The following is a 244,061-nucleotide window of genomic DNA, read 5'->3' as shown; positions in this document are numbered from 1 at the left end:
TGAAATGTTTCTCGTGTTCTTAAAAATCTTTTGATCTGAATGTGTATGTTTAAAGTTTTGAAATTAGTTTTGTAGACCAAAATATAATTATGCCAACATATTCATTTATTTAATTATACAACTAAACTTTTATAAAAAAAAAAGTTTTTGAAATTGATGACTTGGACCAAATTATAATGAAAAGCAGCCAATAAGTGCCCAACATAGATGGGAACTCCTTCAATACTGTTTAAAAAGCATCCCTGGGTGATACCTCAAGAAGTTGGTGGAAAAAATTTCAAGAGTACATGTCTACAAATTCTAGGCAAAGGATGACTACTTTGTAGACGCTAAAATATAACACAGTTTTGATTTATTTTGGATTTTGTTTAGTCACAACATAATTCCCATAGTTCCATTTATGTTATTCCAAAGTTTTGATGACTTTACTATTATTCTAAAATGTGAATAAAAAAAAAATACAATTATAATAAACAATGAATAAGTGTTTCAAAACTTTTGACCGGTAGTGTACATTCCAGTGGCAGCAGTACAACAGGAAGATTATCAGTCATTCATGTATTAGCTGCAGAATGGACAATATTCTTGGTCTTCACATTGAGAAACCCATAGGTATGCATGCTAAGCAACAGGGTAAGATTTACTTACAATTTGGGAGAGAGCTGATCCCCTGTGTCTATATGCATGATTTCATCAGAGGTCTGAAACTGCTTATAGATGCCTGACTCCTCAGACTGGCTTTATGCTGAGGGTGGAATTCCATCTTTACCATCCTCCACAACCTTCTCACTTTGTACACCTCTCTCCCTCCACCACTTCATCACCCTTTACACACACAGATTTGACAGATATACTAAGAGGAGACAGGTGGCTGGGGAAGTGTTCATTTTAACTGAAGGATAAAGAAAATAATGGAATGTAAAAGCAGTCATAACTTAATCATTATCTGTAAAAGATAAATTTATTTACTGTTGTGTCAATTCGTGGTTACAAGTGTACTGAGCACTCTAAGCCTATATTCAGGTCACTCCCAGAACACTCCCAAACTGCAGGGGGCAACCATGCAACAAAAGTTGGTGGAACCAACTTTTGGGAAGTGCTCTTGGGACCATATTTGCCTGCCCACAGGAAGTGCATGTTTCAAATGCACTTTGTGCAAGTGCAAGACTTTCAAAAAGTCAAAAAAGCCTTCACCAATATGGCTGCAAAATCACACGGCACTAGAAGAAGCCTTCCTGGAGTGATGGACTCAAGTACACGTGAGTTACCAGTTATTCTTATGCTTCTCGAAGTAACCACCAACGCAGGACAGAAAATTGGAACTCTCATTGACTTAGCATCAGATACCAACTACATCACTCATACAGCTGCCAGGAGATTGAAGCTTCAGAGTGAAAAGATCACGCTTGTCGTCCATGGAGTTGGAGGCATGGCCATGAAGGTAAAGACCAAAAGATACTTACTCAAGGTAAGAGTCAAGACACCTAGAGGCACGGAGAGAGCTCATGAGCTGATCTGTTATGGGTTGGATGAAATTGCAAAAGTTCACAGAGTAATCAAAGCACAGCAACTTGAGAAGTTCTTTCCCGAGACCAACCTGGAAGATCTGCACAGACCAGAACATGTTGAGCTTCTCATAAGCCACCGTGAAGGAAGACTTGCTCCACAGAGAGTAAAGGTAGTAGGAGATCTTGTCCTGTGGGAAGGCCCTTTAGGAAAGACCGTTGGCGGAGCACATCCGGACCTCTGTGAAGTAATGGGTATGGCCCTGCACAATTCTGAGACCCACTTTGCACGATCAATGAGAATGACAGCAGTGAAGTATCAAGAAATTGCTGAGATGCAAGAATCTAGAGCTGAGACCAGAACCACTGTTATTGGCAGGGAGTTCTTGGACTGGTGGAAGTGGGACAGCATTGGTGCGGCCTCGCGAACCCATGTGTGGAGGATGCCGGTGTGGTAACTGTCAGCCAGGAGGCAAAGACATGACTCTGAGTGAAGAAAGAGAGCTTGAGATGATCAGGCAAGGCCTCAGCTATGTGAAATCAGATGCACATAGTCAGGAGCCTCACTGGGACACAAAATACCCCTGGATTGAAGATCCAAGTTCCCTGCCCAACAACAGAAGCGCAGTGGAAGCCACATTTCTGAGGACGGAGAAACAACTCAAGAAGGAACCAGAGTGGCGTACAGCATACACAACTCAAGTCCATGAGATGGTGGAAAGGAGGGCAGCAAAGAAACTGACTAGAGAGACCATTGCTGCCTGGAAAGGACCAGTATGGTACGTCAGTCACTTGGTGGCGTCGAACCCACACTCTGTAACAACACCTGTCCGACTGGTATGGGACAGCAGCCAGAAGTATAGAGGAATCAGCATGAATGACCTTCTCCTGAAAGGGCCTGATGTACTTAATCCCATCCGGGCAGTGCTACTAAGGTTCAGGAGAGGAGTCCATGCTGCCCTCGGCGACATTAAGAAGATGTACAATTCTGTGTGGCTTGAAGACCTGGAGATGCACCTCCATAGATTTCTCTGGAGAAATGGGGAAGATGAAGAAATTGAGGAATATGCTATCACCAGGGTCAACATTGGTGATCGACCAGCAGGGTGCATCGCACAACTGGCCATGAGAGAGACAGCAAGGCTGCCCATTTTCAATCATCTGGAGGGGAACGGAGGATTCTTGAGGAGGATTCTTATGTAGATGACATTCTGACATCCCATAATGACCTGGAAGAGCTCAACTGAAACCACCAAAAAGTCGAAGAAATTCTGAAGGCAGGTGGATTCTTCCTTAAGCCGTGGGTCCGATCAGGCCAAAGTGGGAGGCAGACGTCTACATCAGAACATCCAGCATCATCAAATGAAGTCTTCATTCTCCCCAACCAAATGAGAGAAGGAGACAACAAAGCCCTTGGAGTTGGTTACCTGGTCGAACCAGACAAACTGTACCTTAAGACCTCGATAAACTTCTCAAAGAGGAAAAAGAAGATGAGAATTAGCAAAAATCTTGTCGAAGAAGAGGTGAGACAAAAACTCCAAACCCATTGACTAGAAGACAACTGCTTAGCCAAGTAGCTAGTTTATATGACCCAATAGGCCTTGCAACACCTGCCAAACAGAAAGGAGCCATTCTAGTCAGGAAGGCATTTCAAGAAGCTGGAGGCAAAACTCTAACACGAGACACATGGGACACACCTCTGTCTGAGAGACTTAGAGAAGAAGCCATCCATCTGTTTGAGGAATACACACGCCTCAACCAAATTACCTTCCATAGAAGCCTCACACCAGTCAGAAGTATTGGGGAACCCTTGGGAATAACATTCTCAGATGGTAGCGACCAGAGCTATGGAGCTGTTGCATACTTCAGGTGGGAGACTGAGCAAGGCATTCTGGTCCGGCTTGTTGAGTCCAAAGCCAAGCTCACACCACTTGACCAAAAGGGAGAAGCAGTGAAGGCTGAGGTCTGTGGGGCTGTGTTTGCTGCGAGACTCAGAAAATATATTGAAAAGCACAGTCGGATGCAAGTGGAACGTTGGCTCCATCTGCTGGACAGTCAAACTGTGCTGGGTGCAATCCAAAGGGACAGTTATGGGTACCAGACCTTTTTGCAAACAGAGTGGGAGAAATCCAGAAGTCCACATCAGTTGAAGACTGGAGATGGATTCCAGGGGAGCAAAACATTGCTGACCTCACAACAAGAGGAGCAACCCCAGAAGACCTCAAAGAAAACTCTGTGTGGCAAAATGGCCCAGAGTTTCTGAAACGACCTGTGGAGGAGTGGCCGACAAAGTCAGCCAAAGATGTCGCTGCAGATGCTAAAGAAGGTATAAACAAGCTCCAAAGGAAATGTTTTACAGCAGCACTGACCCGAGCACAGGTCCAATATGCTCGACCTGCCACTGCAATGCCAAGGTCCCCGACCTCTAACCAAGACAAGGACCTGCAAAGCAACCTTAGTGGAAGAGGGCACCAAATCCAAGTCCGGAGGCCACCTTCTGGTTCTTCAATAAGGAAAATCCTTAACATCAGTAAGTTCAGCAGTTTAACCAGGTTGATAAGAGTCGTTGCCTGGGTGTGGAGAGCTTCCACAAAGTGGAAAGAAATGCTGGCCAAGACCTCAACCAGAAGCAAGCCAAAGAGGAGGGAGGTTCCTTCAGCTCTTGAGATCAAGTCCAGAGTCAAGGGAACTACACTTACCATCATGGAGTGTGAGGATGCTCTCAGGGATCTCTTCCTTTCGGCTCAAATGGAGGTAACCTTGCCAGACACCACACTCAGCAGGCTTGCTGTGGTCAGAGAGGAAAGCACTGGACTTTTACTCTGTGGAGGAAGATTCCAAATCTTTAATAAAGAGAAAACTGCAGTACCAGTCTTGCCCTGCACATCATGGGTATCCACTCTTCTAGCTCAAGAAGCCCACAGGGCAAATCATGAAGAAATTGCAGGCACACTTCTCCGGATGAGAAGGAAAGCATGGGTGGTAAGAGGCCGGAAACTAGCTCAAAAGATCGTTGATAGCTGTGTGACATGCAGGAGACTTAAGGCCCGAAGATGCCAACAGATCATGAGTGACCTTCCATCGGAGAGAATAACACCAGCCAATCCATTTGAGTACACAACAGTGGACTTATTTGGACCGTATGAAGTGAAGGATGAGGTGAGAAAGAAAGTGAAACTCAAAGTGTGGGGAATCGTCTTTTGTTGCATGGCGTCTAGAGCTATGCACACAGACCTTGTCAGTGATCAGTCAGCTGAAGGCTTCCTGTTAGCCTACCAAAGATTTACAGCACTGAGAGGACATCCAAGGAAATTGTGGTCGGATCCTGGGAAGAACTTTGTCGGAGCAAGACCGGCCCTCAAAGAGCTCTACCTGTTTCTGGACCGACTGGAAAAATCAAAGCTTGAAGATGAAGGCTCCAAGCATGGCACAGAATGGAGCTGGAAGATCCATCCAGCGGACTCACCTCACAGAAATGGAGCTGCTGAGGCTGCTGTCCGGACTGTGAAGCGGGCTTTGCACAATCTGGGGGTGATGGAGTCTTCACATGGGGTGAGTTTCAAACTTTCCTTTATATGGCTTCCAACCTCGCCAATGAACGACCTATTGATGCCAGGACTCAGAGCCGGGAAGACTGTGTAGAATACATTAGCCCAAATTCACTTCTGCTCGGAAGAACTGGTCCCAGAGGCGATCCAGGGACCTTTGACTTTGAAGGCTACCCTTACAAGAGATTAAGAACCATCCAAACAGAAGTTGACCGGTTCTGGAGGAAATGGAGCCAGTTAGCCGGACCAAACCTGTTTGTCCGGACCAAGTGGCACACAGCTCATAGAAATGTGGCAATTGGAGATGTCATCTGGCTGGCTGACCAGAACGCTTTGAGAGGTCAGTTCAGGCTTGCCAGGGTCATTGACGTGAACACTGACAGGAAGGGAATTGTGAGGGATGTATATCTCCGATCCTTCCCCAGCTACCCAGTCGCAACTGTGAAGCCCACTAAAAAGATGGAAACACACTCAACCAAGATACCTGCAACGGTTCTTCACAGAGATGTCAGACGGATAGTTGTCCTGCTTCCAGTTGAAGAGCAGCAGTAGCAACAGGATCAAAAATGGAGTGACTACATCCAACACATTACAGTACTGGTGTGACCTCCTTGGGTTGAAGAACCAGGAGGTCAAGTGGGAGGTGTTGTGTCAATTCGTGGTTACAAGTGTACTGAGCACTCTAAGCCTATATTCAGGTCACTCCCAGAACACTCCCAAACTGCAGGGGGCAACCATGCAACAAAAGTTGGTGGAACCAACTTTTGGGAAGTGCTCTTGGGACCATATTTGCCTGCCCACAGGAAGTGCATGGCATTGAAATGTTTGTGAAGAGCTCAGTTGGCTCACTCTCTCTCACTTGTTCCTGGGAAAAGCTACTATGACCACAGCTCCTGATCATCTCAAAGACGCTAACTGGTAGGACAGTATAAGGTTAAAATGTGTTTGAATGTGTTGAGTTCAGGCTTCTCTATGTTCATATGTTTGCTTTTGCTTGGTTGTAACATACAATTTAAATTAAATAAGGAAGACTTTATTATTGTAACGCTACTCTAAGCATTTGTATAAGTTTAATTACGGGATTGGTATTGTTATTATTAGACATCCCAGGTTGATCTGAATGACTTTGTTTGGTTTGAGGATTCAGTAGCATTTATTTATTACTTTGAGAAAGTTGTATTGAGATTTGTTTGTAACTAATTCATGCTTTTGGTTTGTGTATTTTAAAGGTTATCAACCTATTCTGTCTCATCCCTAATCTATCAAACCATCTTGAAGAAATAAAAAATCATAAAGTGAGCAGATTTGAGTTGTCCTTTGCGTTCATCAGAGATAAAGCAGTTTTCAAGTTTGGGCAGAGCTGTGGTCAGTTAAAAAACACACACAACTTGACATTTACCTTTAAAAAACATTTTTTTTTTTTTGGTTTTATGTACAGTATATTTAGACCAATATGCTATCTAAGATGGCTTTATGATATATGTATTGTTTTATTATGGGACCCACTGTACTGTTCATTGTACAGTCTGAACAATCTAATGATTAATTCAAACTGATAGGCTAAATCTGTGTCAGAGAGCTTTAATGAATGAATGTTACATTAATATAGTCCTTTTCTGACACCACACTAAAAGTGCATTACACAGTGAACAGGGGAGTCATCTCAACCACCACCAGTGTGCAGCATCCACCTTTATGATGCGACAGCAGCTATAGTGCGCCAGTACAGTCACCACACACCAGCTATTGGTGGAGAGGATAGAGTATAGTTATTGAGCCAATTAATGGATGTGGATTATTAGGAGGCCATGATTGATAAGGGCCGTTCCCTTTCCTCAAGCATTCTCCACTAGGCATTACACTCTAAATGGACCCGGCTCAAATGGCATCATATGTCAGAAATAGATTCCATATTGTCATCCTGACAAATGCCAATCTGATCTCACTGTTTGGCCGTAACACAAATATTCACCAATTATCTGGAGGAGAAAGCAGCTTAGTCAGCTTAACATCATAAATGAATGAGGAGTTTATTAGCAATGGAAAGGATTTAGTTGGACTTGAGAAACTTTGCGGTCATGCCTAAATGTGTATGATGTAGAGATGTTGAACAGCTGTTGATGGTTTGCTATTACTTTCCAGACTGACTGTTTTTATGTTAAGGCACTTTTTATGTATATTTATGAATTTCAAGTTACTTCGTAGCATCTTTTATTTATAAAAATGGATAGTGCGGACTAAGCTGTTGTACAATAACTGTCAGCACATGTGGCCGCACTGAAGTTTCAATTCTGCTGTGTTGATCGCAACTGTATTATATTTGTTGGAGGAAGAATTGTTTATTCCGATTAATATTTTTATTACTAAATCAATTTATTTATTGGGCATTGATGTCTTTTATCATACATCAATTGTGGCTGTTTATTACAATAATTTCACCATGGTTAAGGGGACCTTATATTATCCTTGTAACACATTGCTTCCAGCAGCTACTACCTTATTTTTCATGTTTACAATGAAATCAGTTTGCACCTTTGAGGTCTGTTTATGCATTGATTGGAAATGGGATATGCCGAGAGGATTTTCTTATCTCCCAAATGATCTGATCATTACTTTTGGAAGGTTACCAAACAAACAGATGACAGAGCTTATGGTGGTCAGTAACAGTGAGTGACACACATGCATACTTCTCTGATTGCTATCATTTAATGTTAGAGATTCTTAATCTGACCTCATTTGGAATGTCACGAGTAACACTTTTATAGACTTATTTACAATGTTAAGATACCAACATTCCTAAACCACATTTCAGCACAATTAAATCAATTTGTTATTATATATCATCCCTAGTTGGAATTGTGACCACTGATCATTTTGTAGAAATCAGACTGACATAACAGAAATTAAGTTTATTCCACTTAGACAGTCTTGAGGTATTTTTCTCTCTCAAAAGACTGAAGATATGAGGATATATATATATATATATATATATATATATATATATATATATATATATATATATATATATATATATATATATCCCGTGCTATCCAACAGATTTTGATTTTAGAGCTGGCAGATGATCAGATCCTGCCTGGTGTAAATCCTGAGTGATTGTAAAAAGAAAAAAAAAATGTCCTTATAAGGTAAATTGTATTATGTGAGGAGTTGTTCATTTATATAGAGGTTCAAAAGTGGTTCAAGAGTATGTCAAAATGCTTTCATTTTGAATTGTTCTTATTTATTATAGGTTTGCATTACAAATGATATTATCAGCAAAACAATTAGACTGAAATGAACATGAATTTGTATTCATGTCTTACAGTCTTAGTATTTGACATGCTCCCCTTTTGCAACTCCACAAGTTATGCAAAACCTGATGATTCATGTAATCCAGCATGATTTGAGGATGTTTCAAAGAGCATCTTGTGTGCTTAAATAGAAGCAAGAAAATCTGACTTTTGAGTCAATGTCATACATGTATTAACATATTTGATTAGTGACCTAGAAATAGTGCAGAATCTTATATATTTATTTTGTATTTAACATCATAATCAGTGTTTTTCATTTTTCTAAATCTTCTGGTTTAAATTAGAATTTGAATCCCAGATTTTCAACACCTCCTCTGTATTTGTTCAGAATAAACCATGTAACAGATTACATGGATTTACATGAATCACTACTGTTGAATACCATTCATGAATCTCTTTAAATAATGATTTAGATCCCGCAAGCATGCAACCTTTCGTCTTAAATCGGTCATAACTTTCTTAACACATTATTACAGCTGATTTCTATAATGAAACACATCATTAATGATAGCAACATTTTATTTACAATAGAAATGGACAAGTAAAAATAATTATAATAATTATTTTACAAAGTAATCTGTTGTGTATTACAGCCACACATACATCCAAAACTGCTGAACAACAGTGAACTACAGCACAAACTAATTTGATACATCTGCATGAATATTTAAAGAGATCTAACCATTTACGGTTATACCAATTACTGCTGTCGGTTCCCCGTATATTAAAAGATGAAAAAAAAATAATAATTTTGTTTGGGGGTGGGTCTTTATTACAAAAAAATTTGGTCTGTACATCATCAGCTCGCCACCGGCAGCCAATCAAGCACAAAAATAAATAAATAAATACATTAAAATCAATAAGAACACAAAAAATGTCAGCAATGCGAAGTAAAACAGATATCACAGCAGCTGCAGTAGTTCACGTTAACGTGCATTCAGTGTTTAGGAAACAAAAGATAAAACAAAACTTGAATAACTGAAAGACCATTTAAAAAAGATCAGCACGTGACTGCAATGGTGTGTGTAATTCTTTGTGCTCATGGGAAAGACACTGTGAGGATGTATTAGGATGTAGCAGCTGTACAGATGGTCCACATTATCTCATATTGTATCATTTCCAAACATTTGGTAATTTCTGTAAAGTTTGACCATGTATAAATCAAATCATCTTAGGTAGTTTTACTTTTTATTATTAGGTATCTGAACTAATTCTTAACCTTTTGCTTTTATGCTATTAGGGATAGTTCACCCCAAAATGAAAATCCTGACCTCATTTACACAACAACATGCTTTTCTAAACCCATATGACAGAAGTTTCATTTTTGGGTGAACTATTCCTTTATGAATGTGTAAGTGTATATAAAAAGTATATAAAAAAAGATGATTGTGACCGCACAGATTAGAAGGATTAGCATAAATTAACTGCTTCATTTGTAACTTTTCATTTCAACCAAGTGTGCAGGGATGTATGAACTGTACACTTTTTGGCAGCCAAGGTAAACAACTTTTTTTTTTTTACTGATCTAAGCCAACAAAAACAGCAAAACATCAATTAGCACACATTAACACTGAAGAAACAAACTCATAATGACTATGAACAAATTTACAACCGAGCATTGTGAACCTATTTACCTAAATCAATGGTCAAGTGTGTTAATCTGGTTAACTTCCATTTACATAATCATAATTAACCAAAAGTGCCAACCATATATCTCTGAATTCACAGTGAGTATCCATGCATGTTAATGTACGGTATATTGTACTGTATTCTATGCCATATGAAAATAATCACATATGGCCCTTTTAAAGACAGGTCCCTTAAACCAGTATTGTTTTTGTTTTAAAAGTTCAGAATAAAAACAAGGTATCCCAAAAAATCTCGCTCGCACAATTTTTCTAACATATACAGTTCAGGTAGGTTTTCAATAGATCGCATAACGTGGTAAAAATGTCTATGGGTGTGTGGAGCAAGAAAATTCATTTAAATTTTTCTATAAAAAATTCTTAGAAAGCTCTTAGTATTAAGATGCTGAACATAGCGGCAACATAAATCACAACCCACCAAATACATAAAAGCTAGCAGTTTCTTAAAAACCTGCCAAACAGGTGGTCTGTGTATGCTGACAACATTCTGAGTTGAATATATTAGATGAGGAACATCTATAGACATCAGAAATGCCCCAGACACCCAACAAACAAACAGCAGAAGTTCAGGAAGCACTTTTGGATCTTTCAGAGGCACCGTTGTGTGTTGGCGAGGGCGGTGTGAATGAAATCTTTCATGAAAACACTGACCCTTAGTGATAGCAGAGAGAGCAATTCAGCAGAGCATCTTCTTTAAAATCTGCTAATGCTGCATATTTAATTGTAACAATGTCTAAGATCTCAGTCTCAAATATCTTTTTTTTTTCTTCTCTGAATGCTTTAGTGCTCTTCAGGAAGTGAGAGTTCATGCCTCTGTTCGAGGTCTTGGCTCTCTCTATTTCTAATCTCTTCAAGTGTCTATCCAAGGTTACAGGTCAAAGGTCAGTGACTTTATTCTCCACAGCTGCAGCGATCTGTTGTAGTCTGTATCCCAGCTGCATCTTCTGAGCTGTGGAGTCCTCCTCTAAAGCTGTGATAATCTGAAAAGACACACAAAATAGTTATAGACATGGACAGGATGGGGGACTTTATATTGTGTGATGTCTGAATCATCACACTAGCTCCAAGTTGGCAAGTAGTTTCAGACAAAGCCGGGTCTGTGAGTAAACAGTCTGTTTAGATTTTGCTATTTTAAGTTGCATAGGTGAAATAAAAAAAAAATAAAAAAATTCTTAGATTCGTCGGTCCTTAAAATGCAAGTGAATGGAGATTTCTCTTTTGAATCTCCAAAAAGGACAGACAGTCAGCATAAACATCATCCATACGACTCCAGCGGTTAAATGTATGTCCTCTAAATTGATGCATTCACTTTTGGTGCGAAAAAGATACATATTTAAGTACTTTTTAACTATAATCCATTGCTTCGTGAGAGCGCTGATTTCACGTGGTCTCTCGTGTCATGTGACGAATTCATGTTGGCATGTTACGGACATAATCTAACATTCTTCTCCTCAGTAGAGACATACAGGATAAGTACACAAATGTACTATTGTGAGTTAAGAAACAGATATTAGAATAGATCTAAACCAAAACCAAACAAGCTACTGTACAGCATTGCTCCTCCTCACATGTAAACAGCACTGGTCTTCCGGCTGTGACTTATGTGCTTCAGTGTTTCAGTGTTTCAAATGCCAATGCGATTATGTCACACGTGCATACCGCTCCTGGAAGTGATGATTTAGAGTTAAAAAGTACTTAAATATTTATATTTTCACACCATATGCAGTTATATCGCTTTAAAAGACATTACTTTATCAGTGTCATATGAATGATGTTTATGCTGACTGTCTGTAATTTATTTGAGCTTCAAAAGTCTGATCACCATCCACTTATATTTTAAGGACCTACTGAGCCAAGATATTTTTCTGTTTTTCTTCAAATGTGTTCTGGTGAAGAAAGAAAGTCATACACACCTGGCATATCATGAAGGTGAGTAAATACTGATAGAATTTTCAATTTTGGGTGAACTATCCCTTTAAGAACACATCAGGGTCATATTTCATGCCAAAATCAAAAGAAATAAAAACTAGATATCGCAGTAGATACAAATCTGCATTGTCATGAGTGCTCTGAGCACACGCGCATGTAAAGTGCACACACACAGGCTGCCTGTCAGTCAAACAGCGTGTGGCTGCAGATGTGAGGAAATAAAAAGTAAATCTTTAATATTTTTTATTTGTGACTTTTCTCTCTCTATTTTCTATCTCTTTTGGCCTGTTATCGAGATAGATCAGGGGTTCTCTTGGGATTGTCTTTTCGATCACAATCAACATAATGGGCACCCCTGGGTTAAGGTTAGGTTTAGTTTTAGGTTTAAAGGTGCATGGTTCCGGCAGGACTCCAAACAAAACAGTGCATGAATATGACATCCGACTGTTGGGGGGTAACTTGTAGTAGCCTTGTAGGACACATAAAGAACCTTCTCAATTATCAAAAGTGCTACCACAAGAATAAGTAGACATCCAAACCTGTGTGAACCTTGAATCTGGTGAAACAGACAAGAAAGTCTCACCTGATCATAGTATTTGTTGATATACTTGTACAACTCATGTAATGCCACTAGATGATTGACCTCATTACAGTAGTTCTGCAAGAGAAGCACAGCAATGGTTAAATATTTTCAAGACCTAACAACAGATAAAATGGACACATAAACTTAATTTGATTTTTAAAACATTTCAATACTTTACAGAGGCTTTTATTTTTTAAAAGACCACACTCATAAAATGTCCAAACATGCAACTCACTCTGGAGAGTTCAGTTAGAGTGGAGTTCATCTCTTGGTCACTGACAGAGATGGTCTGTCTTATATCTGAATAATATCTGATAAAATGCAATCATAAAAGTAGTATGATTATTGTATGTTAATTAAACATTAAATGACACATTAATAAAAACATTATCCATTCTCCAGTCTCCATACATTTATAGAATAGGAACTCACCTCTCCACCATTTGTTTGTACCGTGGGATGTCTCGAGCATACAGGAGCTTATTGATTGGGGAATCCTGTATGAATGGTATAGGAAACATGAACCAGAGATGTTAAATAATGGTCTTTTCATCTCACCTTTTTACCAGTGCAAGCTGCATTGCATTGACTACTCATTCTGATTGGCTTACCCTGCCCAGTTTATGGTCAGCGATTGTGCAGGAGTCCATGAAGGTCTGAGCAATGACTGACAGCACTGCATCTACATTGTCAGAGGCCTGAACATCAAAGATGAATTGCGGGTTCTTCAGAATATTGATCCAGAATCTCAGCGGTAAGCTTCAAAACAGAACCAAAATGTAGGTTGTGACCAAATTATGTTTGTTTCTGCAGCAAACGGTGTAGGAAAACTTGGAGGTGAACTGCAAATGTATAAATAATTGTATTCTTTTAAAATGGTCTGCTTGACTGACCTGTTTGTTTTCCATATGTGGATTGTCTCTGGGTCTGTAATGTTGTGCTGTGCTGCCAGATCATCCAACAAATCAAAGAAATATTTCACAGCCAAAGGAACTGGTTGACTTGTACTCAGAATTACAGTGAACATATCGTCAACTAATTTCTGCAGCGTACCCTAAAACACAGTAAAAATAGTGAAAAACTTCAACAGAAATAGTGACCAGTCATAGCACCTAAAATATACACTTTCCCTTATGTAGTAATTTTAACGCTCAGCGTTGATTGGAAAAAAGTTAATAGGCATGTTGAGAGGGCACTCCTTTAAGTGGTACCTTCACAGACAGCAGGCGAGTTAGGTAGATCTCTGGTATTGCCTTGGCTCTCTCTCGTTCTTTGTCTCTTAGACTGCCTCGTCTGTGTTTGGGAAGCTCCGATTCCTCGCTGGCCTTCACCAGGTGCCATTGTTTCACTCCTCCCTCTTCTCCATCTTCCAACATTGGGGTCTCTGAAAGAGAAGAAGAGAGAATTTAAGACAATCTGTATGTTAAAAAGAAACATTCACATAGGCTGAATAACAATTCATTTTAGGACACTCACTCTCTCCTGGTATGTAGTCATGGCTGTCATGGTGGATTTGCTTGGATTGTCGTGGCACCAGTGTTACGGTGGCACCATCAGGGACCTAAAGAGAAACAACAGGAAATACTTACAAATCAACAATGACTTGTTGTGAAGTATCAGCATGTCAAACTCATTATATGGAGTTCTTATATTAAAAAAGCCCTGAAGAATATTTTGAACCTTGTAATGTTGTAAGGTGTTGAGACGTTTCAAGGACCCCTGAACCACTGATGTCAAGTCCTGATCTGACAAGATCAGATGACCAGCCATTCCTGCCCTCCACTCTATAAAACATATGTAAAACATTTTTGTGAATACTGAACACTGAAAATAAAGAAAGCAACCTAAATAGTAACAGTAGTTATCTTCTGGTGAATAGCTCAAAGTCTTCAGTTACTATACCGGCTCCCTGTCGCTCTTACCGAGATGAACGGAATCTGCGGAGGGTCTTTGGGAAAGCGACGTGCCCTTGCATGTGTGCTCCAGTACCTTCTCTTTCACCTGAGTGATGGTGTCACAATCCAGCACTTTGGTGGGGACCGTCTGAGACTCACCAGCACCTCCACTGCTCACCAGAACATTCAGAGTCTATTGAAAAATATGGGAGAGCTCAAAATATACAGTTGTTTGATTCACATTTGAGTGAAGTGCTCATGAATAAATCCTTTTTAAGATTCAGTCATTATATACCATGTTATTTTATGTGTAATTGAATTATCAAGATAAAAGGCTAGATAACGAATGAGACGTTAAAATGAACTAAAATAATATGTAACGTGGCCCCAAAAAATAAACATTTAAGCCATATTTCAAAGTGTATGAATGTCATTGCATTACACAACAAAATATCAAACCAAGTGGCATTTGTTTCAAAGAAAGATAGCACAAACAAACCTTTTCATTTAGCGTAGGTATTAAATTAAATTAATTGAAAACAATATGTTGACCCTTTGTGGTTGTCAAACTTAGTAGAACTTGTCCACAGTTAATGTACTAGAATACCTGTGTAAACTTGAGGAACTGACTTTTTAATATGACAAAAGCTGGCTAAAATTCATTTCAAATGTGGCCTCACCTAGCATTTGTTTGGAGATACCACTTGGCTTTATGTTTTTATAAAAACTAAATTACATTTGTATTTTATTTTTATGAAGCCACGGTGTATTTCTGTATCAAAGTCTTTGTACAGAGTTTGTGTCTCTCACCAGTGTGCGGTACTCCACATCTTCTCGCAGTAGTCGGTTGTCATTGAGTGTGTATTTGGCTTTGCCCGTTACTGCATCCACTGGACCCTTATCTACCTGATGCTTTATGGCTCTGAATAGCACGTAGAAAGACTCCCCCGCTGTGTCCTGAAAAAAAACCCCATATAAACACTCACTAGCAAAGAGTTGATACAGCTGTTCCGACAAAACTACCTGAAATCCACCATCCATCTTTCATCAATTTCACTTCATACCATTCGTTTCTACTCCACATAATGTGAAAAAATTGGCATGACAGCAAACCAAAATAAACGTGTCACTAACCCTGAGGAAGGAGTAAAGGCAAATGGACATCCAGTTTGTCAACAGCTTTTCCACCACGGATTCAGTCCTGTAACAGATGAGGGTTACATTGAAAATTATTTCAATCATACATCATGTACATGTGATGTAACAAGTCTAATAGGGATTTAGTGATTACAATGTAAAACAAGGGGAATTCAGTGATTGCAATGTAGAATATAATGTTGATTCCATATTTAGAATGTAGAATGTTATTCAGTAATTACAATGTAAAATGATGGGGAATCTGTGTTTACAATGTAGAATGGTAAAATGTAAAATAAAGGGTATTCAGTGACTCCATATAGAGTAATGGGGAATGACAAATAGGAATAAGAAACAGACTCATCACCATTGTATGATTTGAGGTATACTGACCTGCGTAGCATAAGTTTGGGGTTTTTAGTGGTGTACTGCTCCACCAGGTGACTAAGCAGAGTTTTTAAGATGTCTGTGAAATACTCTAGCTTGCCGTGCAGTGCCACTGTAAGGAGAGAGGCAACATACGCCCTGTCCCTTGGAGAGAAGGTCCGTTGGGCTTCCAGAGTGTGAATAAACTGTATAGAAATGATGATAAACTGAATAGATGAGTCTCCTCATATCTGACATAAAAACACATATTTGTGGCCCATAAATCTGTGTGGTTGAAGAATAATTTTTTAACAAGCTCATATTCTGGTGAGATTGATTTTACTGGTTACAAATCTCAGTAGGCAGACATATTTTTCAGAAATGTTAATGGTACCTAGTAACATTGTTTCTGTGTCAGAGAATGTTTGCATGTAAAAATGTAATAGCATTTATTCATGCTTTATACTATATCTAGGGTCTCTGAGGCCCCAAAACAGAAGAAACATAACATTTTTAATGGTGGACAGTAGAAGTTTTTCAAGAATGTTTTTATGATGAGTTCTTATAAGATAAGAAAAGTCATGATCCAACCTGATACTTCAATGCTCATTAAGGATTTTGGTCAAAATGGTCATGGTGTCTCTTAAAAACCAAACAGAACATAACGGTTAGGGAAAAGACAACCTTTGTGAGGAACAGTTTGCTGTTGAGGAGGTTAGACAGCTGAACCAGGCCTTGCTCTACAGTGGCCCGTCGACAAGCAGGAACATCCAGGTCCCGTCTCAGCGGAGACTCCCGGTGACCAGGGAAGAAGATCCTCTCAGAATACCTGTGATAGTCCAGGAATGGAATTCCAGATCCCATCAGATCACTGGACACATCCATCATCTCAGTCATCAGATCTACACAAAATACAGAAGCACTTTTTTACAAGATACTTAAGGTATTTTGTAATGCAGCAAAAACAGTGTTAGTGTGTTGGTCGCTGACCTGTGAATTCCTTTTTACACCGATCTCTGACACTGGTCTCCAAATTATCCATTTGGATCTGGACCTTCTTATAGTCTCTTAGTGCTTGCTTACTTTTCCTCCTGTTAATTACACACACAAAAAACAAACACATGCAAATTTAAAAGGATATTATGCACTGCTGAGTCACTGAGACAGGTACATTTCTGTGTATTCTGAGCTCCATGTCCTGATGTTTGCCAGTAATGTGATTTGTTTTTTGTAGAGTTCGAGATGTAAGAAACATAAATGTAATTTCAATATATGGCCAAATATATGTGGAAACTTAGACACCCCACACATAAGTGCTTGTTGAGCATTTAATTACAAAACTATTGGCTTTCCAATAGATGTTGGAACAGGCATGTGGGGATTTGCTCACATTCAGAAAAACAGAGCGTGAGTGAGGTAAGGCATTGAAGCTGGGCGCTGGGGCCTTGGAGCAGTCTGCACCAGAGCATGTGAACAAAGCGGAGCGGTATGACACTCCCCTAAATATCCCGCTCCATGCACGTGTGCTCTGCTCAGCCATTCACAGCCCAAGCTGACGCTCCGCTCAAGTACCGCTCATGCTCACTGGTAAAAACATGATCGCTCAAATCCCACTCCGACATGAAATTTCTCTGTAGTATACTTGGTTCCATACACACACACACACAGGGGGTAGCTACAGTGGCCCAAGCAAATGCCCCTTTGCCCGCATGGGCTGAGGTGCCCCTCTGGGTGAATTATAGATTATAGGGCGACATTTATTAAATTATCAAATGATTAGTAACATACACATCTGAAATTATGTGATTGTATTGTTGTGTTTTTGTATATAAAATCTCGCTGTTTGTTTTGGACTGGTTAACAACTGCTGTAAGATAATCGGGTCTACCAGACCTTCGTTATCATTTGTAATCACTCAAATATTTCTCTGTTAGCACCAAAAAAAGTTCAAATAATGTCTTAAAAATTCCAGTTCTAAATTACCTTTGTCAAACATGCCTCTACAAGTGATAAAACATATGTGTGTTGGCACGGAAACTCGCATACGTGCAAATTTGTGCTTTTCAGTTTAAACTGGACCCGAGTGATACAACCGACCCAGAAAACTACAATCTTTTCAACTTTAAAGTTTGTTCCGAGTCGTTTATGGCAATAATGAAAACATGGACTGATACGAGGAAAAATATTGCAGGTTAAAGTGAAATACACAATTATTTTTCAGTTGTCTCCACAGAATGATTATACTGTGGATTTGATACATTAATAGGTTTCTGATTTAATGCTATCAGACTTTGGGTCTGTAAATTAAAATGAGCAATTTTTCATCCTAATTTTGTGTTCCATTTTAAATGGTGTATTAAGTTATGCAGAAAACAGCAGTGAATGTTTTTGTCTGGTTCAGTGTTGTTGCTTTATTATTATTTCCTACAATATTACATGTACAAATATTATACAATCAAAAGGACTGGGGTTATTTATATAATAATTATTATATTAGTGGATACCATGTGTCCCCTTTGATTTTCCTTGGTATTTTTTTTACATTATAAGCATTATAAAGTGAATCTGGACTTTATATTTGAAAAACGATCTTTATATGTACAGCAGGGTTTAACCGTGGATTTAACAAATAAGAAATATTTGTCCTGAATAAAGTGAGATTTTGTCAAATATATATATTATGTGATGAAATCATGTTTAATGATCCTAAACAAATAAAAATTATTTAATTCACAAATTACCTGCCTTTAAGAATTTTTTTTTAATGTACAATCATTTATAGCTTTTTTCTCTGTGCATGAATGCAGCAAGCGATGTCGAAGATGTTATCTGCAACCACTAATGAAGAGTCATTTTTTTACATTTCGCTAAGGTGTGGATTTGGCTTTGGGAAACTGACCGGCAGTTATGAGCCACTTCATCCCGAAGCAGAAATTTGAAAGCTGGTCAATTAAGTGAGATAATTCCGCTATGAAATTCTGCTTTGCGAGAGCGGAAATCTTTACTAATCACATGATCAATTGTAACAGAGTTATGAAAGCAGAATGCTCCGCCAGCGAATTAGGACACACTTATCTACAAGATCATACATGTTTATTGGCTTTGTGTGCATGTAAGCTGGGATTCAAGATAAAATGCTTTGCCAATATACAGTATTATTAAGCTTACATATTCAATTGAGGGTGCTCTAATGTTCACAACCCTGCAGGACCGGGCTTGCATCTAGCTGACAGCTGCACTGACATGATGGCAAAACAACAAGATACATTACTTATCTATTAATTTATTATTGAATAGTAGTGTAGCCTACTAGCTTAAGTTTTGCTGCACTACATCATATAACACATCCTTGTGCTCTCTGGCATGACGCGTACTATTCCAAAAGGAATATTTGCTAATTCTCACGGCCTCTCCACACTCCCTTTCAATTTCTTAATTCTTAGCTTTGATTAATACTTTGCATTTACTGAGGTTATAAGTTTTGCATCTTCACTAAAACAATTATAGAGCTCCATAACCTCAGACCTATTGCTTATTTAGTAGATTCCCAAACCAGCATATCACGAATCACATTCTGGGTTGAGCGAGTGGCACAGAGTGGCCTGAGAGAGCGGAGCGGAATCTTCAAAAAGTCGCTCGCTGCTCAGGTGGAATTATCACCGCTCCATTCAACGTTCTGCGCTCTCTCCGCTCACATGCTCTGGTCTGCACTACAATTCATCCTAATGATGTTTTTGGCTCTTATCTAGCCCAAGTCTGGGTTTTGTGCAGGCCAGAAAAGTTCTTCCATGTCAGAAAAGTTCTTCCACACCAGACTAAGTAAACCATTTCTATATGGATCACACTGACAACACAGGGTTCATTGTCTTTCTCGAAACGGCACACTATTCTCTCGAAAGTAAATGTATGTTCTAGCTTTAAGATTTGTCCACACTGAAATTGAAAGGCCTAGCCAAACACATTCATTAGAATGGGGTGTCCATATACTTTTTCCATATAGTGTATGTCTAACATAAAAAGGTAATAATCTGTGTGGAAATATACCTGTATATCAGCACGATAACCATCACAATAAGAGCCACAATGGAGGCTCCCACACCGACCCCAACCTGGGCTTCCAGAGGAAAGGAGGCCTGGCCTTGAGAATCATATTGCACCCGCCCCAAAGAAAAGTTCAGATTTCCCATCCTCACCTATAAATACACAAACACATATACAGTTCTTTATATTGAATCATTGAGACACACCACAAACCAAAAAGCCTTTAAATGTAAGCTGGCGTACGGTGAACTCTGGGAGAGCATCAGTGGACTCTCGTTTCTTGGTCACAGACACGGGTGGCTGTTGTGTTGGCGGCTCACAGTACAGGTGGTTCCTGGTTAGAGTCTTCACAGCACACTCTCCATCTCCTATTAGAGCAGCCACCTCCTCCTTAGACATGGCCAGGTCCAAGTTCTCACCCTAGATTCATATCATAAGTGAAAGATTATAACTTTGAATATCAAGTGTGTGATTGTTTTTTTTTTGTTTTTTTGGATGCAGAGACAACTATAAGAAAAAAATTCATAGATTGATTTAAAAATTATTTCAAAGCCTTTAAAAACCCTTCCCAAAACATTGATGTGTTTGTTTGAACAATGGCAAACAGGGGTATTGTTTGGGAAACTGTATGGAAAAAGTGTTTTGCAATTCTGTTTGTTAATGCAGCCTCTTTTCTCATATATTGAGATCAAGAAAACTTTGTTTACTTGCAACTAGGCATCCCAAACAAAACTTTTGAATTGCTCAAAGATTTGATTTGACTAGATCTTCTTTTGAAGTGCTTATTGTAGCAGTCTGAGAACTTGTAAACACAGCTTTATTTCCAGCTGGACCAATAAAGCCCAGTGCACTTTGAATCTCAGAAATTATGCAAAGCTAGCCAATCAGATTGGAGCTTGCCATTTTGAGAAAGCTCTTGCCATGTTTGTGCGCAATATGCATCAGATGTGAGTGGTCTACGGGCAGAGAACAGTGTGTAAATAATGACCAAACTGCTGTACATTAAGTGACCTCTGACCTCCACAGAGATGATACTGCCGGGTTTGTGGCGGAAGGGCTTGCTGGAGTCATGTTGATTGAGGTTATGAAGAACAGGGTTCAGCTCATAACTGAAGGGGCTTCCATTGACCGCCTCAAATTCAAAGTGGAGGTTATCCAGGAGGAAATGCACTCTGACGGCCGCACGTAGGGCCTCTGGTCCCACCTCCGGAGTGGGACATAAGATTAGGGTTGAGCTATTCACTGTGCACCGTTCCTCAACCTGACCAAGAACAAGACATGAAGAAACAGGGTGGAATGCCATATTACAGTACTTGACATTTTGATTTAAAGGCTGAAAATTAGGCTATTAATAAAATGATTAGTTTTGATCTATTTTATTTAGGGCTGTCAAAGTTAAAGTTTCAAAAATAGAAACACCATTGTTTGTTTGAAAACATGCATTTTGATGCTTTTTAAGTTTTTGGAGTGAGTGAGACAAAAGCAGAAATCTACATCTATCCAATGACTTTAGTTTATACATATACAATAAACCTAAAAGAAAATTTCAACAATCGTCACTACTGAAGCCAATATTTGTGCATGTTATTTTGTTTTCTTTGCTTAAAAGTGATCTCAATGGATTATCGCAAAAAAATTGATAGCCAAGATTTTATTATGAGGGCACAAGCACAGACTCACTTGTGTGAACTCTACCTGTTTGATGACACACAGACTATCTTCAGGACAGTTTGGTTCTGGGACTATCCTTCGCTCTCTTCTGAGAGGGCTGTAACGTCTGATCTTCTCATCAGCCCCCACACTCATCCTCCTTCTCCTCTTTCTCCTCTGAGAGTGTGGCTCCAGTGGGGTCAGGGTCACACGAATACGTGGCTCCTGTACCACATCCAGATTTTGGCCTGACACTCGAATGATACGGCCCCCGCTAAGAAAAAAACAGGTGATGAATTAAATGGTAATTAAGCAATCTTAGACTATTTATAATACATTTATTATTTCCAAGTGACAAAAAAACAACATTCATGTGCCATTTTCTACAACAACACTGGTACATGGGTGTTGTATAATTAATGTACTGTTAAATACCTACCTACAAACTTCTCTTCAATTACATTAAAGAGGACATACCATGAGAAATACTTATTTCCTTGATCTTTTACATAAAGGATTTCCATATACTAAGGAAATTGGCATTAACTACTTTACTACTATACCCTCCCTTCCCAGAATACCTGTGAGGTTACTGGGTTGACTGCTTTAAATTATAATATTAAATGTGTTATTTTACACATTTAAATGTGTATATATTTTATATAATTTATATATAAAATATATGACTTCTTAAAAAAATTATATTCCTTAGTGCTGTAAAAATATCATCATGTTCTTTACCAAAGGAAGCTTTTGGAAGGAACAGCATTGGTCACATTGGGGTCTGGGGTGTAATGATAGAGGACTTCCTGTAGATGGCGCTCTGCTCTGCCAAACCGGACTGTAACACTGCTCTCTCCAGTTCTGTTGCTCACTCCAGTAACACATTCATCACGCTCATTGTGCTGCTCCGAAGAACTGCCCAGATACAAATTGTATTACAATTCAGATCAATCTAGCGTAAAAGAGTTACCAAACATGAACAAGCTCAAATAGAACAAAAAGACATCATACACCTGATGTAATCAAGAGCAGATTGAATTTCTGAATTGGTATATTTAGGGTATAGCTCATTGGTCATATATAATTAATAGTAGAATGACTGATTAATTATGACTGATTCAGCTGTACATAACAGGTGCTGTGTACGGTCGAGATGATATCATAATGAGATTAAGTGGTGACTCTTGGCTGGAATGCAGTAGAGGACATATCTCAGTGTAGTCACTCACATGTGACATGGGACTCCACCAATCAGAATGCTGATCTCACTGGAATGGCCCGTCAGAAGGTTCTGTCCCGTGATGGTGAGTGATGTGCCGCCCGACATTGGGCCTTTCAGAGGAGACACACCCAATAACACTGGGTCCTTGAGTTTTGAAATACAGAACACGTACAGACAAACACACAATAGAAATCAGCTGGTTATACACATGTGGTGTTATGCCAAGCAGTGAAATTATTGGGATCTCATCCAGTTCAAACCTTTGAATAAAAGTTGTTTAAAGGGATGGTTCACTGAAAAAAAGGAACCCTCATCACCCTCATGTGGTCCCAAACCAGTATTATTTTCATACTTTCCTGGAACGCAGAAGTAGATGTTTGGCTGGATGACGTTCATAATCCCAAAATATAAAGTGAATGGTTACCAGGGCCTGTCAAGCTCCAAAATAAAAAACAAAACAAAACAAAAAACCAAACAAAAACAAAAAAACACTATTCGGAGTCCCCTATCCAAAATATTCCTTCTTCTGAAGCCATCGAATAGCTTCGTGCGAGGAAAAGATGCCGTTATTCCCCGATAATCTACCCCTTCTCAGTATCTCTCAAATCTCATTCAGATTATTATATATACAAATATGGCACATCAGGATTGACACCAATAAATATTGAAAATATGCATATTAAAATTGTAAGAATGAGATTTGTGTGCTAGAGTGGAAAGATTTTCAGTGGATAGAAACAAAAATTTCAGCCAGTTCCTCACAAAGATTTTGTATGACTTTTAAAAGACTTGGAATATAGCGCAAGGCTTAACAGGTCCTGTTCACCATTCACTGTCATTTTAGGTAAAAGAGCGTCATGAATTCTCAGCCAAACATCTGCTCATGTGGTCTACAGAAAAAAGAAAACCATACCGGTTTGGAACTGGTTAGTAAATGCTAAGAGAATTTTCATTTTTGGTAGAGCTACCCCTTTAAATGTGTAAGTAAAATAGCTCTGCCACTTTTGAAAATATTTGAATTCCACACATTATATTCATACTTACTAAAACAATTCTATCTCCTTAGAAGCATGTTGGATTAATGGTTACCTGGTAATGGAAGCGGTGGGCAGACTGTCCGATTCCTCCCCCTTTAACCTCCACAGAGATGTGCCCGCTCCGTTCCCCCCCACTCGCTGTGGTCTCACAAACAATACTGACAGGCACACAAAGGGACCTCCCATTAATCAGTGCAGTGGGTCAATACTCTTCATCAAACAGTGCAACTCAATTGCCTGAAGCCATTAATACAATGTAATTAGTGAATGCCAGTATTATACAGCATGCCCTCACTCAAAATTGGGGTACGAGCCATGTTCACACCAATACTCCTTGGATATAGTGTAATATGCTGAAATGAGGTATGTTTTTACCTGGATGAAACCTCGTATCTTTCAGGTATGACAGTGCAAGGGATTCCTGCTATTGTGACAGACTGCTGGATGTCTTCTGCTCTTTGACCCAGATTAGAGCCAGAGATCGTGACCACTGTACCACCCTCCACTGGACCAGAATGAGGCTCAATCTACAATACAACATAATAGGAGTTCAATAAACAAAATAACAGTTAAACAGTTACAGTTGTTGGTTCATTTTACACCCTCTGACTAGAAATAGTATGTGCGGAGAGCCATTGAAAACTGCATTAACCCTAAAGCTTTTAATGATTTAGGAAGAAGTGAACAATGCTTGATTAAATCATCTTTCAAAGAGACATAATTGAAAGCTTAGGTCACTGCGAGAAAAGGGTAAAATGTCTGTGAGGGTTTAGATAACTCTAGGTCATCGCGGAATGCCAGGTAAAATTGTGTGTTCAGCCTGATCTCATGAAAATGACGTTAACGTGGGAACATTTTTGCAAAACAAAATGACTTTCATTACATGTTTTACAGCAGTTTCCCAGGGAATTTCCACCAGGGGGAGCCAAAAGCAAGTTAAAAGGTGTTGTAACCAGATAAGGTTTTACAGGTGAATGTTTGATTTTAAACGAAACCTAAGCAATAGTGTCTTAAAAGAATTTGAGAGATAAACAAAACAGACATATTTACTCTAAACCAGGGACTTAACAATTCAAGGAATGAAAACGAACACATTTTGCAGAACATAACCAAAAATGGGAGCAAAGGCCATTCAATTGTTCCAGAGTGAAAAAGTTATTTTTAAATGCAGGTAATGGGTTAATAACCAGTTCATTTTGTTCCAATAATTTTTACCTGAAAACAAAGACTAACTGGTTTATCACATTCAATTTCGGAAACTACACCACTTTCTGTAGCCCAAAAAATGGTACTTCACCCTCTTTAGTAGAACATGATAAGCATGTGATTTGATCCTGAAGGAAACCACTGCGTCTCACATTTATTTTTCCGATTAAAAGTTGTGGATGCAGCCTTCCTTGACATCCTGAAGACTTTTTTAACAACTACATAAAATTAATTCTTATACATGCATGATTAATCCAGATACAAGGAAAAACATTAAAAAATATTTCTCAATTATTTCCGAATCTTCACTGAATTACTGTTAGATATGATGCTTTTATCCTAATTTGATGATGCCGGGTGTGCCGGGTTTTGACTTAGAAGCAGATCTGTGAATTAAAACTTAAAATTAAAATAACATATATATATATATATATTTTCAGAATGAAATGAAATGAAAAATATTTCGTTTTTAGTCCCTGCTCTAAACCAACACCTAAACCTAACCAAAAGTGATGCAACATGAAAAGCCCATTTTCTGAAGCAATCACATCATTTCATGTCCCTTCCGTGGCACTTTTGTCTATCGTGTCAGCTTGTATGCTTGGGTGGGCTCGAACAGCAGTCTTCCATGTTCATATTCCAACACTCTATCGTGAGCTGCTGTGCAAGCTATGGAATAAGTGTGTAAATGAAGGTGGGTTAGTAATACAAGCTTTAAAATGTGTTTTGATATCATAACACAGCAATGTGTGAGTAGAGTGAAAAATACAAGTTTTTAAAGTCATGATCAGTCGCTGTAGTCGTGGTTTGTGTGAAAATGAATAAAACGCACAGTTGTTGTAGTGTCTCAAGTGTTATTTTCACCAGGAAATGGAAAGAAGTAACGTTCATTCTATGAGACTAGGTTGGGTGTGTTATGCCTTCATTTATTCATCCAAACTATTGTACAAGCATACATTATGGCCCTCAGGGCACAGAACAAGGGCCACTTCTTCAAGGACTGAAATGTAGATTTTGGATTGAGAAGAAAGGTGAACTGAACAGGGAGTTAAAAAGGTCAAAAATATAAAGCAGGAACAGGCATCCATGAAATGAGTTGGTGCTTATGTAGCAGCACATTGTCCACTTACAGAGCTTTTTAACATTTACTCTGGCAGTTTTATCCCATTTAAACATCTCGAAGGGGAAGTTCACCCAAAATATAAAAGACAAGATTTTCAGTGACTTCAGTAAGGGATAATGTACAGTCATCTGAACATAATAACAAATTAAACCCTGTTGGGTTGATTAGTGCCCTGAAGGGATTTATTTTGAGATACTGGTCATCTGACTGTACATTATCCTGCTTATTACATGGCTATATTTAAATTAATAAATAAATGGACATGAAATATTGATTTTTATTGACCTGATCACCCACTCTGGTTTATTGCAGTAATGACTTGCTGACTGTCCATTATCTTTTACATATTTTAGTCTATTCGACATACAAAGCTATTGTATGGCACACAAGCCATATCAGGTTTGGAATTAAATGTGGGTGAGCAAATGATGACGGATGTTCATTATTTCTTTTTCGGGGGTGAACTACTCCTTTAAAAGGATATTTCACCCAAAAATATATATTCTTGAGTGGACTTGCAGAGCTGAGATATTCTAAAAATCTTTGTTTGTGTTCTGCAGAAAAAAGCAAGTCATGACGAGAGAATTTTCATTTTTTGTGTGTGAACTATCACTTTTAAGCAAGCCAACTCCCATAGCACAAAGTATAGATGTTATTTGAACAGATCAGAAAAAACCTTATGAACGCATCTCAGAGTACATCAAAACACATATGTCTGACTCACACTTAAATACACCCACCTTGTATATGTGAGGAGCAGGGCAGGTACGCTGGATGTGGTCAGTACAAGAGCTCTGGTACACGCAACTGGAACGAGACCCCTTACACCACACACACCCGTACTGCTGATCAGCCGTGTGACATCGACTGCAGTCTGAGCGGCCCACCGAGCAGTTATAAAGTTGTACTGCCAAAGACACATATGAAACACTGTAAACAAACAGAATACAAAACATACAAATCGGGGTAAGGCCCATTTTAAGCAGCTCACGTAAGTGCCGCTGCAGTGCAACTACAAAAGTGCTTTAACACTGACAGCATTCCTGCAGCTGTCTATGTAACAGTGAGGCACTTACAGTGAACATGAATGGGACCAATCCATAAACGTGGAAATACTATCTGTATCTAAAAGTATATCCACAATACTTTTCCAAAATGCATGTTAACATTATTTTAGTGTGATCAAATCCCTTACTAACCTTTTCTGTGCAAAGTTAAAACCAATTTGTTGACATGACAACATAACACTGTAAACCCTAAAACCATAAATTGAACATAAAAACGATTAAACAATTTAACAGCTCAAATAATACATGACTGTTAACAGAATAAATGCAAGTGCTTTACAAAATTAGAAGCTTCACATTTCTGCATTTAAACCCTCCAAATATTGGCCACATTCACTTCCACTGTAAGTGCCTCACTGTAACCTGCTTTTTTTCTTTAAAGAAAAAAACATTATGCCAAAAAATGCTGTTGAATGATCTTAAGCTGTGTTGAACTTGGAATATTCCTTTAAGCTGGGAGAGCTTAATCAACTGCAACTTGCACAGATGCCTTTTTCAAAGCAATGGGTGAGTAATTCACTCTATTTTTATGTTGCTTCCTAAAAGCCTATATTGCAAAATATTGTGTTGATAAATAGGTTTACAGCTTTTTCACCATATTTTCTGCCGTTCAGCATACTAACAGTAAAAATAGCCTCAGTGCCAAATCACTGCTTGCAGCTATGCAGCACTGTTCTGCTTATGCTCGTTGTGTGAATGCTGTAATTTGTTAAAAAAAAAAAAAAAATTATTAAATGTGGTAATGTGGTAAGCTTGAGTCATCACAAATGAAAAAGGTACCATGCAGGTCTTTTGGATAGTCCATCTGAAACGAGTCTCTCCTTCTGACTGAGATGAAGCTCTTGTATTCTTCAACAGCAGTAGAGTAGGAGTACTATGAAATCAAAACACATATATTTCACATACTTCATAGCAGCGTAAGATAATAGTGTGATCTTTACTAAGTACCATTTATCCTTGGTTTAAAATTCAATAGAAATGCATCAAGCTGTACTGTCACATTCACTGTATATCACTTTAGCAGTCATGCTATCAGACCTTGTGAAGTTGGCAGGTAATGAAGAAGAGAGAAGGCTGAGTGTCGTCCACCTCTACGAAAGCATCCACCACCACTGATCGGCCCTCAATCACCAACACACACTGATAATCATACTCCTTGTCCTTATGAAACATATACACAACTTATAAACAATCATTTAGATTGCATTTTCTTTCTTTATGCCATAAATGTTAAACATTCTTTCAAATATGAAACTTGAAATCAAAATAGAACCTATATATTTGTTTAAAATGTTGCTGATCTTATTGTGCTCAATTCAAAAAGTGCATATTATTGTAAAGAGAAATATTAAAAAATTTCACCAAAATAACATTATCTGCCTCTGAGGTAGCTTCTATTTTCTGCTATACCATGTCTACATAATTGTGGTAAAATAACAGTCACCAATAAAATGTTTCACCTCATTAGAATACAATCAAATCCTGATGGATAACAAAGTCCCTCGTGATATTCTCCATGACTTTGAATGATCTAAATAACATACACCTGACTATAAAGCTCCAGGTATTGCATTACCTGGTAGAGGTGTAAGTTGTGTCCCACTAGAGTGATCTTCCTCTCAACATTGACCGGTAGGAGGAAGCTGCCCTGGACTCTCTCCACACATGGACAGGCGTGAGAACCTATCATTGGTAAACTCTCTTCTCCCTTATCACAGACAGATTGACAACACACTTCATTCATTATGCGGTTTTCTTATTCTCCACCACAGCTTTAGGTACAGTACATACGGAGTGTTGTATGTACAGTGGCCCCAACAAGCATTGAGACTTACGTCACACTTAAAAATGAATGAATGTCATTGTTTAGACAACAAGAAGCAAGTGTACCAACAAATGTTACTTAAGCTTCTCTCAGAATTAACTTCACCTTCCAGAGACATTTTTGTAATTACCTTTAATGGAGTTAAGGTGATTTTTAGTGGATGTATGTCAGTTACCCTCAAGTTCACACAGGTGTACTAGCAGAGTAACTTCAGGTATAGTTCGTCATATTAACTATGAACATGCTTCACTAACGTCTGACAACCCAAAAGACCTTTTTCCTTTCATTTTCAACAGTATATCTATTGTTTTCATTTTATTATTAAACCAATATTTTTTAAAGTTTTGCTGGAAAAGCATGCTTGTGGTATAATATATTTTTTTTAAAATAGATGCCACTTTGTACAATGTTTTATCTAATGCAATGACATTTTAAATGTGTCCGAACTGTCCAAATACTTTTTGGGGCCAATGCAGTTTACATATGCATTAGCGGTTTATAAGTGTCTGTTAAACTGAAATTTTATGTAAAGAAGACAAAAAGTGTACAAAAGACAGACAGGGGAAAAGACAAATGAGCAATGTTGAGACAGTAAGCTTTAATATTTAAGGTCAAACTAAAATTAGTAACAGAAGACAAACTCCTCATCTAATTAATTATATAACCCATCATTCTTGATATTAATTCACGCTTTGGGTACATCAATCTTCAGGTCTCTGCAGCACAACATGCGGGCAGAGAATGCCCGAGGATGCACACTCACCGGGATGAAAAGGTCAGCTGAGTCGGACTGGTAGTCTGTGTCTGGAGCGAGGAGGAAATCCGATGAATCAGGCCCTGCCTCGCCATCGCCAGAGGGGGCGTTAGCAGATGACACAGAGACACCAGTGTCTATAAGACCATCTACATCCAGCTCTGCCTGTGAGAGAGTCACCACTTCAGAGGATGATGAGGGCAGAACACCACCCAATTGCCCAATTGTTACCACTTCTCCAGCTCTCAATGTGGGCAGCGTCACTTCAGCGGCCTCTTCACGGATCGAATCTCCCACGAGTTCTTTGTATGATTGAGAGGTCGGTGTTGATAGCAAACCTACCTGGACTTCCTCCTCAATCCAAGAGCTGTTTTGTGAGATGGTTGAGGCCTTTGTGAATATATCAGATGACTCTGTAGTGGCCGTGGATTGGTGCATAAAGGAAGCTGTCACGTGGTTGTAGGTTGTGGATGGATTGTTAAGTGGGGTTGTGGTTTCCAGAGGTGGTGTGGTGGGGGCAGCAGTGGGCTCTAGAGTAGTGGGAAGAGTCATTGAAGGTGTAGTCGTGACAACAGCTTCAGTTGTTATGGTAACCTTGGGGGTTGAGAGTTTGATCGTAGAGGGTGGCGAGGTGGTAAACGTGTACGTAACAAAGTCTTTTGTGGGCAATGTAAACTTGTATTGGGATGATCAGAGAGGACAACAAAAGAACATGAGGGAAAAAATTTTAATAAATGAACGCAAACTCAAATTAATAAACAATGAAGCTGACTCAAACATATGATAAATTATAAAACACATAAGCACGCATTATGTATATGAATAAAAAAATGCTGATTAAAGCAAAGTTAAGAAACCGCAAAAACACATAATTGGGTGTTTCTTCAATTATGGGCACTTTATTAAATCTCACTAGTTTAATTAATTTGTTCACAAATAATTTGCCATTTATCTGAAACATCATGAACATCTCCAACACAATAAAACTGAAAATATTTTAAAATATTCAAAGCTATAATTACATAGATTTTTTTTATTTTCTTCGCTAACCACATTACATATTTCATATCACGCAGGCTCTTCACTGACCAATTACACCATTTTTTTTGGGGTGATTTTTCTCCCCTTTTCTCCCCAATTTGGAATGCCCAATTCCCAATGCACTCTAAGTCCTCGTGGTGGCATAGTGACTCAATCCGGGTGGCAGATGACAAATCTCAGTTGCCTCCACGTCTGATCCAATCCATGCATCTTATCACATGGCTTGTTGAGCATGTTACCGTGGAGACGTAACGCGTGAGAGGCTTCACGGCATTCTCCGCGGCATACACGCACAACTCACCACGTGCCCCACCAAGAGTGAAAACCACATTATAGCGACCATGAGGAGGCTACCCCATGTGACTCTACCCTCTCTACAAACCAGGCCAATTTGGTTGCTTAGGAGACCTGGCTGGAGTCACTCATCACACCCTGGAATCAAACTCACAACTCCAGGGGTGGTAGTCAGCATCAATACTCAATGAGCTACCCAGGCTCCCCCAAGTACACCAACTTTTGATAAAACTTAATTAATGGCAAAATTGTTGGTCGTGATAGAAATTATGCAATTTTTAGCACTTTGGTTACATAATGTGATCTGTGATCAATAAAATGTGCATTTAAAAAGCTACGAGAATAAATGTCGAAAGCATGTTAAAATGTTTTGATGTGACCTTCATATTACAACAATAAAAACAATACAGTAATTTAAATAAAAATCAACTCCTGGGGCAAAACTGTGCCCGTAGTTGAAGGAACACCCAAGCACATCAAACTGACAGATATGGCTACTTAATATATTAAAAAGACTTTATCTTACAACGTGGTTGTAAACGATCACACCACGGTCACATGTGGACCGGTGAGTGCAAACATTCTGGTGGATGCACCAATTGCATTTCCAACGGCTGCTTACACAACCGCTACACCTAAAGAGAGAAAGAGATATGTGGACCAATAGCTTAGATCTCTGTTACTCAAGAGCAACAATCACATAAATTATATCTACACCTGTTTAACCTTGGAGTACTGTGTGAAGATGGAGAAGCTTCCATGCATCCAAAATAGCTGAGCTCTAGAATTACTCATGACTCCTTCAAACTCATCAAAGTCCAAAGAGCTGACTTCACAGCTTTCCCACATCACAAATCAAAACAGCATGAGGGAGAGCTGCCCCATCAGCGCCTGCCTGCTGGGCAGTGTATGGGTAAGGGAGGATGGACAAAGCAGAGGATTTAGCAGGATCGTGCAATGATGGAATGTGGGAAGCAGCTGTTAAATCATCAGAGATGTGGTAGTGAGGTCTGGAGAGAGAGACAGCTGCCCAGCCCCACTCACGCCAGTGGGACATTCTTAAAGTTTTGAGAGCCTCTTACCAATGGATTTTTTAATGTACAATAGGTGCTGGATGACTACCGCATGACACTCTATTTGATTTTCTCAAAAGGGACCAGAATGTAAGGAGGGATGTCTAACTTCGGTCCTCTATATTTTAGCCTACATTGAGCCTGGGGGAGAAGGGGATTCTGATATTTATTGCTGACCCTTCGTGATATACTCTAGTGTGGTACAGTTTCAAATAATTTATAACATTACAAAATAGTATGGTATAATAGTGTAGCATAAATAGCAAAGCACACCACAGCATTGTAGAGTATATTATAGCATGGTACAGAATGGCCTAGTACTGTATAATGTAGTACAGTCCAGTAGAAATCTATATAAAATAGTATCATACAGCATGGTATACCTAGTCCCCCGAAGACAAATTGGAAGGATTTTGGGCATTTCACACTCTATAGTGCACAACTCTAACTGCTGTAACTCTAACATTTGTGAGGGCACCATTAATGCAGACAGATTTGTAAAAATTTTGAGCAGCATATACTGCCATCCAGCACTGTCTTTTCCAGGGATGTCCCGGAATTTTCAGCAGGACAACTTCAAACCACATACTGGCTGAATAAGCAGAAAGCGTGGGTGCTAGATTGGCCTGCCTGCAGTCCTGACCATCTCCAATTGAAAATGTGTGGTATATAATGAAGCGTACAATATGGCAAAAAAGACCCGGTACAATTGTGCAGCTGAAGACCTGCATTATGGATGAATGGGGGAAAATCAACTTTTTAAACTTAATGTCTTCAGTGCCTAAATGCTTAACAAGTGTTATTAGAAGAAATGGTGATGTATCACAGTGGTAAACACTCGACTGTCTCAACTTTTTTGGAGCGTATTACAATCATATATACAAGGTATATAATGTTTAATTTCAATATAGTGCTTTCAATATAGCAAAGGGTGAATATAATTTACAAATCACTCCTTTTTGTTTTTATTAGCATTTTTCATACTGTCCCAACTTGGAATTGGGGTTGTAGATGACACGGCTGCTTTTGACTCACAAGCATTTGGGTAGAAATCATCATAGTTTGGCAAATATTAAATATATATTGTGATCAATCTAAATTTTACCATAAAGAATATAAAAAACACACAATCTGCTATCATTTTGTATATGCTTGATACATGTTATATTAAAACACAGAAGAGTCAAAGAGACTTACGGCATGCTGGCAGAGAGCTGCTGCACCACAGAGCAGTCATAGAAGGTGAAGTCTGATGTGGCTACAGTGACAGTCCTGAAGCGCAGGGACAGGGTGACAGCCACCGAATCTGTGAGAGAGGACACGCTTATGAGGAGAGTCTGGGGCAGCTAGCTACATTGGATATCATCACACTGATAATTTTTATGATTAAATGTTTCAGACAGACAACACAAATAGTTTTTTTCCATTAACTATTCACGCAATATCATTAACCTTTCAGTGGAATGCATCCACAGAAGAGTATTGATGTAGAAAGCTGACAGAGGAAGTCAACAAAACGAGATGTTGATCGTTACAGAATTCCAGAGTGATCTTAGTGATATAAGTTAGTCACTCTTAAGTGTGAGACAATGTTGAACTGACACTATGATTAAAATTTAAAAGCAACAATTGAATTGGTGATGCTAAGCCAAATATGGAAAATTACCAAATAAGTAATTTCCACATAACAGTCACAATAATATTGTCACTCATAAATCTCCACACACATCCAACACATGCTTTTAAACATGCTTATAAGGAAACCCTTCCAACAAGCTAACATCATTTGCAGACAGGGCAACTTACCCTCTCCCTGTGGTACAGGTGGATGTCTGTGGGCCTCTGGAGTGGCACAGAAGACTGTGGTGCCCTGGACAGAGGCAGCAGTTTCCGTTTCTTCAAAGAAACAGGAGTACATCTCACCCTCTGAGACACTGGGCAAACCAGGGACATCCACAGCAATCTGAACAGACACAGCAAAGAAACATATTAGTCATGACTGCAAACTCAAAATCCCTAACCAGTATTAATAATATTAGCTTTTCAAACTTTACTAATTTTGGCTTATCCTTATAAATTGCCTTGTATAATAATGTATCATGATTACAGGAATGTCGTGGGTTTAATAGAAGTCCAATACAATTTTATATGCTTTTGAGAAAAAATTAACCAAGTCACATTACTTAAGAATGTATTTAAAAGCTTTAACAAAAATATGAACAGCACACATCTGATTTTGAACCCTTCTGAATGCCTTGCCCCATAGACTCCCATTGTATGTGGATTACTGTAAACATTTTTTGTTTGTATTAAACTGGGGGATGAGATTAAATTATTTTCTGTGGTAATCAACATCATACCACAGATGCTGTTCATTGAGCTTAATTTTTATTAATCCTGGAATTAGCACTTTAATGGTTTTTAAATGAGAAAACTGCATCCCTTATTTAAAGGTGTACAGTGTCATTGCAGCATGTCTGACTGATTTCACACCTGTTTCTGCTCTCCAAGGCTGGCGTTATATTGGCTCAGTGACTCCACTCTCAAACACTGCTGTTGCTTGTCAAAACTCCACAGCCAATGACCTTCCACTGAACCCAACCTACAGTTTGAACGCATCCCACACCTGAGGGAGGATAGCGGAGAAACAAAAAGTCAGATGATGAGTAAGGTAATTGCAGAAAATACAAGAAGACCAAAGTGCAGAGACAAGCTGAGTGATTCAACTCACCAGCCATCAAGGACACACCAGCCACAGTATGGGTCCTTCACTGCCAGACAGGAGGTGCAATCAGTGTGCTTCTCACACTCTGCCACAGGCCTCTTTTCCACCTGAACACAGGACACAACTCGAGATAACACATATTCACATGGTGAATCACATAGTGACAGCCGGGCATATGGCTGTCTGGGTGAATGCACTAATGACTATGCACAAACAGAATCTATGCACTTTTTTTTTGTTTTCTGTGCAAATATGAAATAATTTAAAAGTACCACAATGTTTCACTCTTTGGTTAAAAATCACTTACACATCACCTATAACGAACCAAAAAAAATAAAAAATAAAAATTGTAAACAAAAAAAAAACCTATCAAACAAGCAAGCACACAAAGGGTGGCATGAAGTACATGGAATTTTGAAAATGCACTATTTTGCAATTCCATGGAAATCTTCAGAGCTTTCTATGGGTGCTGATTGACATTGTGAATGCACTTACAGAATTGCTGGTCATGATATAGAGATGTCTGTGGTTGGAATCCAGCAGTAGATCACTGTTAATGGCTAAACCTGGCTGGATGAGAAGGGTGGAGTATCTCCTCACCTCTCCTGATTTGCCCAGGAAGACCTATCATACAAGACAAAAAAGAAAAAGGAGTTGTCAATATGTAACCTGACAATGGCTTCTAAAAGCTTCCTCAAGATTTAATTGTCTATTTAAGCTTATGAAACTACATCAATTGCAACAAGACACCTTAGAGACACAGAGAGGGCACGTCTAACTAAAAGATCTAAAAGTGTCTGCAGAAAAGGTTTAGCACTAGAGCACTTCTAAGTCTGGTTGAAGAAAAGCGAAGTACAAGACAACTGCAATAGATCTGAAAGAGGTGCCTAATGCCTCTTGAATCCTATCATGAGTGGTTTTGATTTCAGCAAACAAGATTAGAATCGTGAGAATACCATCAGAAGAGCAGGTATGCTGCTTAAGAGTGTGAGACAGCTTACACCGGGAACTGTTCACACACTCCGCCCATTCAGGTTTCAGTTTTAATTGGATTACCATTGACAAACTGTCGGCTACTGTCAATTGCAGTAGGAATCATAAATTGGTACATTATTGTATTATGCAACACCTAATAGGTGTGTGTTTGTGTAAGTAGGATAAGAGGAAGTACACCTGCATAAGGGTGATGTGTGCTTGCCAAAATCTGAGACCACCAGTTAAAATACTTCACATTTTCTAATGTAATAACATATATAATAATAAAATATATAATATAATAAAAAATAAATAAAACAATTTGAATAAAAAGTTCAACTGAAAAAGTGGCATGAATTTTGATAACATGCCCTCAAGTAGACATGGACTCCACACGTTTGTACAAAACCTGATGATGCATGTTATCCAGTGTGATTTCAGAATAAAACAGGAAATGCAAGGAAGTCTGACCTATTGTACAAAGAAATTAACATGTTAAATGTTTAAATTGTTTAAAAATCCTGAAATTTATTTTCAGGTTTAAATATAATGTGTGTGTTTATGTATATATACATATTAACAGTATATACACCGATCAGCCACAACATTAAAACCACCTGCCTAATATCGTGTAGGTCCCCCTCATGCCACCCAAACAGCTCGGACTAATCATGGCTTGGATTTCACAAGACCTTTGAAGGTGTCCAGTGGTGTCTGGCACCAAGACGTTAGCAGCAGATCCTTTAAGTCCTGTAAGTTGCAAGGTGGGCCCTCAATGGATCAGATTGATTGGTCTATCACATCCCATAGATGATCAATCGGATTGAGATCTGGAGAATTTGGAGGCCAAGCCAACACCTTGAACTTTTTGTCATGTTCCTCAAACCATTCCTGAACAATTTTTGCAGTGTGGCAGGGCGCATTATCCTGCTAAACGAGGCCACTGCCATCGGGAAATACCGTTGCCAAGAAGGGGTGAACGTGGTCTGCAACAATCTTTAGATAGGTGGTATGTGTCAAAGTAACATCCACATGAATGCCAGGACCCAAGGTTTCCCAGCAGAAAATTGCCCAGAACATCAAACTGCCTTGGCCGGCCTGCCTTCTTCCCATGGTGCATCCTGCTGCCATCTCTTCTTACCCAGGTAAAGGACACACACACGCACCCGGACGTCCACATGATCTAAAAGAAACCGTGATTCATCAGACCAGGGCACCTAATTCCATTGTTCCATGGTCCAGTTCTCACTCTCACGTGCCCACTGTAGGCGCTTTCGGTGGTGGATAGGGGTCAGCATGGACACTCTGACTGGTCTGTGGCTACGCAGACCAATACGCAGCAAGCTGCGATGCACTGTGTGTTCTGACACCTTTCTATCATAACCAGCATGAAGTTTTTCAGCAGTTTGGGCTACAGTAGCTCTTCTGTGGGATCGGACCAGACGGGCTAGCCTTCACTCCCCATGTGCATCAGTGAGCCTTGAGCTCATGTCTCTGACTCATGTCAATGACTCTGTCACTGGTTCACCGGTTGTCCTTCCTTGGACCACTTTTGGTAGATACTAACTAGTGCATACCGGGAACACCCCACAAGACCTGCCGTTTTAGGGATGCTCTGACCCAGTCGTCTAGCTATCACAATTTGGCCCTTGTCAAAGTCGTCAGATCTTTACGCTTGCCCATTTTTTCTGCTTCCAACACATGAAATTCAAGAACTGACTGTTCACTTGCTGCCTAATATATCACACCCCTTGACAGGTGTCATTGTAATGAGATAATTGATGTTATTCACTTCACCTCTCAGCGGTTTTAATGTTGTGGCTGATTGGTGAATATACATATATATATATATATATATATATATATATATATATATATATATATATATATATATATATATATTAGGGCTGTCAATAGATTAAAAATTGTAATCAAATTAATTACATGGTGTCCCGATTAATTAATCGTGATTAATCGCATATACAAATATTTGCTGAGAAAGCCCCTCATATAACAATAATTCAATAAATAAAGATTATACATATTTATATCAATATATAATTATACATAGTTATCTATAAACATTTAAAAATGATATTATATATATATATATATATATATATATATATATATATATATATATATATTAAAATAAAAAAATATTTAAATAATTAAAATGCATTACATTCTTGTGGCAGAAGAGTTAATCATTGATAAGACCATTCAAAAAGCGGCTTTAGAACACAATGTATTGTTTACTACCATATTATTGATCATAAGTCAATCATTGGCATACAGTTCACAGAAATCCATTTCACAAGTTATATTGTCAGTTGGAGATTTATTATGAGGGCTTGTTTAAGAGCCTGTCAATTTACACCTGCGTCAGACATGCTTGTGTAGTGTCTCAGGTGCGTTGCATCATAAACATAAAATGTTTAGTTCACTGTTTCAAGTTAAATATAGTTTAATACTCAATCTTTAACCACATCTTGAGATCTCTTAGTTCACATTTGCGCTCCTTCAAGTGTTTTGAATGCAAGAATGTAACGCATGTTTGTGTTGTTCTGCCTACTGAAGTGTTTTCTTCACTGTATAAACTGCGAGTTGCATTTACATGCACCTTTGCCAAATACATTTGAACTCAGTTCCTAACATTTAATCGTAAAAACATTCGATGTCAGTTAGGATCACTACTTGTGTAATGTGAAATGTCAGAATAATAGTAGAGAGAATTATTTATTTCAGCTTTTATTTCTTTCATCACATTCCCAGTGGGTCAGAAGTTTAAATACACTTTGTTAGTATTTGGTGGCATTGTCTTTAAATTGTTTAACTTGGGTCAAAATATTGGATAGTCTTCCACAAGCTTCTCACAATAAGTTGCTGGAATTTTGGACCATTCCTCCAGACAGAACTGGTGCAACGGAGTCAGGTTGTAGACTTCCTTGCTCGCACACGCTTTTTCAGTTCTGCCCACAGAAAATCAGATTGTGGTCAGGGCTCTGTGATGGCCACTCCAATACCTTGACTTTGTTGTCCTTAAGCTATTTTGCCACAACTTTGGAGGTATGCTTTGAGTCATTGTCCATTTGCTTTAACATTATGGCGGATGTCTTGAGATTTTGCTTCAATATATCCACATAATTTTCCTTCCTCATGATGCCATCTATTTTGTGAAGTGCACCAGTCCCTCCTGCACCAAAGCACCCCCACAACATGATGCTGCCACGACCCCCATTCTTCACGTTTGGGATGGTGTTCTTCGGCTTGCAAGTCTCATCCTTTTTCCTCTAAACATAACGGTGGTCATTATGGCCAAACAGTTCAGTTTTTGTTTCATCAAATCAGAGGAAATTCTTCAAAAAAGTGATATCTTTGTCCCCATGTGCACTTGCAAACTGCAGTCTGGCTTATTTATGGCAGTTTTGGAGCAGTGGCTTCTTCCTTGCCGAGCAGCCTTTCAGGTTATGTCGATATAGGACTTGTTTACTGAGGATGGTATGATGGCTGCATGGCCCCATGGTGTTTATACTTGTGTACAAGTATATGTTCTTTTCATTTATCCATGATGTCAAGCAAAGAGGCACTGAGTTTGAAGGTAGGCCTTAAAATACATCCACAGGTACACATCCAATTCAGTACACCTCTTATCAGAAGCTAACTGGCTAATTGTCTAAAGGCTTGACATAATTTTCTGGAATTTTCAAAGCTGCTTAAAGGCACAGTTAACTTGGTGTATGTAAACTTCTGACCCACTGGAATTGTGATATAGTCCATTAAAAGTTAAACAATCTGTCTGTAAACAATTTTTGGAAAAATTACTTGTGTCATGAACAAAGTAGATGTCCTAAATGACTTGCCAAAACTATAGTTTGCTAATATAAAATCTGTGGAGTGGTTAAAAAAATTGTATGCGCAACAGTCTCGAGTGTATAGAGAATGGTAAGAAAACAACAAACAACCAGTGAGAGACAGTTCTGTGGATGAAAATGCCTTGTTTATGAGAGAGATCAACAGAGAATGGCCAGACTGGTTCGAGCTGACAGAAAGGCTATGGTAACTTAGATAATCCCTCTGTACAATTGTAATGAGCAGAATAGCATCTCAGAATGCACAACATGTCAAACCTCGAGGTGAATGGGCTACAGCAGCAGAAGACCACATTGGGTTCCACTTCTGTCAGCCAAGAACAGAAAGCTGAGGCTGCAGTGGGAATACCATGTGTGTACCTCAGCAGAAATCCAGATTTGTCAGACCAGGTGATGTTTTTACAATAGTCTACTGTCCAGTATTGATGAGCCTGAGCTTACTAGAGCCTCAGTTTCCTGTTCTTAGCTGACAGTAGTGGTACCCAGAGGAGTCTTCTGCTGCTGTAGCCCATCTGCCTTAATGTTCAATGTGTTGTACGTTCAAAAATAATTTTCTGCATAGAACTGTTGTAACACATGTTTTTTTTGATACTGTCACTTGCCAGCCAGTTTGGACCAGTCTGGCCATTCTCCTCTGACCTCTGTCATTAACAAGCCATAAAAAGCCCACAAAACTGCAACTCGCTGGATGTTTTTTGTTTTTCGCACCATTCTCTGTACACTCTAGAGATTGTTGCTCATCAAAATCCCAGGAGATCAGCAGTTACAGAAATACTCAAACCAGCCCGTCTGGCACCAACAAACATCCATGCGATTATCAGCCAATTGTGTGGCATCAGAGCTGTGCATATACGGGTCAGGAGCTTCAGTTAATAATCACATCAACCATCAGAATGGGGAAAAATATGTGATCTCCGTGATTTGGAACGTGACATGATTGTTGATGCCAGATGGGCTGGTTTGAGTATTTCTGTAATATACATGCACACTGCCATTCAAAAGTTTGAGGTCACTTTACTGAAATGTTTATCTGTAATATTGATCTTAAAAACCTTTTGATCTGAATGCGTATGCTTAAATGTTTGAAATTAGTTTTGTAGACAAAAATATAATTGTGCCAACATATACATTTATTTAATTACAAAACTACAATTTAATAAAAAATTAAAAAACTTTTTGAAATTGATGACTTGGACCAAATAATAAAGAAAAGCAGCCAATAAGTGCCCAACATAGATGGGAACTCCTTCAATACTGTTTAAAAAGCATCCCAGGGTGATACCTCAAGAAGATGTTTAAGAAAATGTCAAGAGTATGTTTCTGCAAAATTCTATGTAAGGGTGGCTGCTTTGAAGATGCTAAAATATAACACCGTTTTGATTTATTTATAATTTTTTAGTCAACACAATTCCTATAGTTCCATTTCTGTTCTTCCATAGTTTTGATGACTTTACTATTATCCTTAAATGTGAAAAATAATAATAACAAAGATTGAGTAAGTGACCCTAAACTTTTGAGCGGTAGTGTATATAATACAGTACAGCCATGGCCAAAAGTATTGGCAGTGACATAGATTTTGTGTTTTGCAAAGTTTGCTGCTTCAGTATTTGAAGATTATTTTTTCACATGTTTCTATGGTATACTGGAAAATAATGATAAGCATTTCATGAGTATTAAAGGCTTTTATTGGCAAAAACATTCAATATATGCAAAGAGTCAATATTTACGGTGTTGGCCCTTGTTCTTCATAACCTCTGAAATTCCCTCTGGCATGCTGGATGTCAGCTTCTGGGCCAAATCCTGACTGATGGCAATCCATTCTTGCATTATTAGTGCTCGGAGTAGATCACAATTTGTGGGCTTCTGCTTGGCCACACGCCTTTTGAGGATTGACCAAAGGTTCTCTATGGGATTAAGATCTGGGTAGTTGCCTGGCCACGGAACCAAAATTTCAATGTAATAATTTCCGAGCCACTTCATTACCACACTTGCCTTGTGACATGGTGCTCCATCATCACCATCACCAAATTGCTCCTGGATCGTTGGGAGAAGTTGCTCTTACTGGACATTTTGATGGCATTCTTTATTCATGGCAGTGTTTTTGGGCAGAATTGTGCGAGGGCCCACTCCCTTAGATGAAAAGCAACCCCACACATGGATGGCCTCAGGATGCTTCACTGTTGGCACGACACAGGACTCATGGTAGCGTTCACCTTTTCTTCTCCGGACTATCGATTTTCCAGATGTCCCAAACAGTCAGAAGGGGGCTTCATCAGAGAAAATATCTTTGCACCAGTCTTCTGCTGTCCAATACTTGTACTTCCTGCTGAATTTCAGTCTGTTCTTGAAGTTTTTCTTGGAGAGAAGTGGCTTCTTTGCTGACTTCTTGACACCAGGCCATTGTCCAAAAGTCTTCACCTCACTGTGCGTGCAGATGCACTCACACCAACCTGCTGCCAATATTGAGCAAGCTCTGGACTGGTGGTGACATGATACCGTAGCTGACTCCTCAGGAGGAGACGGTCCTGGCACTTGCTGGACACTCTGGGACATCCTGAAGCCTTCTTCACTGCAGTTAAACCTCTCTCCTTGAAGTTCTCGATGATCTGGTAAATGGTTCTATCAGGTGCAATATTCTTTGCAGCGATTTCCTTGCATGTGAGGCCATTTTGATGCAAAGCGATGATGGCTGCATGTCTTTATTTAGAGGCAAACATTGTAAACAAGAACACAAATGATTGGAAGCACTTCTTCCCTCCTTTTATAGCAATCAGTTTGCTCTTATTATCCAATCAGAATGATCGAGTGATTTCACCTGACTAGTACTCATTCACACTTTCCCAGGTTGGCTAATGAAGCTGTTTGTAATTATTTAAAATGCATCTGATCACTCTACACAATAATCTAGAAACAATGTGAATCAACACCACAACAACTGAAGCAGAACATTTTGCGAAACACAAAATTGATGTCACTGCCAATACTTTTGGCCACGGCTGTATATATGCTGTATAATTATCCCAGCTTGTCAATGTGGTTTCACACAGTTGACGCACACTGAATATTGATTTGCATGTTTTCAAGCGAGAGTGAGCAGTATGTGTGTGTGTGTGTGTGTGTGTGTGTGTGTGTGTGTGTGTGTGTGTGTGTGTGTGTGTGTGTGTGTGTGTGTGTGTGTGTGTGTGTGCGTGAAAGAATAATCCTAGTAACATAGGTTGTTTCTGATGTGACATAAACCCAAGGTTTAGGGATGACCTCATTCAGTTCTAAAACAGGTTCTCCTCAAATCTGCATTACATTTATATTGTTATCAGGGAACCTCACCATTCCCAGGATCAATTTGAATAGACACATGAGTCTATCTTCATGGTTAATCTTTTGGATGTTTCCAGTATAGGATTACATAACACTGAGAGCACAATACTGTTAATAATTTTATTGATATGGAACATATTGCCAAAATAAGACAATTTACCAATATCAAACTTGCAAATTGCGCTGCCATTTTGAATATCATTAAATAATTGCAAGTGTGATATTGTTTTTTTTTAAAACCATTCATTAAACAATACATTTTAGATACAATAAGGCTAGCTATTTTTTTTAGATTTGTTCTCAAATATTTAAAACTATAGAACTGAAATTCTACGTAGCAAATACATACTAGCAGAGTGATACAAACAGGGAAACATTTAAGTGTCGCTACACTAAATATAATGTTGCCTCTCCAATCAAATTAGAGGACTCTAATCAAAGACACTTAAGGCAAGTCAGCCCACTTGGTGGCATCTTTGAAAGCTTCTACACAGTTACACTATATGGACAAAAGTATTGGGCCACACCACTTAATCACTGAATTCCGGTATTTCTTCAGTCCCATTGCCAAAGGTGTATAAAATCAAGCACATTTGGATCTCAACCTTCATGTCTCGGAGCAGTTCGTAACACCTGCTTTGTTTATTTAATATATTTATTATACATTATTTATATAATATGTTTTTACATTATACATTTTTAATTTAAGTGTCAAGTGTTCAATAAATGTATTTGTTGAGACATTTTGTCTATCTTAAGTAATTATTTGTGTTACATTTTATCTTACAAATAAAAGGTTCAAATAAGAGGTTAAAAACAAGCACATATCGGCCAAATATCGGCCAAAATAAATTGGCTGCATTAATCGGCCATCGGCCGACCCGGATTTCAAAAGATCGGCATCGGCATCGGCCTGAAAAAAAACAATATCGGTCGACCTCTACCTTACATCACCAAGTACAATGCCAAGTGTTGAATGGAGTGGTGTAAAGCACACCGCCACTGGACTATGGAGCAGTGGAAACGCATTTTGTGGAGTGATGAATCACTCTTCTCTATCTGGAAGTATGATGGACGAGTCTGGGTTTGGCGAATGCCAGGATAACGTTTCTTGCCTTACTGCATTGTGCCAACTGTAAAGTTTGGTGGAGGAGGGATAATGCTTTGGGGTTGTTTAGGCCCTAGGACTAGGCCCCTAATTTCCACTGAAGGGAAATGTTAATGCCTCAGTTTACCAAGACATTTTGGAAGATTCTATGATTCCAACTTTGAGGAAACAGTTTGGGGAAGGCCCTTTTCTGTTCCAGCATGACCGTGCCCCATTGCACAAATTAAGGTCCATAAAGGCATGGTTGGATGAGTTTGGTGTGGAAGAACTTGTTTGGCCTGCACTGAGTGCTGACCTCAACCCTATCGAACACCTTTGGGATGAACTAGAACGGAGATTGTGAGCCAGGCCCTCTCGTCCAACATCAGTGTCTAACCTCACAAATGCTCTTCTGGAAGAATGGGCAAAAAGTCCAACAGACACACTCCAAAATCTTGTAGAAAGCCTTCGCAGAAGAGTGGAAGCGGTTATAGCTGCAAAGGGGGAACCAACTCAATATTAATGCCAATGGATTTAGAATGGGATGTCATAAAAGCTCCTGTAGGTGTAATGTGTAAGTGTCCCAATACTTTTGTCCATATAGTGTATTTTCTATAGATACAAGAGGCATAAATGTGCAGCTCCTATCTACTTAAATGGGAAAATGCCTAAATCTCCAAAACAGTAGGTCAAGATTATGACTAAAGAACATATTTTAAATTTAGCAGTCAAATAAACAACATTATCATAAATTGTGCTTCTTAAACTCAGATTCTGCAAAAAAAAGAGCTATTTTTCAGGCTGGTCCAGCTAATGCTCAGACATATTTCTGGTTGACAGACAGCTGATTTCTGTATCTAAAAGGTGATTGGCTCTTTTACCTTTAAGGCAGGACTTCATTTTCTACATCCACAACTGAAGTATACTCTGGCCTTTAATCCTGAGCTCCATTTAAAGAGGTATAGTCCCATAGCCAAATTAAAACAGATATATGTAGCCTAAAGTGATTTCCAACGCCAATGTTTTGCGGCCATTTTTATCATCTTAATATTGTATGTCACTCGCTCTCCACTGCAAAAATGTCACACAGTTTTGTGGACAATGACACTGACTTGCAAAAAATATGTAAAAATAGCAAAGAACAGTGGATTGCTGTCATGGGGAGGCCTGGGTCATGAAGTGTTGTCTAGAACTAACCAAAAACTATGATTTAACGTTTGACCATCCAGGTATGCAAATACTTCAACAACCACAGCAGAGCTTTAGATATAACTTTGTACAGTGAGGGAAAAAAGTATTTGATCCCCTGCTGATATTGTACGTTTGCCCACTGACAAACAAATGATCAGTCTATAATTTTAATGGTAGGTTAATAACAGTGAGAGACAGAATAAGAACAAAAAAATCCAAAAAAACGCATGTCAAAAATGTTATAAATTGAATTGCATTTTAATGAGGGATATAAGTATTCGACCCCTCTGCAAAACATGCAATCACAGAGGTCAGACGTTTCTTGTCATTGGCCACCAGGTTTACACATATCTCAGGAGGGATTTTGTCCCAGTCCTCTTTGCAGATTTTCTCCAAGTCATTAAGGTTTCGAGGCTGAAGTTTGGCAACTCGAGCCTTCAGCTCCCTCCACAGATTTTCTATGGATTAATGTCTGGAGACTGGCTAGGCCACTCCAGGACCTTAATGTGCTTCTTCTTGAGCCACTCCTTTGTTGCCTTGGCCGTGTGTTTTGGGTCATTGTCAAGCTGGAATACCCATCCACGACCCATTTTCAATGCCCTGGCAGAGGGAAGGAGTGTCTCATCCAAGATTTGATGCTACATGGCCCCGTCCATCGTCCCTTTGATGCGCTGAAGTTGTCCTGTCCCCTTAGCAGAAAAACAACCCCAAAGCATAATGTTTCCACCTCCATGTTTGACAGTGGGGATGGTGTTCTTGGGGTCACAGGCAGCACTCCTCCTCCCCCAAACACGGTGAGTTGAGTTGATGCCAAAGAGCTCGATTTTGGTCTCATCTGACCACAACACTTTCACCCAGTTCTCCTCTGAATCATTCATATGTTCTTTGGCAAACTTCAGATGGGCCTGTACATGTGCTTTTTTGAGCAGGGGGACCTTGCGGGCACTGCAGGATTTCAGTCCTTCACGGCGCAAAGTGTTACCAATTGTTTTCTTGGTGACTATGGTCCCAGCTGCCTTAAGATCATTGACAAGATCCTTCCGTGTAGTTCTGGGCTGACTCCTCATCGTTCTAATGATCATTGCAACTCCACGTGGTGAGAACTTGCATGGAGCCCCAGACCGACCGTTCTTTTGCGTTTCTTCCATTTGCGAATAATCGCACCAACTGTTGTCACCTTCTCACCAAGCTGCTTGGCGATGGTCTTGTAGCCCATTCCAGCCTTGTGTAGATCTACAATCTTGGCCCTGATATCCTTGGACAGCTCTTTGGTCTTGGCCATGGTGGAGAGTTTGGAATCTGATTGATTTATTGCTTCTGTGAACAGGTGTCTTTTATAAAGGTAACAAGCTGAGATTAGGGGCACTCCTTTTAAGAGTGCGCTCCTAATCTCAGCTCATTACCTGTATAAAAGACACCTGGGAGCCAGAAATCTCTGATTGAGAGGGGGTTGAATACTTATTTCCCTCATTAAAATGCAATTAAATTTATAAAATTTTTGACATGCGTTTTTCTGGATTTTTTGGTTGTTTGTCTCTCATTGTTAAAATTAACCTACCATTAAAATTATAGACTGATCATTTCTTTGTCAGTGGGCAAACGTACAAAATCAGCAGGGGATCAAATACTTTTTTCCCTCCCTGTATATGCTAAAATATCAGCTCACGAGCCCCACTGTTCTTATGATATTTGTCAGAATGAGACTACTGGGGTCTCTGGCAATCAGTACTGTGTTTTATATAGCGTGGTTTGTGGTGAAAGGCTGTTCTGTGGTCCAACAGAGGAAACACAAAAAAGCTTCAGGTATGCTGTTTCAGCACAATCTTGCCTGAAATACATTCAGTTTAACTGCTTAAGCAGACAGATAATATTACCATATAAAGAGGACTGGTATTTCCATGGTGGTTTTAAAAAGCGCAATATAAATCATAAATAAATCTGTTTTTGACAAGTCATTCAGCTCATTTTTATGTCACATACCTTATGCACATTGCCTTTGGAGTCACCCAGGAAAACAATGGTATGGCCTTCCTTTACGCTAACTGCCACAGCAGTCAGACGGGTAGCTGGACTTTCCCATACGGCTTCAGCTTCAACTGGTTCCCGGCTTGCCATTGGACTTGGGGTGTGGTCTGAACCACAGGGATAAGCATTTAGGGTGTTCTGTTTGACAAAAAAATTTTATTACATAACCCAGTTTCATTTTGTGCAATGCTTGATTCTGCCAATCTCAGATTTGTGCGGTCTTTCAGTCTTTTTATATAGGGGATTAGTGCTAGTTTCCTGAAGGTTGTCAAATCCTCTTAGTTCAGAAAATCAGATTACCAAAAATGAAGATTATCTTGGTCTCATACTAGGTCTGCAAGTTTGCTTCATTAATTGTCCATGTTCATGAAATCTGCTCCAGTCATTTTAGATAAAATCTAGCCTGACTCTCTCATAATGAAATGTGATCTGTATTTCTGTTTGTGTTCGAGTCTAAGCTTTAGGGAAAACAAATGAAGATCAGGAAAAATATGTTTGAAAGTTTGAGGATTTGTAAGAAAAAAAAGGATGTGTTTGTTTTGGGATCAGCATCAACTTGCTTAAAGATATAGTTAATCAAAAATCTAAAATTATTTCACCAATTACTCCCCCACAGGTTGTTCCAAACCATTTGACTTTCTTCTGTGAAACAAGAAAGGAGATGTTTAAAAATGTTCATGCTGATCACTTCTACATAATGGGTCTATTCCAAAACTTTATTTGCGGTCTCTTGCCTACATAGACAGCTGTCTACTATGGCAGCATCCTTGCTGAAACTATGATTTATAAGAGAGCGATTTGTAATGCTCTACATGGGTCTTTCTAATAGCTCTCTTCACGCGCACCGCTTGACTCGCAATTGATTTTAATACAGGTGACATGAGGGAAATGATGCGATTCTCTAATGAGCCTAAATAGGCATGACACACATATTTTGGGTAAAATAGCAGTTTTAAAAAAAATCATATTTAACTCTTTATTTGTTGCAACTTTTCAGTATAGAATGGATTATAAGTATATTTATAATCTAATTTCTCTCACTTCGTCTGCCATCTCGTCTTTATTTTTCCACTATGCTCATCATGGTGCATTCTGGGATCACCTACCCGGGGAAGGATACATATGATGCTACCTTAAAATTTAGCCGAACGAGATATCTTAAGAGACAGCAGAATTAAGATACCTAACTTTTGGAACGCGTCGGAAGCATGCCTATGATAGAATGTTGTTAAATGCTGGCTCCGGAGGATGCTCATTCATTTTTGGAACAGACCCAATGAATCAGCATGGATGTGGTTGATCTCCGAATTTGACCAAAAAGCATCAAAGTCTATATTACTTGTGTGCTATATTTCAAGGCATCTGAATTTATATGAAAGCTTGGTTTTTCACTGAAAATCTTGCATTACATTGCAGCTCTCAAATGTTTTTCACACTATAGCATTTTCAACATGCAAAATTCAATACAGTTCATTGGCATCAGATCTGTTGTGATGCGTCTCGACACGTAATATCTTGCTATACATGAAACCAAATGAGATTTGAGAGCTATCACTGGGAAAAGATTTTTGGCATATAATGACTTAGTAACAAAACACAGAGTAACAAAAAGGCCATCTTATGAATTCATAAGAATATGGAATACAGTGCACAATTCGGATACTACTTTTATGGTGAAGTTTTATTCTTTTTGGAGCTTGACAGCATCATTCACCATTCACTTTCTTTGGCCTTATTTAAGAATCTTAAAAAACTAATTTACACAAGAATGTTTTAACAAACAATTTACAATCTTCGATTGTTTCACAAAGGTGGCATTTTGAATGGAAAAAAGCCTAACATCTCCTTTTGCGTTCCAAGAAAGTAAGTACGGGTTTTACATGCATATGAGTAAATGATGACAACATTTTCATATTTGGGTGAACTATAATCCTCTTCTTTCTAGAAGTCTTCTGGAAATCTAACTCTCCCCAGACCAGTATTTCCTCCATAGCATCATTAGTGTAGTGTAGTTTAGGCTTGACGGTTTTATTGATCCTGATGAATGCTGTTTAGGAGCGAGCAGGCCAGGGCTCTGCAGATACATGGAGGTCATGAAGAGGTTGTATGTCAGTGAGCCAACATTCTTAAAGCCTGTGATTTGTCTAGAGGCCTTGTTAGGACTAATGCAAGGTAGACTTGCCTTATGCTCATCAAAGAATAAAAATATAATTCACTCGAATTATGGCAGGCAGAGTCATATGGGCAAAAGCAATTTCCTTGTCAATTAATGAGAAGCAGTGAATCTAAATGAGGGTAAATGTTGGTTTGAGTACAGCGTTAGAGGGATATGATGTGGTCCAGTTCTCAAGAGTTACATTGCGTGCATCCTTTTCCAATTTTATCAAAGCTGTACTACTGTGATGATTATGTGGGAACACTTGACCTAAAAACCTGTTTAAATACACTGGCAGCCAAAAGTTTGGAATAATGTACAGATTTTTCTCTAATGGAAAGAAATTGGTGCTTTTATTCACCAAAGTGGCATTCAACTGATCACAATGTATAGTCAGAAAATGTATAACATAAAAAATAACTATTACAACTTGACAATTCTATTACAAGTTTGTAAAACTACCTCCACGTGCAACAATGACAGTTTGCAGATCCTTGGCATTCTAGCTGTCAGTTTGTCCAGATACCCAATCGACATTTCACCCCACACTTTCTGTAGCACTTGCCATAGATGTGGCTGTCTTGTCGGGCACTTTTCATGCACCTTACAGTCTAGCTGATCCTAAAAATGGGGTTAAGATCCATAATACTGATTTTCAATTATCTGTTGTCCAATGACAGTTTTTTGCCCACTCTGACCTTTTCTTTTTGTTTCTCCTTTGTTTCAAAAGTGGCTTTTTCTATGCAATTCTTCCCATAAGGCCTGCACCCCTGAGTCTTCTCTTTACTGTTGTACATGAAACTGGTGCTGAGTGGGTAGAATTCAATGAAGCTGTTAGCTGAGGATCTGTGAGGCATCTATTTCTCAAACTAGAGACTCTGATGTACTTATCCTCTTGTTTAGTTGTATATCTGGCCTTCCACATCTCTTCCTGTCTTTGTTAGAGCCAGTTGTCCTTTGTCTTTGAATATTGTAGTGTACACCTTTGTATGAAATCTTCAGATTTTTGCCCATTTCAAGCATTTATTCCTTGAAACAATGATTGACTGAGGAGTTTCTAGAGAAAGCTGTTTCTTTTTTGACCTAATATTGACCTTAAGACATGCCAGTCTATTGCATACTGTGGCAACTAGAAAACAAACACAAAGACAATGTTAAGCTTCATTTAACAAACCAAATAGCTATCAACTGTGTTTGATATAATGGCAAGTCATTTTCTAGTGCCAAATTTAGCACGATTACTCAAGGATAAAGGAGCAATCTGCTAGGAGTGATGGCTGCTGGAAATGGAGCCTGTATAAATTTGATCAAAAATAACATTTTCAAATATTGATGTTGCTGTTTTTTTTTACATCAGTAATGTCCTGACTATATTTTGTGATCAGTTGAATGCCACTTTGGTGAAATAAAGTAACAATTTCGCTCTGGCATGCTGGATATTATCTTCTGGGCCAAATCCATTCTTGCCTTATTAGTGCTTGGAGTTGATCACAATTTGTGGGCTTCTGCTTGTCCACTCGCCTTTTGAGGATTGACCACAGGTTCTCTCTATGGGATTAAGATCCGGGGTGTTGTCTGGCCACAGATCCAAAATTTCAATGTAATGATCTCCGAGCCACTTCGTTATTACTCTTGCCATGTGACATGGTGCTTCATCATGCTGTAAAATGCACGGATCATCACCAAATTGCTCCTGGGTCGTTGCGAGAAGTTGCTTGCAGGACGTTTGGTTAATATTCTTTATTCGTGGGAGCGTTTTTTGGCAGTATTGTGAGAGGGCCCACTCCCTTTGATGAAAAGCAACCCCATACATGGATGGCCTCAGGATGCTTCACTGTTGGTATGACACAGGACTCATGGTAGCGTCATTGACCAAAAGTCTTCACCTCACTGTGCATCCAGGTGCACTCACACCAACCTGCTGCCAATATTGAGCAAGCTCTGCACTAGTAGTGACAAGATATCATTGCTGACTTTTCATGAGGAGATGGTCCTGGCACTTGCTGGACACTCTAGGACGTCCGGAAGCCTTCTTCACTGCAGTTGAACCTCTCTCCTTGAAGTTCTTGATGATCCGGTAAATGGCTCTTTCAGGTGCAATATTCTTTGCAGCAATTTCCTTGCATGCGAGACAATTTTGATGCAAAGCAATGATGGCTGAACGTCTTTCTTTAGAGGTAACCATTGCTAACAAGAACACAATGATTGGAAGCACTTCTTCCCTCCTTTTATAGCAATCATTCTGCTCTTATAATCCAATCAGAATGATCAAGTGATTTCACGTGACTAGTACTCATTCACACTTTCCTAGGTGCTGCTGATATGATTAATGAAATGATGTTAGCTGGTCATTTTGTGCCAGGGCCAAAGAAGCTTTTTGCAATTATTTAAAATGTGTCTGATCACTCTGCACAAAAATCTAGAAACAATGTGAATCAACACCACAACAACTGAAGCAGAAAACTTTGCGAAACACAAAATATGTCACTGCCAATACTTTTGGCCACGGCTGTAATGTTACAATGTGAATCCAGTGTGCAAGTGAACTTTATTAGGCAAATATTCCTATAAAAGAAAAAAAACACTAACCCTATGTCGTAACCAGACGTTACTCATTAAGTTTCAAGTGTCATTTTTCTTTCCTCACTTGGGTTTTCCACACTACTGTTACCCAATCTTTTTTTAAACCTCAAGTTAACCCTGTGCTGAGGTCAGCACCACTTTTAACCCTGGGTTAAGAAGAATTTTAAGTGCTAATCCCAAATTACAAAGGTATAAATTGTGGGAAAAAATGCAGTGCTAGAATATTTAAGTGAGTAGTTTAGCAACAGACAAACAATCATCCACTAAACAATACTTGCATTGTTAAATACAACATGCATTATCTGGAGTGATGAAGAGACATTTCCACAGATACAAAAGCAGTAATTAAAACAGGTTGTGTGCAGTACTTGTCCAGTCAATGTCATTAGCATAAATAGGCAAATAATAAAACAATCCCCAGTTTAACCCATGAACAAAAGAACAATATAACCCAGGATTACTTCAACCCAGAGTTAAAATGGTGGTAGACCGAAATATCAATTTTACCGATAATCTGTGCTTTTTGGAAATATCTTTATTGGTCAAAACCTATGTAGGTATTTCATAGCCCGTCATAGTAAAGAAAGAATAAATAAATTTGCCATTCTATAAATCGATTTGTAAAAACTATTGGCCAATTAATAGGTTTTCGGCCTTTCCCATCACCTTAGTTATTGGTATCTGCAAAATCCACTATCGGTCGATTTCTAGTTAAATATGACAATTTGAAAAGCAACTTGCTTAGTGACAAAATCACATTTAAGTCAAACATATTTGAAGTGTAATACACATCTATGTGTAGCAGGATTTTTAACCAATGAGATTTCACTGTGGCTGATTACCAACAACTTTGTCACAGTCACAACTGGTCAGGACACTTCAGAACAATATAAAAAAAGACAATTGTTGATTATCAAATACATAGCTTGCCTCATTTGGACATGGTATTAGAATTATATTAGCTAATTATAACTTTATATTGTGTGCATTTACTCACCGTGGGCAGGTTGGCACAGCTGGATTTAACTTCATACTCAATGTAGGCCACCTTGTTGCTCCCTTTCTCCCCATCTTGTGTGTAGCATAGGTCTCGTGTAGCATCAATACTTCTGTCCACTTCATCCAGAGCATACACACACAATGCTGATTCCTCACTGGGTCCACTAGCAGCACTAACCGCTGTTGAAAACACTCCCATCAAAACTTGCGAGTCTCCAGATTCCACACCTCCCACCTGCGCCCCCTGGAGGAGATTGTAGTTCCTGCCTGTCGAGTTTGAGTGACACATTAACGGTACTTCAACATAAGAGTAATACGCCTGATCGTCAAGACACACCCGAGCCACGTACGTTCGATACTCCCTAGAGGCAGCTTTCAGGTCACGCCTATAGAATAAAAAGTAGACGTGGTTGTGTCGGGCTAAAGTAGCCACAAAATTGTGATCGTATTCAGAGAGGCGTCCAGCAACTGCGAGTTTGGCGGTATCCTCATAGGAGAACACAGGCTCTGTCAAAAGTTGTCGCGTAGACACTGGTGGGTGACTACTGGTGTAGCCTCGCCCAACATAGAGGACGGGATCTTTGTCTTGCGGTCGCACCACAAGTCCCACTGTTGAAGTGGTAGGGTCATTAGCCGCTACGTACTGCGTATCAACTGGTCTCTCGGCAGAAAAGAGAACTTCATTCACATTAGCTAGGCTGCGTTTCTGACATGTTCCCTGGTGTACACTGCCACAGGCAATAAGCTGAAGGGAATAGGGATCTACTAACAGTAGCTTGTTGTGATTGCTAACTAGTCCAGCCTGAGGACAGTTCTCTAGTGTTACTGGAGGCAGACAGTCTTTGCTATCTCTCACAGGGCCAGTTCTCTCATCCACTTCAAGCCGGAGGCCATCAAGACCAGCAAGCTGGAACAGATGGTCTCGTGCCCCCACATAGACCAATCCAATGCTGGGGTCAGGGTGCAATGCCAGGTGCTGGAAGACTGTGTCATTGGAGGAGAAGCGTGGATAACTGCTATAGGCCGTTAGGGCTCCCAGGACACCCAGGAGGAGGGAATGAAGCAGGGTGAAGATGAGGGCCATCCCACAATGGACTGCAAAAACACTGAGCAAACAGGAAATGATGAAAATCAGTGATACAAAGTTACAATGTCAGCTCAGAGAACAACTTTGCTAACATAGTGCAGTTAGTCAAGTACACTTTATACAAAACTTTCATAACAAAGGGGGAACTGCCCTGTTGAACAGAATATTCAGGGTTCCCACTCCTATAAACCAAATAATTTCAATGACTTTTCCAATTGCTTTACATTACTGGATAAGGATTTTTCAGTCCCATTTTTTATAGATGGCACTCATAGCAATTTTTTGCTAATTATATATTTTAAAGCTGAGCATAACTAGAAAAAAAAAAATACAGCATTTTTATGTTTACTACAGAACTTTTCTGATTTGATCAATTTTCTTGACCTTTCCAGGCTTGAAATCCCAGTTTCCAAAATGTAACTGATATTCCTACAGCAGTGGTAACCCTGAGTATTAATTAATAAATTAGGGATGCATCAATATGGAATTTTTAGGCCAATACCAATAATTCACAGCTCATTATAGCCAATGCAAATAACTGGCAATTTAATTTTTTTTCCATTTTAAAGGTGCACTCAGCATTTTGTTTAAATGCATTTTTTTTTTTTTTTTTAAATATAATCATGATGACTCAAATGATATAAAGACTCACAGTCATATCATTAACATATAAAAGCTGTTTAACTCTACATGGAGAGGGTCCCCTCATGTGGGCTGCCATGTTAGGGCCACATGACCAGTTGAATGCTACTTGATTAATCTCAGTAACTCAGTAATTTGCACTCTGTCCCCATGTCTGTTTATGTCCACTGTGGTTCTGCTAACCTATGTGATACTGCCTCTTTCCAAATAAGGATTCAAACACTCTCTAGACATCCAAAGACGATGACCTAACACATATATGACACAAATGATTGTGTTTCAGTGAATCGATCCCAAAGAAACCCTCGCTATAGAGATAGCATTAGCGATGAGCCATTAGCTTGTCATAACACTCTGAGGAATATCAGGATCTACACATCATATTACAATGAGTGAGGGCTTGTTTGATTCAGAAGCATCTGCTGTAATTGTGATATGCCATTTTCTATTTCTAATAATTAGGGGTGTAATAATCCATCAATCTTGATCGATGCATCGATCAAATCACCAAGGACACAATGTCACCGATTCAACGTGTAAACATCAATGTCTATTTTTTTTCTTAAATGCACCTTTATTTTGACCATCTCATGCCAGCCATATCTGTACACATTTCCGTCAGAGAATGCAGCAACCTTGTGATATTCATCTTGTTTTAAAAGCGCCAAATATGCTTCTCATGTGGGAAACAGATGTGCGCGGGTGACTGAAGCCTGAAGTTGCGCTATGTTCTACCCTTGTGCGCGTGCGTCAACAGGGCTGCAAACTCCGGTGACAGGTTAGCGCAGAGCAGCTCACATGCGCGATTAAATCGGCTTCCCTCAAAATCGTAGCGCATTTGAATTCCACATGAGATTTTTCTATTTTAAAGCACTATGGAGCAATTCAACCGTGTCAAACGGACAGCGCTGACAAGGGAAAGAGAAAACACCTGCCCTGCACCTACACCAATTACACGAATTTTCACATCTTTACATCAACACCCTTACTAACATTTATCAAAGTAAACTGTAACAGACTTTTTCAATACAACTGTGAAAGTTGTAGCAAAGAAAAAAAACGGATAGCACATACTCTCCTGTCATGGGTAGCCTATGTACAGTATCGGCAAACATCGTATTGGTGGCTAAGAGAAGTTCTAATTTGTAATCAAATTTAAAAGCAGTTTTTTTTTTAGAATAGGTCAGATCAGCTATATTCATTGTAAAGATAAGAGTATAAGCTATAAAGGAGAGCTATTATGCCCCTTTTTACAAGTGTTCAGGAGTCTATAGGATGTGTCTGAAGTTTCAGCTAAAAATACCCCACGGATAATATATTATACAATGTTGTAAATGCCTCTTTTTGGGTGGAATCAAAAACACGCTGATTTTGTGGGTCTAACTCACACGTAAGTTAGACCTACACTGAAAGACTGGTTAAAAAAAAATATTTAAAATAGACAAAATGGTTGTTTTTTATGGTTTTTAACCGTAGCTTCCAAATTCGTACAGTTTAATAACGGTGACCATTTCAATTGCGGTTAAATGTGAAATCGTGTAATCACGACATCCCTATTGTGTACACACACTGGTGACTCACATTTATGTACAAACACCATGTAAAAGGGAATTTTACATAATAGGTTCCCTTTAAAACAACACCTAATTTGTTCAGATCAAGCAAGTGTTTGTTGAATAAAACAATAATATATATTTTTTTATGATCAGTGCTCCTCCCTGCAGCCTGGAACCGGCGCTTTGGGTTTAAAAGGTTTTTAACTTAAAAAAATCATTAAATTCAACATACAGATAACAACGAACTTCAAGCTAGCAAACTGATTAAAGACTACTCTAAATTGATGTTGTTTAAAAGCTTGAAATCGGGACTTCACAATCTGACCAACTCTTAACTGCTGCTATTTAAGGATTGGCAGATGTAATGTAAACCAGAAGTTTGACTGTATTACAGATGTATGCTGATTTGATATGATAATGCTTGTCTCCTGTCCATTTATATGAGTACTTATGGTAATCCTGATGAAACACTAACTTAAACCAAAAGAAAATAACAAATATCAAACATGGTAATGAATTTAACTAAAATGAGATAATACATTAAAGCATTTAATGAACATATAATAACAAAAAAACAGCAGTATAACGGTACAGTGATTATATCAGACGGTAACACCAAAGTAACATTAGACAGTAATTTGATATATACCATGGCACTGGTCTGTTGCTAAAATGTAATAAAATAATACCAAGCTTTTACTATGGTAAATGCTCAGGAGAAAAAATATGATAATTCCACAGTCCTTTTTGCAAGTGTATACTTATAGAGGATGAAGGGGTCTACTCAGCCTAAATAAATGAAGACTCTGACAAAAGACGAAAGTCTTTTAACAGGGTCCATACAAAATAACCATGCTTATAAAATATGGCAGTTATGTTTGAAAAATAGCACACATACCATTAGTCAGACACACAAGGTTAGGGAGGCTGCTGTCCTCTGCGTTATCCAGTGGCATAGCACATGCCTGTGGAGATGGCCTGTGAGGGTAAAAAAACATGCCAATGAGCTCTTACACAGAGCAGCATTGAGCAATCTAAAGAGAGGAGCTGTAATGCCACTGGGGCTCATGGGAGGCACAGCTGTTGAGCTGAGCAATCCTGCCCAGACAGGAAATTGGATGATATAGGCCCTAAGTCACCATCAAGGTCCTAATGCATTGCTCTGCAGTAGTAGATTGGAAGTGATCCTGTCGTGTGAGAAGGCAAACTGTCCATGATGATTTAAATGAATTAGATGTGATTAATATGAGGCCATTACAGGACATGAGTCTCTGCTTGAGACAATCCAAGCTGAACTAAACAAGTAATAAGATAAAAGGGAAATTAGGCCTGTAAATAATTGTTTGATCGTGGTTATTTGATCTATTATTTGAGATAACCGTGATTATTGTGCATCTAAATTTCCAATCACATTTTAATGCCCAAATACAGGAACTTTAACGGAATAAGATGATTTAAGGTCAATTTCATAACATGCAGTGCCAGCCATGTTAATTTTCTTTGGCACGTCTTATTATGCATGTAGTGATTCACTCAAAAATGTTTTAATTTGGTCATAATTTACTCACTTCATGTCGTTCCACACCAGTATGGCTTACTATCTAATGGGGAATACAAAAACATAACTAGTTTCTTTATCTAATACAATCACCAAAGGCTATATCTGTATTTTGATGATGAATTTGTGATGTAGGAATTTGTGATGACCTACAGATTTCCTCTTTGCAGTCAGGTATGTTTATGGTTTTTATAGGGATATTGTTTGGTTCGATGGTCTGTTGGGTCAGATTGCATTCTCACTACAAGCAAACTGCTCCAGAGTTCATTTGCTAACAGATCGAGACCACTTTGGCTTAGATCAGAGTACAATTGCCATGTTCATATATGCCTAAACAAACCAAACCAATGGTTTGCACTAGGGATGTGCATGAGAAGTCGAATATTTGAATATTTGTTCTGCAATAATTATTTGAATAGTAAAAATACTATTTGAATTTTGCAAATGTTTCTTTGCTGGCCATATATACAGTGAGATGTATGTTAGATGGGCGGCTGTGGCTCAGGTGGCTCAGTTGGTAGAGCAGGTTGGCCACTAATCGCAGGGTTGGTGGTTCGAATCTTGGCCCACACGACTCCACATGCCGAAGTGTCCTTGGGCCCGTAGCAATGTAATCCCCACAACGCTTCTGTAAACAACAAACATGGTATCCGAGAAAGACTACGCTGGCTGAGGTATGGGACATTCCATCATTTAAACTGGTGTGTATAAATGAGTATAGTTTACGGAGCATGAGGATAAGCTTGTTTTTCTCAACAAAAACATGACATACAATATAAACATGATAACTATTATATGGCGAGTGTTTCTAGTCAAGTCAATTTTATTTGTATAGTGCCTTTCACAACACACATCGTTTCAAAGCAGCTTTACAGAAGATCAGGCATTAACAGACGAAAAAACTGTAATGTCTATAATGTCGATGAATCATCATTGTGTAATTAGATAAAATATGATTGTTAATCATGTTGAAATATAAGTAATTAAATAATAATTGTATTAATAACCCCAGTGAGCAAGCTGAAGGCGACTGTGGCAAGGAACACAAAACTCCATAAGATGTTGATTAATGGAAAAAAATATCCTTGGGAGAAACCAGACTCACTGTGGGAGCCAGTTCTCCTCTGGCTAACATCATGAATATAATGTAAATATTACTTATGTATAGTTAAAGTCATGGTTTAAAATTATGAAACTAAGTAAGTGTTAAGGGTCAGTGATTAAACATCGATTGTGTTTGAACCTTAAGATTAATGACCAAAGTCTTTGAAGTCCATCTTGATTAATTGCAGAAGTTCACATAGATGCAATTGTCCTTGTTAGTTGGCTGATGAAGGCTTTTGTTGGCAATTGTTAGTCTATGCATTCCATTTCAAGATCGTAGTCCATCAATATACCGAGGTGATGCAGGCAGAGATCAGGGATGTGAAACGCAGTTCACCTGGCAGGTTATTTCGGTGAGGTTCGGTGTGGTCCATCCTAAATCCAAGGTTCAGACAATGGCATATGAAGTATCCCATGTCTTATGGTTGGAGTTGGCAACAGTTCATCCTCTGAAGTCTATCATAATAGACTGAAGTGATGTTTGGCTGGCACCGGCTGCATTTAGTCATCATCACACAGCGACACGTAGCAGTGGAGTCCAACACGAAGCAGGAATGGTGCTGGATCCAGCCGGTTCTGGTCACCTCTGGATAGGAGTCCCGAGTTTGAGACAGGGAAACAAATAAAATAATATAAGCATAGATGCCATTCAATTTATTGCAGAGTTATAAATCATGATCAATGTTTCTGGTTCCGGCAGACCCAACTAAAGAAGCCTAATTGTGGGTTGGAGGATAAATTAGGTGTATGCCTGGCTAAATAGATGAGTCTTTAGTCTAGAATTAAACCAAGGGAGCGTGTCTGCATCTCGAACAGTGTTAGGGAGACTATTCCATAGTTTAGGAGCCAAATATGAATAGAATCTACCTCCTTTTGTGGATTTTGATATTCTAGGAACTATTAACAGGCCAGAATTTTGCGATCGTAATGAACGTGATGGAATATAGTGTGGTAGAAGTTCACTTAAGTACTGTGGAGCTAGACCATTCAAAGCTTTGTACATAGTTAACAGAATTTTAATATTAATACAGAATTTAACAGGTAGCCAATGTAACGATGATAAAATGGGGCTAATATGATCATATTTCTTGGTTCTCGTTAGCACTCTGGCTGCTGCATTTTGAACCAATTGAAGCTTGCTGGACATCCTCCCAGTAATGCATTACAATAATATAATTTTGAGGTCATGAACGCATTAATTCGTTTTTCAGCATCAGCAACAGAGAGCATGTGCCTTAATTTAGCAATATTTCTTAGGTGGAAGAATGCTGTTCTACAAACATTGGTAATTTGATTTTCAAAGGACAGATTGGTATTAAATATAACACCTAAGTTCTTCGCTGTTGAAGATGATGTAACGGTACATCCATCGAGAGACAAATTATATTGTAGTGGCTTATTTTTAGTGTTTTTTGGTCCAATAATTATTACCTCTGTTTTGTCAGAATTGAGTAGAAGGAAATTTCTGGCCATCCAATCTTTTATTTCATTGATACACTCTGCTAATTTCGAGAATTGTGAAATCTCTTCAGGTTTTCAAGAAATATAAAGTTGTGTATCGTCGGCATAGAAGTGGAAACTTATTCCACGATTCCTGATAATATCTCCCAGGGGAAGCATATACATAGAGAAGAGCAGAGGCCCTAAAACTGATCCCTGTGGCACTCCATATTTTACTTTTGTTCGGTTTGACAATTCCTCATTTACATAGACAAAGTGGTAGCGGTCTGCTAAATATGACCTAAACCATGCTAATACAACTCCACAAATGCCAACATAATTATCTAGCCTATTCAAGAGAATGTCGTGATCTATCGTGTCGAATGCAGCACTAAGATCTAAAAGCACTAGAAGAGAAATGCAGCCGCGATCAGTTGATAAGAGCAAGTCATTTGTATCTCTGATAAGTGCAATCTCTGTACTGTGATGAGGCCTAAATCCTGACTAAAATTCTTCATATATACTATTTCTCTGTAGAAATGATCATATTTGGGAGGATACTACCTTTTCTGGTATTTTTGACATAAATGGGAGATTTGGAAATCGGTCTATAATTAGCCAGTTCTCCAGGATCAAGTTGTGGCTTCTTAGTATGCGGTTTGATAACTGCCATTTTAAAGTTTCTTGGGACATGTCCTAAGCATAGCGAGGAGTTAATAATATTAAGAAGAGGTTCTGAGATTACAGGGGATACCTCTTTTAAGAGCTTAGTTGGTATAGGATCTAACAAACATGTTGTGGCTTTTGATGTTTCGATAAGTTTTGTTAGCTCTTCATGACCTATGACAGAGAAGGATTGAAGTTGCACGTGAGGAAAATTAGACACTGTTTTCTGAGGTGCTATGACAGATGATTACATAATTCCAATTTTATTTCTGATTATTTCAAATTTATCTGTAAAGAAATTCATGAAGTCATTACTCTTGTGCTGTGATGTAATATCTGGTTCTGTTGAGGCTTTATTCCTAACCAATTTATCCACAGTACTGAATAAACATCTAGGATTATTGTGGTTATTTTCTATGAGTTTACTAAAATATGCTGACCTGGCAGCTTTTAGTGCCTGTCTGTAGCTACAGACACTATCCTTCCATGCACCACGAAATACTTCTAATTTTGTATTTTTCCACATGCGCTCCATTTTCCAAGCTGCTCTCTTGAGAGCATGAGTGTGATCATTGTACCATGGTGCAGGGCTTATTTCTTTAATTATCTTTAATCGAAGTGGGGCGACAATATCAAGAGTGCTAGAGAAGACTGCATTTATATTTTTGGTTATTTCATCAAGTTCTTCTGGGCTTTGGGGTTTATTGAGTGTATGAGATCGCTCTGGAAGATTATTAGTGAAGCTATCTTTAGTGGTCGAAAGAATAGTTCTACCTGAACAATAGTGTAGATTGAGTAACATTAGCTGATTGCAGCATACAAGAGACAAGGTAATGATCAGGTATGTCATCGCTCTGCTACAGAATTTCTATATTATCAACATCAACTCCATATGACAGAATTAAATCTAGTGTATGATTAAGGCGATGAGTTGGTCCTGTTACATTTTGACTCCAAGAGAGTTGATAATATGGATAAATGCTAATCCCAATGTATCATTTTCATTATCTATGTGAATGTTGAAGTCACCAACAATTAAAGCTCTATCTACAGTAACCACAAGATCTGATAAAAAATGAGCAAATTCACCAAGGAAATCAGAATAAGGCCTGGGTGATCTACATTGTAGCAAGGACAAAAGACGAGAGATATTTTATTTATATCTGATGGTGTCACATTAAGCATTATTAGTTGAAAAGACTTACATTTATATCCTGTCCTCTGAGTAACACCAAAAACTTCATTGTAAATTGTAGTGTAACACTCTCCAATATTAAAGTTGAAGATCGACCGTACTGTTTCTAATGATAGGTTGAGTGGAGAAAATAAATGGCAACACTGATGAAAAATCAATAAACCCAAGTGTATTAACAAAACCAATAATATTTACAATAATAACAAACAAGGTGTATATACAAGTAAAAGTGAAGTCCGGAGTGCACAGAGTTATATACAGTGTTCAGATCAGCCTCACCGGGTGTTTGTATAGTCCGTGAGCACGATCAAGTGATGAAGTGGTGAAGTGATGAATGATGAATGACCAAATGTCCTCTGATAAAAAGTAATCCTGACAGTGAGCCAAACGAAAATACTTTCAAAGAAGAACGGCGTCTCAGCGCTCCCAGGTCAGTCACCAGCGTAATCCAATGTATGTATGAACGGGTTTGTAAATGGGCGTACTCGCAAATGAGCGCTGGAAACCGGCATAGCGGTTCTTTAAATAGAAACTGAAAGGACTTCCTGAATACGTGGCAGGAAAACACGTAAGATGAATCCATGCGAAGATCTCGCGTGAACAGAGATGGAGAACAACACACAACAGCTGAGGGATAAACAGGAGTACAGGGGAAGCAATATAACAAATAGGCATTAATGACAAACATAATTATTTTAAAGTCATGAACCTTATATAAATAACATTCCCTTATGTGGCCACGCTACATATATCCCCCCCCCCAGCCTTCGGCATAGGAGGAGAACGTCCGTACCAGCGTTTCAGGTTAACCACATTTAAAATATCTGTTTTACATGGGTCTCCCCAGCGAACGGTGTAATTTATTGGCCCCATTTTTTTTATTACTTCAGCTGGACCCTCCCACTTGGGCGCTAGCTTAGCAGAGTATTTATTTGAGGAAGACGAGAGAGGGTGAGTTTTAATCCAGACTAGATCACCAGGCTGAAACTGCGCATCTTTCCGTCGGGCATTATAATATCTAGCTTGTCTGGCTTGTTGCACCCCTACTCGGAGCTTTACCTCCTCTGCCATGATGTTCTGTCTTTCCATTACATTATATGAGGTTTGGTCAGGAGTGGGGTTTTTGAGGATTAACCTCTCCAGTGGACCGTGTAGCTGTCTGCCCATCATTAATTCAGCAGGTGCTCTACCTGTAGTTTCTTGATGTGCTGTGTTGATGGCGAACCTTAGTTCAGGCAACCACTGGTCCCATCTCTCATGATGTTGTCCCACATATGACGCAATCATTGTTTTTAACGTCCTGTTAACTCTTTCTGTCAGGTTTGTCTGAGGATGATAGCTGGTAGTAAGTTTTTGGATGCTTCCCCAGGACCTGCATAGCTCTGCGAGCACATTGGAGGTGAATTGGGCTCCCCGGTCAGAAATGAGGTACTTTGGCACCCCCCATCGGGTAAAGATCTCTTCCCTGAGAATTTTGACAATCCTAGGGGTCTTACTATCTCGAAGGGGAAACAACTCTACCCACTTGGTGTAATAATCGACTAACACCAGTAAGCGTTTTGTTTCTTACTGGTCGGGAAAGGTCCCATGAAATCCATCCCCCAAGTGTGACCTGGTTCTGTCACTTGTGTATGCTGTAGGAAACCACTTGGTTTGGTATTTTCGTGTTTATATTTTTGACAGGTATCGCATCCTTTGACATACTGCCAGACATCCTTATGGACAGTAGGCCACCACGCCACCTCCAAGAGCTTCAGCAGTGTTTTTAGTCGTCCCAGATGTCCTCCCAGTGGGTTATCATGAAAGTAATGTAAGAAACCAGGAATTAATGCCTGAGGAACAACCAGTTGGAATTTATTTCCATTGTTCTTGACAGGAACCTGGCGATATAGCACCCCCTGGTGGACCTCAAAGGTTATTTGGTTTTCTTGAACCTTTCTGGTTTTTTGGGCCAGTTGGAGGAGAGACACCGTATTGTCATGACTTTGTGCTTGTGAGATTTCCTGTAACGTGTGGGGTATGTCAGAGGCACATTTTGATTTGATTATGGCTAGACAGGGCACACCTTCACTTTCAGGAGCTTCACAGACTCGTGACAAGGCATCTGGTCCTAGGTTCAGACATCCTCTTCTGTGATGTACTTGGAAGATGAATTGCTGTAACCTAAGAGTCCACCGGGTCAGCCGAGAGGAGGTTTTAGGGCTGTTGAAGGCCCAAGTTAAGGCAGCATGGTCGCTGTAAACGTCGAACTGTCTTCCAGGTAATGTTTCTACTTTTCCACCGCCCAGACTACAGCTAGACACTCTTTTTCAGCCGTTGAATAATTCAGTTCAGGTCCACGCAATGTTCGTGATGCATATGCTATTACCCGTTCCCCCTCAGAAGTTTGCTGGGTAATAATGGCTCCTAAGCCCACATCACTGGCATCTGTATGAACCTGGAAAGGTTGGTTGAGGTCAGGTTGCATCAATACTGGGGGGTTCTGTAATATTTGTTTTATATTCTCCAGGCTGGTTTGGCACTCAGGCGTCCAATCCCATTTAACTCCTTTCTTTTTAGATTGTTTAAGGGAGCTGTGATGTCGGCAAAATGGGGAATGAACTTGTGGTACCACCCGCTAATCCCAAGAAGCGTTGGAGGGCTTTAATGTCTTTGGGAGGAGGATAGTCAGCAACCGCTCTGGTCTTTTCAGGGTCAACCTCCACTCCTTTCTCTGAGACTATATGTCCAAGAAACTTCAGCTGCTTCTTAAAGAAGTGACACTTCTTCATGTTCAGAGTAAGTGATGCTTGGTTTAGTCGTTGCAGGATGGTGTTCAGATGTTGTACATGTTCTGATAAAGACCTTGAGTAGATTATGATGTCATCAATGTACACGAAACAAAACTTCCCTCTCAACTCTGCTAGGACCTTCTCCATCAGCCTCTGGAAGGTGGCAGCTGCATTCCGTAATCCATAAGGCATGGAGCGGAACTGGAATAGACCTTGGGAGGTGATGAAGGCTGTTTTGGCTTTACTGCCTTCCTCCATTTCAACCTGCCAGTACCCTGACTGCAAATCCAATGTGCTGAACCAGGAGGCGCCTTCCATGGATTCTAAGATGTCGTGGATTATAGGCATTGGATAAGCATCAGGTATGGTCTTGCTATTCAGCCTCCTATAGTCCACACAGAACCTGTAGGAACCATCGGGTTTGGGGACCAGGACTACAGGTGATGACCAAGGAGAGAAAGAAGGCTCGATGATATGGTCTCGTAGCATTTGTTCTACCTGCTCATCGATAATCTTCTTCTTGAAGGGTGAGACCCTATAAGCTCTGGATCTCAAGGGCATTTCGTCAGAAAGTATAATTTTGTGTTGTTCCACAGATGTTTTTCCCAGGACTTGAGAGGTGGTATGAGGCCAATTTTCCATCAGCTTTTTTAATTCATCCTGATTGTCGGAGTCCCAGCTGGGAACAACTTGTGTGGGTAAGTCAAATGTGGCTGAATTCCAGGTTGGTGGTAAGGCATAATAGAGACTCACAGCAGCAGCAGTCGTGCCTATGCTTTCACCCATCAGACGTGAAGACAGTACAGGATTTATAAGTGCAGTTAGGAATGGATGATAAACATATCCTTTACCCATTTTCAGTCCATATCTCCATTGTCCGACGTCCACTATGGCTTCAGCGGTTCTCAGGAAGTCCAGACCAGTTATAAGGGGAAAGGCCAGGTGAGCATCCTTCATAATATAGGTGTCCAACCTGCATATCCTGTCATGCCACTCATAACAGACTGTTTTCCTGTTGATCGCCTGGTGCATTTTTCCATCAGCCATAATGAACCGTTGAAGAAGGCCTGGAGTGTCAGGTTTTGTTTCCCCTCCTAATTGTCTCCACAGGCTTTCCTGAATAAGGGTGTATGTGCTCCCTGTATCCAGTACCGCCTTCACTTCTCGTCCTTTTATAGTTATAGGCACTACTAGAAGGGATGTCATTAGGTGGGGTTGAGCAATGGATACTCCTGCTAGATTTTTTGAGGTATGGCGTTCAGGTGGTCTTTTATTTGTTGTTTCTTTGCTGTTCAATTTACCCACTTTCTGCCAGTAATCTTTTGCTCCCATCCAGTCCTTCTCCACCACAGATCCCACCTTCACCAGCTGTTCCACTGTTTTCACCGTCCCTCTCAGACAGCCCGCAACCCTTGGGTTGATGTTATTGAGAATACGGCTCACCATCTCCTCTTCGGTGATAGCTGGCTTCCATTTGAGGCAGAGGGCTCGGTAATCATAGGCGAAATCTCTCAAACGCTGATTGGGTTGCTGCACCAGTGATCTTAACTTGTCCTCCACTTCAGTGAGGTAATCCTCTGGAAGAAATGCAGACCTAAAAGCATTTTTGAAAGACTGCCAATCTGTTACTTTGTTCTTTTCTGCCTTCCACCAGCTTAAAGCGGGTCCTTTGAGCACTGTACTCAGGGTGCCAACGAGCTCCACACTAGGCAGGGGTCTAATGGCCAGATAATTTTCGACCTGTTCGACGAAATGGAGTACGTCGGATGTCTCGCTAGACTCACCGAAGGAAGGAAATTCCAAACGGATAGGGGTTTCCCACAGAAAGATGACATACTGGGCATACATGAAGGGTGAGCCAGGTTAGATACTTGTGCTCCAGCAGTGACGTCATAGGTAGCGTTACCTCTGTTAACAGGGGGGACTTTATGTCTTGTAGCTGGTACGGGAGTTTTCAAAGCATTGGCTGTAGATGGGGAAGGAGCAGGGTAAAAAGACTGTATTTGAGATCGAGATGGGGTACTGGTGAATCTTATTTTTTTCATTTGATTTTCCCATCCTGCATCTCTCCGCAGGAAACAATCAACCACCGCTCTCTCCAACTTCTCTATAGACCTCTGGAAATGATCTTCTAAGTCTGCTAAGCTAGCGTCCACTGACTCCCGGAAACTAGTTTCCCTATTAAGGGAACTATCTACAGACTGTTGTAATTCCTGTTCATTATGTTGTATTTTTGCATTAAGAGCCAATAAATCCACCTTGAGTTTATCGATCTCCATTTGCATTGTCTGTACAACATTTATATTCACCATTTCTTTTTCAACATCATCATCGTCATCATCATCAGAATTATATAATGAACTCAAAACAGATGCTATTTCATCTGTCGGGTTACGTCTGGTAACAAACGGGCCCGCAGTGAATTCAGCATCCTCAGTTTCATCAGAGCAACACCTTAACTCATTCACTTCATTCTCAATTTCATCAGTATTTACATTCAGATTAATTCCTCCATTAGCTTGTGTCATGTTTTCCATATTTATGAACACAAGACAAACACTATCAACCAATAGAAACAGCACGTAGTTCCCCGTACGGGCCACCACTATGTAACACTCTCCAATATTAAAGTTGAGTTTACACAATTAGGGATCGAACCGTACTGTTTCTAATGATAGGTTGAGTGGAGAAAATAAATAGCAACACTGATGAAAAATCAATAAACCCAAGTGTATTAACAAAACCAATAATATTTACAATAATAACAAACAAGGTGTATATACAAGTAAAAGTGAAGTCCGGAGTGCACAGAGTTATATACAGTGTTCAGATCAGCCTCACCGGGTGTTTGTATAGTCCGTGAGCACGATCAAGTGATGAAGTGGTGAAGTGATGAATGATGAATGACCAAATGTCCTCTGATAAAAAGTAATCCTGACAGCGAGCCAAACGAAAATACTTTCAAAGAAGAACGGCGTCTCAGCGCTCCCAGGTCAGTCACCAGCGTAATCCAATGTATGTATGAACGGGTTTGTAAATGGGCGTACTCGCAAATGAGCGCTGGAAACCGGCATAGCGGTTCTTTAAATAGAAACTGAAAGTACTTCCTGAATACGTGGCAGGAAAACACGTAAGATGAATCCACGCGAAGATCTCGTGTGAACAGAGATGGGGAACAACACACAACAGCTGAGGGATAAACAGGAGTACAGGGGAAAGCAATATAACAAATAGGCATTAATGACAAACATAATTAGTTTAAAGTCATGAACCTTATATAAATAACATCCCCTTATGTGGCCACGCTACAGTAGCAACACCTCCTCCTCGACCCTTCACACGAGGCTCATGTTTATAACAATAACCTGGGGGAGTAGATTCATTTAAACTAATATATTCATCCGGTTTAAGACAGGTTTCAGTCAAACAGAGCTCTATGATCTATGATCTGTAATCATTTCATTAACAATTAGTGCTTTGGTAGAAAGAGATCTAATATTTAGTAGCCCTATTTTATATGTTGTGTATATTTAGTTTGTTTTGTTCAAGTTTTACCTTAATAACATTTTTTTCTAAATTATGTGTTTGGTAGTTCAGGAAACAGATACAGTCTCTATGAGATATCTAGGTGATACAGTCTCTATGTGTTGTAGTTATGTGACCTGTGTGACGTCTCAAGCAGCTAGCAGACGTTCGGATTAACCAGTTTGTCTGCTTCCTGACCTGGGCCCCAGTTAGTCAAATACTATCATTATTAAGACTATGAGCCAAATTACTAGAGAGGAGAGCGGCACCTTCCCTGAATGGATGGAGTCCGTCTCTGTTTAGCAGGTCAGGTTTACACCAAAAACTCTTCCAATTGTCTATAAATCCTATTTTATTCTTCAGACACCACTGAGACATCCATCCATTCAGTGACACTAATCTACTATAAACCTGGTCACCACGACAAGCAGGGAGGGGACCAGAGCATATCACAGTGTCTGACATCGTTATGGCAAATTTGCACACCTCTTTAACATTATCTTTAGTGATCTCCGACTGGCGAAGCCGGACATCGTTAGTGCTTACATGGATAACAATTTTAGAAAATATACGTTTAGCATTAGCCAGCACTTTTACATTTGATTTGATGTCAGATGCTCTGGCCCCTGAAATGCAATTAACAATAGTGGCCGGAGTATCTATTTCCACGTTCCTTACAATAGAATCGGCAATAACAAGGGCTCTTTCAACATGATTCTCAGTGGGTGTATCACTGAGAGGAGAGAATCGATTGGAAACCCTAACAGAAATGTGAGAGTGGTGTCTCTTTGCTGAGCGAGTATGCTGCCGAGACGTCACCCAAATGCCCTGCTGCAAGGGCTCTACAGACGGAACCAAAGAGTGTATGTTGCTCTCTGTACTACTCGCATCCGAAACAGTATCTACCGACTTCTGTTTCTTACTGACCTCCACTAGCGTTCCGATACGAGTCTCTAACTCATTAAACTTCTCCGTCAGCCTGACTAATTCCTTACATTTATCACATGTGAATCCCTCACTGCTGATGGAGGAGGATATTGTAAACATGTGACATGCAATTCAGGAAGAAATAACATGAGCGGTTGCCATGACTTACCGCAAATTGTTTGTGTTGGTTGTTCCTGAGTGGTGAGGGTTTGATATTGATGTGAATCCTCACGCAATTGTTTGTTGTTGTTGTTGGTTGTTCTTGATAAGCGGTGCTTTGAGATGCAATAATCTGTGTACCGCAGAGGAGAAAAAAAACAGGTGTGCGCTGAAAAAAAGCACGCAGTTTAATTGCGATAAAAATAGAACGCGGATGCAGGTGGAATATGAGAGCAGTTGAATCGCGATAAGAAAATAATACGAGGGAAAACCCGATGCACGCTTAAAAATGGCAGATGTTAAGGATATATAAGTGATGCTAAAAAAACTAGCAGGCTACAAACACAGACTCTAGCTAGGTGCCAGCAGCAACAGGTAAAATACACGCAGATGAAACAGTAAAAAAGTGGAAAAACCTGAAACGCGGTAAAATGACAAAGGATATAAAGATGAATGTTTGAGAATAAGAATAAGCAATGCTAAGCAGCCTAAGCAGGCTACAAACAAACTCTCATGCAGCGTGCCATCACCAACAGGAAGTCCAGTGACGTTGTTTTTTTCAAAATATCCTTCAACCTGTACGTCGTCCTGTACGTTAACTGGTTCAGTCTACTTCATTAGCGGTTTCTTTTTCTTTGATTTGTGTGAGCTTAAATGCTTTCATTCTATTCTTTTTTTTTTGTTTTCATACATTGCTTGTTTAAATAAGGACATGATAAGCTTGTTTCGAATTTAATTAGAAGCTTGTTTTTTTTTAATGGTGATGCAACCTTTATGACTTAAAAATTATTTTACAACATCTCTTTCTCATTAATTACCTTCATTTAAATAATGGAATATTCATTTTTTTATGAGGATAAATATTCGAATACCAAATTATTGATGAATGCCCATCCCTAGTTTGCACAAGTTTTCGGAAACAAATGCTCCAAATGAGCCAGGTGTGAAAACACCCTAACTGATACCCAATTCACTCACTGAAAATCCCACAAGTTAATGGAGAATGACTTAATCCCAATAGAGTCCCAAACCCAAACCATACAAATAAATGCGCCTTTAGCTGACCAACTAATAAGGTGTTTGAAGGTGTTCTCCAAGACCCTGTTTCCACCTGGTTTTAAGATGCATCCCAGATGATCCGATCTCATGTGGCCAGGTGAGACACATCGCTGTTAAAACCCTGGTCATTTAAATGCATCTCCTGTTACCACTTGTGATTTGGAAGGGAGGGACTTTGTTGCACGACGACATACATCATTCACTATGTCAGTGTGTTCCTGCATGATAATAAACTGCAACAAATCAGAAAAGAAAGTGTGAAAAATGGTGCACTGTTTCTCCCTGATGCAGCTGAAATTTTATCCAAGCACAAAATCAACATTTAGAGTAGGAATGTCCGTTATTTTAGTGGATTACTTGCTTTAACCTGAGCTGCAGATGTTAGTGTATCTCATGTCACTGTCAAGAGTCTCTGCAAATTGATAAGACGCACTCAAGATCTGTGAAGTTTTCATGCTTGTATATATCCGCTTTTCCCTCCCCCCGATCTGCCATTTTTTTCCAGCTAAGTAACCTGCAAAGTTTAAACTCTTGTTTTAGCGCAGCGGTTGATTGACAGGTGAGGGGTGGCTATTTGCTGCACAACAATACAGGACGGATTAGAGTTTACACCTCAAATGCGATGTGTTCAGATGCATTTTTGACCACACACGTATGTGGTTTTGTGATCCTTAACACCAGTGACAGTTAAGACTAGGGCTGGGCAATATGGTTTCAGAAATGATATCTTTCAGCAAATTGACAATGTACGATATCTTTTTGATGTTTTTGCTCTGAAATAGCATAAAAGTATTTTTTATATTAAACAGAAATGAACCATCACTTCATCTAAACAGCCATTGTAGCCAAGTAGAATTAATATTTCAAAGGCATTAAAGAAAAATCTATTTAAAAATGATGAAGGCATGTTTCCCACAGTTTTTCACTAAATTAACACAATGGAGAGTAAATATAATACTTTTTATTGATTTGCATGTTAATGCTTGTATTTAACATACAATTATATATGGAAGCTAAATACACAGTTTATTTACCTTCATATATTTTTACTAAAACATTTTTCTTTGTGAATGAGCAAGGTGTGCAAAAATTACTTTACATTGTTTAGATTAATTATACAGCTCTGAAGGATCATGAAATTAGTCTACTGATGCACTCTATGAAACTTAATGGCCAAATAAAAGGCTCATTAAAATCATCGTATTATTCACATTATCGTTGAATTTTATATCAGCAACAAAATGTTCACGATTATATTCGATGTATTGCCCAGCCCTAGTTAAGATCAACACAATACAGACTCTCCTATTCACAGACCAGTCATAGAAAATAGGGGTATGGGAAGATACAGAAAGTGAGAGTGCACAAGGATTCCAAGCAGGAATGACAAGCAATTCACCCTGTGTTAAAGGATAAAACTCTCAGCTAGCCCCTCCAAATCGGCCCTGGACTGAAGGGAGTTTATTGTTTGGAAGCGTTCCCAGGGGCAGAGATACCAACACTGGCAGGGTACGTCGTGCTGCAAGGCATGCCTCACACTGCAGCGCAGAGAGGAGACTGATCCCTCTGTCTCTTCTGGGATGGGCTGGCAGTGACCCCACATTTTTATGGCCTCTAACAGAATGTTACGCTGTCACGCCTCATTAGGCATGACAAAGAACATGAAAAGTTGCCACTCTGGATGATTAAGAAAGCTATTTATCCATCTTTGGGGACAAAGCAGCCTTTCACCAAGTAGAAAGAGTATTGAAATGTAATTCACAGTGTATAAGACATCTTTTCACATTTTCAATTGATGTTGTTAGCCTCTATGCTAAAGGAGATTTGTCTATAAAATATGGTGAATGGATGTTTTGAACAATCCTTGGTTGAAAAAAATTATAAAAAAAATTCCCAAGAAGCATGAGACTAGAAAAGGAGTGGAGAGTGAGGCAGAGAAAAAGTTAAACGAGAGGGAGGGAATGCAAATAAAATGAGAGGGAGGGAATGAGACAGTAAGAGGAACAGAACATGTGCATGAGAGAGTAGTAATAATAGAGCTCTTGAACATAAAAGGGTATTGCAGCATATTCTACATTCCAAACACTATTGCTGACCTTCCATAGTTTCGTGTAGGCAGACTTTTGGCTATCATCACAAGTCTGGTCCAGCCGATTATTGTGCCAAGAACGGTCCACTTAGTCAGGAATAGATTGTTTGATTGACATGGAAGGCAACTGACCACAGTTAATTTTGTTTTTGTGTGCTGCTTGGGGTTGATTACCAGAGTAATCTGGTTTTTACCACAACAATAGAGCATGTGGGAAAAACACACTCAAGCAATTGTACAGCAGTGTCAGTCCACAATCGGCAGTCCAGAAAATATAATTTATTTTGTAAATGTGAGCATAATTTGCAAGCAGCAATTCATTTAACCAAAAGGAGGTTATTTTACATCTATAACTCAGAATGTTGACTGTACTGAATCTTACAGGTGGACAGGTACGTTTTTTTTCTGTTTTGCTTTTGCTAGCACGTCGATGCAAATTATGCAAGCTTGTGTATGTTCACCATGAGTGAGTGTTCAACAATGGATGCTTGCCATTGTTTATGTTTTTCATTAAGGCAGTTTCCAAATGAACACATTCGTCACAGACAACGGCTTAAAAAATGGGAGAGGTGATATATTCAAGGTTTGTTGCTGTTAGGGTTTATAACCTTACAGTTTTGTGTTGAACCGTCCCATATTTTGGCCAAAATTATGACGTCGTATACAGAACGCCTATTGTCTTTTATTTTAGCGGGCTGCGAAACAAACCGCATTAAAGCATAAAAGAGTCTTGAAAAGGACTCTTGAAAAGGACCCCAGTCCTGTATTGAAGTGCCCAAAATGCTCAAGCGTACCATATCGGCACGAGACATTGAGTACCTTATTGCGTTGTAATGGCTCGCTACCGATGTGTCTTACCACACCTTTTCGCATAGGGTAAAGTCAATGTCTGTATTACTTAGAGGTTTGCTTAGGCTGCCCTGTAACATACACATGATATATGGGTGTGTTCCATTCAGCGTTCCACAAGTGATCATCCCTATGCCTTATTCTCCTCATAGACTTTACCTTCCACAGTCAGAGGGCTAAAAGGTGTAATAATACAGTAATTTTATATATATATATACACTGTATATATATATATATATATATATATATATATATAGGCTTTTTTATTATTGAAAAATCTCATGTAATGCGCTGTCAATCATTATTGCTTTCCCTGTGAAGGCATAATTTATGGCATTTGTAATGCAGTATGACTTCGTGTTGCACAACCTGACGAAACAACATTTCGCGCACAACAAATTATGAAAAAATAAATAATGAAATCCATGAAATCTGACCATTCACACTAAGACGCTGTGGTGATGTGGGCATGGCTGAGCGACGTCTGTGGAGAGCGAGGCTGGGAGAGGAAGAATGGTAAGGATTGACACCTGTGGGAAATTATCTCTAACTGCTGTTCTGTGTTACAGTGAGAGCTGGAGATGGATAAAAAGGGTGTCCAGTCCACCAGAGGGGAGAGAGAGAGAGAGACACACACACGCAGCAGAGTGTGTGCATTTATTTTGCGCTGAAAAGCAGACTGAAAAGCTGACTGAAAAGCAGAAAAATAAAGATTTACGTGGACTGTTCACTAGGCCACCGCTTCCTCCAAAGTAGCAAGACATCTGTCACAGATGCATTTACAAAAGAAACGATTCCAAACCATCTACTAATATGGTTTGGATCAGGCTTATAAAAAATATATACTTTTCTGTCTTGCTCAGGCTATATAAACCTAAGGTGTATATAGCCTGAGCAAGACAAAAAACTATATATTTTTTATTAGTTAGATAAACCAAAAAAAAAATGATTTTTATTCTGCCTGTGTGAACAACCTAAGTGCCTCCAACAAAAGACTATATTTTTCTAAGGTTTGATGCCACTAACTTGGCAACTTAAGTGCTTTTTTCTTCCCCAAAAGCACACATTGTAGCTGTACGGTATCTCGTAAACACAATTGCACCAAGGTAAAGTGGTAAAAACCTGAGCACCCCGACATCGGGAAGTTGGGTGAAGCCAGTCAACATAGGTCACTTACCATTTCTCTGGGCAATACTCATCAGATAGTCAATAAATAATATGCAGGCATGTTGTTGGAGGCAGAAACTTAACTTTGCACTCTCCAACAATAGTTCTAATGCTTATGGTAGTACAAAAAGTTGATGGGTGCTTGGTGAAACTTTGCTAATTCAAAGAATTAAGAAAACTGAGAATAGCATGTAAAACTTTCTTAGAACAAAACATTCCCAACTCAAGCTGCGTATTTGCTATGGGACACCATCTGAGTGTTATGTGTTTGAAGCCCTTATACAGTCACGGCAATTTATAAGCTACGTCACGGGCTCCATGAAGTTTAAGCCACAGAAAAAATATCAATATGACTTTAAACTGAAAATATGTTCATCATAGTATTGTATTCAAGTAAATTTGTTGTGTTAAATTGGACAAAAAAATGACCCTCACTCATGGCCATAATATGCTCCTGTAACCCTCGGTGATTCATTTTGTGCAAAAAAAAAAATGTGTTTTAGTTAAAAACTTGTACCAACTGTACACTTGTCACAGCAATATCTTACCTTCTGATCTCTTCTTTTTAAAGAAAGTCAAAAGATTTAGTTGAACTCTGCAAAACTTTTGAAAACTTCATTATAAATTTCATGTGAACACTCGGAAGGACATGTCAACCCATTGCTAAACTCCGAAAAAACCTGTTTGCTGGTGTTTTTATAACCGCCGCCTTTTCGCAGTGGAGAGAGAGCTACTGTGTGATTTTACTTCTATATTGGGATCAGTTGCTTCACAGTAAAAGCAAAAATGGCTCAGAAAAGAGATGTTTTGAGAAAAGATCTAGCATCTTTTGTTTGTGTATGCCACGTGGGTTTATATCTAATGCAATGACATTCATACATTTAAGTGTGGCTCAAGTGTCCAAATATTTTTTGTGGTCACAGTAAGTAGAGAAGAGTTGAGGTAAGATCCATTATGATCCATTATGTTAAAAATTGTGGTTGTCTTTAAAAAAAACATCACTCATAAAACAAATAATCAAGTCATTCTGTGCTCTCCCTCAACCCCAGAGTTCTGAAAGAGTCATTCACTTCCTTTAAACAGACTTCCCATGACAGCTACAATCTCAGCACTATAAATATCCCCATCATGAAACCCCTGATGTTACTCAGCTACAGACTGGTTGGAGTCAATGTAAAAGTAACACAGCCAAGCCTACTGTTCTTGGGAGTTCCTCACCACTCTCTCGCTCTGTCTCTCATTATCACAGTGTCTGTCTGTGTCATGCTATGGTCTCTTTCACAAGCCTGCCTGTGCCCACCATTACACTTAGCACGAAGGCCCATGCGAGAGACTTTGTTTTTATATCACTGCACATAATGTAAGTCACTTTGTTTGAGGAGCATTTAAAGGCCCACAGCAGCTTCTTAATATTGCTGTGTGTCATGAATTTTTCATGGGCTTTCCCATCATAACATGTGTTGGTGGGATGATGTCTGTCCCCCTCTGAGAAACTGGTTTTGTCCTGCCTGACTGACCAGAAAAGAAATCCCCCTGCTTCAGCTGACTGGTAAAACACAAAACAAGTTCAAACTGCAGGGTGGGGGATGACCTGCACACCTGCAGCGAAGGATGAACAGCCATTTTTGAGCCCTTCAACAAATTAATATGAATAGAGTGCAACTGACTGCAGACACAAACATGTGATGCTCGTTTATCGGGGAAGTCCTGGAGTGGCTTTGAGGTTTGGGATGTTCAATTATTCAAAACTCTCTCAGCCTTTCTAGCAAACTCCAGATCCAGTCTGTCGGCTGGTTCAATGAATTGTACAGTGATGGAACAGAGACAGAGTCTTGAGTGACCCCAGATGGGAGAGGGAGTTAATTAGGTGTTTTGAGCTGGTGCCAAGCTGAGGTCAAACAAGGGTCATGAGAGCTGGCAGTGGTGGTGGTGTAGTGGGCTAAAGCACATAACTGTTAATCAGAAGGTCACAGGTTTGATCCCCACAGCCACAACCATTGTGTCCTTGAGTAAGACACTTAACTCCAGGTTGCTCCGGGGGGATTGTCCCTGTAATAAGTGCACTGTAAGTCGCTTTGGATAAAAGCGTCTGCCAAATGCATAAATGTAAATAAATGTAAATGAGAGTTAAGTCAGCCGATTCCTAATATGCCTTTAAAACCTCTACAAACACAAATACAAGTATGGCATTAATAGGATGATTTCCCTGAAGTGAAAACACTTTTGCAATTCCGTTTGGTGACACTAGAGGTGCAAAAATTACGCATATCAGCTTTAAAGACCATATGAAACGGCTTGATGAGTGCAATTTTATTTTCTGTGTTTGTGACATATGTCTTATTGAAACAGGAAACTGAGGCAGAAATAATTTAAAGGTTTGTTTCCTTTTTTAATAGCCAATAGTCTTTAAATTACATCACAATCATGAATCATGGTTCGCTACTTAGCATTGGCTAGTGAGTGGCAGGTGGTATTAGTGGGAGGGACATTAGGCCTATTATTCTAGAGTGTATTTGATTGGACAAAAATTTGTATAAGCCCATGTATCAAAGATTAATTTATTTTCCATTTTCCAGGAAAAGAAAGACTGTGCACAGATATGGAATTCCAAAAGATAATACAAATATGATGCAAAAACAAATCTCTGTAAACATGGTCTAATATTTATGCCGGCAGCCAGACTATGTGCAGGAGAGGAAAAAGCCTAGGGTGGACAGACACCCAGAATATTACAGATTATTCTTTGACTTCAAATATACATTTATAAAATAGTTTAAAATAATGCATAAATTCAGATTTCTGAAAGTGTGAAAGAACAGTTTGAATGTGCCACTTTTCTATTTTGATTTATTTTATTTTGTGATTTTCTCCCCTTTTCTCCCCAATTTGGAATGGCCAATTTCCAATGCGCTCTATGCCCTTGTGGTGGCGTAGTGACTCGATTCAATCCAGGTGGCAGAGGACGAATCTCAGTTGCATCCGCTTTGGAGACAATCAATCAGTGCATCTTATCATGTGGCTTGTTGTAAAATGGATCAGGTCATACTTATTTTTATTTTTTTATTTTATAAACATATCTTTATTACGAGGATTAACCCCTTGAGATGAAGCATCTCGTTTTCGAGGGGGTCCTCCAATACATCAAAGCAAAAAAAGAACCAAAACAGCAGAGCAAATATCACGGTCAAAAACCGCACAACAAAACACAACAACACACACACACCAGCTCACAATGCTCAACCCCACCCTACCCAACACGATCCCTATAGATAACATGATAGAGAAACAACCACATGACTAGCATTGCACAAGGTCAAGGACTAAGAGTAATACAAAAAGAAAAAAAAGAAAAAATAAATTGAGGATAAAAATAACAATAATAATAAATAAATGAATAAAAATGAAGACATAAAAATTAGAATTAATAAACACATGACCAATGAAGCCCATGGTCAAACAAACAAAACTAGAAACAAAGACAAATATTCGAAGATATTCCCGAGAGCCCTTGAAACGCTGTAAGTGAAGTTAAAGAACGGATAAAAAGAGGAAGATTGTTCCAATCATATGGAGCCTTAAAACAAAATGCATACTTGCCTACTTGTTTTTTAACTCTAGGAACAACAAAAAAAATCTGATCATTGTATCGCAGGCTGTATAGCTAATTATAAAGCACCAAGTGTTGCTTGAGATAAACTGGATAATTCAAGTAAAAACTTTTAAAAATAAACTGTAACCAGTGAGACTGTCTCCTGGCCGAAGGGGCCAACCAGGACAACTGTCTGTATAACACACAGTGGTGTGTCCTGAAGGGACAACGGAGAACAAAACGGCAAAGACTGTTGTAGACCACATCAATGGAATGCAAACAAGAAGCAGGAGAGTTCTGATAAATAATGTCGGCATAGTCCAAAATAGGCAGAAGCAGCTGTAAGACTATTCTTTTCCTGACCGGAAAATTAAAACATTTAACAGATTGATAAAGTATTTTAAGACGAGAGTAAAGTTTGTTTGTCAATGCTCGTACATGAGTTTTGAAAGATAAATCAGTTTCCAACCAAACACCAAGATATTTAAAGGTCTCAGTTGACTCTAAAGGAGAGGAATCAAGAAAACAAAGATTAAGGTTGTTTTCACCTATATCCAAGGTTTTTCTATGGAATAATAAAGAGTAGGACTTTGATTTATTAAGGAGAAGTTTATTTGCCAATAGCCACTGCTGTATAGAATTAAAGTCATACTGTAAAGCGAGGTTTATCCCGGAGATAGTGGGTTTACTACAGTAAATGACTGTATCATCGGCATAAAGATGAATATTACAGTCTGTACAACATAAGGGCATGTCATTAACAAAAATAGAAAATAATAATGGTCCCAAAGAAGAACCTTGAGGGATGCCTTTTACTATACCTGTATACTCTGACTGACAACCCCTGTAGGACACCCCCTGACGACGATGATGAAAACAGCTATTAAACCAGAGTAAAGATGATCTCGCGAGAACAATAGCATGCAATTTATCTAATAGAATATAGTGATCAACTAAATCAAAGGCTTTGGAGAGATCTAAGAAAATGGCACCGGTACACAGATTGTCATCAAAACTAGAAAATATATCATTAGAGAGTTTTAAGAGAGCAGTGGTAGTGGAAAAGTGTTTTCTGAAACCTGATTGGCATTGAGTAAGTAAATTATTATCAGATAAATAACCAGATAATTGATTAAAAATTATTTTCTCAAAAACTTTAACCACACTATTAATTATTGATATTGGCCTATAATTGTTCAGAATTTGTGAGTCTCCACCTTTGTGCAAAGGAATAACTTTAGTACATTTCCAAGCAAGAGGCACTTCACATGTATCAAATGACATATTAAAAAGCACAGCCAATGGTGGTGCTAGTACATGCGAGGCAAGTTTAATAAACTTACCCTCAAGACCATCAGGGCCAGGACTACTGCTATTGGAAAGCTTATTAATAGCCTGTTGAACTTCCATTGATCTAACCAGTCTAAATTTGAAAGAACTACCGCAGGGTTGGCTGTTAAGACACGGGTCTGCGAGAAAAACAGGAGGTTGGACAAGCGGTATTTGAGAAAAAAGCAAACTAAAGGCATTAGAAATCACAGCTGGATCATTAGTTATTTCATTATTAATTATCATATTATTTGAAGTATTATTGGACTTATCAACTAGAGTGTTAACTCGCATCCAGAATTGCTTTGGGTTACTTAGTTCATTTGACAGGCTATCTCGATAATAACAGGCTTTAGCGTTTCTTGTTTGAGTTGTACATAAATTTCGTAATCGTTTGTATTTCTCCCAGTCTTCAGGCAGTTGTGTATGTTTATGTTTAACCCAGGCCCTATCCCTCTTTTTAAAAAGATTAATAAGATCACCATTAACCCAGGGCAGATGATGGCCTTTAACCTTAATGGATTTCCATGGAGCATGTCTGTCAATAACTAGCCCAACTTCAGTATAAAAAAAAAACTTAGAAGGGAGAGGTTATTATGTGAGTATAGGACACCATAAGTGAGAGTGGACGTCCATGACATGCAGAGTCCCTCAAGGCTCAATTCTTGCACCACTCCTGTTCAACCTGTATATGCTCCCAATGAGCCAAATAATGAGAAAGAACCAAACTGCTTACCACAGCTATGCAGACGACACACAGATCTACTTAGCCCTATCACCTAACGATTACAGCCCCACTGACTCCCTGTGCTAATGCATTGATGAAGTAAACAGTTGGATGTGCCAAAACTTTCTTCAGTTAAACAAAGACAAAACTGAAGTCATTGCGTTTGGAAACAAAGATGAAGTTCTCAAGGTGAATGCATACCTTGACGCTAGGGGTCATACAACTAAAAATCAAGTCAGGAATCTTGGTGTGTCTCTAGAGTCAGACCTTTGTTTCAGTAGTCATGTCAAAGCAATAACTAAATCAGCATACTATCATCTGAAAAATATTGCAAGAATTAGATGCTTTGTTTCCAGTCAAGACCTAGAGAAACGTGTGCATGCTTTCATCACCAGCAGGGTGGATTATTGTAATGGACTCCTCACTGGCCTTCCCAAAAAGACCATAAGACAGTTGCAGCTCATACAGAATGCTGCTGCCAGGATTCTGAGCAGAACCAGAAAATATGAACATATCACACCAGTCCTCAGGTCTTTACACTGGCTCTCAGTAACATTTAGGATTGATTTTAAAGTATTATTACTGGTATATTAATCACTCAATGGGCTAGGACCTCAATATATTGCAGATATGCTCACTGAATATAAACCCAACAGATCACTCAGATCATTAGGATCACATCAGCTAGAAATACCAAGGGTTCACTCTAAGCAAGGAGAGTCTGCTTTTAGCTATTATGCCAGCCGCAGCTGGAACCAGCTTCCAGAAGAGATCAGATGTGCTCCTACAGTAGTCACATTCAAATCCAGACTCAAAACACATCTGTTTAACTGTTGCATTTACTGAATGAGCACTGTGTGTCCGACTGTTTGTACTGTATTTTATTTTATATTCTAAACTGTTTCAATTATTCTTATTTATTTTTTTATTCTTATTTTAATCTCTTCTATGTAAAGCACTTTGAATTACCATTGTGTATGAAATGTGCTATATAAATAAACTTGCCTTGCCTTGCCGAGCATGTTACCGCAGAGACATAGCGTGTGTGGAGGCTTCACGCCATTCACACTCCAGGGGTGGTATTCAGCATCTTTATCTGCTTTAAACATGGCTCCATTTAGAGGTAACATTGATGTTCATTATAATCAATATTTAAGTAAAAAATATTACAGTCCCTTTCTCTGCCGTTGTGCTCCGTTTGGTTGACACACATGTCCATGATCTCACTCAATGAAGTAAACCTCCTTGAAGTTAAAATGACTGCTCTTTTGGACAAGCTGTTTTGCTAAATTATAAGAATAGAAAATAAGAATAAATCAGTAAAATGTAAGATATGAGCTGGATTTAAACAGCTCTCAAGTGCATTACCTGCAGAACCTGACACCCAATACGAAACTATGAGCTTCTATTAAACGTTATATAGAGCGCTTGGATGGATTGGGCTCTTTTCATATGCAGCTCTGTTATTTTTCAAATGTCTTTTTTTGTTCCATAGAAACAGGTTTTCTCTACTGTAAAGTGGCATCACTGATGGAGGTTCACCGTGCTCGAGCGAAGATTTCCAATAATAATTATTATTTGGAATTATAATCTCTACATAATGCAGTCACCATGCATCCTGCTACTCCTAACTAGAATACCTCTCCAGTGCTCTTGAATAATTTGGGACACTTATTTTTAAGTCTAGGAATCGAAGCAAATTGAAGCCATTCTTAGTATTTTGACACAAGTTAAGAATACAAGTTTACTCTAAACTGCTTTATGCTGGGTTGGTGTAAACCTTGATGGTTTACTCCAACCCAGCATAAAGCAGTTTAGAGTCTAAGTCTGATAAGTTTCCATTGCTTTACGGAAATATTAAAGCAAATATTGATGTTTATTTTAAATATATTCCCTACATTTTCTATATATGTACCTACAGTTGCACAGTTCTTCTGAGGAGTCTGTTGTGCCTTTGTTTGGGTGTATTTGTCTGGCAGTCTCACACTGAGAGCCTTGTGCGTGAATACTCACACACAGAGTGGCTTTTCTCACAGGTTCCGAGGCAAACACAGGATTGACGTCAGAGCTAAATATTACAGTGGTAGTCTGGAACTCTCCTAGTATGCATGTTTTCACACGTGTATATATACAGTGTGTATGTTTTTATGAACATTGTGTACTTTGTATCTCAAAAATACATATGAGATTCACGTTCATGGGAAACACTCATTAAAGTGACCCAAAAGAGCTTGCACTTGAAAATGATCTTAGCTAAGGATACAAATGAACTACTACGGCCAAAAAAAAAGTGCCTAACAATGTTAAAACAAATTGCAAACATACTGCATAATATTCCAGGTAGAGGTCAAGCCCTAAAACAAATCAAGTCAAGTAAAAGGTAACCACTTAGTGATGATTTTTTTTGTGCCTATTGGTGGGTAACAAAAGTGTTGAATGAAAAGAGCAAGGTGATGACAGCAGTAGAGTCAACAAGCTGTGAGTGAAGCTGATGTAATGGATGTTAATTAATTCACAGGTGCCTGAGGCCGTGTTATATCCAGGGAGGATTGGTTATAACACATACACATGAAATACCTAAGAGTTTTTCACCCCCACTGTGACAGTAATGGATATTTCAGCTATTTAACACTGTAAGCAATTCTCACTATGTGGGGTATATGGGACAAATGGTTAAGCCTCTGCTTGTGGTTGACAGATCAGGTTTTGCCAATTAATCGCCAGCATTTTTTTTTTTTTACAGCTTTTGGAAACTGGGAATTCAGATCTTTTACAGATTTGAAATTGGTGAAAATTAATGCTGATTATAAGTGTGCAGAACATTTTCTATTATTTCAAATTTATTGAAGATGAAATAATAAAAATGCTTTCCACACCAATAAAAAACTTTGTATTAAAATACATTATACCATCAACCCAGATTTTATGGACCAAAAATGTTATAGACCCTTCACCACTGTTACTATTATAATGACCCTTCTTTGTTGTAATCAGCTTGTGCGTAACAGGCTTTTGTGATGTATAGGGGTTTTACAGTGTGACATTTTTACGGTATGATAACGGTAACAAAAATTACCAAGATATTACGGTATTGAGGTGCATTGATAATATTGTTAGCAGTTTGATATTTGGTTATGAAATAACAGAAAAACAAACATATAAATATTTAATGGAGACCTATTATGCCCCTTTTTACAAGATGTAATGTAAGTCTCAGGTGTCCCCAGAATGTGTCTGAAGTTTCAGCTCAAAATAAACCACGGATCATCTATTATACCATGTTGTAAATGCCTCTTTTTGGGTGGAATCAAAAACACACTGATTTTGTGCGTGTCTCTTTGAATGCAAATGATCTGCTGCTCCCCGCCCCCTTTCTGTAAGAGGGCTGTGCCTTTACAGCTCGTGCTTCGGATACTACAGCAACCACAAATCAGAACTGATATGACTGACAGTGTAATATATGTATGAACATACACTCACCTAAAGGATTATTAGGAACACCATACTAATACTGTGTTTGACCCCTTTCGCCTTCAGAACTGCCTTAATTCTACGTGGCATTGATTCAACAAGGTGCTGAAAGCATTCTTTAGAAATGTTGGCCCAAATTGATAGGATAGCATCTTGCAGTTGATGGAGATTTGTGGGATGCACATCCAGGGCACGAAGCTCCCGTTCCACCACATCCCAAAGATGCTCTATTGGGTTGAGATCTGGTGACTGTGGGGGCCATTTTAGTACAGTGAACTCATTGTCATGTTCAAGAAACCAATTTGAAATGATTTGAGCTTTGTGACATGGTGCATTATCCTGCTGGAAGTAGCCATCAGAGGATGGGTACATGGTGGCCATAAAGGGATGGACATGGTCAGAAACAATGCTCAGGTAGGCCGTGGCATTTAAACGATGCCCAATTGGCACTAAGGGGCCTAAAGTGTGCCAAGAAAACATCCCCCACACCATTATACCACCACCACCAGCCTGCACAGTGGTAACAAGGCATGATGGAGCCATGTTCTCATTCTGTTTACGCCAAATTCTGACTCTACCATCTGAATGTCTCAACAGAAATCGAGACTCATCAGACCAGGCAACATTTTTCCAGTCTTCAACTGTCCAATTTTGGTGAGCTCTTGCAAATTGTAGCCTCTTTTTCCTATTTGTAGTGGAGATGGGTGGTACCCGGTGGGGTCTTCTGCTGTTGTAGCCCATCCGCCTCAAGGTTGTGCGTGTTGTGGCTTCACAAATGCTTTGCTGCATACCTCGGTTGTAACGAGTGGTTATTTCAGGCAAAGTTGCTCTTCTATCAGCTTGAATCAGTCGGCCCATTCTCCTCTGACCTCTAGCATCAACAAGGCATTTTCAGCCCACAGGACTGCTGCATACTGGATGTTTTTCCCTTTTCACACCATTCTTTGTAAACCCTAGAAATGGTTGTGCGTGAAAATCCCAGTAACTGAGCAGATTGTGAAATACTCAGACTGGCCCGTCTGGCACCAACAACCATGCCACGCTCAAAATTGCTTAAATCACCTTTCTTTCCCATTCTGACATTCAGTTTGGAGTTCAGGAGATTGTCTTGACCAGGACCACACCCCTAAATGCATTGAAGCAACTGCCATGTGATTGGTTGATTAGATAATTGCATTAATGAGAAATTGAACAGGTGTTCCTAATAATCCTTTAGGTGAGTGTATATATATATATATATATATATATATGGTCTCCGTGAATACAATCAGAGACAATGGTAACTTTAGCTGCATTAGCCGTGGAATCAGCTAACAAGCACATTCAGAAAGGCGATTTGCAAACATTCCCAAAATATAAAAAGTGTGATACTTACATCTTCAGGATATAAAGCTGGAACACAAAAAGTTGGTACTGATCCATGCTTGAGAATCAAATGTTTTTCTTTATATTGACATTCATTCACAAAGCAGTCCGGTGTAAAAATGATTTGCACAAACATACACACATTTTTGTATGTTTTGGGGCACATTTCCTTCAAAACCTTGACTTGTCCACTGTGTCTTCAGTGGCTCTGATGCCGGGAGTACATGAAGACTCTTATGTTCATTATTTCAGCAAACAACAGAACACTGAGGTTGTTTTTTTTTAAGCTATATTAAGACAGTGACAACTATATTAAACAACTTAAGCTATATTAAGACAAGACGGTGGCGTTACATTAAGTAGGCTGTGTTTTATAGCTAAACCAAACTCATTAAGCTAATAGGCTAGCAAATTGTTGTGAAGGTGCTGAAAATGAGTGGCAACGGTAACGTAGGCTTGAATATTAGACCAATGACTTTGTCATGTATTTTGTGACAATGCTGTGTTTATTTGTCCTTCACATTACCATCAAAATGTATTTGAATATGTTATAAAAACGAATTTCCTACAAAAAAATACCTCAGAAACGGTTGTACATTTAGACCGAACAATTAAATATTAAAATAAATAAAAACCAAAGTTTTCATATTAAAACACCCAAAACAGCCTAGGTGTTGTAACAGTATACATCCTGAATTAACTGAGATTAAATCAACAGAAATTGACTTCCGAGTAGGAAGGCTGAGAAGTCAATTTAGAGTCAGTTGTTAACAAAGCAGCAAACAAACAGTCAGGCAGCACCACTCAGTATGAAAACAACTTTTTTCTGATTGATTTTTGAGTGGGCAAAGCCTGAGGGAATATTAGCGTACATTGCCAACACAGCCATGCAGCTTTTATTGCATATGGATAATTTGAAACAAGGGAATTACATGGAGCTGAGGACACATGAATCACAATCAATACATTACATTATTATTTCAGATAAGGTATAGTTCTATCTTTATTTACTCACCTCATGTCATTTAATTAATATGCTGTTTTGTTATTTATCTGTGGTAAACAAAAGGAGAATTCTGAAGTATCTTTAGTGCTATTTTCATTCAACAACAGTTCACAGTTCCCATTAAAAAGCACCATTAAAGAAGCATAAAAGTACCCCAAACGACTTGTGTACAACACTCCAATCGCTTACAATTAGGGTCCCGATCAGCTTTTTTGGCTGCCGATCCCGATCCGATATTTAAATATTAAATATCTGCCGATACCGAGTCCTGATCCGATATTTGTCTAGATAATACAGCTGCAGACTGTTTTTTTTTTTTGTTTACAAAAATAACTAAGTAAACAAAGTAACTAAAAGATGTCTTCTGCTTAATGCATTTAACTTATTTTTATAAAACTCACATATAAAATCAACTTCTACTTAGAATGGTGTAATAGCTTATTTTAACTTTAATAATATAATCTTACATACACTTACAAATGGTGTAAACAGCTTGACTTGAATAGTCACAACAAAAAATCTATAAAAACTCAATTAAAAATGTCAGGATTCCACTTAAGTGGCGTAAACAGTTACACTTGAACAGGTCCAAGTTCAACAATAATGAAACAGTTATTAATAGTTCCGTTGTCAATATCAAAATGCCATTGTGACATACTGACAACCAGTACAAACATCACACACCGCAGAGGTACATTCAAAAATAAGAAAAATATATTTATAACAAGCTCTAAAACTGCTCCAGTGAGAAATCATTAATATCTATGGTCTGTTAACTGTCTTTGAGTTTTGCTGTAACACAAATCACTAATTATTAGGACGTGGTGTCGTTATTGAAGGTTAAACAGTTATATTGATAGTGATATTGTGCCCAACTTTAATCTGATTTAAATTGGGACGAGTGACTGATGATGAGATATTGAGAGCACCTGGAGAGTGCACGTCTTTGACACAAAGCGCGCTCATGTCAAAGAGAGTAAAGCTAAAAGCGCTCATGATTGCTCAAACAGTCTCTATCACTAAACACAATGTCTAATTGTCACAACTCAAGCCATGCATCATGTATTTACATGTTTATTTGTTGTTTAATTTGTTTTTAAACCTGTTATCAGCATCTATATCCTCTTCCTGTTCACTGAGCAACGAGTCTGAATAAATACCGTAATGACTCTAGAAAATGGACAAATTAATAATCTTACACATGTAATTCTTACACATTTTTTAAAAACAAACCGGAATATTCATCTCAATAGCATCATGTCTGAAAGTTTAAATTCGTGAATGCTTAGAATTGCCAAATAGGCCATTCTGTCATTCTTCAAGGGCTGAGAAAGCACTCATTTATTACAGGAGCAGTGTATGTGTGATTGCCTGCATGCTGCAAAAAAGATCAACCCTAAATCTAGGCACGATCGGCCAATTGCCGATCACAGATTTAAGATTAATATCAGCCGATTTACATGAAAGGCTAATCGATCGGGACATCTCTACATACAATGACTTAAAACTGTGTGTGAGGAATAGACTTAAGTCATTTTTCATATATAATCCTCACCTCCAGTAAGTTGTTAAGTCAGTGAGTATTGATGCTGTCCAACTCGTGAACAAATCGTTCTTTTGAGCCAGTTCTTTTCAATGAATTGGCTGATCCGGGTCACAAATTGGACGGAGCGATCTTTAATTTGGGTTTGTTCTTCACACAAAGCTATCGTGTGGCTTTAGAAGTTCAGACTTACAATATAGCGCACAAGTCATAAAGACTACTTATATGGTACTTTTATTTAAGAATGGGTACGGACACGATTCGATTCAGATTAATTTGGGTATATTTCAGTTACTATGTCTACTTTGCTTACATATGAAAGAAATTATTTCTCAACTACTACTTTTAATCATACAGGGAACCTTATTACTAGGTACATCACTAAAATATTCATTTTACAAATACATTTTTCTCATTAGATTTTCATAACATTTTGGTCACCCTTGAGCTTTTTTTAAAATGTACAAATTATATTTGATCCATCAATATGATGATCAATTGAAATTGTATATATACACACACATATATATATATATATATATATATATATATATATATATATAAATATATATATATGACAAATATATTATCACAATATTCTTTTTCATATCATTCGATAGTTATCACGATATTGATTCACATTTGCACATTTTTGGGAATTTCCAAGTTGGCAGAAGTCGTCAAAATAGTCTATACAAAACTGCGTTGGGGGCCCAGAGACAGCCAAAGCAGTGGTGTCTGAGGGATCTTCCATTAAAATATTACAATATTTTATAATTTATCAATCGGGTGCAGTCGAATATGAATGTTATAATATGATCTGTTCATTTTGAATCATAATGACAGTATATATCATTTTTAAATTCATTTATTTTCATATTTCTTTACAGATATTCAAGTATGGGGGCATAGACGCCCTTGTGACTGAGGAATGATACTGTATGGAGGTTCATACATGAGGTTCATGTTACTCACATGCGGGAAAAAGAGGAAACACATGCGGAGCGGGAGCGGGCATCAGTGAAGCGTGTTTCAGTATTATATACAGCGCAGAAAGATCAGATATGATGTAACCAGCACTGTTGTTTTGTCGCACTGATCACTAGAGACGATGAGAGGGCGTAACCGTCGTCATGATGTCTTACAGTCTGGATGGAATCAATCCGGGGTCCGGACCCGGAACTTGGTGACTGGCATAGCGGGGACATAAGCAATTTTATACAGTCTGAGGGTGCGTTTCCACTGATGCTGAAGAAAAAACGCTCAAAGTGCCGCTAGGGAACCACTTCCATAGGAAGGAATTGAAAACACTTGCTCAAAACACACCAGTGGAAATGTACGATAACATAGTATGTTACTATAGTTTACTTCCGTGCTATGGGTGAAAAGTATATTTTTAAATGTCTATTTTTTGTTGTTTTTAATCAACAACCGACTCTAAAGAAAAGAAGGATATAAATAGACATAATTCAATGACAAATGGACACACTTTGGACACACAGTACATGGAACGAGTCAAACCCAACTTTTACTTTCAAAATGCAGTGAAAGGATGTTGTTAGTATATAATGAAAGAATTGTAATTTTTGGGTGAGATTTTCCATTATGATTAAGCGAGTATCGAGCAAGTAGACGGCTCTTGATGAATTACTCTAAATACAGGACAACACAACGTTCTAGGAGAAGGTCAGCATAGAGCGACTGAATTTCGGACATGCATTACAAACACAGTAAAATCTGCATCAACAAATGAGATTTTCAGGCGTAGGACGGAGGGCGCTTTCATGACCTTCTGTTCCAGTTTTGGAATGGGGACAGCTTCTTTTGAAAGACAATGGACTACCCCCGGACACACACATTGTCGTTGCTGGCAGATTGCAAATGAGAAGAATCTAAGCCATAGCGTTTGGAGTGGGAGGTCTACAGTTTTCAAGCACTTTATAAAATCCCTTCTTTTTGGCTTCATTCAAACACTTTGATGAAAACACACAAATAAGAATGCACACAAACCCACACACACACAATTAGACAATTGCAAGTGATCAATCTCCAACCCTCTCAGTCATCGTTGACAGGAAATCGGTGCCGATCGATGTTCGTTTGCCAAGCTGAAAAGCCTTTGTGTCACTGCCAGTGGGCATGAACGTGGGTCGGAGGCCAGACCACAGGAAGATAAACCCTGGTGGGTGGAGCTCTGCAGGTGGTAGAAAATAAGACATCTGTCTGTTTGTTTCCTCTGTGTGAGCGACGGCATGGGGAGAAAAGGGAAGAAAATGAGAACATGAAGAGGTGAAGAGTTCCGCTGGGGCTGAAAAGAGATTGCGACGAGTGCCGAGGAACAGGAGATGGTCTCTGAAAGGCTCAGCAAATGCCTCCTCTCACAGCGAGAGCTCTCCATGATGCTGTCCACCAAGAAGCTCGCATCTGCCCTCAATGTCAAGACAAAGGACACACGTTTGGACATCTGTCTGTCATTCAAGCGGAGCTTAAATCTTTATTCCACGCACTCTAGATTTATTTGCACTTTCTCCTCAATCCTATAGATACATTCGAAATTAGATTTTTTAATTTTCTGAAGAAAATGCATGTGGTGTTTTCCCATGCAAAAGTAGCCGCCACAATGCTAGGCTGTTGTGGATGGTTGCTAAGGAGATCAGGGTGTTTTTAGTGTATTGATGGTTTTCTATATAATTTTTTGCCTGTTTTAATGTCCACCCAGTTAAGAGACAGATTGTTTAAAAACATAATAGTATAGCTCTCCTCAACAAGCTGCACATCTTCAGGTATCGTTCCTATTTATAGTACATACGGTCTGGGACATGTAATGCAATAAAGTGTAATTCTTTGGCTTAGGGGTTTGTGCAAATCCCTAAAAATAAAGGCCCCAATATACTTCAGTAGAATTTCTTTGTTCAGGGGTAAACAGAAATTTTGTGAACATTCAGACACCGCCACACAGCTGTGGGATGGAATTTAGAGGTACATTTAAATTTGAGTATGCTCAAGACGTAAAAACTTTACCTACGTGACAATAAAATATGTGTTATCAATTATTTTGTGCCTCATTTTATGAGAATGTAAAGTGGGTGTATAAAAGAGTGTTAATGGGTAAATAACAGACAAAATAACGATGATAAAAGAGGCATAACTTGCTCAAGGCAGATGTGTGAAAAGCGTCCAAAATGAACACCCACTAAGCACCAAACGTGGGTAAATTTCCTGTTTGGCAGGTGAATTCCACAGCATCACAGGCCAATCTGGTGGGTGTTTTTATATTTTTATATCAGTTTAAGTTAGCTTGTAATATAAATTTAAACACATTCAAGTTGTGTCATCAAGGGGCTCTGTAGGCCTACAGGACAGACAGTAACGCACAGATGTTAACATAGAATGGCTCTTATTAACTCATAGTCCCACTGCTCATCAATAGTCTCAAACACTGTGTGCCCACTGGTAATGGTGAATTCCAGTGCTTTTAATCCAGACTTCAAATGACGATTACACGCATTCTTTGAGGCAATTCTGTAGCTGGGTAAGCAAACGTTAATAAATCAACACTTTCTATACATTGGTCATTTGAAAAAGAAGTTGGCATTTTTATAACTGTAATCAGGCATATTTAAGATGATATCATTACTTGTGTACTGAAAGCTAATAGTAGAAAATACCAGTGGGCACGTACTGTCAGCAGTACATCTCGATGCAAGATGAAAGCAATGTGGAGCGTTCATGCCATCGTGATGAAGGAAAGACCACTCTTGGATTTACAATTGATGTGCAAGTAAGTTTTAATTACCCACACCCAGGCACAAATTCTCTTTTTATGCATTATAATAAAAACCGAATGATTTTCATGAATTTTGCCCTCCTCCTCTTCACAACATGTTCTTGCATAATGTCTCTACATTAATGATCATACTTGTAAATTTGCACTACCTCGCTAATAACATACATGTGTTCATGTTGACTGATCTTAACTGACAGAATGGGAATCAGCTGTCGGCCTCAAAGTAGGTCGAGCTCCAGGTCACACCTACTGTTGATGTGGACCAATGACTGTAAGAAGACCTGTGTTTAGCAGCCGGTCAGAAGTTTTCCCAAAGGTTTGCCCCGGCGAGCCACCGAAATTAACTCATAAACGCCTTTTTGGCCAGATGTTTTTCTAAATGACATCACAACTGTTCATTCATCGATTTCGTATGAAGTAAATTGGGGCCTTAATTATGTATTCTTTGTACTGAGTCAGATTGTGAGATTTTTATCTTCTATTGATCACACTTCTCATCTGAATTCACAGATCAGGGTTAAAAAAACCTTGAACTTTACCTGCAGAGAAATGCTAAATTTCTTCGAACGAGATAGTGTTTCCGGTCTCCTGCGTTTGGATGTGCAAAGTGTAGTGTGACCTTGGCTAAAGGGGCTGTTCAAACCAAACGGGTTCCTGTGCTAAACAAAAGCTAGACAATTGCAATGAATAAAAGGTGTGAGCCAAGGAGTAATGGTCAAAAACATCCATCTAGCACATGTTTACATTCAAAAACAATTGAAAAACAATGTTGATGGATGCAAAATTTTTGGGTATGAATGGGCACCTAATCTGGCAGGGTATGTATAAAAGTTCCATGGTATTAGATTACCAAGATTAGCATAATCTTTTACAGATAGTTCATATGATCTAAAAATGTTTTGATTATTGCTCAATATTTGGCACTAATTGTGTCCAATTGACTGACTGAGAGAAGAGGCAGTTCCTCCTTGCGTTGCTTCTAAAAACAGCCTTATAAAACAGAAAATGCATATTTTCTAAATTTAATGTATTAATGAATTTTTTATATAAATCGTTTGGAATAAGAGTTCATTTAGTGATATATTTTAAGGATTTTTGTACAGTATGTGAATATCTCATTTGCTATCATGAAACTGTATTACAGTCTAACATCAATAACTGCGTCAACCACTGACCCCCCCTCCCCCCAAAAAACATATTGGTAAACCTGTATGGTTTTTGTAAAAGGGAACAAAGAGTCATGAACAAATAACCAATTAAAACCAAGGTTGCCACATATTAAACAATAAAAAAAAACCTGCACTGATACTCCTCCAGCCTAATTTGGTTTTGAAAAATATTTTTGTAAAAGAGCTTGTGACAAGAATAACCAGACAGTGTACAGACAGCAGCATGTGGTTTCTCAATCTACAGGGAGCAAAGCGGAGATAGACAGCACACGGCTTCCAGCAACATGGCTAATGGCTTAAGGAACCCCACTGTTAGCTTAATTGAAGCAATCTTTCCAAAATCAGGGATGGAAAGAGATAGAGAGTGACAGAGGGTGGGAGAACGAGCTCGTAAATCCTCAGCTGGCACGAGTGGGCCCTTGAGATTAGGCGAGAAGGAGAGAGGTTTAGATGGATTGGAAATGTGCAGAGGAGGAAAGCAGTGGGGTTCTCCCCTGTGGTCACTGCAAGACAGTTAACAGGCCAGGCACCTGGGAACCACATAAATGATTAATATGAGCAGTCACTTGCAGGACAAGCTCCTCTGGGCCATAGACACAGAGAGGCTCTGTTCTCCCCGGAATCAATCGCGAGAGGCTGATTCAGACAGCCTGATAAAGAACGCTACCGTATAGTGCAGATTCTCTGCTTATCTATTGGAGCTTTGATTAGGGCCGACGCTGAATTAACAGACCATTATGCAATGCCCTGCTCTATTAAAAGGACTTCCTTTGAATTGACCTTGAAATAGGGCTGGGTGATGGTGTCGTGATGGTGCTGTGATTAACGTTTTTACGGTGATAAGGACAGCTTACATATAAGAGTGTTAATTACATATAAGAGTAATTAAGAAAAATGCTAAAATGTACAGTGAAATGTCTCCCAACTTTTTAGTAAACTTGTTAGACAAAACTGAATTGAATTGTTAGTGGTTATTGAGCAACATCTGAACTTCCCATATTTAAACTAGTCTTGGCCACACGAAAATATTTAGACATTGCAGTAAGGACAAGGATTTGATGTCACAGTCAAGGTCTTCTGATTTTAATAAAATAATACATAGTCCACTCACTTTCCAGCAACAATAAAAACATGCAACTTTGAAATGGGTATCCTTTGAATTAAGCCAAGAGGTCAGTGTGTGACGTTTCGATCTTTTATTAGCCACACATCTTCTCAACATCCAGATTCATAGATCAGAGTTTGGCAAATTTGTACAGAAACAGTTCAGATTTCAGAAATACTCAAACCAGCCCATCTGGAACAAACAATCTTCCATGTGATTAAATAATCAGCCAATCATGTGGCAGCAGTGCAGTGCATAAAATCATACAGATATGGGTAAGGAGCTTCAGTTAATATTTCACATCAACCATCATATTAATAAAACTTATCTCAGCGATTTGGACAGTGGCATGATTGTTGGTGCTAGATGGGCTGGTATGAGTATTTCTATAACTGCTGATCTCCTGGGATTTTCACGCACAACAGTCTATAGTATTTACTCTGAAAGGTATCAAAAACAAATGTTTGTGGATGGAAATGGCTTGTTGATGAGAGAGGTCAACAGAGAATGGCCAGACTGGTTTGAACTGACAGTCTATGGTAAATCAGATAACTGCTCTGTACAATTATGGTGAGAAGAATATCATCTTAGAATGCTTTTCTGAGATGTGGGTTGGTGCGGTTTTGGCAGCACAGTTTTTACCAGCACTATTGAGGCATGGTAAAAATATACATTCTCTGTTCGATACTGATTCTTGAAATACCTCGACCAATTCTGTCTTTTAAATAAATTTAGGTTGTGTTGGTTACTATAATAAACAGCAATTAAACAGCAGGTTGGGCCCTGTTGTAAATTAATATTTTTGTATCGTATAAAGTTAGAAGGTTCCCTGCATAATTTACAGCATTAGCTGAAAAATGGAAATTGGAATCGTATTGAGAGCTTGTGAATCGGAATCGTACCAAATCGGGGAATCCAAATTGATACATCAATATCCATCAAGTTCCAAATAAAACTTATATAAACTTATACAGGATTGCACTCGAAACATTCTAAACCATTTTTTCCCCCATTCCATTTCAAGTTAAAATAACAGTATTGTCATAGACATTGCTGTGATATAAAATATCTAGATCTAGCAAAGGACAATACAAATCAGACAATTCAATTTGTCAATATTGTTAAGAACTGTCTTAAAAATAACATTTACCAACCATTAGTCTTAAACAGCCAGCAGTATAATAGAGAAAGACGTTTAATATTCTGTGCACAAGTGCTCTGTGAGGTCAGAGACAGAGCGTGAACGCTCCCACACTCATTTCAGCCACCGGTCATCCCATGATCCCCCTCCTTTCCCCCCCATCCCCAACCAAGACAGCAGTGAAAGACAGAGAGGAAGTGAATTCTAAGATGTGATCTGCATGGAAATGACCGGATGCCCAAACGAGGGAGGTGGCCTGTCAGGTTTTTAATTCCTCACTCGAACAGACATGACCCATTCAATTTTTTTAGTTGAACGTTCCAATGATCATTAACCTGAATATTGCTCTGAAAAGCAAGAAAGAAAGAAAAAAGAAAGAAAGAAGAGGCGGCAGAAATAAAGGCAGAAAGAAAGAAAGATGGACAGACAAACAGACAAAGACAAAAAAGAAAAACAGATAGAAAGACAAAAAGAAAGACAGAGAGAAACGACAGACAGACAAAAAGAAAGACAGAAAGAGACAGATGGAAAGACTGAAAGAAAAACAGAAAGAGACAGATGGAAAGACTGAAAGAAAAACAGACAGACAGAAAGAAAGACAGACAAGAAAAAAAGACAGCCAAACAGACAAAAAGAAAGACAGAAAGAGACAGATGGAAAGACAGAAAGTAAAACAGACAGACAGAAAAAAGACAAAAACAAAAGGCAGACAGACAAAAAGAAACACAGACAGATAAGAAAGATATACAAAGACAAAAAAGACAGAGACAGAATCAAAGGCAGACACACAGAAAAAAGATACAGAGACAGACAAGACAGATAGACAGACCAAAAGAAAGAATGACAGACAGAGACAGATGGCCAGACAGAAAGAAAAATAAAAACAGACAAAGACAAAAATAAAGAAAGACAGACAGACAGAAAAAAAGACACAAAGACAGACAATAAATGACACACAAAAATAAAGACAGACAGACAGAAAGGCAGAAAGAAAGAGACAGACAGAAAGATAGCACTGCTTGAGATTCAAAACAATTGCACAGCTTCTTTGATGCCTTTCAAAACAAAATGTGTTTTATTCCTCAAGCCTTTTCACATGTACACTTAGATGTGGTTATAGCAGTCTAACTTTAATCTAAAAGTACACAGAAGTGACTCTTCTGTGATAACAGCTGAGACAACAAAGGCAGTGTGGTGACTGCTAATGTGTGTGCTCAATAATCTGCATGACGACTTCAACAACACAACATATCACAGTGAAGTTCAAAGTCCATTTAAAAGAAAATTGCTTAGTATTCAAACATTCAGCAACCAGCTGCAAACAGCACTTATTTGGTCATTATGAACTTCCTAATCCAATGTCTTTATGGATACAATTTCTTTTATTGATGCTTTAATTTGTTGTCTTTCTCAAATTAAGGCTCTGGGATCCCGACATCCTCAATTTCGGAGTCTGAGCTAATCTAACTGGGGCCTGTAGTAACTGTAAAAAAAAAAAGAAAAAAAAAAGAGCATATCATTTGACAGTTTTATGCATTAGAAAACATTTCACACACAGCAAATGGATGTTAATCAAAAGTCTTTCTTCTGAAATACGGCTCATTTCCTCAATACAAGCCAGAGAGTGGCAACTGTTGGCACATTCAGAAAACACCTCCTTGAATCTCCAGCACGTGACGCTGGAAGCAAAAACAAAAGACGGACACAGCAAAACAGCATAAATGCATCAGGAGCCAATAGCAACAGCAATAGAAATGGCAATATCAACAGAGTGGTCCAATCTAGTAGCAGACTCCTGCAGAGCATTGCAAACATGGATTTTAGAGGGCTTTAGAGAAAAACTTTGCTAACTTCACATGAGAATTGCATGAAAGGTAAAAAAGAAAGATACTGAACTGTGATAATTTACAAGCCACCTACAGTAGTAGGCTTATGCAGACAGACTTCCGACAATCAGCATGAAGTCTGGTCCTTAATCTGGCCAAGAATTACCCACTTAGACCGAAACAAACTTAACTTTCTTAAAGCTGAAGTGTGTAACTTTTTCAGTGTTTAAATATTTTCTCCTATTAATAAAGGCAGGGAATTTATATGGATGGATGGACAGATGGACAAAATAGGATTCTATTTTCAAAGTCTTCTGAAGCCAAAGATAACTATGAAGATCAAAATTTAAGTCCATATTCACACTCAATAAAATCAAATCACAGATCAATCAAGCATCTAATATGGTGACATGTCCACAACATCAAACTTCAATAGTTCTTGCACATTTTGTGACCAAACAACATGACGTGATGAACCAAAGGGGTCTGAGGTGTCAGCATTTTGATTTGGGCACTGTTTGAAAGTGATGACTTATTCTTCCTAACTCTAAGAGTCTGCTGTAAATATTGTAAACAATATTGCTTCCCTGCAGACTACTGTATGCATGGAAATTGTGTAAAGCCAGCCAGCCAGCCAATCAGTTTGAGTTTGCTGTTTTGAAAAAGTACTTGCCATTTCTGCATGCGGTGTCTCTGAGATTTCCAATCTTTGGCAATCTTTAAAAAGAAAGGGACACATTTATTTGTTCATTTTTAAAAAGCCAAAATGTGACCAAAATGATGAAAAAGGGATAATTTATTTTATATGTAAGCAAAAGAGACATTATAACTGAAATAAACCCATATGAATCAATATTGAATCTAATTTAATGGAAATATCAGAATCAAATTGAATCGGGAAATCTGTATAAATAACCAGCCCTATCTGGAACCCATTGACATTCTGGTTTCCCTCCCTGGTGATGCTTTGCCAGGACTTTTACTGAAAAATATTGCACTTCTTTGCCTTTAAAGTTCTTAGGTTGCTTTCACAGTATGTTTTGGTCATTGCCCATCAGTACTTTGAGTGCGAAGCATCCATCAGTTTTGCAGCATTTGGCAGAATCTGAGCAAAATGTATAGTGCTAAGCACTTCAGAATTAATCCTGCTGCTTCTGTCAGCAGTAATATAATCAACAAATACTAGTCTCCCATTTCCATTGGCAGCCTTACATGCCCATGCCATAACAATGCCCATCACCATGTTCACAAGTGATGTGGTATGCTTCAATCATTCTCCATCTTTTTCTCTTCCAATTAATCTGATACAGGTTCATCTTTGGGTGCTTTTACACTAGCACTTTTGGTGCGCACCCGAGTTTGAATGATGTCAACAATGATGGGTGGTGTGAGCACTGTTTCCCGAACTCAAGAGTCCACTTGAAAAGGTGGTCTGGGGTACGGTTCATAGGAACTTCGGTGCAGTTCGCTGCTGATGTGAATGCAATATACAAATCGCGGAAGTGAAACGCTATTTATGACGTATAATTCATGTCTTTGCAGGCTCCCGATCGCAATTATTATGGTTGAATGAATTTCTCATACCAGCTTGTCAAAATAAATAACCTTCAGAGGGCAGCTCACATTCTTCACATATTTTGCAATGCATCTGCGGGGCTTGTGGCAGACAAGTGCTGATTATCTTTCATTTTATCATTGCACATTCAATACATCCATGGCAGACAAGCATAATTTGTTGTGCAAATTGCATGTAAAGTGTTGGTGTTAAATCCAAAGACATGAATACTTGCGAAGATTATGTCTTTTTGAGTTGTTGCCTAGTTACAATGGTAAACAGCTGTCACTTGTAATCACATCGATGGCGTGATCAGAACGTGGTTCTGACCCAGAAAGAGAGGGGGGAAGGAATTAACTCAGGTTCGGCAATTGAAGCAAAATAACCAAGCAATTGAACAAAGTGTGAAAGCACCCTTAGATTCATCTATCCAAAGAAAAGTGTTCCAGAATTTGGCAGGCTTTTTATATGCTTCCTGGCAGTCTAATGTGGACTTCCTATTCTGCATTTTTATGGAACCCAAAATACCTCTCAGCAGTAATATGATCAACCAACTTAACCCTATTTGACTGCGGATAATGGGTTGGCAGCGTTTCTCCTTCAGCCACATTTCTCATCCAAGCTGGTTTGTTTTGTTTACATCAGTGTGCGCAAGTGTCATTTGCGCCATGTAGACGCAGTGTTGTAAATCTTGATTTGTTGATGTGGGGGGGAAACGACTGTGTGGTCAGAAAAATCTAAAAACATTGCCCAAATATTCTAGAATTAATTGTGGTATTTTGAAGTACCCACGATAACAATATAGTGTATGTTATTTACCGTGATATACCTTATAACCGAATACGTCACATGCCTAGTTATGAAGGGGTTTTTCTTAAACAAGGAAAGAATTTTGAGTTTACCAGTGCGCTCCTTTTTAAGAATGTACCAAATTGTTTATTTGGCCACTCCTTTGGATTCTGCAATCTCTATGATGGATTTTTGTTTCTTTCAGCCTAATGATGGCCAGCTTTACTTGCATTAACGGCCCTTTGAACCTCATAACGAGAGTTTATAACAACAGCTTCCAAATGCAAACTCCACATTTGGAACCTGCTCCAGATCTTTTAACTGCTTAATTTTTAATGCAATAACTGGGGAACAGCCCACAACTGACAATGAAACAGTTTCTCAGCCAATTACTTTTTAGCCACTGAAAAGGGAAGGGGTTTAAATATAAAAATGCTGCAATTCCTAAACCTTTCTCCCAATTTGGATGTAAATACCTTAAATCACATATTGCTCTTAAATCAATTTGATTGCTTCAATCCATTGTGGTGACTTACAGAGCCAAAATTATGAAAAGTTATTCACTGTCCAAATATTTATGGAGGGCACTGTACATGAGCAACATGGACATTTTGTACAATACATTTTCACCACATGAGGACCCTGGTGAGTTGGTGTAATGTCAATATTCAAATATATTGGAAGCAGAGCTAAAAATAAATGAATAAGTTTCACAGTAGTTTTCCAACAACCCTTCATCTCCGGAAGGCCAGCTTGTTCCCTTGAAGCCTCTCGATGTGTAATGTTTAACAAGCTCTGGCTGGGACACTGTGCTCTTTTTCCATCGCTAGGCTATGTACAGTGAAATAAAGTGAGATTTGTGGTGTTTAGAGTTTACCTTGGGCCAATGTGAATGGCCCCTCTGAGGTCTTGCTGTTTTGCATCGTTGTCAGTGCAGTGGGCCCACCCAACAGCAATGCAGTCACAACCGGTTGTATAAGCACCTTAGTCGAGCACTTAGCCATTCGATTATGCACTTAACACACAATTATGCATGCCCTTAAACAGTGTTTTCTGTAGTTCGAACACTTGCCAGTGAAAAGTGCTCTGTGTACATGCTTTGGCTTATGAACATATGGATATGATCCATTAGGGCTTCCTGTGGTTGTCACTCTACGAGGAATGTGCGGAAAAAGACGATCAGGTCAGTATTGCTTCAGTAACACATAAACTAATCCTAGCATATACAGAGCAGGTATGGTACAGGGTCTTCATAATGGCCTTTTAAATTACACTAAAAAGCAGGTCAACCCTTCTCCGATGACTGTCTGTCTGTCTGAATCTCAACTGTCTTGAATCTTCAATGTCCATTCTAAATAATATTATCTTACATCACTGCCTCAGACATAACTATATCACACTGTACTGTAATACTGCATAAATATGATTAGGGCTGTCGATACAATGCAGAAAGTGAAGGTGATTCATTATATGAAAAATAACGAGTTAAAATTGTACGCAAGTAATCACGCCAACCTAATTTCTGTAGTAAGTCCTTAAGTTTTTGCTTTCTGCAGTCAGCGGAGACAAGGAGCATCCTTGTCTTGGGCTTTACCTTGAACTCCTGGGGCAAAACAGACAGAGATTTTGAGACACGTTTTTCAAAGTTTCAATCTATTTTTACATGACACATGATGTAAGGCACTGAAACACAATGCAACCAAAGTGAGATGCTCCAAGAGCTTCTGTCTGATGCATGTGTAAATATATTTACTTACATTTTAATTTAATGAAAACTCCCTCAATGAACTGTAGCTCCTCAGTGCCAGCAGCACTCATGCAGCCCCAGACCATCACACTCCCACCACCATGCTTGACTATAGGCAAGACACACTTGTCTTTGTACTCCTCACCCAGTTTCCGCCACATACGCTTGACACCATCTGAACCAAATAAGTTTATCTTGGTCTCATCAGACCACAGGACATGGTTCCAGTAATCCATGTCCTTAGTCTGCTTGTCTTCAGCAAACTCTTTGCGGGCTTTCTTGTGCATCATCTTTAGAAGAGGCTTCCTTCTGGGACGACAGCCATGCAGACCAATTTGATGCAGTGTGCGGCGTATGGTCTGAGCACAGACAGGACGACCCACCCCCACCCCTTCAACCTCTCCAGCAATGCTGGCAGCACTCATACGTCTATTTCCCAAAGACAAACTCTGGATATGATGCGGAGCACGTGCACTCAACTTCTTTGGTTGACCATGGCGAGGCCTGTTCTGAGTGGAACCTGTCCTGTTAAACCAATGTATGGTCTTGGCCACCGTGCTGCAGCTCAGTGTCAGGGTCTTGGCAATCTTCTTATAGCCTAGGCCATGTTTATTTAGAGCAACAATTATTTTTTTCAGATCCTAAGAGAGTTAGACCTTGACTTGGGTAGACTTTGCAATTATTAATTTGCATTATTAAAAGGGGTCTCAGTTCTGTACCATTAGTGACACTAAACGGAATTACAAAAAAAGACTCATCTTTCACTAGTCAACAAACAGATAGTCCCGCCCCAAACTCACTCTACTTGTTGAGCCAATGTTGCGATGTCAAGCAACAAACAAAGCAATGTTAAAGGGCCAAAGAGTCACAGTGTTTACACTTTTTAAGGGAGAATAAAAGTTGTCTCTTCACACAGCCATGCTTTTTAGGGACATTGCCCATAACCAGTTGCGCTGTGGAAGTAGAGTTTGTAATGGTTCTTTTTCAACTTTTTTTTTTTAAACGATTGTAAAAAAATAAAATACAAATACATACATTTAATGGCTGAAGCCATTTTTAAATGTATGAACCTAAAAGATTAGTAATAATTAAATTTTAGGTAATACATTTAGTTAGATGCGAAGGCAAGCAATATCAAGACGGGTTTATGATGGGGTCCCAAATACTACAGTACCGTCTTCATTTTCAATAACACATACTCTTTCATCGACAGCAAGATATACTTTTAGCATGTAGCAGAAGTATGCAAAATGGGTTTCAAAAATAGTATTTTAGTGTAGTACATTGTCTTTAGCAATATTCACTGCATCAGTAAATACTGTAATTATAGTCCTGACGATAGAGCCTGTCCAATAATTATGCAACAATACCTGGCCATGTACAGTACATACTGCATGTAGGTCATGTTTGCATGAACAAAGTATGCATTCTTTAAAAATGTACTGATCTGGTCTATGGACCAAGACATATGGACAGAGAACATGAATATCCTTAGAGCTTATGCACATGAAGCTAAAAATATTTCAGAGATCATCAAGAATTTGTTTCTGTATGGTTTTCAAAGTCTAGTAATGTCAATGGCCTCAGATTAGTTTGACAAGTTTTTAAACAGAAAAAGAAGTTAGGAAAATACAGCTTTGCTGAAATTTCACTTAAACACATAAACAGTACACTGACATTACAGCATACAACAGTGCTGGCCAAAAATTGGCTGAAGATAACATACTTTTCAGCGGTCATAACATGGCTAGCAGCATTGTCCTCTTTACGGATCATAACTGGAACAAACAACATCTCTGTCTAACTTCTCAACTTTACAATTACAAGGCTCAGAAGTTAGGCCATGAAAATCTCTCTCTCTGCTTTTTCAACATTATCTCTCTATTCTCCCATCTTCCACCATCACACTAAACCCAGTGAGTAGGTCTTTCAGAGGAGGGTCCACATCTCATGGTCCGTGGAGCAAACCCAACCAGTAAACACAGTAATTTAAAGGCACTCTCTAGCTTGAGTGTAATCATCAGGATTGCTGAGAAGGTCTAAGTCTGGACAGCTTCATCTGTGTAGGGGGAAAACAATAACTCTTTGCATCCTTTTACAAAATGACTTTCTGCATCCCTTTGCTTAAGGTTCAGTGCAATTTAATTTCTTCTGGTTGGAACACCCTGGGCTGATTACTGATAAAATACTTTACTCTGAAACAGTATGAGCACTAAGTAGCTACACTTGATACTACTGATGTATCTATTCGAGTTTTACCCAAAGTGTCAATTGAAGTATCATTGTATGGTCATATCTACTATTCAAGTCCAATTTTAGAATATAACTCTTTAACAATGAATACCATGTGTTAATGTTTAAAAGAGAACTTAATAAAGGCTACTTGGGCTGGGCGATATTGCGGTTAAATTGATATACTGGTAGAAATGTGCTAAACTACTGTGCATAACTAAATGTTCAACTAAAAATGAGAAGCCTAATGTTTTGCTTCGATTGAAAAAAAAATGCCAAGCAGATACAATAGAGTTCAATACACACACACACACTTAGCCTTTTAGAAAGTGTCATATTTTTGAACTGCTCAATTACAAATGTGTACTGGTCGGCGCTGCACGGTCTCTCACTGTTTCTTACTGTGCCTATTGTCCTGTTCCTTTTAGTAATTTATTGTACATCCCGTACTTTTTGCAAACGTTCGCACTTTATGTAGAAAAGTTATTTAGTCTGTGTAGTCTCATGTGGTTCTGTGTTTGTCCTATGTTGATTTATGTAGCACCATGGTCCTGGATGAACGCTGTCTCATTTTCGCTGTGTACTGTACTAACTGTATATGGCTGAACGACAATAAAAACCACTTGACTTGAAGAGCTAGCTACAAATTTAATAACGACAAGTTCACTCACACTGTAAGGCAACATACATTTTTTGTGGTGTTCTAACTTGAAATTGATCTTTCATCAATTCATCTTTGTGCCTCATTGACATTATTAATTAATTATTAATTAATGTTAGCTGATTTCAACTGTATTTGAAATATATAGAGTTTTAGCGAACTACTCTTGCAGCCACAATTTATCTGCAAATGGCAACAACCATGTGGGATGGAGGGCATGGTCATGTGTTGGTCTGCGGCAGAGGTGGACAGTAACAAAATACATTTACATGAGTACTGTACTTAAGTAAAATTTTTGAGTATCTGTACTTTACTGGAGCATAATTTTTTCTGTAAACTTGAAACTTTAACTTCACTACATTTAAAAGACTAATATCATACTTTTCACACCACTACATTTCTATCAAGGTCCGCGAGTAGATAGTAATTACCATGTAGCAGCTTTGAAAATCAGTGGATTATTTTTTAGTTTTTCTTCCCTAAAACATAATAGTTTTTTTGCAGGTGACAGATAGCCTATCAATAATCACTCTTGTAGGGTCACATGTCATGAAGTTCAATGGTTTCCCAGCATTTATTGAACACTGATCAGTTGGCAAAATGGAAGACAGTTCCTCGGCGCAGTGCGCACACCCATGGAAAATATGTTCCAGTTTTTGGAAAATGTTAAAGATTCGTTGCTTATGCTGCATCAATGTTATCGAAAAAGAAACATCTGAAATATAGCTGCATTAGGTGAAGCTGAAGAATAAAAACTCCAGTAAACTGACGCACCTTCTATGATGCATCCTATGAGATTAATCAGATATCCTAAATACACAACATAAACGTAACATTACAACTTGTATCTGCACAAAAGGATGCAAATGCAGTTACGTGCTATAGTCAGAGAGTGCAACTCCCGTTGTAGATGCACTCTTCTAACAGTGCGCTGAAACACAGCAAGCAAAAAGAATTCACAACATTCTATAGTGTTCTCATAATGTTATGTATATTTCTGATTACATTACAGTATTTTCACCTACTTTATCAAGTGATTGCTGACATCGCCTATATATTGGCTAAAATGATGACATTTTAGTCAGAGTAAAACTGACTTAAATTATTGAACAACACATGATGATTATTGATGAATTATGAACATAATTTAAAATATATTTTCAACACAAGATATAAACTGTGACTGTGTGTTGATTTTCATCGTCTCTCCGAATTTAGGCTATTTCTGTAATACTAAACCTTAATTCTGTGTTCGTTATTGTAAGTAAATCTAGAGCCAATTCATTTGTTTTATTATATATTATTTTATAAAGGCTTCTAATTTATTTAATATTACTTGTCTCTGTAACACACGATTGCTTTTAGGCTACTTTATTCAACTGTAATTTTTTAATTAAACGTTGTCTTCAATATTACTTTAGAAGCATATTTCAACTGTGCTTTTGAAACAACAAAAAAATGAACAGCTTAGTTTTTATTTTCAAAGCAACAAAAAAAAGGTTTAACAAGTTTAAACAAATGACTGCTAATTGTAAATAAAACAGACAGGATGATTTATAAAACTCAAAACAAAAACATCCTGTATATTTACCACGACTGATGAAACTTAAACAGGCTACATCCTACATATTTTTGTTCAAAAAGAGGAGTCGGTCTACCGGCACAGGTGAGAGGCGTGTGCGGGGTCTATTCACAATTAGGCCGGCGGTGGAAAAATCTTGCTCCGCTGGAACAGATGTCGCAGGTTTTGTAAAGCTGTTTCAGATGCTCCTTTACTCTCTCTCTCTCTCTCTCTCAGATCTGTCTCAAGAAACTTCAGATGTTTGTGTCTTGGATCCAATGTTGCGACAGTACTGAATAAGTTTGTGTTCAGGTAATTTCTGCTGTTGTTGTTGTTTCCGGCTCTGGCTACGTTGCATTTCTGTCTGACGCGAAGATGCGAGGCTCGTCTGAGTTGCCTCGCTGGAATATCGCAAGACATTTTATGTACAAATACTAGATGATAACGCATTGTACTTGTGGTACATTTGTGTAACAGTTTGGCGCTGCACATCTTGCATTGAATTGTATTTGCATCTATTTGGTCGAATTGAGTACTCGAGTACAATTGCCCATCCCTAATACACATAGATGTGTGCACACTGCCAGAGCTGTGTGAGAACACTACTATGCTGCTTTGGTGGGGGTGGGTAGGAGTTTTAAATAAAAAAATTAAGATGATTATGTCTTTGTCAATTCCGCTGTTTCATTTCTATGGGTTTTGTAACATTCTAAAAGCTTTTTATTCCACACATACTACAAGCTAGTCAGTGTATTCAGTAGGCTGCTTCAGAGGCATAAGGTATAGTATTACATACAACAATGCAACAATAATAAAACAATGCGCTGACATAGAAAATGACATTTACTTTTGATATATATGTACTTATAAAACCAAGTACTTAAGTAAAAATCTGTCTTTACAACTTTCACTTGTAATGGAGTAATATTTGACCAGTAGTATCTGTACTTTCACGCAAGTAATGGAGTTGTGTACTTTGTCCACCTCTGGTCTGTGAGAGAGTGAGAGTGTTCAGGCTCGTTACCTGGGTCGTAATTATCTCTAACACCTGTCTCTAATTATAGTGATGGCAGAAGGAGACCTGTAAAGGCATGCCAGAGCATCAGAGTGGGAGAGAGAGAGACCAGAGTCGAGGCCGCGGTTAATTCCCACCTCAGCCATCCACTAATTCTGGAACCAATTGGCCTGGCTTTAAAAATTTATTGAGGGTAATATGTGTGGATGGGACCTGCAAAGGGGTGTTGCAGTGTGGGACGTGCGACGCTATGGCTGGGGAGGCGTGCCAGGGCCGTCGACATCTGCCAATCCGACCAATGCGGATTTGCAGTGACTTTGAATGCAGCATTAGAGATAAGACAAGCGCTGGATCGTCTTCTCAGCAAAAATATTCCTTTGAACCAACTCTAAATACAAGAGAAAGCTCTCCTTAACAGTACATTTAGGCTAACAGTAGACTTACTGGAAGTCATTACATTAGAACACCATTTTAAAACCAGAAAGCGGTTTATTGCCATGATCACATCCAGAATGCAACTCTAGTAAAGTACGTTAAGTTAAAGGGATAGTTCACCCAAAAATTAAGATTCTCTCATTATTTACTCACCCTCATGATATCCCAGGTGTGTATGATTTCTCTCTTCATCAGAAAACATTTGAATAAAAAAAAATACAAAATGCTTAGCTCAGTAGGTCCCTAAAATGCAAGTGAAATTCAATTTCTCATTTAGCGGTCCAAAAATCACAGACAGTCAGCAAAAACATCATCGATACGACTACAGCTCTAAAGCAATATGATTGCATTTGTAATGAAAAAGATCAATATTTAAGTACTTTTATTTTTTAACTATAATCCAACACTTCAGTAGAGAGTGGAGTCCAAGCGGTCTCTCCTGTTATGTTTTCGCGTTGCCATGATACAGATGTAATCTCACATTCTCCACTCGGTTGAAACATCTAAGATAAGCACACAAATGCACCATTGTGAGTAAAGAAACTTATAACAGATCTAAGCCAAAATCAACCAAGCTACTGTACAGCATTCCTCCTCCTCACTTGTAAACAACGCTGCTCTTCCGGCTGTGATGCACGTGCGTCAGTACTTGTGCGTTTCAAATGCCAATGCGCAGTGTTGTAGAACTCGTGTCCAGGACTCGGACGACTCCAGTCATGATATTGATGACTCGTGACTCGTCTTGGACTTGAAAACTAATGACTCGGAGTTGGACTCGAGCATGGGGTGCATTGTGACTTGGAGAGGACTCGTTACAACAGTTAACTTTTGCATTGTGACATTTTATGGCATGAGATCACATGCATGCCATGTACCGGTGGAGCGAGCGCAAATGTCTGTGTTCACACATGGATTTCCTTTGATTTCACTCAAAACTAGATGCAAACTCTCAAATCTCCCTGCTCTCGTTCAGAGTGTGTGCGTGCCACTCAAAAAATGTCATGTGTACTCACAAATCTATTATAAAGCTAAATAATTCAGCCTCTGTTTATTCATACAAATATTCTGCCTCTGTATATGTGGTATAGCGAAGGAGAAAACCGTAGTTTGAGCAATCAACTCGCCATTTGGTCGGTGATGCATAATACACAGTTAAAGTTGTACTGTAAAAATTATATTCTGATGCACACTGACAATGTAAGAGACACGAGCAAATCAAATGACAGAAACTGTTAACAAAGCACACGTTGCGACTCAGTTCACTCAAAACTATAACCTCAGTAGAAAACGTACCTGGACAAGTTTGTCTAGAATGCATAAAGAATTCTTCCGAATCTGTGTGGCAGCACATACGTAGAAAAATCCTATTGTTAAAAGGACAAACATCCATCAAAAATCATGTAAATTGCTCCAACGCCTGAAATATAATACATTTTAATAATATAAAACGATGGATGGATGGATGGACGGATGGAGAAATATATATGAGATAGCGACGATCGATCATAAAAACAATGATCGTGAGTTTAAAAAAAGACAGATTTTTCATTTTTTCTGATTGGTTATAGCAGACTTTTGTGCGGCACCTTGAGCTCTGATTGGTTAGCGTTGCCAGAGCGTGCGGTCCAAAGTCCAGACCAAAGAACAGAGAGAAACATGGCTTCAAAGTTGCATAGTGATGTCTGGCTTCAATTCGACCAAATAGATGCAAATACAATTCAATGCAAAATGTGCAGTGCCAAACTGTTACACAAATGTACCACAAATACAATGCGTTATCATCTAGTATTTGTACATGGATGGATGGATGGTCACCAAAAGCGATCGCATCACTTTCTAAGACATTAATTTAACAGCTGGAGTCGTATGGATGAAGTTTATGCCGACTATCTGTGATTTTTGAACCTTCAAAAAAAGAAATTGCATTTCACTTGCATTCTAAGGACGTACTGAGTTAATAATTTATTTATTTTTTCTTCAAAATTGTTCAGGTAAAGAAAGTCATACACACCTGAGATATCATGAGGGTGAGTAAATATTGAGAGAATTACAATTTTGGGGTGAAATATACCCTTAAAATATTTCCTCCTATACCCTACCAGCTTAATGAAAAGTCACACACACCTGTGATATCATGAGGGTGAGTAAATATTGAGAGAATAAAAATTTTGGGGTGAAATATACCCTTAAAATATTTCCTCCTATACCCTACCAGCTTAATGTGCAGAGTCAGTAATAATTGACCTTCTAAATAGTGTAAAAGTGGCACTTCTTCTAGCTCAACCAATGGCATGCGTTTGGAGCAGGACTAAGTGTTTGTCTGAACCAACAAGTTCTTACATGCTTGAAAAGAGCTTGCCATTGGCCTTCCCATTCACCTCAATGGCAATTGCTCAGCTGATGCATGCAGCTCCATAAGTACACTACTTGAATGTTGCCATCTTTGGTTCACTGGCACCAAGTTCTAGCAGGGTATAACTGTCGAAGTTAACCAACCACACCTTGACTCTTTGATCCAAACATATGCAGATAAGGGAAGTGATTGGGAAAGCAGTTTGGAACCAACCATACTTTTTACAATTCCATTTGGTTCTGCCAAATCAGTGGTGCAGAAATCACATCCTTCTCCTTTAAGGTTTTGCCACACAAAAACCCATTGACCGAAATGCAAAAGGGCACATTGTCATTATTACACATGCATGACGAAATTCCTCATAAGGAAATTATTGTGCTATTTAACAGTCTTCCAGAGTTATAATGGCCCTAAATGTGGTTAGTTTGCACTCAGTTGCACTTGCAGGCTCCACTGTACAGAAATTCAAACTGGTTAAATTAACCTTATTTGGAAGGAAGCTGTAAAAGATCTGTTGAACACTAAAATCAATGAGGCCAAACCATTGCATGGGTAACAAGCCCCTTTCAAGTGTAGATCCCAGGCATCTGCCCTTCATTTCAAATCACTCTTTCAGAGAAAGGGGGATTACACCTCTCAATGCAGAATCACCCCTTCACTCCTCAAATCCCAAATGATTAGGATAATGAAGAGGGTGGAGGAAGAGAGAGAGAGAACGAGCAATTTGGTGAGAAGCCCGGCTGTCTCTGCATGCCCCTCCCCTCCAGTTATGCCTGTTTCATAATCCCTTAATCCCATTGGCTCTGGGATTAATTTTGTTTGATCAATTGATCAATTTATAACTGCCACTTAAACCCTGTTTCACATAGCTGTGGACAGAGGAAGCAGAAGCATGGAGCTGTTATACTAAAAGCATTTCAGGGATGTGCAGTGCGGCGTTGCTAAAGTGATTTGAAAATATTGAGAGACAAATGGTTAAGTGGTCATTACATAAAATGTTTCTCATGGCATGTTCTATGTACACAACAATTACAGAGGAGTTCCCAGGTCTATTTACAAAAACCACTCAAGGTAAAGAGTAGTAATTACTGTTTTTGTATGTTTCTGCCATGTTTCCACAACCAGATGATTTTAAGTCTCATGTAAACACAATTTTCTAGTGTTGTTGGATTTTTTGAATAAGGTAGATTAATCTGCCCAATATTTGGCCTTTCTGAGATTTTCGCAACAGCTGAAAAAAATGCCTGCTTGACCAAAGTGCTCTCCTTTTTTTTTATTATTAATTAACGCAATACACAACTTATTAGAAACAAAGTGCTCTTTCCAATTCTCAGCCCTCATCAAAATCTCATTCCAAAGTCGACCAACAACTTTCAAACATTTGAGTGAATTTTGAGTAGCCAAAATAATGTGTAAAATTACTGTTCATTTAATTTCCACAATTTAGACTCTCATTTATTATCAATATAATTAAACCTAAAATTGGGACAAAAACATATTATGGGTAAGTAGGCAATACCATAAAAGGACCTTAATGAAGCCCATCGTCACAGCATCTGGTACAGCATTGCTGATTGTCCACCCTGATGACAGCCCGTGATATCAGAATTACATCAGCCACCCTGCTCTCTTGATTATCCTTTGAAAAACCTATATCGGTCAACCAGTATTTAACACTGTTGCACTTGTCTGTCCTGATTTACAGTATATGTGGAGGCATAAAGAAAGTTGCATGACAACTAAAAACTCAGTAGTTAAAGACAATTAGAGCAACAGGGTAGACTCTGGGGAAGCTCTTGCCCCACACAGATGGGTAGGCGGTACCATCTGCACCAACGCCTGAAAGGAATTAACTAACTAGCAGAGGAAAACACATAATGAACTAAACCCCCATCCCATGACATCCAGTAAATTCTCATAAATTTCTCACAATGTACTCATAAAGAGAACATTTTGGTTATACTAATGCATATTAACTTCAAGAGTATAAATGTATTAATTATGCTTTACCCATTTCAGCATATTAGCCATTTCAAGAGATACCCATAACTTAATATTAAACATAATAAGGATATAATAATATAAAGACAAGTAACATAACTGTTGCTGAAGTCACATCTAAACTAAAATAAATGACGCAAACAAGAGTGCATTGATTTATGTCAATGATACTACTATTTAACAAATCCTGCCCTGGAAAGTGCCACTACTCCCTTTTTCATCTGCCGCCCACTAAAGCTTTTCTGCCCATTTCTGGTACATTTGCTTTGCTTTAATAGTTGTCACTAATATCCTTTCCCTCAAACAAATATGCGAGTCATTGTGTGGATGTCCACAGATAAATCCGATATATTGTCAAAAGGACCCCAGGTCAAACCCCCTCCGGTGGTGTGTAACATTTCGACTAATGGATTAGACAAAATAAGAGCAGATGCAGCAGTCATGTCAGCCTGCCTGTATGTGGTGTTGGCTCAGTGGCACAGACCCGGCTGGCATAGCTCAGTGGAGCAGAAAGGCAAATGGTAGTGTCAAATCACTTATAGGATTCAAGTGTTGTAAGAAAACAGAGATAAAACAGGAGATCAAATGAAGTTGATGTAAGGCAAAGAAACTAAAAACACAAGAGAGGTCACAGGACGAAAGCATATACAAAATGTTTAGTCTAGTGTTAGATTAGAGAATAAATTTCATATTTCATAAGCTGTTCTCTCAAATCACAGAAACTGTGCAAAAAAAAAGTCCTTACATGGACTATGTCATAGCACATATGCACCACTTTGGGAGGAGTATTTTTAGCTCAACAACTTGCTACACTTGTATAACATCATGGAGAGGGAGATCAAGTCTGTGAGGAGTGTGTGTGTGCAATCTGTCCCCAGAAGTTAGCTAAATCTGACAAAAAACATCCTTCTGGGGAGATCACCATTTGCTAAATTATTATTTAAAATATTTTTTCTGTTTTATTTTTCATGTTTTTTAAAACTTATTCTAAAGTTTTCTTGTAGGGGTAGAGGGGTTATGGCTTGTATTAGGGTTAACGCACTTCAGTTTGACACAAATTTTGTCAGTAGCACGTACAGTAACCTTGCGCGTCCTCACTGCATGAGCGAGATGGAGCGGTACACGCAAAAACATTTTTATAAATGAAATAAGTATTTCCTAGCCTTTAGCAATTATCAGAGTTCCCACACTTTTCAAAAAATGAATTTCCATGACTTTTCCTTGGCCGTTCCAGTTATTTGTGATTACTCGGCAGGATTTTTAAAAATAATTTTGATTCAGATCAATTTGTGAACAGGTTTGACTTGATTCTTTTAAAAGAACCATGCAAAAGAATAATTCAATCAAAGATCAGACATCGCTATGGTTTACTAGCAAGTTTTATGAAGACTGATCTCACAGTGCAATCGTAAAAAGTAGGTTGACTATTCTTAAGCTAAAATTGATCTTTGCATACAGAAATGCAAAACACTGCCCCCAGTGGCCAAAGCTGTAACTATTGTTAGGCATATGGGCACGTGTGATCTCCATTTTCTGTGGCGACAAATGCGAGTTGTAAAGCAAGATGTTTTCAGCTGTACAAATAGTAATACAGTGTAGAGGAATGCATATTTCATAAACTGTACTCCCAGACCAAAACCCCAAATCTAAACCTAACCATCAATAGTGTAAAAATGTAATGTTAGAGAGAAAAATACAACCTCTGAATTATGCTAGTCGCTGGTTATTCAAATGTGATTGCTTCTTGTTTTTAATGTGGAAACCAAACCCTGCATGGTCTACCATTCTGCTAACGTAATGCACTTCTGGTCGCGCCACAGGGGAAGGCAAACCAATGCAAAAATGTCTTGTAGGAGATGGGGATTGTCAGTGCATCAGCATAATATGGTTGTTCCTAGGGTACTGGAAGAATCGGAAAGAATCATGTTGGTTTTACTCATAGACTGTAAAAAAAGATGGACGACGCCCCTTCGCTCTTTTCCATTGGTGAGAACTGAAGCCGCCAGTGTCCCGATATGGCGCTGACATCTTGACAATTTGAATACTTGATACTTGATTTTTTGTTCTATTATTATTTATCTATTTCTATTAATTGCTGTTTTTATTGTCATTTTATTACTGACTCTAGTCTTTTTTCTTTTCTCCCCAATTTGGAATGCCCAGTTCCCAATGAGCTCTAAATCTTCGTGGTGGCTCGCCTCAATCTAGGTGGCGGAGGACGAATCTCAGTTGCATCTGCTTCTGAGACCGTCAAACTGCGCATCTTATCACGTGGCTTGTTGAGTGCATTACCACAGAGACGTAGTGCAAGGAGGCCCATGCCATTCTCCGCGGCATACACACACAACACACAAGCGAGAACCACATTATTGTGACCACGAGGGTGACACTACCCTCCCAAACAACTGGGGCAATTTGGTTGTTTAGGAGACCTGGCAGGAGTCGTTCAGCATGATCTAGATTCGAACTCGTGACTCCAGGGGTGGTAGACTAGTCTTGAATACATAAGAACTTGAAATCATTCTTCCATAATTAACATATTAGTTAGTGTTATTATTGGTTGTGGTTTTGAAGCTGGTATTGAGAATGGTCGAATTTCATGACTGAACATTGAACTTTTGGTATTGCGATAATGTATACCCTCTATTGAACATGGTAGATTTTGCTGCAATAACATGATAAAAAAGTAGATCTCTTTCCATAGAAGTGTGAGCACCTCTGCTGTTAATGGTGGTAATGGAGGCTTTCCTTTACTTGACTACCATATGTAACATAACATATGTAACAACATTATCATGACAATAGCCTCCTCCCCAACCCAGTGCAGTTTACATTTCAAGTTCAAGGAAATCCACTGTTAAAAAGACAATTTATTTTAAAACAAATAAAAAGTGAGTAAATAATTGTGATTATTATTTTTGCCATAATCGAGCAGCCCTACAATCAGTCAATAACTACACTGCTTGATTTAATAGAGAAACAGTTCATCATTAAATAAACAGTAACAGTTCCAGAGATAGTTTAGACTGTGTAGTCTAATGTTGTACTTCAGGCGTGTGAGATTTCAACAGTTCTTATTTAATTTTGAGATGGACATTCATAACTTGCACATCAGTATAAGATTACTTGTATACTGAACTAAAGGAAGCGCTGTATGTTTCGCTCTTTAGATTCAAAAGAACCAGCTCCTTTGAATAATTTTTTTGGGGAATTTAACTTTAGGAAGTGCATATGTTTAACGCTGTAGATTCGAAAGTGCTGGCTGGAGATCGGGAATCAAATATACTAGTAGCCCTTTTCCAACAAATTGCGATGGTTCTCGATGGTTACAGTCTACATGGTTGTTTCACGTGACTACCTCAAACATCAACAAACATGGCGCATCACAGTGTTTTTGAGGATGTATTTAAACATATGGATTAATGCAATCCATCCGCTAATACACTGCTCAGCAAGATTGTCAAAGACGACGTCTATGCTAAAGACACCAGGTAATGTAATTACATTATATTGTATGAACTATGGCTTAATCATTATTAACATTGGTGTAGCAGATGGTTGTATTTGGATTTTTGCCATAGCATATTATATTATTGATTGAGAATCCCACCATTTACATCAAAAATCCCCTTACAAATGAAAACAATGCACAAAATAAGATGACAACAGTGAATGAAAAGCTAACAAAGTTGGCAAATAACAACTTATTGAGATCAGCTTCAGAGGAAACTGGTGAATCACGGTTTATCACAAGCTTTACTGGCTGAATTCAATGGTACCGGTACTCCCTTAAGTCTTTTTCAATTTGTTTATGATTTGGTCAATTGTCCAACTGAAGGCGGCGTGCATCATTTCGTGCTGTATTATCATTCTCCTAGCATATTTTTTTCCTTTACGATCTCTCTAGTTTATCTCAGATCTTTGTAAATACCATATCGCAAGTAGAGCACTTGTTTCATTGTGTTATCACAACACTTTTGATGTCTGATTATTCGTGTTTTTTTTTGTTGTTGTTATAGAGCGAAGAAGTACTCCTTACTGCAGACAGTAGCTACTGTTGTTTAGGAATGCTTTACCATAGTAACAAAACATTATCCCACCCTCCATCCACTGACATAATAGGTTCCTGCATAGAGACCAGCAAGCTTTTGGGGCTAGTGTGGAAAAAGGTTTTCAGCACTGGTACAGCCTTTTCTCCAGTGGCCGAACAGTTCGAGAATTCACAACGGCCCAAGATCCCACACCTGAACCATGTCGGTGAAAAAGGGCTATGAGTCAGTAGAGAGCAGCGCTGCTGCAAAAATGTGCTGCAGGAAACACTGTCAGTGTATTTCAGGATGGTAATCCAGCAGCATTGGTGGAAAATAGCATGCAGGAGAACCGTTAATGGAACCAAAAGTCACAAAGATCATCCGATTCTGATATTTTTTAAAGAATGGAACTGGTTCTGAACAAGAAACGGATATCATAAGGGTGAGTAAATAATGAAAGAATTTACATTTTTAGGTGAACTATTTTAAGTAACTTACTTTAGAAGTTACTGCTAACAGTATTTCATTAACGGTAATTAAACAATTTCCAAATAAGTACTAAACATAGCCATAATGTATTTAAATACAGTGAACTAAGAATATTTTAAGAGGAAAAAGTCAATACTGCATTTCTTAAATTTATGAATTAAAATTCTATTTAAACTATAGGCTACAACCACATATTATTTAGAGTCCTCCATGTGCGTTTTGAATCTTAAAATAAAAAAATGAATCGATTAATTGATCGTTAATTTCCACGTCAATCGATTATGAAAATGTATGAAAATTGGCATCCCTATTTTGAACCAATCAGAATTTAAAGCCGGAACTAGAGGTGTGAATCTTCACTGGCCTCACAATTTAAAAGGGTAATGATTTGATTACAAAATGTTTCTCGATGCACTACAATGCATCTGTAAAGGAGTTCAATGGAAAGGAGGAGGCGAGAACTGGCTTGACAATATAAAAAATAGTTTAATGAAGAAATAAACTAAAAACACACAAACATAAACAGAGCCGCTGCATGTCATTCTCTCTCTCTCTCTCTGTCTCTCTCTCTCCCTCGAACCGTCGTCACCATCCATCGCGCGCCCACATCAGGCTGATTGGGGACCAGGTGTGCATTATTCCAGCCCAGCCCCAACATCCTCCACTCTACACTCTTTACACTCTACACTCCTCCCAGCATTGCCTCAACAAAACAATATATGTGAGGGATAAAGGCCAACACTGAGCGACAAAGAGAGAGAGAGAGGAGAAAAAAAAAAAAAAACTCACTCACTGGTTCTCTGATGTGCCGTCACGTGGTCCCCAATAACTCCTCCACCCTCTCAGGCAGACGGCAGTCACTCCTCCCCGGGTGGACCGGAGTCAGACTGACCCCCAGCTGACAGAACAGCCCTACGCGTTCTCATGACCTGTGGGGACTCTCCTCTGCCCCTGGCAGTGGCTCCATCGCTCCAGGCGGTCGAGGAGTCCAGTCCACACTCGCCTCGTGGACGGAGGCCGCTCCCCACATCCGAGCAGTCGGGCTACTCCGTCCCTCAGCAGATGGCAGCGGTGCTCCCCTGGGTGGACGGCAGTGTCAAGGACTCTGCGACGGGCATCCCTCCTCATTCCCGGGTTTCGGCACCAATGTAAAGGAGTTTAATGGAAAGGAGGAGGCGAGAACCGGCTTGACAATATAAATAATAGTTTAATGAAGAAATAAACCAAAAACACACACACATAAACACAGAGCAGCTGCATGTCATTCTCTCTCTCTCTCTCTCTCGAACCGTCATCACCGGCCGCCTTTATCCCTCGAGCGCCCCATCAGGCTGATTGGAGACCGGGCGTGCGTTGTTCCAGCCCGGCCCCGCCCTCCTCCGCTCTACAGCATCTTTTCCTCTCTTTTTTTTTTATCAATACATACACAATATTAAATAGTATTAAATTATTCATTTTTAATTAATCGATCCCTAGACTATAATTATAACTACAGCTATTGTTTGCTGGTCCAAGATGGCTACATGAGATATCTGCTTCTGTGTGAGCGCCAGCTTCAGTCAGATTTTCTTTTCCATACTACAGGTGACAGCAAAGTGACACAAATAACGGGGTTGCTGCTTAAGAAATCAATCAAGCATCTTTTACGCACACTGTTCCGACGAGCGGGAGACCATGCAATGTGCAACAGCCAAAGAAATAGAGCGCAAGAGTAGAAAAAGACTTTGGGAATCAGCAGACTATAATAATTTAAGAAAATAAATAAATAATTAGAATAAAAACTACACCAACACCCCAAACCGCTGTCTCATCATTATTTTAAGCTGGTTTTTCCATCTCTGTGCAAATAAGTGCAATTACTGGTCTTTCTAGTAGTTTGTTGATGTGTTTCACAAATAAACTCTCCCATTGCTACAGTATGTGCTTGAGCTTAAAGAATGAATTTTGGGATCCTAGTTTCAGTCTGGGACGATGGTCGGTTACAGGGTAAGAAATTAGCACCCGCCACATGCAGGCGTTTCATGCAGAGTGGCAGGAAATTTTGCTCATCTACCCGCCAATATAGCAGGCGACATTTAAGACATCACAGAGTGACAAATGAATAAATGCCGCTAGACAAAAAGATACAAGCATAAAGAAGGGGACCTGAGTATATTTTGAAGAACAGACGAAAAAAAGCTTTGTGTACGCTTGGCTATAATCTATGCGTGTCTGACCATTTGTTTCTAGCATCTCATTCTGTCTCTGGTGTGCAAACCAGAATTTTTGAGAAACGATTCATAATCTTTGGAGAAAGAATCGTGATGCATCCGCTAATCTATTTTTAAGGAGAAAAAATATATATTTATATCACTTTAAGCTAATATATTTATATCTTAAAATACTTAATGTATAAGGGAGATAAATAAAAATAATTTTGCCAAACGATCTCACACCAAATTGATGGGGACTGTCACAAAAACACTGACGCAACCTTTATCAGTTAAGAATGGGATTGGAATGGTTTTGTTTTTTAACCCTGGTGTCTGCAATTTAAAATTGAATTGCATAATTTAAATTCATTCCAAGGTGAAAGTATTATGACATTACAATGGTTAGGCTACAATAAATATGGGGCAGCAATGTGCTTCTTGTCTGAACTGTGAAATGGTGCAAATGTAGCGGATCATTGAAATGTCAAGTTCAGTGGCTTATTTTGAAAAGGCATCTAAAGCCCTCCTGCCACAACCGAACACACACACACACAAGAAGAATACCATGAGCAACAGATGCTGGAGGGCAGATTGATGGCCTCCTAAAATACATACCCATTAAAAACACTTGAATATCACACCTACAGAACCTCTCCAAGAACCATTTAACCAACCTAAATGGTAGTGCAGCACAAAAATTCTAAATTAGATTTATAGCTGCCACAATTAACTAATCGTGAAGTGTCAATTACAGCATTCAATTTACCAGTTGGCTTACTCCCATTATGAGGTTGAGCATTGTAACAAATCAAAGACATGTACATTGCATGCTATCAGGGGTATAATTTAATTAAAATGTGTTACTGTCATAAAAAATATGGCTTGCATATGCCCCACATAAAACAAGTATTGCATTTTTGTTGTTCGAAACTCATTGCAATTACAATATCAAGGTAAATAAACGACAGTAATTATTTGTGTCATAATCATGCAGCCATACTAAATGTACAAAGCAAAATGGACAAAAATTTAATCTGAAACATTATGACATGGTAAATTTGGATTGATCACATCCAACATTCCGACTGAATAATTTAAACAGAACTGACAAACTATTACAAAAGTTTCAACATGTATAAATTGCTATTAGTCAATTAATGGGGAGATAATCAAATCGAATCGGACTGAAAACAAAATGAATCGTTAGATTAATCGATGCATCGAAAAAATTATCGCTAGATTAATCGTTTAAAAAATAATCGTTTATCCCAGCCCTACAGAAAACACATTTGCTAACCATTCAGCAGAACATAAAGACTAATATTTTAGGTTCAGCATTTGACATATAAGGACTTCCTTTGGGATCTATGTCTGCTACCACCTGTTAACCCAGGCCAACACCCAATAGATGCCATGGTTTCACGCTACAACCATCCCGCTCTGCTCCAAAATAGACTTCCATAGAACATGAGGTGAGGGGTTAATCTGATATTGTGCTGAAGGAAACTACAAAGCACAGAGCAGATGGCCATCTTTGAACAAGGTTTCTGCAAATACAAGAAATAGACAGAGAGAGCTGGAAACAAGAGAAGCATTTTGTAGTTTAACCACAACATTTTTGGCTTGACAATGACATTCATGTCTTGACGAACAGATAAAACAATTCAAATGAAAATGCAAGGTAAGCTAATCCTTGGGTGGATGTGGAAAAAACAACAAGGGATGGGACAAATGTATCATTCATTACTGAATAGCCTAAAATGGTTTGTTTAATCATTTTTACTTGAGTGTAGTTTGCTCTTATAGGAATAGTATAGGCTACATAAAAATGAAAATTCTGTCACTTACTCACCCTCATGTCAACAAAGGGAAAGTTAAGCAAAATGTTAGGAACCGACAGCCTCAGTCACTATTCACTTTCATTGAATGGAAAGAAGGATGCAATGAAAGTGAATGGTGACTGAAAGGCAAACGGAGTGGTGGTGGCGTAGTTTATGCATGTATGTGTATGTGTATGTGTATGTATATATAAATGTATATGTGTGTGTGTGTGTGTGTATACAGAATCTCACAAAAGTGAGTTTGCTACAATGTAAAGTAGTGAGTGTACAGCTTGTATAACATTGTAAATTTGATGGAGTTCACCAGAGCTTCACAGGTAGCCACTGGAGTCCTCTTCCATTCCTCCATGATGACATCACAGAGCTGGTGGATGTTAGAGACCTTGTGCTCCTTCACCTTCAGTTTGGGGATCCCCTACAGATGCTCAATAGGGTTTAGGTCTGGAGACATGCTTGGCCAGTCCATCACCTTCACCCTCAGCTTCTTTAGCAAGGCAGTGATCATCTCAAGGTGTGTTTGAGGTCGTTATCATGCTGGAATACAGCCCTTCGGCACAGTCTCCGAAGGGAGAGGATCATGCTCTGCTTCAGTATGTTACAGTACATGTTGGCATTCAGGGTTCCCTCAATGAACTGTAGTTCTCCAGTGCCGGCAGCACTCATGCAGCCCCAGACCATGACACTCCCACCACCATGCTTGACTGTAGGCAAGACACACTTGTCTTTGTACTCCTCACCTGGATTCTGCCACACACGCTTGACACCATCTGAACCAAATAAGTTTATTTTGGTCTCATCAGACCACAGGACATGGTTCCAGTAATCCATGTCCTTAGTCTGCTTGTCTTCCTCAAACTGTTTGCGGGCTTTCTTGTGCATCATCTTTAGAAGAGGCTTCCTTCTGGGATGACAGCCAAGCAGACCAATTTGATGCAGTGTGCGGCGTATGGTCTGAGCACTGACAGGCTGACCCCCCACCCCTTCAACCTCTGCAGCAATGCTGGCAGCACTCATAAGTCTATTTCCCAAAGACAACCTCTGGATATGACGCTGAGCACGTGCACTCAACTTCTTTGATCGGCTGTGGCGAGGCCTGTTCTAAGTGGAACCTGTCCTGTTAAACCGCTGTATGGTCTTGGCCACCGTGCTGCAGCTCAGTGTCAGGGTCTTGGCAATCTTCTTATAGCCTAGGCCATCTTTATGTAGAGCAACAATTCTTTTTTTCAGATCCTCAGAGAGTTCTTTGCCATGAGGTGCCATGTTGAACTTCCAGTGACCAGTATGAGGGAGTGTGAGAGTGATGACACCAAATTTAACACACCTGCTCCCCATTCACACCTGAGACCTTGTAACACTAATGAGTCACATGACATGGGAGGGGAAATGGATAATTGGGCCCAATTTGGACATTTTCACTAAGGGGTGTACTTACTATTGTTGCCAGAGGTTTAGACATTAATGCTGTGTGTTATTTTGTTATTTTGAGGGGACAGCAAATTTACACTGTTATACAAGCTGTACACTCACTACTTTACATTGTAGCAAAGTGTCATTTCTTCAGCGTTGTCACATGAAAAGATATTATCAAATATTTACAAAAATGTGAGGGGTGTACTCACTTTTGTGAGATATATATATATATATATATATATATATATATATATATATAGTATTTTTTTTGTGCGTGAATGCGTTTTGTGGAGGAACACACCTTCGGGACAGTTCTGTGAATGATTCTACACATTCTTTGTGTTTATTCTTCCAATTGGCTGGGGTTTATTTTACAAAGTATTTTCTGAAATGTGATTTTGAGTTTGAGGTTTGATAGTTGTACTGATGTTGAAATGTGGTCTTTGTAGTCTTGTTTTTGATGCACAATTAATTTTTTTCTATTATATCAAATGCCAAATGTGAATGGGTTGGGACACCCCATAAAAAGAAGGAAGGTTATTTATTTTATTAAGCATAAGAAATATGAAATAGTGTTTCTTAAAGAAACTCATCTTTCCTCAAAGGAAGCTGAAAAATTTAGGAAGATATGGGGTGGACATGTTTGTTTATATGTGATGTTGTTGGGGTCAGGGTGGGGTTGGGAGGGGTAATAGTGGGGGTTAAGATAGATTGTTTGTTTGTTTGTTTGTTTTATTTTTTTGAAAGGGGACAGTGTATATTAATCAACATTGAAACAATGTAAATGTACCCGAGTTAGCTCAGAAGTGCTAATTTTCATCGGTAGTCCCCCAGCCAGATGTAAAAAAGGCAACCTTAAAAATAACCACAGGTATAAAATCACAAAAATACAATTACATACAACACATTATGGTTAAAAAATACAATTCATATTAAAATAAATAAATACACAATGTTTAAGTGTACACAGAAAGCATTAGTGACTACAAGATTGGCTCTCAACCAGCCATGTGTTTGCATTCTTTTTGAATGAAAAGAATGACAAGGACTCTCTGATGTTTTCAGGCACTGTGTTCCATTGCTGCGCTGCTCTTACGGAGAAAACAGACTGACCAAAAGCTGTTTTTCTGTGGGGGATAATGCAGTCTTCCCTCACTGCCCCTCTGGTTACCCTAATCTCACTAGATCTAAGATGTATAAAGTCACATAGTGGAGGAGGTGCTAGACCATGTTTGATTTTGTAAATTAAACAGATGTTTTTGTATTTAATTAGATTATCCCAAGTAAGTAACTGATATTTCATCAGAATACTACAGTGGTGATAGTGGTATGGTTTTTTATCCAGTATTTTTAATGATTGTTTGTATAATGTTTTTAATGGTTTTATTGTTGTAGAGTGAGTATTGGACTAGCTTATTAAACAATATGTTATATGGGATATAATCAGAGAAAAGAAATATAATTTAGCAGCTTCTGTTGAAAGAAAGTCTCTAATGAATCTGAAGTTCACTAGACTGAACTTAATCCTATTACTAACTTTTTTTATGTGAGTTTTGAAGTTTAGGTTAGAGTCTATATATAGTCCTAAATATTTATATTCTGTGTATGTTTTGTTTTACTTTGTTCATATATGTGAATCAATAAAAATTGTTAATCTGAAATAATATGCACAAAAGTGTACAAAACCCATCATAATTACTAATAAAAAAAACGTTACTAAGATAAAAAGATCAACAACCAATCCAAACCAAACCAAACCAAACAATCTTTGTGGGCCGGTCATTTTTGACCAGTAACACAAAATGTGTTAGCACAAGATGAACACAACACAAGGGTTAAGTTCAGATTCAAACAGTGAACAAAAAATGTATGAGGAAAACGACTCGGTTGCTAATGTAACCTCGGTTCCCTGAGAGGAGGGAACGAGTATTGCGTAAGTAGCTTACGCTATGGGAAAACTCCGTTTCTCGAGAAATATTGAAGTCTTTATGTAAAACGCATTGCAGCTGCACAGCAGACAGCAATGAGTGAGGCAGCTCGGTCATTGGCTGTGCTGCGGCAACTTGCTCGAACCAATGACGGGGCGACTCTGAACGCGCGACCAATGAGCGCGCTTCACGCCCGCGCTCAGAGCCCGCCAAGATTGGCGTGGCTAAGGCTATATATTAGGCGCCCCGTCATGAGAGTTCTTTAGGTTCAATCGACTGAAGCGACTGACCAAGCACAAGCACGGCAGCTTACGCAATACTCGTTCCCTCCTCTCAGGGAACCGAGGTTACGTTAGTAACCCTCTCGAGAGGTCTCTCCTATTGCGTAAGTAGCTTACGCTATGGGAACACCATGCAAAACGCTGTGCGTGCTGACTTCGCTCTATAAAGCCAGAGGCAGATGCCTGAGCCTTAAAGCAAAGTGATTATTCAACGAGCCGGCCAACGGCGAGCCATATAATGGGATAATACAGAGCGCCTTTGCCCCAAGGTGGCCCATGGTGGGGCACTCATTGTAAAAACACACGCACATATCTTATGTACTGATTTTTCTTTTCACTGATATGCATAAAAAACTCCCTAAGTCAGTCAGAGACGGACCTTATAAGGGAGGAGATAATGCTCAACATATATGTACTCCAGTCCATACTACAGTCAGGCTGATAGAATGTTGAAATGCAATGAGGGGACCTGTAGGTTATAAAACCTGATAAATGTTGAAGGCGAGGCCCAGCCTGCCACCGCACAAATATCCTCAATGGGTATCCCACTCGACCACGCCCACGAGGAGGCCATGCTCCTTGTAGAGTGAGCTCTGACGCCTAAGGGGCATTGAAGGCCCTTGGCTTCATAAGCCAGCGCTATAGCATCTAATATCCAGCGCGATATTCTTTGCTTTGAAACTGCAAGACCTTTAGTGCGGCCGCCAAAGCATACGAATAATTGTTCCGTCTGTCTGAACGGGGCAGAACGTTCCAAGTATACTCTGAGCGCCCTCACCGGACAGAGTAAATTAGCGTCGCTTTCGTCTGCTGAAGACGATAGCGCTGCCAGAGATATCACCTGTACTCTGAAGGGTGTGGAGAGCACTTTAGGAATATAACCGTGCTTTGGCCTAAGGACAACTCTGCAGTCGTTAGGTCCAAATTCCAGGCAAGCAGCTTGATGACAGCGCTGCAGGTACGCCCACTCTCTTGACTGAGGCAAGTGCCAGCAAGAGCGCAGTTTTGAGCGAGAGCTGTTTAAGGTGCACGGTTCGGAGAGGTTCGAACGGGGCACTCTTGAGTCGCCCAGGACCATGGCCAGGTCCCAGATCGGTACCGAGGGGGCGAGGAGGGTTCATCCTCCTAGCCTCTTAGGAAACGAATGATTAGGTCGTTTTTCCCTAATGAGCGTCCTTTATCAGGATTGTGTGACGCCGCTATGGCAGCCACATAGACTTTGAGCGTGGAGGGTGTGCGGCCCGCCTCCAGCAGCTCTTGCAAAAAGGCGAGTACACTTGGTATCTCGCACGATTTGGGGTTCAAGCTCTTGGTATCACACCAGTCACTGAACACTTTCCACCTTTGGGCATATAAGCGCCTCGTAGAGGGCGCTCGTGCCTCAGTGATGGTTCTCAACACTCCGCTGGGGAGGTTCTCTGGAACCCGTTGAGGGGCCATGCATGAAGGGCCCACAGATCGGGCGGGGATGAAGAATCATCCCGTTGGCCTGCCTGAGGAGGTCCAGCCTCAACAGAATCGGCCTTGGGGAAGATTGCATCATCTGCATCAGTTCTGGAAAACACGTCTGGTTCTTCCAGAGTGGGGCTACCAGGAGCACTGCACATTTCACCTCCCTGATCCGACTGATGACCTGAGGTAGCATCGCGATCGGGGGAAAAGCATACAAAGGGCGGCTCGGCCAGACTTGGGCGAGTGCGTCCGTGCTCTTTGAGAAGAAAAGAGGGCAGTGCGCATTTTCCCTGGAGGCGAAGAGGTCGACCTCTGCTTCGCCCAAGGTTTGCCATAACCACTGGACCGTCAGGGGGTGGAGAGACCATTCTCCTGGGAGAACCTTGTCTCTGGACAGCATGTCCGTTCCCTGGTTCAGGATGCCTGGCACATGCGCTGCTCTCAGCGAGCGCAGGTTGTGTGTGACCATAAGATGAGCTCCCTGGCCATAGAGTGCAGGGAGCTCGACCTGAGTCCACCCTGGCGACTTATATACGACACTACCGTCATGTTGTCCGTTCGGACCAGGACGTGTTCGTTTTTCAGGTACGGAAGCAGGGCTCTGAGAGCCAAGGCGACCGCTTTCATTTCCAGACAGTTTATATGTAGGCGCTTTTCCGGGTTTGACCAAAAACCGGAGACAGGCCTGCCCTCGTAAAGGGCCCCCCATCCTATTTTGGAGGCATCTGTCGTGATAATTTTTCTCCGCATGTTCACGCCCAGACTCACGCCGGTTTGATACCAGTCGACGGCTTTCCAGGGCGTCAGGGCTTATATACAGCCGTGATTCGCTCTGATTAAAAAGTGGCCCGAGAGGACGCATGTGCAACAATCCTAGCTGGAGTACAGCTGATGCCGAGGCCATGAGACCGAGCATCCTTTGAAATCATTTGACGGGGGCGTGCGCGCCCGCTCTGAATGATGATGCAAGGCGCCGAATAGCGAGCGCGCGCTCTGATGAGAGGCGCGCCGTCATCTGCACTGAGACTAGCACTATTCCCAGAAAAGAGATATTCTGGCTGGGGGATAGCACGCTCTTTGCAAAATTGATTCTCAGACCCAGACATTCTAGATGACTGATAATCCAAGATCTGTGCGTCGTTAACTGGCTCTCTGATTGTGCTAGGATTAGCCAATCGTCGAGGTAATTCAGTATTCGCACTCCCGCTGTCTCAGGGGAAAGTGCTGCGTCCATACATTTCGTGAATGTACGGGGGCCAATGATAGGCGAATGGTAGTACTGTGTACTGGTATGACTGTCCCTCGAGCTGAATCTCAGAAATGGCCTGTGATGAGGCGCTATCGAATGTGAAAGTAAGCGTCTTTCAAATCCACTGATAGAAACCAATCCCCGGGGCGAACTTGCGCGAGGATATGTTTGGTCATTAACATTCTGAACGAGCGAATCATTAAAGCTTTGTTCAGATGTCTGAGATCTAGGATGGGGCAGAGGCCACCGTCCTTTTTCAGGACGAAAAAGTAGCCGCTGTAAAAACCCGCCTCGCTCATAGAGGGAGGAACAGTTTCTATAGCGCTCTTCTCTATCAGTTTGAGCACCTCGGTGCGTAGAACATGTGAAACATCTTTCCTCACTTTCGTCTCGACCACCGCTGAAAAGCGGGGTGGTCTGCGAGCGAATTGAAGCGAGTAACCGTGTCTTATTATGTTCAAAACCCATTTCGGCATGTCAGGGATATTTAGATATGGGCTGAATGCTGGCTGGGGGCGTGTCGCAGTGACGTATGGACCCTGCCGGCGAATTGCCTTGTGCTAAAACTGAGCTTACAGCTCTGAGGCGCGGGAGCGCACTGAGCAGCTTTGTTGAGTGCCGAGTGCAGGGGTGCGTGTGAGATTACAGGCACGCACGCTATCTCCGTAATGCTCGCAGCATGAGCTGGAGAAATGTTTGAAACTGTATAGACAGTGTTTACGGGTGGGGGTGCATACATTGTGATAGGCACGCGCGCCACTTTCATAAAGCTTCCCGTTCTTAGCGGGGAGTTTCTTGGCTCGCGCGCCGCATCTGTGATGCTCGCGGCATGGGCCAGAGAACTGTTTGAAACTGTATGGGCAGCTTATGGGTGGGGGTGCATAAACCGTAGTAGGCACGTACGCCATTTTCATAAAGCCTCCTGCTCATGGGCGGGGGTTTTTGGGCATGCATACAGTGTTTGTGTGTAGGGGTGCATGCATGACAGCAGGCACGCGCGTTACCTTTATAGTATTTCCCGCTTTTACTGGGGAAGTGTTTATAACTGTGGGAACAGTGCTTGTGTGTAGTGGTGCATACATGACAATAGGCACACAATCTACATTTATGGGGCGTCCAGCTTGAGCTGGGGAAGTATTCGGCACTGTTTGGACAGTATTGATATGTAGGAATGCGCACTTTAGTGTGGACACGTGACCCCTTAGTGACACAGGCAGAAAATGACTCTTTTTGTGATTTCTGCGTGTTGACATTAAAACGGCGTTTGATTGCAGGTGAGCGAGTTCTGTGACTGGCCCATTGACTGCTGTACAGACATTTCCAGCCGCTTGTAAGAGGACAGGGTAATGTTTTACATGTTTTGGAGAGAGTGGCCCGGCTTTTGCGAGACACACACTCTCTCTCTTTCTTCCTATGGCTAGGAAGGCTTACGAGGCTCCGGGTTCAGCACGATCTTGGGCCGAGGTCCCCGTCGCTCAGGCGGCTGCTTTCGGTTAGCGGAACGCGAGCGGCGTCGAGCATCCGTTTCAGGTCTGGGCTGGGAGACGGGAGGCGCCGCCCTGGCTCGCTGCTGCAGCTGAGGCGGTCTCTGGCGGCTCTGTGACGAGCTGGAGCGCTTAGGCAGGAAGTGATGTATAGCCTGCGCATTCTTCTGGGCTTCAGTGAAGCGTTCAGCAAACTCTTTTACCGCCGGTCCGAACAGGCCGCTTGGGGCGATAGGCGCGTCGAGGAATGGCGCCTTATCCGCGTCCTTCATTTCTGTTAGTGTCAGCCACAGATGGCGCTCAAGGACAGTCAGGTTAGCCATGGCCCGGCTGATGGATTGGGCGGTGGCCTTTGTGGCTCGCAGGGCTACATCAGTGGCGGCAAAGCAAGCGCGCAGCTCGGTGAGGCCCAGGGAGTCACATTCGGGGCATCCGCCTCGAGTGAGAGCAGCTTCTGCATGGTCAGGTCCCAGGCAGCGAGCGCAGATAATGTGACGGTCCCCGTCAGGAAGAGGGCCTCTGCACGAGGCTCAGGTCGAAGGCATTTTAAACAACGCCTCGAATTTGCTCTTTACTAAGGACAAAAAAGCGTCGCAGAGGCGAACACTTGAAAAGTTATTGCTTAGTAAAGGATATAAGGTGATGCGCGCCGGATGGCGTAGCAGAAGGCTTTGAAGGCGGCTGAAGGCGCCGGCGTCCTCGTAGCAGTCCTGCTGTAGGCTTGTCGACGGCGGGCGAAAAGACTCCAATAATCCAGAGGATCCAGCGAAGAGAAGGTCTTTGCTGAAGGAGATTAAATCTAAAGAACTCTCATGACGGGGCGCCTAATATATAGCCTTAGCCACGCCAATCTTGGCGGGCTCTGAGCGCGCAGGCGTGAAGCGCGCTCATTGGTTGCGCGTTCAGAGTCGCCCCGTCATTGGTTCGAGCAAGTTGCCGCAGCACAGCCAATGACCGAGCTGCCTCGCTCATTGCTGTCTGCTGTGCAGCTGCAATGCGTTTTACATAAAGACTTCAATATTTCTCGAGAAACGGAGTTTTCCCATAGCGTAAGCTACTTACGCAATAGGAGAGACCTCTCGAGAGGGAACTGAATCGTAAAGCTTTCTCGATGGTGGATAAGGAAAAAGCCACAAAGGATGCGTCAAGTTTATGTATAACATGGTTAGTTTCATCAATTTGTCCTGAACTATGTTTGTTCTTCAGTTTAGGTCGCTGGCTGAGTTTAAGTAAAGATTTAAAAAAATTGTTTACATGGGTTAGAAAAGAGCCATGGACAGCCAAATAAAAGTCAATCATCATATCTCCACTAAATCCGTTCACAGAATATCTATCATGTGCTGGATATGAAAGTGTGGGAGTGTTTCAACTTCCTCATGACATTTTTTCCCCCTCTAAAGTGTAGGGTGTATGGCACTAGCTCCATATGGACAACTAGTCCAGTTGTGCACACAGGGATCCGGCAGATGCTAGAATGATCTTGCAGGTTGGTATCAGAGTATTTCTGTGAAGCGCTGTTCATGAGAGCATGTTCGCTGGAATCAGGTTATCTTATCAAAAACACAGTTTCTTAGTAACACACTTGGAAATCATCAGTATGCTGTAATCTGATATAAACTAGTAAAAACATTAACAACAAACAGGACAATACAGGGTACTAAACAAACATCTTGATTTGTTGGGACATAATTCGTTATTAATACATAATTAACTATATAAAATGTGTGCATATTATATATGAACAACCAGAAATATATTTTTGGATTTCAAAAGTGTTGGCAACTTTTGAGTCTTGCACATTGCGAATTAATTTACGCCCATTTCATTCATTGGTTCACCTCACTAAAAACAGCTACCAAACAAAATTCAAGTGTATTACTGATAATTTTGAGTGATAATAAACTGTCAACCTCAAATGGGTAAACAAACAAAGGAGCACTTCTAGCACGCGTCAACAAAGAAATATAAACTACGAGGCATGATGTTAAAGTGCTCTTGTCTTCTTACCTTCATTTAAACCATTGAAAACCTCTTTTGAGCAAAAACGCGCTGTTCCGTCTCTGGCAAACTCGCAGTATTCCCGATAAATCCACACTAGTCCAGGAGACTTTCAATCTACAAACTTCACCGCGAAAGCTTCTCACCGTGTACGCACGTGTGTTTGTCCCTCACTCTCAGTCTGATCATCCAGTGAATAGTTTCCTCAAATCAAATGACTGAAATGCGCCTCTGTGTATTTTTAGGCTCGCAAACTCCTGGAAGCCCGTCGTTCATTCCCAGCTCTGTCTCTATTTGGAGAGGAATAACGGGAGATGGTAGACTTAGCGTTATTGTCCGCTAGTGCGACCCGGCGGCCGCTGATGGAAAAAGGGCTGGGCTTCAAACACAAGAGACTGAATGTGACCTAACAAAAAAAACAACAAAGTTGATTTATTTCATACTTTATGGAATTTAAATTTAAATGTATTTATTTATTCATAAATACATAATTCTAAGTAAATAAATTGTTATCTTGCAAACTCTATTAAAAATTAACCAATTTAAATAAATGAATGAACACACACATACACACACACACACACACACATATATATAGCTATATGTATATATGGATATGGTCTCCTATTAATAAATATCTAAATAAATGTAACAAAAATAAATATTGGTGTAGTGGGCTAAAGCACATAACTGTTAATCAGAAGGTCGCTGGTTCGATCCCCACGGCCACCACCATTGTGTCCTTGAGCAAGACACTTAACTCCAGTTTGCTCCGGGGGGATTGCCCCTGTATTAAAATGCACTGTAAGTCGCTTTGGATAAAATTGTCTGCCAAATGCGTAAATGTAAATAAATACATATTTGTTACATTTATTTTGATACTTATTAATACAAGACTATATATATATATATATATATATATATATATATATATATATATATATATATGGAAGAATAAATGTCTATTATTTCAGTTTAGGGCTTCTGAATTTAACATTCACCCAGGTACTACATTGAGTATACATAAAGTTTAAGCATAGCCAATGTATTAAGAGCATATCATTTAAAAGGGAAGCCTCATTCAACATTACAGAGAGGGGCAAAGGTAATGTTTGGCCTAAAAAGGCACACAAACAAGTGTCGAACTTTGGGAGGTAATGAAAAAAAAAACCTAAACTAAACTAAAATGGCTGGACATATGGACGTTTAAATCAATTACCTTCCTAGAGAGATTTTGTAACAACATCTCCACTTAAGTTATCTTCAATTTCAAATATCAGAGAGAGCTGTAAAAGGCCATGTTGAGTTTATGCGTTCATGATCACACAGATGGAGTCTGTGTTGAGTAGGTGTTTGTTTGAGTGGGTGTGTCTGCTGTGGGATTAGTTCACAGTGTGCCATAGAAAGAAAGCACAAACACATTAATGAAAACACAGCCAATCCCTCCACACCTCTTTTCCAGCATCAGACATGCAACCAATCCCTCCTCCTCACCTCACCGAATGCATCATAAAAATACAACCAATCTCTTGTCACCTCTGTGTATGCCTCATGGGCAGTCCCCTCCAAACCTTCATAGTAAAACTAATTTCCACAAACACATTATGTTTTTTTTACTATATACACCTAAGTTTTGTTGCTTTGAAAATCACTTTGTAGTGGCTTCTATTTTGAATGTAGTGCTGCAGCTACATATATTTTAATAAGGCATTTTTAGCACATTTGACGATGTGACAATGACAAATTTCATTTCATATGAACATTAAACTAATATGCATTTTACAAACCTCCTAAAGATGACATATACTTAATATGCTATGACATCATAACCTTAAAGTTGAGACACACTCTTCATAGAGCATATAACATCACAGACATTAAATGCTCCAGACAACCAGGAGAGGGCACCTTTACCCAAATATTAAATGTATCTCAAGAGGCTTTGGACAGTATGCCCATGTAATTCATGGGCCAGCTACACCTTTGCCAACATTAACTACTTTTATATTTACATACACAAATTTTATGATGCTCATAATTATATTGTTGATGAAATTATGAGCATTTTGCAAGTGTTTGCATCTGTGTGAAATTCATCTTCCTTTTGACATCTGACCTTTGACCTTCCATGAGAGAGTCTATTTATTCCTCTACAATCCAGTGCTTTCTTACACACTGAAGCCAGAAGAAGAGGAATCTGCAAACACTACCATTATTTGATGTAACACCTGTATGTGGAAAACACATGTAACTGAATCACCTCCTAATTTACCTTTCACCAAGACTCGCCTTATCAATGTTAGTGACCAATCCTACCTTGGTAATTGATGCAAGTCTATGGATATCCTGTCTATTTGGATAGTTCAGTCTCTTAGGAACTTGGTATTGTGCATAGATTAACCAAAACTATTGTTAAATGTTGTTGGCATGACTTAAGGTATTCAGAGAGAATATGCTTTTTCTCCCTTTACCAAAAATGTAAATCAATCTTGAGAAATGGATGATATATTAAACTATGAATTAAACAACATTTCCAAATGAACACATGTAACATCAGTAAACAACATTTGCTATAGGGCAAAATAATTCTATACTAAATGTAAATTGTTAATGTACTGTGTCACTTCATAATAGTGGTGAATTAACGAATGAGTTTATAGTACTTTTGTGAATATGTTGCGGAAATGTTTGAAACATTTATCTTCAGTTACTCTTTTGTTATCAAATGTGATCATAATGACTATCAAATGAGATTTATCTCTTTTACAGTTGACTGTCCTAAATTTTTGCCTCAATTTTGATGTAAATCTTTGCATTTCTTTGTCAAATTTCATGTTTTGGATGTAGCCTTCCATGGCATGCTGTAAAACCTTCCCTAAAGCCTTTTGATACAATTACTACATGCACAGATACTACAAATGTTATGTAATAATTTCTGAAGTAATTCACTTGATCCAATCTCTTCTCTCTATATGTTTAACAAGAGCCACTAGTAGGAAAGATGGTCAGACATGGCAATAATCAAGAGTGCAGTGCTTAGTGAAGGATACATTTTTTAGCCATTACATGCAATTCATATTAAAATATCCCAGAGCTTCATGGACCTCGGGCAAACAACAATGTGTCACATCATACATTTCTAAGCAGGCCTATATTGGAATCATCAGGATCATTTAAGGAATCAACATGGCAAACTTTGTCCTGTGATCACACTGGATGTCATATGCATTAGCAGCTATGCTGTTATATCCTGCAAACATTGTCAATTATGTTATGACACCCAAAGCTTTACATATGACCAAAGGTTACATTATGATTTTGGAGGTGGGGGAACTCTAAAATTGGGTTATGTCAAGAATATTGATAATTATGGACAGCTATACTTAAAAATTAAAGTTTCTTGAACTTAATGATCATTTATATTTTTGAGTTTGATGAACTTGCTTTACTAAGTTCATGGAACTTAAGATCCAACTTGAATTGTTAAATTGGTAAAACTAATTTGCCTGAAGTTGAGTAAACTCAAAAAATGCTTAGTAGGTGGTTGCCTTACTTTTTAAAATGTACTCAACTTCTTACAGTGTAATAAAGCTTTAATAAAATACATGGGTGTCTAAATACGTATTTATTAATAGGCCTGTTTGGAATGTAATTCATAGAAGTTTTTACTTTCAGCTGAATCGATTTGACTGGATTCTGTTTTAATGATTTGTCTATCATTATTTATGTATGTCATTATTCAACTTAATTGTGAAAATACATAATTACAATTGTAAATTTGGCCTAGTATATTAAGAATGAAAATTTGGTTTAGTAGATTATGAATGAAAATTTGGTTTCGTAAATTAAGAATGATATCACATGTATTTTAAATATTTATATATATATTTTTGTATTTGTTCTATAAAAATCAGATGACAGCAGGGACAAGTTACTTTTTTCCTGCTGGGAATCATATAAAAAAACGGCTACATTTATATCTAATGTTTCATTTTAAAAGTAAAGGTACATTGTTCTTAACTGGGTAAATAAACGCCTTCTGCACAACTACCTTTTCCTTAAATTGTTATTCTTGGAAAGATACCCCCAGGGGTGCCCGAGAGGGGGGGAGGATGAGCACCCCACATGGACTGATTTTATGACAAAGATCATGAGCAATGGATTATCGACGACGAGCGTGACCTGTTTATGCGGCAAGATCTGTAAGAACCTGAGAAGTCTGAGGATCCACCAGACCAAGATGGGCTGCACAAGGAGGAAGCAAGTTGAGCAGTGCTCAGAGGCAGTGTGTACCAGTGTCCCTGGTGAAACAGAGGAAGAGGAGGACCCGGAGCCACCCCACAGTGTCCAGAACCTCCAAGCTTTGCATGCTTCACCTAGCAGACCATTGGAACATCGCCGGGTTGCATGGCCTGCCGCACACAAGGGGACTGAATGGTGGCAGTTTGACGAGGATGTTGATGCTACCCTTGAAGCATCATCAAGTGGGTAAGTGGATCAGTGACTCCAGTTGATGTGCCCTTTGATCATCAGCATCGGTGCTGAAAGATTTGGCATTAAACAACCAAAAGTCAGCAGCACAGCTAGGCCAAACCGGCGCGAGATTAAGATCACCCAGCTCAGGAAAGAACTACGGTCTCTAAAGCAGCAGTACAGGAAGCCAAGAGAAGAGGACAGACCAGCCCTCACAGAGCTCCGGAACATCATACGACAGAAGCTTATCTCCCTCCGACGCGCAGAGTGGCATAGGAAAAGCGGCCGGGAGAGGGCTTGCAAGTGGACTACCTTCATAGCAAATCCCTTTGGATTCACTAAACAGCTGCTTGGGCAGAAGCAGAGCGGGACCCTCACATGCCCAGAAGAGGAAATCAACTGACACCTCATTGACACCTACAGTGACCGTAGGAGAGAGGAAGACCTGCCCCCCTTTGGAGAGCTAATTATACCACCAGACCCATCCATCCAGTTTAACAACAAAGATCCCACCCTGGCAGAAGTCCGGGATATAGTCAGATCGGCACGGACAAGTGCAGCTCCAGGGCAGAGTGGAGTGCCATACAAAGTATACAAGCTTTGCCCGAGACTCCTGCAGAGGCTATGGAGACTCATCAGGGTAGTATGGCGGAGGGGGAAGGTAGCCAAGCAGTGGGGGCATGCAGAAGGTGTTTGGATACCAAAGGAGGAGAAGGCGAGTGACATCAAGCAGTTCCACACATCTCGCTGCTAAGTGTGGAAGGCAAAGTCTTTTTCATGATCCTTGCAAATTGGCTTACTGAGTACCTCCTGAGGAATTCCTATTTAGACACCGCAGTGCAGAAGCGAGGCATTCCAGGCGTGCCAGGCTGTATAGAGCATACAGGAGTGGTCACCCAGTTGATCCGTGAAGCAAAGGAAAACCGAGGCGACCTGTCAGTCCTCTGGCTTGACCTTGCGAATGCTTACGGATCCATTCCGCATAAGCTGGTGACAAAAACCTTGGCAGCATACCATGTCCCAGAGAAGAGCCAAGAACTCATTCAGGACTACTACGGCAGCTTCAGTTTGAGATTCACCTCTGGGACAATAACATCGGCATGGCATCACCTAGAGAAAGACATCATTACTGGTTGCACCATTTCAGTGGTGTTGTTCGCCCTGGCAATGAATATGATCGTCAAGTCAGCAGAAGTGGAATACAGGGGCCCCTTGTCCAGATCTGGTATTCGCCAACCTCCGATACGAGCGTTCATGGATGATCTGACGGTCACATCAACTTCAGTGACAGGATGCCGCTGGCTCATTCGCAGGCTGGAGTTCATCACGTGGGCAAGGATGGCCTTCAAGCCAGCCAAATCCAGGTCCTTGGTCCTGAGGAAGGGGATGGTGGTCAATAAGTATCGCTTCCACCTGGAGGGAGTCCTAGTTCCATCAGTGACCGAGAAGCCCGTGAAGAGCCTGGGGAAGATCTTCGACGGAACCCTGAGAGACACCGCGGCGGTCCAGTCAACACAGAGGGAACCGAAATCATGGCTGTCAGCAGTGGACAAGTCCGGACTCCCATGGAAGTTCAAAGCATGGATCTATCAACACGGAATCCTGTCAAGACTCCTTTGGCCACTGCTGATATACGAAGTCCCGATAGCCACCGTGGAGAGCTTTGAGCAAAACATCAGCCAGTTCCTTCGCTGGTGGCTAGGCCTGCCGAAGAGCCTTAGCAGTATTGCTCTACATGGGCACAACAACAAGCTGCAGCTTCCCTTCACCGGCCTGACAGAGGAGTTTAAAGTCACCAGAGCCAGGGAGGTCCTACTTTACAGGGACTCATCTGACTGCAGAATCTCCTCTGCAGGCATCACAGTGAGAACTGGAAGGAAGTGGCGGGATCAGGAGGCAGTTGAGCAGGCAGAAGCAAGGCTGAGACATGGTGTCTTGGTAGGTTCTGTGGTAGTCGGACGAGCAGGGCTTGGTAGTCATACAAGACCGTGCTATGACATAGCGCAGGGGAGTGAGAGATGGTGGCTGGTCCAGGAGGAGATTCGTGCTGAGGTAGAGGAGGAGCGCCACAGTAGGACAGTGGCCATGTGTCAGCAGGGAGCTTGGATGACCTGGGACCTTGCATCTACCAGAAAGATCACCTGGACAGAAATTTGGAAGTCAGAACCAGCGAGACTCAAATTTCTGATTCAGTCGGTAAACAATTTCCTCCCAAGCCCATCCAATCTGCATACTTGGGGCATTGTGGAAACTCCAGCATGCCCACTGTGCCTGGCAAGAGGTTCTCTGGAGCACATCCTGAGCTGCTGCCCGAAAGCCCTGGGAGAGGGGAGGTACACATGGCCCCATGACCAGGTGTTGAAGGCAGTAGCGGATACCATTTGCACAGGAATACGACAGAGCAAATAGAAGCTCCCAGCAAGGCACAACATCGCCTTCGCAGGGGAGAAAACGCAGGCAGAGTGGAAGACCTCAACAGGGCTGCTAGCCACGGCTCGTGACTGGCAGCTGAAAGTGGACCTTGGGAGACAGCTGAAGTTCCCAGAGCACATTGAGAAAACAAGACTCAGGCCAGACGTTGTCTTAACATCTGATACCTCAAAGCAAGTAGTGATCTTGGAACTTACAGTCCCCTGAGAAGACCGCATAGAGGAAGCCCATGAGCGGAAGAGGGCCAAATACCTTGAGCTGCTAGAGGCCTGTATAGGGAATGGATGGTAGGCCCGCCGTGAGCCTATCGAGGTGGGCTGCAGGGGATTTCCAGGGCAGTCTCTGCACCGGGCACTCAGGCTCCTTGGCATCAGAGGGTTGCAGGAAAGAAAAGCCACCAGGAACATCATTGAAGCTGTGGAAAAAGCTTCAAGGTGGTTGTGGATCCATGGTGTAGCATGCCGCTTGGACACAAGCTGGGGATTGATCATCCCCGGTTGGGTCACCCAGGTGAGGGTGTCTGATGATTAGACCCGAAACACCCAACGACCCTGGGTTCATCACTGATGATGTGTCCAAGCCGCATCATCTACATACAGATTGTGTTTCTCTAAACTAATAATATAATTGGTAATGAAAACATTTGCATTAAATGATGAGTTCAAATTTCTTCACTGCCTCACAAAGCATTTCACTATAGTGAATCCCACTGTATATTTGCTAGAAATTTTTTTCTAAACTTCTTTTTGGAATCAAAGGTGCCGGAATGCCATTCCCTACTGTACCGGCCCAATTTAAATCCTGCATATGACTGGATTAGTAATAGGGGACAATGTAGCTAGTTGACACACAGGGAAGTTGTCATAGGGGATTCAGTAAAGTGTTGAATCAAAAGTCCAATTACACAAAGCTTCTTTTCTCTAGCAATTCTTTTGGATGTTGGTGTCAAACACCTAGTTCAAACTGTCTGAAGTTAGGAATTTTTTTTGTGACTTCAATCCTCCAAACTAAAATTAATATATCATCATGGTTTTGTTATAGCTCTTGAGTAATCAAGTGAACACAATAAAACCACACAAGCATATATTCAGCATACTTAATGAAAATGAAGCTTTGTAATCAATTTATTAATTTCAATTTGTGTTCGCTAAAACAATGGTTTGATGTTTTTAATTATTTTACATTCAAAGGTTCCCATTGTGACAACTTACCCCATATAGTGGCCTGCAATTAGGACAATTTACTGTAAAAACGAATAAGTAAAATACTCTAAAACAAAAGTAAAAAAAAAAGAAAAGTTAAAAGTGTAAAACTAGTCCCTGTCTCCCCTATGTTAAAAAAAAGAATAAATGTACATACATGAAAGTGCATTAAGACTTAATGGTTTTACTTTATTTTATTATTTAGAATATCAACAAATATTCTAATAAATAATCTTGATAAAATCTATTATTGTAGTTTCTACAAAAAATACCACAGTTTCAGTTATTTTTACTACTGTAAATCCACATTAAATTTAAATTGAATCTCCCTCAAACCGCCTTCAAAGTCTTTCAATCATTGCATGTTTACTTTTTATGACAGTATTCAATAAAATTAACAGGAAGCTCAACTTCCTGTATTCTCAACAGACATTGTTGTTATTTAGGAATAAATAAAGTAGGTTTGCACTGTTTGATGCAAAAGAGAAATCAGTATTGTTATCATAAAATTATTTTGTATGTTTTATTCAATGAACATCAACTTTATACAACTTATATATTAAACAAATTAAGAATTCAAAAAGAACAAGAAAAATACAAAATCCAGGGGGAATTAAAACACACGACAAAATACAAAATAAAATATATTTTATAAACAGTAGTGAATAGTTCAAATTAATACAATTAATTTGCTTCCAACTCAAAAATATTAGTGTTAATAGTTTTTTTTTTTATTATTATTATTTATTCAGAGAGTCTCTAATTTTGAGTATATTTAAATAAGGTTAATTTGTTAACATTAGCATTAGCTATCACAAACTAACAATGAACAACATTTTAGAATTATTCTTGGTTTATGTTAATTGATAAAAACAATTGTTCATTATTAGTTGGTGTTGGTTCATATTGCATTAACTAATGTTAACATAAACTTTTAATTTTAAAAATGTATTAGGAAATGTTGAAAATAACATTGACCGAGATTAACAAATGCTTTAAACGTTTAATTGTTATTCATGATAACAAAGAAATAATAGTAATAACTGCAACCTTATTGTAAAGTTCTACCAATGTTGTTTATGTACTGACTTTTCACTCAATAAGACCATAAATTGGGAATGTTATTTTTCACTGATTGTAGCAGAAGCTCTGAAGGAACGTCACCTGAATCACGTGACTGCAAGGTGCGTTGAGGTGGGCGTGTACTCGCGGCTCTGTCTTGGACTCAACTGGGTCACTCTGAGCAAGCTGAGTGGTCGAACAGTGTGATTTGACCGCCGTGGACTCGCAGGACATCTCCATGGCTTCACCTCTGAAAGCGGGCTTTCACAGACTGGATATCCAGAAAACGACATGGGATGTTCCAGACCGATACACGTCACTCAAACCGGTGGGCTCTGGAGCATATGGGACCGTATGGTAAGGGGGGGTTTTATGACACTTTCTGGAACTGTTATGCGACATTTGAATTAATCCCATTACATATGGACTATTCCTAATAATTTAAGCAGTACTCTACACAGTAATTTAAACAGACAGTAATGGAATTCACAGTATCGAAACGGTAAAACATAATGAATTTGTATTGTTAAAAACAATCCAGCACTACATTATTTTTATATTAATTGTGCATATAGAGATTTAATAATACTGTATATGAATAAATATATGCAATTTAGTCCAGTTTGATATTTATATTTATGGGCTGAGTGAACCTAGGAAAAATAATCAGATGTTGACATACCTGAGAGGCACACAAGTACCAGCACGTTTACTGATAAGAAAGAAATTCCACAATATTCATTCAACACAAGTTGACACTATCTGAAATCATTACCTCTGTCTGTATAGAAGAATTTCTCTTAGATACATGCTGTTTCTGACAAATAAGAATTTTGTACGTAACATAAATGGTAATCATTTATACAGGTAATTGAAAAATAACATGCAATATCAAGGTTTTAGGTTAGTAATTAATTTAGCCTATATGTATAATGGAAAATGTATATTTCTGATGTTGTAGGCTGGTAACCTTTTAACTTATTTAACTATTAACTATATTAATAACATTTTCACTTAAATGGTTTTCACGTAACAGTATTCTGTGTAGTTTTCCCAATATGATTTCATAAAAATGCATATATATCTTCAGGCTAGAAGAATACTTTTTAGATAGAATATAAATTATACTTTTTAGTATATATATATATATATATATATATATATATATATATATATATATATATATATATATATATATATATATATATATATATAGTATTATATGAAGGGTAACACTTTTCAATAAGTTTCTATTTGTTAACATTCATTTATGCATTAGGTGCAATGAACAATATATGTTTTTAGGCATATATAAATCTTTGTTAATATTAGCTTATAAAAATAAATTTGTTTACTGTTATTTCAATTCGTAGTGCATTAAATAATGTTAACAAATACAACTTTTGAATTTAAATATGTGTTTGTATATGTTGAATTTAATGTGAACTAAGATTAATAAATTATGTAAAGGTATTGTTTATTGTTAGTTCATGTTAACTAATGTTGTTAACTAAAGTTCCAAACAAATAGAAACTTATTGTGAAGTGTTGCTTGAAATATAGAAACTACTGTATAACAAGTAAATAATAAATATAGTCCATCTGTAATGTTGTCAGTTAATTATTATTTGTCTTATTCCCCTAACCCTAACCCTCCTCTTGATGACAGCATGGCAATCTACAGTTAATTTTTTTTAATGTTTTTTGTATCAGCAGTGTCAGATGTTTGTACTGTTTTTGAAATTCATATGTAGGCTTCTGTTTGTTAAATGCAATCGAACCGGATGGCTCAAACAACTTCAGAAATGTTTTTTGTTCTTCCAGACTGTAATAATTTAATCAATGGTCTCACAAATACACAACAATTATACATGCAGATCAATGATAACTTGTGTGCAGTTTTGCAATTGAAGAGAAGACTAAGGAAAAGGTTGCCATTAAGAAGCTGTACAGACCATTCCAGTCTTTGATCCATGCTAAACGTGCATACAGAGAACTCCGGCTGCTCCGTCACATCCAACATGACAATGTAAGTCTCAAATTCCCAAGACAAAGACAATGGACAGTGAAGTATAGACTTTATATTGAAAATAGTCCTTATAACATCCTTATAACAGTTTTGTATCTTTTCGACCAGAGCTTTGACACTTGTTTTGTATGTAGTTCTAAAATGAAAGCTTTATAATCCTTCTGTCAATAGGAAGAGATTTGAAAAGATTTCTTGCACAAATGTGGTAAAAGCCCCTTATTTCTTCTCAAACCGGTTTTTTGCTTAGTAAACAGCAAGCTTGACCTCACAGTGTTGTGTTTAAAATGGACTTAGGTTTAGTAATAAGAGGATCAAGTACCAGAATCACTTAATCTATGTAATGTTTTATCCTGTTTTTAAACCCAAACCAATTAGCTCATTGGAATTTCAAAATATCCTTTTCACTTATTAAAACATAATTAAATAACATATTTTTTCAGTGCCTGTTTAGGTCACGTTTATCATAGTGAAGTTTGCTTTAATGATTTACTTTAAGCAAGAGCAAATACAATAGAAAGCTAACAAAGAAACAAACAATAGTGCTGTCTAGATTGGTGAACATTAATATTATTTTGCTTTTTCTTGTTTTTCTATTTGTGTTATGTATTATAATAAAAGGCAATGCACAGTTGTTTGAAGCATTTTCAAATCTGTTAATGCAAAGAACACCCATGATAGTGGATCTATTATTTTTTCTGTAGGTGATCTGCCTCCTCAATGTCTTCACCCCTGATTCTTCGCTGGAGAAATTTGATACTTTGTGAGTGTCAAGATGAAGAGAATGCATTCCTGTGCAAAAATCTTGCACTTGTCATGACAGGCTGCGGGGTGCAGTGGATGCTTGCATATATAGAGAGATATTTGATAGAATCTCTATTCACCTTTTCCACTAAAATCTAGACCATATAGTTAATATCAGTTTTGACATTTTAGTCTATTTGTCTATTTGTCTAGCTTAATATGCAGGGACACCTATGAGTGTTAACAAAGTAACATAGGTTGATTTGTGTAACATTGCTCTGACTTCTGGCTCCCCCAATGGCTTGAGCCTGTGGGGGGACTGCCTGTTTGAGAAACCTATTTTGGGGAAAAACTGTAATTATTTTTGCAATTCCATTTGGTGCCTCTAGTGGTGCAGAAATTATACAATGCTGCTTTAAATTAAGACTGATACTATTTGTACCCCTAATTAAATTCTAACATACAGTAAAGGGGCAGTTATTGTGTTTATTTAGACATACGGGTATAAAGGGAGCAGGAGAGCGGATGCCAGACAGATTTTTTCTTCGGAGCTGAATGGTTGTGTGATCAGCGAGCTGTGTGACACATGATCTTCGGCGAGCAGTTCTCGGCGGTGAAGAAACAGACATCATGCCGCGCCATCGTAGCGCAGGCCGTCCCCGTCTGCTCGCCGTGGGCTCCCCCCTTCGAAAAAGCCAACAGCAGCTCCGCCTCAACCTGGGCCCAGCTCTCAGCCCCAGCGTCGAGCGCCCCGCAGGTGGCGTATGCCCCTCGTCTCCAGGACCCCCTCTAGGGCCCCTAAAACCCCTAAGCATTCCTAAGACGGTGCACCCAGGAAGCCAGTCGTTTGCTCCGGAGCTTGTAGCAAGACCACTCTGTCCCCCGGTGGAGGGCCGGGAGGAGAATTTGCGGTACCCAAATTGTCAGTAAAGAGCAATTCCCTCGCTTCCTGGGTCATCAGACCGGCGCTCCGTTTTTACGGCACCCCAGCACCAAAAGCCCCGGCAGGCCAGCGCTGATGAGTCTCGAGGACGTCCCTGCAGGATCTTCTCCTCTGTCTATAACCTGCCCCCTGCCGGGTGCTCGGAGCAAGGTAAGTGCTTTGAGTTTTTTCACAGCACTCAAGCCTCAGGACGCACATTTGCTACCCGACGCACCTTCCTCCCCCACCGCGAGACACCACCCGGTACGTCCAAGCGATCATCCTGTTAGTGCCCCTTGCGCGGAGCTTAGACGCATGGCTTGCGCTTCCTGCCCGTCGCGATGGCTGGCCAGAACCATCCGACTCGGCTACGCAATTCAATTTGCCAGGCTCCTGCCTCGTTTCAGCGGTATTCAATCCACGGCAATGCGCAGCGAAAACACCAGCACCTTACGAGCAGAGCATTTCCACTCTGCTACTCAAGGACACGATAGAGCCTGTCCCTGCAGCCGAGATGAACTAGGGTTTCTACAGCCCTTACTTCATCATACCCAAAGAAAGGCGGTGGGTTGTGGCCAATCTTGGACTTGCGAGTTCTCAACCGGACTTTACACAGAGTCCCGTTCAAAATGCAGAGGCGAATTCTAACCTGTGTTCGGCATCAAGATTGGTTCGCAGCGGTAGGCCTGAAGGACGCGTAAATCGCCAAGGTGGCGTACACTCCCGTCACATGTCACAACTCCCCCGCCATCTCCTCCTTTGGAGTCAGTTGCGACTCAGGTCGCTGCCTGCCACTCATATCCCTGGTGACCACAACACGACGGCGGATGTGCTATCGTGACAGGTCTCGCTAAGCGGTGAGTGGAGACTCCACCCCCAGGTGGTCCAGCTGATTTGGGGCCGCTTTGGCAGGGCACAGATAGATCTCTTTGCCTCCCAAGACAACTCTTTGCACAGACTTTGCACAACTCCTGCACAAATACGCATATCCCCCAGTGAGCCTTCTTGCACTGTTGCTGTGCAAGGTCAGGGGGGACGAGGAACAGGTCACCTTGATGGCTCCTTATTGGCCCACCTGGACCTGGTTCTCGGATCTCACGCTCCTCGCGACAGCGCCTCCCTGGCAAATTCCCCTGAGAAAGGACCTCCTTTTTAAGGGATGGGGCATTCTTTGGCACCCGCGCCCAGACCTCTGGAATCTGGAATCTGGTGTTCTTCCAGATCTGAAGACCTACAGAGATGCGCAGTTCGGTCAGTGCTTCATTCCTGCAGGAGAGGCTGGAGGGGAGGCTGTCCCTCTCCAACCTTGAAGGTGTGTGTCGCAGCTATGGCAGCCCTCCACAACGCAGTAGATGGCAAGTCCCTTGGTAAGCACAATTGATTATCAATTTCCTTAAGAGGTGCCCGGAGGTTGAACCCTTCCCAGCCAAGCCTGTTCCCCTCCTGGAATCTCTCAGTGGTCCTCTCGGTCCTTCAGAGACCCCCCTTCGAGCCATTTGATTCAGTCGAGCTCAAAGCCCTCTCCTTGAAGACGACCCTTCTGATTGCGCTCGCTTCCATCAAGAGGGTTAGGGCAAGCATTCTCTTTCGTTCGCGGCCAGACACACCACGAGTCGAGTGCTCTATATTGGGCTTGGGCTCCACAGGCATAGTTCCTGCTTCGGGCAACTCGCTGTGACGTATTTTCCACGGTACGGTCCCCCCGCTGGCAGGCTGTATACGCCGTAACCATATTCTTGGCTCCTCAGTGAAAACATGTCTGGCATTCGCTCGCCCGCTCCCTTTATACCCGTATGTCCGAGGCGGGGCATGCAAATTCTGTCTGCCAACTTGACATTGGCCTTTTCTCAAGTTCTTGTTCAGAAGTACATGAGGCTCTCAGCAGAGACCCCTTATGTCACTACAACTGACACAACGTCTTGTTCCTTCCATCAGGGAACGGAGGTTACAACAGTAACATGACATTAATCTGTCAACTCCCCAACCGTTACAGAGAACTCACTGCCAGGAAATCAACAATTTATATTCATTTTTATTTATTATTATAAATAGCACAAAAGGACAAATAGGACAAAAGGCGGAATCAAACCCGGGTCGTCTGCATGAAAAAGCACATCTTTTTTACACAATTTCTGTAAAAGAGTATTGGAGTGCAAATAGCCACGCTGTGTGGCAGGTACTTTTTACATCCAGTGCAAATAGTCACTTTATTAAATTTAAGCTCCATCATTGAACATAGGTTCTTAAGCACTGGTATACACCTCAGCTTAATCCAAACAATCTACACAATTTCTAAACCAGGCTAACGATTAACTCACAATTTGCAATGTTTTTGCACAGCTATATGGTGATGCCATTTGTGGCTCAGGATCTTAGCCACATCATGAGGAGGAAACAATTATCCAATAAAGTCGTCACGTACCTCTTCTATCAGATACTCAGAGGACTCAAGGTCTGCCTTCTTTTCTGTCCCTCAAAGCTCTTTAAATTCTGACTTGCATATCTTAACAGACTTAACTGAAACACTGCACATCCAGGTCATGTTAAAGCACTTCTTACAAGTGACAATAGTGATGATATGAATAAAACTAATATTGCAGCTAATGACTAACTGATACTTTTCTCCTCAGTATATTCATTCTGCTGGGATCATTCATCGGGTACGTAGATTAAATCTTACAAATGTACCCAGATACAGTGAATTGGTGGAACTAAATATACACTGTGGCAAGGCAGAGGGCGGGGCCGGAACGTGATGCTGCACACCCGGCCAATAATCATGCTAATTAAGCCTCCGAGAGGGATAAAGGCCGACCGAGGATGGCAGTACGAGATTTACGGACAGCTGTTCAACACCTTTTTTGTTTGACTTTTTTGGTTTGGTTTGGTTTGGCTTGACAATATAAATAATATTTTAATTATAAACTGAATGAAAAAAGACAATGATACAAAGGTGTCAGAAAGCTGTCTGTAAATCTCTCTCTCGCACTGCCATCCTCGGTCGGCCCTTTATCCCTCTCGGAGGTTAGATTAGCCTGATTAGGGGCCGGGTGTGCAGCGTCACGACCCGGCCCTGACTTCCGCCCTGCCACATACACATTCTGTTGTATTTTATGCAAACAAAGTGGTAAAATGGTGCTATAATGAATTATAATGAACTATTATAACCCAATAGAGATATAATGATTATCTCTATTGGGTATTGTTCCATAAAATCAATTCAATCCAATTAGTAGCTATGTGTTCTGTAATACTGCAATTGTTTTGTGCCTGAAAATGACATAATATCATAATTAAATGAGTGAAATCTTTGCTGTCTGGTTTTTAGGATCTTAAGCCAAGTAACCTTGCAGTGGATGAAAACTGTGAACTGAAGGTAAATACAGTGGATTTTAAGATCAAATGTTTATTCACTTCTTTCTTTCCTCATCATTCCATCTGTAAATGTTTTAATTAAGTAAGAGAAAAGTGTCAGGAAATGTGGTATATTTTTTCAAAGTCTTTCTTTGTCAGATCCTGGACTTTGGACTTGCAAGACACACAGAAACAGAGATGACAGGTTATGTGGTGACACGCTGGTACAGAGCCCCTGAGGTCATTTTCAACTGGATGCATTACACTCAAACAGGTGACCTTTGACCCTTTAATTCCTGACTCCACCCAAAACATTGTGTAAAAGGTGGTTTAAAATGTAAGAAGGTGTCTGTAATGTTGTCTCTTTTGTGGATAGGCTATATATCATATTTATTTCTGTGCTCATTTGACATGATCTGTCAGATCTTTCATTATTTTATGTTAGGTCAGGTCAGTGTTGTCTTTTGTAACTCATTACTGTACTTTGTTCAGTTGATGTATGGTCTGCTGGCTGCATCCTGGCCGAGATGATAACAGGAGAGGTGCTCCTCCCAGGCAATGACAGTATCCTTTATCTCTCCTTGCTTTTAAAAGTCTGTCAACTAAAACGAGTGCATTGTTTGAGTACAGAGTGCACTGTTCATACATCTAGACCTTAACTCTATGTTAAGGTATTGACCAGCTAAAGAAGATCCTGAACCTAACAGGCACACCAAACTCTATGCTGGTTCAGAAAATGCAAAGCAAAGATGTACGCATATACAACCTGACAATTCCATTATATAATTGTTTGTTGTTTATTTTGGGGACACTTGATTTTGTCTAGTGTGTCATTCACATTACTGTTAATATGTCATGTATTGATGTGTTTGCAGGCCCAGTCATATGTCCAGTCACTCCCAGTACAAAGAAAAAAGGCTTTCAAAGACGTGTTTCCTGCTATGGATCGTAATGGTATGTCCACAACTCCAAAATCAATTTTACTTTTACAACCATTTTAAACATAAAACTAATAGTTCTATGTGAAATTATTAAAGGTGCACTTTTTATAATTTTTAACTCATTAAAAAAGTTGTACTCCTTAAGAAATGAATAGTAATTTTGAAACATATGTATAAAATCATGACCACTCAGATGAGATGAGGACTCTAGTCATATCAGTAACTTTATTAAAGCTGTTTTATTCTACAAGGAGATGGTCCCCTCATGGGGTGGCCATGTGAGATTCACATGACCAGCCAAATACTACTCACTTAATCTCAGTAACCACCTTGTTATTGGACACTTTCACTCTTGGATTAAATTATTCCTGCCTGAGAGAGTGAATAGTGAATTTCCACAATTTGTATTGATTCCAAACTCAAACCAACACAAACAGCATGGAATCAACATTTATCAATATATGCCCCCAAACACACATCCCAGTACTGAATAACAACATACACACATACAAGCAGACAGTCCAAATAAAATACTCAATGACATAAAAAGACACACAAAATTAACCATCAAAATCAATCAAATCAAAATGTCCCTCTCCACTGCTCCTCCACGGCAACTCTCTAGTAAAGCCAAATAAGTGTCCCAGTTTTTGTCAAAGGCACCCAAACTGCCCAGCTGTCTATGCTAGATCTTTTCAAAGGCCACCGCTCTGCCCAATTCGGTGCACCAGCCGATTTCCATCCCCCAAAAATCACCTTCCTGCCGATCATCACGCTAGTAATGACCCAGTTGTTTTATGTGTTTATTCCCTTTGTTAATACACGCCCCATCACCCAAAATACAAAGTCTGGGGCAGAGTAAAGTTCTCAAGACCTCACAGACACATCTCTGAACCCTCGACCAAAACTCTTGAATCTTGAACCAAAAAACGTGGGCTATGTACCCATCCTCCAACTGGCATCGCCTGCAAGTAAGTGTGTCTTTAAGACCAAGCCTATACAATCTAGAGGAAGTCCAAAAAAAATTATGCAGAATCTTAAATTGAATGAGGCGCACCCTTGCATCCCAAGACATAGACTTGACATTTAATAAAATCCTCGCCCCATTCTTCATCCTATAGTACTAAATTCAAGACTCTCTCCCATAACTTTTTAAGAGATGTGAAAACCCCATCCACTAGACTCTGAATTAGCCAGGAATAGTATTCTGAAGCCTCGTGACCCTTTCCAAAACAGCAAGAACCATCTCAAGAGTGTCTGCCGCATTAGTGGGCTGTGTATAACACCCAAAGGTGGTACAATGTAGATGGCGTAGCTGTAAGTACCTGAAGAATTGAGATCTGGGAATCCCAAACTGCTGTATAATATTTTCAAAGGATCTCAACACTCCATTTTCATACAGGTCACCCAGTGTAGCAACTCCCTTCTCAATCCATTCTGTCCAGCATAAAGGGGACTTGTTAATGCACAATTTAGTGTTTAACGAAATACTTGCGGCAACGTTCATGTAAATGTCTGAATTGAACACAAAGGAAATTTTTGTCCACACGAAATGCATGTGCGAGATAACGGGATGTGTCTTTGCTTCTCCGAGCAGCTTGGTAGAAAGACTTTCCAATGGCAAGACAGGAGCAAGGACCTCCTGTTCAATAAAGAGCTCTCTCATGTGGAAGCGACCAATGCAGCAAATGTCTGAGCCAAAAGCATAATAGTAAAACAAAATCTTGGGGAGACCTAACACACCTTTGTCAATTGGCCTGTGTAACTTGTTAGAATGCATCGTTGAATGCATGCATGTTTACCATTCCACATAAAGGATTTAGCTATACTATCAAATTGTTTAAAATAAAAGAGGGGAACTTCAATAGGGAGAGACTGTAGTAGGTAGTTGAATTTTGGGATATACTTAATTTTTATTACACTAACCTTCCCAATCATAGAACAATTTAGTGAAGCCCTCCTGTCCACATCGCTCGAAAACCATTTTATTAAAGGGTCGAAATAAAAAAAAAAATTTGGGAATAAAATAGCCAAATACTTGATGCCCTGTTTGGACCACTGAAGGGAACCCAGCTGAAAAGCCGTTACCGGGCAGTACGCTGTCAGAGCCAAAGCTTCAGATTTAGACCAATTAACTCTACATCCCGAGAACTAAGAAAAGGAATGAATAATTCTGTGGAGGCAAGGCATAGATCAAGTAGGGTCGGAGACGAATAATAAAATATCGTCTGCGTGAAGCAAAGGCTTATGCGCCATACCTCCCAACACCATTCCTTGAAAAGAATCCTCCTTTCTTTTCACGGCTGCTAATGGTTCCAGGGCAAGACAGAAAAATAATGGGGAAAGAGGGCAACCCTGCCTTGTGCGCCTATCCAGAGTAAAATAATCGGAAATTAATCCATTTGTTTGTACCGCCGCTATCGGATGTCTATAAAGTAGCTTAATCCATTCAATAAAAGTATTCCCAAACTTTAAAAAGATAATCCCATTCTACCATATCAAACGCCTTTTCAGCGCCAAGTGAGATGACAGCGTCCGGAGTCTGATCATTCGCCACTGACCACATGATATTGATGAAACGCCTAATATTATCATAAGAGCTATGGCCCTGAATAAACCCCACCTGATCTATATGTATAAGAGATGTCATAACTTTACTTAATCGGTTGGCAACATTTTTTGACAACATTAGAGCGCCTAGATGGATCAGGGAGATTGGATGGTAACTCTTACACTCGCTTGGATCTTTGTCCTTTTTAAGAATCAGACTGTTCTGGGCTTGTGTCATGGTTGGCTGAAGCTCTCCATTCTTTAATGATTCAGTATAAACTTCTAGCAAAAGTGGAGCCAGTTCTGTAGCATCTAAAAAATTCAGCTGCAAAGCTGTCTGGCCCCGTAGCCTTGCCTGTAGGCAAAGCCTTAATTACCTCGCTAGGCTCCTCCAAGTTTATCTCAGAGTCAAGTTATTTTTTTTGCTCCATCATCAGTTTAGGGAGTTCTAATGGTTCCATAAAGTTTCTAATACTCAACAGTAGATGAAGACATGGAACTATAGAGATCAAGATAGAATTCCTTAAAAGCACAAAAGGGAATGGTAGAAAAGTGATGGCTACTGAAAATGGAGCCTGTATAGATTTGATCAAAAATGAATTTTTTCAAATAGTGATGGTGCTGTTTTTTTACATCAGTAATGTCCTGACTATAATTTGTGATCAGTTGAATGCCACTTTGGTGAATTAAAGTACCAATTTCCTTCTGAAACAACAAAATCTGTACATTATTCCAATGTTTTGGCCGCCAATGTATGAGTGAAAGTGTTCAGTAACAGAGCGGCTACTGAGATTAAGTGAGTAGTATTCGGCTGGTCATGTGATCCCAGTATGGCAGCTCCCATAGCAGTTTTTATAAGGTTACTGATATGACTGAAGTCCTTGTCTTATGTGAGTGGTCATGATTTTATACATATTTTTACTATTCTTTACAATTGTAAATATTTTTTTTAATTAGGAACGTATTACTGGCTGCAACTTTAATAAATGCTATATGTCCTCTACACAGCAGAGATGCATACATTTCACATTAGCACTACATTTTCACCAGTCTCAAACTCTAGCTCAACCCTGATGTAAATATGTTGCTTCCAAAGCGATCAATCTGCTGGAAGACATGCTGGTTTTGGACCCGGAGGTCCGAATTACAGCAAAGGATGGCCTGTCACACCCATATCTCTCTGAGTTCCATGACCCTGAAAATGAGCCTGTTTCACCTCCATACGATGATTCTTTTGAGAGTCTAGAGCTCGCCGTCAGTGAATGGAAGAGTGAGAGCACACACACACACACACACACACGCGTGCGCACACACACACACACACACAAACACATGTTGTTTTTCCATGTTTTATGGGGACTTTCCATAGACATAATGGTTTTTATACTGTACAAACTTTATATTCTATCCCCTAAACCTAACCCTACCCCTAAACCTAACCCTTACAGAAAACTTTCTGCATTTTTACATTTTCAAAAAACATAATTTAGTATGATTTATAAGCTGTTTTCCTCATGGGGACCGACAAAATGTCCCCACAAGGTCAAAAATTTCAGGTTTTACTATCCTTATGGGGACATTTGGTACCCACAAAGTGATAAATACACGCACACACACACACACACACACACACACACACACACACACACACACACACACACACACACACACACACAATGTAGAGCTGCTTCTTATCCATACATTTGAAAAGTCTTCTGTCCCCTGGCACATTTGTAGCAGGTGCTGCCCTACTCTGTTTACTCAGCACTGAAACTCTCTTGGAAACTCTCACTGAAAGTCTTGACATAATTCCAGATTAATGCTGCTCTGCCCTTTTATGTCTCACAGGCCTTATCCACATGGAAATCATGACATTTGACCCAGACAACCCCGGAGTGACAGCAATGTAACATCTCATCACATTGGAAGAACAACACTCCAAAGATTTACACACACCGTTTGAACTATTGACTTTTTCAAGTTAAACAATGTTAGGTAGCTACTGTATCTTTTAAAGCCAGTAATTATTGACCATTTTAAAGTGTGTGAAATAAATTTAAAAGCATTTTAATACATTTTAAGTATTTTAAGATAAAAGTGTACTTAGGAGAGATACTGTAAAAGCATGAAAAATAAATGTGATTTGTTTGTGATTGTGTGTATGCCTTTGTCATTTCTCTGTATGGTTTTATAGAAGCAGTAAGGCATTTGAGGCCAGTGCTATATTATATCAACAGCTAAAGTGTGTTAAATACCTTATCCACAGTAGCAGAATCTTTTTATTTTTTTACATCAAAATCGTGAATTTTTACGTGAATGAAAACAAGGCTGTGACGGACAGACCAGAATCCTTCTAAAAGGGTGCTTAGTCTAAAATAGCATAATGCGGCCCTCCCATAGACCGTTCTTTTTGAATGGATGCCTATGGAGGAGGTGCTTCAGTTTGCTGACTAAAGTGCTTTTGTGTGGAAATGGTAAAATCACTTAATGATTTAACTGCCTTTCAGCTAATCTTAAACATGTTTTACCTTAACTATGTGTGGAGTTTTTACGATAAATTTATATTTTAGAGAAGAGAAGTCAAGGATGATTTTGCGACAGGTAGTTGTCACTTTACGGCTCTCCCCACTCATTTACTTGTTACTGTCGTAACACGCTAATTTACTGTTAAGGCCCAAACATACTCTACATTGTGAAATGTGTCAGATTCATAACCTTTCATAACCCAACACAAGTACGTGCTGTATTCTCAGCATTGCCGCAAGTGGCGCTACAGTGGATTTTCTTTTTTCAATCAATAACTGTCATGCTAGAGCAGCAATTTGAGGATAGTCTTTCTGAACAAGTTAGATTATACAAACATATTTTTCTTTTTAGCAAATACAAAAGCACACTCCTCAACTGTCAATATGTTGACTCCACCACATCCGGTTTCATGGCGTCTAAAAAACTTTTGTAACTGCCAGAGCAATGCGCAAGCACACGTAAAGAATGTATATCAGGACCATGCGCTGGCGAAGCGCTCGTGTCTGCGTACTTACGTGAAGTACATTTGGGCCCTTACGCTTTCTCCTATTGTAGAGCCATGGAGGTGGCGAAAATGTGAGTGGTGCTTGCCGTGGCTAAACTCTTCACCACAATGTTGCATCAACTGCCCCAAGTTGAACAAGCCCATCCCCATGTCTGTAAGATGTTCTGGTGCCAAGATATGTTGCTATGCGGTTGCTAGTGTGTTCTAGGTGGTCTCTAGGTTGTTGCTAGGCAGTTAGCGTGGCTACCATCTCTTTCATGGTTCTCGCTGTATAAAACTGTATAGAGCTTATAGATCCTGTCTGATTTCCCACAACTAATTTTGTCTGAAGTTCTTGAAAGAATACTGAATGTCCTTGAAAGAATATTGTTTTAAGTTTTATCTGCGGAACGATCCAAAAACACTTTAAACTGCAGTACAGCCCATTGAAGAGATTGTAAGTCTATGCCTCACAGCCTCATCGTCATTCCCATCAGAAATCAAAGATGGCGCTGGCTGCTTTGAATAAAGTCTATTTGAAATGATGTGCAGTTAGCAGTCCTCAGCCATGATTTTATTCACTATGTAGCATAGCCTCAAACGTTGCTTTAATGACACTGTTACTCCCTTTTATGAAACCCTTCGAAAATAAATATTAATGACACATAGTTTTGCAGTGTCATACAAAGTACCTTGTGAACAGTTGCTTTTCTTTACCTGAGATTACGCTAATGCGGATGCATGATCTCAAGATGATTGACAGGCGATATCTGTATTTAAAAGGAGATTGGCTTTTTTATTTTTAAGGCAGGACTTCCTTTCTTCATTTGTTGACCGTTGGGTGCTAGAGCTTCTTGGTTGGGCGTACCAATTTGTTTTTAATAGAAGTGGCCCGTTCCTGGTAATTATAATCATTATAATGCTTATAATACAGTGTTGGCTGTAATATGATTACAAAGTAATTAGTTACTATAATCTACTTTTTAAAAAGTAGTGTAAAACTTTAAATTTTCAATTCTTGTAGTAAGATCACAGTTACTGACTCTCAATTAAGTTAATTACTTTCAAGTACATTGGGTAACACATATTTATTAAAGAATATTGTGTAGGCCTATACTATAATTCAAATATGAATTCAAAGAACAATGAACAAAGAGTAAATTTAGACAATTCGTTGAGTGAAAAAACATAAATGTTTCTGTGAAATGTGTTTAGAAAGTAACTTAAAAGTAAAGTATTTAGTAATGTGATTACTTTTTATTTATTTATTTATTTTTATGATGAGTAAATATAATATTCATTAAACCCAATCCTAAAATTTGGGGGGTTTTTTCAGCATAGTGCCATATTAGATTTTTGACAGGAATGAAAATGAGGCTGTGAGGAATAAGGTGAGGAACAGACCCAAGTAGGTTTTGCTGCAGTTTTACCGTTAGGGCGCAGTGTTGTTCTTTGTAGGTAGGGTTATTGCAAGTCTCCATTCAACTTTCCAAGTCGCCTTTGATGTTTTCTTCACAGATAGAAGGAATGTATGTGTTGTGTGGGATATGTAGGAAACGGTATCAGGTACTTTGTATTGGTATGTCACATATTCAACCTGCTCGAGAGGTCTTCCCTCAGATAAATCAACAGAGGGTGGTATCTTCCACAGCACAATTTCTGTCTGTTTCATCCACTTAAACAACAACGGATTTGCCCTTTAAAGTGTGTTATACATACGAAACCTGGCTCGGTTTGTTTAGGTGTGGTATAAGGTCCTGTTGTAACGGGATTCAGTGGTTTGGTTGTTTATATGTTTAGCGAACAATTGTTTAATGTGCTGTGAAAAAAGTGTGTGTGTGTGTTTGTTTGTGGGGGGGGGGGGTTGCACTTGCTTCACACTTGCTGCACCCCATCCCCCTGGAATATATGCCCTTGACTGTGATGCAAAATTTATGACACTGCCAGAAATTTGTCAGAGGCTAAAAATCATCGCAAAGGCTATTAATTGGCTGACGGTGACCATGTCACACTAAACGTTGTATGATTGCAGATTTTTCCCTACAATGACAGAAATCCTTTAGGATTCCCAAAATTTGATTTTAGTTATGACCAAAATCGTACAGAGTGCACCAGGCATTTGTCACTTTTGTTACTCCTATCTAAGCGTATTACACCTGTTAACCTTTTTAATCTTGAGTTTAAGAAGTTTAAAAGTGTGTAAGTGTGTGAATTGTCAAAAAAGGAACTTCTCAAACTAAATTAGATATGTCTGTTTTTCACGGCATTATTAGTTTGAGCTTAGTTTAAGCATGTAATTTGGTTTAACAGATGGCCTTACAGTTTTGTCTTTGTTTGTAGATTTATGGTACAATGTGATGATTTTAGATGACAATACCATGTTACTTTATGCCAACCATATTCATGCAAAATGGTAACCTTTGTACCATGACCAAAAATATAGTACCTTTTGTTTGTAGTTCTCCGTCAATTTTGGATACTATTTACCTACAAACTGAATATTTTGTTTGCAAATTTAAATCCAGAATACACCACTAGTTTATAAAGTTGGTTGAGAGAATGCCCAGAATGTGCAGAGCAAGGAAAATGTAAGACGTACATTTTGTTTAACTTTTAACGTGATTTTGGTCACTACATGTACCCCATACTTCTATTTGTATTACTTCATAGTTTTGATGTTACTTTTATTCTACAATGTGGAAAAATAGATTTGATTAAATATGGCTTGGTCTGTGCAAGACTTGTAGTGTACTGCATATTTATATAGCTAACAAGGCTAAATTATGAATTATAGTTGCATATGTTACGTGTACTCCATTGTTTAAAAATGAAAGGTCAATGAAATCACAACTGAAGACAAATTATTGTATATAACCATGATTTATTGCTGTTTTACTGTGGTACATGGTGTGTGGTGTTCCATCAGATTTGATGAATACAAGAATCTTGTGACATAAAAAAACAGCTCTTGGTTCAGCCCATCATCCCCAAATCAGGGAAAGAAAAGAGTAAAAGTTGGATAATAACTGAGGTCTGCCAGACAGTTACTTCTCTCTGAGGGCAGTAGCATCTCAAATGAGTAGCTTTTGTTGGCCTATGGGTGTTTATCCTCTAAATGTATCAGAAAACATAAACAAAGCTGGATTTATTGGTGCAGAATAGTAAACCACTTTCAAAACACCTATATCCATTTTTTGTGCACTTAATACTTGCATGCCATGACAACAAAGGCTATTCATTGTGAACAGCATACTTGAACTCATTGCTAAGTCTCTCTCATAAGCTGCTTTCTCCTTGTGTGTCCTTGTCTCCTAAAGGTTAGGTTTGGAGCCAGAGGAGTAGTGATGCCAGAAGGAAAGAACAAGTATCAAAGGAAACTGTGAATGTGGAAAGGCGTTCTGCAGGCATGGAACATTCCCCCAGTTGATTGTCTCTTTTGGGCATATTGGTTTTTCGGGGGTAAACGCATAAAAAATTTAAGGAAATGCTCAAGCACTTAAGCAGATTGAAACATGGAATGAAAAAGAATTGAGAATTGAGATAAAGGCTTGTTGCCCATGTGATGGATGTTGTAGGGGTGGAGGGAAATGGCTGGACATTTTTTGCTTAGTAGCGGCGCATCTGGCTGGATTGCATGGAGGAGCGGGACATTGACATTTGGCTGCCACCACCACCACCACTCATGCTCATGCCGGAGCCTCCTCCAGAAGAGAATCCTGAACCACCACCGTATCCAAATCCGCCGCCACCCCCCATTCCCATGCCACCCCCCATTCCCATGCCGCCACCCCCCATTCCCATGCCGCCACCCATGCCGTATCCACCTGTGAACAAACATACAAAAACAGTGATTTTAGTGAAAACAGATGCATTTTGTACAGCAAATGAAATGCTGATGATCTCTTTTTGTCTGAGGTAGTGACAAGAAAACATGATAAACTTACCACTGCTACCACCAGATGAACTTACTGTCTCCTGGATGTGGATGGTTGCGGAGCTACCACCACCAGCAATCCTGACAAAGTAAAACAAAAACAACAACAAACACAAAAGCATTAATGTCTAAAGATATCTAAAGATACCTCGGTGGGCAGATTTGAAGAAAAAATCTATGGAAAAAGAAAAATTACTGACCTGGATTCCTCTCCTTCCAAAAGCTTCCTGTAGGTGGCGATCTCAATGTCCAAGGCCAGTTTAACGTTCATGAGCTCCTGGTACTCACGCACCTGGCGTGCCATATCCTGCTTGGCTCTCTGAAGGGCCTCCTCCAGGTCCTTAATGCGGAGCTTGGCATCCTTCACTGCAAGCTCTCCACGCTCCTCAGCCTCGGCGATCTGAGCTTCCAGGTTGGCACGCTGACCAGATCAAAAAGACATTACAACTTCAGTTGTCTGCAACAAGTTTCAATTATTCCTGTCCCCCTAACAGGGACCTCTTTCATTGCATTATTCCCCACTGAAGATCCAAAATGTTCTGTTTGTAACACAAGACCATTTAATAAACATTAAGAATTTGGTTGGCAATATTATTCTGGTAATCAAACCTTGTCCAGAAATACAACCAAAGCATCTAAAGGCTAACAAAACCACTCACTTGTCCCTTGACGGCTTCAATTTCATTCTGAAGTCGACTGATCATGCGGTTGAGATCTGAAATCTCAGCCTTGGTGCTGCGAAGGTCGTCACCGTACTTGCCAGCAGATGACTGCATCTCTTCGAACTAGAAGTTGAAAAGGAGAGACATCAACATTAAGCACTGTCAGTTGATTGCATCAAAATAATGTTGGTTTGAAAAGCTAATTTCGAAGTCTTTTTCTCACCTTCTGTTTGTACCACGTCTCGGCCTCAGCACGGCTGCGGTTGGCGATGTCCTCATACTGAGCACGGACTTCTGCAACAATGGAGTCCATGTCCAAGTTGCGACTATTGTCCATTTCCACAATAACTGATGTATCTTTGATCTGTCCCTGGAGTTCACGCAGCTCCTAAAAAAACAAAGATGAAGGTATAAGGCATAGAAATGAACCAACAGGCAACAACAATGGGAAACCATTTGGGGATATAATTACATGAAAATCTCACCTCCTCATAGATGGCCCGAAGGAAGTTGATTTCATCTTGAAGAGCATCAACTTTGGCCTCTAGCTCAACCTTGTTCATGTAGGCGGCATCAACATCCTGTGAAGACATGTACAGAGCTCAATATAAAAAGTGGACTCTACAGAGCAATCAAAAGAATAAAAAAGAATTATAAATAGATGGTCAAGACAGCAGCCAAAATTTTCACCTTCTTGAGCAGGACAAATTCGTTTTCCACTGCAGCACGCCTGTTGATTTCATCCTCATATCTACAAAGATACGTTTTCCACATAAGCAAATAGACTCTGCAATCATACCAATCAAACATAGTGTAGTTCATAAACTCTAAACTTGCTCTTGCACAGCTACTTACTTGTTTTTGAAGTCCTCCACCAAATTCTGCATGTTCTTCAGCTCTCCGTCCAGCTTCATCTTCTCATTACCAAGTCCGTCAAGCTGTCTGCGGAGGTTGGCAATGTAGGCCTCAAACATGGCGTCGATGTTGGAACGGGTGGTGGTCTGGTCCTGCAGTAAACTCCATTTTGTCTCTAGCACTTTGTTCTGCTGCTCCAGGAAGCGCACCTGTATCATACATAAATTAATAAAGCATTAAGAATTAGAGAGCTTTATAACAGTTATAACTCCTCTTTGGGTCATCAGGGCTCTGCTATGGCATTATTCATGCCACAAGATGTTTTGTCTTTTACTACAGTAATTATTATGCACACCTCTTCTTGCATATAAGGACTTGCTTCTACACACCTATGATTATGAATCATAAAGTAAAAGTAATTTAATCATCGGGAGTGATTTATTAACATATGTGCCTTGCCTTTTTGGGCCATTCAGGCAGTATGTCACTTCTCTAGGAGTACCGGTTCTCAGTTAACATTCATAACAGTCTTAAGTGGCACACTTTTCTTTTGGAACCTAAACTCATATGACATCACAACATGTTCTTTGCTCATATTTTTCCCTCCTGGCACAAAGGGGAGGCTCCTAAGGGACCATTGCCAAACAGCAAGCCTTAACAGAAATGATATGGCACGCCTAACCCCAAGGCACTAATTGTACCTTACCCTTCTATAGCTTCCTACCTTGCAATTAATTTTGAGCACAACTTCACAATGACTTTGAACATGAAAGATTCATATTAAAGGCTTCATTCTCTTTGAACAGCATCTATTGCATCAGAAGGCATTACATGAGCTATATGATTGTTGATATCTCTCATTTAGACCATAGAAATGGGTGTATCGGCCAGGTGGGGGGTTAAATTGACAAGGTGGAGTTGCATGGTGAATTCCCCAAAAATGTCAGAGAATCCAAACATGAAACTGGTTTTGTTCAGGAAAAGGTGAAAGTGAGTATAAGGATCTGCATGAAGTTGAGGCTCCAGAAAATTAGGACAGTTTTAGACCAGTAATTGCATTGAGTCAAAGTTTGAATCAAAGGTAATGCTCATCACCACACAACAACATTGCTGCTATGGAGATGGAAAACTTGATCCGTGCCCTTATTTGGATTGGTTCAGTCAATGGATATCACAAGGCTTGGGTTTCCAAACTCAACTTCACTGACCAAGAACAATTGCATAAAAGGAAATCTATTTAAGCCTATGAAATAGATATCGATTTTGTTGCTCAAAGTTTAGTGAGAATAATGCAGAAGATGGCAACTGCAATGCAAGTCAGTCTTCTACAGTATGTGCTCATTGTTATTTGCCAGGTGTCTAAATTCAACACTAACAGGATTTCCGGGTGCAAGTAACTTGCTGTGAAATATTTAATGAGCAGCTCATATGAAGGTCCTTGAAACGTGTGCAAGAAAAACGACAACATTTAAATGAGAATTAGTCAAATAAGGACATAAGTTTGTTTGTAAGAGAAGGGAAGACTAACCTTGTCAATGAAGGATGCAAAGCGGTTGTTAAGGTTCTTGATCTGCTCTTTCTCCTGGGTACGGACGACTTGGATATTGGGGTCAATCTCCAGGTTCAGTGGGGCTAAGAGGCTCTGGTTGACTGTGACAGCTGTGATGGGTGCTGCACCGCCACCACCGAACCCTCCATAACCACCAGCACCTCCGCCAAACATTCCACCATATCCTCCGCCAAAACCTGCACCAGAACCTCCTCCAAAACCTGCACCAGAACCTCCTCCAAAACCTCCTCCAAACCCTGCACCAGAACCTCCTCCAAAACCTGCGCCAGCACCTCCACCAAAGCTGCTGTAGCTGAAGCCACCTCCAGATCCTTGGCCATACTGGAAGCCGCCGCCACCACCACCACCAGAGCGATGGATTGACACAGAGCTCATCCTGCTACCCATGGGTGCTGCACTGGCAGACATACTGGAGAAGCTCTTTCTGATACCTCCACCATAGCCGCCGCTCAAGCTTCCTCCACTGGTGCTGAAGGTGGTACGTTTCACACTCATGGCTGCTGTCGTCTTTGAGGGGTGTGGTTCGGACAGAGGAAAAGCAGGAAGAGACAGAGAGATCAGGAGCAGAAGAACTCACTAAGAGGAGTTTTAAATCCCTCTAAGTGCTTTTGTCAAGGAGAACAAGGATTTTTATACCCCAAACGCCAGAGGAGGGACTCACCTCACCACTCCCCTTTCAGCCTCAGGCTCCTGTCAGAGATACACACACCTATCTTGTATGCGAGTACTTTCAGCAAAGATGTCCAGGACACACCCTGCCACACCTATACTTGCACACACACACTTCTGGAAAGTGGAGAAAGAAGAACTGGCAGCAGAAACTCCTAAAAATGTAGACACCCTTTTCTTGCACATACTACAGAGTTTTATGTGTGATATGTGTTTTATATTTCAAATCATCGTAATTATATAACCAGATGGCAATGCTATAAAATAACATGGCAAACTATTCAATGAGAGGTGCACTTACCTCATGCATATTTCATGATTCTGCAGGGTACAGTGCTCTCTGTTTGCTTTAAGTGCCATGCAAGTCTATTATATGTGGGTTATATGTGGGAATATTTGATGAAGGGCTTGAATGTTAGAGCTTGGCGCTCATCCTAGAAGCCATTGTGACCTGCAAGCTCCTCTTTCAAGCCAAACAATCAAGCCTCTGTTCTCTCACCTCAGTATCTTTTGTCTCAGAAACAACTTCACCACCTCGCTCTGTGGTTCCCAGTGGGTTGGCGCGGTTATATGCATAATAGATTTTTATGTTACCTCGTATTGAAAACATGGCACAAACTTTAACAGAAATGTGTATGTCATTGTTTTACAGTATATTAACATGCTTGGTTTAAACTCTATCAAACAACCACTAAATTAATGGTGAGCATAAGTACAGAACACAAACAGGAGAATGAAGCAGTAGCGCATAGTGGCTGTAAGAGTAGAGTGTTTATTTTTATGGCGGACTTTAGGTGGCATTATTCAGCAACGTGTACTGCTTTTGTTAGCATGTCAGTATCACCCCTAACATGTTCCAAAGGTTTGTCAACGTAGAACTGCAGATCTGCTGTGTCGACAGGTTTGAGAGCTTAATGTACAAACCTTAAAAAGATTAATTAGAGGGTGGTAACAAAGTGAAGTGTGCACTACATAGCAAAAAAATTATTCTTAAGATGTTTTTTGTCTTGTTTTCCATGAAAAAGGAGCTAAACAAGATAATTTTACCCTAATATTTAACTGGCAGAATTTTTACTAGTTTTTCACTTAATGCTTAAAACAAGTGAAACATTCTTATCATCTTGTTCAGGCTTGCTGATCAGGCAAATGTATATTGTTTAAAGGATGTTTACATTTGTAGAGTGGAAAACAAGACATAGATACTTGTTAAAAAAATTATTATTTATTGTGCACCTAGGAAGCATATCAGTTGTTGTTACATTGTGCACGCTAACATTAGCTGGATTCTTTTTATGTTGAGGGGAAAAGCAGCCATTTTTGTCAGTAGCAATTCAAAACACTCTATAAACACATTAAACGTTAAACAGTTTATATATATTTTTGCCCCCTTCATGGTGTGTATATTTTAAGTGTGGTACACTATATTGTAAATCCACTGATCTAAATACTGATACAGGTGAGTCTTGCTGCATCTGTCTCAAATGTTGAGTAGCTTGTGGTGGAGTTTTACCCCTGCAGTTACACAAGGGGCAAGATTGGATTATAGGATCAAAAATGTTTCGAAACATCCACTGCAGAAAAAACACTTTGTTAATATTTTCATGTGATTAAATAAAAAGTCATGATTTGAACATGCTCCACATATGCAAAGGTTTGATTAATACAATACAATACAATTTTATTTCTGTAGCACATTTAAAAACAACTGCAGTTGACCAAAGTGTACCAACGGGTGATCTGGGCGTTGGCATCCTTCATGCGGTGGGGCCATTGGAGCAGGGCATGGTCTAAACAGAGGGTGAATGCTCATCCCAACAAAGAGTAGCAGAGAGTGAGGACCACCCACTTGATGGCCAGTTACTCCTTCTATATGTTGCTGTACTTTGTCTCTCTCATAGAGAGCTTCCGACTAATGTACAGCACTGGTCGCTTCTCCCCCTCCACCACTTGGGACAGTACCACACTCAACTCTCTGTCCGATGCATCCATCTGCAAAACAAAAAGGAGAGAGAAGTCATGGGAATGCTGAAGCGGCCCACAACAAAGTGCAGCTTTTACCTGTGTGAATGCTTGTTGGCATGGCTCCATCCACTGGACCGAGTCTGGAGCTCCCTTTTTAGTGAGATTAGTCAGTGGGCTGGTGAAGTCTAAATAATTGGGCACAAACCTTCAATAATAGCCAGCCAGCCCCAGGAACGGTCTCACCTCTTTTGGTCTTGGGTCTCGGGGAGGACACAATTGCTGCGATTTTATTAATTTTGGGCTGCACCTGACCATGGCCCAAGTGGAACCCCAGATCCCGTACCTCCACCCACCCATTTGCACACTTCTTCATGTTTGCTGTGAGCCCTGCTCGTTGCAGCAACCTCAGAACGGCCCTCAGATGCTGCGTGTGCAGCTGCCAAACATTACTATAAATAAGGATATCATCCAAATAGGCAGAAGCATACGCAGAGTGCGGTCTGAGGACCCTGTCTATAAGATGCTGAAATGTAGCCGGGACCCTAAACAAACTGAAAGGAAGGGTCACAAATCGGTGTAAACCAAACGGTGTGGAAAAGGCATTTTTTTCACAGGACACTGGCATTAAGGGGATCTGCCAAAATCCCTTTGTTAAATCCAATGTCAAATAAAAGTGAGCCGTGCCCAACCAATCGAGCAGTTCATCAACACAAGGCATTGGAGAAGCATCAAATTTCAACACTGCGTTTATTTTCCTATAATCCATAAAAAAAAAGTTACCAGAAACTCCGGGCTGGCCTAATCACTGTGGGATTCTTCTATTACCCCCATATCGAGCATGGCCTTTAATTCTTCCTCTACTACTTGTTTCTTGTGCATGGGTTAGTGGTAGGGACGACTATGTACCACTTCCTCTGGGGTAGTTTTATGAGATTAGTGCAGCAAGGGAGAGGCAATAACACATCAGAGAAATTATTTTGCAACCTGGCTGTTGTGCAGGTAAGTGAGGACCCAAAAGCGATTAAACAAAAATAGAGTCTTTAATGACAGTTCAGGGAAGCAATAATGAAGAACACAAATCTTCTCCTTGAGAGGTAATGGCAAAAACATACAACCCACAGAGAGGGCGATAAATAACAGAAACTTCCTCAGATAGCTTCAGAGAGAGTCTTTAGGCAACAGTCGGGGGTAGCAGTGAAGCGGCGACAGGCTCCAGGTCTCCCAAGGGTAGACAAGGGTTGAGGAAAGACTGTGGTTACCAGATCTCTCGCAGCGTCAGACGAACTGGACAGAATACAAATATCGAGACGATTAGCAGAGAACAGATAGCGTTGCCAGGCGGATGCCAACAGGACAGGACTTGGACAGAGACAAACGAGACAGTAGTTTGCTTCTTGCGTGAGAAACTCTAGTGAGAATCAGACAAAGAAAGCAGCAAGAGCAGAGAGAGAAGTAGAGACCTAATCAGAGGGGAAAGGGAACAGGTGGGAAGGGAATTAACGAGGAATTCAGGGGAGATGAGGAACAGCTGGAGGAGGAGAGAAAGGTAAGGAAAAGTAACCTAAAAAGACCAGCAGAGGGCGACAGAGTAAAGAGAAAGAACAGGAACAAGACATACCATGACAAGACAAGACATGACAGTACCCCTCCCTCAACGAGCGCCCCCTGGCGCTCCCGAGGAGGAAACCTGGCGGCTATGGAGGAAATCATCGATAAGCGAACAGTCCAGCACGTCCCGAGAGGGGACCCAACTTCTCTCCTCGGGTCCGTATCCCTCCCAATCCACCAGAAACTAATGACCACGACCCCGAGAGCGCATGTCCAGCATCTTGCGGACCCTGTAGATAGGAGCGCCTTCAACAAGAATGGAGGGGGAGAGGGACGAGTGGGAGCGCGAAAAGCGGGCTTAACACAAGAGACGTGGAAGACCGGGTGGACACGGCGAAGATAGCGGGGGAGAAGAAGTCGCACCGCAACGGGACTAATGATCTGAGAAATATGGAACGGACCGATGAAGCGCGGGGTCAACTTACGAGAGGCAGACTTAAGGGGAAGGTTGAGAGTGGAGAGCCATACTTTCTGGCCGCGAAAATATCTAGGGCTCTTAGTTCTACGCTTGTTAGCAGCTCTCACAGTCTGGTCCCTATAACGGCAAAGAGCTGACCTGACACCCCTCCAGGTGCGCTCACAACATTGAACAAAAGCCAGAGCGGAGGGAACGCAGGAATCGGCGAGCTGAGACGAGAACAGCGGAGGTTGGTACCCGAGGCTACTCTGAAAAGGAGACAGACCGGTAGCAGACGAAGGAAGCGAGTTATGGGCGTATTCTGCCCAGGGAAGGTGCTCAGACCAGGACGCAGGGTTACGGAAAGAAAGACTGCGCAAGATGCGACCAACAGTCTGATTGGCCCGTTCGGCTTGACCGTTAGATTGAGGCTGGAAGCCGGATGAGAGACTGACGGAAGCCCCAATAAAACGACAAAACTCCCTCCAAAATTGAGACGTGAACTGCGGACCTCTGTCCGAAACGATGTCTGATGGAAGGCCATGAATTCTGAAAACATTTTCGATGATTATTTGTGCCGTCTCCTTAGCGGAGGGGAGCTTAGCGAGGGGAATAAAATGAGCCGCCTTAGAGAATCGATCGATAACCGTGTGAATAACTGTCTTGCCCGCCGACAAAGGAAGCCCGGTGATAAAATCTAAGGTGATGTGTGACCACGGTCGAGAAGGAATAGGAAGTGGTCTGAGAAGTCCGGCAGGAGGAGAGTTCCCAGATTTAGTCTGCGCGCAGACGGAGCAAGCCTGACGAATGGAAGCAAGCGTACCCCGAACGCCGGGGTGGCCAGCCAACTTGGCAGAGTGATCGCACTGAAGGACGGCCAGGCGAGTCGGAGCGGGAACGAAAAGAAGGTGTCTAGGACAAGCGCGCGGCGAAGGAGTGTGAGCGAGCGCTCGTCTAACTTGCCTCTCAATTCCCCAGACAGTCAACCCGACGACACGTCCCTCAGGGAGAATCCCCTCGGGGTCCATGGAGACTTCTGAAGAATTAAAGAGACGAGATAAAGCATCAGGCTTGGTGTTTTTGGAGCCTGGACGATAGGAAATAACAAATTCCAATCGAGCGAAAAACAGAGCCCAACGAGCCTGACGCGCGTTAAGTCGTTTAGCAGAACGAATGTACTCTAGGTTCCTATGGTCAGTCCAAACGACAAAAGGAACGGTCGCTCCCTCCAACCACTGTCGCCATTTGCCTAGAGCTAAGCGGATGGCGAGCAGCTCGCGGTTTCCCACATCATAGTTACGTTCAGACGGCGACAGGCGATGAGAGAAGTACGCGCAAGGGTGGACCTTGTTGTCAGATAGAGAGCGCTTAGAAAGGATGGCTCCCACGCCCACCTCTGACGCGTCAACATCGACAACGAACTGTCTAGATAAATCAGGAGTAACAAGGATGGCCGTGGACGTAAAGGGATTCTTGAGAAGATCAAAAGCCCCCTGGGTGGAAACGGACCATTTAAAGCACGTTTTGACAGACATAAGGGCAGTCAGGGGAGTAGCCACCTGATTGAAATTACGGATGAAGCGTCGATAAAAATTAGCGAAGCCGAGAAAGCGCTGCAGCTCGACACGTGACTTAGGTACGGGCCAATCTATAACAGCTTGGACCTTAGCGGAATCCATCCTAATACCTTCTGCAGAAATGACAGAACCGAGAACAATAACGGAGGAGGCATTGAAAGTGCACTTCTCAGCCTTCACGTAAAGACGGTTCTCTAAAAGGCGCTGAAGGACTCGACGGACATGCTGGACATGAATCTGGAGTGACGGTGAAAAAATCAGGATATCGTCAAGGTAAACGAAAACAAAGATGTTCAGCATGTCTCTCAGGACGTCATTTATCAGTGCCTGGAAGACAGCTGGGGCATTTACGAGACCGAAAGGAAGGACCCGATATTTAAAGTGCCCTAACGGAGTGTTAAACGCCGTCTTCCACTAGTCTCCTTCCCTAATGCGTACGAGATGGTCAGCGTTACGAAGGTCCAACTTAGTGAAAAACTTGGCTCCCTGCAAGATCTCGAAGGCTGATGACATAAGAGGAAGCGGGTAACGATTCTTAACTGTTATGTCATTCAGCCCTCGATAATCAATGCAGGGGTGCAAGGACCCATCCTTCTTTTGAACAAAGAAAAACCCCGCTCCGGCAGGAGAGGAGGAGGGGACAATAGTACCGGCATCGAGAACTACAGATAAATAATCTTCGAGAGCCTTACGTTCGGGAGCCGACAGCGAGTAAAGTCTTCCCAGGGGGGGAGTGGTTCCCAGAAGAAGCTCAATATTACAATCATATGAACAGTGCGGAGGGAGAGAAGTGGCCCGGGACCGACAGAACAACGTCCGCAGATCGTGATACTCCTCCGGCACCCCGTGAAATCACCAGGCTCCTCCTGTGAAAAAGAGACAGAGGAAATGGGAGGGATAGCAGACATTAAACATTCCACATGACGAGATGTTCCAAGAAAGGATAGTATTCTTAGACCAATCAATAGAGGGATTATGTCGAACTAGCCAGGGATAGCCTAAAACAATAGGAGCGAAAGGTGACTGAAAAATAAAAAAATAAATGGTCTCGTTATGATTACCAGAGACAGTGAGGGTTAAAGGTAGCGTCTCACGCTGAATCCTGGGGAGAGAACTACCATCCAAGGCAAACAGGGCCGTGGGCTCCTCTAACTCCTTAAGAGGAATATCATGTTCCCGAGCCCAGGTCTTGTCCATAAAACAGCCCTCAGCCCCTTGAGTCAATCAAAGCACTGCAGCTGCACTGTAGCTGACGAACCGGTCCAGCGGAGATGGACTGAAATGGTAGGACCTTGAAGGAGAGACCAGAGTTGTAGCGCTCACTAGTAGCTCTCCTCTTACTGGCGAGCTCTGGCTTTTACTGGGCAGGAGGTAACAAAATGAGTAGCAGAACCGCAATAGAGATAGAGACGGTTGGTGATTCTCCGCTCCTTCTCCTTAGCCGAAATGCGGATGCCCCCCAGCTGCATGGGCTCAGAATCCAAGGAAGATGGTAGTGCTGCGGAGAGGGGAGCAACGGAGAACGCGGACTCTCTTCCACGAACTCGGCAATGAAGGTCGAACCGTCTCTCTATGCGAATGGCGAGTTCAATCACGGAATCCACACTGGAAGGAACCTCTTGGGAAAGAATCTCATCCTTAACCTCCGTGCAGAGACCCTCTAGAAAACGGCCGAGTAACGCCGGCTCGTTCCAGTCGCAGGAGGCAGCAAGAGTCCGAAACTCAATGGAGTAATCAGTAATGGATCGCTTACCCTGACATAATGAAGACAAGACCCGGGAAGCCTCTTCACCAAAAACAGAACGGTCAAAAACCTGTATCATTTCCTCCTTAAAGTCCTGATATCGGTTAGTACATTCAGCCTCCGCCTCCCAGATAGCCGTTTCCCACTCTCGAGCCCGTCCAGAAAGGAGAGATTTCACGTAGGCGATACGAGCTCTGCTCTGGGAGTAAGTGGTGGGCTGGAGAGAAAAAACAATGTCACACTGGGTGAGAAACGTGCGGCATTCTGTGGGCTCACCAGCATAGCACGGCGGGTTATTGATCCTGGGTTCAGGAGACTCGGGAGCCCTGGGGACGACCGGTGGATCGAGGCGAAGAAGATGTATCTGTCTTGTGAGATCGGAGACTTGAGCAGCCAGGGTCTCAATGGCATGTCGCGCAGCAGATAACTCTACCTCGTGTCTGCCTAACATCGCTCCCTGGATCTCGACGGCTGACTGGAACTGATCCGGAGTCGCTGGGTCCATTCTTCTGATTCGTCTGATTCTTCTGTTGTGTAGGTAAGTGAGGACCCAAAAGCGATTAAACAAATATAGAGTCTTTAATGACAGTTCAGGGAAGCAATAATGAAGAACACAAATCTTCTCCTTGAGAGGTAATGGCAAAAACAAACAACCCGCAGAGAGGGCGATAAATAACAGAAACTTCCTCAGATAGCTTCAGAGAGAGTCTTTAGGCAACAGTCGGTGGTAGCAGTGAAGCGGCGACAGGCTGCAGGTCTCCCAAGGGTAGACAAGGGTCGAGGAAAGACTGTGGTTACCAGCTCTCTCGCAGCGTCAGACGAACTGGACAGAATACAAATATCGAGATGATTAGCAGAGAACAGATAGCGTTGCCAGGCGGATGCCAACAGGACAGGACTTGGACAGAGACAAACGAGACAATAGTTTGCTTCTTGCGTGAGAAACTCTAGTGAGAATCAGACAAAGAAAGCAGCAAGAGCAGAGAGAGAAGTAGAGACCTAATCAGAGGGGAAAGGGAACAGGTGGGAAGAGAATTAACAAGGAATGCAGGGGAGATGAGGAACAGCTGGAGGAGGAGAGAAAGGAAAGGAAAAGTAACCTAAAAAGACCAGCAGAGGGCGACAGAGTAAAGAGAAAGAACAGGAACAAGACATACCATGACAAGACAAGACAAGACATGACACTGGCAGCCTCCATACGTTGTGACGGTAAGAGGTTGTCCCCACAAGGGACCTCTTGTGAATTGATTGGCTTTTAGATTAATCTCCGGTCCGAGCTCCTACCTCTCTGGAACTACCTTCACCAAGGATACAGGAACCGCCTCTCTCCATGGTTTTAGAAGGTTGAGGTGGTAAATCTGACGAGCCCTGCTCCTATCCGTATGCACTACCTCATGGTCGACTTCCCCAACTCGCTGTTCAACCTCAAAGAGCCTTTCCCATTTTTCGAGTAATTTCGAGCTTGATGTGGGCAGAAATACAAGTACTTTATTTCCCTGTGCAAACTCCCATAGCCAAGCTCCCCTTTTGTACAGCCGGGACTGATGTTCTTGCGCCTGTAACAAAATCTCCTTTGATAGTCTCCCGAGGGTGTGGAGTTTTGATCTCAGGTCATTCAATAATTATCGATAAGCAGTCCAATTAGTTACCAAAATTAGCAGATGGGTGAGATGAGGACTAACCACCGCCTCAATACTATGCTTTTGTCCCCGGAATGTGACGGTCACTATAGGATAATCATGAATATCCCCATGCACACACCTCACCTTCACCCAATTATTTGCCTCCAATACCCCATTTTGAACCAAGAATTGATGAGTTTGATTACAACCTGGATCCACCAAGGCTTGGAATGTACCCTCCTTAATACTCTCGGATATTTGGTATTTCCCTGCCTGATCAACGTCAGGGGTGATCTGTGGGGTGTCGGGGATCCAGATAAAGGCCATTACCGGGCACTGCTCTCGAACATTACCAGGCTCCCCGCAACTCAAGTAGACCAGCCCAAGCCTTCCGCCCACACTCATGGCAGTGGACATTTTCACCTGGGACGAAGAGAGGGGAGAGACGGGGTTTGTGGAAGCAGAGAACCCCTATGACCAGTGAGCTGGGAACCGGGAAAGGGAACAGGACATAAGTAAGGGGGGTACTGGGGAGGAGATATTAAAGGGGGGAAGGTCAATGGGAATTTACCCATTCGTCTGTCCAGCACCACCAGGTTGATGACATCCTCTGCGTCACTATCCTCATTAGCCAGCACCCAACGCAGGCAGGCGTTACGGAGCTGCTGGGCAAAGTCAAATAGGCAGCCAACCTCACTCAGTGTTAACGATCGGAAATGCTGGCAGTGTTCTTCTGGGCTGTGGCCCGTTGCAAGTTGGACTTCTTCAACACAGAGAAGTCCAGGAGGTAGTGAACGGAAGCTGATGTGCCACAATCTGGGCTTCCCATGTCAGCAGTGGCAGAAGATGACCCCTCACTGTTCCAACAGCCACTTCAGAGCTTCGGCCTCTGGATCATCTTGAGGCCCCATCTTGGTGAGAATCACCTGGGGTGCGCTGCTGCCAGGGATGGAGAGGCCACCCCCTCCTGAGGTACTTACCGCAGCACCTACCGGTCCTCCCCCTGGGCCCAAAGGAGCACCTCAAAGCGCAGTTGCTGCTCACTCCGAAGCTCAATGAGGGCCTGGTGTTGACCCGTCTCTCACTGCGAACAAAGAAACAGAAATTACCAGCAATTCATATCATGTGAAAACCCTTACTGCTTCCTCTCTCCCCAGATGAACGCTCGAACACACACTCACCTCCACATCATGTAAATGCCTTAAACATTTTTCTTTCATCAGGGTAGGGACATAAATGTTTAAAGCATAGCACACACATAGCATGTAAACACCTTTCCCAGCATTTGTACCAGCTTATCAAATGCACTCATGTCTTGTGTGCATGCTTGTTTACATTTTGATGTCAAAAGCAGGGAATAACCTGAAGATTTCAGGTCTCATGTAAACACGTTTTATTTTTGCATTCTTAGATATTTTTGAATAAGCTGTTTTATGGTAGTTTTCAGCATTTTGGTGTGCATGTAAACACTCACAGCTTGGCCTTAAATATGTCACACCTTACACGTTCTAATTGGACAGTTTATTCAGATATTCATGTTAAGCTTCATCATACTTTCTGTAGCAACTCTATAATTGTTTGATTGATTGCAGGTTTTGCCAGCTAATGAAACAAGGGAAGTCTGTTTCTTAAACTAAATACTCTAGCGACTGTGTTTTCCATTTGTTGTTGTGCAGATGGGCTGTCCAAACCTTAAATAGCCTTCGTCTCTCACAAGAACAATAGACTGCTGAATTTTGAGGAAAAAAGCTGTTTCTCTTTGGCCATTTTTAAAACTAAAATGGGAATTTAGAAATGGTTATTCCAGGATTGAGTTATTTTTTGTTTTAACTCTTTCTGTCTGACATAATACTTAACACACTTTAATATACAATAAAAACTGAATGTAATAAAATTCTGATTGTTGCCAGAATAATATCAGAAGTCTTGATGTTTTACATTTTCATTTAGAATAAAGAAGTTTCAAAAAACTGTAATGCCAACACCTGTAAGATTCAGATGACAGGACTTATTCTGACTTTGCTTGACATCACTTATCTTTGTAACAAATGTCCATTGCTTATCAGTTAGTCATATGCTGTTTTCATTGTCTAGACAAGAAGGCTATAATCATGCTCTACACATTAGGTGGAGCCCCAAACTTAATTTCTACATGTGTTCACTGGAGTGTTTTTTTACTTCTAAAGGGTAGTAACTTAAATTGTTAAGTCAAGCATGATCCTTTGCGGTACATCTGTAACTTATTACATAACATCTTTGTTAATAACTTTCTTTTTTCTTGTTGTGGGACAATTTTTTCGAAATTTCAATAAACTGTGATATATATATATATATATATATATATATATATATATATATATATATATATATATGTAAATATTGTTTTTAATCTATGCTGGATTTTATACTATGCATATTTACTCTATACTTGCACTTTCTAATATATGTAATGGGATTACATATTTAAGATACAAAATATAAGTAACTCGATTCCACTACAGTTACAATTTAAATAATTGGTAATTAGAATAAAGTTACATGCAAAAAGTATTTTGATGACTGAAGAGATTACTTTGTATTTTATTGTCATTTGTTTCATTTAATATTTAGTCCTTTCAGATTTATACATATAAATGATGCGATCCAAAGTGTATTTGAACAGCGATGAAACACTTTCTTATGATGTGTTACATTCACATGAGCACACAGACTTTGAAGTAAGTTTGGAGCAGAAGAAATAGAAATAAACCTTGTGTAAATTATCAGCTTTACACTAAGCTAAATTGCTCTTTATAGCCATTTTACATGCTCATGTTACCAGATCATATTTTTAAGATATTTTTAAGACAATTCACATTGGATCATAATTTAGTTTTTCTAGTAAAACGTTTGATATTAGAGCATTTTGATATTGGATTCTTGATAATAATTTTTGTATTGTTTTCCTGTAAAAATATCAAAAATTCCTTGAAACATGATCAATTAGATTTATCTTGTTTTAGAAACAACACTGCATCTGATAGTAAGGTTTTTGGAGAATGTATTTTAACATGTATTTTTTCTTACTGCTCTGGCAGAGTTTTTATAATCAAAACAAGTGAAAAAATCTACCAGTGCTGAAGAAGTAACCCAAAGTATTTAGAATACATTACTGACCTTGAGTAATCTAACAGAATATGTTACAATTTACATTTTACAGCATGTATTCTGTAATATATAGTGGAATACATTTCAGAACCCTCCAAACCCTGAATATATATACCTAAATTGTTACAACTATATCTTCAGAGAGACTTCTATAATTTTTAAAGGCATTATGAGTCAGCGCAGTTCTTTAGTTGAAACCCAAGGGAATACTCGCTGGGACATATTCTTGTTTTTCATGTTGAAACAAGTGATGTCTTCCTTTTCCCAATAGCCCACCAATCACCAGTGAGTAAAATGAGACCCATCCCTTAAGACCACATCCCTTAAAACCACTCCCATCTCTTGTCCACACGCAAACCTTTAAAACAAATCACCAAATATGGTTATGACCATTCACAAAAAGGGCATTATGAACTCATGAGGTTATTGCCTTCATGAAATAAGATACATTAACATTTTAGAAACTTTTGGGTGGAGTCAAATTCATTGTGCATAGAGCCCACAAACACACCTCAATTTATCACATTGTTTTACATGATGGGAGTAAAAGATGAGATTGATTAAAGACACAATCTATAAGGCAATAAATGAAAAGAAGTATGCAATTTCAGATTGCTCAAAAATATTAACCAAGAAAGGATGAGTCGGTTATAATGTACTCTTAATTTGTGCTGGAAGCCTCTTTGGATAAAAGCATTGGCTAAATGAATAAAAGTAAAAAACATTTTCCTGTGTGTGAAAGAAATTTCATAACACATTACATATTAGTACTGTATATTATGGCTGCAATCTTGTACAAAAAATACATTATGGCTATTAATAATACATTTTATTCAAACTCTGGCAAACCAACCAACAAATAAATAATGCTATATTGCTTGCAATAATTTCCATCTATTCCGTAGTGTTCTCATTGAGCATTACTTATTGTAAACACTTAAAGAAATATTCCAGGTTTGATACAATTTAAGCTCCATCGACTGGATTTGTGGCATAATGTTGATTACCACAAAAATTACCTTTAATCAAAAAAATCAAAAACGAGTTTACATGGAAGTGAGTGGGGACAATTTTGGAGGATTTAAAGGCAGACATTTGAAGCTTATAATTTTTAAAAGCACTTACATTAATTCTTCTATTAAAACTTGTGTATTACTTGAGCTGTGAAGTAGTTTAAAATCACAGTTTTTACAGCATTGCGTCATCATGGCATATTGAATATTACAGAAAAGGTTAGTGTAACAGTATAAGGATGGACAAGGATGAGGCGGGAACCGAATAGTAAACATAAACTTTAATGATATGAATGAACTTGCAACAACCTAAAAAATAAGGACAGAGACAAATATGCAACTCGGCCGGGGGTGGGGGGGTTGGAGACGCTGCCCTTCCGGTCCACCCCTCCTCCTATGAACCTGAGGGAGAGACGAGGGGAGTGGAAAAGGGTGAGCGGAGACACACCAAGACAGAGAGAGAGAAGAACTTGCTCGCCTGCTCCCAGACCACCTCCCTCTGGCCACTGGCGAAAAGAACTGCTCCTCTCCCTCTCAGCATATGGATGCGGTTCCTCCATCCTCAGGCTGATGGTCACGGCTGCTCACCTGGTGGATGGCAGAGGCGAGGACTGAGTCTATCAAAAGATTAAAATCTTCTCCCAATATTATATTATGAGGGGTGCCTTCAGCTTGCAACATCCCTTGAAGATCAATATAAAATCCCTGATCATCAATGTTAGGTGTGTAAATATTAGCCAAAATAAGACTCTACCCCTAAAGTTCTGCTAAAGCAATAATGTCTCTTATCAATTTATCTTTTTTATCTATTTGAGACATATGCATTGTACTGAATTGAATTACTTATCAGTGTAATGACTCTCCTGCTCTTACTTGAGGCAGCACTAAAGAAAAAATGCCCACCCCATAGCTTCACAAATGTTTCAGCTTCCTGCAGGGAAAGATGCGTTTCTTGAAGAAACACTATATCATACTTCTTACCTTCCTTCTTTTTAAGGGGTGCCCAACCATTCACATTCCATGTGGAGAAAGGCAAGCCACTCATATTAACATTTGACATTTTGACATAATAGAAAAAATTGGTTGTGTGACAAAAACAAAATTTTAAAGACCACATTCCAACATTAGTGTGACAATCAAACCCCGAACCAAACAAGCAGAAAAAAGTGTACAAATGGCATCCATCCCTCTAAACTCAAACAGTCCACGTACGCCTACGAGAGCACCTGTGACAACTTTTGTTTTTCAGAATTACAAAACAAAAGATAATCTATAAAACAAACTACAGCCAATAGGTGGAATAAACACAAAGAACATGTAGATTAATCCATATAACTGTCCCGAAGGTGTGTTCCTCCACAAAACAAACTCCAGCCACAAGGCAAAACCAGCACAAAAAAAAGCTGCTCAGTTTCCTTGGACAGTCAAATGAATGTTCAGTGAACCAGCCCATTCGGCTGCTACATTAGTGCAACAACTTTCCTAATTAGTCCAATGACTTGTAAGTAATACTCCACAAAACAAACTCCAGCCAATAGGAGCCATAAGCACATAGAATGTGCATATTCATCCACACAACTGTCCCGAAGGAGTGTTACTTCACAAAACAAACTCCAGCCGCTTGGCGGAACCAGCAGAAAACGAATCGATAAAGGCGCTCAGTTTCCAACTGAGTGCGCAACATTAGTACCACAAAATAACTTACTCCGTTGACTTTATTAAGGACACTACTTGCTGGGGACATGTGAATATTTTACAGCCATCCTTAGCATCTATTCTTAATTTGGCCGGGAACATCAGTGCAAAAGCGAACTTCCATTGATGTAAGAGTTTCTTGCATTCCTTGAATCTATCACTGTTCTCTCTTGTTGAATTCGAAAAGTCTGGGAACAAGAAAATTCTGTGGTTCTTCCAAGAAAGCCTTCCTTTACTTCTCACCTCACATAACACGAGATCTTTATCAGATGATCTCAGAAATTAGGACAGAATCGATTGGTGCATTTCTCCATCAGTGGATCGCCAAGCCAGAACCCTGTGAGCTCGCTCGATTTCCACCTTATGGCATGTTATGTTGAGTAGACTCGAAAAGAGCCCGTCCAGGAATTTCACCATATCCTGACCTTCTTTGGCCTCAGGTAATCCAACAATACGGACGTTATTCTGCCAGCAACGTTTCTCCAAGTCCTCCATCATCTCCCAGACACGCTCCAAATATCCACCTTAGTCGCTAGCGGATTAACAGATAATTACCTTTCCAATGACTCCAGATAATCGATCCTTTTCTCAACATCCCCCACTCTTGTAACCATCACAGTGAATTTCGTCCCCATGACAGTGATCGGTTGACGTATTACAGCAAGATCCTCTAAGTCAGCAACGACCTTCATCAGTATTGCCGACATGTTCAACATTTCTCACCAAACTTCGCGCACTTCCCCGACCAAATCAGCTCCCTGGTCTGTGGCCTGCTGTTTGGGGGTGTCAGCTTGAGCACGTAAGTGTCTTTTAATGTCTCCAGAGCCTGAGGATTTTGAAGTCTTTGACATATTGTCCTCCTAGAACATTTATAGAACAGAGTGTTTTGAATCTCAACAGTTTTTTATATTAATGGTATTAAAACTAGCAAAGTGCCCAGAGCTTGCAGTTCACACGTCCGAACCTTGCATGGCGCCCATGTTCCTCCTGTGGGTGCATTGTTAATGAAGTACCACAAAGTGCAATATGCTATTTCCCTGAGTAAATAGGTAATTGCTCTAAGATGTCTGAGAACCATGTCTATTCTTGGTGCAAAGTCTAAAATCAATTCCTGCATTTGCAGTTTAGATATTCTACTAGCAGGTGGTAATAAAGTTCATGTCCAAACTAAATAAGGAGTGTGCCACTGTCATAGAAATATGCCTGATATTCAACAAGGAATCAGTATTGCTATTCTTTCATGTCAAGCTAAATGACTGAACAATTTCTGATGTCCATTGGGTTAGGTGGGTAGAAAATAACAGGGTGGACATTCAGGGTGAAATTAGCCACTACATGGTCTGTGAAATTTCTAGATAACATACAGTATTTGTAATTAAATACAACATATTTGTATTTACAATTTAAAAATGACGTATATTTTCCCAATATATTTCCTAAACTGGGTGGACATGTTACGCTTTACCACAATTGACAAACATCACAAAATAAAGAGAAACATAAATAAAACAAGAGTTTTATTTTTAACACAATTTAAATAACTCCAACATTATTTTGCTGACTGGCTGATGTCCACCTTCAAAATGTGGTATTACATAGATTTTCAATTAAAGGCCACAATATCATGACATAATGGGTGGACAATTAAATCAAAGGACACAAAAAAAAAAAATCTCTACTATCAGTGTTAAAATGACACATTTACCACAAAAGAATTCAAGCTTATGAGAGAATGTAATAGAAATGTTATTATTTAATCCTTATTTTTGTCAAAGATGTCGAAGATGCAGCTATGGGGACTTGAGGAAATTACACAGGTGAAATAAATGAAAATGATTTCAATTATCTAAAACAGCAGTGTGTAACATTACAAATAATCTTTATTCTTTTACAAGCTTATATAAATTGTAATTGGTTGAAACGTCTAGGTTACGTATGTAACCTCAGTTCTCCGATGGAGGGAACGAGACGTTGAGTCGAAGAAGTGACACTAGGGGTCTCTCTTGAGCACCGAATATGCCTATGAACAATGAAAAAAGGCCAATGAGAAGTTGGCAGACAGTATTTGCATACCCTGCCCCCGGACATACAGGTATTTAAGCAGGCAAATTTGGTGAGTTCATTCAGGATTTTTCTGAGCCCGAAAGGGGAGGTAAGCGTGGTAAATACGTCACATGAGCTCTTTAGGCGACATGTGGAATGTGGCGCGGTGGTAGATCCAGCCTCAAGGAGGGGGGAGTTGCTACAACACGGCGACCGGAGGGGACTGCCTAAGAAAAACGCGGGTCTACTTTTGTAAAGGAGTCTTTGACCTGTGGAGCACCTATTCCAGTACAGGGTAGATTAAGTACCCGCAGTGGATTGGGTTGGCAAGTTCCTCCGCTGAACTGCAGAACCACAAGGGCTAGGGAGGAATCATCCAGGGATCCGAGAGAAGGGATCTCCTGGGAGAAACAGGTGCACGGTTTTACCTCAGCTGAGGGAAAGGGCGCTAGGCGGAAGCGATTCACCTGGCCAGTTTGTCAGCATGTTACCGAGTTCTACGGGCTCGGACCTGAGAGAACATGGGACGATACTGACTCAACCCGGAGATTGTAAAATCTCGTGAAGGTATTAGGTGTTGCCCTAACCCGCTGCTCTACAAATGTCTGCCAGGGAGGTGCCCCTGGCCAGTGCCCACGAGGACAAAACACTTCTAGTTGAGTGCGCTCGAACTCGCAAGGGGGGGGGGGCACGGCCTGGGTGTGATAAGCCAATGAAATTGCATCGACAACCCAGTGGGCGAGCCTCTGTTTGGAGACAGCGTTCCCTTTCCGCTGTCCCCCGAAGCAGACAGAGAGCTGCTCAGAACAACTAGAGTTCCGCGTGTGGTCCAAATAGGTACGCAAAGCATGTACCGGACACAGCAACGAAAGGGCTGGGTCTACCACCTCCCAGGGCAGCGCTTGCAGGCTCACTACCTGGTCTCTGAAGGGCGTGGTAGGAACCTTGGGCACGTAGCCTGGCCGTGGTATTAGGATCACATGTGTGTCTGCCGGACCGAACTCCAGGCAAGTTTCGCTGACAGAGAACGCTTGCAGGTCCCCGACCCTCTTGATGGAGGCGAGCGCGATCAGCAGGGCCGTTTTGAAAGAGAGGGCTCTGAGTCCAGCTGAATCTAGCGGCTCGAAAGGGGGTCTCTGGAGGCCCGTGAGGACCACTGAGAGATCCCAGGAGGGGAACAGGCTTGGCCGGGAGGGATTCAACCTCCGGGTGCTTTTTAGGAACCTGATAATTAAGTTGTGCTTACCCAGAGACTTGCCGTACTGCATCGTGGTGAGCCGCGATGGCGCGACATACACCTTAAGGGTGGAAGGGGACAGCCTCCCCTCCAACCTCGCCTGTAGAAATAAAAGCACCTAACTGACTGCGCACCCAGTGCTGAAGTGGTCTCATATGCATCAACTCCAGCGGTGCAACCGGCGCGGAGGATGCCATGTACCCCAGGAGCCTTTGAAAAAGTTTTAAAGGGACCATTGTGCCTGGCTTGAAGGAAGCAAGGCATTTCAGCACTGACTGCGCATGCTCGTTGGTGAGACGTGCTGTCATTGAGACTGAGTCTAACTCCATGCCGAGAAAACAGATGCTCTGAACCGGGGTGAGCTTGCTCTTTTCCCAGTTGACCTGAAGCCCCAAACGGCTGAGGTGCCTGAGCACCTGGTCTCTGTGCGCGCATAGTAGCTCTCGTGAGGGGGCCAGGATGAGTCAGTCGTAAAGGTAGTTGAGTATGCGGATGCCGACTTCTCGGAGCGGGGCAAGGGCTGCCTCTGCGACTTTCATGAAGACACGAGGGGACAGAGACAGGCCGAAAGGGAGGCTGTGAGCGGCACCCAGACCCCAGGAACCAGTCATCCAACCGCGATGGCTGTGGGGAGGATGGAGGGTTCCAATCCAGCCCCACGCTAGCGGAGGCCAGGGAAAGCATGTCGGTCATCTGCGTATTGGACTCCTCCGCGTCAGATGCCGTGCTCTCTGATGCAGCGGCGAGCTCATCCACTTCAAGCTCGAGAGGATAGGTAGACTGGCTGTGAGGCGAGCCGCTGTTACCTCGAGCACGGACGGGAGTCAACGAGCGTGCCGGGGGGCGGGTGGTCCGAGGGGGCGTACCCGGAGGAGCTGCACCCGCTGCCATCCCCAGATCACTTACCCAAGATCACTTTGTTGAAAGCAAGCCGCGACCGCAACGTTTCCATGGTCATGCCCTCGCAGTGAGAGCATGAACCATCCACAAACACAGCCTTGGTGTGATCGCTGCCCAGACACACGAGACAACGCCTGTGGCCGTCTGAAGCGGAGAGCACTCTACCGCATCCAGGAACAACACAGGGGCGGAAAGGCATCTTTACAAAGAGCCGTATTTGCCCGCTTAAATACCCGTATGTCCGGGGGCGGGGTATGCAAATACTATCTGCCAACTTCTCATTGGCCATTTTTCATAGATCAGAGGCATATTCGGTGCTCAAGAGAGACCCCTAGTGTCGCTTCTTCGACACAACGTCGAAGTGAGCGACAGACAGAGAATTTAACTTTATGGGCTTTATTTTCGTGAGTGCACAAAGCGCAGTGCTACGATCATGCACAACGTCTTATCCAACGTCTTATTTCACGAGAACGCTATATTTGTGCCAGTGAAAAGCTCAAGTGGGCTTGGGTGGGAGTGTTTTCCCTACTGTTGGTGTACATGTGCAAACTGTGGCTGTATTTTCCTGAGAAATATATAATTGAGATTAGAAGTTTCAATACCACGTCTCATGTCAGAGCAAAGTTTAAACTAATTTCTGCATTTGCAATTTGAAGATTCCAAAGAAGTTGGAGAGGATAAATGTTTCAATTTGGTATTTGGTAATTTTGGCCAAAAATAGGGCCCAATAAATTCCATAACTTTTACTGGGGTCGCCAAAATGTAGGAATCACCCACATACCCTCAAGATAATATCAACTGCCCAAAGTAAGCTTTGCTACAAGAAGATTTTAAGCTGGCATATATGTATTTTCTATTTCAGAACTATAAGATATGTACTCTGCACATATTTAATAGCTGTTTTTTTTGCTCTACATTTTTTTTGCTGATATCATTTTTAGATCAGTGTGTGAACTTTATAAGCTACATTCATCTTGTGGAAACCCCTTGGTATGTATTTAATTATTCAGATTAATTGTTAAAATAAGTGTATAATTTGAATTACAGGAAGAAAGGAGAGTATGTGCTTATTTGAGTTTCAATGCTCTGAAAGAGCATGAATGGAATTTGCACCGAGCTACAAGAACTTTTTGTTCAAGCATAATACATGGAAATAAAATGTTATGCAAGACTATTGTTAAATAAATAGGCTATTGTTTGGAATAAAGTGACAATTAAATGGAACTTAAACTGTCTATCAAATTATTGTTTATGAATTGTAAACTATTCAATACCTTTTGATGTGCCTGCTCAGGCCTAATTCATGTTATCATTAGGCAGACATACACTTTGCCTCTGGGCTTGCCTTTTGACCTGTGCTTTAAATTTGAAAGATTCAACATCAACCTTACATTGTTATTTTTATAACAATTATAGATTGTTGCTGGCTGTGCCTTCCAGCATCTCAAACACTGAAACTTTGCAGGAGCATTCAATAGTACTTGTCAGCACAAGCTAAGGAATGCTCCCAGAGTCTCCTTGCATAGCGCAAAGTTTATCCTAACACACTTTTCTGTAAAATGACAAACTGTTGAGTTGTTTTCTTTACATACTCTGCAGTGATTCTACAATAGCATGGTTTAGTTTGTGTAGGTGGGATTTTAGGGGGCTGTGTGGGGCTTGTCTTTGCTAAGAAATCGCTTTTGGAATGTTTTTGCCATAGGCGTGTCTTTAGTCATTTGGATGATCACTGAAATGTCCTGTTCTAACTCAGAGTTTCCAGGTTGAGTCAAAGGGCTGGGCAAAACTCTGAGAGGAGTTGTGATTAATGCCCCTTTTCTTTTGTAAACCTAACTTAACCTGGACTGGCCAGGTGTGGTGATGGGCGTCTACAATACTGAGTGCATGTGGGAATTTAAGTAGTTAAAACAGACTTGTGAATGTTCAGAATTGCTTGGCTTTTACTTGACTTTCTGTTAGGTGATATTTACAGATATTTACTTCTCAAAAGGCTACAGATGTTGACTCAACTCCTTCAGTTCCACTTAAGCATACCCCTTTGCATGCTTAAATGTGCATGTTTAAGGTATGCATATATACCTTATATATGTGTGTGTTGAACTGTGAATTACAGAAATCCTGTGTGTTGAACTGTGAATTACAGAAATGTTAGGTGACAACTGTTTAATTAAATGGTATTTAAAGCGTATATCATAAAATCAGCGTTTCTTACAATTTTGTGTTTTTTTGTGCAGTTTTTCAAATGTTTTTCTATGTAAACATGTGCTAGATGAATGTATTTGACTGTTGTGTCGCATTTGACCCTGTTTACTCCTGGTATAAAGATGTGTTTCGGGTGATCCAATCAAATGTGGTCAGTGCTAAATACAAGTATAAACGTGTCTAAAAGGTTTTGTGATCGGATTACAAAAACCATATATAAATGTGGTCAAAAAAATGTGACCACATCGAATTTGAGGTGACACTAATCCATCCTGTATGCATTCCAGCAGCAGCAAAGTGCCACCCCTCACCTGTCAATCAACCGCTGCACTAAAACAAGGAAAAAAACATCCGATTGGAAAATTTAAATAAGCGTATACCGGTACTTACACAAGCACAAGAACTTCACAGATCTTCTTCTGTGTGTCTGAAATCAACAAGCAGGGACACTTATGAGAAGCAAGAACATCTGAAGCTCCTTTAATACAGGTAATCCGTTAAAATATTACCTGCAAGCTCAAGATGGCGCCGAGTATGGCTGCTGCGTTGCGAGCTCCGTTACAACACTGCGGTTTATTGTTTGTTTTGTTTACAGTTCTTTGTTTTTTTGTCTTGGATGTTGTCTGCCTTATTGTTTACGACAGCCAAACGCTTTTGGACATTGGTTCTACAATTTCACATCGAAAACCGGACTTCAAATTCCTTAATGCCCACCCGCTGTTTACAAACACGCCGGCGGAGCCCTTTGTCTGGGCTGCTCAGTCGCGGAAACGCAGAAGGAAAAGAGGAAAACGAGCCGGCGTTCTCATCAGAGTAAGACGTCGTGCAAATCAACCCCCGCTACCCAGTATACTACTGGCAAATGTTCAGTCTCTGGACAACAAGTTCTGCGAGCTGAGAGCGGCGGATCTCTTTCCAACGAGAGACGAGAGAGATTGCTGTGTTATCTGCCTTACAGAAACCTGGCTGGCTGCGGAGATTCCAGACTCTGCCATCGAAATCACGGGCTTTTCCGTGCACCGAGCGGACAGAGCGAAAGACCTCTCCGGTAAAAGCAGAGGTGGTGGTGTGTGTTTTATGATCAACAAATCATGGTGTGATCAGAGGAACGTACATTTCATGAAGTCTTTCTGCTCTCCTGATCTGGAATATCTCATGCTTCTGTGTCGACCATTCTGACTGCCGAGGGAATTCACAGCGGTCATCATCACTGCTGTGTACATCCCCCCACAAGCCGACACAGACCGGGCACTCAGGGAACTGAATGGGAGTATAAGTGAGCAGGAAACCGCGCACCCTGAGGCTGCGTTCATTGTTACCGGGGACTTTAACAAAGCCAACTTCAAAACAATCGCTCCAAAATACCACCAACACATAAAGTTCAACACACGAGGGGACCGGGTTTTAGATCATTGTTACTCTCCTTTCGGGATGGCTACAAATCCCTCCCCGCCCCCATTTGGCAAATCGGACCACTCTTCTGTTCTGCTTTTGCCCGCTTACAAGCAGAAGCTGAAACGGGAAGCACTCACCCTCAGAACGATCCAGTGCTGGTCGGACCAATCAGACTCTGCGCTACAAGACTGTTTTGATCACGCGGACTGGGAGATGTTCCGGTCCGCCTCTGATGACGACATCGAGGTTTACACTGACAGCGTAACGTGTTTCATCAGGAAGTGCGTAGAGGATGTTGTTCCGACCAAAACAATACGGATATACCCCAACCAGAAGGGGTATTACGGCGAGGTTCGCGCGGCACTCAATGCGCGGACCTCCGCTTTTAATTCTTCTAACAAGGAGGAGCGTAAACAAGCCAGTTATGCCCTCCATAACACCATCAGTGAAGCCAAACGCCAGTACAGGCACAAACTTGAAGGTCAGTTCAACACCACTGACTCTAGAAGCATGTGGCAGGGAATTAATACCATCACGGACTACAAACGGAATAAAGACTCCGCTGTGAACACCGCTGCATCTCTCCCGGACGAACTTAATACATTTTATGCTCGTTTTGAGGACAGTAACACCGCCCTCGCGGAGAGAGCACTCGCTGCTGACGTTACAGAGGTTGATTCACTCTCCGTCTCTGTTGTGGATGTAACCCGATCCTTCCGACGGTTGAACATCCGTAAAGCCGCGGGCCCAGACGGCATTCCGGGCTGCGTCATCAGAGCATGCGCGAATCAACTGGCTGGTGTTTTTACGGACATTTTCAATCTGTCCCTCTCCCTGTCTGTAGTCCCCACATGCTTCAAAACATCAACCATTGTGCCTGTACCGAAGCAAGCCACAATCACTTGCTTAAATGACTGGCGTCCTGTTGCTCTGACCCCCATCATCAGCAAATGCTTTGAAAGGTTAATCAGAGATTACATCTGCTCTGTTCTGCCCCCTCTTTGGACCCATTGCAGTTTGCCTACCGCAACAACCGCTCCACTGATGATGCCATTGCATCTACACTACACACTGCTCTCTCCCATCTGGAAAAAAGGAACACATATGTGAGAATGCTGTTTGTAGACTACACCTCAGCATTCAACACCATAGTGCCCTCCAAGTTTGATATAAAACTACGGGCTCTGGGCTTAAACGGCTCGCTGTGCAGCTGGATCCTGGATTTCCTGTCAGGCAGACGTCAGGTGGTTAGAATGGGCAGCAACATCTCCTCATCACTGACCCTCAACACTGGAGCCCCGCAGGGCTGTGTTCTCAGCCCCCTACTGTATTCCTTATACACGCATGACTGTGTGGCAACACATAGCTGCAATGCCATCATTAAGTTTGCTGACGATACGACGGAGGTAGGTCTGTGTAAAATAGCTCAAGGACGGGACGGAAACGAACGTCAACTTAAGGGGTAAGTTTTTTAATTCTTAAGTTTTTTTACAATACAACAGGGACAGTCTTCCTTGGTTCTCTCTCATGCTCCGTCGCTCCTGCCCTTTTATGCCGCTCTCCTCACGTTACTGAAATTAGACACAGGTGTTAGTTATCATTTAGCTCAGGTGTGAGCGCCCTTACCGCTTTTCTCTCCCGGACGGGCGCTTGACCACGCCCCCGCTGCCACAGTCTGATCACTGACAATGATGAAAGAGCCTACAGAGAGGAGGTGCACACTCTGACACGCTGGTGTCAGGAGCACAAACTCTCCCTCAACGTCAGTAAAACCAAGGAGCTTGTGGTGGATTTCAGGAAGAAAGACAGAGAACACAGCCCCATCACCATCAATGGAGCACCGGTGGAGAAAGTCAGCAGCTTCAAGTTCCTCGGTGTCCACATCACTGAAGAACTCACATGGTCCGTCCACACTGAGGCCTTTGTGAAGAAGGCTCACCAGCGCCTCTTCTTCCTGAGACGGCTGAGGAAGTTTGGAATGAACCACCACATCCTCACACGGTTCTACACCAGTACTGTAGAGAGCATCCTGACTGGCTGCATCACTGCCTGGTACGGCAATAGCACTGCCCACAACCGCAAAGCCCTGCAAAGGGTGGTGCGAACTGCCAGAAACATCATCGGAGGTGAGCTTCCCTCCCTCCAGGACATATACACTAGGCGGTGTGTGAAAAAAGCTTGGAGGATCATCAGAGACTCCAGCCACCTGAGTCATGGGCTGCTCTCACTGCTATCATCAGGAAGGCGGTATCGCAGCATCAGGACCCGCACCAGCCGACTACATGACAGCTTCTTTCCCCAAGCAGTCAGACTGTTGAACACTTGATCTATCACGATCAGTAATTAGCACTGCACTTTATTAATCTACAATCTCACACTGGACTGTCAACATATTCTCCTCAATATACTACTTCATATATATATATATATATATATATATATATATATATATATATATATATATATATATATATATACTGTATATATATATATTTCATATACTCCTTATTGTATTGTATATTGTGTGTATTGTTTACTGTACATTGTATATAATTATTGTGTTGTGTAAGTATGTGTACATTTGATTTGTAAATTGTGTTGTGTAAATATGTTGTTTATTGTAATTGGTATATGTCTCGTCACTGTCATGACTGCTATGTTGCTCGGAACTGCACACAAGAATTTCACCTACTGTTGCACTTGTGTACATGGTAGTGTGACAATAAAGTGATTTGATTTTGATTTGATTTGAAAATAACAGATCATTCTGCACAAAATTTTGCGTTTGTACTTAGATGAAATTTCAGATGCATCTGGGAGATACATCGCACCATTATTTTTTCAAGCATTCTTTGTCTTTTATGAATTTGTCGCTATGATATCATGCAGTAACACTCTTACAGTGATTGAAGTATGATATAATGAAATCAGAGATCGTCCCCTGCAGATCAGAACACAAGTGGTCACAGGGGACACATTTATGCAACCAGGTGTAAACAGCGATTTGTCTCGCCTGACCACATGTGATTGGATTACCCGAGGCACATCTTAATACCAGGTGTAAATGGGGTCTTTGTTCAGTTAGGACCACTTCCGTCAAATAAATACTTTGACTTAAATACTTTGAATGAGCACTTTTGTTGACTTCAAGATAATTTAAGCAATCTGTTGGGGTTGGCAATGTTCTCTTCTGGGCAAACTTCTCACACATCCATACAGCATGCATGAACATAGCAGGAAGTGCAGCGAATAAAACCCCTGCAGAGGTGTCAGAACAGATCCAGCAAAATTTTGTTACAACACTATATAATTTACATTGTAGTCTAATGCAGAGTTTACACTACACGATTTTAAGCCAGATTTTCACTTGACAAAAACCGACAAAAGCCTGAAATCTTAGGCTCTGAGCGACGATCGCAATGTATGAACTATTAAAGATGTGATTTGAGTGAAGAGCAGATGCATCACCAATGTCAGCGAGATAATATAAATGAAATATGTTTTGACTGAATACAACTGCAGTCAATTAGAGAGCAAGAAACGGGGCACGGGAAGTTTCAGTGGGAGGAGTCCTGAAGTACCTGCAACAGAACATCAACGAGCATGGCTGTGGAATCAAGAAAGTCTCACTGGACCGAAGAAATGGAGGAAACATTTGTGGAACATTGGCAGGAGGACCAGTGATTTTATGTTTCATCTGAACTGTTCCACAACCGGGTGAAGAAAGAGAAAAGTTGGAGAGAAATTGCCAATTCTCTTGGACAGTCAGGTAGCAAATAGGTAGATTTTTCAGTAGGAGGTACTTTTTCATATTGTAACCAATAAAATAAATGATTAAAAACATACACATCATATTCTGAAATGCATAATATATGATCATGCATTTGTTTTCATATCACTTCTCACGTGTACTCTGTTGTGAAACATAATTTGGAGTCCAGGCAGAGTTGTCGGGGATTCGTCAATAATGAAAAGTTTTTTTATGTGTTCACCACTGTCGCCGATTCGTCGTGTAATTTGAAAATGCTTCGACAGACAGTTGTGTAATATGAATGGTACCACGATTCGACGTCTTTGAAAGTTGTGCAATGTGTAGGAGGCATAAGAGCAAAGAACAAAAAGACAGATGTAGAGAAAACTAAAGGCAAAGCTGCGATACAAGACATAAAGCTAGGTTGGAGGACAGTGTTAAATGTAGCTTGCATCCATGCAATGGAAAGGCAGCAGACAATGAATTAAAAGGAGGACTTAACCGCTCTGATAAGCGTATGAATTGTATTGGTAGATGTAATGATCAGCTAAGCATTAGCTGATTGCAGGCATGACTAACATGACCTAACGTGACTAATGCAAGGCTTGATTTCAGTCAGGGCCACTTCCGTCAAATGAATACTTTAACTTGAAAACTTTGAATGAATACTTTTATTGACTAATAGACAATTGAAGCAATCTGTTGGTGTTGGTTGCATGATTCTGTTCTGGGCAAACTCCCTGCCTATCTACACTGCAGGCTACACATGGACAGAGCAAGGAGTACAGCACCAACTGTACCCCCCACCAACAAAACTATATGCCAAACATCCCCCAGCCAACAGATAATGCTCACTGCAGGCTTAACTTAAACCAAACAGCCAAAATGAATGTTGAGATATCAAACTAACACAATTATGAATCAATATCTGTGAGCAAATTCAAACAAATTCATATTTACAAACACTGAAATAATAACATACTGGAAGAAGCCAACAGAACTTAAACAATAAAGGCAAAAAGTATGCCGCCTTTACCCGAATAAAAGCTTAAAGCAACAAGCCAGGGTATGTCATGTCCAGGGTATGAAATTGAACTATTTATATATATATATATATATATATATATATATATATATATATATATATATATATATATATACTTCAACAATTATCATAATGATAATTTTGCAACATTTAAATGGAGGCTAAGGAGTAGACAAGCACAGAAGAAAAACTTCTTGTTCTAGAAATATTTCTGAGGTTGTACTGAATTATGACACATAAGACAATTCACCTGTGGGAATCAATCTAAAACACTTAATGAGATAAACGCTTAAAGTGGCATAATGTACCAAGACAGTGATATTGGAAGACCAAATTCAGAATGCACCTTATTGATGATGCATACTACATAGGCTTCAGGCAATCAGATGAGCCCAGAATCAGAGCGGAATGTGCAAAGAGATTCTGTGCAGTGTACTTATAAATGACACAATTCTTACAAATTGTTCCCAGCTGACTGACAGAGAAGAAATAGTGATCGGCAAAGCACCAATAAATTTATGAAAAGATGGCGAATCACACATAAGCATTGCCAGCTTTACTTTAGTCTGTTCTTCAAAATATGATCAAGTGTGCTTCTTCAAATGCGTGTCTTTGTGTCTAAGGGCATTTATTGTCATCTGTCACTCCGAGATGTCTTACAAGTCATCTACCCAAGTCACAGTGGCAGGTAGATGAGCTAAATTACCCGCCACAGTGCATGAAACAACGCAAATTTCATAACCTGAGCGTGTCAAATTACTCAGTAGGGCTGACCAATCATAATGCAGATTATTAACTTTATATGTTAATGACGATGGATTTTGATAATAGAATTACCTTCAAGTATGTATTCGGGGGCATAGCATGTCATATTTTAAATAGGCTACTCATCCAAACAAGCTGAGACTGCATTCCAGAATTACAGCAACATGAAACTGTTATTCAAATTTGAAAATATTATAAACAAGGAAAAGCAATGTACATGTCTGCAATTGCAGCAATTAGGTATGTAAACAAATATACTTGCAACATGAAACGAGTAGACCTACTGTAAATGGAATGCTGCAATTAACTCTTAAAGATCAGAAAGCAGTGCAGCTGTAAGCTCAATTTGATAAATAGTGCAGCCCTAATGAAGTTAGCATTAGCATGTTGCTATTAAACCAAATAAAGCCAGGTGCTCAATATTGTTCTACGCAGCTTAACAATATGAGTGATAAACTCCTCTGTGAGCAAGTCAGGTGACGTTGGCAAGGAACTCCAAGACTTTATAAAATAAGATCTATTAATAAGATCAATATTTTAACCCTTATTAAATATACATCCTTACGCATATGACGGTGAACTGAACTAAGGGAGTCATGATTTTTTATTTACTTGAAGGGCTGAGAGAGATTAGAAATATAGATGGCAAATTTAGCTTAGCGCTAACCTGAATATTATAGAGATTTATAAGTGATCCTTACTTAAGTAAACTGAGACCTAACTGGGAAAGAATACCACCCAAGCAGTAACAGTAAAAGCAGCCATGTCTCTTGGCACCAAGCATGTTGCTATAAGCACTGGTAAATGAGTCCCAAGTGGGGAAGCAGAAACCCTTGCAGCAATAGCCAAGCAGCTAACTTGAGTTTGAACACAAGCAATAAGTTTATTGTAGAGCATATAGTGCTGAGCCATCCAGTCCAGTCCTGAAGGGGCACCACCCAGCAGAGTCCAGAGTTTTTCAAAGTCCAGAGTTTGAATGGCAAACAAAATTAACAGTAAAACTTGGATTTAGATGTATCTTAAAACACAGCATGATGCCTAATCTGTATTGCTATAATTATAACTATCTCAGACTTCAGCAGAATTTTGATGTCTTAATTTCATTGCATAATTTGAATAAAATTGGCCAATTTGAACAGACTATTTCAACAACACCCCAACATTAGGTTGTGACATCAAAGACATTACAAATAATATAACTTTGTGAATAATAACTTGTTTTTGGTGATTACCCAACACTTTTCTGTTTTCATAAACATATTTTAAGAAGCAAGTTCCCAATAATGGCTTTCACCTCTTGAGATCAGACTGTACTGGCATGAGACAACATGTAGATAGACAGAAAAGGGAATTTAGCGTCACATAGGAGGCCTCTTTTTCACTTTTCTGACTCATAGATTTGGCCAGTGCAATATAGGAGTTAAAACAATACAGTTTTCAGTTGAGACTTGCTCTCACCATGAATAAATGAATTGTTTGTTTTATGACCCTTTTGATTTTAAATCCTGTTTTTTGATTCTTGGTTTTGGAGTGATGAGTGTTAGTAATAACATGGCAGAATTCATTGAGTTTTTAACCATTTTTAATAATGTTGGAATGCTTGTTCTATTATATTCAATTACAGTGAATGGGGACTGAAGCTTTCAAACTTCATAAAGGATGCAAAAGTATATAATGAAGTTAATAATAGAATACAAATTTGTAACTATTCCATTTAGGCACTATTATCTCTAGCTGCTTTGATAATAACAACAACAACACGTATTGGCAAAAGTGCTATAAAAACTAATTAAAGTAATTAATATTTAAGCAATAAGATACAAGAGGCATCACATCATTCTAATTGTTATCTTCATTATTATGTCCTCTGGGTTAGACAGATAAATGGACATCTGAGACTATAAATACCTTTGGGTCATATTGACCCTAAGGTATGGAAGTCTGTCTCTTTTCTGTGTTAATTTCAAAATTTGGAAAGCATTTGGTAAGTCTTGATGGTCTTGACAAGCACTTTCTCCTACTTTGAAAAAGTGATATAAAAGTGCCAGGTATATGTCCAATATAATGCATGAAGGGACTAATTAAAGTAATTAATATTTAAGCAATAAGATACAAGAGGCATGGTCAGAGTCACAACATTTTCTTATTTGATTAGTGTCCTATTAGTGATTAGTATAAAATCACAAGTATGTCTTATTCATTTTAAACCATAACATTTATTTTTTAAAGGTTTTTAAAAACATTCTTTTTATGTCCAGATTTAAATTACATTTAGGCCACACCCACACTAGTACATTTTAATTTGAAAACGTGTTGATTTTGCTTCGTTTAAGCCTTTCATCCACACTAGAACAGCTTTTTCCTCCACCCAAAATGAAGCGCTTCAAAAACACTCATTACAGCATACTTTGGATCAAGATGAAACGGAGTCGTGTTGATGCAACCTTAAAATCACAATTTTAAAATTGGTCCCAGACTTTTGGATCCCACTGAAAATGTGAAGTCAGAAAATAATATTTGAGTTTGATCTGGTTATGAGCATGGAGTGCATGACAGAGCCTGTGTAACAGCTGTAATGTTACATAACTGCGTTACTTTCTCACAAGCTTCTGCAGTGGACTGCTTCTTTTTTCAAGTTGCTGTGACACGAGTAGAGTGCTGATGTTGAACTGCTGTTGCGCTGAGTGACAATTTACCACATTCCCACTTCCAAGGTAGTTATACGACACTTAGGTGTGAACACAAGCTGACAGAAGGGATTGCCCCATTATATATCAAACTATAGGTCAGTTCATTGTGATGTGCAACACTAAATGTTAAAATCTCTTTGCTGCATTGAGATTTATGCATCGGGTTTATATTCTAATATACTGAATAACTGTCACTGGACTACAATGACATGATATTAGAACAAAAAATATATATATAAATAAATAACGTGAAATAAAATAAAGGCTTTTATGTAATGTGATTTTAAAGAATGTACCATTGCCTGATTTCAATATAGTAGCATTTGGTGACTCACTTCAAAGCTTAAAAAACACCCAACCGTGTAATAAAAGTAGGCCTAACCCATGCAACTTATTCATCATATTCCAAATCTTCTAAAGCCATACTATCACTTTGTATGATGAACAATAATTTGTTTTTAACTCTCAAATCAAATCATTGATCAAATCATGTATACTGAGCCCACATCAAATCTGGCATCTCATTGGTCCTTGTGTCGCGATATCATGACCACACCACAAGATGTGCAAGAATCAATGAGGTTTAAAATGTGCAATATGATGTGCTTCTTGTGTTTTCTATGACGTTTTTTTATACACAAGAAAAAAGCTGTATTATTTTCTGTTGCATACATGACCAAGAATGATAGAAAAGTAAAAAACACATACTTCTGGATAACAGAACCTTAAATGTCCCTTAGGAAGATAAATTATTTTTGCATTGACAAAGGGTCACTTGTGGCTTCTGTTTGTTCTTAAACCTAATTGTGAAATATGTAGATGTGTGTAGAAAAAAGTGGGATCCTCAGTTTGGGAGAAGGTAAAAAAAAAAAAAAAAAGATCATACTTTCTAACACACTGTGATGTGAAGTTTGCTCAAGGCAAACTCTTATTTGCTTATATTATGTTGCTGGGTGGGTGAAATACAATGATGATATCTTACCTCATTTTTTTGCATTTATTTGTTTGATAGGTGTCTTGCCAACAAAGTGAATTATACGTAGGTCGTATTTGTTCTTTTGTTATCCAAACCTCTTGTGTGTCAGCATGGGATAGTGTCATCTTAAAATAAGATTAAAAAGGATTTTAACGGCACCAGTAATGCTAAATAATCTGGTTTATGACAAATAACCAGGTACACTGAAGAAGAAAAAAAGTTAAAAATAAACTGGCAGCTGTGATTGCCAGAATAATTAAAAAATGTAAACAACTTGTAAATTTTACAGTTTAAATATGTTGTTTTTAACTGTATATTTTACTGTGCAGTGCTGTCTATTCTTAAATGATAAACGTAATATATTAACCTTCTGAAACTAAATGTGATTTTCAAGTTATAATGTATTTTTAATCATTGTAGTAATTACAGAAGGGCACATGATGTCATGAAGTTCATCACTAGTGGTCCTTCCTGGAGCAATGACCAATATATTGTTATACATAATATACATTTTAACCATTAAATATAGGGGAAAATCATACCTTTTTCATCTAAACCTTTTTTTTTTATCAATAAAAAAAATATTTACGGTAAAACTGTATTATCTTTTTAAATATATTTTTATAAAAATGTAAAGTATATTTTATGGTAACTACTCATTAACCAATTTAGGTTTTTTTTAACTGTAGCATTTTTACAGTCTTTTACCATTAACATTACAGACATTTTTTTACAGTGTAGTAAAAAAAGAGCACTAATTTTCAGGGCAATCAAAAAACGAAATTAAAAATAATATAAAATTATACTGGCACAATACTACCTCAATTCCTTTCTTATTGCATTACTATTCCTAATTTAAGTGCTGACATGAATCAATTAATTTACTGACAGCTATGAAACTGTGAGGCCCAGAGGACACAAGCATGTGTGACATAACCTGCCTGACAAGTACTCTCTCACTCTTTGAAAGCTTTGCATTTATATTTCTTTTTATCTCCATGTGCATGGCTTGACTATTTAAATGCTTTAATGTAAATGTAAGGGAATGGGTGTGAGTAAAGATGCAGTAGCCACTACTGTACATAAATAAATGGGGAATTTACACTTGAGCACAAAATACAGATTGTGGAACGAAACGTGGTTTGGATTTGAGAGTGACTGAATTATAGAATTGATTGAAAACTGCAATTCAGTTCAGTATCAGCCTTTGAAATGAATTTTGAATTTACCTTTAGAAGAAGAATGTCGTTAAACTGAAAGCTTGTGAAATTTTATATAAATGTTAGAATTTATTGTGACAAGTTCAATGGATGAAAGAAAAGTTGTTTTTGGACAAATTACATGGTTCATAATAGGTTGCGTTTCAGTTCCGAGGTGAAATGTCCTTTGTATGGTGTATTTCCCCCAAACAGATGATGTTTTTAAGGTTACTACTATATCCATGGGTGGATTTAGTGATTTGGGGGCCCTAAGCAAAGTACAGGTTTTCTCTTAAAGGTGCTGTAAGAGAATATATATATATATATATATATATAATGGAATGGTATGGAGAAAATATTCCTTCATCCTGAAAGATATCACTGAAATACAATAAGTGTCCTTCGATACCTCATCATCTGTGACAGCACTAGACAGTGCAAACAGCAAACAAATATGTATCCGTGGTTTTGTATTTCTCCCTGGTTGTGCCAAATTTCTAAAAAGGAGTTAATAATAATGTCTGACAACACATTATATAAAAAACACAATCTGGCTACTATGAAATACAATACTGTATATACCACTACAGTAATTATTTTTCTTTCTCATGCTCCCTCTTTCTTAATGCACTTTTCCTCCATCAATTTGACCTTGAATTAACTTTAACCAAATTATTAGACTAAAAATTTACTTTGCATGTTTTCTGAAGGCTTTGATCAACTTTTACATTAAAAAACATAAAACGTTAGCTTGATTTATGTTGTTAAATAAGGTGAAAGCAAGTCAACAGTCTAAAAAAAAGTGTTCATATGTATGAATGTCAACACCCAGATCATAATCATCATCAACAACTGTGTATTGGTGACTATAGTGAGTGCTGTGCTCGTGGAAGCAGCGGCGGGTGGCAGTGCAGGCTGTGCAGCAATATGATCCATTTGGAAAGACAGTGTTACCTTAGGAAGTCTGGATTCTGTTTAATTTTTTTATCTCCAAAAGTTCAATTCAAACTGAACAAACAACAATGTAGTTTAGCCTGTAACTTGCAACATAGTAAATGGTGAAATCACACTAAACTGTCCGAGCAGTTTGGCTCACTTTCACCTTTTTATGAACTTGTGTAGCTGCATAAAACCTTGGAAAATTCCATTACAACCTGATTTGGTTGCTTGCATTGGTGGTGCTGAAAATAACAGCAATATCAATTATATCTGCATTGTAACAGTGATATTTAAAATTTCAGCACACGTTATTTAGCATTAATGATAATACAAATATTAGCATATTATTTGTATTTTTAGGGGGGCCCTAGGCGGCTGCCTACCTTTGCCTAGTGCTAAGTTCACCCCTGGCTAAATCGAGTTCAAAAAAGCAAGTGTGACATGAAACACACAATTGTTGGTGCAACCACATCATTTTATTGTGCTTCTACAACACTTTTGGCTCACGTGTCAACTATTGTGCTCTTCAGTACTCGTAACCTGGTACTTTGTAATGGAAGTGTAATGCTCAGGGCTGTGTTTCCCAAAAGCATCACAAGCTTAAGTTGATCATAGTCCATTGGCGCAAAATGTTTTTGAGAAACACAGCCCTGATCAGTTGAGCTAATTTAATTGCAATCAAACAAGCTTGTACATGTAGTTGATTATTATAATGTAAATGTTAAAATGTATAGACTTAGAAGTCATGTGCTGTAGTAAAATTGGTTTGACGTCATAAGACAGAATTGTGTGAAGAACAGGGTAAAAAGTAAGTGTTATGAACTGAATCTGCCATTTTACTTGTGATTTGTGTGAAAGGGAATAAAGGTCATTGTTGTTGTAGCACCTCTAGTGTTAATTTCACCAGGAAAAAGCAGCGGAACAACCAACTAAAAATAATTTTGTGAAAATGTAGGTATAGACATGTGATTCTATGAGACCACATTGGCAAATAAGGAGTTTATTCTAGCTCAGATTTATTTTATCCTGTTATCTTTTTTACAAACCAGGAACTGAGAGATTCCAATGCTAGAGTAAATATTAGAAAAATGTGTCCTGCAATCCATTTGCCCTAATTCATTTATCGCATTGCAAGCTGATGTTTCAAACCTCAGTTTGTCAACAAATTGAACTAATGTATACTTTTGGGTTCTAAGAATATTACTATTTTCCTAAATGTACATGAAGTAACTTAATAATGTAGTAGGTAATTCTCATTCAAGAAAAGAGATCAAACCAAATCGTTAATTCCTTTAAACCTTGTACCGTAATTAAATTCCTTTACTCACTACCCCTCCCATCTTCTGCCCTACCCCTCCTTTTCTCCACCTAATAATACATGTCCTGCCACATCCCAGTCCTCTGGTTCTCTGTGCCTTTGCCAGAGAGTCCTAAAACCAAAGTTATGTGAGCTATGCAACTGTGTTAGGCTCTACCCATGTTTAATTAATTAAACAGTGGAGTTTAACTAAAAGTTACATTTATGCATTTGTCAGACACTTTAATCTGATCCACAACCTTGGCTTTGCTTTGATCATGCTCTACCAGTTAAGCTACAGATTATATTGACTTTTATATACTTTAGGAATACATGTTACGTGCCATTTAGATCTTTTTGTCACAACATTGGGTTCACCTAATTAGTACTTAATCTCTACAGCACATTTCCCTAAAGCATCGATAAGTTGGCCTAACACATAAAAACGAAAGCAATGGACCACTTGCAAATTCATTATGTGCAGTTTAAATGGATCTTTCCATTTTTTTCACACTTTTCCACACCAGATTGGAGTATAAAACGTGCTGGTTAAAATTTGTATTAAATTTTTTAAGCCATTAAACCGATACTCCGCCATATGTGCATCCCATGTTATAGGCCTAAATTTAGATGGCAAATGACAAGGCATAGCTTCATGTAGGCCTACTTTTAAGCATAAGTAGAGAGATGATATATCATTAAAAATAACAAAATAATTGTACAAGATAAACGTGTCACCCTTCAAAATTGGGTGAATGAGCACTTTCCACTTCCTCCTCCTCATCATCCTAATCTTTCTTCAATGGCAGTTTGAAATCTGCACACGTAGCCTAGTGTGCAGCGTGGCAGTCACACATTGAATGCTGCATGTGCTTATACTTAAAACTAGTCTCTTTATATTGATATCAGGCAATACAGTTGACCATTAATATATCTGAAACCCTGTCTTGCTAAAGCCATAACAGTTTCTTCTGTTAAATTCAGAAATGTGTCCTAACTTTTAGCGCCTCAACATGATGACTTGCAATTTCTATGTTTTGCGGAATTCTCTCACATTTCGTGTTGAGGAGGCAAACTATTGGACATTTCGACCTGACAGCTCCTGTTGAAATGTACTTACTAATAGTGCTGGTTCGATTGCTTCTGAATTGTACAGTAATTTAGTACTGATTACAAATTACATGAATTAAATTATAGTCAGTTACGTAATCTCTTGGATTACATTTATATGATAATATAATCTGATTGCTTTTGGATTACTTTTGGATTTCATCTGACCTAATTCTTGCTTACTTGATGCATTTGGAAAAGCTTGTACCATTTTGACATACTGATGCTGAAAGGAATTAAAGAAATCTTAATTGATCAAAACATGAGAATTTGTTTGATTTTGATTTATTTTGGTGTTTTTAAATACATATCTGTCTGTTTTAGAGTTAAATAAATAAGGCACTTAAAATATTCTTACTCAATTTTAAAAATAAAAAGTTGCTAACCACACACTGAATTGCAAAACAGACTAAAAAGGGTCTAGCAAAAAGATATAGCTTTATTAAATTTGTATCCTAAAAAAATTAGAATTTTTTGAGTTAAAAGCCAGACCAACAAAGGGAGCAGATGTTTCAGCACATTGCTTTCTTCAATGCTCGTGTTGTAAAAAGACATTCACCCATTTTAACAAGTCTTAATTAACAAGGATATAACCTAAATAGGCACATAATTTAGCTAAGTGTTGTTGAACATATGTCTAATGCAGTGGCCGCTGCTGGTCTTTCAAAGAGGGGAAGCTCATTTTCGGCCTACATTATAAATTTATTTACCCTATTTTTTGCACTAAATCAATCTTAGGTGTTGATCTGCCCTGCTGTTTAATTCTAATTTTTTCCTCGTAAGGAAGACTTTCAAATGGCTTCGCCAAAATCAGGTCGACAATATTAGCACCGTCTGCCATCGTGCGCAGTTTCACCCGTACGACGCTAGCCTAGCCTACTGTATGAATGAATGAATGAACGAATGAACGAACGAACGAACGTAACGCTCTAAAACAAAAATATATTAAACTTGGTAAAACTGAAACAAGGAATGTGGTGTATAATTGTGTGAAATGTATTACGCAAATTGACTAGCAATTTCGCCAAACAAATATAAAGAAACAGGTTGCAGCAGTTTGTCTTTCGACTACACTTGAGAAATCCACGATGGGACTGAGCTGAAATAGCTTCAGTGACTTCTTATAGTACAGATTCGCTGTCAATCAAAAGGAGATGCAGTCTTTCGACAGATCCTCCAATCATCACGCTGAAGCCCGGAGTCCGGGTCAGCCCACTCCTCATTCACCCCCAGAGACGCTGAGCGTCGGTGGGCGGACATAATCGCAGCATTTATCCAATGACCGCCTATTTTCGAGCACTGAAAAAACTGTTCAGAGCAGCCCCATTGAAGTCAATGGACGCTCGGCTTCAACAGGGAAATGCACTGACGCTACGGGAATGTATGAGAAGTAAATCGAGTCAGCCTACCTGCTATATGTAATGTAGCTGATTCTGAACGAACTCGTCTTCGAGATGAACGTGTTCTAACGCATTTTTAGTCAATAAATTGTTTACACAATAGTACATATTTGACCATTATTTTTTTGACATTATAGGGGAAGCTGAGCTTCCCTTGCAGTCTTAAAGAAATCCCCACTGGTCTGATGGGAGATAATGCTTGTCAGTAATTCAGCATAAACGTGTCGATTTCAGGTTACTGCAACATTCGATCACTCATATTTTCTAATGAAAACGTCTAGGTTATGGATGTAACTTCTGTTCCCTGATGGAGGGAACGAGACATTGTGTCGATGAAGCGACACTAGGGGTCTCTCTTGAGAGCATTTTGCATCTCTGATCTATGAGAAAAGGCCAATGAGAAATTGGCAGACAGAATTTGCATGTCCTGCCCCCGGACATATGGGTATAAAGGGAGGGAAATGCGTCTGTTTCATTCAGAATTTTTCTGAGGAGCCGACAATGAGGTTTGGCCACAACAGTGGCTCAGTTCAGCGACGTGGCCGGGAGGACACAACGTCTCATTCTCTCCACCAGGGAACGGAGGTTACATCCGTAACCTAGACATTCCCCGTCTGTTGCTCACTTCGAAGTTGTGTTGAAGAAGCGACACTAGGGGTCCAATTGAAATCACGCCATGCACTGTGCCATGTACATGTACTGCTGACACAGGAGCATTTCAGGACTGTGCACAAAAGCTACAATGCAGATTTCCCGGTTAAATCAGCTCTACGCACCCAAAAAGTCAGGGAATTGAAGGGGCAGTTTAGCAGCACAGCAGTCCATTTTTGCCAGGCCAAAAACCAAGGGCAAGGCTGCAACTATTGCATCTTATCGCGTCAGTCACGTTCTTGCAAAACACAAGAAGTCTTTCAAGGACGGTGAAGTTGTGAAAGAAACGAGGCTGCAGATGCACTATTTGGTGACTTTAAGAATAAAAGTGATATCATAGCTGCCATTAAGGATGTGCAATTATCCCGTGGCACCGTTACTCGGCGAAGCAAGGGAATGGCAGAGGATGTCGAGGAGCAGTTGAGGAACAATATTTAACGGAGTGAATGTTTTTCTCTTCAATTCGACGAATTGACTGATGTCATGGATGTGGCTCAGCTGTGTGTTTTCATCAGAATGGTTTTTGGAGACATGGGTGCAAAAGAAGAGCTACTCACCATTTTGCCATTGAAATGGACACACTAGAGGCAAAGATATTTTCCAAGCTTTCATGGAATTTGTTAACAAGACCCAATTGCCCCTCTTCAAACTCATCTCTATCACAACTGATGGTGCTCCAGCAATGGTGGGCCGTACTAGTGGGTTCATTGCATTGTGCAAACAGAGTGAATATTTCCTGGACTTCCTTAATTACCACTGTATAATCCATCAGCAGGCATTGTGTGGTAAGATTTTAAACATGAAATAAGTGATGGATGTTGCAATGAAGTTTGTGTGAAGATTGTGTGCTCCGTTCGGGCCAGGAGTCTACAGAGAAGGTTATTCCGTACACATTTGGAGGAGACAGGTGCAGAACACACAGACCTGTGTCTGATTGTTTTCCACAGGTTGCAAAAAAGATCCTTATAGTTAAATACAGAGAAAGCCATGTTCATGTTTCAACGATTGCTCTTTTTGATGGATTAGATTGCCTCACAGCATTCTTAGCTTCTTTTTTTCTCCCCTTTTTGGAATGCCCAATTCCCAATGGGCTCCAAGTAGTAGTGGTGTCCACCATGCACCCCACCGAAAGTGAACCACATTATAGCGACCACGAGGAGGTTGTGACTCTACCCTCATAAGCAACTGGGGCAATTTGGTTGCTTAGGAGGCCTGGTTGGAGTCACTCAGAACGCCCTGGATTCAAACTCGCGACTCCAGGTGTGGTAGTCAGCGACTTTACTCACATTTTAATCGACTGAAACACATGCACAATTAAAGTCACTCCTTTTGACAAAAATCAAAAACACGTTCTGTGCAAATGCAACAATTTTAGCACGACTTTCTTCAGTGGAACACAAATGGAGAAGTTAGGTAGTCTCAGTCACCATTCACTTTTATTGCATCTTTGAATCTACTGTATACAATGAAAATTAATGGTGCCTAACATCAGGGGTTTGCAAATTTTGTATGTCTCCCTAATCTGACACAACCAGTTCAGGTCATGGAGCCCCTGCTATTGAGCTGATTATTTCAATAAGGTGTGTTAAATTAGAGCAACATTCAAATTTTGTGCAGAGCTGTGAGTTCCCAGAAACAGGATTGAAAACCCCTGCCTTACATCTCCTTTTGTGTTCCACAGAAGAAAGAAAGTCATTTGGGTTTGAAATGAGATGAAGGTGATGAAATGAAATAAATTTTTATGTGAATTATACCTTTAATTGCCACTAATGTTTGTTGCTGGCATTAGCAGTGGGACAAAGTTTCCATTGACAAGGTTTTAGCAGCACTTAAACATAATTAGGTGTGAAGTTTTGTGAGTTTCAAACCTTGATGTGTTACTGGTTATGGCAGAGACCCTATATCTTTATAGTTTTCCACCACCTAATTTGAATTTAAAGCTTGTGATTGTCCATCTGCATCTAGGGCAGGCACAGGCACATGTTCATGATGGATTTTGTACTACTCCAATATCACTTATAGAAGGAATGTAAATGTGTGTGTGTGTGTGTGTGTGTGTGTGTGTGTGTGTGTGTGTGTGTGTGTGTGTGTGTGTGTGTGTGTGTGTGTGTGTGTGTGCTTGTGTGGAGGGTTTTGTCTCAACCTGTGTTTGTACTGCAGGGTATATGTTCCTCCCTCTACTTAATAAAAACTTTTTTTTTAGTAATGTCTTGTGTCTTATACTGAAAGATCGCCCTTTACTCATCAGAGCTGTCAAACCAGCGAATTCGACTTCTGAGCCATCAGCTCTCTTACATATGCAGTTTAACATGTCCTACATTACTGTTCTATAGTATAGTAGTAAATATTCAGTAGGCCTACATTAAAAATAAATATTATGATTTAAGCAGAAAACATGAATATGGAGTTAATTTTTTCTAGTATTTTTTTCTTCTTCATCAAAACACAAAGCCATCTACATACTCAAATTTAGTTTTGTAGACATACATTAATTGTGATTAAGTATTAATTTCTTTTCAAAAACTAAATTGTTGTTAACATTGTTTTTAACAGTATTAATGATTAAACCACATTGAGGGAATTAAAATGTTTACTGAGCACTTTTTGGCTGCTTTTCTGTCACTATCTGGTCCATGTATATAGCTCATCCTTATATTTGTGCTATTTCATTGTTTTGATTACTTACAATTATTCTAAAATATGACAAATGGTAATAATTAAGAATGAGTATTTGTGTCCCAGCTTTTGACAGGTAGTGTACATTATAATGGCATGCAACAGATCACTAGAACACAGAGAATATACAAGAATTAACAAAACAGACTTTCCTGCATCTGTCATAAAGCATTGTGCTGTTTGTTCACTGCATTGAGAGGAACTGCTCAAGATCTTTTGCTTAGATTGCTGATAACCTCTGTACAGAGGTCAAAGTTAGCAGTAAACTTTGAGGGACACTCACTAAAGCTAAACAGCAGAAGAACTCACTGATGGGACTGCTGCTTGTATAAGCAGTGCCACAGGCCAAACTTTAATCTTCACCTGTGATCAGCGATAGTCACCCCTTTGGCATGAGGCCTGCAGCATTTACGATGGAATTCAATTTGCCAAGTCAAATTATGGGAACTTAACACGGTTTAAGGTTTAATCTAACAAAAGGCTTTTCATCTAAAGATTGCTTTGTTAATGACTCAGAACTCTTGTATCATTAATATAAACTAATATATATTAATATAAAGGAACTATCATTGTTTTGAAAAATCAAAAGTGATAGTTGCTGATAGTTTATTTATTTTATTTTTTTCATTATTTCTTGTGAATGCTAAAACAAAAATTATAATCTGGACAAATATATACACTCAAATCCTTAATATGTGAATATATAGGCTATAAAAATCTTAATCTGGTAAGAACTTCATTTCAAAATAAGACTTAATAATACGAATAAGAGTATGTTTATTTCAGGCTTGTTTATAGGTAAAAGTCCCACGTTATGCACCTAATTTTCATTTATTTTCTGGTTATTATTGGGATTTTGGTAGCACAATAAACAGCATGTGGAATTTTATACATTTTGTACTCTTGTTTCCTTTGTTTGCCCGTCATAGTAAGTAAAGACATTTATTAACATTCTATAAATCGATTTAAAAACTATCGGCCGATTAATTGGCTATCTGCCTTTTCAATCAAATAATTTATTGGTACTATCAAAATCCACTATCAGTTTACCTCTAATATAAACATCATTAATATACAATAATATGATATATGATCATATGTTCAGAGTTGCGGATGCTTTCCAAGCTACAAACTATTTATAAAGTATTTACATTTCATTTTGTGCCAACATGTTCACACAGAAAATCGCCTTGGTTGTTATATGTTTTTCCAATCCAAAGATGAACCCCACTGTTTCAAATTTAAGCTCCACCATGCAACGAATCTTCATGCTCCGAAAATCAGCCATGATGTGCCTTTAGAATCACACCCCGTAGCATTTTGTCATGCTACTTATTGAAGAAAATTAGCTTGTCACTGGTAAAGCTACTCTATTTAGCTGAACTACTCTCACGCTACTGCAGAATGTAGTTAAGTTAGCAGCGTCACTACTTTTAGTTATTTTCCAACACTACAATTGATGCCTGTGGAGTGGGGGGGTGTCTAGAATGTCGCACGTCCGGTCCCCAATTGGCCTGATGGGGCGCGCGAGGGATAAAGGTGGCCGGTGACGACGGTTCGAATTATGGGCATGTCTGCATGTGTGTGTTTATGTTTGTGTGTTTTGGTTTTGTGTTTAATTAAATTATTATTTATATTGACAAGCCGGTTCTCACCTCCTCCTTGCCCATCTTAACCCCTTACATTGGTGCCGAAAACCCGGGAAGGAGGAGGGATGCCCGTCGCAGATTCCTTGACACTACCGTCCACCCAGGGTAGCGCCGCTACCATCTGCCGGGTGACGGAGCAGCCCGACCGCGGGGAACGGCCGTCGTCCGCGGGACAAGTGGGGACTGGATTCCCCGACCTCCTGGAGCAATAGAGCTGCTGCCAGGGGCGGAGGAGTGCCCTGCCGTACCCCAGAAACGCAGAGGGGTCAAGGTTAGACCGCCGTCTGCGAGGGGAGGAGGGAAGTAACTTCCCGATCGCCTGGAGCGGTAGGTCCGCTGCCAGGGGCGGAGTAATGTCCCCAGGTGCCGCCAGGGGCATCCTGTCCGCTGGGGGTCTGAGATTTGACTCCGGTTCGCCCAGAGAGGAGCGGCTGTCGTCCGCCGGAGAGTGTGGCATAGTGTTCGAGGACCACGCAACGGTACATCAGAGAACCGGTGAGTGAGCTTCTTCTCTCTCTCCTCTCTCTTTCTCTGTCGCACCGTGTTGGCCTTTTCTCTCGCCTACTTTTTGTTGTTGTTGTTTTCTCCTCCTGTCTCCTCCCAGGACGAGTAAGGCGGGAATGACCTGACGGGGCGCAAAGCACGCCCCTCCCCAGGGAAAGAGGGGAGGGGGTGTAGGTCATGCCGGTGGCACCCCGGCCTGAGGTAACGCCGGGAGGAGTGTGGAGCGGAGGGGGGTGGGGCTGGGCTAGAATGTTGCACGCCCGGTCCCCAATCGGCCTGATGGGGCGCGTGAGGGATAAAGGTGGCCGGTGACGGCGGTTCGAGAGAGAGAGAATTACGGGCATGTCCGTCATGTGTGTGTTTATGTTTGTCTGTTTTGGTTTTGAGTTTAATTAAATTATTATTTATATTGACAAGCCGGTTCTCGCCTCCTCCTTTCCCATCTTAACCCCCTTACAATGCCAAACTATAAAAGCGGCAAGCAACCTTTACAAAAAAAAAAAACTAAGTGGTGCCCCACTAGTTGATTTTTACAGTGATTTTAAGTTTTGAGCTTCATTAACATAAATGCCGGCTAGGTGGAAAGAGCCAAAGTAAGCATTACTATCTGCCAATGCTAGGTTTTAATGGTTCAATAAAAACTTTTAGAAAAAAACAATTCTGTCATTGAGACAGGGTCTTGTGCTCTCACCAAGTGACCAATTAGTTTCTTCTTTTACTAACCCTAACCCTAACAAGACGTAAAGCTGATCTGAACATTTTCATCGCACTCAACTGCACATCATCACAGACGCTGATTGTAATCCAAAGTGATTCTGTCAAAGTGTTTTTCCTGCCAGTCTCTCAACAACTCAACAACATTTAGGCCTGCAACGGTTTCTATGTAAATTCCAGGGTCAATTTCTCTGCCAAGTCCGCAACGAAAATTGTACTTAGAATAAGCTTTCTCACGAAAATTTAAAAAGATGCAGCACATGGTCATTTCGCGGAGCGCTGCACATTCACGAAAATGGAGCAGTTTAATCCAATTTTGAGGAGACTGAGGTTTGTTTCTCTTGTGGTTCATTTATCACTATCCAACAATTAACTTTTTAATTGAAATGGAAGGTCTAGTGGAGTGAATTACAGTACATAGTGTTTACTGTACAGGGTTTCCCCTAGGGGTTGTTGAGGTTTTTATAGTAATTCCAAAGCCAAATTATAGCTACTTTGATCTTATATGCAAAAATGAATCATTAGGCTAAATGTAAATTATTAATTGTGTGTTTTTAAAAAAAATGTTATTATTATAACATTGCACATTACAGGGTGTACGTTTATGTGAATATTTTAGATCATCGGTATTCAGCAGAAAATAATGGCTGGGACCCCTGCAGTATTACAAAACGCATGCTCCAGTTGTAAAATGCACATTTGCATATGTATTAGGTCATCGGCTGATTGCATTCAATCAGAAAATGTGTGTACTGTTTTAGGTAGGTCAAATGTAGCAGTACTTTGATATAAAGATGGTACAAAAATAATATTTGTAAGACAAGCTAAGGATTCAGATATTTTCATCAGTCAAAATTTTAACTTGGGAATGCTTACAGGCACAACAGAAAAACATGGTGAGTATTAGTAGAACTGCTGCAGTAGCAATGCTAAGGATTGCCAAAAAATAAATAAAACAATAATAATATATATATATATATATATATATATATATATATATATATATATATATATATATATATATATATATATATATATATATATATATTACATTTTACATTTACATTTTTTTAAATGAATTTTAATTATTTGTATTTAGATTTTGTTGTATCTTTTTTTAGATTTACTGTTAGTGGTATTGTCTATTAAATAATAGTGTCATTACAATCCTGTACTGTGCACAGTATACATTTTGAACACTATGTTTGACCATTACAAACATATACAATCTGAAAACATCCTTTCTGAATTTGTTCAAGGCTTAATGTTATGAACTATATGCTGACATTGCCATCTTGTGGAACACATAGTTAAGTACAAATGGGGTTGTAAGAGACGTGTCTGTCTTTGCAGTGATTGAAAGATTTTAAGATTACGAGTTGACGTATGAGATTTCTGTTTATTTTTTAACCTGTATCATTTGAATGTTCCTAAAAGTAGCATCTTAGATAATTATGTTTTTAGGCCTTCTAACCATAGTTTCTGCCAACAAATAGTATAGTTACTACAGTTATTGTTACAACAAAACTTGCACAACTTGGTATGTAGCCAACCAAAAAAGAAAAAAGAAAATAAAATTTTGAAAGTGAATAATTAAATGTGTTCATCCATCCATTTTCAATAGCCACTTATTCAATGTTGGGCCACAGGGAGTGCTGGAGCCGATCCAGCTTCCACAGCCCAAAGCAGGGCTGGACTGGTAATCTGGCATACCGGGCATTTTAACGGTCGGCCAATGCATTTTGGGGCCGATCGGGTGCGAACTGGCCAAAGGGAGAACCGAGCGGGCCGGTGGGTCGGCCGTCAAATGTGCCGAATAGGCAGCAATAAGTTAAAATGAGCCACCACGTTATGCAGAACGGACCACATAAGCTGCCGCATTATGCAGAACTCACCAGAAAAAGTCACAGCGACAGCGAACACCGCTCAACAACTTTTGGACCAGTTGCCATGTAAAATCCTGGGCCGATTTCTCTTCCCAGTCCAGCCCTGGCCGAAAGGCAGGAAAACACCCTGGATTCTCCAATTCACTTCACCTGCAAACCCACATGCAAAGTAGAACATGCCAAGTTGCAAACTACACACAGAAAGGTATAGGGTGATTTGGGACTCAAACTGGGGACTTCTCCCTGTGCCACCCATAAAATGCATGTAATGTCCATTGCCGTGACATCATGTTTCACTGTCCCTTCATAAAAAAGTTAACTTAAAAAAAATATATATAAATACATAATCTATAAAATCTATCTATCTATCTATCTATCTATCTATCTATCTATCTATCTATCTATCTATCTATCTATCTATCTATCTATCTATCTATCTATCTATCTATCTATCTATCTATCTATCTATCTATCTATCTATCTATCATCTAATTAACAGGGTTGGGAGGATTACTTTTGAAATGTATTCCTTTACAGATTACAGAACACATGCTGTAAAATGTAATTTGTAACATAATTTATTAGATTACTCAAGGTCAGTAACGTATTCTAAATACTTCTTCAGCACAAGTAGATTTTTTCACTTGTTTTGATTATAAAAACTCTGCCAGAGCAGTAAGACAAAATACATGTTAAAAATACATTCTCTGAAAAACCTAAATATCTCATGCACTGTTGTTTCTAAAACAAGATAAATCTAATTTATCTTGTTTTAACGATTGTTAGATATTTATAAAGGAAAACAATACAAAGATTATCATCAAGAATACAATTTTTGCCTTAATATCAAAGGTCTTACTAGAAAAAAAATGAATTATGATCTAACTTGAATTTTCTTGATAAAAAAATATGATTGTGTCTGGTAACATGCGCATGTAAAATGGATAGAAATAGCATTTTAGCTTAGCTTAAAGCTGACAATTTACATAAGGTTTATTTCTATTTCTTCTGCTCCAAACTTACTTCAAACTTACTTCTCTGTCTGCTCGTATGAATGTATGAATGACACATCATAAGAAAGTGATTCACGGCTGTTCAAATGCACTTTGGATCACATAATTTATATGTATAAATGTTTTCCATCTGAAAGGACTAAATATTAAATGAAACAAATTACAAAAAAAAAGTAAAGTAATCTCTTCAGCAATCAAAATACTTTTTGCATGTAACTTTATTCTAATTACAAATGATAAAAATTATAACTGTAGTGGAATACAGTTACTTATATTTTGTATTTTAAATACATAATCCCGTTACATTACACACCGGACACACTTTGGTTCTCCAGATGGCCAGTCCACCCATGATTGGCCCCAAAGTGTGTCTGTCACATTCCCTGTTGTCTTTTGTTTTTGTGCTTTTATGTTGAAGTTCTTGTTCTGTTCCTGCTTCCTGTTAGGTTTGTGTAGTTCCTTGTAGTTTCATTTTATGATTGTTTTCCCCTGATTATTTCTCATTCCCTGATTGTTTCCCCAGGTGTTCCTCATTCCCTTGTTTGTTCCCTTGTATATTTAAGCCCTTGTTTCCACTATTTAGTTTGTCAGTTCTTGCATGATTTGTTATGCTCTGTGCTAGGTTCCCTGTGTTATTCTTTATTCTTTATTCTTTATTCTTTATTCTTTATTCTTTACTCTTTATTCTTTATTCTTTATTCTTTATTCTTTATTCTTTATTCTTTAATCTTTGTTCTTTATTCTGAGTTTTTTTTTTTGTTTATTTTAATAAAGCTGCACATAGATCCTCATTCTTTGCCTGCCTCGTCACAGTGTCGGCCCGGTATGCCAGATTACCAGTCCTGCCCTGCCTGTATGTATGTGTGTATATACAGTGGGTACGGAAAGTATTCAGACCCCCTTAAATTTTTCACTCTTTGTTATATTGCAGCCATTTGCTAAAATCATTTAAGTTCATTTTTTTTCCTCATTATTGTACACACAGCACCCCATATTGACAGAAAAACACAGAATTGTTGACATTTTTGCACATTTATTAAAAAAGAAAAACTGAAATATCACATGGTCCTAAGTATTCAGACCCTTTGTTCAGTGTTTAGTAGAAGCACCCTTTTGATCTAATACAGCCATGAGTCTTTTTGGGAAAGATGCAACAAGTCTTTCACATCTGGATTTGGGTATCCTCTGCCATTCCTCCTTGCAGATCCTCTCCAGTTCTGTCAGGTTGGATGGTAAATGTTGGTGGACAGCCATTTTCAGGTCTGTCCAGAGATGCTCAATTGGGTTTAAGTCAGGGCTCTGGCTGGGCCATTCAAGAACAGTCACGGAGTTGTTGTGAAGCCACTCCTTCATTATTTTAGCGGTGTGCTTAGGGTCATTGTCTTGTTGGAAGGTGAACCTTCGGCCCAGTCTGAGGTCCAGTGCACTCTGGAGAAGGTTTTCGTCCAGGATATCCCGGTACTTGGCCGCATTCATCTTTCCCTCGATTGCAACCAGTCGTCCTGTCCCTGCAGCTGAAAAACACCCCCACAGCATGATGCTGCCACCACCATGCTTCACTGTTGAGACTGTATTGGACAGGTGATGAGCAGTGCCTGGTTTTCTCCACACATACTGCTTAGAATTAAGGCCAAAAGGTCTATCTTGGTCTCATCAGACCAGAGAATCTTATTTATCACCATCTTGGGCTTTCATGTGTCTTGCACTGAGGAGAGGCTTCCGACGGGCCACTCTGCCATAAAGCCCCGACTGGTGGATGGCTGCAGTGATGGCTGACTTACTACAACTTTCTCCCATCTCCCGACTACATCTCTGGAGCTCAGCCATAGTGATCTTTGGGTTCTTCTTTACCTCTCTCACCAAGGCTCTTCTCCCCCGATAGCTCAGTTTGGCCGGACGGCCAGCTCTAGGAAGGGTTCTGGTCGTCCCAAACGTCTTCCATTTAAGGATTATGGAGGCCACTGTGCTCTTATGAACCTTAAGGGCAGCAGAAATGTTTTTGTAACCTTGGCCAGATCTGTGCCTTGCCACAATTCTGTCTCTGAGCTCTGACAGGCAGTTCCTTTGACCTCATGATTCTCATTTGCTTTGACATGCACTGTGAGCTGTAAGGTCTTATATAGACAGGTGTGTGGCTTTCCTAATCAAGTCCAATCAGTATAATCAAACACAGCTGGACTCAATTGAAGGTGTAGAACCATCTCAAGGATGATCAGAAGAAATGGACAGCACCTGAGTTAAATATATGAGTGTCACAGCAAAGGGTCTGAGTACTTAGGACCATGTGATATTTCAGTTTTTCTTTTTTAATACATGTGCAAAAATGTCAACAATTCTGTGTTTTGGGGTGCTGTGTGTACAATAATGAGGAAAAAAAATGAACTTAAATGATTTTAGCAAATGGCTGCAATATAACAAAGAGTGAAAAATGTAAGGGGGTCTGAATACTTTCCGTACCCACTGTATATATTTATATATATATATATATATATATATATATATATATATATATATATATATATATATATATATATATATATATAAAATAGTTATAACATGAACATTTAAGCTATATTTTTATTGTCCTGCAGTATGATGTTATTATTTTGTTAACTCTAACAGTAGTGTTTTGAAATTATGTATAATACATGTCAAAATGGAACTTTGGAATAAATGTTATTTATTTCAATATATTAGCTTGAAACTACATAGTTTAAACTGCCTTGGATTGTGACACATTTTTTTATGATCTATTATATATATATATATATATATATATATATATATATATATATATATATATATATATATATATAATATTTGTGCTTTTAAAAATTCATTTGACAATACCGTAGGACCATTGAAATGTACTAGTGAAATTAAAAAAGTTGAATAAAAGTGGTGAAATGGTGGACAGCTACAGCATGTTAAGACATGCACTTTTCCTGTCATTTTTTTTTCACCTAAAAACTTAATCAAATAAAAAAAAAAATAATAATTTTTAACTACCCACTGACTTGCTATCATGAGTAAGATGTGACATCATGGGGCAGGCAGCAGATGTCCAGTTGCTCCAAATGAAAACATGAACAGTATATTAATATTTTACTTGAGATCACTTGTATTTTTTTAATATATCACCTTTTTTTTTTTTTTTTTTTTAAACTGCTTTGTCAATTCTTTTGCAGGCTCTGGATTTATTAATTTACTTTCAGACACCCTGTCTCTGTGACATCTTTAGACTAGACTCCCTGTAAACAGCAAAAAGGAATCAGGTCAGAGAGCAGCCCATCATTTTTTAACCAATTAGAAATGTAGCCAATCAGATATGCTCTCTCTCATCAGAAGAAAGAGTCAGTGCCTAGCTTTAATTTACTATGCAGTATCTACCTCAGTACTTAAACATTTCCAGTCAGATCAGCTATTTATTAATAATGTCTATTTTAATATCCTGTGTGGTATTTAAAAAAACAACAAAAACTAAACTCTAATTCTAATAAAGAATCCATGTGACTCCACTCATGCTGAACTGCTGGTTTTCTTAAAGAGACAGCACTGTTTTAGCATTTGTTCTACAGATCAGTTTAACTGTAATTACATATATATAAATATAGTACTACTATCCAACTCCTGTTCCGACCATATTCTTAAGGTAACTTAAATCATTAGGCTTATGTCCTGCAACTATCATTCACGTTCAAATAAAATGTATGCAGCTACGGTACAGTCTCTTTATCAGCTTTTGTGTTGATGGGGATTTTGGTTAGTGAAAATGCTGAGTGGCTAGTGAAATTGCAACACTACTAGCCACAGTGGCTGGTGAGCCAAAAAGTTAATGTCAAACCCTGTTGATATGTTTATATACAGTCTTATATATATATATATATATAGTCTTCTAAAATTATGAAACGCTAATGATAATGTAAAATGTATATTTCACATTGTACAAAGTTAGAAGATCCCCTGCCTAAACTGTTTACATTTTCCATATAAATCACAGTTAAGAGTGTAGCACATAAATTACTGGGAGAAAACCTCAATCGTTATTAAAAAAGTAGTTATTAATAACACCCATCACGCAGCCCAGGTATCCAGAAAAATGACATGAAGACAGCTTTTAAGTAAACATGTATTTTTGGTAGCAAAAACAGCACATAGGAAAACAGGATACACAGTGGGCGACCTACCACAAACAATGCAGCAATTTAGCTCAAACTCAAACATATCCCTTCATAGTTAATGTGGAAATCAATTACTTCGCATGTTGAGCAGTTCAGCTAAACGACTAGCTCATGTTAGTGACACATCTAGGATTCTCCAGCCTTCAGATGTGACCATGTTGTGCAAAGTTAGGCTTTCAGACAGTATTGCTGTGTGGTGGCCTGAAGGTATGTGTTTTTTTGTGTGTAAGATGTGGTTGCAGTTTAAGGCACGTCAAGAGTAGTGAGATTATTTGGTCCTTCTGAAATTCTTTGGTCAGACTGAATGGTTTATTGCTTTACAAACAGCTTTACGACTGCATTCCTGTCTAGCTGTAGCCTTGGACTGCAGTCATAATAGTTGCGAGGGAAGGTCAGGAATGCATAAAAAGGCGTGAAGATTAGAGGGCAGAACAACGGGAGGAATTTGCTCAATCTTGGACGACCTCAGAGGACTCGGACACAACTCTGCCATCCTTGGTTTCGATCATCTTGATGACGACGCTCTTCTTGGCCTGAGTGATGGAGTCACCGTAGCCACTTCCAGAGCTGTAACTGCCACTGTATCCACCGGAGAAACCACTGGAATAACCACTAGAGTAGCTGCTGTAGCCACTGCCTGCACTTTCCATGGGATAACCACCATAGCTTGCTACAGGGACAGAAATTGAGTTACAATCGGGTCTCCTTCAGTTAATATAGTTTTGGCATAGTTTTTGGAGTTTTGCTATGTGAGGTAACTTTAAAAGGATAGTTCACACAAAAAGACAGCTTTGACATCCTTTACTCACCCGGATGAGTTTTAAACAGTATGAGGGTGAGTTGTCATATTTGGGTAAACTATTCCTGTAATAAGTGTTTAACTTTGCTATGAAAGAATTCAAAACTTACTGCTTTGTTTTGAGATGTTGATGGACTTGATTCCACCTGCCAATCTGGTGGAAAAAGGCACACATCATGAGAAGTCTACATTTTGTCTGAAGGTGGTGTGCTATAGGTCTGACAGCAAATATGCATTTAGCTTAATGTCATTCACAGACTCACCTGTCCTCCTCTCCTTCCAGGAGCTTCCTGTAGGTGGCGATCTCAATGTCCAGGGCCAATTTGACATTCATCAGGTCCTGATACTCTCTAATCTGACGTGCCATATCCTGCTTGGCTCTCTGCAGGGCATCCTCCAGATCCTTAATGCGGCCCTTGGCATCTCTCACAGCCATCTCACCACGCTCCTCTGCCTCTGCAATCTGGTTCTCCAAATTGCCACGCTGTCAAAACGAGAAGCAATTATAGTCTGTTTATCTGTCCGTTACTTTCTACATCAACTCTCAGAAAAAAACGTAGTTCTACATCTTCTGATGTTTAGCAGGTTATGTGCAGTTTTCACAGCACTTTGTATTTGAGTGGGAACATACCTGTCCCTTAACAGCATCGATCTCTGACTGCAGTCTCTGAATCATACGGTTATGATCTGCGATCTCTGCCTTTGTTGATCTAAGGTCATCACCATATTTGTTGGCAGATGTCTGTATCTCTTCATACTGAGAAACAGAACAACAAAACAAATAATATTTTAAGAAACTCACCATAGTAGCTTTATTAAGCAACACCACTCATACTAAGGAGGGTATCTTGGTTAATAGTAAAATACCTTGGACTTGTACCACATCTCTGCCTCAGCCCGGCTGCGGTTAGCAATGTCCTCATACTGAGCACGGACCTCAGCGACGATGGCGTCCATGTCTAGATTCCTGCTGTTATCCATCTCCACAACGACTGAGGTGTCCTTGATCTGAGACTGCAACTCACGGATTTCCTGCATGTCCACAACAGAGAAGAAAGAAAGATATTTTCATACTGAAATGACTGATATGCTTGTTGGGAAAGTCCAGGTGTATTTTACCTCCTCGTAGATCTGTCTGAGGAAGTTGATCTCATCAGAAAGGCTTTCCAGCTTGGCCTCCAGCTCTACCTTATTCATGTAGGCCTCATCAACATCCTGTACAAAAAAAACAATCAAAGTTGATATAATCATCACCGTTTTTTGTTAGTGTTGTGTGTCTGACATTGGAAGAACAAAGGCAATCTGCGAACCTTCTTGATCAGCACAAAGTCATTCTCACACTCTGTACGTTTGTTAATCTCATCCTCATACCTGAAGAAAAAAAAATGACATTGGTTAAACTCATTTTAGAGTTTTTAAGTGGAATTAAAGTAATATTCCAGGTTCAATACAAGTTAAGCTCAATTGACAGCATTTGTGGCATAATGTTGATTACCACAAATTTATTTTGACTCGTCCCTCCTTTTCTTTAAAAAAAGCTAAAAAAATATCATGTTAACACGCATATTGTTTATGCCTTCTGGCTATAATTTTTAAACTTTGTGTATTTTAACATTTACATGATGGCCCCATTCACTTCCTTTTTAAGTGCCTCACTGCAACCAAAATAATTTTTTGCAGTAATCAACATTATTCCAATGCTTATTTAGCTTAACTTTATTTGAACCCAGAATATTCTTTTAAGAAGAACCAGAAAACCTACATTACAAATTGCTTCACAATAATGGCAAAGAGAAATGTTTGAAACTCATCCATGTTAATCAGTATGAGTTTTGTACACTAGGGGGTAGCAATGCTCCATCTTTCCAATGAGAAACACTCAAGTTGGATTCAGTTTGGTGAAACCCGTAAGCCTTTACTGTAATCAGCCCATCAGATTTGTTCAGAAATCCATGAAAGGTGCTTTGTAGTTGTTTGTTCAGTTGCTGTAATTTAGATGACTCATGCTGACACCCAAATATTTGTAGTACAAATGTATTTTTTTCAATGGGATATTAGGTATAATAATATAATTGAAATGCCTATAATACGATGCAAATCCCAGCCAATAAAAAGGTTTGAAAATAGACTATTACACCAGGGATTGACAATAGTTGCACACTTTCTGTATCATGTGAAGGCAAAGCTTTGCAGTTGCTCAGCAGTCGCATAAGCCACGTTGGAAAGTAACTGGAGTTTATTCCCTTTAGACCATTTGTTTGCCTCCATCTGAATTTATGGAGGCTCCAATTCTGGTAACACTTAAGTGTACCACAAAAGCCTCCTTTGACTAGTCTTGAGCTCTGTCAATCTGCCAGGCCAAATTAAAATGAGGTCTTTGTGAAAGCCTATGAACTCACTTGTTTTTGAAGTCCTCAACCAGACCTTGCATGTTGTGCAGGTCAGCCTCCAGCTTCATCTTGTCATTACCAAGGCTGTCGAGCTGTCTGCGCAAGTTGGTGATGTAGGCCTCGAACATGGCGTCGATGTTGGAGCGAGTGGAAGTCTGATTCTGGAGGAGGCTCCATTTTGTCTCCAGCATCTTGTTCTGCTGCTCCAGGAACCGTACCTAAATTGGCAAGATGAGAATAGAGTTTTTGTTTTAATTAAGGCACATATCAAAACCAAACTTGGCAGTAAGTGTAGCTTCTAAGAAGAATGCACCCAAACTGATGCTGCAAATAGCATTCGAGTCATGGTTCAGAGCCATCTCGCAATTAATGCGCCAGAGTACAAACATATGCCAACGTGTGGCATGAGGATCACTGAAGACTTCACAAAGGAAACCACTGTTTCCCTGATATTATGAGGGATGCATGTGTTTTTAGTTTGTAACACTTTCCCCCCTAGGAAACAGTGATGCATATTCCAGTAGGAGATCAGGAAGGGTGACAAGAGCTGAGCCTATTTTGGTTTTCCAGCTCCAGATTTGTATTGAGTTTCTAGAGGTGTAAATTTTTGTAGATTGGTTTTAAAGAGCTAGTCCCATCTCAACCAGCCCATCCTCCATGAATTCACTGCCTTTGGTCCACCTCTCTCTGACTAGCATTAAAAGATTTGATCTTCATGGTTAATATTTAAAAAAAAAGGACAGGAAGTGACCACTCTGAGATGAGTGTGTAAATGGTGGGCGGAGAGCAAATAATTGAGTGATAAGAGCTATAACATCTGGAGGAGAACGTTACACACATAACTAGGTTATAATAAAGGTGTCATGGCTCCAGTTAACATTAATCAACTGTCTTATTCAAAAGAGTTGGTGAGTTAAACAAATGTTTGCGATGCAAAGCAGATTATTCTGGTTAAAAGAGAAAGGCTGCAAAGACTTAAAGTGAGCAGAATATTTCCACTTCTCTTTGCCTTGAATGCTGTTACGTAACCTTTCCAGTACTATCCAGAACATGACCCCAGCTCTTCAAATTAAATATTAACTCTCAAGAAAAGGTAACTACTAGATTGTAAACTGTTATTATACTTAATATGAACTGCAGAATGAGTTTTCAATTAGTACAAAATTGACTGAATTCAAGGATTATATTAAACTATGTTAATATGGCAGATAACAGGTTTAATGTTCTGCAGTATGTCCTTTTTAGGGTGTGGGCTCTCCAAGAGGGATTCAGAAGAGCCTCATGGTCTCCCATTCAAATGGAAAGCCATCAAACTCTGACCATGTACACACCCTTTTCTACGCCATTCTGTATGGTGAGGAGACCTTATCAAAACACCCATTGATTTTCTACTGGAAACTTTCTATAATCTACAAGAAAGAGCATGTATAAATGTTCTAGACAACAATTTCAAATGTTTTATTTTCTTGTGCATTATTCTGGTGATCTGTGAGTCATTACGGCTGTTAATTTGACTTCCACTTGCATATTTCAAGTACACTAAAACAACATATCTTGGAACTCATTAAGAAAACCAAGAAAGAAACTCTAGCACCCACCTTATCAATGAAGGAAGCAAAACGGTTGTTGAGGGTCTTGATCTGGTCTTTCTCCTGAGTGCGCACTGCCTGAATGTTGGGGTCGATCTCCAGATTCAGAGGAGCCAGGAGGCTTTTGTTGACGGTCACTGCCTGAATGGGTGTCACGAAACCAGAACCCATTCCCATGCCCATGCCAAGACCATAGGCTGAAGAGCTGCTGATGAAGCCACTGCCAGAACCTCCGATTCCAGATCCCATACTACGGTTGGTACCTCCATAGGAACTGCGCACACTGTAGCTCTGACGGCTGGCACTGGGGCCAGAGTATGAGAGACTGCTGAAGCTGCGTGGGACAGATCCAGAGGAAGACTTCACGGTGTAGCTGGTTTTCTTGGTGAACGACATCCTGCTGACGTCTTTTCTGTCTTGTATTTGCTGAGAATGACCTAGAGCGAGGGGGAGTGAGAGCAGCAGAAAGAGCCTTTTCTGCAGTGCTGGAGAAACTCAAGTGGATAGACAGAACAGCAGACCCTCCCCTCTTGCTATATCTGCTTCTAACTGGGAGGAGCCAAAGGAAGGCTCTGATTGGCTGGTGCTTTAAGCGTAAAGTAGAAAGGGGTGAGGGGATGAAATTCAATTCTCATGTCCCTACATTCCTCGTCTAACAATTACCTGGATGTTTGATGACCTACTGTGTCTAAAAAAAGGGTATTTTGTTGGGGATTGTTATGAACTTAAAAAGTGGTGACTTCTGTAGCTTCACCAGATTAAGTTAATATATTATTTGTTCTGTAAATGAATGGTTCACAGAAATAAAAAGCAAACAGGGTGAAAACACAGATTAGTGAAAATAGAATATGACATTGGTGGTAGATCAGTATTATATTAGATAGTAGCTCTGGAGTGCTGTAATGCAGCAGCAAAATCAGCAAGGCGATGTCTCACACTGAAAAAGTTTGCACATATGGATTTGCCTATTCAAATATGTCTTCTGGAGGGCTTTAAATTTCTGTCTAAACCTGTGATGGCTGACAAGTAGCTTTCAGCATTGGAAGCTGTACAAAGTGGAACCAACTGTGCTTTAACATTACCTCCAGCAGTCACCTTACACTAAGTGCTTTATATGTGACATTTCTTAAATATTAAAACCCACACACAAACATTATATGCTACCCATAATATCCAAAAGCACTATCATTCAAATATTAGGTTTACAACATGCATATCTGAAAGTCAATACATATTTATTTGAATAGCGCGTTTCACAACACACACAGTTTCAAAATTTTAAGCTGAGAATGTTGGAACATACTGTACGAGTGACGGTACATACTGTTATACTTTGAAAACGATCCTAACTTGACAGACAGGACCATAAGCAATTCTTGTTTAAAGGAATAGTTCACCCAGAAATAATAATTCTCTAATCATTTTCTCATCTTTATGCCATCTCAAACTTTTATGTATTTCTTTCTTATGTGGAACACAAACATTTTATGAAGATATGAAGAGTTTTTCTCAATGCAATACCAGTCAATGGGGTCCAACACTTTCAGACAAAAAGAACAAAGGCAGCATAGAAGTCATTCATAAAACTGGAGAGGTTAAATTAATGTCTTCTGAAGTGATCCAACCAGTTTTGGGCATGCATCAAGTGCCATGAATTGTAATCAATCTTTAAATCTTGATCGCTGGCCTTATAGAATCAACGCTACTCATTATACATTTTTGCAAACTGACTCCTTCCTGCCGCTTTCTTAAATGAACACTAGAGTCGCTAAAACAACTGTGTGTTTTATTGCTTGTCACACAAATCAAAACGAAAATGAAACATTTTAACACTATGTCTTCTGCTTGCATGGTAGCTTACCTGATAGAGCATTGGACTTTCATCCCGACGGCCATGGTTCGAGTTCAACCAAAGACACGTGAAAGTGATATAGAAGCGACACAAAACGATGTGGTTGCTTTAGTAAATGTGTGCTCTTTTTTTGAATTTGCATTTTAAAATATTTTAAAAGAGTAAAGTTTCAGGTTAGGGAGGTATTTTTTACTTATTAATACCTCCATCTAAACAATCACATTTCTTCAGAAGACATGGATTAAACCACTTGAGTTAAATGGATTGCCTTTATGCTGCCTTTATGTCCTTTATGGAACTTGAAATTTTTGGACCCCATTGACTTAAAGTGTATGGACAAACGCACATCACAGTATCCTTTAACCCTCTGATCTTTGTTTGTGTACCGTAGAAAAAGAAAGTCATATGAGTTTGAGAAAATTATTATAATTTTGGGGTGAAATCCTTTAAATTGTTGCACATTATGAAGGCCATCAACAGTTTCTCGCATTAATCTTTCTTTTTTTTTTAAACTAACCCTTAAGGACCTGCTGACATCTGAATACAGTACTCTTAAAGTTAACCATTTTTATCATAATGCTGTGCTTTTGGTAAAATGAACCAAAGGCATATCTTTAAAATAACAGCTTAAAGGTGACAGAGGCTCTGCATTTTATTTCCCATTTTACAGGTAAGAAGAACACAGTACTTGAGTTTTGAAGAGTGAAATGTTTTGATACAAGGAAAGAAACTATAATTAAACCACTATATAATATATAATCAACCACTATCAAGGGGTTGGTTTACACTCATTGCTGGTGGCATTCTCTGTTTAACATTTGTTTTCCACAGGATATTTTAATATGCCCCTTTCTATGTATTTTGGGCATCATTGAGGGTTTGCAATTTGCAAACTGAGGACATTAGACTTTTGTGGGAATTTATTAATATTGTTTTAGCTACGTGATACTCTAAAGCATCAACATGACCACACCAATGAAATTAAGTTCTTGGTAAATTTCTAAGCATTAAAGTATCTGCTTAAACAAAACCAGATCTGCTTCGACCTGTTCCTCAAGTAGAGTCCTTTCTATTGACCACTCTGATCACATCAGCAAGTGTTTCTGTGGTTGGGTCATCAGGTTCTGGTGTGGCCCGTGCTTATAAATAAAAAAAAAACTCATTAAGTCAGTAATGTTAATTAATCAGAAAACAACCTCACATTTCTAAATGGATTCTGTTGAAGTGGAGTAATTGCTTTGATGCACGTGTCATGTTTCCTCTCTAGTCATTAAATTCTCAGCTCCACAGTTCACATCAACCAATACCTGTTGTCTTTCAGTATTGGATAAAGTTTAATATTTTCTCTAGCATTTAGAAAAGATGACTGATTTAATCTGCAGTATCTTGAGGTATTCTTTCCATTCTTCTTCTTCTCAGGTTTTAATGAGTCATGATTTCTTGAGGCGCTGGTCTTTCCTAAGCTAAACTACAGAATCCCGGCTATTGTTTCTGAACCGGGGGTGGGGCTGAACCATTTTCAGGCTCTCTTTTTCCATTAAGCTACAGTGGGGTCCAAAAGTCTGAGACCACATTATAAGTCTTGGATCGAAAATGTAATTTAAACCTGGAAATAAACAAAGTTTTTGGATTTTGGACAATTTAAAACAAAGAAACCATGCCGAAAAACAAATACGATTTTTTAAAGATTCTGCACTATTTGTAGGTCACTAACCAAATAAGCAAATCAACTATGTTAACTCTTTTGTACAAAAGGTCAGATTTGCTGATTTGTCAGATGGTTTCCATTGAAGCTGTTATGAATGAGGCAGCGAAGCAGACGAGGAGAGCGCATCTAAATGCAAGCTCACTTTATTTAAACAGTCAAACCAATAAACTCAAAGGAAAACCCTCAATGGGGAAATAAACATAAAACTAGGAACACGATGAAAACAAAACTGAAAACTCGGGCAGGGAACACACACCAGGCTAACAACAACATTCAACGATTGACAAAGACAGAACAAAGAACCAGGGTATAAATACACAAGGACAGGATGATTACAAATGATAAACAGGTGTGAACAATGACACAAAATGGCAGTGATGACGGCAAGTGGATTGTGGGAAATGTAGTTCAAAACAATGGACAGGTGAGACACAGAACACAGGGCAGACAACAGGGGAACGTGACATAGCCCCCTCAAAGGAGCGGCTTCCAGACGCTCCTCAGAAAAAAGAAAAAAGGGAATACTCCAAGAAAAAAAAGAAAAAATCATTCAAGGAGAGAAGGGGGGGGGGGCAAACAGACAGACCAAGGGAGCACAAGGGGCAAACAGGAAGTCCAAGGGGGCACAGAGGGCAGGCAAGAAGTCCTGGGGGGCACAAAGGGCAGGCAGGAAGTCCAAGGGGGCACAGAAGGCAGGCAGGAAGTCCTGGGGGGCACAAAGGGCAAGGACATGTTCAGGAGGCCTGGGAGCTGGCCACAGGGCAGGGACCGGTTCAGGAGGCCTGGGAGCTGGCCACAGGGCAGGGACTGGTTCAGGGGGCCTGGGAGCTGGCCACAGGGCAGGGACTGGTTCAGGGGGCCTGGGAGCTGGCCACAGGGCAGGGACCGGTTCAGGGGGCCTGGAAGCTGGCCACAGGGCAGGGACTGGTTCAGGGGGCCTGGGAAGAGGCCACAGGACAGGGACTGGGTCAGGAGACCTGGGAGGAGGCCATAGGACAGGGACTGGGTCAGGAGACCTGGGAGGAGGCCACAGGACGGGAACAGGGTCAGGAGGCCTGGGAGGAGGCCACAGGACAGGGACTGGGTCAGGGGCCCTGGGAGGAGGCCACAGGATAGGGGCCGGGTCAGGAGGCCTAGGAGGAGGCCACAGGTCAGGAACAGGGTCAGGGGCCCTGGGAGGAGGCCACAGGACAGGGGCCGGGTCAGGAGGCCTGGGAGGAGGCCACAGGACAGGGACTGGGTCAGGGGACCTGGGAGGAGGCCACAGGATAGGGGCCGGGTCAGGAGGCCTGGGAGGAGGCCACAGGACAGGGGCCGGGTCAGGAGGCCTGGGAGGAGGCCACAGGACAGGGGCTGGGTCAGGAGGCCTGGGAGGAGGCCACAGGACAGGGGCCGCGTCAGGAGGCCCGGGAGGAGGCCACAAGACAGTGGCCGGAGGCGGAGCCGTAGGAGGCTCTGGAGGTGGAGCCGTAGGAGGCTCGGGGAGAAGGGCAGTGGAAGACTCGAGAGGCTCTGGGGACGGAGCCCTGGGTGGCTCGAGAGACTTGAGGAGCGGAGTCCTAGAGAGCCCGGGAGGTGGAGCCGTAGGAGGCTCGGGAGGCAGAGCCGTAGGAAGCTCTGGAGTCTCTGGGAGCAGAGCCGTAGGAGGCTCGGGAGGCGGAGCCGTAGGAGGCTCGGGAGGCGGAGCCGTAGGAGGCTCGGGGAGAAGGGCCGTGGAAGACTCGAGAGGCTCTGGAGGCGGAGCCCTGGAAGGCTCAAGAGGCTTGGGAGGCGGAGCCCTGGAAGGCTCGAGAGGCTTGGGAGGCGGAGCCCTAGAAGACTCAAGAGACTTGAGAGGCGGAGCCCTGGAAGGCTCGAGAGGCGGAGTTCTGAAAGGCTCGAGAAGTTTGAGAGGCAGAGCCCTGGGAGGCTCGGGAAGCTCAAGAGGCGGAGCCCTGGAAGGCTCGAGAGGCTTGAGAGGCGGAGCCCTGAAAGGCTTGAGAGGCAGAGCCCTGGAAGGCTCGAGAGGCCTGAGAGGCGGAGCCCTGGTAGGCTCGAGAGGCTGGAGGGGCGGAGCTCTGGAAGGCTTGAGAGACTTGAGAGGCGGAGCCCTGGGAGGCTCGAGAGACTTGAGAGGCGGAGCCCTGGGAGGCTCGAGAGGCTTGAGAGGCGGAGCCCTGGGAGGCTCGAGAGGTGAAGCTCTGGAAAGCTTGAAAGGCGGAGCTCTGGAAAGCTCGGGAGGCTCAGATGGCGGAGCTCTGGAAGGCTTGAGAGGCTTGAGAGGCGGAGCTCTGGAAGGCTCGAGAGGCGGAGCCCTGGAAGGCTCGGGAGGCGGAGCTCTGGAAAGCTCGGGAGGAGGAGCCTTGGGAGGCTCGAGAGGCGCTGACTCTTGGACGGTCATGGCTACTGGCGCTGGCTCTTGGACGGTCGAGGCTACAGGCGTTGGCTCGGGGACGGTCGAGGGTACAGGCGCTGGCTCGGGGACGGTCGAGGCTACAGGCGCTGGCTCGGGGACGGTCGAGGCTACAGGCGCTGGCTCGGGGACGGTCGAGGCTACAGGCGCTGGCTCCACGGGCGTCCATGACAGAGACTTGTCCTCTGCCACAATCCGGGTGGCAGAGGACAAGTCTCAGTTGCACATCTTATCACGTGGCTCATTGGGCATGATACCGCGGAGACTCACAGCATGTGAAGGCTCATGCTACTCTTCACGATCCATGCACAACTTACCACGTGTCACATTGAGAGTGAGAACATCTAATCATGACCATGAGGAGGTTACCCCATGTGACTTTACCCTCCCTAGCAACTGGGCCAATTTGGTTGTTTAGGAGACCTGGCTGGAGTCACTCAGCACAGCATAGATTTGAACTCGTGACTCCAGTTTTGGTAGTCATTGTCAATACTCGCTGAGCTACCCAGGCCCCCTCTGCATTCATTCTTAAATGCACTGAAACTCTAAAGATGTTTCTGTGAGACACTAAACCTAAAATGACTCATTATCTTCACCCAGGGAGATAAAATGTTTGTGCCTCCGAATTACAACAGTAATGCATGATTTGATATGACTTTTATCTTGAACCCACACATATCTAGGAACTCCTTGTGGGCTGTTAGTGGAATGCTTGCGTACATTCTCTAAACCTACAAAACAGGTGTGTCTGCTCTGCTTTGATCTTTCACAGGACATTTTGCTGCCATTGCCTAAGTCTTATCTCTTTATCAACATGAAAACAAAACCAGGTTATGATGATTACTTGATTATAGCATTCCTCTGTTATGTAGGTGCATAGACTGTGAGTAACTGGTTTTGTGAAAACCAGAAATAAACCAGTCATTTAATGTCACATAGTGATCATGCCAGCCCTTGTGTACAACTCTGGAGGTATCTTGCTCAACATTTGCAGGTGATTAAATTATGAAATTATGAACTATATACATTTTCTGGGTAAAATATCCATTTAACTTAATATACATATTTTTTTGGGATCAGCTGTGCTACATGAAGCAAGAGGAAGTTGTGAATCACATTAAATGAGGATTCATCATATATTAATGCTGATACACATACATTCCTGTTTAAATTCACTTGAATCAGTCTAATTTGACCTTTGATTCTATTTGATCACATCATGTGTAATCAAATGCTTTGTGTCCAAAACAGTCTAAATCAGCTGAGCTGTTAGTCAAGACAATCAATACAGCCCCTAAGGTGTGAAAATGTGTATTGACGTACAGCATGAAACTTCTAGGTTACTGTTGTAACCTCCGTTCCCTGATGGAGGGAACGAGACGTTGTGTCGAAGAAGCAACACTAGGGGTCTCTCTTGTGAGCCTTGTGCATCTCTGAAAAAAGGCCAATGAGAAATTGGAAGACAGAATTTGCATGTCCCGCCCCCGGACATAAAGGTATAAAGGGAGGGAAATGCGTCTGTCCATTCAGGATTTTGCCTGAGGAGCCGAAAATGAGGTTCGGCCGTAACAGTGGCTCGGTTCAGCGACGTGGCCAGGAGGACATAACGTCCCGTTCCCTTCATCAGGGAACGGAGGTTACAACAGTTACCTAAATGTTCCCTGTCTGTTGCTCACTTCGACGTAGTGTTGAAGAAGCAATACTAGGGGTCCATTTTTAATCATGCCATGCGCTGAACCGTGAACGTGCGCTGCTAACGCAGGTTTTCTTTCTCTATGTTTCTCGCATAGAGCTAAAGCGGCTGGGGCCATCTTAATGCTACCACACGCATCGGGGAAGGTGTTCGTTCCCAATTCCTATTCTTTCAGGGGGGAAAGACCCTGCGGAGACTACACTTGCCCAGGCTGGGGGAGGTAAAGTGTGGTGAAATACATCACATGGGATTTCAAGTTGCATGTGGAAAATGGCACGGTGGTAGATCCTACCTTATTTGGAGGGAGAAGTTGCTACAAACACGGCAACCAGGGGACAGCGGGGACTGCCCAATGGAGATGCGGGTCTGCTCGCAAGGGGACCGTACGAACCTATGAAGCACCTATTCCAGTACAGAGTAGTTTGAGTACTCGTAGTGGGTCTGGTTGGGGAATTCCTCCACTGAATTTGTGAACCAGAGGGCAATTGAGGAGTCATCCAGGGAGTCAAGTTAGTGGTATCTCCTGGGATTAGAGAGCACGATATTACCTCAGTGGAGGGAAAAGGCGCTAAGTGCAAGCGGTACACCCGGTCAGTTGTTACCGCATTACTGAGTTGACCTGACTGCACACCTCTGTGGGTCTTCAGACCGGGAAGAACACCAATTTGCGAAAAAGCGCCACTTCGAGGCGTAAAGTTGACTGGTAGAGAGAGCTCTGGCTTGGTTGATCATGTCTACGACAGCAGGTGGTAGGCCACTTAGATCTTCTGCATCCCATTCAGGGGCCAGATGTGGAGGATCCAGAGGTCTGGGTGCAGATGCCAGAGGGTACCCCGTCCCTGAGAAAGGAAAAATTCCTCTGGGCAATTCACCAGGGAGGGGCTGTCGCGAGGAGCACGAGATCTGAGAACCAAGTCCGAGAGGGCCAGTAGGGGGCTACCAGAATGACATGTTCCTCGTCCTCCCTGACCTTGCATAGAAGGCTCACTGGGGAAATGTGTACTTGCGCAGCCCCCTGGGCCAGCTGTGTGCCAACGCGTCTGTCCTGAGGGGAGCCTCTGTTCAGAAACCGTTCCCAAATCAGCTGGAACGACTGGGGGTGGAGCCTCCACTCTCCACTGGGTGTACCCTGTCGAGACAGTGCGTCCACTGCCACGTTGAGGCTGCCTGGAATGTGAGTGGCACGCAGCAACTTGAGGCGAGTTGTGACATGTGACGGAAGCGTACGCCGCCTTTGCGATTTACGTACGCTACCGTTGCGGTGCTGTCTGAACGGATCAAGACGTGATTGCCCTGAACTAGCGGGAGGAATCTCCGAAGGGCAAGAAGTACTGCCAGCAACTCTAGGCAGTTGATGTGCCAATGCAGCGGGGGCCCCTTCCAGCTCCTTGTCATAAAGGGACTCATTTCCGTAAAAAATAGAGGTCTTTACAAGTACGCATCCTTCAGGTCTACCGCTATGAACCAATCTTGATGCCGGACGCAAGTTAAGATGTGTCTTTGCGTGAGCATTTTGAACGGGAGTTTGTACAAGGCCCAGTTGAAAACTTGCAAGTCCAAGATCGATCGTAAGCCGGCGCCTTTCTTGGGTACGATGAATTAAGGGCTGTAGAAACCCTTCTTCATCTCGGCTGGAGGGACAGGCTCTATCGCGTCTTTGAGTTAGAGGGTCGTGATTTCCGCACAAAGAGAGTTGGCATCTTCGCCGTGCACCGCTGTAAAGTAGACGCCCCCAAAAGGTGGCAGAGGCCTGGCAAACTGAATTGCAAAACCGAGTCAGATGGTCAAGGCCAGCCAGTATGATGTGTTGGGAAGTGAAAGGGTGGAGCAGGTAATACAGCGTCGAGAGGCAAAAGTGCGTCCCAAGGCTCTGGTGCTGAGGGAAGACTCAAAGCACTTACCTTGCTCCGCACACCCAGCAGGGGGCGGGTTAGTGACTGAGGAAGAGGTCGTGCGGAGGCGTCCTGTAGACTCATCAGAACTGGCCGGCCAGGGGGCAACAGTCGTGGGTCTGGAGGCGGGGTCCGCGTCCGATGTGCTGGGACTGTTGAGGTTTGGCACCGGGGTGCCATGAGAATGGCATTTGCGGGCCAGGTGACCCAGAGCAAGAGGAAATTGCTCCTTTATTGAGAATGTGGGTACCGCAGCCCGAAGGGGGTGCGGCAAAAAAAACAAACTGAACTGAGGATTCTCCTCCCGGACCTTCACCAGGGGACGGAGTTGTCTGCTTACCAGCTTTGGAGAAAACGTCTTGATCTCTGGGTTGTCCGTCTCATGAACGCTTGGGAGCCTTCTGGGTCCTGAAGGGTGTTCGTGAGACGGGGGCGTGCACTTCCTGCAGGGCGCTCAACGCTAGGGCTGAGAGCTGGACCCAGGTTTAGGCGGAGCTGCACATTTTCTGGAAGCCCCAGGAGGATGCCCTCGGCAGGCAGACGGAGCACGGCCCGTGCTGGTGGTGCGACGGGGCATGATGTGAGAGATGGCCTCCGTCTGCTTCTTCACTGCTGAGAACTGCTGGGCGAAGTCCTCAACAGTGTCGCCGAAGAGACCGAACTGGGAGACGGGGGCGTTGAGGAAGCGTGCTTTGTCCACGTCCCGCATCTCGAACAGGTTCAGCCACAGATGTCGTTCCTGAACCATGAGGGTGGTCATCGCCTGCCCGAGTGTCCGCGCTGTGACCTTCGTGGCCCTGAGGGCAAGGTCGGTCACTGAGGGCAGTTCCTGCAACACGTCGGGGTCAGGACTACCCAAGTGCAGATCTTTAAGTGCCTTGGCCTGGTGGACTTGCAAGAGGACCATGGCGTGCAAGGCAGTAGCGGCCTGTCCGGCGGCGCTGTAGGACTTTGAGGTCAGTAACGATGTCATCCTACAGGCCTTGGAGTGGAGCCTGGGCAATCCAGCCAGGTGGTGGCGTTCTCAGGCCACAGGTGGATCGCAACTGCTCTGTTCACCTGGGGGACCGGCGAGTACCCGTGGACCGCTCCGCCTGGCATGGTTGGCAGTGCGTTGCATCAGCTGCATGGGAGACTAGGGTTCAAAGCCAGGCAGTAACCATGTTTGAATAATCAATGACGAGCATGATTCGAGGGTTTCACTTTTCCCTCTAACATTACTTTTTACTCCACTAATGGTTAAGGTAAGGTTTGGGTTTGGGGATAGAATCTATAAATATATTATTTTCTCTCCATTGTATAAGGTCCTGTAAAGCTGCCAAAACTAGCTTTTGGTGACCTCTCCTGGACATAAATGGAGCACACACATGCCCATATGCCCTTCAAGACTTAACACTTTGGCAACTGAGGGCAGTGTTTCGACATTTCGGTGAACATATATCAATTTTGATGTCTATTCTTTTCGATTTCACTGTGAGATCAGGCTGACACCTCACATACACAAACCGCAGACACAGAACTTGTACCTTGATCACTCCTTCAAGGTGAGGTCACACTAGATTTCATGGCAAATGACTTTGGACTGACGATATGGGCAACAGGATATGTCATGATCTAAGGCTTTTGTTTTAAAATAATATTACAGTAAATTATAAAGAACAAATCATAATAAATGAATAATAATAAATATACTATCTACTCTACTTTCATGCAACACTGCAAAACATGCCCCTTTGAAGTTTTATTGTATTTGTATTAACCCAAGTAACAGAAACTAAAAGAAAAGAAAAGAAAATTACACAGAAAATGGACATTTTGCTTCCGAATGTTCATGTACCTTGAAATCAAGACCATTGTCCAGAATTAAGGCCTCAATATACTTCTATAGTTCTTCGTTCGTAATTAAAAAAAGATTTGTATGAGATTAACATGAAGAAATTACATAGTTATATTGTCACAGTCAGGTGCCTCAGCCAGTTGCTTCTGGCATCATTCAAATCGGTGAAGTTAACGGGCACCTGAAGTGGGAGCAGGAATATAGAATGTGGTCAGATGTCTGCTCCTTGCCCATCACCGCATTCGCAGATTGGGTCATCAGTGAGACCCCACTTGTGTAGGGTGGCCCAAAAACAGCCATGTCCAGTTCTTAGTCAGTTCAGCTTGACCCAGGCTTGTCTGGGTAGGTCATTTCCAGCAGGTTTGTTAGATATATTGTCGATAAATTGTTTCAGTCTGTGGTTGTTATTATTCCATACATCTTGCCAGTTTTTGTTAGGCCAGTTGGTGCCATTGTCATTATTTGCTTCTTTCATAAGGCGCCTCATTGTGTTAGAAGGTGGGAGCCGGTTTTCTAGACACAGATGGCATCGTGCAGCAGGTGGTTGGGGTCATCCAAGGCTTTCAGTGCAAGGTTGATGCAACTTGCTTCTCTGTGAATATTTGGTGGAGAGATGCCGCTAAGAATCAATAGCAGCTTAGTGGCATAGATCTAATGCACCTGGTGATAATGCTCATGCTGTTGCTCAGAGCTGTGTCTACCTTCTTCATATGGCTGCTGTTGTGCCAGGCAGGAGAACAGTACTCAGCTACTGAGAAGGCAAGAGAAAGCGCAGAGGTATGTAATGCGGTGAAGTTTCACCCAAGCTAATGCCAGCTAGTCTTCGCAGGAGGTTGCTCCTTGCTTGGATTTTTGCTGCTGTTTGTTCAAGATATTGTTTGAAGGTCAGTGAGCGGTCGAGGACCCCTCCTAGATATTTCAGAGTTTTCTCAAATGGGTTAGTTCTGTCTTCGCACTTGACGTTGATTGTTATGTTAGCGAGACGAGTGGCGAGGTGGAAAATTCTGCTCAATGTCTTGGTGATTCTAAGTTTTAACCTCCAATCTTTGAAGTAGCAGTTCAGCTTGTTCAGGTCAATTGATAATGTAGTTTATATTGCTTTGATGTCTGTAGAGCAATGCATAATAGCAAATTTGTCTGCGTATATGTACTTTTTGGCAGTTGTACATGGCAGGTCAGCTGTGTAGATGTTCCTCGTTCAGGTGTAAAAAGGAGTTCTAAACAGCCGAGCAACGGTATACTCTTTCCAAACATTCAGACACCCACCACACTGATGTGGGAGGCATTTAGAAGGACATTTATATATGAGGACGCTACATGTGAATTCTTAAACATTTGTTATCATTGACTTTATGCCTCATTCTGAGTAGAATTCACATGAGGTCTGTAAAAAAGATGTTTTAACCACTCTATGATGATTTAAAGTAATATATGCAGTAGAAAATGTTTAATTTGTCTTGTTTACATTAGAATTTCATGGCGCTAACGTGCTAACATGCTACACGCTGCCATAATATGCACCAGTTACACTCTGTTATTGTAATTTATGATGACCCGGATACCATTGCAAAATGAGTGTAAAAAATGTTAATGTGCAGAACAAAGATAAAACAATGATGATAGAGGCATATCTTACTTTAGACAGATGTGTGAATGGCTTTTGCTGCATATGGCACATGAATGAATGGGTACTTGAGAAGATTTGATTCCTTTAGTAGACTAAAAAAATAAATAAATAAAAATCACATGACTTGGTCTTGGAAAATGTTTCTAAGCGAACAATCGTACAGATGTAGGTACATTTGCACCAACTCTCTAATAACTCTACACATGGATGTGTTCATGTTTACTAATTTTGACTAACTGATCAACATAAACAGAATTAGCCATTGGCTTTAGGTAGATGGAGCTCCTGGTCACACCTTCCGATGACGTGGACCAATGGCAGCAAGGTGTTTAGCAGTGGATACAAATTGTTCCTAAAAGTTTGCCCCAGTGAACTGTTATGGACCACCAAAACGAACACAAAAACACATTTTTGGACAGATTTCATTCTAAATGACGTCACGCGCTTTCATTTTTCAATTTCGTAGGAAGTATATTGAGGTCTTTACTGACGAGCACCATTTCTCATCAGACATTTCCCTCTGGTGGTACCTCTGATATTTCCCATGGAAACCAGGCAGCAAGTGTGTTCAAATAAACTATGGTTAGAATGATTCGGAGGTTGTATTTACGCTCTAGAGTTACATTTATACTCCACTGATGGTTAGGTTTAGGGGCAGTGATTTGAATTTCATTAAGAACAGACTGATTTCACCTGCAGAATTTTCGACCAACTGATGCCGAATTCAGTCTGGGTGTTTATATCCTGTATTGATTATTTCACTATATAAATTCACAGGTCAGTGTTCCCTAATCTTTGTTATGCAGCAAAATACAATATTATAATTTAAAATAATATCTGACAAGTCTAGTGTGACCACACTTTCACTTTCTATACAAAATGTTTGAAGCAGTAGGATGATAAAGGCATCAAAAAACTGTATTTATTTTGAAAGCTTTAAACTTGGATCATGGATGTCTTGAAAATCTGGGATACTTTAAAATAACACTCCCCATTGGAGTGAGTCAATGCAGTTACAGCACAAAATATTTGTAGCATTTTTCAAAAACCGCAATCTGATAGTAGGACTCAATTATAGTGGGACATTCCTTAGAGGTGATATATTCTGTGGCTTGCCAGGGTTAGTTGAACTCTTCTTTGTCATGTGTCTCTCCTCACAACTTCCCCAATGGCAGCCAAGGCAATGGCCACACCCATTGTTGTCATGGCAATGGGGTTACCACAGATCACAAACTTACTGAAGTACACTCACAAGTTTCCTATGTTAGCCCCTGCCACATGACGATTGGTTGTTGAAAGTTTATGAGTTACCATAGATACCTTTGAGGAGGAGGGATGCACACACCACATGATTAAATATCAAGTTTATCATCAAGTGAAATACAGTATCTGTGGGAAACAAGCATTGTGAGCAATTAAAAACGCTCAATCAAAAAGAAACTTGAAAATGTTCAGTGTTGCCATGGCATAGCCCACCACACTTTGACTTTATAGGGCATATATATTAGAGACAAAATTAGATGATATTTGTGTGTGTGTTGATTAAAAACTTATCATGTTATTGCTGAGGGCAAAGTCACTTCTAAGACACAAGCCATAAATTTCTAACCTTCAATGCACTCTGGTATGTCAGATTAGACAGAAGGTGTGAATGCAATACTAGTAGTATTGCACAACCCTTCTAGACCGGAAACTATCAGTGTTTTCTTTTGTTGTGTTTTCCTTATGATGGCTGTGCTTTGGCATACGCCCCATCTTACAATTTTATTACCTCAACCATGCAGTAATTTTAATATGTTAAAATGATGTCAAGACATTAATTTCTTGATAAACATATATCAAGCAAATTATATCTAAATTCAAATGTATTTACAATTTAAAGTAGCATGACCCTGTTAGTCTATATAAGGCCTGCATTTAGTGTTATCTCTAGTTAGGTGGAGATTTCTCCATCCTTATAATAGCATGCACAGTATCCTTGTATTCTAACATATGGTAAGAATAATGAGGCAGACCAAGTTTGTCCATGCGTACAAGTTTGTGTGGATGTTTTGAAAAGAAAAAAAAAATATTATATCAGTGCCTTTGGTACCATTGAGGAAATGAGTGCTTGGATAACATATCTAAGGCTATGTTCTAAATAACTTTTACTATTTCTATTTCTACTTATTTATTATACTATTACTATTACTCTTCAGTAAGGTATATTGGATGTATGTTGTTACATGCTGTTGTATCGTGTTTTTTTTTTTTCCTGTCAAGGCTAATGAAGAGAAGATGTAAAAGACCCATAATGTAGATAATTAAAAAATAGTAATTATAACATACTGTTGACTAACATATTAGAAAACAAATAATACAATGTTTTTAGAAGACAAAAAACACACAAATGCAACTATATATGAGAATAGACTGCAATATCCACAACAGAAACATAATTCACTCTGGACTACTTCTGTCAAATGAATGCTTGACATGAATGCTTGAATGAATACTTTTATTCACAAATAATCAATTAAAGCAATCTGTTGGTGATGGAAGCAGGGCTGTAGCAAGGTATTCTGGGCCCACTGATATGTCTTGGTTACTGTTGTAACCTCTGTTCCCTGATGGAGGGAACGAGGCATTGTGTCAATGTAGTGACACTAGGGGTCTCTCTTGGGAGCCCCAAACACCTCCAATCTTTTTGAAAAGGCCAATGAGCTTTGGCGAATGGAATATGCATGCCACTCCCCCAGACATATGGGTATAAAGTGAGATTTAATGCGGCCACTCATTCAGGTTTTGTGCTGAGTCCCGGCCATTTCAGCGTAATATACAGCATTGTGGCAAGAGGGACACAGCATCTTGTTCCCTTCATCGGGGGAACAGAGGTTACGACAGTAACTGAGACATTCCCCTTCTGTCACTCACTCAACGTTGTGTCTATGTAGTGACACTAGGGTTCCCTATAGAAAAACGCCACAACAGCTGAACAGTGTTACATGAAATGCAGATGCAGGTGCAAGCAAGTTGCTGCGTGCGATATAGTAGGTGCATCAGTATGCACATAACCTCCCCCAATCCCCCATAAGATGTCATGTAGTTCCCCACACCCCAGAGAGGGGGAAGTGACGTAACTAGCATGGGAGCAGTCTACGCCAGCTGCAGACTTTAATCTCTGTTTTCTCTCCACAGAGTATTAGGTTCGGCTGGGGCCATCTAACGCTATTATAAGCATCGGGACCAAAAACCCAGCGACCAAAAAGTATCGAAGGTATTGGGTGCCACTGGCCAGTGCCCACGAGGATGCCAGACTCCTCGCAGAGTGTGCTCGTATTCACAAAGGGGTGGACACAGCCTGGCCTGGAATGCCAGCCTGATGGTGTTCATGATCCAGTGGGCAAGCCTCTGTTTGAGACAACATTCCCTTTCTGCTGTCCGCCAAAGCAGACAAAGAGCTGCTCAGAGCATCTAGAGCTCTGCGTGTGATCCAAAATAGGTGCGCAAAGCACGCACCGGACACAGCAATGACAAGGCTGGGTCTGCCTCCTCCAGTGCAGATTCACTTGCAGGCTCACCACCTGACCCCTAAAGGGGTTGTGGGAACCTTGGCACATAGCTCGGTCGGGGTCTCAGAATCTCAGATTCTACCGGACTGAACACCAGGCAAGTGTCGCAAAGAGAAAATGCTTGCAGGTCCCTAACCCTCTTGATGGAGATGAGCGCAATCAGGAGGGCCGTCTTTAAGGAGAGGGCTTTCAGTTCAACTGACTCTAGTGGCTCAAACAGGACTATCTGCAGGCCCAGGTGGACCACAGAGAGATCCCATGAGGGGAAGAGGGATGGTGTAGGAGTCAGCCTCCGGGCGCCTCTGAGGAACCTGATGATCAGGTAATGCTTCCTCAGGGACTTACCATCCACCACTTCGTGGTGCGGCACTATAGCGGCCACATACACATTGATAGCCGCCCTTCCAGCCTCTCCCGCAGGAGGGAAAGCACTGACCAACTGTGCATCTCTCGGGAAGAACACCAATTTGCAAACAAACACCACTTCAGGACAAAAAGCTGCCTCGTAAAGGGAGCTTTGGCCTGAGTGACCGTGTCTACCACTACCAGTGGTAGGCCACTTAAAACTTCCATGGCCCGTCAAGGGGCCAGACATGGAGATTCCAGAGATCAGAGCTCGGGTACCACATGGTGCCCTGTCCCTGAGAGAGGAGGTCCTTCCTCAGGGGAATTTGCCAGGGAGGTGCTGTCACGAGGAGCGTGAGATCCGAAGAACCATGTCTGTGTGGGCCAGTGTGGGGGCCACGAGGGTGACTTGTTCCTCGTCCTCACTGACCTTGCACAGGGTATGTGCAAGTAGGCTCACTGGTGGGAATGCATATTTGCGCATTCCCCGGGGCCAGCTGTGTGCAGGGTGTCTGTCCTGATGGGGGCTCCCTTCAGGAAATACCAGAGCGGGTAGTGGGAGGATTCCCGGGAAGCAACAGGTCCACATGTGCTTTGCCGAATCGACTCCAAATAAGCTGGACCACCTGGGGTGGAGTCTCCACTCTCCGCTTAGCGTCGCCTGCCTCGACAGCGCATCCGCTGTGTCCGGTCAGTCACTGCTGACTCCGGAAGAGGAGACGGCGGGCGAGTTGTGGCATGAAACTCGGACGTATGCCGCACATGGCAGTATTATATACGCCACTGTCGCCATGTTGTCCGGCTGGACCAACACATGCTTTCCCTATATCAATGGCAAAAGCCTCCGTAGGGCGAGCAGTTCCGCCAACAACATGAGGCTATTGATATGTCAATATACACTCACCTAAAGGATTATTAGGAACACCATACTAATACTGTGTTTGACCCCCTTTCGCCTTCAGAACTGCCTTAATTCTACGTGGCATTGATTCAACAAGGTGCTGAAAGCATTCTTTAGAAATGTTGGCCCATATTGATAAGATAGCATCTTGCAGTTGATGGAGATTTGTGGGATGCACATCCAGGGCATGAAGCTCCCGTTCCACCACATCCCAAAGATGCTCTATTGGGTTGAGATCTGGTGACTGTGGGGGCCATTTTAGTGCAGTGAACTCATTGTCATGTTCAAGAAACCAATTTGAAATGATTCGAGCTTTGTGACATGGTGCATTATCCTGCTGGAAGTAGCCATCAGAGGATGGGTACATGGTGGCCATAAAGGGATGGACATGGTCAGAAACAATGCTCAGGTAGGCCGTGGCATTTAAATGATGCCCAATTGGCACTAAGGGGCCTAAAGTGTGCCAAGAAAACATCCCCCACACAATTACACCACCACCACCAGCCTGCACAGTGGTAACAAGGCATGATGGATCCATGTTCTCATTCTGTTTACGCCAAATTCTGACTCTACCATCTGAATGTCTCAACAGAAATCGAGACTCATCAGACCAGGCAACATTTTTCCAGTCTTCAACTGTCCAATTTTGGTGAGCTCTTGCAAATTGTAACCTCTTTTTCCTATTTGTAGTGGAGATGAGTGGTACCCGGTGGGGTCTTCTGCTGTTGTAGCCCATCCGCCTCAAGGTTGTGCATGTTGTGGCTTCACAAATGCTTTGCTGCATACCTCGGTTGTAACGAGTGGTTATTTCAGACAAAGTTGCTCTTCTATCAGCTTGAATCAGTCGGCCCATTCTCCTCTGACCTCTAGCAAGGCATTTTCGCCCACAGGACTGCTTCATACTGGATGTTTTTCCCTTTTCACATCATTCTTTGTAAACCCTAGAAATGGTTGTGTGTGAAAATCCCAGTAACTGAGCAGATTGTGAAATACTCAGACCGGCCCGTCTGACACCAACAACCATGCCACGCTCAAAATTGCTTAAATCACCTTTCTTTCCCATTCTGACATTCAGTTTGGAGTTTAGGAGATTGTCTTGACCAGGCCCACACCCCTAAATGCATTGAAGCAACTGCCATGTGATTGGTTGATTAGATAATTGCATTAATGAGAAATTGAACAGGTGTTCCTAATAATCCTTTAGGTGAGTGTAGTCATGGAACCAGCGGCTGCGTGCCCATTGCACACGGTGCCCTAGCCTAGCTTGGAGGCATCTGTCGTAACCATGACGTGCCTGGACGCTTGCTGTAAGGGCTTAAGAAGTGGCAGCAGACCGGCGTGATGGCCACGCGATGTGTGCCGCAGTGCTGTGCCCATCTCATGACTCGAGTCTGAAGCCAGTGTTGGAGCGGTCTTATATGTTTCAACCAGAGCATCGCGGCCGTCGCTGAGGACGTCATATGCCCCAGGAGCCTCTGAAACCTTTTCAGTGGGACCACCGTATTCCGGCTGAATTACTTCAGGCAGTTCAGCACCATCTGCGTGCACTCACTCGTGAGGCATGCTATCATGGAGGCTAAGTCTATCTCCTTCCTGAGAAAAGAGATGCTCTGGACTGAGGAGAGCTTGCTCTTTTCCCAGTTGACCCAAAGACCTAAACGCCTGAGCACCAGGTCCCTGTGTGCCCAAAGCAACTCTCAAGAGTTTGCTAGAATAAGCCAGTCATCGAGGCAATTGATGAGAATGAGAACATGAACCATCCACGAACGCTGCCTCAATGTGATCGCTGCCCAGACACAAAAAGCTGCGCCCGTGGCCGTCGGCGGTGGAGAAATAATGACCACATTCAGGAATTACACAAAGATGGAAAGGGATCTTTAAAAAGACATTCACGTCAATGTGTTTTGTTCTAATAGAGAAAATATACTCTCTTGTCAGGAATATATACTCTCTTAGCGCTGTTGAAGCGCCCATGGGCGTACTCTGCACTGATTGTGCAGAAGGAGAGAAATGCCGCTGGAATACGCCATATATCCAACAGCATATGCTTCTTCGTTTAGAGGTGAATGGACAGGCAGTGGGATTCTGCTCGCTGACACACAACAGCTCGGCTCCGAAGAAAAAATCTGAATGAGTGGATGCATTCCAGCTCCTTTTATGTCTGGGGGAGTGGCATGCAAATTCCACTCGCTAATTCTCATTGGCCTTTTCTCAAAGATTGGAGGTTTTTGGGGCTCCCAAGAGTGACCCCTAGTGTCATTACAACGACACAACGTTGAATGAGTGACAGAAGGGGAAATACAGTTTAGAATTTGTTGTGGGCTCCTTTGGACCTCTGGACCCCTAGAATCTTTGTTAACTGAAAGTACATGCAATTTAATCAGTGTAAAATTAATTCAAATGAATGAATGACATGACGAAATATTAACTAAATGAAAAAGGACATTTTCGTCAAAAGACTAAGACATTGACTAAAACAAATACTGCAAACACTGATTCCACAATGCAGCGTGATCAATGTAACCTTCCTTTTTTCCTAATTTGATTTTTCTGTATTTCGTCAAGAATTAAGACATTTTTTACTACACAAAATTGGATTAATAATGCAAAAATCTTGATAACTGGATGCCACTTGCTGAATTAAACATGCAAAATATGAAATGTGCTTTGAAACATTTATCATTGCATAATAAGTTCTGTTAGACATACTATTTTTAGTGCATAGTGTCTACTGCCTAGTAAGCACTATGCTACTATTCCATTCCATTAAGTATTTTCATCTTCATTCATCCCTCTATATATCTCTCTGTCTCCTCCTGTCACAACTTTTGTTAAATAATCACCTGCAACTGCCAGACAACTGCCTTGGTGGAAGAGTGGGTTAACATCTCTCAACAAGAACTGGCAATCTGGTGCAGTCCATGAGGAGGTGATTCACTGCAGTACTTAATGCAGATAGTGGCCACACCAGATACTGTTACTTTTGATCCCCCTATTGTTGAGGGACACATTATTCCATTTCTGTTAGTCACATGTCTATGAAACTTGTTCAGTTTATATCTTAGTTTTTGAATCTTTATGTTCATACAAATATTTACATATGTTATGTTTGCTGAAAACAAAAGCAGTTGAAAGTGAAAGGATGTTTCTTTTTTGCTGAGTTTATATATAGACACACACGCACACACACACACACACACACACACACACACATGTTAGTCTACCTATCATTATAAGGACTTTCCATAGACATAATGATTTTTATACTGTACAAACTATAGTTTCTGTCCACTAAACCAAACACAACCTCTAAACCTAACCCTCACAAAAAACTTTCTGCATTTTTACATTTTCAATAAAACATCGGGGACAAGAAAATTATGGGGACACTAGAAATGTCCTCATAAACCACATTTATAGCATAATACCCTTGTAAATACCAGTTTGTAACCTAAAAAATTGTCATTGTAAACCGTATAAACATGCCCACACACACAACATTTAAATCCTAAGAATGATTATATAAAAAGATATATATATACACACACAAAAAAAAGGACAATATACACAATATGAATGATTTGTACTGTATACAGTGAATTAGTCATGTCTAACAGTGTGAATGGCAGACACATATTTAGCAGCTAGTGTCCTCTCCAAGTATATAGGGGATTTTCTCTGTATTACTGAGTAGGCTATAAAGAATGATGGATTCAATATTCCAAATTTGGGGAAAAAAATTTCTCTCACCGTGTGGTACTTGGGACAGATGAGAAGAAAGTGTTTCTAACCTCTTAGGTAGTAGTGTCTGCATATTCTCTGCTCTCTCGGTGTCCAGGCTTTCTTATGTCTTGCTCCCTCTATTTCTAGATTGTGATCAATTCATCTGTATTTTGAGAGGATTTTTCTCTCTTTAAATTGTAAAATTGATCAAAAGTTTGACAATTTTGTGATTCTATTTAGGACCGAATAACATTTTGGAGTTTGTTTTGGAGGTCAAATTGAGTTTTTAATGTTTTATCATGATCAATGCCTTTAATAATGATTTTAGAGTTGTACCTTGAGTCAATCACGGGTTGAGTTTCATAAACTAGTTTAAGAGCCAGTGTATTTAGAGGATGAGATTCTGGTGGGATCTCATTGGCGAGGAGGGCTTTATATTTTATAGACTCAGGATCAGCCTGCTGAAAGTGATGCCAGAATTGAACAGATCTCTTCTGTATCATGAATTAATAAGTCTAATTCAGCCCTGCAGCCAGTATTGGAAGTGCCTATATGTACCCCCAAAATATTCTTTGTAAATGCTGTTTTGGTAAAAAGCCATTTTGTGATTTAGGATGTTATGTTTTTAAATTAATGAGACTACGAGGCTATTTATTATACCGCAGAACAGTTTTCCTAGTATACTGCCCATGCAAATGCCATGATAATTATTGGGGTGTAAGGATTCTAACAGGAAGGAAGTGGGTTGGCAGTCCAGGTAAATCAGCTTTTATTCAAGCGTTCACACAACTCTCTCTCCCTCACTGGCATTCTCGGTGGTCTTTTCAAGCCCATTTCCGTCATCAATGTAACGAGAAACAGGTGTTATGCATCATTAATCACCAGGTTATGGCCCTTACTACTTCCTCTCTCCCCAGTGACAGACACACAACCATGTCCCACTCCACAAGGGGTGATCAGTCATTCAGACCAGATCTCAGAGCAGATACCAGACCAAAATAACATATTTAATATTTTGTATAATGTTGGGGCTGCAGAATTTAAGCATTTAGTTGCTAGTGTTGTCTTGTCCACATGCTTTCTTTAATTTAAGATTTTTAATATGCTCTATTATTTCTGACATTGTTATAAAGGTGTATAATGGATTTTGATTTTTTTTTTATTGTTTTCTTTAAGTCTTCTAATTTTTGCTTTATTTTTCTTTGAGGTTCGTTGAGGTCTATGGGTTAAATTTTTTGATAACATTTTTGAAGACATTTGAAGCCAAAATTTCCAAATTGAGCCATTGACATTTCTGATTTGGGGGTTTTACATTTCTTATCGAGATTCCAAGAAGTGTGGATTTAAAATATGTTTCTCTTTTGTTGCATATGGTGCTCTCAATGACGTTTAACATATTTTACCATGTTTAAATCCACTCAGCGCATTTCTGCAGATATTCTCCTGAAATTGTTGAAGAAACTGTAAAAAAAATGTCCACTGATATTCGCTCCTCTCTCTCTCTCTCTCTCTCTCTCTCTCTCTCTCTCTCTCTCTCTCTCATATTATGGAACAGCATGTGTGCCACACCCTCCAGCTAATCAAATACACATGTGCCTGCTTATCAGCTTGTCAAGTGACAGGTCACACCACACCTTTTGGACAGTTTTCCTGCTAAATCTGTGCTAACATGATGACTAAGTTAGTCACACCGCTCATAACCTGCTTAGCCAGAACGTTTAACCTAGTCCTGACCAAGTGACTTGAGAGTACATATTAGACTGATATGTCTTGTTTTTCAAGACATAGTGGCTGGAGTTGAGGGAATGTTATTGGGAGTGTACTGTGGAGTTTCATCACATTAAAATCACATGATGTCATATGAGATCGTGATCCATTTTGAATTGGGCCATACCTCTTATATATGATCTCAGTGCTATGATTTTTGTTTTTGCAAAGTGAAATTAAAAGTGATTTCAATAAGATTTTTTTGTGGATTTTTGAAAGCAATTAATTGAATAAATAAATGGTATAGTTTCAGAATTTTTATTCTCAAGCAAAACAGTTTAGTAATGATACTTAATAAACATAGTCAAAGACCATGGTCTTATAATCTCAAAACTAATAACATTTCTGATCTTTAAAATGTCCTGTCAATTCTCGTTTATATGCCTAAGTGAATGTTTTTTTTTTGTTTGTTTTGGTTTTTTTACCCATATACAGATAGGATATGTTTCTAATAGTGAGACTGAAAGAAGGTCTCACTACTATATATAAGGATGGATGGACTAACTAACTAGCTAATTATCCAACTAACTAATAGCCTAAACTAATTAGCTTACTAACTAGTTAACTAATAAGCTACCTAACTAGTCAATTGATTGGTTTTCCCAAACCTCTAGTTTACTAACTAGTAAGCTAACTTTTTTGTAGAAACTCACTTGTTTTCTAAAATACTTGGTGTGATGATAATGGCACCAGTATTATGGTTAGTGATTTTCTGTTATTTAGAAAAAAAAACAGGTAATAACAGATTTTCACAGAACTGAAATGCTTCACAGTTCAATCCGCTATCTTTTCTATGTTTGTTTTTAAGCATAGCGGCAAATTGAGCTACCAGTATGACTGTATTGGTGCTCTCAATGACGTTTAACGTATTTTATCAGGTTTTAATCGACTCACGCATTGTGACTCCCTGGCTCCGCCCACCAGGTACATCAGACGAAATCTTTCCCCTGGTCCCCCTCACCCGGAGTCTGGACACATTGCTCACGCTTTCCAACCCATCGCAATGGCTGACGCGGTCCGTCCAACTCGGCTATGCGATTCAATTCGCCAGGTGCCCGCCCAGGTTTGCCAACGTCCACTTCACCACGGTGCAGGCCGAGAACGCGACCACCTTGCGCGTGGAAATCACCACCCTTCTACGTAAAGCACACGATAGAGCCTGTCCCTCCAGCCAAAATGAAGAAGGGGTTCTACAGCCCCTATTTCATTGTACCAAAAAAAGGCGGTGGGTTGCGGCCAATCTTGGACCTGCGAGTTATGAACCGGGCCTTACACAGAATCCCGTTGAAGATGCTGACGTTAAGACGCATTCTAACAAGCATCCAGCATCAAGATTGGGTCACGGCGGTACACCTGAAGGACGCGTACTTCCACGTCAAGATTCTACCTCGACACAGACCCTTCCTGCAGTTTGCATTTGAGGGTCAGGCATACCAGTACAAAGTCCTCCCTTTCACCCTGTCTTTGTCCCATATCGTCTTCACGAAGGTCGCAGAGGCTGCCCTTGCCCTTTAAGGGAAGTGGGTGTCCGCATTCTCAACTACCTTGATGACTGGTTAATCCTAGCTCACTCTCGGGATGCGTTGTGTGCACGCAGGGATATGTTGTGTGTCATGCACCTCAGCTGGCTAGGGCTTCAGGTCAACTGGGAAAAGAGCAAGCTCCTCCCGGTTCAGAGCATTCTCGGTTTGGAGTTGGTATCGATGACGGCGCGCCTCACGAACGAGCGCGCCCAGTCAGTGCTGGCCTGTCTGAAGGTGTTCAGACAGAGGATGCGGTTCCACTGAAAATATTTCAGAGGCTCCACTGGCATATGGCGTCCTCAGCTGTGGCCACACAGCTTGAGTTGATGCATATGAGACCGATTCAGCACTGGATCTGGACTCGAGTCTCGAATCATGGCACCACGGCACACATCGCGTGGCCATCACGCCGATCTGTCACTGTCTCTTCAGCCCTTGGAATGACCTTGCATTTCTACGGGCAGGGGTTCACCTAGAGCAGGTCTCCAGGTGCGCTGTTACAACCGACGCCTCCAAGACAGGCTGGGGTGCCACATGCAGCTGGTATGCGACCTCAACACCACGGCGGATGCACTGTCATGTCAGGTCACCCACAAGGAAGAGTGGAGACTCCACCCTCAGGTGGTCCAGCTAAACTGGAGTTGATATGGGCAGGCACAGGTAGACCTGTTCACCTCCCCAGAATCCTCTCATTGCCTGCTCTGGTACGCCCTGACCAAGGCCCCCCTCGGCATAGATGCCCTGGCACACAGCTAGCCACCTGGACTATGCAAGTATGTGTTCCCCCCAGTGAGCCTACTTGCACAGATCCTGTGAGGGAGGATAAGGAGACGGTCACCCTTGTGGCTCCCTACTGGCCCACACAAACGTGGTTCTCGGACCTCATGCACCTCGCATTAGCCCCTCCCTGGCGAATTCCCCTGAGGAAGGACCTTCTTTCTCAGGGATGGGGTACCATCTGGCACCCGTGACCAGACCTTTGGAACCTCCATGTCTGGCACTTTGACGGGATGCGTAAGACCTCAGTGGCCTGCCTCTTGCCATGGTAGACACTATCACTCAGGCTAGGGCCCTCACAGCTGTCCCCCTCCACCTTGAAGGTGTACGTCACAGCCATAGCTGCGAACAATGACACAGTGGATGGCAAGTCCTTAGGAAAGCACAACCTGATTATCACGTTCCTCAGAGGCGCTAGGTGGTTGATCCCCTCCAAACCTTTCCTCGTCCCCTCATGAGACCTCCCCATAGTCCTACAAGGCTCCCTTCCAGCCCCTTGATTCAGTAGAGCTTAAGGCACTCTCCTTGAAGACTGTCATCCAGATGGTGCTCACCTGTATCGCCTAGAGAGGGTTCTCTATCACTGAAACGTGCCTAGAATTTGATCCGGGTTACTCTCAGGTGATACTGAGACCCCGACCGGGCTATGTGCCCAAGGTTCACACGACCCCTTTCAGGGACCAAGTGGTGAACCAGCCAGCGCTGCCCCAGGAGGAGGAAGACCCAGCCCTGACATTGCTATGTCTGGTGCACGCTTGGCTTATCTACTTGGATCGCATGCAGAACGTTAGGATCTCTGAGCAGCTCTTTGTTTGATTTGGTGGACAGTGGAAGGGAATCACTTTCTCCAAACAGAGGAACATCCATTGGATCATTGATGGCATAGCCATCACCTACCAGGCTCGGCACATGCCACCCCCAGCAGGGCTACGAGCCCATTCCACCAGGAGCATGGCGGCCTCCTGGGCTCTGACCAGTGGCCCTCCCTAGCTGACATTTGCAGAGCAGCGGGCTGGACTACAGTTGAGATGGTCTTGTCCCATGTTTTAGCAGGAACAAACGGATAAGTCCGGACCAACCATCCGGGTATAACGCTTGCGCCTAGCAACTTTCACCTCCCTCGAGCTGAAGATGTGCATTGTTGATTCCCAGCAGTGTTAAGAAATGTGTTCCCTGGTTGATTTCTTCCTAGCCCTGTGGCAGATGAGTTTGCGGAGAAACTCACTGCCAGCTCAGTACTTGTGCTAACTACTCCCCATGCTGGGACAGGTCCTCCACATGCACTGGTTCCCCATAGACAACCCCTTGCGATGTATTCTCTACTGAAAAACGTTTCCCAGTTGGCAAACTGCATCTTCCTTAGGCAGAGAACCCTCTGCCCCAGTCTCCATGCTCATAGTCTCCATGCTCATAGACCAATTCTCATTTGCCTTTTACAAAGATCAAAGGTGTTTCCAGGCTCTCAAGTGTGACCCCTAGTGTCACTACATCGACACAATGCCTCGTTCCCTTCATCCGGAGGTTTCAAAAGTAACCAGGATATTTGTTGCCCTTTGGGTCAATATTATCAGGTTCAGTTCCGGTTCTTGCATTAAAATCTCCACACAGCAGCACATTTCCATAGGGATGGAAATGGCTAATCTCTGTGTGGATGTTGTCAGATATTCCTCATCATGATAAGGGGATTCTGCTGGAGGAATGTAGATGGCACAGAGATATGTGTCAGCAGTAGAAATGCAAATTTCATTGTTTAGTTTTAACCAACATAGGAATTTTCCAAGTGTAATTGTAGAAATGTGTTTGGCCAGATCCTCCCTGTTCCACACCAAAATCCCTCCTGAGTCTCGTCCACGATGGACTGTACTTAATTTAACTGAGGAGACAATTATTTCATAGTAGCCTGAGGGACAGTGGGTAAGCATATCCTGTAGACACCAGGTTTCAGTAAGAGTGATAATGTCGACATCTTGTAAAAGTTCTGGGTCTGTGCTTTTAAAGATAAATGTCGAAGAATGAAGACCCAGAATGTTCCAACAACTTATAATTAATGAATGCATTGATATTATTAAAGATAAACCTATTCATGCGTGAATAGTGTTCTTATCTATGTAAAAGCTGTGGAGCAGGTAAGTGTGGGTTTACAGGTGTGTACAGAGCCTAAGGTAGTTGGGGTGACTGGATGACATATGTCTTTTCTCACCAGGGTTAAAAGGGCATGTCTGGGCATGTAGTGGTGGATGGGTCGGTAGTGTTCTGTGTTGTTGAAAAGGGGCTCTGTAATTTTGGTTTGCAGCCAAGGGCAGCATCTCTTAGGTTCTTTGCAAACACAAGCACTCTGTCTTTGTGAGGGTGAAGTCCATCATAGAGGTGGTGGAGACCGATGTGGTGGTGGTGGGCCAGGTGCACACTGGGGAGCATAGAACATCCTCATGAGATTTCAGTAGTGATGATTTTGATGATATGATGTGGTGTGTCCCACCTCAGCAGGAGTGTGGAGATCACAATATGGGTTTCTGGGAATTTTTTGCTGGTGATTTCTGCAACTTTCTTCACAGCATTAGTAGT

The 244,061-nt window shown here is 40.5% G+C and overlaps 4 protein-coding genes and 1 pseudogene across 4 annotated transcripts; 2 read left to right on the top strand and 3 right to left on the bottom strand.

The window, feature by feature from the left end:
* Positions 1 to 8,738: 8,738 nt before the first annotated feature.
* On the bottom strand, positions 8,739 to 130,007 carry LOC127628969 (plexin-B1-like). The gene is made up of 39 exons (XM_052105969.1): positions 129,749 to 130,007; positions 57,367 to 57,446; positions 53,182 to 54,289; positions 47,402 to 47,584; positions 35,477 to 35,605; positions 34,988 to 35,088; positions 34,750 to 34,882; positions 34,063 to 34,219; positions 33,454 to 33,562; positions 31,710 to 31,818; positions 30,191 to 30,523; positions 29,858 to 30,013; positions 28,846 to 28,977; positions 28,308 to 28,430; positions 28,050 to 28,143; positions 26,943 to 27,109; positions 24,249 to 24,400; positions 23,926 to 24,031; positions 22,844 to 22,980; positions 22,353 to 22,529; positions 21,642 to 21,885; positions 20,980 to 21,222; positions 20,205 to 20,381; positions 19,965 to 20,113; positions 16,911 to 17,011; positions 16,605 to 16,822; positions 15,948 to 16,126; positions 15,552 to 15,618; positions 15,228 to 15,374; positions 14,445 to 14,610; positions 14,203 to 14,306; positions 13,999 to 14,083; positions 13,734 to 13,906; positions 13,416 to 13,576; positions 13,134 to 13,281; positions 12,955 to 13,019; positions 12,758 to 12,833; positions 12,523 to 12,597; positions 8,739 to 10,990 (listed from the first exon to the last, which is right to left on the bottom strand). The coding sequence occupies exons 3-39, from the start codon at positions 54,265 to 54,267 to the stop codon at positions 10,886 to 10,888; spliced, it is 6,267 nt and encodes a 2,088-aa protein (XP_051961929.1). The 5' UTR covers positions 54,268 to 54,289; positions 57,367 to 57,446; positions 129,749 to 130,007; the 3' UTR covers positions 8,739 to 10,885.
* A 4,245-nt stretch (positions 130,008 to 134,252) lies between these two features.
* On the top strand, positions 134,253 to 137,173 carry LOC127628540 (uncharacterized; annotated as a pseudogene).
* Positions 137,174 to 139,055: 1,882 nt separating this feature from the next.
* LOC127628869 (mitogen-activated protein kinase 14A-like) lies at positions 139,056 to 151,589 on the top strand. Its single transcript, XM_052105817.1, has 12 exons — positions 139,056 to 139,263; positions 140,805 to 140,934; positions 141,636 to 141,694; positions 144,938 to 145,049; positions 145,228 to 145,257; positions 145,926 to 145,973; positions 146,111 to 146,225; positions 146,444 to 146,515; positions 146,623 to 146,702; positions 146,827 to 146,905; positions 150,539 to 150,712; positions 151,291 to 151,589. The coding sequence occupies exons 1-12, from the start codon at positions 139,145 to 139,147 to the stop codon at positions 151,350 to 151,352; spliced, it is 1,080 nt and encodes a 359-aa protein (XP_051961777.1). The 5' UTR covers positions 139,056 to 139,144; the 3' UTR covers positions 151,353 to 151,589.
* A 3,724-nt stretch (positions 151,590 to 155,313) lies between these two features.
* Positions 155,314 to 160,093, bottom strand: LOC127628699 (intermediate filament protein ON3-like). The gene is made up of 9 exons (XM_052105497.1): positions 159,432 to 160,093; positions 157,904 to 158,112; positions 157,739 to 157,799; positions 157,534 to 157,629; positions 157,272 to 157,436; positions 157,046 to 157,171; positions 156,587 to 156,807; positions 156,397 to 156,467; positions 155,314 to 156,276 (listed from the first exon to the last, which is right to left on the bottom strand). The coding sequence occupies exons 1-9, from the start codon at positions 159,966 to 159,968 to the stop codon at positions 156,059 to 156,061; spliced, it is 1,704 nt and encodes a 567-aa protein (XP_051961457.1). The 5' UTR covers positions 159,969 to 160,093; the 3' UTR covers positions 155,314 to 156,058.
* A 50,971-nt stretch (positions 160,094 to 211,064) lies between these two features.
* On the bottom strand, positions 211,065 to 216,427 carry LOC127628683 (keratin, type II cytoskeletal 8-like). Its single transcript, XM_052105471.1, has 9 exons — positions 215,918 to 216,427; positions 214,329 to 214,537; positions 213,240 to 213,300; positions 213,049 to 213,144; positions 212,797 to 212,961; positions 212,561 to 212,686; positions 212,193 to 212,413; positions 212,040 to 212,083; positions 211,065 to 211,800 (listed from the first exon to the last, which is right to left on the bottom strand). Exons 1-9 carry the CDS (start codon positions 216,302 to 216,304, stop codon positions 211,580 to 211,582), a joined length of 1,530 nt encoding a protein of 509 aa, XP_051961431.1. The 5' UTR covers positions 216,305 to 216,427; the 3' UTR covers positions 211,065 to 211,579.
* Positions 216,428 to 244,061: the final 27,634 nt, after the last annotated feature.

This window comes from Xyrauchen texanus, chromosome 35 (genome assembly GCF_025860055.1).
Source record: "Xyrauchen texanus isolate HMW12.3.18 chromosome 35, RBS_HiC_50CHRs, whole genome shotgun sequence".
Lineage (NCBI taxonomy): Eukaryota > Metazoa > Chordata > Actinopteri > Cypriniformes > Catostomidae > Xyrauchen > Xyrauchen texanus.
The sequence above is the reverse complement of the archived record's forward strand: the minus strand, read 5'-3'. Positions and strand labels throughout refer to the sequence as shown.

Excerpts from the sequence above, each read along its gene's own strand:
- LOC127628969 (XM_052105969.1), bottom strand. The coding sequence starts at position 54,267 with ATGGCCCTCATCTTCACCCTGCTTCATTCCCTCCTCCTGGGTGTCCTG. Across the intron at positions 35,089-35,476 it reads ATATCATGACCAGCAATTCT|GTGGAAAAGAGGCCTGTGGC; the intron begins GTAAGTGCATTC and ends TCCTGTGTTCAG. Across the intron at positions 24,401-26,942 it reads CTGCTCCTCACATATACAAG|ATTGAGCCTCATTCTGGTCC; the intron begins GTGGGTGTATTT and ends GTTGTATTGTAG.
- LOC127628869 (XM_052105817.1), top strand. The coding sequence starts at position 139,145 with ATGGCTTCACCTCTGAAAGCGGGCTTTCACAGACTGGATATCCAGAAA. Across the intron at positions 145,974-146,110 it reads ATGAAAACTGTGAACTGAAG|ATCCTGGACTTTGGACTTGC; the intron begins GTAAATACAGTG and ends TTTCTTTGTCAG. Across the intron at positions 146,226-146,443 it reads GATGCATTACACTCAAACAG|TTGATGTATGGTCTGCTGGC; the intron begins GTGACCTTTGAC and ends TACTTTGTTCAG.
- LOC127628699 (XM_052105497.1), bottom strand. The coding sequence starts at position 159,968 with ATGAGTGTGAAACGTACCACCTTCAGCACCAGTGGAGGAAGCTTGAGC. Across the intron at positions 158,113-159,431 it reads TTGCATCCTTCATTGACAAG|GTGCGCTTCCTGGAGCAGCA; the intron begins GTTAGTCTTCCC and ends TGTATGATACAG. Across the intron at positions 156,808-157,045 it reads TTGAAGCCGTCAAGGGACAA|CGTGCCAACCTGGAAGCTCA; the intron begins GTGAGTGGTTTT and ends TGATCTGGTCAG.
- LOC127628683 (XM_052105471.1), bottom strand. The coding sequence starts at position 216,304 with ATGTCGTTCACCAAGAAAACCAGCTACACCGTGAAGTCTTCCTCTGGA. Across the intron at positions 213,145-213,239 it reads ACTTTGTGCTGATCAAGAAG|GATGTTGATGAGGCCTACAT; the intron begins GTTCGCAGATTG and ends TTTTTTGTACAG. Across the intron at positions 212,962-213,048 it reads TCAGACAGATCTACGAGGAG|GAAATCCGTGAGTTGCAGTC; the intron begins GTAAAATACACC and ends GTGGACATGCAG.